Raw genomic sequence first — 212,651 nt, forward strand, 5'->3', positions numbered from 1 at the left:
GAAGCCCCTCCCGACCATATGCACGAACGACCAGCGATTCAGTGTGTCTGCCCCCATTGTTCAGTACACCCACTTCCCAACTGTTTGTTAGACAATGATATTATTCGTGAACCTATAAATAAGTGAAGGTATCGTATTCTAGCTCAACCTCTCATATAAGTTATACCTACTTGAGTGTCAAAGTGTTCGTTCCCTTATGTAGGTATTCCAACGTATCACATGCAAGATCTATAAGTGATAGTTGCATCAATCAAAGAATCTATAAAATATAGTTGATATTTCGTAATTGATACAAATATAGTTAATATTTGAATGAAAATTTTGATATTGTTTAAATAAATGGAAGAAAAAATGGTAGGGCAGAAGAGTGAAAGGAAGTTAACATCTCACCCTACGGCATCGTTGCCCACATTCTCCTCCCACGTCCCACCAACTCTCCAACATCTTTCACCATGCTCGATGTACCACTACCACACCCAACATATGTATATCTATTTTTATTTTATTTTCCTCGACAAAAAAAAAACAATTTTCCTTTTTAATCTTTTTTTAAAATAACAATACTACTAATAATAAATAATTCTCCTCCATTTTCTCGTGCACATCGATCTTTGAAAACCGCAATGTTTTTCCATTTTCCTCGAAAATTTATATCTCTTTGACGACGAATTCAATACAAAATACAAAATACAAAATACCCTTTTTTTTCAAAATTAAAAAAAAGGGATAATGTGTGTCAGGTCAGGCAGGCTGAGGCAAACTGCAAAGTATTGGAGACAGACGGCAGGTCCCCAATAACGACAATCCTTAGGGTTCACCGCCCCCCGCCCCCCGCCGCCGGCGGCCGAGGCGCTCTCCGTCTCCGGTCCGATAGCGACGGCCCAAGCCCATCCCCCACCCATTACGCGTTTTTTCTTTTTCCCCTCCTCCCTCAAAATTTGGACATCAATTTCCCTATTTATAATTTTTTTTTGCTAAATAATGTAATGTCCACAATTAATGTCCGACCGGACGTCGGTGATATTTTTTATTTTTATTTTTTTATTATTCCTCTTCTTACTTACCTCTAACAACAAAAACTCTTCATATATTAAATATTATTCCTCTTCCAACGCCGAACGGTGGTTTGGATGCCTCCTATTTTCTCCTCTATTTTTTTTTAATTTTCAAATATCATAGGCTTTACTATTTAAGTTTTTTAAAATGTGTTCCCACTTTCCGCTGGATTTAATGTTTTGATTTGTAGTTGAAAATTATAGCAGTGCAAAAGAGTTCATTTAAGTAACTAACTTTTGATTATAATTCAAAACATTTATAGTAATGTAGATGTACTTTTACATAGGATAGGAATTATTAAGGGGGAAAGTATGATTATTGTTTTGAGGGTTGAGATTGGTTTGGGAATTCTCTACATTATCACTAAAATACATAAACTCAAAAAAGTTATAATCTTTGCAACATAAGATTACTTGGACATATATTTCAATTTCCGCGAGGTAAATAAATTAAGAAATTACTTTGTAATGAAACCTAAATTGAAATATTGGAAAAAAAAATGAATGGAATATTTTTGCATTAATATCTGCAAATTGTACAGAAATCCCACATCACAGGAAAAGTCAAAATGCAAGCTGTGAATGTGATGATGGGTGGGGTGTGTCATGGGTGCACCTAATAAGCATTGGTGGTGTGCACCACTTTAAAGCTTAAACCCTCTTCTTGTTGTTTTTCTTTTTATTTTATTTATTTTTGTGTGTGTGTGTGCGCGCGCTGAAGAAATTTCTGAGAAAAGAGGAAGATTTTTAATTGGTTTTTTGAAAAATTATTTCGTTTCCATGGAATGGGCATTGGGCACCAAAATTGATAGCGATTAGCGAGGGAGAGAGAAAAGAAAGAAAGGGACAGAGACAAAACGGCGAGAAGAGGAACAAAGAGAGAGAAGAGAGAGTTGAAAATGGCTTTTCACCGGCCTTCCCCAAATCCAAAGGGCTGAAAATGCCTGCCAAAAACTACTTCCTTCTTCCCTCAACCAATCAAAACATGAACTTCTTCCTTCCCACATTGTTTCGGGTCCTTTCTGTATCTTCAAAATCCCCCCCAAGAAACCAGGCAACTTTTAGTTTTTACCTCACAGAAACCACCAAGAGAAACCCCCCTTCCTTTGCCTTTGTGTTTCTGGAATGGGTGTGGAGGACAGGTTTTTCTCTCCCCCACTATGCAATGGCCGCGCTGGCCTTGGTCCCCAAGAGGTAATTTCTATCTGCGCCTTTGTGAATCGAAGGTCGTTTTCGGGCATTTACAGATAGTGTTGCAGTACAATGTAGCTTCTCTCTGTTTAATCCTCTCATTGCGTGGAAAAAGGCAGACAGGATGGAGCCAGGCAAACAATACGTATATAAAATAGTTTCTTCTTTTTTCCCCTCTTCTCTTCTCTTAGTCCTCTCCCGGAGTGAGTGGGGAGAAAAAACAAAAACATTCATACCCCCTTTTTCAGTTATTGTTATTTTTGGGGGCTTTTCTGGGGTTTCCCTTGAGTTCTATAGGAGGATGAACGGCATACCATTCTTCATCGGTGATGGGTTTTCTGAAATCCCCATTTCAGCATAATGGGTGAAGCTTTTTTATGACATTCCAAATGTATGTATCGAGATAATGATGAGGATGCTGTATGCTTTCCAAATTTTCCATTTATTGGGTCGCGCCTTTTTTCCCTTATCAATTAATAGAAGCATATGTTCATTTCACTCTCTTGTTTTACCCTCTCCTCAGTCTTCTCCACCCCTCATTTATTTCCCTTTGTGTTTGTCTTCTTTTCTTTTGGTAACTGCCATGTTTGTTCTTTGCGTTTGACCTTCCCTAGCGTATTATTGGTTGTCAATGTTTGACACTGTTTGATGCAAATAAGGGAGTTTTGATTCTAAGATTTAGAAGAAGACAAAAACACTCTTCTTATTTTACAGAAGTGGCCACCCGCGTGGTTGGCTCACTGTAGCAATTCGAGTTTATGCTACTGTTTACAATTTGTTGTGTAGAGAATAAATTGGGGTAAGGGTTATCTTCAATTTGTTGTTTGCAGATGAACTTATTGCTCTTGGCAGGGGGTCTGTTCTGTTGATTTGTAGAATTATGTTCACCCAATATGCAGTATATGAAGATGATAATTCTGGGAATAAATTGATATTAAATATAGAGATTACAATTTATGTTTGAAATGTGGAGATTTCTGAGTTTATATCTTCAGAAATGAAGGTTTCTTGTCCTGTGATTTTAGTTGTTTTATAAGTTTCTCTCCCCAGTGCACTTCTGAACCTATTTTGACAATTCTAATCCATCAGTTAGATCGTGCAAATATGTTTTGTAGCATAAGATTTTGAAATTCATTGCTTGGATGGATACTCATAATACTTTCAATATTCTTATTTGATTCATATGGTCCAATATCTCAACACAATGAATCAATGTCTTTACATTTCTCTGCTTTTGGTTAGCAGAGAGAAATGTATGGAGCTCCTTAGACTAAGTAAATATGTTACCACTTATTCTTAACTGAATGACTTGTTTTGGTAGAATGCACACCTTTTGAACTCAGCATGCGGACTTAATATTCATCTTAGACTCCCTTCTACAATAGGAGAAATACATTTGATTTTCCAAGTGCTTTGCCCTCACTATTGAGTTGCAATGTTAGATAGCTGTCCATGCATATTGTCATTACAATCCTTACTCCATTGCTGAACTTCTGATGTCTTATCATATGTTGCTTGTTATGAGAGCTGGGAGCTCTTGATTGTAGCTTTTTCCATAATCATTCTTCCGTAGGTGAGGTCTACAGTACTTCTCTGTGTTGAGGAAATTGCTCTCTCATTTTGTTACAGAGAAAATGTCCCAATAAAATCCCATCAACCCCTACCCCATTCTGGCATATAAACTTTTCCAAGTGTTCCTGAATAGTAATGGAGCTCATCCTTTACGACAGAGGTACTTGTGTCAAGTTGAGAAAATCCATTAGCCCGATATTTGAATGGCTTTGTGACAATCCTACATGTGCTCCATCTTCTAGAATCCTAGATGCTACTTCGGCTTGATGTCATGAATTTTGTTTTCTTGCTGTTCTGAAACGCAGTATCTGTGGGGTGTTTGTTTGTTGTGAATTGTGTTTGTAATGTTAGTTTGAGGAAGGAAGAGTAGGCTTCGGTTTAGGTCGTGTCATGTAGTATCTCAGCTTCTAGGAAGACATAGAAAACGCCCCGTCATACGTTCACGGAATTACAATAATAATACAAGAAAGAGGATGGTAAGAGAAGAACCACATGGGTCGAAATTGTAATGAGAATAGAATTGCTGTGGTGCAGGCTGCAGGGTGGGGCTAGAATGTGTGATTTGAGGAAGCATGAAGGTTACACTTCCTACCTGTTTGATAATAACATGGAATAGAATAGTAAGCTAAGAAGCTGTAGAAAAGGGAGAAGGAAGGAAAGAGAAATGAGAATGATTGTTTGGATGAAGACTGGAGTAATGTTAGGGAGAGAGGGCAGGGAAGATTGAAGAATGAGAAAATGAATGTTGATGGGTGGTGGTTGGTGGTTGGAGTGGAAGGGTAAAGAGAAATTGAATGATGATATGATGTTATCATTGAATGCAGAGGAAGAAAGCAGAGTAGGGGTTTGGTTGGAAGAGGAAGAAGAAGAAGAAATGGCAGAAATGAGAAGTGTTGTGTGTGAAGCAAGTAAAATGACAGTGGAGTTGCAGAGTTTGCAGTTGCAGTGTGGTATTATTGGCAACTGCCCAGCGGAGGGGGCACTGAACAAACCACAGATCAGAGCAGTGTGATTTGATGGATGTCTGTCTGTTTGCCTCTGCTGCCTGACTTTTCTCTTACCCCTAACCCTCACATTTCCTCAATGTAGGGTCAAAACAAAACTACATTTTTTAAAAATGGCCTAACAGACCAGCTCTGGCCATTTTTTGCTGTATACCATTAAGTTTTCAGAAGAAATATCTATGGAAATTTAGTAGTGGGTGGTAAGAAATTTTCTTACTGCCCAATCACTAGGGCGATATTGAGTCCATTATACTATGTTTATTACATTGGGGCAGTGCAGTTTGGCAAGGACTTGAGGTTTCTTGGTAATATTGATTTAAAGGTCTTAAATTTAAATGTTACGGTGTTATTATTATTTTTTGAAATCCGTGTCAGTAGGAGTTTTTTTTTAAAAAAAAAAAATTCTAAATAGGTGGTTACCATGGTTTGAATCCATTCCCTTTAAGATATTTGCTATTTACATTGGCTCTTATTCATCACTAGGTCATCCAAAGATGATTTAATTCTTTTAATTAAAATTGATAGACACTGTTTAGAGAGGGGGAAGGTTATGTTTTAGAGAGTTGTTAAATACTGAAAGAAGTTGGAGGAAGAGAGGGATAAGTTAGAGAGTTATGTGTTAAGAGTGGCATTTAAGGTCGAGATAAGTGATAACTAGTAATTGATGCTCTCTCTGATTCGAACGTAATGATTTTGTATTAAAAAATATTATATATATGAAATTAATCATGGGCCGGGCTGGCTAAGATTTTGGGCCCTTCTTTGGATATGTTGGGCCGTACGGCTTTCAGAACATGGTTATGTGATGTCCTTTGGCAAGTTGATGGCAGGCAGCCGCATTAAATGCATTGCATTGCATGGTAATTTCGGAATTTATAGAATGATGAAAAGCATAACGAATTGGAATTTGGAATACTCAAATTAAATCTTGGGATTTGGAGCCTCGAAGGAGGAAGATTAGACTAATTAGAGTAGAAGTAGAAGATGAAATTATAAGCCTCCAGGCTCCAACTCCAAATTCCAACGCAAATTACAATGGTGCAATTTTTCCTTCCTATAGGGCTTATGGCACAAATTGTTACTCTAACTCATAGAAATCAATAGAAGTTAGACTTTTCTTTTTCTTATATCTGTGATTGTTCGAGTCAGTTTATGCTTATTTTGACTAATTTTACAGGGCAACTACTTGACCCTAAAATGTTTAGTGCCGTGAATCACATAGAAAGACGTGTAGAAATTACAAAAGCAAAGTAAGGATTAAAGCTGCCCAATTGCCAACAATCCCTCTCGCAGGTCACATCCCTATTGGAAAAAATGTCAAGGTATAAAATTTCTCCTTTCCTTTTGCGTAATCTCTGAATTCTGATTTATTTCGTCTATTATGGTCCTTCCTTCCCCCATATATATTCCACTTTAAAACAAACCAACAACAATAAAATGCCAACCAACATATTTAACTCCTACCTTCCGTCCAAGTGTATGCATACAAAACTACAAACTTCAATCATTCTCAACTCACAAAACTTATATAAATCTAATTTCTAATGTGACATAACAATATCAATATGTGACGAAAAGTCAAAGTATATACACAAACGCACGCAGTAGTTAATCCTAAGGCTGAATTAAATATGGTCATATTATATAAAACATAGATATATAGGTGGAAAAATTGGAAGGTTAAGACAAGGGTGGAGCCGTGAAGGAGAAGGGTGTTTTGGAAATGGAATATTATTATGGTTGTGTATTATAAAAGCAAGAGAGAGGGAAATTATAGAGTAGAATCATGTAGTGGTGGCATCGTCTGATCAATTTTGGTAGAAATTAGCATTAATGTGTGTTTATATATGTGCATGCATCTAACATTTACTCCGGCATATAGTTCGATAGTAATTTCGTATACTACGGTAGCATAGATATTACTCCCCTGTACTTAGAGAGAAAAGTTTCGAGTATCGTAACAACATGGATACTACTTCTAGAATTTATTTAATAATGATTTAATTAGGAAGAAAAATTTAGACTCCCGCATTGCATTCCATTACATTATCTTGATCCAAAAAGAAAAAGTTAGACACTTTACACACACGTGGTTATCACACCTTCATCTAAGATTCTCGGCACTAACGTGCCTTTGCCTTGGCTTGCCATCTCCAATTTATTCGTATCTCAAGAAGATAATTGGGCATTAGCTCTAGCAATTTTACGTTTGGTTTCACTATTTTTTTCTTATATATAATTGGATCATTTTCTCTCCTAATCAACGTTGGACTTTATTTGCGTTCTTTACAAATCCAACAAATAATAATTAATGATAATAATAATAATAATATTATTATTATTATTATTATGAAAATGGAAAAGTGAGTCTAATTATGGAAATGTAGAAAAATAGTGGGAGAAGATGTAGGCAAGGACAGGCAGTGTGTGTAAGCACGACACATGTTTTTCTCCTGCCCCAATATACTTTCTGTGCAATTTTTTTTTTTTTAATCTCTGCATTTTTCTTCCTCTATTTTCCAATTTTATAGAATTCCATATTCAAATTCTTAATTCAACAAAAATAATAATAATAATAATAAATAAATGCTACGACCTAGGCAGCCATATACCATGTTAAATTATAAACTTACCATTTTAATTAAAACTTAAACCGTAGAAATTTCGGTTATATTCTTAAATTTTAGCTAGATTCAAATAACTTAGAGCTTATTACTAACATAATTGTTGATATGACATATCTATTAACGAACATAGTATGTCAATGTTTTATCAATAGTATTATAAATAACCAAATATCTAAAGTTTGAAGGAAAAGAAAGCGTTGGAACTGAAAGTATTTAAAAACATATAGTAAATTTAATTAGATAATGGTACATTTAAGAGATGAGAAGTGCACCGCTTGGTTGAAGGGGCAGAGATTGTTGCAACGAAGCATGGCCTCATCTGCGGCCGGAATTTATTGCTATAATTAATGCTTAATAATAAATAACCTCTCGTTTCCACTTGCCACGTGTCCCCAATATTTACTACTAAACCCCAACCTCAAGCTTCCTCTACACATATTCTTCCTCATCCATTCCCTTACCCTTTTTGTCAATCTTTCTTTCTTTTTCCTTTTTTTCTCAATTATTATTATTATTATTATTCTAACTCACCTTCTAAATTCGCATCCAACAACAGTCCTGTGTTATTTTCTAAAAAACAAAAAAAAAAAAAAAAGAAGGGAAAAAACAACAATGATGTGTTTTACTCGTCACCATTAAAGTTTTTTTTTTATGGGAGAGAGAAATACAAAAATAACAGTATTTTTTAATTTAAAGAAAAGAAAGAATTGTAATTTTCTAGTGGCGGTAAGCATGGAGCTAGGATTTCGATTTAGGGCATTACTTGATGAGGTTTGATTTTTCTACTTCTTATTTCTTGTTTCTCCATTTCAGATTTTGAGAAACATAAAAGTTTAATTACTACTTCAGTTTTTCGTTTCTCATTTTTCTAAGAAACGTGTATAAAATTATGTAGAAATTTTGAAAACAATCTAATGAAGTTTCTTGTTTATCGTTTTCATTCCTAATTTTTTTCCTAAACAAAAATAAAAGTGGGTTAAAAAATATATTTTGTCCTTGTACTTTTATTAAACTAATAGTTTAGTCCCTTAATTTTAGTTTGTAACGATTTAGTTCGTATAATTTCAAATGGATAACAATTTAGCTCCTGAACTTTTGATGTAATTAATTTAGTCCTTATACTTTAAAATTTGTCATCAAAATTAAATGTTGATTTTTGTCGTATAACAATTTAGTCTTCGTAATTTATAAATATATTTAATCCATCATCAATGTATGGATTTACATATATAAGAAACTTAACAAAAAATTTTACGCTAAGAACTAAATCATTACAAACTTTAAACTCCAAAGACTAATTGTTTATATATTAAAGTTAATGGACGAAAATGTTACAAATCAGCAAGCGGGCTTAAACAATTTTTCTTTGTGCAGAGGGTACAAAAACCTATCTTTATTTATTATTCTCCATTGATGTTGTGATTCTGTTACTTACACAGAAGAACATTTCCCCAACTCCTATCCATATATTGACGTACATCTTAACACATATACACCAGAAAATATTATAACTAAAATCTCAAGGACAAAAAAAAAAAGTGAAGTAATTTCAAAGTATAAACCAATAACGAATTGGTGTAGTAAATGAGATTAAAACGTGAAATCATTATCAATAAAAATAATTACAATCAATTTCTCGAAACATTCTTAAGCATAAAGCATTAATGGGGTATTAGAAGAGGTAGATAGAGAAGCTAAGAATCATTATTCGATGCTAAGTTAATTTAATATATTTCCATTATCAGAATTATATATGCTTTTTGAAGTCACAGAAAATGGATGGAGGAAAACAAAAGGTGTTTTTGAATGTGGGGACTATGTAATTTGTATGATGGAAATTGGAGTTTTGGAGGGTTTTCTTAGCCACCCACCATTCTTGGTGCACCACATTACTTCTCTCTCAATAATTCCTCCCCACGACCTAATTTTTATTAATTTAAATTCTATTTTTGTGGACTTCAAAATAGTTTTTCTTTTTTCTTCCCTCTTTTCATATTGGGTTTTCGACTAATTATTACTAAATGTGTGTACGTTATTTCTTGGTTTTTTCCTCCTAATTATTACTAATGTGTGAATGTTATTTATTTACGGATAAACAAATAAGGAAAGGCACTCACCTTGTGCTAAGTTAGTAAATAATCACTGTTAACCACTTGGACAATTAAGAGTAATAAATAAATAAGTGAAAGTTTTCTTTTTTTTTTTTTAAATAAAAATGGTCGATTTTCTAATTGTGGTCTATATATATGTGTATATTTTAGTACAACATGTAGAATGAAGAATCAAACTTATAGTTAGAATGATATGTCAATTAACATTTAGTTATACTTGTTTTAACTAAAAAATAATAATGATAAATAAAATCTACATTTTGTTAATTATTTGACATTGTAGAGGGATGATTTGACAAATATATATATTATGTATTTTAGTTAATATGAACGTAACCCAACAACAATTAAAGACATTTTTAATTATTTTGTTCGAGATGGAGGGAGGGATTTTAATATTAGTTGAATGTAACACGTCAAAGGCAAGGGTAGGGAATAGGGAATAGAAAGGGAGAAAGAGGGGTCAGATTTGTTGTTTCAAGATCATTACTACACTTAAATAAGGATTTGACTTGGATTCTACCTTTCTCTTTCCAATTTCAATTTGAAAATCAGCTGACCCGACCCGACACTTATCCCCACTTTTTGCTTGCTATATTAATCATAATTCTCCCAACTCCACTTCCCATATCTATCACCTACACTACAAATCAAAACCAGAATAGTAGTAGTAGAAGTAGTGTAAGAAAAAAGAAGAGTTCCAAAAATGGCAGGTGTAGGAGATCAGCTGCGTAAGAATTTGTACCTGGAGCAGCATAACCCAGAAGCCGCCGCCGCCGCCGGAGACTCTGGCAAGAATTTCGACGACGACGGTCGAGTGAAGCGAACTGGTAATGAACAAGCCTAGCTAGAAAATTAAAAGAGATAAGAAAATCCCATTTTGATTTTGTAAATTTGAATTTATTAGGAACATGGGTCACGGCGAGTGCGCACATAATAACGGCGGTGATAGGGTCCGGAGTGCTGTCGCTGGCATGGGCCATAGCGCAGTTGGGGTGGCTGGTTGGCCCCGCCGTGCTGCTCGCCTTCTCCTTCATCACCTATTTCACTTCCACTCTGCTCGCGGATTGTTACAGAGCCCCCGACTCCGTCACCGGAAAACGGAATTACACTTATATGGACGTCGTCAAGGCTCACTTGGGTAACCCAGATTTATGCTTTTTTTTTTTTAATTAATTTTGGGTTTGGGATTTAATTAAACTTGGGTAATGGATATGGTCTGCGCATGCAGGAGGGAGAAAAGTGAAACTCTGTGGGTTGGCTCAGTACGGCAATCTGATCGGGGTTAGCATCGGCTATACAATTACTGCCTCTATTAGTATGGTGTAAGTGCTAATCCTTAAAATTAAGATTAAAGTAATTGGTAATTTGGTAATTTATGTGGAGTACTGCTACTGCAGGGCTGTGAAAAGGTCAAATTGTTTCCACAAGAATGGGCATAATGCGGAGTGCTCAACGTCCAATTATCCCTTCATGATATTGTTCGCTGGGATTGAAGTTATCCTGAGCCAAATACCCAATTTTCATAAGCTCTCGTGGCTGTCTATTGTGGCCGCCGTGATGTCGTTCGCGTATGCGTCGATCGGCGTCGGGCTTTCGATTGCGAGAGTTGCAGGTGGGAGACATGAAGGGACGAGCTTGACGGGGGTGAGGGTGGGAGTTGAGGTTTCGGGGGAGGAGAAAGTATTCAGGACGTTTCAAGCTATTGGGGATATTGCTTTTGCTTATGCTTACTCTACAGTCCTCGTTGAAATCCAGGTACTACTTTCACACTCAAGATTCGTTTGATAATGTTCTTGCGGTGTATTTGGTAACTAAGGACTCGTTTGATAATGTTTGTTTGGTAACTAATCTCATTTCTCGTTTCTAAGAAAAATATTGCAAATAAAAATGAAAGGGAAAACGAAAAGAGGGGGAACATTGAAAATAACATGTAAAAACACAAGACAGAATAGTGTAGCAAAGGATAGTCCAAAAAGCTTGAATAGTAACCCAAAGGATAGCCTAAATTATTAGCCAAACGTCAAAGAGTTGTTCACTTACGCTACGGGTCCAGTTTCAAAACCACAGCTTTGTTGTTTACTTGTACAAAATTTTAGTTTTAATTGAGTTTGCTACACGCAGTTTTTCCTCAACAAAACAAAACAACCAACTTTTAAGCTCTCCAGCCTTTATGTCACACCTCCTAAAAATAATAGACCTTTTTATGACAGCTAAAAGTAAAGATTATGGTAACGTTTGAAATCAACGGGGGGAAAGGCAACTTTTTAATTGTTTATTTAAAAAAATTGGTTGTCTAATGGAAACAAAAAGGAGCTACTGCCTACTGAGGAGTTTTTCTCTAGAAGGAAGAATAAAGGGGGAAAAGTAGGTGGTTTGCTTTGGGCGAGGGGTAAAATAGTAAATTCGTAAAGAAGAAACACACGAAATCTGATTTTAGGGTTTGGATTAGATTCCGTATGGACCATAGAAATTGGAACCGGGAGGGCCAGGTCCAGTGCACTGTGAAGGCAAGTGCAAGCGCCCTTTCTTCTGGGTTTGGCCATGGCCATGGCCTGCCCACCGATTCATCAGTAGTCATCAGATCACAGAGTTTCGTTTGGACTCGAGCCGACGGTCCAACCAACTTCTTCATGTGGAGCCCTCAAACCCGAATCATACATTATTATTTAAATCTCCAGTCTCCTTCATTACTGCCCAAACAGATGCTACAATTTTGATGATGTTCCAACTCCTGTCTGTTGCATCACTGTCCCACCACATCCTCGCCATAAAGGCGGGTGCCTTGGCCCAGCATGTTCCTTTTCTTTTCCAGTGTCGCATTCAGACAATAATACTATCCTGCTAAAACCAATGGGTGAGAAATGAAATCCAAAACTAACTAGCTTCGGTAACTTTATCTGATGAATTGCAGGACACTTTGAGATCAACCCCACCAGAAAACAAAGCAATGAAGAGGGCAACTTTTGTGGGCATCTCAACCACCAGTCTCTTCTACATACTCTGCGGCTGTGTTGGTTATGCAGCATTTGGAAACAACGCACCGGGAAATTTCCTTACTGGCTTCGGCTTCTACGAGCCCTTTTGGCTCATTGACTTTGCCAATGTCTGTATTGTTGTCCACCTAGTCGGTGCTTACCAGGTGAAATCACCCGACCCCGACATGAATCCTATTTTTCGAGCTCCAACTAATCTCTGTACTCCCCATCAGCTTATGTCTTGAGCTCTTTCTAAATGAGTGCTACAATCTGCAGGTCTTCTGCCAGCCTGTGTATGGGTTTGTGGAAAAATGGTGCAGCACAAAGTGGCCAGAAAGCAAATTCATAACAACAGAGCACCTCATCAACTTACCTTTCCATGGAGAGTATCAGCTCAGCTACTTCAGATTGATCTGGAGGACAGCATATGTTATAGTGACTGCTGTGATAGCTATGATATTCCCATTCTTCAATGATTTCTTGGGATTGCTTGGGGCAGCTTCATTTTGGCCATTGACAGTTTACTTCCCCATAGAGATGTACATCGCAAGGACTAAATTGCCCAGATTCTCTTTCACCTGGACCTGGCTGAAGATATTGAGCTGGGCCTGCTTGGTCATTTCAATAATCGCTGCTGCTGGATCAATTCAAGGCCTGGTCCAATCAGTCAAGACATACAAACCCTTCAAAAATCAGCAATGATTAGTACCAAATTCACAGTAATCTTAAAAACACCACTTCCAGAAGCATATTATCGTTGAGTGAGTTTGAATTTAACAATGTAACAGACAGCCTCAACATTATGAAGATATGTTTTAAGAATTGAAAAAAAAAAGAAAAAAAAAAAGAACAATGCAAATTATCAATAAAATTCAATATCCTTGAGCAACGCTGCAACTACAACTATCTGCCCCCAAGAACAATTTTTGCAGTCAAAGGAGCCACAATTTTCAAATGCCTATAGGTATCGCTAGGCTTTGTTTTTACATATAGAGATGAACAATGTCACACGGCCGTTAAGCCTTTGTCAAAATTTCCAGATTATGGCAAAACAAACTGCCCCAAGGTGTATCAGCAGTTAATATTTTTCTGTGCTACATGCTACATCTCCTCTCCAAATCATCATATACCTACAATCAAGAAAGAAAATTCCACTAAGACGAAAGGAAAGGAGACAAGCCAGCACATTGCCCTCCAATTAACCAATATTTAAGTAGCCAAATAAGGTAAGCTACACGGTTACCTGAATGTATCAAATCAGCCAGACTCGTTCTCGCTGATTACAAAAGCTTGAATAAGACTCTGGGCAGCGTGGGTCTGCTCAGGTGTTCCAGAAATGATAATCACGGTTTCAACTGCTCCTTGCTTTGGTTCAGTAATTGTAATTTTTGCATCAGAAATCTAAAAGAAAATGCGTCATGTGAGATTGCTGCAGCTAAAATAAATATCTACATTTCAATTGATTACTAATTAGAACCTCATTTTCATACAAGTGCTAATACATTCAACCATGAAAGGATACAAATCCCAATTATAAGAACTTCAAAGAAAATATATCTAGAGTACATGACTAGCCTCTAGGATTTTCCTTCTTTTTCTTTTTTCTTCTCTTCTCTTTTCTACTATTTTTTTCTTTTATCAAATATAAAACAAGGACTCAGCAATTGCGGTAAGAGATAGCATCCATATAATGCCATGAGCTATAAATCACCTTAAATATGCATTTCTTAAAAAAAAATTCTAATCAAATATGTAGTATTCTAACTCTCTTTTTTATTATTTTTATCTAAAACATAGAAGTGGACAATCATACCTGACGAATCTGTTTCAAACATTCCCCATTCTCTCCACAAATAACAGGGACAAGGTTTCGAGGAACAACCACTTCAACAGTGGTGCTCGTAATAATAGCAGGATTATTTAATCTGCATAAATAAAATAAAAATAAAACACTGATATATCCATAGGCAAGCTTAAGTAATTTAAGTCACAGATATCGAACCCTCCAAATCCACCAATTCTTCTGTGAGGGGCTCCGGCAAAGTCTCGCAAGCCAACACCACCTTCAACCAGTCCCTAAAATACAGTTAAGAAGAAAGACTAAGATTATCAACCTCCGAAAATATCGTAACTAGTCATATTTATAAAAAGGATAAACCAATGATATGAAGTACAGATAATAAATTTAGACCAACACCAGTCAGATAATAAATTTCTAAATAAAGGAATATTTAGAAGAATATTCCTTTATTTGGCTGAAATATAATCACAAATATAGACACCAAAAAACAATTACTAAAAAGAATAAGTACAATACCTGAGAGCTCCATGGTTTTCTATCAGATAAAAGAGGAACACCTGGCCTGTGAAATGGAGGCCGATCATCCCGCAAATCACCAAGTGAAGGGATGCCACTAAGAGCATCAAACTTGTTAAATGAAGGGCCTAAATTTGAAAAGATTCCTGGAGGTGATAATTCCCTCCTTCCAAAATATGAAGGAAATGAAGAAAGTCGATCCATGAATGCAGGATTTGGATGACTATTAACTGATGGAAATGCATCACGAAAGAAATGATGCCTCAACCGAGTAGTAATCTGCATCATAGCATCTTGAACTGCTTCAGGTTCTCCATTCATCTGTCAGTAAAGTGACATGTAGGTAATTTTTAAAGTTAGATGCTTAAATGCCAGATTATGAAGGATAACCCAAATCCCGTACCCAAAATAGACAAATGGGAACTACTTTGCAAAAATCTGCAATGATATTATCTTAACTCAGCAAAAATTGTACGACCCTGACATCCTGTTCATATTAAGTGATATATGCAACAGATGAACAAACCTGAACCACTTCTTCATCTTCCCCAGCACACTTTGGAACCTGCTCCTTTCCTAAAATGCGAATATATGCACCAGTCGACTTTCTCATTTCAGCTATGATGGAACCACCCTTCCCAAGAAGACAACCAATTTGATTGGAGGAGACCAGAAGCCTAGCTACCAAGTTCTGCTCCTTGCTATCTGGTACAGCCTTGACAATCCTGGCCTGAACGCGAAAAACAGCATCTTGCACGGGTGATATTCTATCTTCTGGATGCTGAAAAGTCAATGAAAAATGACCTTGTAACAATCTATAAATGCAAAAATTACAAATGATCAATAAACCTCATCATTCAAATACTCAATGAATTATTACCATACCGCAGGACCAGATACAAGTATAATGCGGTCTTCTGAGTCCAAGGCGCCTTCAACCACTTTGATGTCGCAGCCTGTCTCTTGCTGAAGAGTCTTTACCACGGCTCCTCCTTTTCCAATCACATTTCCAACTCTCTCAGTAGGGCACAATAAGCGAAAACTTAAAATTTCAAGAGAAGGTTTCAATCGACCAGGAATGCTGGTTTCATACTGTTTAGGAGCAAGAGAAGGTGCACTAGAATGAAAATTTCCAACATCACGAGGCACAGAGTAAGGTCCTCCATGAGTATACGAAGAACTACTACCCAGAGGATATTCGTGACCCCTAGAGAGAGACTGTCCAGATGAATGCAATGACTGTGCACTCATGCTCGAGGAGACAAGATCACTCTCATGGGCTGAATTTTCCATTAGCTGCTGAGAAACAAGTTCAAGAGCTTTCTTCACCACATCAATTCCCCCGATAATCTGCATCCATATCATTAATCATATCATTAAAGAAGTGTAAATAAAAATTTGGCATTGGGAACAAATCTTTTGTTTGGGTATTTCCCCCTAAATCCAAGCCACAAAAATTATGAGCCTTATGGCTAAAATAACTCTAAGGTATGCCACCTCCACAAACCACCATTTTCTTTCTATGAGTTTAGTATGAGATAAATGTACAAGTTTCTAAAATATTACTTCACAATGTCCATCAGGAGACAGAAGTGAAAAACTGCAACAGCATCACAAACCAGCAGTCAGGCAAAGAGTATTCTGTAAAATGTTTTATTTCTTTTTCCTTTTAGGTTCATCATTAATATGGGTACTCAATTTATCAAAAATAGCTGTCATAATTATACTGACAACCAAACTAGCAATAATAAAAACATTACAGGAAGCTGAGAAATTTCACAATGGATACTATGTTAATGAAGCCAAATTAACCACTTGAGCGTTGCAAAAACTTTTCCCAAGTACCAAAATTTAATTAAACAAGTTGAATTGAAAAGATGCAGAAAATTTTGAAAATAAAAAACAAAAAAAAGTCAACATAATCGTGCCCTTCAAAATTACCTGAACTAACTCATCACTGGATGCTGTAAAGGAAGGAAGTTTGTCCCTTGGAAGAATCCTAATTTGTGCTCCACTGTCAGATGACATTTGTTTGACTACACTGCCACCCTTCCCCAATAGGCACCCAACTTGACTAGAAAGAACAAGCAATCTTAAGACAAATGTAGACATCTTATCACCTTCAACATCTGTTCCATCCACCTCTGGTTCTTCATCAAAGATTTTCTCAGAAACAAGAAAGAGGGCTTTCTGCAATTGCAAGTTTGTAACCTCCTTCCGAAATTTAGCATCTTCCACAGGAAGAGAGTCTTTATCTTCTTTCTTTTTCTGCTCAGCAATATCACCTTCATTCTCCTCGACTTCAGAATTTTTGTTGTCTTCCTTACTATTCTGCTCAGGGTTCACTTCAGTTTCTTGATTAGAACCTCCAACGACTACTATCCTCTCATCACACCCAGGGATAGGGTCCTCTACTCTGACTTCTACACCTGTTTCTTCACGAATTTGTGATAAAACATTCCCATCTCTTCCTATTAGACTGCCAATCCTGGAAGCAGGAAAGAGGACACGAAAGACAGCATAGCCAGGAGATAATTTCAAGGATTGATTTTTGGAACGAGAACCTGATGACTTTTGCCACTTTCCTTTCCCATTAGGCTTGACAAAGTTCCGATCGCGTGATCTCTTTGAAGGAGTCAATGGAGCAGACATTCCTACTACTAATACAGAATAACTGTTCCGAATCGATTAACAGATGAAAAAGAAAACTGAAGCTCAGAGGCGTCCTGTGTTAGAAAACCAGCAAGTACACTGACCCCAATTGCATCTACAAAACACATTCGTTGAATAACTTAAGCAATTTGCATTCTGAAAATGAAGGAAAATGGCATTAAAGAAACGAAGAAAAACCTAGAGCCAAGAAATGGGAAAACTGTATTGCTAGACTCCGCTAAGGAAATGCAGTAAATAGAAAGCTCGCCAAATTGGGAACCACCCTGGAAGTGGAAAAATACACTCTCACACACATACACACGCATAGATACAACATCCTCTGCCTTCCATCATAAGAAATTACAAATGCACGAGTTTGAGGAAAGGTAGGGTTGTGAATCTTGATTGATTGCCCAAAAGAAGCAAGTAAAATGACCCGAAAAGTTTCAATTGTGGAGGCCCAGCTCAGGCAAGATAATCGAGATAATGAAAAGCTCTAACAAGAGTAAGAACATCCGATACTAAAAGAACTTACAGTTGCAGAGTTTTACGTGATTCTGGGTCGACGACCTCCGCCTTCAATGGAAATTCCAGTTTTCTGCTCGCGAAATGGTGTCCAGTTTTAAGCTTCTGTGCAAAATAAGTTGGAGAAGCGTGCGAAATCCCTAACACTCAAATTCCACAAAAGAAATCGAGAGGTTTTGCGTTTGCATTATTTTTTGTGTGCTGGTAACGCCCATTCGGGTCGGGGCCTTTGAGACGGACCTGACCAGATGGTTTCTTACGCCGCTCTTATTACGGGCAGGTTGTCCGACCCGACCCATATAATGCCCCGATTTTAAAATAAGCGCTTTTTTTTTTTTTTTTTTTGCGAAAGCATGAAAATAAGCTTTTCTCCCTCCTCATTGTAATTTTTACAGTTAAATATTACCATGCTTTTATCAGAATATAATATATATATATATATATATATATATATATATTAACCATGCTAAATTAGACAGTTTCTTCTCAAAAAAGCATGTTAAAATGTTGTTGGTGTTGAATATATTTTCACAAGGAATCTCTTAGATAGTATGTTTGAATCCACGCTCATCTATTTTTATTTCTAAAAGAAGTAAGAACAATATATTGAGAACTATTGTTTGTAGGTAAAATTAAAACTAATTTACATTAATATGAACTTTACGTTCTTTTTTAGTATAATATGAACTTAACTTGGTAGATAAAGCATCTAATCATCTAATGTGTGTGTATATATATATAATTTTATTATAATTTTGTACATGTAAAAGATATAATATTAATTTTCAAATCAATCATCTTTTTTTCAGTACAACAAATGTGGGGATAGGGATCGAATCTCCGAACTTAAGAAAATGAATAAGGTACCTTGCCTATGCTCATGTTGCTCAAAATAATCATCCTTATTTGGATAATATCTATCCAATTTTTTGTATTTGGTTTTGAGAGAAAAACAAATTTTGATTTATTTATAGCATATATAAAAGACATAGTAGAGGGAGAAAATTTTTGTTTCAAATTTACCCTTTATTTGTAACATATGTGCTAAATCTACCCTTTCATTATTTGATTATAAATTTAAAATATATATAAATCATGATTATAAATTGTTTCATGTGCATCCCATGTTTCTTACTAGTTTTTATAAAGCTTTGTGGAGTCCTTCAATTAAGTCTTTTCCTTCTACATGCCATAGTCGGTCACAATTGTTTCTCCATAGGATAGATAACATGATTTTCCCTTATACACTCCCATATTATTCTTATGATCATATGATTCTCACTCTCCCATTTAGCAAGTCTTTTTTTATTTTCTATCTTAATCTCGCATCAATTTTTATATGATTTTCATTGTGGATGTTATCGAACAATGTAAAAGTTACTTTTCTTTCCAATTTTACTTCCAAACTTGTTGTAGTGAATACAAACTTTTAAAGAATTTTATTTATGTTTCACAGTTTGTTTTCACTTTCTTTAAGCAGATGGAGCCTTATAAAGAGACATAACAAACACGCAACACAATACTAAATGCATACAAGTGAAGCTGCAATAAACTTCAATCCATAATTGGATATGATGAAAGATTCCAGACTCACAATTTTCTTAACGAAACATGAGAACGAATTTATTCAGTACATCAATAATCAACCTAACCAACATGTAAAAAATAATTGAAGTAATTTGATTAAAATTCTTCGAATTATTCCATGAGTTCTTATGGAGATTCTCCAACGTTAGGTCGTTTCTCCGAGTACTCTTAAATTGGCTCTCCAGAGCCTCCAAAATCAAAGCCGAGAACAATTTTTCTATACAGAAAGGATTAGGGTTCTGCATCCGCTCCTCGCAACAAACATTTCCATCGAATAGGTTTGACTCGATAAATTAATCGAGTCGCATATCATCAATTAAAAAAAAACAATTCCAGATAGCAGCATTGGCTTAATAGAGATTGAAGAGCCACACAATTCCTCAACCAAAATCCAGTTCAAGAGTCGGTGATACAAACAAATAAAACAGGAAAAGGAACAGAGAGAGTTACTGGTGTTACTCGCTAGTAGGCGGTGCTTGTGCGGCTGCCTCGACATTGGCGTCGCCGGAGACTGAAGAAACCAAGGTCCAGTCCGGAGGGAGAGGCGGCAGAGGAGGATACACAGTTGGCTGGCGCCGGATGTCCCACGGCTGAGTTTTCCGCGGCCTCGTTTTCATGTGATGTGCAGTCGCCTTCTTGGTCGGCCTTGACGAGCATTCAATCACCAAATTGCCGCCGGGGCACGGAGGTAGCTTGCTTGCAGATAAATCCGGCAATGGCGGAACCGAAATCCTGCAGCCGAAAAAAGTGGAAATCGACATGGTTGGTTCCTTCTTCGCTTCGGAGCGAGAACGCGAGAGGGCAATGGAGACCTGTCAAATGGGATTACATACGTTATCTTCGTTTTTTCTGATTTCCCTTTTAAAACGGAAAATAATATTTGGGTCATGGGCCGGTTCCATTGTTTGGATCATGGGCTTCTCCATGGGCCTTCTGCTATAAATTAATAAATAAATAAGATAATATATTTTAAATTTATTTTTTAACTAATGGATAGCAATATGCTGCATGAATCATGGATTAAATTGAGGAGCTTTCATTGTTTCTAATAAATTTATTTTTTCCATCCGAATAGAAGCAAGACTGAGTTTTTTAAAAGATAAAAAAAGTGAGAATGTCGGAGGAGCAGAGTGCAGAGCGCTTGACTTTGGCATATTTGGGTCGGAAAATGGCCACTCTAATTATTGCGTATTATATACTATACTCATTATATATTCCACATTAAATCTACGTAGAAAATTGAAATATAATCTTTTTAAACTCAATGTTGGGTCAACGTAACTGGGGTGGTAACTGGCTTTCTTTACTTTTCCTGAATCTGTGGAAAAATAAACTATATATTATTTTTAATTAGAAGGATGTGATGGTGCAGACAAAGAGCCATAAGCTGAGTAGTCAAAAGCTTGGAAACTGTGCGACCTTATGATATATATTAATCAGTTAATTTCATTGATGGCTCAACAATACTTCATCTAGTTTTACGTGCATAGTGAGACATCTCCTCATGTTGTAAAGTCCTCATTCAGTTAATTTATCTAATTCATGTATCTAATCTTCTTAAATTGATAATCCTATTTTACAGATCTCTTCATAAGTCTATAATTATATATATTTTTATCTAGTTTTAAACATAAATGTTACTGGTTCTACTTTTCATTTCACTTAAAACGTTGTATCACTATGTTGTTCTTAATTTATTTATACTATAGTAAAAAAAACATATAATTATAATAGTTAAAAACTATTGCTAATGTTAATCTGATTGCGATCAGTACTCATTCAAAAATATATATTGACAATATTAATGTGTTTTAAAGATGTATTTTACTAATTATATTTGTTTTGTTTTGTTTTTCCCAAAAAAGAAACTCAACCCCACGTAAAACTACGCTTATATTTATCAAAATAATAATCAGGGTTTTTTTTAATCATTTGTTTGTTGTTTTCCGTTCTATTGTTTATTGTTTCAATTTTTTTTCCAATTAACAAAAATATAACCACGTGTCTGGTAATTGTTTTTTTCTTTCTTTCTTTGTGTTTGAAACAATAAATGGAAACATATTTGATAATAATTTATAAAATTTTTTATTTTCTAAAATTTTAAATTAAAAGTAAGTTTGATATGAAAAATAAACTTTTAAATTAAATATTTAAAATGTTTTACATTGTTATATTTATTTTTTTATATCTATTATACATTTTATAAGTAAAACAATGATAATCTACGTTTTAAGAAAAAATGGAAATAGAAACCAGATGCTTGATTTTGTTATTTCCATCGTTTTGAAAACGTTTATTTAAAATGAGAAACCTACCAAAAGAACCGTTATTAAGTGGTTATATTTTTTTAAAAATATAAACAATAAACAAGAAATTAAAATATTATCAAATAGATCGTTAAAATATCTGACAAATTTAAATTCAAAGGTTAGTTTTGGAATTTTCTAAAATATAATTCTAAACCCAAACGTATGAGCGTTTGAATTTTCTTTAATATATCCCAGGCTCATTCCCGTGAGCCTGTTTTTTTTTTTTTTAAAGTGGAAATTTAAAACAAACAAAACAACCGAAGGATCTGCATTTTAAAAACATAGCATAATTAATATTATTGAGAATTAGGTTAGGTGTTGAATCGAAAGTGAGGACAAAAAAGGGAAACGACAGGCTAAATAAATAATGGGAGTTGTTAGTTTAGTAGTTAATTAGGAATTAGGATGGCCTTTTTCATTTGGTTGCCTTTGCCATCCGCATTAGCTCCAAACGCCACCAAATTCAAACCAAACGCAGCACAAGTTTCCAAAATTTTGTCCATTTTTTACCGTATCAATTTTCACGTTTCGAATCAATGCTTTTCCTTAAATACGGGTGCTTTATTTTGAAATCAAACACATAATAATTACCAAAACTCGGCTGCCCATAGAAACCAATGAACAAGGGTTAATAAGGATTTGTTATATTTTAGCATTTATATCTTCAAATGTAGTTTCCACCATTAGTTTGGAAAATAATCTTCATCCTTGAGAATCAAAAGGTAAATAACCTTCTTTAATTTTTTTTTAACTTCTTGGATGGAGACATGGACGAGTCCTACATGGACAAAAATGGGTATAAACTCTTTTTTGTTTTACCGTGCTAATTTCTTTCCCATGTTAATAATTAATATAATATCAGTTTTAATTTATCAATTACAAATGAGTGCAAACCCCTTCGCAAGCCATGGAGTTGTTACAAGTGCTTGCATCGTCAAACTTTTGATTTCATATTTTTTATATTTTATCATTTTAGTAACTATACCTGGAATTTATGTCGTTTTAATTAAATGCTATCTTTACATATTTATTTATTGCATTTTGAAAAATTATACAAACCAAATATGAATTATAAAAGAAGTCATCACAACTAAACCATTGAAATTATATAAATTATTAAATTAGTTGTTGCATTTATACCTACAAAATCATGAAAGTCTTGCAATTAACTCAACTACTAATAATAGTATTAACTCACTTAATTGGTTAAAATATATATCATCAACTAAAAAATGTCAAATAAGTCAACTTGAGCATAGTTCAATTATTTGTTGAAATATATGCTCTCAGCGAGTTTAAATTCTCATCTCAAACATTGTTGTACTAAAAAAAAGTACAAGTTCAAAATTTTGATTCACGCCCCACATGTTGTTGAACTAACAAAAATATACTAATAGTGCTGCTGTATTTAGCACATCCATAAATATTGATTTGCATAGTTATTTGTGGTACCATTTACATTGAAAGTTTAAAACTCAAACTTTCAACTTTTTACTTATATTTATTACCATGCACACGCTACAATAAAAGAAGGCCTACAGCGACATTATTTAGAGAAGAAAATAATTTTCATCTTTGCCGATGAGATGAAAAAAAATTTGTGGCTGCAAAAGCGACGTAAAATAAATTCATTGTTGCAAAAGCGTCGAAATTGAAGTTATATATTTTTATAGAAAGTGACAAAATTTTACCTTCTTATATATTATTTATACATAATATTTAAATTTTAAACATTGGCCTCCAGTTTTGAAATCCGAAAAATGATTTTAAATTCTTTAGGTTGTTTGGAACAAGAAAGATTTGAAATGAATTAAATTAGATTTCTTTGTTTGGATCTTAATCGAAAATGAAAAGAAAATAGAAATTTTATTGATTTAGACTTTTATTCTAAATTTATTAATTAGAAATTAAGATATGACCAGATAATTATATCAAATCCTGCAAAATCCAACGTGCTACGAAATAGTGGAATTCACCTACAAATATTTCATATTAATTTTTTTTAGAGTATAATTTTATATATTTTCTCTTGTACAACATACGAGGATGGAAGTTCGAAACTTATGACCTCTTGGTCAGAGATAGATACCTTAACCATCCGAATTAGGTTCGATTTGACATATTAATACGTTATTCGAAAGATTGCAATATAATAAAAAGGAAAAAATAAAAGTACGGTTTAATTTAACCCAATTCAGGGATTTGTATTAATTGGGAATGTGCCACGTTTTGAGGTAGACTAGACAAATGGGTCGAGTTAAAAAAGCAGAAGTGACGTCACAATGATGTGTTAGTGGTCAAAGCACATGAGTCGGAGGGTGTGATTGGATAGAAAGAATATATTTATTTATATTTTTGCAAATAACAGAATAATCTCCAAACCCAAAACGGTATGCACATCCTACGGCCAGCATCAAATCATCCGAATTCGCATCGGAATGTTTAATGCCGAGGGGACCACGTGACCTCCACACGTGTGGTGCTGAGGATTTTATACAGTATCACTTTTATTTTCTTGGTAATTTTCAATTTTCATAGAGCCGGGGGGGGGGGGGGATTCGGCATTGGTGGCCAGGATGGCGTGCCAGTGACGTGGCTTCCCCGGGAAAAGGGTACAATTGGAAATGAAGGGAAAATTTCGAACGTGGGAACGGTGGAGCCCACAAGTATAGGGGTAGAATTTTATGATGGAGCCGAGGGAGGGACGTGGTTAGTTAAGACTTGAGTATAAGTTTAATAATAATTAATAATATAATAGAAATTAGAAATAGATGGCGGGGTTTGAATAATAAAGAAAAAGGGAGATTAGAGGGACTGGATTGGAATTAGATTGACAGGCTGTACACAGCTGGAAACCAAATTCTGAAACCTTCTCCAAACGCAGCCCCATTCCCAGCCTGTTCGCAACTAATGCTTCTCTCTACTCTACTCGCCCTCTCTAAAACTCCTCTTCTCCCCTCTCTACTTTCGTACTTCTCTTCTCCTACGCACAGCAGCAGTAATTGCCTTCCATTTTCAGTCTCATTGATTCAACTGTTTTTCCCTTTCTGCGGGAAACTCTGAGCGCAAGAATCGCTGATGAATCGAGGTTCTGTTGGTAATGGGGTTTCGGAGGGTATGTGTGCGCCATTGTGCATGCATTTCTAGGTTTTGCTTCCATGATTAAGGCTGCTTGTTCTGACAGATTCAACTTTCTCTGCGAGTTGTTCTTCTTGTTCCGACTCGCTCTTGTGTGATATTGAGTTTTGGAACCGAGGGGCGTCCATGGATCCCTGCCCTTTTGTGCGTCTCACCGTTGGGAATCTCGCCCTTAAGGTTCCGGTGGCGTCGAAGCCTGCTCGCTCCCTGGTTCATCCTTCTTCGTCTCCCTGTTTCTGTAAAATCAAGTTCAGGAAACTGCCGTTGCAAACGGCGGTTGTGCCATTTATTCAGCCGGAGAATCAGTTTCCGGATGGTCAGGTTCAGTCCACGGCTGCTGCTACTTTTCATCTCAGTAAGTCTGATCTCGACAAGCTCGCTGGAAAGTCTTTGTTCGCTTCGAAACCATGCCTCAAAATCTCCATCTACAGCGGGCGGAGAGGCACGACCTGCGGTGTCGACTCCGGGAGGCTCTTGGGTAAAGTGTCCGTGCCTTTGGATCTGGCGGGAACTGAATCTAGGGCAACGGTGTTCCACAATGGGTGGATTTCGGTGGGGAAAGAGTCCAAAGGTTCGTGTGCGCAATTTCATTTGAATGTGAAAGCAGAACCTGACCCGAGATTCGTGTTTCAGTTCGACGGCGAGCCCGAATGTAGTCCACAGGTGTTTCAGATTCAAGGCAACATCAGACAACCCGTATTCACCTGCAAGTTCAGTTTCAGAACCGGCGACCGAACCCAGAGATCCAGGTTAGTCAATCTTTTAACCATTCTCCGCCGCTGTTAATTTAATTTTCCTTACCTGTCGACTCTTTTCAGTCGTTTTTTTAATTTTAGAGTTAAAATTTTGAGTTGCATTATTCCTCACGCCCGGTTCGTATCTGCTATCTTTTTTGCTTGCACACAAATTCCGCTTTTCCGCGCGTTCTTAGCTTGTTTTCGGTAGAATTTGAATGCTCGAAACCCGAATGCGTAAAGCTTCTATTTAGTGTACGGTAAAGTTACAATAAATTCAAGGGTTCTGCTTTACTCTTTCCTTAATGAAATTTTTAGAGCTAAAAAAGGCAACAGACAGAAAAATTAGCGGTTGTAAATGGTATTATAGCATCTTTACTCAATGCTTCATCCTCACTCAAATCCTCAGCTTGCACTTATTGTTCTCTGTGCCCCCTTATCTTTCTCCTCTTACTTTATTCAAAATTAGAATGATGGTACCATTTTAGGTAATTTACTGGTTTTTTGTTTCCCTTTTGGGAATTTAATTGTTTACTCTAGTAAATTTTAACTGGGGATTTTCCCGTTGCAGGTCGTTGCCCACAGAATCGAGCAGCTCGAGGGGGTGGCTCAGCTCGTTCGGAAGCGAAAGGGAACGCCCAGGAAAGGAGCGGAAGGGTTGGTCAATCACCGTCCACGACCTTTCCGGTTCTCCGGTCGCGGCTGCTTCTATGGTTACACCCTTTGTAGCGTCGCCGGGTTCTGACCGTGTCAGCCGGTCCAACCCCGGGTCGTGGCTCATTCTCCGCCCTGGGGACGGCACCTGGAAGCCATGGGGCCGGCTCGAGGCTTGGCGGGAGCGTGGTGGATCGGACGGACTTGGGTACAGGTTCGAGCTAATGCCGGACACGAGCGGCGGGATGAGCGCGGCGGGGATTGTACTGGCGGAGTCGGCTCTGAACTCGAACAAGGGCGGAAAGTTCGTGATCGACTTGGGGGGAAACTCGAACGGGAGATTGACGCCGGGGAATTTGACGTCGCCGGCGTGCAGCCCGAGGAGCAGCGGAGACTACGGGTACGGGCTTTGGCCGTACTGCGTGTATAGAGGGTTCGTGATGGCAGCTAGCGTAGAGGGCGAAGGAAAATGCAGCAAGCCCACGGTGGAAGTTAGCGTGCAGCACGTGAACTGCACAGAAGACGCGGCCGCTTTCGTGGCATTGGCAGCGGCCATCGATCTTAGCATGGACGCTTGCAGGCTTTTCTCTCACAGGCTCAGGAAGGAGCTCTGCCAGCCCTTGGATCTTCTTGCTTGAGATTCTGAACAAAATGGAAGTCTCGTGATCATCCTCTTCTTTTTTTTTTTTCTTTTTGGGTTTATTATGGTTTCTTTCTTTAATGCGTTTGGGTTTTTTGAGTGGCGCAATTTGTCGATGGGTTTTTTATTCCGTCGCCTGTGAGGAATTTGGTTCTGCTAACAAACATTTTACAGAGTATTGTACAGTCTGTGAGAGAGAGAAAGAGAGAGTAGAGAGTCAGAGACAGACAGGGCACTGTTTTTTTCTCTCTCTTTTTCCCTTTTTCTATAACTGGTGTGGCATCTGTCCGATTTCCATCCTTTTTTTGAATGGTTTGGTAAAAGAAAAAGGTTGGTTATGCAGATAAATTTTCAGTGTCTCTGACTTGACCATCCCATTTTTCATGTAACTTTGTTGATAAATTCACCTCTGACAATTAACCTACTTGGTTAAGTTTATGTCAGTGCTGAATGGAACAATTGTTAATTTGTTATATATATATATATATATATATAGCAAGCCTCTCTCTCTCTCTCTCCTTTTTATTATGTTATCAAGTATAGGTTTTATCTTTAATTATAGCCTATTTTGTTGAAAAACAGGCATGAAATTATCTTTAATAATTTCAGGAGGAGTTGGCAAGCTGTATTTTGCTGTGAGTTCAATCTAGTGGGCGGAGGAGAGGAGACCTTTCCAAACTCCAATGGTTTTAATATTCTTGATTACTTTTCTTTGATCCTGTCTTATGACTTGGGTTTTAGGTGATGCCTCCAACGTAGAAAGATTGAACTGTAGAATTAGATAAATGTTGTGTTGATTTAATATGAGAGCCGAGGGAATAGAAAATTTGAAAAATTGTCTAGTTTGGTGAGAGCAAATGGGAACATGAATGAGGATGATGATGGAAGAATGTAGAGCAAGGCATAGATGGTCCAAAATAGGAGCAACCAATGGTCCAAATGGCGCCATAATAGGACACACTCAGTTGCCCATCTCAAGATCTGTCACGCGCCCTCTTTCAAAACTCTCAGCCAGCTTAACGAATGGTCAGAAACCAGTCAGAGTTCACGTTCATCTTGTTTTAAAAAATTAAGCAAAAATGACAACTCCGGGGGGCCTTGGTAGTTAAGAGAAATTAGAGGAGAATTAAGGCATAATCACAAAATTAGAGATAATGGTGGCCGGGTGGGCTAATTTTGCGGTGGGTTTTGGAGTGACATATTTGTATTACATTGAAAGCAATCCTTTTTGAAACGTGGCACTGAGTTTGCATAACGTGGGGTCGTACTGCCACACACGTGCTTCTGAGTTTTTGAATCCCACCCCACCTGCTACTGCTAACCCTACTTTTCTATGTGCTACCGTTTTCTGAATACTCCACTCTTCCAATCTAAACAATTTACATTTACGTTTTTTTGTCTAATTATATATTTTAACACAATCACAGATGTATGAACTCATAATCAATTCAGGTATTATCCATCATCATCTATATTGTCTGTTGATGCTGAAGTTAAATAAATGAACCTACAATAACTAGTCTCGACACTAGTGCAGTGCCCTATCTAATATTATTCAACTATCATGTTAGAAATTGCAAGAAGAGATAAATAGTAAGTACCTTAGTAGATTAGTGACAAATTTTTCACTACCATACGGCCGTGTATTATGTTCCTTTTATAGGTGTTGGAATCGATTGGGAGGATGCTTGGTGTGCATGTGGTAGGATCTACTTATGTACAGCTTTGACGACAGGCCATTAGGAGACAATCTTAGCGAGTGGTAGCACCCGTGTCGCCAGCCACACTGACTCACTACAAATGTCCTAAGTGTGGCGTATTATGTTTTTTGCTAAGCCCAACGTTCGTAGGGAGTTTGGTCTCCACTACCAGATGTTGCTACTTGAGCCTCACATGTTTTCTGCTCGTCTCACCATCAACATGGTCAATGATTCAATTTCCCACGGTTGAATTTCAAAAAACCAAAAAAAGAACTCTTGACCGTATATCTTAATGTTGTCTTTTTTTTTTAGAAAAGTTAAATTTTATTTTTATTTTTTGAGATGATATAATTAAGTTTTTTTTTTTGTTTGAGTACAACATGTGAGGGGAGGAATCGAACTCACAATCTTTTGGTTGAAAATATATGTTAATTACCACTAAATTATACTCGTTTTGACAGATGATATAATTAAGTTTTTAAAACTAATAAAAAAAAATAATGTTAGCGGTATATTTTACACGAAGATGGGTCAACTTTGCAGTTGTGTGTTTTTCTAAATTTTTTAATGAGAACTTCGGTTGTTTGATTTGAGATTGCATCAGCTCCAGCGAGGCATCAACCGTACTGTAGATTTGCAGAGCAAACAGCAAAGCAGAACATTTGAAACTACGGCTTTAGGGCAAAATTGAAAATAATAGACCGCCGATCCCAAATTAAGCAACCATAGATTAATTTATTCTTTTGAATTATTTCCCGAATAATATCATAAATCAAATAAATTACGAATCTCTGGTTTAATTGTTTTGGTTGTTCATCTATTTTGCGAGGTCGGGAGAGGGGAGCTACTGTAAATCTTGGTGAAATGAAACCGCTGGGATGGTGGCTGCTACTGGTGGGTTCGCTCCGATTGGCCTCCGTTTGGTTCGGATTCTTCGACATCTGGGCTCTGCGGCTCGCCGTCTTCTCCAATACTACCAGTAATCTCTCAATCTCTCTTGGAAAAATCTTAGACATCCATTAATTTAGCTTCTGCAACTCACGTTGAAGATGTGCATTGTCTTCTCTTGTATCCAGATGCATGAATCTAGTACTGTTATCTCTCTAATACTCCCGTGAGAAATTAAATTTGCACCGGAATTAAAATTCGAAATACTTCTTTTATTACGCTTTGCTATCACGGACTGGAGTTGTTGTTTCGTATTTCGACCCGTGACCTACAGGGCAAATACCCTAATGTTTAGCTCTGTTTTCGTGTTTTACATTTTCCAAAGCAAAAAATGTAATCGTGTTTCTTCACACAAGGTGAATATTCCTAAGTTGGAACCGGAATTACCTTTTGAAATTGTCTTTCCTTGAGAACACTAGCTTAATTTGATGTATAAGAGGGCTGTATACGGTTCCCGAATTCCAGTTTTGATATCTTCTCTTATTTGTGAACTTCTGTTTCATACTCGATATTCTCTGTTGAAAGAAAGTATATAGACTATCAATATTCATTCTTCATGCTGGCAGATTTAGTTTTCACTCCGGAAAATTGTGTTAAGAGGAAAAGCCAGCAAGGTGGATATATCCATGCCATAATCAAATTGAAACCATGGCTCCTTAGTCTCACGGAACAAACACAAAATAAGTATGCACATTAGCCCGACCAAAATATTAGCAAATATTTCTTTCTTCCCCATAAGTTGCTCAACTTTCCAGTGTTGTTTGGCTATGTATCTTGTTTTAGTGAATGAATGTGTTATCATTTTGTGGAATATTCTGTTTCATTGTATTGTAGATGTTAGATTATTACTAATTTAGTATTTTAACCTATTATGGTTAGTTTATTCATTTAGATTGTTTCTTAATTGTTTTCATTGTGAACTCAAACTTCGATCGGTGAAGTTCAAAATGTTGCTGTAAGTGCAAGTTGGAATTGATAATTTGTGGTTGTAAATATAAGATCTCTTGTCTTGATGGTATGTTAAATTATTATTAATTCTAGAAGCTCAAACTATTATGTTAGAGGAAATTTTCTTTTATTTAAAGTGTTCCATAGTCTTCTCATTGTGTGGACTCAAAACATTAGTGATATCATGTTAAATTATTATTAGTTCTAGAAGCATAGATTTATGTTGGAGAAAATTTGTTTCTTTAAAGTATCTGTCCTCTTCATGTGTGTGGATTCAAACTTGATTTTGACTAGCAAATCTAACATGTGGATTTGTAGTAAATAGGAAAATAGCTATGCATGGATTTCAATGTAGAGAGGGTCCCCTATTCTAATGTCATATTAAATTATCTTTAGTTTTAATTATCAGGTTAAGGTTAGTTCACTATTTAAGTTATTCCTCAACTTTTGGTGCCTATTCATGGTATTATATTTGGGTATGCTTAATCCTGATTATTCCTCTCTCTTGCTGTCTCTCGTGATAGTGACTGAAGTTCATGGAAGGACATTTGGAGTGTGGACACTCCTAACTTGCACACTCTGCATTCTCTGTGCATTCAACCTTGAGAATAGGCCCATTTATTTGGCGACCTTTTTATCTTTCATATATGCTTTGGGGCATTTCTCAACGGAATACTTGATATATCATACCATGTCCATCGCAAATCTGACGACTGTTGGCATCTTTGCGGGTATGACTGCTAGAATTAAATTCTTCAAGATTGAGTTGAATTTCTACTTTCACACCTTTTGCTCTATGTTCTATTTTCCTCTGGTATTTTTTAGCCTTAACTAAAACGAATAATTTCTCATAAAAATTTATCTGAACTGATCCTATATGGCTACATACTGTTACGAGATCAAATATGTAACTTGTCTCTGAAGCCTGGTTCTCTCTTTCTTATGACACGGTAACATATATTAGTTGGCCATTTCAGACTTGAAGATCGATTTTGCTCCCTTTCATGATTTTGCTTTTGTTCTGAAATATGATATTTGTTGCTCAAAAGGGGGAAGAAATAATACTTGTTTTGTTTACTCTGTTGTTTTTACCTTCAAATTTTGATTAACCATAAAGATAACTTCATTGATGTTAACTTTTTGATAACAGGTACATCAATAATATGGATGCTGCTCCAGTGGAATGTACACCAAAGAAATCACCCCAAACATTCTTAATGAGTATTTGCTCAAATTTAATCTGTGGAGGAACTTATTTTCTTAGATTCAGGATGTTGAATAAACAGAGAATATTGCTGTAGTAGACAGAACCCGTGTCTTCCTTTTAATCGGTTTTTGTTGGTTCAGTATACTGCCTTGCTGATGGTCCTCCAAACTTGTACTGAAAATGGAACTAATTGAGCTGCCATTGCCAAGGAACAAGCCATTTGCTCTATGAGGTTTCTTCATTGCAGTTTTTAGTTATAAGAGGTCAATCTTTTTCGTAACAGTTGTCTCATAATTTAAATTCCTTTGAAATTTCTGGCATGATTGATCCCGCTTGCTGCTGCAATCAAGATGCTCATCCTCACTATAATACTCGTACTAGGTTCTGCTTCACAATTAAAACCAAACCGAGACCGTGACAACCATTTATTTATTCTTGATTGCCATCAACGGCTGGGTAAAGATGGAAGACTCAAATTGAATTGCATCAGTTGTTACCTTAATACCTTGTTATTTAGCATCCTGTCCCAACTCCACAAACAACATAGCACAAGTACACTGCACTATAGATTGGCTTGTAATTTCAGATACCACGTTCTCTGTTTCTCCCTCTCCCTCTTACTCAGCTTTTTACCTGTAGCGCTTATGGGACAAAAGGAAGATAATTGCCTCATGGAGTTGACAAGCCCCGACCTCCTCCCACAGCCACACGGTGGATCGATCATATCAGAATTGTCATTTCCTCCATCTTTTTCCAAAATCATTCTGTAAGTCATTTCAATGTTATTCAAAGGAAATAAACATGCATTTGATTTGAGATCACTCACTTTGGTTGGGTTGCTTTGTGCAGCTGAAATTTGCTCTGCTTGTGACCGTCTGAATAAATTTAGTTACTTTGGAATGGGCTAATCTTGTCGGAGCACCCCTTTGTATCTTTTTGGTTCTTCAATTTCAGACACGATTCTCTTCAACCGAGACAGACTGGTTGGGTGCCTCAAGTGATAAAAGAAATTAAAACTGAATTCTGAAAAGGATCAAGTGGACGGTATTGAGACTAAATCACCATCTATCTCCATAAAGCAAAATTAAATTCTCCTTTTACTTCCACTTGCTGCATACTATTATTCTCCATATATTCCCAGGCGCTTCTCTAGGACGTGCAAGCAGCAGCACTTTTTGTTGAATTCAAACAGGCGGAAAGTGCTACACCAACTCACTTCTCACCAAACGCGAGGCTACAGCTTCAAGAGCTAAACTTTTTTTTGAAAAAATTATTCAAATGCGTCTACTGAATTTTACACCACAAACTTTTGAAAATTCTAACGCTTCTCAAGTCCTCCTGACACAAAACTAATCTCTTCCTTTGCAGTAGTTGGAATTATCAGTTAGAGACTGTTAATTTGCTTTCTTGATGCACAAAATACGCAGCGGTTCAACTAGCGCCATACCCGATTGCACATCAATTCACTTCACGCCCCTAAACTACACAACACATTTATGTATCTGATATTCAGGCCAATGCAGTCAAGTACAGATGTTGTAAGCAATGATCAACCCAGCGCAAGCAACTGTGCTTCCCTTCCAGGTTGTTGTTTGAGAACTCGAAATTAATTGTCAATAATTCAATTTGTCACATGCTATAAGAGAAAATTGTCAATCATATGTTGGATTACACTGACCCCATCAGAGTTGACACTGTACCTATTGACCTGAAAGAAACGTGTAATAAGAAATTTTTACTTGAGAACAACAGCAAGGTCAAATCCAAGGATGATCACTCGCAACTCACAACAAGTGTCTAGTTCTGAGTATCCTAGATAAAGTTTTAGGCTGCAGGATAAAAACTTGCCTGAATGGTAAGGTGTGCAGCATGCCTTTGTTTACTTTCATGGAAGTCAACATCGACCCGGTCCCAGCCCACACTTGATAAACCTTTGATCATTTCTTCTACAATTATTTTTACCACGATAAGAACATATGAACAATAAAATCACAAAAAAAAAAAAAAAGCTTATGAATAAAAATAACAGGAGACAAGCTTGTGATAGGTTTCAAAGTGACTAAGGAAATTAAAGTGGTAAGGAGTGCTAATTCAAGTGGCAACTAATTATAGAATTGGTTACCTTCCAAACGAATTTTCTTGCGTCCATTGGCTTTGGCCTCTGATGGAACATATAATTGTGAACTGGAAAGTTTTGCTGTCTCAACGTTAACAATATATGGATATTTGCTATCTCCTGATAAATGTTTGAGCTGATAGGAAAAACCAGTGAGGAATTAGTTCAAGGTCCGCATAGAAAAGTTGGTGTAGAATGTCCAATATTACCTTTGGCAACTCCTTGCGACGCCTTATCGAAGATGTACTCCATCCAACGACGTCTGTACATAGTGTCAAGATTTATATATAAACCGAGGGCAGTAAAACTGTCAATCTGATAAGCAATGACTAAAGAGTAGAATAGAATTGATGACTCGAGTATTTAATCATTTTGAATTCAGATCTTAGAAATATAGGTCAGTAGAGAAACAATAACAAGGATACTGTCATAACGCACATTAGCGTAGGTAACTCGACGCCTAAACGACTGCAAAGCAGATCTGCAGTAGAGAAAGAACCATAATGTTACTGGTCAGAATGAGTTTCGCTCAAAGCAAGCAAGAAGAAAATGTTGCAAACTCGATCTTAAAAAAAATGGTCTCACAAAAATTTGAGATCTTCGCGATCGCCAGCCATCTGAAGAAGAAGGGGGCATTTTCTATTGTCAAGTAAAAATAAGTGTCTCCCAGTCTTACCAAAGAAAAGTGATGTGCAAACAGCTACTTTTTCCAGGACATAAAAGCCACAACACATGGGGACCTGTAATGTAAAGAACACCCCATAATATCACGATCCACATGACTATAAACCATAGTTGTAAGGAAATGCAGAAACATTGCATGTTAATTAGACGGCTGTTTTATAAAACATGGAAGCTCACAAGCATATAGAAGATAAGAATATATGGTCAAATAGCCTATATTTGGCCACCAAGCATTTCTAGACACAATGCAGATGATGCCTTTAAATTTTTCATCACAATGTCACATTGTGACAAAAATGCAGAAGCGCCACTTATGTAAATTAAACAAGAATAGATAAAAAAAAAACATTGATTTATTCACCTGTTTATGCCCTCTTGAACCAAGATGTGGGGTTGCACATGTAATAAAATTAACAGGTTCAAGCCCTGCTATTTTCCCTTTAAATTCCTCTTTCCTGCTTTGATCTCTCGACCACCCATGATTGCTACACTCTCCATTTACTTTGACATCTTCTTTTCGTTCATCTTGCTCGTAAAGCTTTGCAATGGCATACCTTGCTATCAGGCCGCCTAAGGAATGGCATAGGAAGGAAATCTTTTGAACATCTGGATGCCGTTCGATAACCGACACAATCTGAATAGAAGACAGAAACATAAATAGAGCAATTTTAAAGATATAAGTACTTTTGACATATGGAAAATAAATAAAATCTACATGGAAACATGGAAATACAAAGTTAGTGTTGGAATGATGGCACACCTCTTCTGCTAGTCTTCCTCCCATCACATCAACACCATGAAAGGTCAATGTTGAGTGATTACATTTACTACCTGTAAAAGAGGCTCGTTACGATTTGAACACAAATGTATTCAGATAGAAACAGAAAAACCAGAAGAAAATATGCAAAGGGTAAGCTTCCTTCACGTTGTGTTTACTTTTAATGTTCAAAGTAAAAGAAGATCTCATTGAAAGACTCACAATGAACAACAATATCTTCAGGATACGCCTTCAAAAACTGCGCCGCTGCATATTTCCAATCTTCAGCACTGCAAAATGCATTACCCAGAAAAGAAAAGAAAAGAAAAAGTCTATATAAATACCAAATGGCAGATTCGTCTGGAGTAACTCAACATTCTACAGTTAAAGCTAGGAATTATCAGAAGTAGAACAACAAGATCGCGTTGATTATGAGATAACTCGTCGGTTAACCGATCCATGGTAGTGATTAATCAGAAATTGACACAGAAACAGAGCCATTTAAATGCAAGTGAAGATATAGATGGGTACAAATAACCAAAAGAATTTCACAAGAGTAACCTGCCAACGAGACCGTTAACCATTATGAGAAGATGGGTGGGCTTCCGACGATCCACAGAACCATCAACGACCTCCATATCAAAATTCCCCTTCTCGTCGCGTTGCACTCTGAAACATCGGAATCCGATCCTGGGTAGGTAAAACAACGCCGTACGAATCCGATTCTTCTTCGGCCCATTCGTCGTCCCGTTCAAATCTACTTCTCCCCTTTTCTCCGCATTTTCCACTGATCCTCTGTTTGGCATCTCGCCTACAGTCTCGGAAGTCGGCGTTTCCGACTCCAGAGAACCCATAAATAAGCAAGCGAGAAGAAAATGAGAGGTCAGCGGAATAAAAGGAAGAGAAGGCAGCGTTTGAGAGTCAGCAACCCCGGAACGAAGGATTCGAAATTGTTCAGCCCGCTTGAGGTTAGGTTGAAAGCGGTTGAAGTAGTTATATGGGAAAATGGCCAATCGCCCACATGCGGCCCCACCGGCTTACGATGAGGGCCCACAGCCATTCTGATACTCCGACGGCGATGGCCATGGCGACTCTGACTTTTATCCGCAATCTCACCCCGACGCTGAACCTTCATTTCCATTCTCCAGAATTTCCGATTCATAAACTTTGATCATCAAGTCAAATAGAGAATTTACAGTGGAAGAGAAGCGTGGGGGTAAATTTGGGAAACTGGGGTGGTGGTGGATCTGTCAGCTTCTCGTTGTCTTTGAATTCAATAGAAAAGTGTAAACAGAGCACCGCCATTTCCACGCTTTGGACTTGACCTCTTGGGTTCTTCCGGGGTTTGATGGTGGCTGACTCAGCAGATCACATTTCTCCAATGATTCGGCGCCACGAGTCAGAACCGCTGAACCTTACAGTGAGCTCGAAGCAGGTAATTGCGAACCCAATAATAATAATATTATTATTGGCATTTGCCCATTGCCCATTGCCCATTGCCCATTGCCACCGTCTTTTTATTTTTTTCAACACTTTTGTATTCGCTTCCATATGAAGGAAACGCTCCCCTCGTTTTCTTGTTTACTAATTAAGATGTCAAACCCAAATCGCGTTTAAGTTCAAAAAATCATTTCTATGACCAATTTTCAACTTGTGGGATATCGTCTGATTTGATTAAATAAGCTTTTAATGCTTGATTTCATTGAATCTGATACTAAAGATGACGAGTTATAATTTTTCAGAGTTGAGCAAGTCCAAGATTAGTTCTTTTTTTTTTTTACCTGGGAAGGAGGAATTTTGAATATTCTTCCTATTGTTTTCTCATATGAATATTTTAAAGTAAGGCCAAGCTAAGAATTTCCTCTATTTTGTTTTAAATAATGAGGTACTTATCTAATAGCTAAAAAAGGATGGTTTTTTTCTGTTGAAGTGGTTGGCCAATGCATGTAGGTTGAGTTGTCTTCTAGCAAAATCGCCAGTTTCGGTATAAAAACTGTCATATTTCTTAAATTGTTTTACAAACGATCATAGGTAAACCCAATATTGGTTGATAAAAGACAACTCATTGACTTTATATTAGGGAAAATATGGCGTGTTTTGACCGATAAATTAACTTCTAGAATCTCTCCCGTGGAACCCAGAAACTACCCTGCCCCAAAAATATATCCCTCCCTAATTTTCAACTTTGATTGATTTTTTCCCAATTTTTTTTGTCTTTTTCTTCTTCGACTCCCCAGTTGTAGAGAGAATCGCATTTTTATTGACTTTTCCCAGGGGAAATATTTTATCGACTTAAAAAGAGAAATAAAATAGAATCTACATTTCCATTGACCGTAATTATATATATAAAAATTAGCCTACCAAACAAATCCAGATAGATCTTGAGGGCGAAAATAGCCTACTTTCATTAATTTGAAATAGAAAACGTGCATAACTGTGGCAACCAAGCCTTAATATTTATTGGGCTCTGATTTTAGGATTTTGAGAATAAATTACATCATTAACTAACCTACCAACTAGATTCTCGAAAAAAAAAACCTAATCCTAACAACTAATTGAACTATATTAAAGTCAACATGAACTTAACTCAGTAGTAATTAGTATCTATTTTTTACCAAGAGATCATAAGTTCAAATCTAGTACCTCACTTGTACTAAATAAAAAATAAAAAAATTACAAATATACCTCTAATAAGCTTCCATCATATAGGAAAGCTTTTTCTAACTAGTGATGACTCGTATTTATATTAGAAATATTTCGCCGCCATTGATTCCATCCTTTTTCTTGCAAAATAATAATCCAATGTTATATACAATTAACTTTAAAAGATTAACTACAGGTTCGAACTCAAATTTAGTAGCTTCAGACGGCCTTGCCTAACGGGAACTTGACGTGCACGACATTCAAATTAAACTCTAATATTGAGATTTGAGTACAGATTTAAAGCAAATTGTTGATTATTTTATGGAGGCCATCCAGATTTGATTTCTTAATTTAACATGGCGTATCAAGTTGTTACATATTTATAATTATTATATTCTAAATATTCTTATTGGGCATTTCAACCTCTTACTTAGGTAACCAGTGGACCCAGCGAAGCCATACCCTGTAGCAGCCTAAGAGACAAGCCTGTGAGAAGAAATATAATATCTGCAAGGATTCGAATCTGGACCGTTGATTTTTCTTCATGTAAAAAAAGAACAAAACTTTAAACCAAATACAGAAATTATAATAATCATTACAATTTAGAGAGAAAAAAACAAAAAAAGATGAGGTTATGTATAGCATCTCTCCAAGAAGATTTAATAATCAAAACAAGGCCAGGTTCATTTCCCAACAGAAAAAAAAAAAAAAAATTTGAGTTTTAGATAAACATCTTATGCGGCTACCATTATGTGCAGTGATCAGTTCCCCTAGCTTGAGTGAAATCAGAAATGTGCGAGTAAAAACATTTAAAGTAAGATTAAGATTATTAGATGATTAATTCTGATTGAAATTCAAATATCATCTAGTAGCCTGTGGAAAAATTAGACGGAAAGCACAATAAATAATTTCAGCGACATAATCAGACAGATGAAATGAACTACCTACCTTCACAACTACTCCTTATTCAGAACTTTAGGAACTCTAATGTACGGTTCATCAAAGACTGGAACTGCGCCAATCATGGCCTCTCTGAGAAAAAATAAAAATAAAAATTTCGAAATTATGGCTAAAATTTTCTGCCAAACGTTATGATAGCCCATGTTGAAAAAGAACCAGGTTACCTATTCTCAAATGTTTCAGAAATATCATTCCGCTGATTGCCACCTTCAGTATCTGTAAATATTATGAAAATTAGTACTAATTTTTGCTGCACAACAGTTGTTTTCCTATCTTGCCGACACAAAACTTGAGGTTTTAGCATCTTAATCACTTGATAGAATCCATGCTCCAACTGTTCCCCCAGTCCCAGAAATATGTATAAATGTTTGTGGGGAGCAGCTTTATTGGGATTGTGAAACCGTAATCAATTATCTTGGCCATGATAGCACAAGTAAACAGAACAAAGTTTCGGATCCTATTGGTGCTATCCCCTTCATAATGTGCTTCATTGCCTCACCTAGCATCCGTCGCGAGAAAAAGGCAATACCTCCATGTCTTATGAATAATGATTATTATTTTCCAATGAAAATATCATTTTGTCATGTAGAATTTACATTTTAGAAAGGCTTATGTGCTTTGGAGGCAACACTTAATAGTGAGAAACATGCAAAGGCATTGCTAGAAGAACAACAAACAACGTTAAAAGAATGATTGACAATAATGAACTCCTAAAAGTGGTGGCATGCACCTGCTCTTATGGAAGGCTCAATACTTTGAAGATCAACCGTCTGGAGCTGCCCAAACCTGCAGCATTGCATAATATTTTTCATATTAAAGTTATTAGAAACTAAAGGATACAACACCTGAGAGAATAGAGTTAACAGAACGAACAATTTCATTGGAAAAAATGTATAACTCATGCTCCGAATGCTTCTATCTCAGTAAATAGTCTTGACTCTCGACTCTTGAGTGACTCAACCAACATACAAATATATGGTTTTATTTCAGTCTCGATACTTCCAACCTATACAGAAATCAAAGTTACATTGAAGACAATTATAAAAGAAAATAGGACACAAGATTTTAACTTGGTAGCGAAGGCACATGACCTTAATCCAGTCAGTTCGACTTCTACCCAGCATCCCAACCTACTACCTATTGGTGGCACCATAGCAGAAGTCACCTCATGAAGTGAAAATTGAAACTTGTAATCTTGGGAAAGGAGACCTCAGCCTGGGCTATCTCAAAAACAGAAATGTGGCTTTACCTTTCAAATGCAAGCGGCATTTCTCTCGTGACCAAAATTTCTCCAAGATGAACATCGTTATAAGCAAATATGGTTTGGCTAAAAATGGCTGCATCACTTTGGAAACTACAATGGCAAAAGTCCCTCTCCCTGGAATTTCATTGCTAAATGTAGAGAGGACGAAGGTAGTTTTGAATGTTAAGGTGGTTATGGCGCCTCAGATCGGTGTATTGCCTTACAGCCTCTGAAGGAGAAAATTTCCAAAATTTCCTACCTCACTAATGTGGACTCCATCCAGGCCGGGGATTACTGATTCACTGGAATGTAGCTACTAATGGTTGGAACCCCAAGTTTAGAAGGCCGCTTTAGAGCTTTTTTAGGAAACAGAGCTTTAATTTAGAAGAGTAGTCCTAAAAGGCTATATTAAAGTATGTTTGTACCACAAGGGAATAATATATTTTCCAGTTTAATAAGACTCGCAATCCTAGTTAGGAGAGTCCTCCAGATTCATGAGTTTGATGCTTACACATTGTTAAAAAATCAACAATGAACAGAGGAAGCTTTCGAGTATTATTAACTTCAAAGTGAAAAAAGAGCTATCAGAACTACATTGCGAATGCTCTAATCGCTCATGTGATTATCTTTAAACTAGAAATTTAATGTAAAAAATGTTACAAAACAACAAAATAATTTAACTTCCAGTCTTTTGAGAAGTTGCCCACTACCTGGCCTTTTCTTTTCTTTTACATCTCCTTAAAGATCACACTCAAACAAATTTTTGTAATCACGCTTGAAATTTGATCTCTTCACCCTTCCGGTTTAGAGAAGTATTCCCCCAGTGTCTAAGGCATAACAGGAACTTGTCTCATAGTAAGTTACCAAGAGGCCAAATTACCAAGAAAGACAATACCAGTGAACATATTCCACCTCCTACGTCCAACACAGATCCTACTCTCAGTCTCAACTAAGAAAACAAGACAACATTCTTGATAACTTCATATTCCCTACAGAAGCCACAGACTCATAATCTAAATCTTATGCCTGTCACAGGTCAAGAACTTTGAATAACCTACTTTTACCTCGTAGAGAGTGTGAGTATTCTATTCTTGCGTTAACATACATTAATATTCATCAAGATACCAAATGTGTTTCAAGATCTATTAGTCAAGACCTCCTCCTTTAAACGTTAATATGGAACTCATTAGTATACAATCAGTTCGTACCAAATTATACAAAATACATAGCGCAGTACTTTCTGTAAGCTAGCGGGAGATAAGAGAGAGAGAGAGAGAGAGAGAGAGAGAGAGAGAGAGAGAGAGGAACTTACCAGTCAACAACTTGTCTAATTTTAGGAGCAAACTCTTCAACCTGAATCAGACAAACAAAGAGGAAGCAAACACGAAAAGTAATACCTATTTCAATTAGTTGGAAAATTTAAAGAAACAGAAGAACACATTGAGGTGGTGAAGACCTCGCATACCTCAGTTGGAGTGAGAGAGATTCGAGCTGTTTCAGCTAAACGAGGCACATCCGGAGGTTGAAGAGAGGCCCGAATCCGTGGAGTAGTCGAACATTTTCGGATTTTGTTGCTAGAAATAGGTAGCGTATGGAATTGGAAGCCATTATAAATGAAGATTTGGCGCTGCAATGATGGGAGTGATAAAGCTCCTTTGAGCAGAGGCAGAGCTTTGCTTCCCATCCTAATCGTGAAGGGGGGAAAGTCGAACGTATCGCCAAGTTTTCTATTGCGCCTACTCTATACAAATAAAAAATAAAATGTTTGATAAATTTAGAAGTCCATTATTTATTTATTTTCATTAAAATATTTATTACATTGGCAAGCAACTACAGGATGGGGTTTCTTTGAACTCAAATGAAATCTATTCTTTTATAATTTTATTGGACAAAAAATTATAGGTTAAATTACAAGTTTAGGGTATGATTCTGAACTTCAATATTGTATGGTTGTTAAACTTTTAAGAGTATTTAATATGTTCCTAAATTTTAAATTTTGTATAACTTTCAATTTTGTATCAATCATTGATCTACTCAAGACTTGTAAAAATTTACAAACCTATTAGACTATTTCAATTTCAGGTCTAAAAAATTCATTAATTTTAAGGAATGTCACATAAAATTAACAACTTAGAGACCTATCAAACAAATTCAAGGGTCTATTAGAACAAACGCGACCAAATTATATACAGATCTTTTATAATTGATCCAAGTAGAATATAGAAAGTTAGTTTCTGGATAAACATTTAGCAAAATATACTTTTAGTCTTTTTAATTTAAATAGTTTCTATTTAATTGTTATAATTTTAAAACTAATAACTCAACTCATAGTTCAATAAACAATCCTTTTTACTCTTATGAATTCACATAAGTTTGCAATTTCAAACTTCCCAAAACTAGTCTCTTTTACTCGCTAGAAATCTAGGGTTTAAGGGACTGCAATTGCTTCATAGTTTACCACTCTCGCTCACACACTTGCCATTTACAATTCAGATATGAAAATTTTGATCATCATTTCAACTCAAGCAGGTGACCTGTTCGCCGGGTCCTTTGGGTGGGTTATGAACTATATGCCTAAAAAATGTGTATATTTGGGAATTGAAATGGATATTTACAACCTATTCTTTGCAAGTTTTCAATAAATTACAGGATATAAAAGTAAGCTTCGTAAGGAGCAGGCGCCTGGATTATCATCCTTTGTCTGAATCTCCTCCATTACCTATCCTCTCTGCATTTACATTATTACATTGATGAAGTTGGGGACCATGAAATGAACTCCTGCGAGTGTCGCCACTAGAAAGAAGGGGAATTGTACTTCCTGTGCTCTGACTACTCCCCGGCAATGAAGCAGATGTAACAGGGGTGACTGGAGATGTTTCTGCATCAGTCTCCCCACTGTAGTTTGAACCGTCTTTTCCGATTCCTAGAACTGCATACAAGGTGAATCAGAGGAGCCGAGACGAGAGGGATATGAGTTTCAAATCGTCAACTGCTGGTGGCGATTAAACAAGCAAAAAAAGAAGAAAGAGAGGCTAAAAGTGCTATGCTTCCACTTCTCCTACGTATAAAGATTACCAGAGAAATTAACCAAGCAAAGAAAAAAAGTGACCTGTTGGCGAAGATATCACTGCAGGCAAGTTCGAGTGAGTTTGTGTGGCGGGATTTCCAGCTCCCTTTTTTAACTTTGACTGAAAAGGTTAGCCAGAAAGCTCGTGGTAAATCAATGATCACTGGATAACTATCACATTATAGCAACAGATATTTCAGTTCATACCTTGAGATGCTCTTCACAATGCTTCACAACAGCTGAAATATTAGCAAAATGACCATGCACTAAGGTGTACGCCCACAAGAGAAGCTTCCTTGGCATGCTGAAATCTAGGATTTCAACACCATCCATGCGATGTTGGAAGTTTACTCCTATTGCTAATCGATGTGGAACTAGATACAGGTTCAAGCCAGATGGAAGTAAAACGCAGGAGCTCTCACGAAAAAAATTGTACGAAGATCGGAGCAAAGAGTTAGCAGTTTCCCAGTTTACTTCTGCAGCTCTTTTAACAAATACGTTATTCATTTTGGACAAAATCGGGCACCATTTTGGTTCAAGACTTCTCAGATGTGTTGAGTCCTCAAATGTTGAACTCCATAATTCGTTAATTTGCAAATCCACACAAAGAAGCTGGTTACTTTCTAGACCACAAGGTAAGGAACATGACGTTTGAATTTCAGTCGAGGATTCAGAAGGCACGGGAGTGATCAGTGCCAAGCTAATTATAAGGGATCTACACCATGCAGTAGAAGCATGCCTGCAAACTTTTGCAATGTTAATATTGGACAACTTTGGATTCTTAAAACGTTTGCGAATCTTCTCATTCATTGCTTCAAGATTCTCAACCTTGACATTTCTCTCCAATGTAATGATATGATCATGAAGATACCTGCGGCAATCAGATTCCATAAGTTTATGTCGAGGCACAAAAGAATTAGTATTAGAAAAGTCAGAAGAATGCACTTGCTGCACGACACTATGTCCACAATGGAAAATGAAAAAATTTTGATAAATCAGATAATTCTTTAATATGATTACCCAAACAAATTGCTTTCTGATATTCCGGGGCCTTTTATTTCAGGCAAACTGCACAGTTCTGGCCAGACGTTTCCCTGCTCCATGAACAGAGCAAACATTTTCTCTAGTATATGTTCATAACCGCTTGCATCACCAGAGCTCGTAATCCCAACTTGACGAATGGATGTAATCAAAACCTTGACATACCTCCCTAGAGCAACTGGAACAAGATCTTCAATGCACAATGAGAACTGGATTGATGATAGGCGTTACTTGTTAGATGCCACATGATTCAATAATCAACAACATAAGCAAGGTGAAATGCAACAAGATCTTCAACATGAAATGAAAACTGAATTCGCAGTATTGATGGTATGACACCATCTAAATGAAATATACATATAAACATACATACATACACATACACACACATACGTGTATAAAAGAAAATGGCTATTTGAAAAAAAGTATAAAATTAACCATATTGGTGTTTCCATCAAAGAAACAAAGAGAAAAGAAATAGCCGAGATGAACCTTCAACTCAATTACACATTCGCAAATAAATGCATACAAAGATATTATGAAATTGAAAAATTATTTCCCATGTACTGTATGGATCTACGATTCAAATCTAATATGTGGTGATGAAGAATTTAATTTAATAAAAATAGTCCAAAGCACAAACTTGTTACCCTTTTATCTGCTCGAAGTGATATATAAGCACGCTCAAGGGTACAGATATCTCCAGTCTCCTCCAGCAGTTTCAAATAAAACAACAAGTACTTCCTAATACAAGTAATAAACTTCCGAGAACTTTCTGGTAAATTAACTTCAAGTGCTTTCCTATTCCCAGAAAGACCAGGTGTTTTGCGCCTGTAATACAGATATGTCAAAAAGGTAGCTCCATTTTTAATTACACATACCGAAAATATTATATCAGGTTAGACTTCAATGCAAGTGATAAACTCCCAATAACTTTCTGGTAATACATAATTACTTATGCTGCATTGGAAGACTAACTTTCCAGTAGAATGAACTTCAATGCACGTGATAATCAAGTCTGAAAGGTACTTAATTACGTATACTGCAAACAACTGAAAACGTAGATTATGACTTGGATGTTACAAAGAAAATGGTGCTGATAATTTATTTTTACAAGAAACACAAGATGCTACAAATAATATAATAATCATTTCAAAACTTTCATGTTCTTCCAACATCATTTGGAATAATACCATTTACATTCTAAAACATGATTCCCTTTTAATTATAAGATAAATTCCAGCACTGACAAAAAAGGGAAAGACGTTGATCATTTTCAAGCTTATCCATTGCTATGAAACAATTTTCAACCATATAGTGAAGACTTCTTTTCCTGTAGCATTGATTTACCCTGAATGAATGATCTAAAACATAATTTTGGACACATTGAAACTATACCTTCCCTTTTTGACCGTGCTGTCAATCTCCCACATATTTATGGTAAAGGATGAGCGAGATGATCTAAAACAAAACGAGAGCTCATCCTTTGCTCTGTCCACATCACCGCTCTCACCCCTTCTATAAAGACCTTGAGCAAGTGTATATCTGGCTTTATGATAATGTTTAAGATCTCCTTCAACACAAGTTTCAAGACCAGAAAGACAATCATTATAGAGCATGTGCCACGCTTCTTCCACTTTGAGGAATTTGTCATGCTTTAAATCCTCAAAATATGATTCACTGTCATCCATGCCTGGAAGTAAATCTGAAGTCTTGGGACCGAACTTACTTGATATTTCCATCACAGCATCTTTAGTTGACTGACTAAAGGCATAAGTTGAAAGATCCTGCAGAATGCCACACAAAGCACGTATATATAATATATGAAATACAAATGAAACTCATCCAAAGTCAAATATAGTCGACTGAATATCTAAATTTAAAAAAAAATGACATGAAACAGGAATTCTTGGGCATTTGTACTTTGTTGAAGATTAATTACAAACTATAATATAATAAATCTACTAATCTTGAAACAAGCAACGGTTGGAATTTTATAAGATTTTATGCTAAAAACCTTCAAAGCCTGCAGATCTCGTTTTCCACATTTACCAAGAAACTTTAAGCGTGATGCGTGCATCCTGTAAATAGAATCGACAGCTGATGGATTTAAGGCAATAGCTTTAGCATAATATGATAGTGCTTTATCATGTGAAAGCCCGAGCTTTTCACTAAGTTTGCCCATATAGAATGCATGAGACCAGTCAACCCTGGTATGAAAAGAGAGCATAAAATAAAAAAACATTGTTAAATTACAATATTGTGGACCTGTGGTAAGCCATCGTTGAGAAAAAAAATTAAGAGATCAAAAAAGAGGAGAGATATACTGATGTGCCAAAGCTTTGTTGAAATGTTTCAATGAGTTCTCACAAAATCTGAGCCATGCTTCATCCTTCGGTGGCACCACAGACCGTTGATCATAAAATGGAACCACATTTTGAAGGCTGTCGTAGTACACAAGTGCCAGTAGTTCATGTATCTCACGCTGGAGCCACAAAATTTTAAGAAATGAGTTCACGACACCTGTTTAATTTTTAACTTCCACAGGTTCTTAGACTCTTAACTTGTGGTACAAGTTACAACAATACAAATAATCGAAACCATGACAAGTACAGATAGAAATTAAAAAAGACCAACCATTATATGAAATATAAGTCCATATTACAGATTAAAGCACCAAATCATCCTTGAAAGTGCTTTACGTATTTATTTACATATATTGTAGTATTTAAAACAAAGGACATTTACATCAAATAATAGGTAAGAAACCATAATAAGTAATTGAATAAATTTGATCCTTATTTCATTATTATGATGGTCATCAGTAAAACATGCTAGAGTTTCTTCAACAGCATTCCCCATCATAAATGATATATATAAAATAAATAAAGTTATATAAGCACCTCACAGCTAAAATGGCATACCATCAACAATACTAAGAGAGAAACCTAACATACTGGCAGATGGCATAAAATGACGGGATCTTGTCTCCAACTGAACAAATAGATAATTTAGAGGTCAAACCTGCTGAGGTGCTGACTTTGCTAAAGCTAAACTCATTAGTAGACAACGCCTGCTCCTCCTTCGGCTTATCTCCACTCTATGGGGTAAAGTATCATTTTTCCTCCATCCTCCAACGTTTATGTGCTTACTGCCATCATTGAGCAACAGATCTACCTCCTGTTTTATTGTAAATATAGAATTTCTAAGAATGAAACTTTCTAAAATGATTTGAAGATGTATATCTGAAGGAAGTGTGCTCCCACCAAAATAGACAGATGGATGAGGAGAAATGACAGAACATTTACCTCATCATAAATATGTGCAAGTCTTTGCCAGCTCTCAAATCGCAGAGGATTATATAATAGATCGTATTTAAAGAGGTTTGCATTATGTTGTACAAATTCCTCCCCTTCCTTGGTGAGCACAAAACCTGGCCATTTGTCAGTTGCACTCATTTCTTCGGATTGAGCAAGGAAATAATACAAGTTGCTGTAAACTTCCAAATATGGTTCAGAACTGCAATCAAACAAATACAGATAGCTCATTCTCAAGAGCAAATATTCAATGAATTCAATATTTTTTTAAAGTAAAGAATTACCCTGTTTAATCATATACGTGGGAAAAGTAATGCAAAGTCTCACCTTCCCAAAACTGATGTTCTATACTGTTTAATGCTTCCTACATCATTAAGTAATATCTTCGTCATTGTTACAAGAAACTCATCTGAACCAGCTTCGTCAGAGAGTTTCTCTTCACATAAATTGGGATCATCTAGGAACTTGTCTATCACATTTCCAGTCAATACATCCTCTGGTGGTTTTAAGAAGTGTTTGCGAATGGTTCTTAGAACTCTTCGCAGCTTGACCAGTCCAGTTCTCTGAAAGACATAAAAGAGTGGACCAGATAAAGATCAGTCGATCTAAATTAAATATGGTACCAAGTCCAGGAAATCATAAAAGAACTCTCGATAGTCCCACCAAAATATCAGAGTGCAAGATTCTGCTTTCTCCAATTACACATAAATTCTATCAAAGGGAAGGGAGACAATAACAGAACAGTGGACACGCTTGCAGAGATTACTCACAGATGAAGCCTTCGCATAAGGGAGTATGTACTGGAAAACATCAGCACACTGTTCCTTGGTCTGATAATCCCCACGGCTAGTGTTTTTATGTAGAGATAGATCATCGTCATAGGATGAGTCAGATCTGAGATTTAACCCGTACAAGCAGAAAAAGCACTGATCCAAGGCATTGTCGATTTTTAATTCTAGCTCCTCCCTTTCATCTTCATTTTGCTCATCCTCACATTCTACAAGTTGGTCGCTATTATTTTCACCAGCATTGAACTTGCCAACAGACTCCTCACTTCCTTGCTTAATAAATTCTCCTTCTGTAGCATCTTCCAAAATCGAATTATGAGTTGACAAGCCTTCCTGTGTTATACCCTCCATAGCATCCTTCACCATGGATTTGGTTTCATCATTCTGACTTGACCCAAAATCTTGTGCATTTAATTTTGATCTGTCTGGTGATGTCTTTACGTGACAATTCTGCAATTCTATGTCATCACATTCAATTATTTTCCCATTTACCGAGCTGTTCAGTTTAAGTTTCATATCCAAAGCTAAGAGATGCTTTATGGAAAATTTAAGAAACTTTCCTTCCTCCCCTTCACCCTCACCCCAACAGCAGAGACCGTACTCTGCAAGTAGGTCATGTGTTGCAACAATTAACTCGACCTAAGATGAGAAGATGGAAATTAATCAGAACAGGGAAGTAACAACTGCCACGAAAATTTTTATAGAAAAAAATTGGTCAAAAAGCCAATTCCAATAGTGGGCTTTATAATTAACTTATTATCCTAAAAAATATCATTCTACTAACGTGGGACTTGACAGGCACGGAAAGATCAAGATGTTGGAGTTTACAGAACGCAATGGCTGCATCTACAAGGCAGCATCTTTCAACTTGATCAGGAATTGCTGCCCCAGAAGACTTCTTGCTGAGGAATATGTTTATAACATTACATATAACCGATAAAAGCAAGAACTGCATATCACAAATGCTCCTCGTCTGAATGTCATTCTGCAAGCGTAACAATAGTCAATTGTGGTAATGAGAATGTACTATGTTTTAAAAGCGAAGAGAGCAGACAACAAAAGCATTAAGAATACATTATGAGAACTTTTACTGTTAACATTATGTGAACTTTTACTGTTAACTTCGTACCTTATAAGCAAGTTTAATTCAAACGTTAGCAAAAAAATATACTAAAAATTTTAAAATCCAAAAGCAACGTGCTTAAAGTTCCCTAATGCAGTAAGAGAAATTGAAAACCAAAAACTACAATCTATTGCTGCTATAAGGGTATGATTTCAAGCAAGTGGAGTTTAAAATTTCCTTCCAGAAAGTCCAAAGAAGGTTCCCTCATGGTCCCTCCCCCCTCGAAATGCTCCTTGTGTTCTTCAAAAGAGGAAACCCTTGACCATTTATTCTTGGATTGTTCGTTTGCCCAAAAAGTTTGGTCTTTTGTTCTCTTGGAATTTGGCATCTCCCTTTGTGCCCCTTACAAGGTGGATGACGGGATGGTGGAGTTTTTTGCAGGCTCATGGCTAAGATGTAGAGCTAAGATCCTTTGGAATTGTGTGCCCCGTGCGATGCTATGGTTGCTTTGGGAAGAAAGAAATAGTAATTGTTTGAAGATAAGTTTTCTTCTTTTGATTCTTCTTGTGATAGTGTTCAACATTTGTCTTCATGGTGGTGTGTTAACCATGACAAATTCTTTTGTAATTATAGTCTAACTATGATTATCAACCATTGGAAAGCTATCATTGTATAGTTCCTTTGGGAGAGGGTGACCTCCACCCTTTGCCCTTATGTTGTTAGCTCCTTTTGTGTCTAATACACTTCCGTTTCTTATTTTAAAAAATATTAAAAAAAACAAAGCTTCCAGAAAATTGGTTGGTTCATGTACAAAAGGAAAATCAATATCCTAATTTTACGATGCGCATTATAGTCACTTTAACAATCTGAGTATCTTCATATTATTTATTGAACCAAATTTCTATTAATAACAATTATTTTCATATTATTTCCTTAAAAATGATACATTTTATTAGTAAAATCTAATTTTAAGTGAAGAACGCACTATCTCAAAAAAAAAAAGGTGAAGAATGCACTCTGGTAGGTGAAAAAAATTACAAAGGCCTAAAATAATTTTTATGTAAAGTTCAAGGACAAATAAAATATTTGAAAGTTGGGACCAAACTATTCAAACCCAAAAAATATTACAGGATAAGATATCTTATGCTCCAATCTACTACTGGGGGAAAATCTTACAAAGTATACTTTTAATTTATTTTTATTTACTCCTTTCACTTCTGTTTGGACCCAGGAAGAGGACTTGTAACGACAGGATAGAAACAGGAACAGTAAGTTTCCCCACGAAGTGTGGCATTTAAAACAGCAACTTGTGCTTGATTCCTTTACAATATACATATTAATGTAGGACTAAGTGGATTTACCATACAGTTATAAAATAAGTCATCAAGAGGCTTTATCAATCTTTCAATTTTAAATGAAAGATTCACTTAGTACGTGAAAAGATAACAACAAAGTACACTTATTCTAAGAAAATAAATATTGGCTTACAGAGTCTCCAGAATGTTCGACGGAATTCTTTATCTGTGATATACATTGAGATATTGCTTTTACTTCTTCTGCAACTAGATGGTTCCAGTGACTGCTTGGACTATCCTTCGGTTCTACATCAGAAAGTGCTTTTGCCTCTGACTTCTGAACAAAAGATTTACAGGATGTAAAGTATTCATGCATTCCAGCAGCTGCCATGAGTATTTGTAGCTTCCGATGGTGAGAATTCAAATATATCTTGATATCCAAATGATTTGCCTTCTCACATGATTTGATTAAAACATCAATCGCTGCAAGTTCTACCGAAGTAATCCCTGCATCTTTTCTTCCCGAAAATTGTAAGGATAAAGCATCAAGGTCGACTTCCTGTACACCAAATAGAAGTGGAGAGAGTAAAGGGATGCACTCCACATACATTTCTTTCTCAAACATTTCAGGTACAGCATTCTCCATCAAGAGGTCAAGCTTTAAAACATTAATTTCATAAAGTATTCTATCCAAGGTTAACCTTTTCAAGACCCGACAGTGAGGGAGGCAGACCAATGAGAGAGAATCATCCACGTCATTCTTCTTATCCAGAAGAGATAAAGAGATGCAGAACTCTTCACAGGCTTTTACCTTGTTTCCATCCCGCAACGATAATTGCCCACTTAGCCAGAAGAATCTTACCCAGAAGGTTTTGTTACTTGTTAAAAGTGAATTTTCAACAAATAAATGCTGGTTAGTAGAGTTTCCAGATGATATGCTGCTGGCACCTTGAAGACTGCTAGAGCAATTATCACCCTTTGGTACAGAACTCAAATTCAAGGGATATTCCAGGGCTACTAATTCAATGATCTTGCAAAGATGATATGAAGCCTCTGACATGAATTCAGTTTGCTTGGAAGTGTCAGAAGAGGATGACCCGAAGTCAAAATAGAGCTCAGCAAGGAAAAGATTGCATTCAAGAGACCTGTCCTTTCCCCAACGTCTTGTTAACTTTTCCAAGTCCAGAAATTTGACAAACGTATCCTGGTATGAAGGATATGTGCTTGAAAGCTTTTCTAAAAGCAAATGACTCACATGGTAAGCACCATAATTACATGAAGTTTCTACCAAAAAAGTGTGAACATCATTGCAGTCCGAATCCCATGTATTCTCCCGATCAGGATAGGAAGCAGAATTCCTGGTATCATGGTTAGTATCTTTGGTTCCTGATCCACTGGAAATAAAGGGTTCAAGATACTGAGTTACAACCCTGGCAAGATCCTTGCCTGTTGAATAATCTAATTCTTCCTTTCCGGGCTTACGACTTCTTAGCCTTTCAAGACGTGTACTACGTCTCTCCTGTGGATGTTCGTCCAAACCACTTGCCTCTTTTTCTTTAAAAGAAGATGAACTTTCAGTGTTAGAATCTGCAAGAGAGGCATTTTCACAAGTGGAGGTATAAGTAATCTCTTTCCTCTCCATAGATGCACAACTACGATCTGAACTGGGAGGTATGCATATTTTTAATCTAACATCACCAGATCTAAGCACTTTTTCAACCTCCATCTCAGACCCACAGCCGCTCAATGGATGTAAGATATCTAGAAGTGCATCAACAAGGCCTACCCAGGAAACTTCTGCTAGATGGAAATCTATATTCTGATTTGACCTTTTAATTTTGACATCTTCATTAAGATCCTCTTTACTAGCCTTCCTCTTATCAATGAATTTGAGCCGGACATGTTTTGGTTCTAGCTTATCAATACCTTTGGGTGCATATGGAACAGACTCCACCTCTTCAATTGTACATTTGACATGCAAAGCACGAGAATGTGATGGCCAGTGCCTCAAAATCAGTTCTGCTACAGAAAGACAGGCAACCTCATCACGTATGGCAATTAGAACTTCCAGTAGCTTCTCCATGCAATTCCCTTTACAACAACAATCCATAGAACATTTAGTACCATGTCTGTGAAAGAAATATGTTGACAGACCAAAAAACTACTCACAATTATTAGGACTGCATACAAGTCCTTGCTCAAATGCCCAACGTGAAATACTAAGTAAGCCCATAGAGCAAGATAAAGTTCCCAGCTGATTCCAAACAACAGAATCTTTAGTATCAATTTCCACAGCTTGAAGATAACAACGCAGAGCACCCTCATAATGTGCAGATCCCTGTTGTAGAAATACAGTGGCAAGATTCTTAAGTGCTAAGAATCTGCAAAAGACCATTTGAGAAAAATTAAAAAGAAGTGAACCGGTGTAAATAGCATCCAATAACCAAAATAATCCAACAGCCACTGCACTGTAGGAAATTATCAAACAATTATCCTTTAATCTTGTATGTCTAAACAATGGTCCAATTTGATTTGCATATATTAAATGCTAAACATGAATCTTCAAGTAACATTTCGCAGGCATGGCTGCAACACAAAAGCATTAACACAAACCCACAGCTCCTGGAACCAAACAAAAGTGACAGTTATTTTACATTCTTATTCTTTCCTTCAATCAGTGGAGGCCTGAGGATTGTAGTATGAATCAAAGAATAAGACTTCAATCCACCTTAACAATAGCTTACTCTAAAATTAAATTCCAAAAATAAAAATGAGAGGAAATTTGCAGCGTGGTATGCTGATTAAAAGGTGCTATGGTCGTCAGTTTACACTGGTCATGGAATGAAGACGTTAAAAATCACAAGTCTCAGTAGAGAAGGCTACCATAAAATGCTAATGAAACCTAAAACGTTTGCAAACATGTATAAAAGATGGCATGTAAAACCTGAGCTGCAGTAGATGATTATCACCAGCTTCACCATCAACCTACATAATTAGATCAATCAGAAATGCCAAACACGATTCTCCATCTAGCTCTGTGAACCTTTAAGAGAGACATACCTGTGCAGATGCTATCAACTGATCTTTGAGAACGGATTCTAACAATTCACGAGCCTTTTCATATTCTTTTGCTTGTAGCTTAAGAAGCCCGTCATGGTAAGTTTGCGTTAGATGGAATTCCTGAGTTGAGCAGATAAAATCAAGATAATGATTGAATCTTAGATACACCACACTTCTTGCTTAACAAAGTCAGAAAACATCGTCATTCTTCAAAACTTGCGCAATTAGACTGACTCATTGTGATTAACGAGGAGATCTTTTATTTTAATCAACATCAGAGACCGACCATCAACTTGCATTTATGTTGATTACCAAAAAAGAAAAAGAAAAATGCAATCATTTTTGGAAACGCATCCTTTATCTACTCACATAAGCTCCCAAGTGTAAAGGCAATTTTCTCCCCTTGTGAACTACAGATGTAAACGATATTTAAGCTTACTGATAAACAAGAATCTCTAAAGAGAGGGAGGGAGGGCATGCCTGAGCCTCTTTAGTGGGAGCTAAGGGCTCCCACTGATTTCTGGAGTCCGTATCATTGATAGCAGAGATTGAAAACTGAAACACAAAAGTTGAAGTTACAAGAATAAGAATAATAATTCGAACTTTGCAAATGGCAAATCGATTAAATGTTTATGAATTTCAGAATCGCGAAACGACTCTACCATTTTTCGAAATACTGGAAGCGGTGTTGATCCACCCAGATTTTTGCTTTTACATTTAGCCCGCGAAACTTGGTTTTCTTCAGAAGTTTGAGGTTTCGGACGTGTTCGCCGTTCGGCGTTCAGTTCTGCTTCCCCTCTTTTTTTTTTTTTTTGCCCTTAAAATCCTGGCCGTTTATGGTTTTACAACCGTAGTGAGAAAAAGACAAAAGCAAAACCAACGACAGCTGCAAAATAACAATGAAGTAGGGTTGTGATTTCAAAACAAAAAAACAATGAAACAGAGATTGAAAGTAAATTAAGGTTTAATCGGCGTGTAACAAAAATATTTCATGTATTTCATGAAATGGGACCATTTTTTCACATTTTCAAATATAGTAAAATATTTGTATTTTATTTTTGAATTTTTTATTATTTCGATTTTATCCTTTTGATATATGATATATATTTAATCTATATCTTAGGTATATATGTATCTGATGTAACTCTGATATATATCTGATATATATCTAACGTACCCCTGATATACATACATATGATGTACACCTTAATCTGGTCAGTATTAGGGTATTCATTAAAACCGTTTAAATTTATAATCAAGTTCTTATTTAGATTGAATATTAGTGCATTTAGTTGGCTCTTTTCAAATATTCGACAAATTAAATGCACCAATAATTGTAGTGGACATCTCCTAATATTAAATAACATAAAGTGTCTAAATGATCCATTTGTAAATATTTCTATTTAGGTTGGTGCTAGCATCTCGATAATATTATCTATTGATTCTAATTTTGAATATTGTTGCACTTTTGCATTAAAATACCATATTTCATTATTTTGTTAGAAGTAAAATCAACGATATATCATATGTAAATCAAACTATTACATCAATAATATATCAGATAATCATAATATATCAGATAATCATATCAGTAGTATATCAAACAGTCATTTCAGTAACATATCAAACACTCATATTAGTAGTATATCAGCGCTCACATACACTCATATCACTAATATATCACATTTATATCAAATGGAAATCTAAATGTAGGGTTTTCTAAACTTGGGTTTGGGCCTACACGACAATATTGTCATTTAATATGTGGGCCTTCGTTTATTTTCTAATAAAAATGTTATATTTGAAAAATCAAAATATAGTTGCTATTTTACTAATTTTCCTAATTTTTTTGTCCAAGTTTCCCTGTTTCTTTTTCCTTTAATATTAACAACATGCTTATGGAAATATATATGCTTAGATTGATAAGTAATTAATTAATTAAATTATCTACGGATTAAATTAAGAAAATTCCGAGGACCCAGCCCTACTTTCAGTTCCACAGGTTCAGCACCTCCTCTCCTCGGTACCCGCTCTCTTACTCTCGTCTCTCAGCGTCACAGGACCGCAGCCCTCGCCCCCACAATCCTGGAGTATTTGCTTCATTCTCCTCCAACTGGTTAGATTTAATTTGTATGATATTTCGATTTTTCATTTCTTTAATTTTATGTTTTGTGTAAGTCTGATTTTACATTGATGTTGGGAAGGATGATTTTCGATTATAACTGTTTATACTTCCAGGGCATCCAATTATGTTTTGTTTGTGACTAAATTATCAATTATTTGAATATCATTGAAAAATTGTAATTGGAAAATTGTTCCGTGGCAGGTTGGGGAAGTTGAAGATAATTTGCTGTCCATTGGAATAAATGTGTCATTCATACCAGCGATATCTATTTGTTCTTTTGAACGTTCTCGTCATCATTTTGAAATGGCCAACTTTCTGCCTGAGTAGTATGTGAGCACACGAAAACTCTATCCCCCATTTCTCAATTGCATGATCAAGCATACTGCATACATATCCTTTCACCATAGTTATTGTATTGGTTTGTTCATTATTTTATAGAGTTGATAGTAAAGTTTTAAACGTTGGAGAGGAGCTGTGGAGGGAAACGTTACCGTTACAAATGGGTTCTCGTCTTTACCACCTTCAAGGACTCAAACCTGATACGTGGTATGAAGTGAAGATATCATATCCAGGCTCTGTATGTGTTTTCTGTCCTCTTAAAGTTCAATTTGTCATCTCTCTTTCTGAGATTGTCTCATTCAAGAGGAACAACAGATTCCTGCTAGCTTTTCATTAGAGCTAAAGAGAGACTTGAGAAGCCCCGTTGAGAAGCAGAGCAGAAAACTACTTGACACTGAAAAGCTTATTTTTAGGACAGAAAGCATAAACTTGCAGGGTGATCAGGTTCTCTTCTTCCCATATTATTTTGGATAAATAATTGTAGGTTTTGATTGCTAAAATTGTTAAACTTTCACTTACAGTTCTGAAACAGGTTGATATGCATATATTGGTCACTGTGAAGTCTGAGGGAGTCGTTGCCATACCATCCGTCCAGGAAAGGGAGTCATTCATCTTTAATATAGGTATCTTATATTTTTTCCCACTACCATATGGCAAACCTTCATATTTAATGTTTGAGTATTGAATCATTTTTCTTCTGACTGACTTATTTTATAGCTATGATAGGAATGCCATTGGGTAATCAGGGATATAATAGAATAGTGAGGATCGATTAGTAATTAATTAAGGAATTGGTTAGAAGGGAATTGTTATAAATAGAGCACGAGAGAAGGGATGAAGGTAGGAATGTGCTAGAGTGGGAGGATCCAAGTACCTCGAATTACTTCGGGGATTATTGTAGTTTTTTCACTTTTTCTATCCTTTTATCTTCTTTTTTAATATATTCTATCTATTTGGTTTGTATTGAATTGCAGCCACTTTTTTTTTCTGTTAAGATACTGGGTGAGATGTGAACTTCAGATCAACTAGAATTTGCCAGTTGAACACTTGTGGTTTACAGTCCAAGTTTTTTATTTTGAGTTAGTAACTTTTGGTGTAAATTCTAAAAATTGTACAATGAGTGATTCTGACATGGAATTGGAAAGAGAAACTTAAATTATATGCATGAAACCGCAAAAATTTACTCCATGCATGATTGAAGAAGCAAATATTTATTTTTCAAGACTTGCTCAGTAAATATATAATGTGCTGAACGTGAGTGCTGAAGGAGCTCTTGGTTAAACTAGCTTGAGAAAAAGAAGTATGTAGTTATGCTTATGGCACATGTTACATGTACTCAAAGAAACGTGCAAAAGGGGGATTAAGGGTAGGATGGCCCATCTTAGCCCAAGAGACGTACACAATTACATTTGAAGGAACATGTAGCTCTCTAATGATAAGGAATGGGGTGTGTCCTTAATTGCTGTTTCACCGCTAGCATCCAAGACCTGTTACCTCCTGCCCCTTTCTTACGCTGGAGTCATACTGTCATTTGCTTGCTTGACAGCAACATCTAATGTCTCATTCATCAGTATGATATTTTCTTGCTTTCTGGCAGTTTGTGACGAACTACTTGTAGGCATCCCGCACAAAGCCTGGGGGGTTGCAATCTTGGTTATAATCTGCTTGATATTGTCATTCATCATCCCATCTCGTCTACCGTCATGGCTGCTAAAGGCTAACCAAACTCAAGGATCAGTTAATCATCATTCTTCCAAGAATTCTTAAATAATTGGTTATCTAAGACCTTCTGCAACATTTCAGAGGTAACTGGATGGAGAAGTTATTGAAGTAGACTGGCAACCGTCTGCTCTGCTTAACAAGCTGCCTTGTCTAACGAGGATTTCCTTATAATGGATCCCGAGAAAGAAGATATGTAAACTTTTGGTTTAGTATCAAGATTTTGGTTCTCTTTTGTTTCTTTTGTTAAGAAAACAAATTATATTAATCATTCATTCAGTTTGTGAGTCTATGTTAGGTTGGGAGATTAGATGTTTAGAAGTTGAATTAGTTTCTCTTACGTATGTAACTTTTGTAGCAAGAGATATTGCAAAGCAGTATAAAGATTTGAGCTGAAAAGGAGAAACGAGAAATCGATTGTTTTTCTTTAAACATTTAACATGGTTTAGAGAGCATAAGATGAGTTTGAGAATGGTTTTTTAACGGCATCTTTTGGAGTACTCCCAACAAAATACTCATTAAAATGCTTTGAAGCGTTTCTAAAATTTTTATTATTTACAAAAAGCGGGGAAACATCAAGAAAATTTGAAAAGTGCTTTTAATATTTAATAAACACTTTTCATTAGTCAACTACAATTTTAGCATTCTAGAATGTATTTATCAACATAAATGCTTATACAATCTTATTCGAATAATATTTTTTAAACTAAAGTTTTGTGAAAACATAACTTGAATCTTTGGTTGATATATCTTATGACATTAGTACTAAGTAAAATAATTCGAGGAATGTAACATGCAGTTGTAGTTTACCGTTTATCCTTTTTCCTAAAAATTTGACCGTTACATGGAGCCATCTTCACGTGGGGATACTGTAGACGACTTTATGATTGGTGTACAGCATTAATTCTAAATTTTTTTGAAAAACTTCACTGAGCGGCATAGGCCACGTGGCAGCCCATTTGAATTCGACCGTTGCCAAGTTCCATACCTTTTTCTTACACCTCCATCTCGCTCCAATTGTCTTCCTCGCCTCTCTTTCTGTCTCCCCTCGCCATTCGATCGCTTCTCTCTTCTCTCCCTCCCTCTCTTTCGTATGGCGATCGCTGCAGAGAACCAACCCCAGGAGAAGGTAAAAATGACGGAAATTTTATTATATCATGTTTTTTGTTGTGATTTTTGTGGTTTCGTTTTCATCTGCTCCAAGATTAGGATTATTAAGTCATTAATTTCGTTTTTCTTTCTCTCTTGTATACCGCGTCCATGATCTTTTATATTTTTCTTGTTTGAAACTACAAATAATTTTCAGTTTCTGAGGCGCTTATAGACACGATTAAACCTCCGCTTCTTATTTCTTGTGCTCTCTTTGGTAATCGAGGAAGAAATTGAATACCAAAGATATCTTCTGGTTTTAATTTCGTTCTTAGGGATTTTATCGGCTTTTACTATCACGGATTATTGATGTTAGTTTGTGAGTCTGTAGTGAATAAATCAGATAACTAGGGTTTCAAATAATCGTTTGATAGTTGACTATTTTCCCAGGAAGGTGAATCGTTTTTTAAAATCATAGAAATTTGAATGCTAAATGTTTTTGTAGATTACCACTACGGAAGCCTCTGCTGTCGAAAAGAGAAGATGGACGCTTAACGACTTTGACATTGGAAAGCCTCTCGGAAGAGGGAAGTTCGGGCATGTCTATCTGGCTAGAGAAAAGAGGGTTCGTTTTACATTCTCACTCTCTCAATTTTACGTGCTCCATGATTTTCGTTATTCTGTAAGCTTTGTGATTTCTAAACATCTTTAAAATCTTCAGCTCATTGAGAGACTTGGGACTGAAACATATTAGATTGGTTTTATGGATCTCATTAAGTAAGAATAAATAATTGCCTTCAAAGTCATAACAATATTGATTTCCCCAATTTTTTGTTCTCTTGAGTTTGGTTTTAAGAATAACAGAGAGAATCTTACAGTTCTTTATAATATTTTCACCTAGCATTTTAAAAGAAAAGCGCATCTGAAGAATCTGCCAGTTTTTTATACTTTTTTGGTCTTGGTTCCTAAACCGTATAGTTTATCAGAAAGTTATGTTCCATCAGAGACCAGACACTAACTAAGACTGTAAAATTATATCGGTTTTAAGAGTTATTACCCTGAGAAGATCATCTATCTTGCAAACAATTGGTAGGAAATACTGTCTGTTGAACCATTTCTACTCATAATTTATGTGTTTACTTGGTCTTAAACAGAGTAATCACATTGTGGCACTGAAAGTTCTATTCAAGAGCCAGTTACAACAGTCGCAGGTTGAGCACCAGCTTCGTCGGGAAGTTGAAATACAGAGTCATCTTAGACACTCCAACATTCTGCGCCTTTATGGATACTTCTACGACCAAGTATTTTATATTTTCTCTGAGAAAGTTTCTACAATAAATCATCCAATAATTAGAAAAATGTGCACTGAAATATTCTGCCACTGACCTTTTCCCACTCCTTAAATGTGGTTCCTGCAGAAACGGATTTATTTGGTATTGGAATATGCGCCCAGAGGTGAGCTATACAAGGAGCTACAGAAGTGCAAGTACTTCAGTGAGAGACGCGCTGCTACTGTAAGTTTTTCTCTCTATGGCGTGGGTTTTTCTTTTAACTTCAGTTACAGTATATAAGTAGGCTTTTAAATTCCAAGATAGTGCACGAGAACAGATATATCATGGCAAATTTATCTTTTCAGTGGGAAGGGGGATGAGAAGCAAAAAATTTGAAAATTTACTGTGCACTCTTAACCTGATTCTATCCACGTTTTAAATTTCTGGTACATGAGGCAGTACGTTGCGTCATTGGCTCGAGCACTCATATACTGTCATGGAAAACATGTAATCCACAGAGACATCAAACCAGAAAATCTTCTAATTGGTGCCCAGGTGTGCTGGCTTCATTAAATGTTGAGGTTCTCAGTCCTAGGTATTAGATTTCTTTGGGACTAAGTTATGAGGCATTCCTTTGACAGGGCGAACTCAAGATAGCAGATTTTGGATGGTCAGTGCACACATTTAACCGTAGACGAACTATGTGTGGGACATTGGATTATCTGCCTCCTGAAATGGGTATGTATATTAAGACCCCTGGCCGAAGTGCTTGTTTTTCTTTAAAGTATCTGAAGCTACTTTCTGCTATAGAAGAGGGAGAAATTTATTTGGGAGCTAAAGAGGAATTATAAATTTTGTACTATCAGAGCAGCCGTTTACCTTTCCCTTAATATACTTGTTACTGTTCTTGACAGTGGAGAGTGTGGAGCACGATGCAAGTGTGGATATCTGGAGCCTTGGTGTCCTGTGTTATGAGTTTCTCTATGGGTTACCCCCATTTGAGGCTAAGGAACACTCTGACACATACAGGAGGTAGATTTTATTGAAGCTTTTAAACTAAATCTTTTTAAATAGGACCAGGTCTCTCCATGGTTGACATAGTTTTATGTGGTAATATATGCAGAATCGTGCAAGTAGATTTGAAGTTTCCTCCAAAACCAATCATTTCTTCGACTGCAAAGGACCTTATCAGTAAGGTATTATAGTTGTTCGATATGGTCAATATGTTTGGTCTATGTATCCTTTGCCATATTAAGTGAACATACTGTTTTGCTTTGTTGCTTTATACGTAGATGCTTGTCAAAGATTGCTCTCAACGGCTGCCACTGCACAAAGTTCTTGAACACCCTTGGATTGTCCAAAATGCAGAGCCCACTGGTGTATATAAGAGTTGATCTGCTTTGATAATTAGCTATTGTGGTATTAGTACAAAGCTTAAAAATGATCTCCATTACTTCGTAGCGTCATCGTCATCTGTCTCTGAGAGATGTAAACAATTACTAAATGATAATATTCATTCAAGTGTCTTGTCATCCATTTGTTTTCCTAATGCTTCCCTTTTTTCTCTGTTCTTCAACATATATACAATGCAAGGCATCGTTACAACTTCTCCAGTTTTCACTTTCAGCTACATATTCGTAGTCTTTTCTAATCCACACAACAAAAAACTCCATGATTGTCAACATATAAACAAAATGTATTATTACAAATAAATATTTAATAGTAAAAGAAATGATAAAATTCCCAAGTTTGTGGCATTTGATAATGCGTAGAAGTATTTTCCTTACATGAAAGAGCTATCAGAACATAGAGAAGAATTTGGGAACAAAAATCAGTGAGTCTAATCCGGTGTTGTCTTTTGGAACTATAAATGTGGCAACAGTGTTCGCTTCCAACCACCCATTTACATAATAGAATGTGCAAAAAGTAACTCTTCTCTTGAAAAATCAATGCTGCATACTGTCATTGCTGTACAACCCCAGATTACCAGTAGTCATTACAAGAACATTTCCCATTTTTAAAATGGTGAAAACGACTGCGATCTCGCACTACAATTTCTCGCTCAACGATTTTCGAGATTATCTTTATTGCATCATGACAGTCATTGCAAACTCTCAAGTTTTTAACTATTCTAATTGTAGTTCCTTCACTGGTACTGATAAGTCCAAATGCAATGGCAAGCTTCTCGCTATGAGTAGAAAGAGCATCCTCCTTCTCTTCCTCATCTATATTATGGATCACAAGATCAGTCTTTGGTTTATATCCTGCTAATTTCATCTTCCACTTCAATTCTCTAATCATTGAGTAAATTTTTGCAGACTGAGGATGAGACAAGTTTCCCATGAAGAATTCATGGACCGAGTTGTCGACCTCAATCCAACTGCAGCCTGGTGTCTTCATCAACTTGTTGTCTCGCATTTTCAACCTACAATTAGCTGCATCGTCCAGCCTGCCCACTGAAGCATAGACATTAGCTAGATAAACTAGACTTCCAGAATGGTTGGAGTCTAATTCAAGTATGTGACCAACGATGCGTACTCCTCGATCTGCATCTTTGTATATCCGACAGCCACCAAGCAGTGCACCCCAAACTATAACATTAGGCTTCACAGGCATGGATTTGATTAAAGACTCTGCTTGATCGAGACGCCCTGCACGACTAAGCATATCAACAACACAGCCATAATGCTCAACCTTTGGAGTAATACCGTAGACTTGAGCCATCATGTTAAAATACTTCAGCCCCTTATCTACCAACCCAGCATGAGTGCAGGCTGTTAATAAGCCCATGAAGGAAATATCATTTGGCTTCAAACCATCTTCAATCATTTCAGCAAAGCAACTGAATGCTTCATCTGCATATCCATACATGGCCAACCCCATGATTATTATACTCCACGAGATTACATCCCTCTCCTGCATTTCATGAAACACCCTCTTGGCCTCCAACATGCATCCACACTTTGCATACATGTCAGCCAATGCATTCCCCAAAAACAGACCTACTTCCATCTTGCTTCGTCTTATAAACTTATGAATCCACTTCCCCAGATCAAGTGCTCCAAGATGTGCACAAGCTGAAAGCACACTAACTAGCGTAACATCATTCGGCGCCAGGCCACCTTCGTGCTGCATTTGCCTGAACAACTCGATTGCATCTGCATACTTCTCATTCTGTGCATATCCAGCGATCATAGCATTCCACGAGACAACATTCCTCATGGGCATAATCTCAAATAGATGGCGTGCTTCTTCTAGATTACCCATCCTTGCATAGCCACTGATCATCGTCGACCAGGACACCAAATTTTTCTCCATCATCCCATCAAATACCACCCGGGCTTTGCCAACCTCCCCACTAAAACAATATCCTGAAATCAAAGTGTTCCACGAAACAAGATCTCGCACAACCATTTCATCAAACAGCTTCTGGGCAATACAATTGCAACCCACCTTAAAATACAAATCGATAAGAGAATTCCGAACAAACAAGTTCGATTCACAGCCATATTTAGTCATAAAACAGTGGACTTTCTGGCCTTCGAGCACCTGGGCAAGGCCAGCGCAGGCCTTGAGCACAGAAGTGAAGGTGTACTCATCTGGGTTTGGAGCACCAGGCAATATCAACTGGTTATTGAAGTAAGCAATAGTACTGTGCCAAGCGTTGTGCTGAGCAAAGGCTTTGAGAAGAGCATTGTAGGCAAAGATGTTTGGAGAGGTAAGGTAGTGACTAAAGATGAGAACAGAATGGCGTAGGTTGCCATGGGACGCAGAAACACCGATGAACTTGACGGCTATGAGATTTGGGTCGATGGAGGGGATGGGGGAGGCAAGGATTTGGGCTTGGATTTCGTAGAGTTGACGCATTGTCAGCTGGGCGGCGCATCTTAGAAGAAGGTGGACGATTTTGCGGTGGTTGTAGTCGTGAAGCACAGCCAGGATGATTAGGCGGATCGGCGAATTGGCAGACCGAGCTCCTGGACTGAGGAACAGCTTCAGATTCAAATAGCATCCGACCAGGTATTGAAAATCAAAATGTAATTTTTACTTTACTGCCTACTCTTCAGTACAAATTTTTTCTATTCCCCGCCCCCATTTCATTCCCAGCAAAATTCGTGAGAGCTACATAGAAATAGAAGTTTATTCATATGAAAACAAGAGAATAAAGTGGTCGTGGTCTAAGATCAAGTCTGAAAAGTTCTAAAAGTCTACTCAGGGTTAAATTTGATTGAAAATAAGAGATTTTGAAATTTTAAACCCCAACACAAAAGACTGAAATTGAGTAGAGGAGATTGGCAAATACTTAGGTTTACTTGACAATTCTTTAGTGCTTTGTTTGAAAATGAATCCACATAAATAATGTTCATACCAAACTTAGATCAATCGCTTGGACGGTGTACTTCATTAAAAGTTGCTCCCTTCAAGAAAATCTTACTCGATTCGCTAATATAGCTTTTCTTCCTATGTTATTTCAACTTCTCCCCCAAAATAGGAGAATTGTAAAACTAATTGAACATGATATCAAATAGGAAAACTTAAATTCAATTTACACATCTATTCTCTCCATGTCATCAGTCCACTTATTGAGCACATAGAAATAGAAGTTTATTCATATGAAAACAAGAGGATAAAAAATTTGGTAACTCTTGACCAATAAATAATGAGGGATTAGCAGTAATTTAACACGTTGACATTCTGTGTATAGAGCTATAAAACTTCAAACACCTACACGCTAATAAATTTAGCATTTTTTACTCAATGGAAAAATTCTCTCATTTTGGCTCCATTGAGAGAGATAATGAGATAAGAATACGTTGACGGCAGAATCTGCATCCTTTAATCACAATGATGGACAGAAAATTCGGATCAGAATGCGTATCGATATATGACATCTGCAACGCCATCTTCGTCGTTGCTGGGACCAATTATGTTAGCAATAGCTTTAGTTTTCTCCGAGCCATTGCTCAAAGCAATCCCAAGAGATGCCAGCTCGAGCATCTCAATGTCATTTTCCCCATCTCCAATAGCCATTACCTACATAATCAAGCACAATTTGAGTTCCAGTAGTCAGCAAGCACAGGATCATGCATGTATATGAATGAACTTTCATTGTCAGCAGTCAGCAAGATTCTTCAATTATGATGGTACATTTGCATATAGGATAACAGAAGGGTACTAAAGTTATGGATTATAGATTCAGACGTAATCATAACATTCTTTTTCTTAAAGGTACCATCAATCTTTCTACTTCCAGTAGATTCATAATGGAGATTGATAGGATTAGTAAACCTCCAATTAAGTTCATGTAGGCAAGGTCGAAGCTATTGTTCAGCATGATAATTTAGTTTTTTGACAGGGAATGGTATCTTTTGTACAGGGCAGTGTGGCTCTTCCCTTAGGTTGTTAGGAGAAGTAGGAAATAGATGATGTAAGCAGGGAGTTCATAGTTGTGTAGTTAATCCGTCAAAGAAGAGACTCAGACATCTCAAATAGTCCAAGACTTGGTACTTTCTTTCCCGGATTATCATATTACACTATTACAGTATGCGTAGGTTAAGGTTTGAAAGCTTATATTTGAATAACATTGCTTCGATTGTACTGAAATGTGGTTTAAAAGCTTGAGTTCACGTAGCACTAACCTGTGCTTTTGAAATTTATAAAAGTTAGTATGTTGGCTTAAGATGTGAAATTTAAAAGCTTTACATTATACAATATGGGCCTACGTAGGTCATAAGACTAGCAAACTTATAATATGAGATGGGCAAGTCCATATACCAAACATAGGCTCGAGTTTCTTAATGCTATAGAAACCCAATCCATGAGTCAAGTGCCTCGTTTGTTATCACCCAACAGACAGGGTAACCGGTTGAAGTAAAATCAGTAATGGTTCAAATCATTACTAAGCTTTTTCATCAGTTTGATAGATCATGAGATCTCCCTAAAGAAGTAGCTTTAGTTCTTTTTTGGTTTTGGTATTTCTTTAGCAATCAAATTGGGGGGGAGTGCTTTCAGAATTTTCTTAGTTTTCCTAATTTTCTGTGTGATGGTTGAGAAGAAATATAACCTTTTTTTCCCTCTATAAGAACACATTTAGTGACCTTTAGTCAATTTGGTGTAGAGTACAGGATATTTACATATCAATAGGGTATCAATGGAAAAAAAAAAACAAAATAAGGGAAAGAAAAAGAGAAAAACATAATTTTTGTGATAAAAGAAGCTTTTTTTTTTTTTCATAATTATTTAGAACAAGACCATAGGGGCAACTTTACAGTACCTGCTCAGCAGAAACACCCAAATGATCGAGCAGCATTTTTACTCCACTACCTTTTGAGGTTCCATGGGGGACAATCTCAAGCATGTCCGGTACAGCTTGAACAACCGTGGCCTGTTCTCCTGATGCTTCTGACCAGTATGGCCGTAGGATGTGTGAAACTCCCTCGGCAGTGTCCAAGAAAATAATTTTCTGTAAATGTGTAAAAGATGTTAATCTAAAACATGCACAAGCTCCCTACGTGATCCTATGGGAACTAAATCCTCCTTAATTACAATACTCATAGCCAATTACTAGGATTCTTCACATTTTTTGATAGAATGGGCAACTTTTATTCTGAACCATTCCTCAATTCTTCCTTTACTATCAAATGAGAGGGAAGCATTCTCACTACAATCGAGAGCTTACTTGTATTTGAACAGCATCCAAAAGATCCTCAACCGAAGGCATGACCTCTGCCTGTAATACATAATCAATGAAGTTACATTCATGACCAAGACTATAGCAAGGGAAAGATTCAGATGCTATTCAAAACTACCAGCTCCCTTTATAAAAATATATCAGCCAAGGCCGTTATTACATCAAAAGCCTTAACAGCTGATGACACCTACAAAGATTGACCCTGATGACACCTACGAAGACTGGTTTGGCAAGGTCTAAATAATTACTGACCATGCTCATAACTTTAAAGTCTAGCTTTTCAACAGGCAAATACAGTTGGCTAAACAATTCAGTTCACAGTAGTTAGCTATGTGACCTAACCTTTACGAGTACAAATATTTTACTACATCAAAGACTCAGAACCGTGACAAAAATATGTTCCAGTACCTTGGGCTCATGGTATATCGTGTGTAATGAATCAGTAAGTGGATGATCAAATAGAGTTAAGCAACGACCTCCACCAAATGCAATCAGAGGAACTTTCTTCTCTACAGAATAAAGGCATGCCTGCAATTTCAAAGAAATATAAATTTATATATCAGCAACAAGCATCTTGAGGTATTAAAAAGCCTCTCGTTTATTAGGATCATTACAGAAGTTTTCCATTAAATTACCATTATTTTCTGTGATCTTCCAGTTCTTAATTTCAAACCATACTTAGATAAAAGATCCCACATCTGAGTCATTTTTCTTTGGTGAGCGTCACTATATGAAGACTTCTATTGTAGAACGTTGTGTGCTCACATGACTATAATCCCAAAGAATTATCTTAGAAAACAATTACTTAATCATCATTCAAACTGCTGAGTAATAATATATATAGCAAACAGCAAGAGACGTTACCTCTCTGCAGACATCTTGGTCTAAGTTATGCCTATAAATTTCCTTTCCTTGTCGACCATAAACAAGTAGTCCCTACAAGCAAGGAAATATTATATATAATTAATAAGATAAAATTTGGATAGTACATAAAAATAAACTAAAAGGAAAGGATTTAAGTGAACTGGGATTGACCTCCACTCTTTCTTACAGTTTCTTTTTTTTTTAATATAAAACCGAGCTTTCATTGAGAAACTTTTCTTTGTACTTTCAGTCTTCACTTATTACCCTCAATTGTATTCTTAGTTTTCTTCTAATGAAGGCTAGATGTTTCATACATCTTTATAATATTTTTGGAAGTCTTCACAAAAGCTTGTTTGTTATATAGATAACTGTTGATCAATTCTTGTAGACTAATAAAATTTCTTTAGTTTTCAGCACAATAGTAGAAATTACACCCTCCTACAGTACATAGAAGTTTCAAAAGGAAGAAGAGCAAAAGGAAACAGTTTAAAGCAATCTAAGTCTTTATCTTTTATCTTGCTCACTTTTACCAGAATACAAGCTTGTTAGAACTCTGGTAAAATTTTTTAAGGATTAAATAGCACACCATTAAGAAACTAACCTAATTATGAGTGGAGAAGGCAACCTTTTCGATGTGAGGGCCTTGTTTGAATATGGGGTTAGAATTTCCCTCCAATTTTTAAGAGCAAAACAGGTCCATAAAGAACTCCCAAAGGTCTCTCAATTGGGATAAATTTGGAGAAGATATTTCAAGCTGTGTCCTGAATGATGCATAAAATTATACTGTGCATTATCTAATGAACTATGACTTTTGGGAGAATTGGTTACACTTACACCTATCCTCCGTAAATGGAGTTGAAGGTCTCATGTCCATGTCCATTTGGGTGCACCTCGGAGGGAGATTTTTAAAAGGAAAGGAGAATGATATGAGATATCGCTTGAATTATGAATATAGGAGGTGGTCCCTATGACAGTATTCATTCTCCTGCAAGAGATGGCCAAAAATGCCAATAAGGGATTCCTGGACTTAAGAGCTCAAATAGGGTGGGATGCAAGTGCTCCCTTGGTAAAGGGTTTGTATAGGATTAGGTTATGCGTTCATGTGTCTAGCGCAGCTTTTGAGAGATTTATTTGCATCTATCCTACATTACCTCCCTTCCCTGTGGGAGCAGGGACCTTAGGACAGGGAGGATTTCAAATATCTCATTGCGCTTGCCTTCACTTAGAAACTCTACGACATAACTTTCTCTAGTTTCACTTTGGAATAACATTGGAGACTAAGAGAAAACCTGCCCAACCCAAAATATAAATATTTGTGTATAGTTATTAATGAAACTTTACCTAAAATTAATCAATGAAAGGATGTGAATATATTGTACAACTTTTATAATCTATATACAAATCAATGTTTTCTCTATTATTGAGATTGGTACAAAGAAAATTACATGAAGGGTGTCCAAGGTCTTTTAGTTGTAACCTTGTAAGGAACTTTCAACTCAGTCCTCATTTGGGGGCAAAGGGACCTATTAATTCAAGAGGACCCTGCCCTGCCTTACACCCACACCCTTTTGAATGGGAGAATCACGCCAGGAAAAGGGTTCCTGGCTCCCACAATCACTCCTCAATCTTATTACCATTCCTAAGTTTCGAGAGAGAATAGTCATATCATGCAGCTATGACAAAACAAAGCGCAATTAATATATTTGATAGTTAGGGATGATAGATTTATTCACTTGTGCATGGACAATGCAGTCAAATGTAATAACAGTTGACATGACTCTCTGTGTTCACCGAAAAAAGTTCTAAGCTGAGCAACAGGATTTTGATAATTCGAGACGTTATACATCTACATGTCCCTAACAATGAGAGGAAACTCATTAAGTCATTCTGCATTAAGCATTCTCAAGTCTCATCTAGTGAAACCTAAAACCTCTGGGAAATGGATGGGTTTCTCTCCCTGAATGACCATGAAGAAATGCATAGCAGACATAAAAGCACCTCAGGTAAATGGTTATTTCTAACAAATAACTAAAAGCAGGTATACTCAACTTCAAAAAGCAACGCAAAGAAAGATTAAAAAGGAAAAAAAGAAAAAAAGTGGCGAATTTTGAAACCTGTAAGAAAACTCCCGGAGAAAATTCAGACACAGCACCGTCTTTTCCAGCTAAACCTGCTTTCTCCAAAATGCTTATGGCTGCTTGACGGGCCTACTCTATGTATTAAATCTAACCATTATTCCTTAACAAATTTGTGAAAATGAAGCAAAAGCAGACAAAATCTACAAGATACATAAATACAAAAACACCCAAACATTCAGTGAAGAGTTACAGAACAGACTATGGAAAAAACAGCTGAAAGAACAAGCTTTTTAAGGTCAATATCCTGACAATCAAGCAAAAGATCCTACCTTTCCAGTGGCTATAACAACTTTCACACCCCTTGACAAGACCTCTTTCAGAGCATTGGCAGTTGTTGGAGTAATTTGACTTTTACTGTTAAGCAATGTACCTTGCATAATAATAAATACACTTAATACAAGTCAAAAGCAGAAGTCGTGAAATATTTTAGATCCACCTCAAATGGGCTCTTACCATCCATATCACAGAAAATGTAGCTGAACCTTGGGCGGTAAAATCGAAGACTTCCTTCTTTTTTCCTGTCTTTAACAGATCAACAGTAAGATTATCTTACAACATACGAAAAGTAACAAACATACAGAACATAATACAGTTTCGTTGTAATCACAAAGGATTTTTGGTTGCACTGATGCAGTCATTAGTAGAATCATAAATCTATGTAATTACCATCTGAAACTTCTGCAACGGAATTTAAATTAGTTTCAGCGTCGATTGCACTCTGAATGAGCCCTTTCCCTTTCCATTCTAAACTCTTCAAAAGCAGTTCCTCTTCCTTCTCCATTTCTGCTTCAGCCTCTTCACTAATCTCATGATCAAATCCCAAAAGATGTAACAACCCATGCACCTGTACAAACCCCATGCGATGCGTTAATGAATTTCCTTTGCTTTTGTTGAATCCTTGATAGTAAAAATTTCTCAGGGGGCTAAAAAAGAAGATGGTTGCTTCAGTTATCCTTTCGCTTAGTCTAGGGTGCTTTTCTTTCTACTTGGTTACAGACGTAGTTTTATGTCAAAGGTTCTTTTCCGTGAAGGAAGGAAAATATTGGCCTTTTGCTGACATTCATAAATCAAGTGAAAACAAATAAGTATATCATTCAACTTTCCATTTTTAGGAAATGGATCCTTCAACATTTTAATTCCTATTGCCTTGAAAAAACAGTTCTTTGTTTTATATATCCTTTGCTTAATTTAGCAGTGAAGACAATTCTTTAGAGGCGTTTGGCAGGTCAACATTGAAATAAGAAACCTGAAAACAGAAAGCCTAGTAGTGGGAAATTGAGAATAAAATTGCTTAGAATGAGATATCTAAATTTGGAATACACATTAATGAGTTTCCAATGCTTGAAAATGAAGCATGTAGGGTTAGAAAGGTGGTAATAATGCAATATTGGTATATGTTGCGTTGGAGATCATGAAACCCAATCCCATGGACCCATTCTTGCATACTAAATGCCCTCTTAGACACTCCCCAAAAAGCATGTATGCTATGTGCATAGTAGCAATGCTAGTAGTTCTCAAACATAAGGATGTAGGGGCCAAAAATTCTTAGGTTTAGAGGGGAAAAAAGGTAATCTAAGTAACAAACCAGGAGTATCCGAATCTCATCAAGGAGTGTATGCCCCCTTTCCTCTGCCTGCCTCGCAGCAGTCTCAAGAGAAATGACAATATCACCTAACATAAGCTGATGACACAAAATCAGTCGATCTTTTATCATTCTCAAAGACATTACTACTTATACATTTGCACTCAAGTTCTTACAATTGGAAGCTTCAGTTCTGGGACATGCTGTGACATGGACAGGACATCAGTTGCATGATCCTCATCCCTCCATTCTTTATTAAGTTTACGAATAAATTCATCGTTACAAAGTAGCACTGACAACTCGACACTGTCAAATAAACCAACATCATTTATTGAACTATCTCGGGTTTTGTATTCTGAATCCTTCAAATTGTTGAAAGCTAATTTCAGAGCCTTGGGAACATTCAGACGAAGCAACTCTGCAATACTCTGAAGCATTAAGAAATGGAAAACTATAAGAATTAATTGGTCAATCAAAAAGGAACCTTGCAACAATGCAAAAAGAGATCAAACATAAAAATTCATTATACTCCTAGATTCTTGACAAATTTGACCAGATCAAAGTTTGATATCTTAAAGCATTAATCTCTCAAATACGATTCTAACGTCAAAGCATCGTAATCTAGAAGCACAAATGTTCATCCACATATTTGACAGATGAAATGATAGTCGTCTTGAATGCATATGCTAATAATTGCCCGTTAAGCGGCTGGGAGAAGCTCAATATCAACACATACAATGCAAAAAGATTGCTAGGGGAAAAAAGCATTCTTGATTATTAGCATACAAGATTGCTAATAATGCAACACATACAATGCAACAAGATTGCTGGGGGGAAAAAAACGCATTCTTGATTACTCTCATCATTGTGCCACCAACTGTCGTCATGAACGAAAAAAAAAAACAAAACAAAAACAAACACCCAAAAACGAGTGATGTGTAAAATGTACATGGGAGAGAGATACCAAAATTTCTGGGTCGTCCGGCAGCTCTTCTTCAATACAGATACCAACGTTGAGCTCTAATTCCTTGTTCTTACTCTTTGGACGCCTCCTCACCTTTCGATACTCTCTCTGCCCACAGAAAATCCTTCCACAAGGCCTTGGGACATTACTGTATACTCCAGATAAAACGTTGAAACTCCGAACGAATAGTGAAAAAGATTTCTTGGCCGAAATGCGGTCGTAACCATTCGGTTGGAAAACAAAAGCCAAGTGCGAAGAAGATCGCCATGAAGATGAACTCTGAGAGATGGGATAGAAAGGGAGATAGGCAGCTAGCGCCATCTGAATCCCGGAGGATAATGGCAGGTGGGAGCCGCGAAGAAGAGGGGACGCGCGAAGAAGCATGTAGAATACAGAACATAGACTTTATTGCAGCGGAACTGTGGGTGCTTGTGCCGGCTAAGACTGAAATTGAAGATGAAGTTTTTCCTTTTCTTTTTGATCTTTGGCCCCTTTGTCCTTTTCCGGGTAAATAACACCCAAAAAACCAAAAGGGTACAATTTTGGGATTTGTCTCTAGTCCTGGGAAATTGACACTATTGCCCCTGTTTGTGTTTTGGGTTGAAGTAAACCAGTCAAAATGAATGAACTTCTGTGACCAAATTGTCTGTGAAACTGATGTAACTAACTACACATTAGTTAGTTCTGAAATCAGTTATTAGTTCGCAGGCTTAGTCGGCTTAGTTAAAGCCTTTAAGTTGTAGCCTATTTGTCTATAAATAGGAAGTTCTTTTGCATTTCTCAATTCATGAAATAAACTACTTTTCTCCAAATTGAGTCTACACCAATTTGGTATCAGAGCGGTATCAGAGCGCCGAAGAACCTTGGGCTTTTGGAATGTCAAGAAAGAAAGTTGTTCCTCCCACGGGCGAGATGGAGATTACCACCGTCCTCTCTCCACGATCCACGACCACCCATTTGTTGATGGTTAAGGGGCTGTCGAAAACCTCCAACGGGATTCGCCAAATTTTTGAATGTGATTGTGGATAAATTGGATAATCTTTATCTGCACCAAGATCAACCAAGATGGCCCCATGGAAAGGAGACACGGGAACGAGGAACCAAAATCAATCCTAATGGTCAGCAACCAACTCCAAGATTGCATCAAGAACCCTCCCTATTCCACAGCAAAATCAGGATATACAGCATAAACCTGCCAAAGAATACTCATGACAACACTAGATTGTTTCAAGAAACTGGTTTTGCTCACCAACGACAACAATTTGGGCACGGGGATATTACCAACAATCGACGCCTTGGAGATATCTCAATTCATGAAATAAACTACTTTTCTCTCAATTGAGTCATACCAGAAACATAACTTCTCAATCAAAACTTATATACTTCTGAAGAAACAGAATATAAACTAATATATACACACGACTGCAGTTGCCTCAACCTTGAGAACCAAGGCTGCGCTTACAAGTAGCAGCTTCATAACACTGCAAAAATCAGTAAAGTGTAGGAAAATAAAAATCTACATGGGAAAAACCCAACTGACTCTCACTCTTTGACTTAAACTGTTGCAATTAGTACTCAAAATTGCTGCTATTGTCAGCCCAAAACTTGAAAGATTTAGCTAAAACATTGCCAAGACCTGTCAGCTGTCACTTCATTTCAGTAGTAGCCATGGCAGAGCTCTTTAACACATGTAGCCTCTTCACAGTGGAAACAAACATGCTGCATTAAAATGAAGCCAAATAAGTTCACCACAGAAAGAAAGCTCAAAGGGATGGCTGAAAGAGAGTTCCTATTGCAGAAACTGAATAGCAAAATAAGGAAGCATTTTAACAAACTATTAAAAATAAATTGTAGGAATACTAAACAAGCACCCTTTTCCACAGATTATACTGGATTTGGTCAGGGAAATGCTTAGATTAAGAAGGCCACAAGATCAGCAGTGGGAAATACTTACTTCCATGGGACATCACCAACAAGCATCCTGTCCCCTTCATTATCATAATAAACTAGAGTGTACAGCCTGTTTTCATGTTTGGAATCAGAAAACGATGTTGTTTCCTCCATCTTTCTCCCATCTTCAGCAACCAGATAGTTTCTTTGTGCTGTAGTTAATTAGAAAGAATGAAATAAGAACCAGCAGATTGTACTTTCAGCCATATCAATTTAATATATAACTCTTTAGCGATGATATGCTCCAAAAGAAATATGAAGTGTTTGACAAATTATTGATGGAATACAGGGAATTGATGGATAACATGCAAGAAGATAGTGGAAAAGTTCGTCTATGCCAGCAGATAGTTTCTCATAACTATCATAAGCTTGGAGATTCAGTTTTCTTCCAATGGGAACCCCATCCATACAAACTTTCACAAACATTTGTCCATTACAACAGTCAGATTTTGAGCCATTATCCTCCTGCACAGTTTCTTTTGACAACCCAAGACTGTTGGGCTTCGAAGAGCGGGGCGCAGCCAAGTTCATCCTGAACGAACGGATGGGGGGCCAACCAACGGCTGGTGCAACTGAAGTCCTGTTACCAAGATGTTGAAGTCCTTGCAGTTAGCAACTTATCATAATTTGTTTCCTTAATAAACTTATAATTCATATTCGTTTTAAAATTAAAACTAGTTCAAGAATTAGATGGGGTTTAATTATAGGCCAATAATATCAAAATTTTAATTGGTATATCAACTAGGTCACTTTTAGACTCTCCTGCAACAAGCATCTGAGCTTCATGATAACAGTCAGTTGCAACTTGCAGTGCAGAATTTTGTATCAGAACCTTTTTTAGTTCCTTATAATATTATCCATACAAAACGTACTTCATTGAAAGGGACTTCAACTTTCCAAATTTTCAAAAAGCAGTTTAAACCAGAAAAATAAGTCCAAGTTTCATTTCAACTTATACAAAAAGGTTGTTGAGAAAGTTGGTAGATTATTCAGGCTGATGAAAAATGTAATAATGGTCTGGAGGTGCAAAGTTTTGGCGACGGTGTTGGTGACAAGATATTCCACCGCTTAAAACGTACAATTTGATATGCATTATTGGAAAATAGGGTATTAAAGAAGATAAGGTGACTCACCTTTTGTCAGAGTGTTGTGGCTCAGATGAATTTGCAGGAACTGAAACAGTGTTGGGATATGATTTCCCATCTAAGTATGGGAACTCTGCTGTTTTCAAACAGCCTGACTTTGATGCCTCCTCTGACACCTTGTCCAATTTCTGAGGCATGAGTAAGTGTTGTAAATATGAAGATTTTGATTGTAGAGAAAGCTTCTGGGCCTCCCTCTGAAAAGCTGAAGATGATAAGGAAGCACTTGGGCATGGAGTAGGAGGAGACACCTTCTCAGCTGTTTTCTCAGAGAAAATCAACTTGTGGGGTTGGAATTCATCATTTCTATTCAACCAAATTCCACCCTCTGCCATTCCTTCAGCTTTTTCATAGAGCGCCCTTTTGTTGCTTCTAATGTTCAAACAAGAAGGAAAGAGCTCAGCAGAAGAGAGAGGCAATTCACCACTTTCGTGGTTACTATTCAAGCAGCTGCTTCCTTCTACAAGCCCCCCTTCTCCTGGAAGTCCAAGTCTGAGTTCAAGCTTATTGTTCTCACTCACAGAACTTTCAGCACCATTCCTAATCAAGTCCCACTCCCTGTCTCTAGAGATCAGGTCAAGAAGCTCAGGACACCTGACCATTTTTTTTTTCTAATTGAGCTTGAAGGACAAATCAATTTCTGTTATGCTTCAAACCATCTTCTCAGAAGTCATATATATATATATGACACAGAGCAAGAACAAAGATAAATTTTGGATGAGAACAAATCACAAACAGATAGTGTGCATCAATGAAAGCTAAGGCAAAAAGAACTCACTACTTCAACTTTCAACCACAAAACGACAGATAAGGATTGGGGTCCGGGGAAGTGTGAGGGGATAACTAGATTAGACCGATCTTGCTTTCCATCCTCTACTTAAAATTCCCAGCAAAAAGCACCCAAAAGCCACTAAGAAAATGCTTAAGCCGTATACCCCACCATCTTTTTAAGCAAGGATCAAAATCAAAGGGGAAAAAGATCCCAAATTTTATTTAGAATGCTTTATCATGTTGAAGTGGTGGTGTTGTGTGAGAGGAGCTTTATTACTCTCTCTCCTTTAATCACTGGTAGTGGACCCTGTTCAGTCCGTAGAGCAATAAGAGAAACTAAAAAAGAGGAGTTTTTTCTGGCTCAATCCGCACTAAAGATAGAAACTGATGAGCTTTCACATGCCAGATTCGACCGAGTGCAGAGAACTGGTTGAATTTGCTCTCACGAATACGACATAACAACACAACCCATGTCACCTTCAGCAAAACGTGACAAATGTAAATCTTTTACTCCGCCATAGGATTAAATTAAAGCATGATCTTTATGCATACAAAAACAAAAGTGCGTTAAATGAATGTCATTCCTTTTCCTAATTATTTTTTCGATAAATATTGGGGCAAGAGATTGAACCTTAAATAAATTATATCTCATGTACTAAACTTGAATAGGCAAATGTGAATTAATTTTCAATGTACGTGGGTTCATATAAATACTATATTTTTAGTATTCTATTATCTGTATTATATTTCTGAAATTCTTCCTCCTTTTAGTATAAAATATTTCAAACTGTTTTCTAATATTATTGTAGCACAATTGGATGATACTTGTCCCCTTTTATTAATAATGAATAAAAGCATGCTTTAATTGTATGTAGGAACAAAGATTTATAAATCGTACATAATATACTACAAGCATGATTTGAAGAATTTCTCAAAACAAAGGAAAAAAAAAACATGATTTGAAGAATTTGGATGAGAATAAGAATTTTTTTATAAGATGTTTTTTCCTAATCATACTAAACTAGCAAAATGGGAGATTTATTTGTATTAACCAGTTAGTTTGATCAAGCTTTAGATAAATCACAAAACAGATAAAAGGAAAATGTATGATTTTATAGTAGATTACTACTCCTTACAAGAAAATGATCCTTATAAATTATGAACAGAGTTGAAATACTACTTTTGGTGCTTTTAAATATAGCAATTTAAAAAGAGAATTTCATATAAGTGAAAAGATAAATAAAGTTCGGTAAGATATCAGTGTTTATCTCGTAGTTGTAATAAGCATCATTTTCGTACTAAAAAAAAGCCTCACTTTTTAAATCCAATTTGAGGAGCTTTGGAGCTATACAAACTTAAATTCGTGCAATTATGGGTTTGAAATTTAATTCTCTTTCAAGTAAACATGTGTTTGATTGCTAAAAGTTAATACTGGCACAAATGTGAGTTTTACAAATTAGTTTTATACAGTAGATGGATTAACAAAGTTTATGGCCAATGATAAATAAATTCACAAAATAAACAACCTAAGTTATAGGCTTAATACTATGTTCATATGTTGAGATTCATGTATGGTAAATACGAGGTTGTTAAGTTGTAGATTCGAACATGCAAGGAAAGGGTAAGTTGAATTTGATTGGAAAATGATTTAAATTTAGTTAGTTGTAACTCCACCAAGGAAACAACGGTCAACTATTTATAAAATGACCAGACAGAAACAAGTTGCCACATATGCAACACTCTTTTTTTCCGCAGCTTCATCATATCCACCCCCCACACTAGTTGACTCGTCTGACCTCGCCTTAATCCAAATCCTTTGTTGTGATTTTTAAATTTTGGACAACTTTAATTTTCATTCTTAGCCACCAAAAATCCCTTGATCATCCTCAAATCACACTTTGACTTTTGTGTTACATTATTACATTCCACTCAATATGCCAAGTAACTAAATATAGTTATCGAAGGCACCTAATATTTTTTCAAACAAAAATTACGATCAAGTTTTATTAACTCGAGGAGAGGGAAAGTATAAATGAACTCTCGATTATGAAACAGATGTGTTTTCAACCTGAACATAGTTAATTTCTACTCAAATGTTGTTGAACTAACACAAAAAAAAAATACGTTGTGAGAAATTGCAGAGATGAATGAAGAAAATACACTAAAGATGTTAATCTGTAATTTAGTAAATCGGTCAAATCATCGATCAAGTTGTCAAAATTAACCCTAAGAAGTCAAGTTTCTAAATTTAATTGTAAACTCCAAAATCAGTAGAGAAGTGAGTATCATCACCATTGGCATAACAAAATTCTTGCACCAATCCTAGTGGCGGACCCCTACATTCCACTTAACTAGATACGATTTAAGCCATGATAATTTTCCACTTTCACTTTTATAAGCCCTTTTTGAGACCCTTTTTAGCTTTCGTGCACTTTTCTTTTTCACAAATGATTTTGTGAAAGAAAAAAGGAAGAAAGATTCTGCTGGAATATCGGTGCGGCTAATGCAAGACTTTATACAATTTTGTAGTTGGAGTATGATAATTCCCTACTTCTTGACATTATATACTACGTTGACTCGCATATCGCACAATTAAAGTCAAACCTATTGAGGTTCAAATTTGGCATGCCTGTCCAATATTTACAATTCCCAATTTTCTTGAAGGAAGAAAAAAAAAGAGCAAAATAAGAAAATACTGCATGGCTACTCGAAATAACAAGAAAAGTTATTACCAAATCCAAAAACTTCTTTTCTATACTGGAAAGAGTTCATTGACAGAAAAGATCTCATTCCTGCAGACATCTTGAACCGTCATGGTACGCAATTTTTCGTTAGGTGTCCAACTAACAAGTTATCACACGTCACCGTATATATGATGCCCAATAAGTTAACCTTTACAGAAAAAATGGTAATAATGCTAAATAAAAACTGCATCAAAGAATTTTGCAGCCTTTAATGTCTGTCATAAACAATATGCTAGCTTGTATTCTACAAAAACTTATAAACAGCGGGAACTTACCATTTCTTCAAGGTCGTGGTTTCATTAATGTTTATCCTAGAGAATCTATCATGGTCGCTCGATTCTGTTCATCTCCGAAAGAACCCCATGGCTTGATAGACATTATTGACAGTAGCATCAGCAATACCTGCAGCTTTTCTAGCACCTTCGGCCAGGACTTCATCCAAATAAGCTGAATCAGATATAATTTCCTTGTAGCGGACCTGCATAGTAGAGATCTAAATTGAAGATTAATAAAGAATAACTTGTGCTGTCAATCACATATAAACACAAAAAAATCCGAGGAAGGACTTGTAATGCAAAGTTCAGGGATAAGTGAAAGAAATAGCAGAGCATTGAACGAGAAATAACAATCATTTTCTTGCCACGTAGAAACAAGTAAACGACATAGAAAACCATTTCTACAAGCCAAGAGGTGCACAAAGTTTCTGCAATTGACATTGGTCAAAAAAGAATGTTCATTACAAAACAGAGTTCTGTAATTCCTTGCCATCCTAAATTTCCGTAAAATTCCTTTAATACCATTCTCCCAATGACTTGACCTCTCTTCTTATAAGAGTGAACCACTATAATTTGTTCAATTGCTGAAGAGGTGGACCGAGGAAAGCACCATACCAGGTTAAACTCTTTAAAGAGAGAATCTTGGAGATTCTGAGCAAAGGAGAAAAGTGGAAAAAAATGATCTGGGATCTCTCGTTGCACAAGGGCACATGTTTAGAAAGAGATTTCAGGGTTGGGATGTCTTTTTAGCATCACATCGAGAGTATTGTAATGGATAATTTGGGAGTGTAAATATTGGTAATGCTCTATACTTGAAGATAAAAGAGGAAAACATAACAGGTTCAGACATTTGAGAGGTTCGATCTCTCCCAAAATAGCCCCTACATACGTGATGACCAACAGTCCTTTCCCCCCTACATATACCATGCATAACTGATAACAGAGAAGGGCCTACAAGTCCCCACACGTACAAAACATACCCTACCTCTAACTAACTTCCCTACTCTTCTTCACATTAGTTCCCTCATATCCCCAAGCGAATGAAAGGTTTATCATGCCTATCATATTAAGCCTCCCAGTAACAAATACAGTAAAAGAATCTGATCTGCTTCGAAGGGGTGGAAATCTGGAATTTTATTTGTCAATGTTTTGGATTGGTTTGTTGCCCTGCTGAGAATATTGAAGATTGGCTTCCATATTTGCTTTCAAATTGGTGGTTTAGTAACAAAGCAAGAGTTATTGAAACAAATGCCTCTAGGAAAGAAAATGACAGAATCTTTTCAGATAGACCAGATTCTTTTTTAACTTTTTGGGATTCAGTACAGTTTACATCCTCAAATTAGAGTGCTTTACACAAATCTTTTTGAAATTTCTCCATATCGGAAGCCTTTCACCTCACTCCTCGTCTTAGGAAATGGGCAGCCTTGTCACTTGGCCATTATCTTGTTTTGGTTGGGGAGATCAGTACATGTTTTATCATTTCTTATCCCAAAAAAAAAAGAAGAAAAAAAAACTTCAGATTTGAAGGAGTGACAATCAAGTATTCCAAGGCGTATCTTAACCATTCTACTTCCAGACTAAGTTCATAGAGGCAATCTGTTCCTTTTAACAAAATTTTCACCTTATTGCTTCCTTTATTTGCTTTATAAAAACATAAAAATAAAAAATATATATATCTTTTTAACACTTGCACGCCACTAGATGCATCTTACCTCCTAAAGAGTATCATAATTAGAAGCAAACCTGGATAGGATGTAGATGATCGACCAGAGCATCCGCTAAAAGGATTTTAAATGTTCCCCAATTCATATTTTTGCACTCCTGCTTAACATCCTGCAATGGAAACTATTAGCAATACCCAATTTTAGAAGGTTAAAATTCCAACTTGTCTAGGTAGAACACCTCTTTTGTTTTTCCAGAAACAAGTTGGTAAATTGTAAGAAGATTGTTGCATTCAGGTCTTTCAGGATTGTCAAATTCCAACCTGTGTAATTCACAAGAGACAAGATTGGAATATCGTTGACAACTTCAGTATATAAATACCTCATAAAATTTGTGCCAATAGAAACAAATTTTTAAATTTTACAAAGCATAACAGAACATTATAATAGAAATCACAAGATAATATTTAAGGCTTTTGGACTGACCCTGGAAATGAGTCAGTTTTGCAACGCTTTATCTTGTTCACAATTACCTACATTGCAGGAAAGATTTGACACGATATTAAATCAAAGACAGCAGAGAACAACTGAACAACCAAAGATATTCGTTTGTTTAAGCTTGTTTAAGCTTCAAGGACAAGTAGTTAACAACTGAATCCTCATGTTGTTGAACTAAAATATGTTAAAGGATAAAGCTCAATTACATCTTTTGGGTCGAGAAGATTGATTCTGGATTGATCAGAAGGTGCAGATTTGGACATCTGGAACATGAACCATAAGAGACTTTGATAAGTTAAGAGTGGGCAGTACCATCTTACTCATATTTCAATTTGAAACAAATAAAATTAATAATTACCTCAATGTAAACATATTTCCGAACCTTCTATTTAGCAAAATTTGTAAATGTACCTTAGAAAGACCATCAGTGAGGGACATAACCCGTGCTCCAGCTGGAGGTATAAGTGGCTCAGGAACCTACATTAGGATAAAGGTTGAGGACTATTTCCAATAGCATGACGTATCATGATATCAAGTAGAGGAAGAGCAGAAATCCACCTTGAAAATAACCCCACCTTTCCTGCATTCATTAAATAATAAGTACAAGCAGTCAAATAAATTATTTTTTCCATTTGGTTGTGAACAGAAACAGTTCGACGTGAAACATAACTGACTCTCACCCTCCTAATTTCTTCCACTTCCTTCCACCATATAGATAATTAACACGTTCAGCCAACTCACGAGTCAACTCAAGATGCTGCTTTTGATCCTCACCAACTGGGACAAAATCTGACTGTAGAACATATTACATTAACACCTATATAGTCCTTGCAATTACCAATGTTTAAATGAGTATGTAGGGAAAATGCTTAATTGATCTCAATAGGCTAAACAATATCTAAAATTCTACACGATTTGAAATAAGTTAGGCATCATCCATACATGTTATGCAAATAGGGAAAAAATAATAACAGAATGAAGGCAAAACGACAAAAAGAAATAGTTGACATAAGCCAAAGCTGTAATATATAATGTCGAACTAAGCCTTTAAACCCTTAGCAGCTATTATCAAAGACGAGACAACAGGATGAGATAAACATCAGTAGTAATTGGCTACCAAGAAGCAACCTAATAAAATTTCCGAGTGTTTTTTATTAATGAAAATACAGAACAAATTTCGCCCTGAAGTAAAATTTCACACATTAATATACAAGGGAATGGGTGCATGTTGGGTAGACCACCTGATATAGAAGAATATCAGAAGCCATAAGGACAGGATATGTGAGAAGTGCAACACCAACATTTTCATCTCCCTACAATATCCAAACCATGTAAGCAGTATCAGATTCCAATCTGAATTACCAAATCAAGGTAGACCGTAGATGCTAAATGACATGAGAAGGTACAGTGAGTTTTGAGAAACCACTTTCAATAAAAACATGACTTCAGAAGCATGATGACAAACATAAATTTAACACAAACTGGTTGATAATTTTTGAGGTCCTCAATGGCCAAGGCATCAAGTTTTCCTTTCAGTATTCCAAAAAGGGTATAAATGCTTGCTTTGATTTGGTCATCCTTTTCAGGGGACTTTACTTTAAGATTTTATGCTTTGAAGCAGACAAAATTTAAACAATAATGTGCAGACAATGAATACAACTCAAAACACCTCACTGACAGATTTAGAAGTCTGTCAATCAGAATTTCCTTCTAGTGTATGCCTTCCCTTGACAAGGTCTCAATGTTTTATCATGATATGCACAATGAAAACTCAAAGAAAACATCCTTTTCCCATATAAAACGTACGCAAGTAATTTGGAAACAAAAAACAGAAATATCATACAGCCAACGCACCGCCTTGTGTGATTTCTCCTTAAATTGAATCATCCTGTTCAGCCAACCAATTGGAGTGGTTGAACTAAGCAGCCACATCAGCTCTACATGAGCACGGACGTGAGACTGAACGAAAACAGAAGCCTGCAGTATAGTCCATTTCAATTTTATTCATATATCTTCCACAGCTTCAGGCGTTCTAAAGTTTTACACAATAACTACATAAAAGTCCCTTTTGTGATACAGAAAGAGAGAGCCACATAAACTTTCTACATATCTACTCATTGATACAGACACATGCCACACACCAAACCTTGGAGGTATCCACACCACATGCCAAGTAAATAGCTGCTGTATCTCTTGTTGCTTTATATAGTTGCTGTGTATCATAAGGTAACGTGATCTGGAAGCAATGAAAATAATAAAAACAAAAAATGTAAGGTACAATTGTCAAATAGCAGAAAAACCCAAAGACTATCATAAAAAGGTCCTAATAAAAAAATACTATATTACATAAGATTACAATTAGTTTATTCCGGTAATGAATATCATATCTTAAAATTATATTTGAATGATAGACGGATGCAGTTACAACCATTCATTTTCTTGACAGCCTCCCAAAAATAAACCTTCAAACGCTTTTGCCTTTAAAGTTGAACATCAAACTAAGGCCTCCCTTCACCAAGACACTGTGCACCATTTGAGAAAAGTATATGTGGATTATGGAAAGAGTGCTTAAGTTGATACAGAATTGAAAATTGGAATAACAATGATGAAAATGAGACAACACCTCAGCATATCTCACTTGGAAAGTTCGGGTGTCAAATAAAAACCTACAGAGCCAAACTTTATATCTCTTTCAATTGCTTGCGCACAGACATCAACACAGCACCTTTGGTTCTTCTTGATAGTCAAACCCACCCCTTAATTCTTTCCCAACCTCATCTAAAAAAAATTACTATTTTCAACCGCTTTCAACAATTTCTTCAACAAAATAAATTTTCTTGTACTAGAAGTTCTGACCATTTGTAGGGAGGTATTTGATGGTTTCTCAGTAAACAAATAAGACGTAAAGTCATACCAAGATTCACATGCACAATGAAAGACACTCTGATAATAGTCAAAAGCCTGAGGCACTAAACTGAGGAAGCCAGAAGATAAGAATCTGTGCATGATTAACAAAAATGAAAAAATAAATTGTCTAAACATACCGCATGGAGATCCACAATGAAGAAGAGAGTATCATACGTATCCTGCACAAAAAGAATAACATGAATAGTGAAATCCTACAACAATATAAGAGTAGAAGCATTTTATGTTATTTCTGGGAAAGTCATGAAAACATAGTAATTTTTGCATGACAATTATCATGGTATCATTTTCATTAAGCATGTGAATAAAACAAAATTGAAAATGATAACATCGCTAACCATGTCCAGATATGCATGCAGCTAAGAAGGATTAACTTCTTCACGAGTTTATACCAATAACATTTCGACCACGGAGGGAATGGTATGCAGCATGTTTTGTTCCTTTAAATTTATTACTATTGACGTTAAATTCAAAATAATAATAATGACAAAAATGACTTTGAGAAATCTCTTTTTAGAAGAAACAAATAGTAGGAGAGAGGGAGCAAAAATATAGAGGCAAAAGAAAAATAACTTGTGCACAGCAGCTGGGTATTCAAATTTCATTGTAGCTAACATGTGAGGAAAATGAATGGTGACAAGTTTGAAACAAATCTCTCGGGTTATTACGTGGGAATCGTAGGGCCAATAAACTTATACCCTGCCTATATATAAACTCTTCTTTTTCTTCTTTTCTTTTTTTCCTTTTCATGGATGAATCGTTAGGAACCTAAACCTAGATTCAAGGTCCTGGGTATGTTTTGATGGTTCAAGCGGCAGCACAGTCAGCTCCCAAGGTACTGATTTATTTCTATAGCTACTTAGGTCTGAAGTAGCAACGGTTAATTTGTAATACAAGAAGCACTGGGCCTAGCCTTCATTACTTCAAACACTACGAATCTACGTTAAAACAAACTCTTTCAGGGAGCTATCCATAAAAGATACTGACGCTATTCAACCTAGTATGTAACAAATTAACATGTCCGATTCCAAACAAGGAAGGAGGAGTATACAAGCAGAGACATCGTTGCAAACTTGTAAATGATCTGTAAAGCCGTGTAAGTATCGGAAGTAATATAAACCTGAAGTGAAATCCAATTCTTTATTGCACCTAGATAATTACCAAGGTGAATGGAGCCTGTTGGCTGAACACCGGATACTATCCTCTGCCTGGAAAAGCAATATTCGACTTCATTTAATTGCACGACGGGGCAAGGTACTCACAAAAAATATATATTCTAACAAAAGCATCCATAAATTAAAAAGAGAATGGTAAAATAAGGGAGCAATGTGGAACGAAGAATAATGGCAGTGTCGCTCCATTCATCCAAGTAAACCGGTGTCAACAATTCCGAGGCATCTGCATCATAGAGAGCAGCACTGTGAATCTCAAACTTGAAAAGGCAGACGTCAGAAGTTTGCCGAGGGCTACCACCTCTGCTTTAAAAGTTATCCAACAACACAAGCCATCTTCCACAAACCAACCGCTATCGAATGTTTATCTTACTGCTTCTGCGAAGTTTCGCTGGCAAATGTAGACCTAACGACTTGAAAATTTATATAGTTGCGAACAATGAAATCTCAGAAACATAGTAGATTATATTCTCGATCCACGACAATGCTTCATACCATAAAAACGAGAAAAATTCGAGATCAGGTATAGTGAATGCAGTAGAAAACAGAATTACTTCACGGAACTGGGAGGACGCTCCGGCGCAGCAGGCTCCGTGACGGAGATATTACAGTAACATCGGGAACTGTTGCCAATTAGAGAGTGAGTCTTGGAGTATTTGCTTCCAAACGCGCAAAATGATCTGCTCGAAAGTTGAATCCGACTTAGAAATAGCAAACGTTGTTCTCAAATTTCCCTGCATTTGATATTGCGCGAATGTGTGTGCGATTGAGAGTTGAAGGAGGGAGCGAAGTACGTACAGAGAAGGCGTAAAGCGAGGAGACGACTGTGAGAGGACGAGGAAGTGGGAGAGAAGGGAGCGACCCATCCTCGCTTCTGTTCTTCGTATCGTGTTATCTTTCGTCTTTGGCTCCTTACGGACTAGGTCCGGTCCCGGTTTATTTATACGACGTGTTGGCGTGAGTACCACGCGCTTCAAAAACTTTTACAGTCTTACCGTTTGGCGGCAGTTTATTCTACATGTTGGCTTAAGTGCCACGCTCTTCGGAATTTTACAGTTTTACCCTTTGGCGGCAATTTAAATTGCATATTGGCGTAAGTACCACGCGCTTCGGAATTTTACAGTTTTACCCCAGCAGTTTTCTTTTCGTGTTTTTTCTTTTGATTTTGGTAATATTCCTCGACCTAAATTTCGTTTTTTTTTCCTTTAAACTTTAGATTTGTTTTAAAATTCCCTTTCCATTAACTTTTCTGTTACAAATGATGTGGTGATGACTTTTTTTTTTGTCAGGAAATGTGGTAATGCCTCTTATGGTATATAATATAGACAGTCATTCCTTTGAATTTGAGTGATTTTCAATTATTCATTTGAATTTGAGTGCTTTTCAATTATGCCTTTGGAAATGTTTTAGTTATATCTTTCTCGTTTCAAATGTTTTATTTTAATCCTTGATTTTTTAAATTATTTTAAAAACAATCTTGTTAGTTTTCCGTTAAAATCAATACATTTAAAATTTAAGAATCAAAATTGAATTTTTAAAAGTTGAGTGACGTTATTGAAACCTACCTTCAAGTTAAGGAGCACTTTTATAATTCAACGTTCTTTTTCCTTACGTTCCCGTTAAGATTCTAAATTTCACATATGTTTGTAGATTATTTGTCCACATAGGATTAATCAACATATCTATAATATATATCTATAATATTTAAATATAAGAGATTAGTAGTCTCTAGCCTATATTATAGATTTTAATTATTACTTCACTATTTGATTTGCTTTTGGTATCAAATATATCGGAGTACAATTTGTCAACTTGAACATCTCTGGTCAATAAATGCATCATCGACCATAATATTAGATATTCAAACCTCCACTCCATATGATTGAATTAAAAAAAAAAAAATAAAGTTGCAAGTTTTCCTTTTTATACCCTTCGTGTTTTCCTTGTTAGGCCCAAAGTTGAAACAAAGACAATCTAGATTCTATTCTAAAGTTCCCAAGCAACCACTTAGTGGAAAAGAAAGTGATCAAAGGATGACAACCATGAGGTGGGCTTAAAAGCAGCTATCCATCAAATAAATCGTAATAACTCACTAATCTAACTCCATGACGCTAAAAATATATAAGGGTTATAGTAATTAACCGAAGCGATGATACCTTGAAATAACTTCATTAACAATTTCAATAGGCCAAATATTGATGAAAATTTAGAAAACAAAATAAACAATTATAAATACACCTTTAAATCAATAAAAAAGGACAAAATTTTCAAATAATATAAATTAAAAAAGAAATTACAAATTTAATGTAAATTATAAAATAAAATTAAAAAATGTAAATAAAATAATAAAAATATGAAATATGGTGAATTTCAAAACTATTGACAAAAATAGGATAGTGGAGTTAGTCAAAAATATGTACAATGTACATGTTTTACATGTGGAAGGTGACGTGGAATAAATCGTGTATGTACTGAACTTATGTACATCGTACACGATTTTCAATAAGTCGTGTACAATGTACATGAGTTCACTCAATTTTTTTTGTAAAATTTATTAACCATAATAATTTGTCGGTTGAATTCGAAAAGTATACAAATTTAAATTTGCCGGCTGAATTTGGAACCTACGAGCGCGCCTCCTCTCAAAGTTGGAAGAAACTGGTCTACTAGTACCCTTCCAGATGTTTATGATTTGAATAAATTTCACATAAAGAATCCAACTGCGATATATTATGTTCTACTGCAATGTCTTACATTTCACTCACAAAAAAATTCGAAAAAAATAAAAAATAAAAAATTAGCATATAAATTTAAATTAATATCATAATTAATTAATTAATTAAAGAAATATAATACTCATCGGTCACGATGTTGACGCCACATTGTTATATATGTTGGACAAGTGCATCCGAGAAAAAAAAGAAGTATTATCAAGGGAAAAAAAGAAAAGAATAAAAGGGGTGGGGACCTGATGTAGTGAAATCGTGTACAATGTACACAATTTTTATCGCCCGCGTGGCTCCAATTCACACAAGGACAAAGGACGCGAGTCTTCTACTATACTTTTGGAAATATTTTCAAACCTATTGTTGTTTTTATTTTTATTTGTTTACATTATTAGAAAAGAAAGTCCTCTTAATTTCGTTAATTAAGTTGAATTATTATTATTATTATTATTAATATTACGTCCGTATTAATAATACTTGCTGATAGAATAGGAAATGTGAATTTGGTCGCGTTGATATCCAACTCATAGACACGGAAATTTAACACTAAAAAGGAAAAAAGAAGAAGAAGAGGAAAAGCCCCTCAAAAGCCCCGGAGGCACACCGTGGCTGGGGGACCCGTCGAGGCGGCCCGTTTGGGAATTTCTCTTCGACGAGGCGTGGAACTGAAAAGCGGAGGAAACACGCCTGGGTTGGGTCCAAAATCGAGCGAAGGAAACAGTCGACAATGGAGCGACTCCGCCCCAGAGAGAGACAGGTCTTTTCTGGATTTACCAAGGCCGAGGTAGGAACATCATTCATGCTTTTGGAAATCTCCATTTATTTAACTATCTTGGCGTCAAAGTAGAATTTCAAACTATTTGTGTTGCACAGGACACTGACTCATAAGCATTTTGTCTCTGTTCTTCAATGATAATGCCCCAAGGATCTTTTGTTTTGATGATCTTGAGTGCAATGGAGGCCACACATGTGTGAACTATTGCATAATTTGAAACAATTTGTCAATAGCTAACGATGAATGAATGGACTTGATTTCGTTTTGCGAGTACATGTTTCTTATCGTTCAACATATTTCATCAGCAAACAATAAGGGTTATGTGGAATCATTGTTGATTTTCTTCAATTTTTTTCGTCGGTTTCCAGGCCTCATCGGTGTTCAACTTCCACTGAACTTCGTTTCTATAGCCTTCAACATTTCTAGTAGTACCCAAAAGCTAAGCTCAACATTAGGGCACAGTTAATCTCTTATATATATTATTCTACCTTTGAAAGTCGAGACGAGACGAGAGGGAATTATAGGTTAGGAATCAACTATTCTTTTTCCACCTATACCGAGAAAGGATTACTATTTCAATATCATCTACCTCAGAATCCATCCCTCATTCTTGTTTCAGATACAAAATTTTAGCACCTTCTTACGAAGAGCTAGCGAGTCTTCCTAATTTTTTCATCATAATGAAATATAGTTATGCAGATGAAAATGTGAGGAGGAAAGAAAAATTATTTTCTCCAGCATCTTTTGTTATTAAGGACTCTCTATGTGTTCGCGTGTTTTGATTTCCACTAGCTGGGAAGCGCACCTGTAAAATTCTCCAGTCTTTGCCTCTATGTGCACCCGGACCAATGTTTTCTTGCGTGGTCCCATTTTCATGTGCTATTTATCTTAATGAAAATTCTGTTTTCTATTAAAGTAAAGATGAAAATCCTCATGGGAAGCAGAACTAATTACATACAGCTTTTGTTGTTATTCTCTATCCAATGTAATCTTCATTTTTCTACTGGTAGAGGACCAAGCCTCTTGTTCCTATTTGCAACTACATTTTAAAGAAATGTAGTTTTTTATTTATTTATTTTTCCCTCTAATAAAAAAGAGTTCTCTGAGAAATTTTGTTCTCAGGATATTCAGGGCTCTGAAGGCATATTTATATATATTCTTTTATTAAAATATTCATTGGCATCAATTCATAATTTGTTTTGGGTCGAGAGTTTGTTGTACATTCCTTTTATAATGTAACAGGAAAATTCATTTTAGCTCCCCCTACCCCTTTGGGTTTAACCCTTGCAAACAGATAGAGAAAATGGAGAAATTGCTAGAGGAATCAGGAGAACAATTGCTTAATCGAGAATTTTCTCAAAAAGTTACCAAAGGTTTCAAGTGAGTTTCATTTTTCTCGTTTATCAGAAAACTTTTAATTAATCTTTTAATGTATATGATGTATGTATAATGTCGAGTTCTCTTGTTTTGGCATTCCATGTCTATACAGTCGGTCCTCTGGTCGTGCTGGGAAGCCTATAATAAAGTGGACGGAGGTTGTCACATTGTTTATTTTTTGCTTATTCTGTTGTTTTTGAAATATTATTCTACTTATATTGCTGTATATTTTGCAAAGAGAACTTGATTAACATTTTTTTTCTCAAAAATCATCGTGGAGATTTCCTGGTGGAGAGAGAGATAGATTGTGGCATGAGCTTAATCGAGTGTTCAGGATCAAATCTTAATTTTTGGGACACCTCCCTTAAATTGATTAGTGGGATTCTCCTCTAACCTTTGGAGAAGGATAAAAGAGTGCAGAGTATTCTTATTGGACATCTCTGAATTGAAATCTTGAATCTACTCGATTCTTCAAACTAAAGCCAATTGGGAGGCCCTGTTGTTATTCCTTGACCTGTGATCGGGTGATACCATCTCTCTCTCCCTTTTCGTACATTGGTTTTTGTTTCATTGAAGTTTGATGCAACCTATCAGAAAATTTATTCAGTCCGTTAGTTCCTTCACTTATGGTCCTCTTTGCCCCAAATTGTTTCTTCAAGTTGAACTTCCTGTACTCAACTCTTCTAGTAGACTTTGGGCCTTTAAGTGCATTGTTAAGTTCAGTGCTTTGCATGGATTGTATCCCATGGGAGGATCAAATCCGACAACTCTATTCACAGGAGGTATGCTTTCGTGTACTTGCAACCTTGTAGTGCATTTGTCAAATATGACCGCAAAGCTCAGAAATATTTAGTACTTCGTAGCCCCTTTTCTCATGACTTTTGGTGCAAAATCCTGCAGGTCCTTGTTGTGAGTTCTGCCTTTAATTTTGGTTTGAAGGGCTTTCTTGAGGAAATGCTTGTTCTTCCATTTTTGTGGAAGGGTCATTATTTGGCAGGGGATTTTGTTGGTCACTAGTGGGTGTTTGGCAGGAGAAGAATAAAAATGCATTTTGAAGTTTGATTTTGTAACGGGGTTAGGTTTAATTCTTTTGTAACTAAAACCTTAGGCATGTTTATGAACAATTGAAAAGCTCTCCTTAAGTTGCTCTTGGGTGGAGGTTCCCTCTACCCCCAACCCTTAGGCTGTTAGTGCCCTCTTGTATATAAAACTTATGTTTCAAAAAAAAAAAAACGGAGTTAGGTTTGGAATCTTGCACCACGGCAAGTCTTCCCTCATCACAACAGTAGAGTTTTATACAGGTCTCCTGAGATGTTTTTTTCCCCTCTATTTTCTTCCATCTTCCTTTCTTTATTTTACTGCTTCTTTATGTGGCAGTCTTTTGCATTTTCTTGTTTCAGAAGGGAAAAAAAAGGTTCAGGTGAAAATTTGTCTTCACACCATGTTATATTGTTACAGGTACACAATTGGTTCCAAAATAGATTGCAAGACTTTCCAAAAATTGAAAAGAGGATGACTGAAATTCCCAAAGCTTGCACTTCAAATAAGACTCAAGAAAGTTCTCAAGTCCCCGAAGGTAACTTTATCTATGCATTTCTGTCCAATGTTTTAGAAGGCAAAGTTTCTCAGCTGTAGAACAGTTCAATGTTAAATGACTGCTCCTTTCTAGTTTCAACTCTAACTGCAACCCATTGTGCATGCACTCTTGACCATACATAAACCATTAATTTTTATTTGGAACAATTCAAATGACGCTTTGGAGAGATCTATAATTTGAATTATTGAGATTTTGATAGCCTCCAATAGTTGATGTTTGTTCTAGAAAGGGCAAAAGGGAAATGTATCCCCTGAGAGTTAGTTGTAATTCTATGGGTTGGGTATATATCATTAGGAAGGTTCTTGAGCTAGAGGGTAGGTTGTGTCGTACCAAGGTTTGGGTGTAGCTAGCCCTCTAGAGTTGGTTAGGCATATAATGATATAACTATAAGGTGCATTTGCACCCTCTTGAGTTTTTCCTCCTCCTTCGCGTGCTAATGATCTTTATTTAAAAGCAGGTGAGAAGAGCCCAGATTTATCAGAGTTGGAATTTGAAGCAAGGTCATCAAAGGATGGTGCATGGTACATGAAGAAACCACTACCGATAATTTTTATTTGTAAAGTTGGTCTGTTTGGTTGGTTGCATCTTTGGGTCCTTGTCTTTGTATTTGCTCTGGTGGTATTTAAGCTGGAAACATATGCCTGAATTCATGCTTTTACGGATTGCAAAGAAGAGGATTTGAGATATAAAAATAATGACACCAAAACAATGCTATGGATATCAGCAGATAGAAGAGACAGTGACCTAGATGGGATAAGTTGCGCAGTATCTTTGAGTTTCATTGTGCCCAACCCTTCAATAATATAAAGACTGTTTTTCTAATATTCTGGTTTTCACCTGTTATCACCATTCTTTGAAGCAAGGGAAGTCATGATACGCATGAGTTACATGTTTCTGTAGCCATTTTAAATCTTACTACCAGTGTGCCATTTTAAATCTTACGTCGTAGCTGAATTTATGTTGGTTTTAGGTGAAGCTGAATTTATGCTCACTGCTTGTCTATCCATTCTAATTTTTTTGCTGGTGGGTTCTGATGTCAATCCACTTATATCGTGCAGGTATGATGTTGCCATGTTCCTTACGCATAGATTTCTTAGTTCAGGCGAAGCTGTGAGTCTTTAAACCATGACATATTGTCTCCCCTTGTTCTTGTATTATGATTTATGATGCCTGAGTATGTTGATTTGTTGAACCGAATGAGGTCATTGTTCATAAAGGTGTCTGGGTTTTAGATGTATGAGTACTTTCCTTAGGGAGACACTTGTACATGCATGTAATATGAGGAGTAGCAGAGTATATACTTGCATGCTAGTGTTCATTTGCAGATGCATAGATTGTCTGATTAATTTTGCCAATTCATTAAAGGAAGTGCGTGTCAGATTTGTCGGATTTGGAGCTGAGGAAGATGAATGGGTCAATATAAAACAGGCAGTACGAGAACGTTCTGTCCCCCTAGAACATTCAGAATGTCAGAAAGTGAAGGTTGGGGACCTTGTACTCTGCTTCCAGGTGACTATTGATGCAAAACCCTTTGGACGGCCTGTAGAATACTAATTTCTCTGTAGTCCACCTCACGTTAAAGCGTTCAAATTTGTAGGAGAGGAGGGATCAGGCAATCTACTATGACGCCCATATCATTGAAATCCAGAGGAGAATGCACGATATTAGGGGCTGCAGGTGTCTTTTCTTGGTTCGTTATGATCATGACAGCACCGAGGCAAGTATCATTTTCTCTTGCTTTGTCAATCGCTTGTTACAGCTTATGAAGGAGTTCTTTAATACTGATTAACAAGCTCATATACTTTTTTAACCACCAGGAAAAAGTTCGTTTGAGAAGATTGTGTCGCAGATCGACACATCAACTCTAATGTTTGATTTTGCCATCAATTAAAATCGTCTCTCTATTTGTCATTCTCATGTGTAAGCTGGAGACGGGAATGGTTTGCCTCAGAAAGTATATTAGCTAATGCTAGTTTTGTCTGTTCTTTCAGAAAGGCAAGGACTGGTTCTGCGTAAAAAGCTATAGTAGAAGTGGCTTAATTGTCCACGCACATATAATTGTTGCATATTCTATGTCTGCAAATTGGGCGAGGCGAGTTCAAACTTTAGTAGGCTTTCAAATCTCTCCGCCCATCACTTGCAAATCTGTAACATTTGAAATATGGAAAATCATTTTAGATCATTTGTTCTTCTATATTACAAATTCGTGATATGTTTTCTCCAATTTACGAATTACTTATTAGTTTCAATACTTCTTAAGTGGGCTATTGAGTACACTTTTCTAATCATATAATTAGTTATGTAGATTCTCAGCACGACTAAAGTAAATTTCTAACCGTATATTTACAGTGCATTGTAATTTTGATCAAATAACGACACCATTTACATTTTAGGTTTACAAACTTCGTTTTCATTGCTTTGACATTTGAATTGTGAAAATCAAATGAAATACATAAAGGTTAAAATACTATATATACTCGTCCTATACTTTGAGTTTTTGGTTATTTTGATCTTTGTACTCAACTTTGGTTCAATTTGGTTGATGCATTTTCAAAATGTTTGTTTTGGTTTTTGTACTTCTAAAATTTTTAATTTTATTTTTAATCTCATTTTTTTTACTACAATTTTAACATGACACAATATATTTATTTTAAAATTTTGTATTAAAGGTTTTTCATAATGTGTAGACTTAGTTTTTAAAAAGTAGTTATCAAAACGAACATTTTGAAAGTATATGAATTAAAATAAACTAAAATTGAAAGAAAATGGACCAAAGCGAATAATTTGAAAATAACATAACATTTCTATACTCATTGCACGTAGAAAGATATGGAACTTGACATGCCAACGCAAGCATTGCTCAACTAGTTTTAGTTAAGGTATATATTATCGATTAAAAAAAAAGACGAAGGAACTAACCTGTACTTTATCTTTTATAAGAGTGATGATTGTGCTCTGTTTGCTTTTATTGAATGGCTGGGGTTGAGAATTAATGGCAAAGTGAAGGGCAGGGAGAAGAAACATGACATGCATTTTGTTGGTTTTTTAAGGGATAATTCAGCTTCAGCCCCTAGTTTTGTAGGATACCATCCCAGTTTGCAGTTTCTATAGGTAGTACCAACTGAAAAACCAGCAGCCTCAGTGTAATTAATTCTCATTTTTGTTGCCAAAAAGCGAACCCCATCCCTTCCTTCAACTTCAACTACATGTTTTGCATTTAATAGCACATAAAAAGATTTGCCTCTCTCCAACTTTTCCCATCTTAAAAACCAAATTTATGGGGGCTGTGCCTCAGATTTGTTTTCAAAGCTACACACTGTTCAAATATTTCCTTCACTTTGTGTTGGTTTTTCCAATGTTCACCTTAAGTACACATCTTAAAAGGGTTTTTTTTTTGGGGACAAATTTTCAAAAGATTTAAAATTTAGTCAAACCCATTTTATTAAAAATGGTTAAATAACATTTGAAACCCCAACTTAATTAATTATAAGAGAGGGCCTTAGAGACTTGGCCTTTTAAGAATTTAGCAACATCACCAAACCCTAACTCATAACATGACATAAAAAGGTGTTTTATGCCTAAAGTTGGGGGTTTTCCTTTGGATGATATTAATTAGGTTTTAAACAAAACAAAAAGTGAAAAAGATAAAGCGAAGACATGCCCGTGAATAAAAGGCATAACCTAAATTAATTACATAGCTCCAGATTCTGTGTGTGTCTGTGTTATTTTTTTTTACCCTAAGGAATGGGTCTCTCTCTGTGGCAATGGAATTCACGGAGTCCCTGTTCAACTTCAGTCCATCTTGGTGTTCTCTCTCTTCTCAACGACAACAAATGAGATTTAAACTTTTTTTTTTCTCTTTTCTCATTAAATTATAGGCTTGGTTTCTGAACTTTCAAAGTTGTATCTAATTTGTTCCAAAATATTTGGTTTCTAAACTTTTAAAGTTCGAATAGTTCAAAATGTTTTTAACAGTGTATCCTAAAAAGTGATTGATGTTTTAATTTAGTGTCTAATAAATTAAATCAATTAGACACAATTTTTACGATATTCATCTATTTGTTAGACACAAATTTGAACTTTTGAATATGATTCGAACTTCAAAACACAATATTAAACACTTAATGGATCTAGCTTGATACTTTTTAAAGTTTAGAGACCTACTAGCTACCATTTATTTATTTAGGGCTCGTTTGATAACATTCTTGTTTTTTGTTTCTGTTTCTTAATTTTTAATAAAGAAGAATGATTTACACTGTCCTAACATTATCCATAAATTCAAGTACGTTTAAACAACATTTTTATTTATGTTTTGGAATAAATTGGAAACGAGGACGAGAAATAAGAAATTGTTTTGGTTGTTTCTAAAATTTTTATATACTAGCTATAAAATGTTCCCAAAAAAGGGAAACAAGAAATATAGATACTTAGATTAAGAAACTAGAAACGAGAAATAAGCAACGGAAACGTTATCGAACATTTCTATGATCGGTCAAATTTGCCATCTCTCCCCCTTTCATTTTCTGCTGCACATGCGAACGTATAATTCTAGAAGAAAGTTGAATTCCATTTGCATGCATTAGTTGGTCCGATCAGACGACCAAAACTTATGAGATTTGTATTCTTCAATTTCAAAAACTTATGACCATATCCCTTCAAATGGTCATACGAAATGTTTTATATGGGAAACATCAGAGGAAATTTCCATAGAGAAAAACACATTTAAATTGATCTCCCTAATTGTTAAATCTCACGGGCTGAAAGTTAATTTTTCCGGTTTGGGTCTTGTCCACATATTTAAGTAGTGCAGATATTTTAGATGGCACGAGGGGTTTTACCATAGGCTTAATCTGGGGAAAACATTGAATCAAAAATCTGAATTCATGCATGATTAAATCGTCGAGTAGCTAGGTGGCTAAACTTAGGCTCGTGAATCCCTCACGAGTGCCAATTCCAACAAAATAAATGTAAATAATTAAATATACACCCCTTGTAATTTTAATAATTGGAGAAGCATATGAAATAAAATTTGAGTACATATTCATGGTTTCAATGGCGGCATTCCCATCCATATAGCCAAATTGCAACCCAAATTCGTTGAGTATGAAGCCCTAGTGGGGCAATTTGGCTCATTAATGGCAACAAAAAAAGTGAATCAAAGTATTGTAGATAACAATTTTTGATCTCAAGCTCTCTTCTTCCTCTCAGAATGATCAACACTTATAAATATGTGTAAACAGGAGCCTTGTAGACCCATCTCTCTCCACTTTCTTTTCTTTTTTGTCCATTTGACTCAAAGATTCTCTCCAATATATGTTCTATAATCCTATAGTGTAATACAAAACCCACCTTTTCTTTAATATCTGGAATATTCATCTTCTTCCTCCTCTTCATATATTCCTATATTTTCAAACTGAAGAGTTCTCTCTGATGGTACCACAATATTCATATACAGGAGGAGCAATTTTCCTTGTTTCAGTCATGCAGGTATATAATAATCATTGCCCACCCCTTTCTTCTTTTCTCTAATTTCTTCTTTCTTTCTTTCTCTTTGTTGTATTTCTCCATTGATACGAGGTATTTTGAGTGAAACTAACGGAAGAGATTATGTCCAAAATAGATAAATGTCGTATAATTATAGAAATACATGGGATTTAATGCGTTGTCCTCAACCAAGGTTAAAAGTGTTTTTATGGATTAAAAACATTTTCTTTAAAAAATTATTTTTATAGTGGTGTTTGGTTAGAAATGAAGTGTGACAATTTTACTTGAATATCTTTTTCAAAATTTATTTTAAATATACCACCGGCTGGATGACGTAGTGGGCTTGTGACCAAATGAGGATTACACTACAAAAATTTATGGTTTTTCTGAAGTTATTTTTGCCGACACTCGGAAAGTCTTCGGGATAATTTTTTTTTTCTTGATGTAATAATACAAAATCTCAGGAAAAACTCACTTCTCCTAACTTTTTGTAGTGATACCTCCTCCCCAGTGGGAGCCTTGGAGGGTGTGTAGTCGGGACTTCATCCCATTCGGAGATGAGTCCCACAACGTTCAGTTACCATCTTGGATAGTCGTGTCGACACCCTAGTTATAGGGATCTAATGGTTGAAGTCACACAACATCGATTCCGGATTATAAAAAAAAATATATTCATTCCAAATACATCGAGTCACTACAAGTTAGAATATATTTATTGAGACTATTATGAACTTTAACTTTTAAAGTTACACCTCTCGGATCATACCAATTATTTAGTTGTTGTACGAATTTTCAAGTCCACAAATCTAGTAACCTATGAACTTAATTTTAAACTTTTGAGTAGTAGTGATCGATCAACAACCGTTCATATCTTTGAACAGAACGAGAACCAGCAGAGGGTGATTCGGAAGGCGGTGTCAGATTTAAGCAAAGAGATTGAAAGAGTAAACCTGAGGAACAAGAATGAAGTAGAAGAAATGATGAGGAGCAGAGTGGAAGAAGAAGAAGAAGTGCGGCAGGTCGAGTGCAGCTGCTGTGGGCTGAAAGAGGAATGCACCGCAGCCTACATTTTAGAGATCCAACGGCGGTTTGCAGGGAAATGGGTTTGTGGGCTTTGCTCCGAAGCCGTAAAAGAGAGAGTGCTGAGATTTCCCAACACACCCATTAACGAAGCCATCAACTTTCACAGGGAATTCTCCCACGCCTTCAATACCACCACAAGGCTCAACCCTAAGCTCTCCTTAACCACTTCCATGAGAAAGATCGCCAGAAAAAGCTTCGACAAACGAAATTCTTCACCCGATTCGGATTTCGGCTCTTCCACTAAGCTCTCTAGAAGCATTAGCTGTGATCCCAGAATTCGCCTCAATGATTAACCTTTGACGAGATAAGTTTAGCTCACCAATAATTGGAATCAATTCAAATCCTCCAACCACCCACTTTATTTAAAAAAACTATTTTTATAATTACAAATAGTTAATTATTTACAGTTGATTGATAAGTCAACTAACTTGTGTATAGTATATAGGAACTGAACACCTAGGTGTTTGAATTCTCATCGATTGAATAATATTGTTTGAGTATTTAACTATTGATATTATTTGTCATATTCTCTAAGATTGATGTTCATCGGGCCATTGTTCCATCCGACATCTCTACCACAGCTACAAATTTATGGGCTTTGCCTGTCCCAAAAAGTGCAAGTTCTTTCTTTTGTGCACCATTCATCGAGGTATAAATACCAATGAAAGAACGCAGTTTAGAATCCCCTCTCTACAGATCAGCCCAGTATTTGCCTCCTCTACCATAAATCAAGTGAAACTCTTGATCACATATTGCTTCACTGTTCTTACACATGTTCACTTTGGCATGGGCTGTTTGGTATTTTCAGCTTATCTCCTCCGATTCAAAGGCCACATCGAAGAGTTCAGTTCATCATAGAAATGCTATCCCCCTGTGCAAATAGTCATAATACCCTTTAGTGTAATGCTGTGGGATCTATTTTATGGTTGGATAATCATCTTTGGGATGACATTATTGTTTTAGCTTCCTCTTGGTCTTCTAAGTCTACTTTCTTTTGTAAGACAATATCTCATCTATCTCACTTAACTGGAGTGCTTTTATTTAATCTTATCCTCTTTTTATACGTATGTTCCTCACGTACTTGAATTAATGGTTATGAGAAAAGATATTATTAGTCATCCTAAGTCTGTGATCACACACCCATACTCTAATATTGGTAGATTTTTTTACGAGACTTTCCCTATTGACCTCCCATTATTGATTAGTGGTGAGATTATGTATGAACCATGTCAAAATATAATTAACTATATAACAAATCACTATTAGTCAATACGACCTCAATTTAAATAACTCAAATATATGTTTGACTCTATACTTGTCATAATTTTAAATAACTTACACGAATTCTTTGGACCACATGCTTCTCCATTTTCTTCATATACTTCAAATCTTTGGTATCAACTATTCAAAACTTTTAACTTTTAATATTTCCATCTCCCTCTGCAATTGGATCGAGTTTTTTCTAAAAAGATCAGACCTTCTCCTCTGAATCAAAGAGTAGTAGAAACATTCTATGACGAAATGTAGTGGGAGCTATTTTATGGAACATTTGACTCGAAAGAAATAGGTGCCCTTTTATGGATAGATCCAAAACTTTCAACCTTTGAGAAGATATCAAAGTCTTGCATCCTCTTGGTGTTTGAAATCTTTCCCATTTGTAATTATGATATATTTACCATTTCGGTAAATTGGAATGTTTTCTTTTCTGTTCCGTTGGTTGGAGATATATGTAAATTATCTTAGATGGGTCATTATTTCGTTGACCACTCCTAAAAATTTAGAAAAAATCTCTCTTATCTATTCTTTTCCTTCATAAGTATAACAGTCAGCTGAAGATTTTTATTGACCAGTGAGAAAATAAATATTATTCTTCATAAATACTTGAAAATCCACAATTTGGCCGGTATACATGTATGACATAAAAGAACCGGACCGGATTATGATACCCTTTTTCCCATCCAAATTAATCCACGGCGATTATTCCAGCCCTAGGCAGATTTTTCTCAGGAAAGTAATGGGCTTTCGATGGGTTTAAGAAAAGCCCAGAAACATAATGGGCCTAAGCAGAGCCAAAAGCACATGATTCAAGTTTAATGGAGATGGCAATAATTGCAGATGGTCCCAATCAAAGTTAAATACGAATCCAAAAGTCCTTTTTGTACAACTTTTAGCCAAAGTTACGCCCAATTGGTTTGCGAATCCCATTTAGCTTGTGAGCTCCACACGTGCAATGCCAAAAAACCCACTTTTTAGGGATAGAATTCAAAAGTCTTATCGTAGATATTGCCTTTGGACTTGGACTTGGACTTGGACCCATTGTCTTTTCTAAAATTATGCATGTGAAATGGTGGGCCTATTCACCATGATATCCACATTTTTATTTGCAAATTCTAATTTCATCTCTTGCTCCATATATAATAATATGTACACAATTTTTGTTCATTTGTTCAAGTTTAATTTCATTAAATAAAATTCAATAGATATATATTGAAATAAATCACATATTAACAGTCAAATGCGACCTACTAGGTCAAACAAAAATCAATAGTATATAATACGAGACAATATCTCCATTAGTATAAGGTCTCCAAAATTAAAGGGAAAGAAAGTAAATAATAGTTCAAGTTTAGTTTGACTTATTATCATCACATGTCTCTACTAGATTAGATTTTTTCAAGTGTTATGATTCAATTTAATCAATTATTATTGTAATAATTTGCAGGCCAATGTTTAATACATGCACTATTGTACAATCTAAAATCTTGTGTGGGAGTATGACTGTAATTTGCACTTTGGGATCAATGGGCTTCATATGATTATGCAAAGAAAACAACTTAATTATATTTTGTTTACTTACATATTTGATATTATTGGCAAAACTCATGAGACTTTGAAGAATTTAATAAAGTTTTGAATGATGTATCATGCATGTTACTAGGAGAGTTTTTATGTGCGTCATGTGACATTCAATTTGAAAAAAATGTCATTATATAATAATCAAAATGAAGCATTAGGGTTAGTGACAAATCTTGGTAGGGTCCAAAGCGACCGACATTGATATATATAAAACTGTGCATTGAAATATAAATGGCTTACAAAAGGAGGAAAAAGGAAACAGCATGCAAAGAAGTGCATAAAACCATAGTTGTCTTTATTAATTAAACCAAAGCCATCATCTCCATTACTGTTTATATATTATTTATATATAGTTAAAGTTTGATCTAATGGTTGATTAATTAAGCTTAATTAGTATTGTATTAACTGGAGCACTAATTTAGGAACATGAAGCCCTACGAGTTCCTAAAGGAGAGAGATGGAGACCCTTAATCAAGGGATTGGAGTCTGCTTAATTAATGAATTAGCCTCCACATCATGCTTACGCCTCATCCTCACTCTCTCTTAACTATATAATTAATCACAGATTCACAAATCTTAATCTGTGTCACTTGTAATGTAATAAAATAAAAGGTTCAATTTTTTTTTTTTTTTTTTTTAATGGTGGAGCACTGAAACCATAGTTTTGTTTGGATTTGGAAAATAATATTAGTGCCAATTCTTAAGTTTGGCGAGAAATGATCTTTTCCAACATGTGATTAATCTAAGATGGTATAAATTAAAATAAGTAAATTGCATTGGGATAGAAAAATCTTTTATGTATTTCAAAATACGTTTTTTAAACTTTTAAATATAGGAAAAAATTTACTTATATCAGATACTCATATCAATAGTATATATTAGACGACACTCATATCAATAGTATATTAGATGTATATCACATACATATATTACAGATATGTTACATATATATTACAAATATATTATAGATATATATTATTTGGGTAAAGTTGTCATTTAAAATTGGACATATTACTAAATGTAGTAATATTTTGATAATTTTACTAAACATTTTTGACATATTTGCAACTGTCCTCAAGAAATAATGAAACATTGGCATTTCAATCCATTATATTTTATAAGGAAAAGAAAAAGGGCGGTATAGTACTCATCAAGTCATAAGGGGAGTATTGTGTGGATATATATACTTAGGCATGCGCAAACAAAGTGGTAGACACTAGACAGATCAATCAAGAAGATGATTTGGATTTTATTTTAATCATTAGATATGAATGCCAATAATTTGGTTTGGATTTTATCTTAATTATTTTTTGTTTTAGTTACCAGGGTATATGGATGCCAGAATTAATTGCTGCATTTGATTAGACCGAGAATTGAGTGAATTTCTATTCTCTCGAGTCTCTTCTTCACTTTAATTAAAGTTTTCGGGATTGGGAAACTAAAATTAGGGTACCAAATCTGATCTCTCAAATGGAGAAAATTTTGGTTGCTATAGTAAATGTGGAAGCTTTTTCACACACTAAATATTGTATATACTCATACATTTCTAGCCATATCTTAATTCGTAAAATAAAGTAATATATTAATCATATGCATGTGGAAAATTTTTCGCACACTGTATATTATATATACTCATTTGTTTCTAGCCATATCCTAGTTGTTAAATTAAATAATATATTAAATGTGCTAAATAGTCATAAAAGACGGATGTGAAAGGAATTTCAACATGAATTTGTAAAAAGATAAACCCTTTTTTTTTTTTTTTGAAAAGTAGAAAGACGTCCCTTTTGTTTGGTACAATTGGGTATAGATATATTCTTTGACCTAACTATTATACGTATAATCTAATTCCACAAACTTTTAGCTATACATTGATATAAATTAAGAGCGGTAATATTCACGAATTCTATCTCAAAATCAATGTTTGTTTGAGTTTGTTGGGCTCTAATATAATACACACCAATCTTTATTTGGTACGATTTCCATCGAGGACACAATATACATGACAAATTACATCAGAGATATCATTTTTCTTTGTTGCAATCCAAATTAGTGTGTATTATGTCAAGCTCCCAGGAATCTCTGAATCATCTTTTTTTTTTTTTTTTACTTTGGACTCTGCTTTTTGATATTTTTCAATTCTATCTCTTGTTGCATTGAATCCTTTTGGAAGGAATCCTTATATCACTCGAACGGCAACCGAAGATCTATTCTTTGAAGCATCATACTTTCTTTGATTTTTCTAGGTCTTATCTTCATCTATGGGAAGATATTAAGATCTTATAAGCATCTTCAGGGTCTTCAAAGTCTCATCTCTTTTGTTTAGCCTCCCTTTTGTACGTATGTTTCTCACCTACCATGTGAATGAAATGATTTCCTTCCCAAACAAAAATATTTATAAGATTCCATATAAAAAATTAAATGACAATGAGAGTAGCCAAACCTTATTAAAGGTCCTTATTTGATATTTTTGATGTGGAATCCCTTTGACAAAAGATGATCAATTTTTTATAACTAAACGAAAATATGAGTAAAACCTTCATCTTTATTATGCGTGTTAGGAATAAAACGAAAAAGTAACAATCGGTAGGTAATTTAGGTTGTTTACTCGATCGAATATCGAGAATTATGAACTGAAACCCCTTAAGAGTTAATTTGGTAGATATATAAGTGATGGATGAGACCCTTAATTGTTGATTGGTTGGAAGAAATATAGGCACACATACATAAATGTAAACTAAAAAGGTGCACTATTTGCATTATTCAAGGGAAAGAAGATATGGTAGTGGGGATCACGAATTGCACTCAACATATAAATTAAACAACTTTAGTTATCGTTGAAGGGAAAGTGGAAAACTTTGGTGGGGGCACATAAAATTGAATATATATTTTCGAGTGGGCGAGTGTAAAACCCTAGAAAATGGAGATGAGGAAAGCATGCTGGGAATGACAAAGACCATTCACTGTATATTCCTTCGAGAAAAGGCCCCATTCTTCAAAGCAAAATGGCGCACGAGCACTGCCAATTGCCATTGCATTACTGTGTTATCTCCACTCTATGCTACTATATGTAAAAGACAACCAACTTTTTCTTTTATTTTTCTCTCTTTTTTCTCTCTCCCAGAAATTTTCATTTCTTACCCATCTCTTGTATTTTCTCACCTGCTGCTGCTGCCATGGCGTACAATATTCTCTGTAAAAGTCCCATCTTTAATTTCCCTTCTGTTGGATTAATTAATCATCTTTTAGTGCTAATGCATGAACTGAGCAAGTCCCTAATCTGTAAATAAGTGGACCATGAGGGGCAGAAGAATTTCAAGGGTTACAGAGAAGCCCTCGTCGGGACCCCGCAGTCAAAAGAGAGATTGGTAATTAGGCCGACAAAATCAGAGCTTTTTTCCAACACCTGTCCCTGTTTCCCTTTCAGCCATTGGTGTTTTCAAACTCCATTTCTCCAGGCCCTTTTTCGTAATTCCACCTTTAAGCCCTATGAACCGCTCTCGTCTTCTTTTCTCTGAACCCTACGAATTCTTCTATATATACAGTCATTCTCTCACCCTAGTTCAATTGCCATGCCTTCGAAAGAAAAGAGGAAAAAAAAAAAGAAACAAACAAACGGCGATCTTTCTTTAGCCGTAAAGCTTCAATTATGATATTTGGGGCAAATTTAATTTTTAGAAACATTATTATTATTATTATTGTTATTATGCCAACAAAATCTTAATCACTTTTCGCACTTTGCTAAGATTTTGTTGTAGTTTGACTGTAATAATGCGATGCAGGGTGTAGAAGAAGCTTGATTTCTACGACCGTTTCATGACTGTTTCCTTCTCTCCTGCCATGGCTGCCCAAGGTGATCATCCATGGAGCTGTTTTTCTTTCTTTCTTTCTTTTTTTACAAACTAGTTATTTACAAGTATTTTCCTTTTGCCTTTCATGGATTATTATGCAACATCCTAATCCAAACTTTACCTTTCTTAACTTTGCCTTAATCCCTTCATTATATTAACCCCAAGTTTTATCTTTACCATTTATCAATTTACATTTTCGAAACCAGCTGCCTTATTATTATAATATCCATGACACCATTTACAAAATATAGATCGTTTCGTTTAAAACAAATTAACCCACCAATTAAATCCATATTAAAAAATGTTTAGGATTACCACGGGTAATAAATACTTACCTACATACTAACTTTTCTACCAGCGGCAAGGCAGAGCCAACAATTTCTTATATTTCATCATTCCATTGGGGAAAATTAGAAGAAAAACTAAGAAAATTTAAAATATTTTATATATACTTTTTGAATTAATAAATTATGAGGAAGCAATTGACTTTCTTCTTCTTTGTTACTTATGCCTTTAGTCCTTATTATCTAATGGTTAAAAAGTTGGTAGAAATTTCAATTAATTAGTGCGTAGAAAAAAAAATGTCTTAATCACTAAACTATTATGGGAGAGAATAAAAAGTCTTGTTAATGACAACGATACATCAAAGTATCTCCACAATATTATAATATTTTCGATTTTGAACATAAAAATAGAGATAATAATATAGGACTTTGTTGGCATCAGATAGAAGTGTACTTTTGCCAATACTATAACCTTTTCTTTTCTTTCTTTTTTTTTTTTGTTGGAAAAAGAAAAAATTAAAATTACTTGGTTGTTATATATGGGTAATTGCAGGGCCTGGAAAGATGAGCAAAACTTTAAACTGAAAGCTGAATCAGTGGAAACTAGAGCTGATCACTCATGGGGAAGAGAAGGCCCAAAAGCTGTCATCATCCCATCTTCTTCTGCGTCTTCTTCCTCTTTCTGGCGAATCATTCATCCGCTCTGCATCAAACTCGCCTTCTTTTATCCTTCAAATCCTCCATTTCCAACGACCCATCACGCGCTCTCTCCAATTGGCTTCCCTCTCTTCACATCTGCCAATGGAACGGAATCACATGCACCAACAAAACCGACGCCGTTTCGGCCACTATCACTGCCATTCACCTCTCCGGCAAGAATCTCACCGGCGCCATTCCCGATTCCGTTTTACGCTTGCCCCACATCCAAATTCTCGACCTCTCCGACAACCAATTCGTCGGTCAATTCCCTCCGAATATGTTCACGGCCGCCTCCCCTTCGCTACTGCATTTGAATTTGAGCAACAATAATTTGAGCGGCCCGATTCCCAGCGGTGTCATCTCCGGACTTACAACACTGGATTTATCCAACAACATGATCACGGGTATGCTGTTAAAATCGATCACAAAAATTTAATTAAATTAAATTCAATTACCATGAATTTAATCTTTTATTCTTATTTTTTGACAGGTGGGATTCCGGAGAGTATTGGATGGTTTTCTAGCCTCAAATTTCTTGACATCGGAGGGAATGTTTTAGTGGGCAAAATTCCCAATTCGATAAGGACTCTCACGTCGTTGGAATTTTTGACGTTGGCGTCTAATAAATTGGTGGGAGAAATTCCGAGGGAATTGGGAGGAATGAAGAGGCTGAAGTGGATTTATTTGGGTTACAATAATCTTTCAGGGGAAATCCCTGAAGAAATTGGCCAATTGGGTTCTCTGAATCATCTTGATTTGGTATACAACAAGCTCACAGGGAAAATTCCAGAATCCGTGGGAAATCTCACTCAACTTCAGTACCTGTTCCTCTACCAAAACGATCTCACAGGTACGATTCCCCCTTCGATTTTCCGTCTCGTGAATCTGATTTCTCTAGATTTAAGCGACAATTCTCTGTCGGGGGAGATTCCGGAACTCGTAATTCATCTGCAGAGGTTGGAAATTCTGCATCTGTTTGGGAACAATTTCACGGGAAGAATTCCGAGAGCGATTGCCTCTCTGCCTCGGCTACAGATTCTTCAATTATGGTCCAATCGATTTCGCGGCGAGATTCCGGAATTACTTGGAAAGCGAAGCAATCTCACTGTAGTTGATTTTTCGAGTAATTATCTGACCGGGAAAATTCCCGATGGCCTCTGTGATTCCAAACGCCTATTTAAACTCATCCTCTTCTCGAATTCTCTCATCGGCCAAATTCCACAGAGTCTCAGTTCTTGCAAGACTTTGCGCCGAGTTCGGCTCCAAAATAACCGCCTCTCTGGCGAGTTGTCTCCAGAATTTACGAAACTACCCCTACTTTACTTTTTGGATATCTCTGGCAACAATTTCTCCGGCAGAATCGACGACCAGAGATGGGATGTGCCGTCTCTCCAAATGATGAGTTTGGCGAGGAATAAAATATCAGGGAATTTGCCGGAATTTATCGGGAGTGATAAGATCGAGAGTTTGGATTTCTCGGCGAATGAATTTTCGGGCGCTATCGCGGAGAGTTTCGGGAGATTACCAGAGCTAATGCAACTAAATTTGAGCAACAATAAATTTTCCGGTGGAATTCCAGATGGGATGTCTTCGTGTAAGAAGCTTGTGAGTTTAGATTTAAGCCACAACCGGCTGACCGGCGAAATTCCGGTCACTCTCTCTCGAATTCCGGTTCTTAGCTTCCTTGATTTGTCGGAGAACGAATTGTCCGGCGAGATTCCACCGGTTTTCGGGCTTGTTGAGTCGCTGGTTCAGATAAATATTTCTCACAACCACTTCCACGGAACTCTGCCGGCGACCGGGGGGTTTTTGGGTATCAACGCCAGCACCGTGGCCGGAAACGAGCTTTGCGGCGGTGACACGTCGACCAATTTACCGCCGTGCGGAAATCGTGTTAAAACAAACCGCGCGTGGTGGTTTCTTATCACGTGCTCTCTGCTCGTGCTATTTTTGGTTGCCGCTGCCGCGTTAGTCCTGATACGACGTCGTAAGCATCAGATGGGAACAAAAAGAGTGGAAAACGAAGACGGAATATGGGAGCTCAAATTCTTCGATTCCAAAGCGTCTAAATTGGTGACGGTGGACGCCATTGTGTCGGCGTCGAAGGCGGATCAAAGCGGGGTTGAGATGCAATTTCTCGTGGAGAAAATTAATGGGAAAGACGTCGAGAAATCGGTACTTCCGGCCGGGAGCTTCTGGTCGGAGATCGCTGAATTGGGGAAGCTCCGGCACCCAAATGTGGTGAGATTACTGGCCACGTGTCGATCGGAGAAAGGTGGGTACTTGGTCCGTGAATTCGTAGAGGGACAATGTTTGACTGAAATTGTCGGGAATTTAAGCTGGGAACGGCGTCGTAACATCGCCGTCGGAATCGCCAGAGCTCTACAGTTTTTGCACCGCCACTGCTCTGCGGCCGTTATCGCGTCCATTCTCTCGCCGGATGAGATCATCGTCGATGAAAACGACGAACCACGCCTCGTAATCGGATTGTCCAACACCTTCATTTCTTCAGACTACTACGCCCCCGGTACGTACAATACAATTCGACGTATTTCATTTTAGAGAAATTTAAGACCTTATAATAAATGTTTTACAATTGAGAGAGAAAATACAAAAAAAAAAAAATTTAAAAAATAATAAATTGGTCAAGATTAGATTGGCTCTTTACCCATAAGAAGCAAAATATTTTTCTAAATTTAATAGTTGAGTTATTTTTTCGTATTATTTTATTTTTATAAAATTTCAAATTTTCTAAATGATTTTTACTTTTTAGTTGTGAAATATCTCTAATTTAAAAACTATTAATTACATTATTATCTCTATCTTGTCTTAAAACATTTCAAAGTAAATGAATTAAAATAGAATAAATTTTGAAATATGAGACCAAAATTAATAGTTTTAACTAAAAACTTTTGTTGAGCTTTTTTAACTTTTAGGATTAAAAGGCTAAACCCCCACCGGACTTTATAATTGAGTTAATAAATCACAATTATTCACAATGGTCAAAGTTTAAATTCTGTTTGAATTTGTGCATTAAATTTGAGCACCTGCATGAACATATATAATCCATGCACATGCACAATCATATATATGCACGTATAATTGAGAAAGCTACTTTGTGGAAAAAAAAATGTGGCAGAGGCTAAGGAAAGTGGAGATATAACCGAGAAAAGCAACGTCTACACTTTGGGGCTGGTTCTGATCCAATTACTAACCGGGAAAGGACCCGCGGACCCGGAGCTGACCGGCCACCGGCAAGGGCTGGTAGAATGGGCACGCTACTGCTACTCCGATTGCCATCTTGACACGTGGATCGATGATGCGATCACCGGCGCCGCCGCCGACCAGAACCAGATCGTCGGAATTATGAACTTAGCACTGAATTGCACCGCCGGCGAGCCCATGGCGAGGCCATCCTCACACCATGCCTACAAAACGCTTCTCTCTCTTTGTCGGACCACTTACTGTTCTAAACTTTTGTCCAACTAGAATTTGCTCCCACTCTCACTTTTTCTTTCTTGATTTTTCACATCTTGGAATTTTTCGCTTTTGTTTTGTTTTTTTTTTTTTTTTTTGGAGGATTTTAACTTTTTAAGGTATTACAAATATATATATTGTGACCCAAATTAATGTTTTTGTTATGTGTAGGTGTACTATGCTTTTTGACCTACAGTAAAAGAGTGTAAAACTGTAGATAAAGTTTTTCAATGTCATTGTAATTAATTTATTAAATCTACTCAGCCTTTTTATCCCTTTCTCGTTCAATCACATCCCATTTGTATTAATATTATGTTTGTTTTATTTTACATTTATATCACATAAATGGTCAAATTGAAAGAGAGGTGCGCACAGGTAGTTTTTAACTCAAATTAAATGTCAAAAACTTACGACGACGATTTTTATTTTGGCTGAGTACAAACCAACCAATAATCTACCTTTTTAACTAAGCCACCACTTTGGTAATGGTAGAAGAAGACTTGTAATATTATTATTCATGAAAAAATGAAACATTTTTTCAATGATACAATATATGAAATATTAAGTACGTAGAAATATAATTTTATGGGAAAAAGTATTTTATTGTTTTAGTCTGATTCGAATCATTCAAAGACGATAAATCATTAATTGGGTTGATTTCATCTTTTGAATAGGTTTTTCAATATTAAATTTGGTCTATTCAGTCAGCATTGGTTGATCGTCGTGTAACTGAATTTAGTCCTTATTTGAAAATAATTTTCAATTTGGATTTAATTTTTTCAATAGTGTACTGTTTAAAAGACCATAGTAGATTATATAAAGCCAAGATTACAGTATATACAGCATATAACGTGTCGCATCCCTATGCAAAATTTATGAGTAACCCTATGCAATTAAAAAGTGTGCAGTATTAAGGTTCATCGGAAAAGGAAAAAAAAAATAGTCCAATTAACTATATGGGTCACCTTCTTATATAACTAAGAGGAAATTACGGCAATAATTATTAATTAAAATACTATATTTTAACTTCTTATTCATGGCGTTGGATAACGATTTCTGTTTTTTCATTTCGCTTAACTGGAGTGATTTCATATACCCTCTCTTTTCCTCACATACTTCTTTATGAAATAATGGTTTTTGTATCTCTTGAAAAAAATAACGTTTTTTGTTTTTCTATTTTATGTTTTTGGTTTTTAGTTTTCCGTTTTTAAAAAACAAAGACCATATATAGTTGATAAATATTCTTTGTTTTCTATTTTTAAAAAATAGAAAATCAAACATGTTTGATAAGCATTTTGATTTTCAATTTTTTTTTTAATGTTAGAGTTATATATGCTAGAGAGAGAAAAATCTATGTAAAGTAGAGATAACAACGGGATGATGCAAGAATCAAAATTCCCTCCCTATCTCCATCCTCACACAAATTTTTAGTCTGGCCTCATGCAAGAATCAACCAGAGAAAAAAGTTAGGAAAATATTAAATTTTGAGAGAGAAAAATAAGAATGGTATGTTAGAAAAAATAAAAAAATAAAAATATATAGAGATTAAAATTTTGAAGATAGAAATAATAGTAAATATTCTCTAGAGAAGAAAAATTTAGAGAGTGAAAGATAAATTTTCTTGAAAGAGAAATTTCAATAAGAAAAAAATTTAGAGTCAAAGAAATTGTTGGAGAGAAATATGTGAAATAAAAAAATGTCGAGCATTAAAATATTAAGAAAATGAGATTTTGAAAAACACAAATATGTTTAAAAGCTTTTTTTCCCCTTGAAATTTACATAGAATATTAACAAACAGTTTTAAAAAATAGAAAATATAAAATTGAATTAGGTTATGAAACAAACATGTTTTTGTCAAAAACCAAAAATCATTTTTGATATCATCTCATGTGATTGGACGCCTTTTGATTAATTTTATGAAACAACTGGAATCTTAAATAAGTCGTCATCATGGTTTGAAAATATTCTCTCTAGATTCTTTGGAACTAATTAACCTGTCTCTTTTGGATTAATGAGTCAATCAAATAATATGTAGAGATATATATAGAGATTGAAATTCAACATCCCAACCAAGCAATATATGTAGATAATAACTTTAGCATCCTAGTCATCTAGTTCATATCCTAACATATTACTCGACCCATGATGCATTTTTGTTATAAAAGATTGAATTAATTAAAAATGTTACCACACTCTCTCCGATCTTCAAGGGATAGCTTGGGTGGCTTGAAACCTCAAGGAATAACCTTAAATTCTTGAGTTCAAGTCACTATCTATCATCAGAACTAGGATACAACCAATTAACATATGCACGTGGTTGCAAAAATACATAACTCATAGTAAAAGAAAAATGTACATTAAGAATATATATCAAAACAAAACCCTAGCTAATTAGGGTTCATTGGTGAAAGATTATACTGGGAGTTGAGATTATGCAAAATTAAACTTGTTTACTTTATAATCATAGTTGTTAATTAACCTTGGAAGTAGTGGTGATAGCAATGAGAAGAGAGGGTCGTCAGGCCTTGATTGTTGAACCAGCTGCTGCTTTTGCACATACAACCCACAGAACATAAGTTGTTGGAGAGGGTAATTTAAAGACAGTATGCGGGACATATCTCTGGTGACAAAAATGGACAAAGAATATATTTGTACGTAGCCCCTCTTTCAGGTTTTTCTTCTATTCAACATGTGCCACACCAATAATAGATCCCCACAACTAAACTTAATTAGCAGCTAGCTCGATCCCATTACAAGGCTTTAGATCCTAAATAATCAAGTTATTATTTAATAAAACTTATGTTATTTCTTTCCTCTCTCTAGCTAATTATGTTCTTAAACAATTCCATGCATGATTGGTTAATTAAGCAGAATAACTTGGTTAATTAGGCATAAGAGCATTGATTGAATGGAAAAAGTGTGAATAGTGGGTGATGTGATGATTGAATTAGAGGTCAAAGAGATACACAACAGAGCAAAGAAAAGAGAGTTGAAAAAACATTCGTTTTGCAGTAACAAATAGAACATTATTCTCCCCGATTCGGTTCTCTCAGGGTTGGATGTTTGGATGTATCATCTTTTATATTTGTCCCATTATTGTCGGGTCTTTGGGATGGGGTAAATCAAACACTCCAACAACGACAACACAAGTATACAACCTAAAAGCCCTTTTAGTACACTACTAAAGTTAATGCCTTTATGCTTTAATTTAACACTCTCCCATTTCAAAACCCTCCTTCTGATCTCTCTCTTTACATTTTTCCTTTTTGTTTTTGCACAAAAATGGTGGAGGGTTTTGAATTTGGATCGACGACCCACTTTTTAGTCAAGCTCCTCTGCTTTATAATTATGCATATTAGAGTACAGCTTGCTTTCTTCTTCCCCTTGATATCGGCTTCCAAAGATTTTTTGGCTGTTCAAAAACGTTATTGAGATGCTTTATTATGGCATAAAAGTGAACATAATCAAAGTAAATTTTATGGCGTAGGGGAAGAAATTAATGATGGGTGCCAGAGAGCTATGAGACATTGCAAATGTTTTGTATATAAAAGATAGGTTAAAAGCGTGTACTTTCATTTAAATAATGGTTTTAGTTCGTTTGTAACCATTTATTGTTTCTATCTTCAAATTATTAACAATTTAGTCTATATATACTTTAAAATTTGTAACACTTTAGGAATTCGTGGTGACGATTCAGTCTTTTAGTTTATAAACACTATCATACCGCCACTAGGTGGCTTGTCTGAATGCCAAGTCTTTTAATGAAGAACGCTAGCTATTTTTGGTCTCTTATTATTATTATTAGTTTTTTTTTTTAAAGAATATCCACTTCATTCAAAAGGTAGGCAAGAAACATGCACAAAAAGATGGAGGCTAAAAGAAAGTACTCTGATTTAGCGAAATGGTCATAATTACGAAAGGGGAACGATGTAAAACACCAAGAGGATATGCGAAGACTTTGTAGTTTATCGATTTAACATATATATATATATATATCAAATCTTATTAAATCTTAACAACATTTTTCATGATAGAGACTAAATCGTTACAAGTTTAAATTACAGAGAGACACGAATGACTAAAGTTTAGGGACATAATATTATTTTTTTAGTACAACAATACGTAGGAATCTTGGGTTCAAGTTACATGAAATGCAACTTCAAGCAATGACTCCTTATGTATGTTTGGGTGGTATAGGTATAAGTCGGTATATGCTCAAGTTGACATAGTATATGATGATTTTTTTAACACTTTTTTTTTTTTTTTGAGTACAGCAACACATTCAATTTTATGTTTCATATATTCAAGTTTAAATGATATGTATTGATCCCAGACACACCCAAAAGCAACTTTTGAATCCAATATTAATTACGGTTTTAGCTCTCATTCAACATAACGAGATCAGGCAATAACCAAATGATGATGCCGCCACGCTGTGCATATGCTGGGAAGTACATCCAAATCCAACGCTTTTAAGTTGGTGGATTAATTAAATTAATTACACTAGAAAAACTAATTAAATGTGTGTGGACATTTGACAAGATAAAGTTAGCGAACCAAAGTTGACACAAGCTAGGTCAAAAAGGAAGAAAGATTGAGATTGTGAAGGAGATATGTCTTTTGTTTGCTAGAAAGAGCGCAGCCACAAGAGGTTTTGTTGTAGGGTTGTAATCATTTTTTGCTTAGGACTTTGTGTCCTTTTTTTGAATTTTATCTCTTTGTCATTCTCCCATGATATAATGTAATGTGTGATGATGGTGGCTGCAAACAAAAAAAAAAGACCCTTTTTTTTGTCGTGTCTTATAGGTCATAATGGGGTTCACATAGTTGGAAGATTCCGTCCTAAAAGAAGAGTCTAAACACAAGGTGACATTTTGGAGGAGCAAACCCAGCTAGATTTTGCTGGCAGAAGAATATATGAGATGATATATTTGTCAAGTGGATTTCATCTTAAAAGCCTCAAAAAGAAAACTAACTTCAAATTCAATCATACTCCTTGGAGACCATGCAAAAGGCTATTTGCCTTTCTTCCCCTTTTCCATTCACAAAGCTATCTCCTTTTTCTCTTCTTCTTCTCCCCCTTCAGCGCTCAAAAAGCTACGCTGTCCTCCATAGCCTTCACCATCTTCACTTGAACTATTCATTTTCATATTCCTTCATTCTATCACACAGATATTTGGCAATTAGCTAGTTTTTAACATGGAAATCTTTGTGAAAACAGCAACACATTACCCACTGATCTAGTAGTAATTACAGACTGTGTTTTAAATATTATCGCTTGACACATTGCATGTCGAGCCCCTCAATATCGACACGATTTTCCCCTCCCGTTGTCAATGTCGACATATTGTAACTTACAGTATGGTTGTGGAGGGAGTGAGTTGGTTTGCTGGACTCAGTCACTAGAAAGAATTGGACAGTGAGTACTGCAAAACATGTGTTATAAAAGCACATTACCAATAGTCCATACACAGCATTAAATTTTCTCTTGCAAATAAAGAAAGCCTCACGCTTAATTAGTTTTTTTCTTTTTTTTTTAACACAGTAGTATGTTGTTCTTATTAATTCATTATAATTAACCAATAATTATTTTAAGTTATCAGTAGTTTCACAAATAAAGCATAGACTTCTTTGACCGTCGAATTACTCTTTTCTTTAAGCTTAATCACCATTTTAGTTCATTATTTTTATTTAATCGGACTCATACTACTTCAAATATTAGTGATGCATCTAAAAAGTAGTAATATAGAAGAAAGGATTCCATACTATATAATAGAACTAACTGACCTAGCTAGATTGGTGTTTGCATTAAATTTTAGAGAATACTTCCCCGTGAATGAATGACAACAAATTTATGTTAGTTCACTGCTAAGTTTTTGATAGGTCAAAAAGAGGAATGCTAAGTCTAGTTTAAAAAAAAATACATGGAAAATAATTTAGTAAAGAATAGAGATAGATGGGCCTTTTGAGAGAGGAACACAAATAGAGAGTTGTGCAACTTCCAGAAGAAGAGAGAGTTTGAGAACTCAATATGTATCCCAGTTTGAAAGACTTGTAAGAGTAGTGATTTGTGAACTCATTTTTTGTGAGAGAGAAATCCTTGTAAACTCTCGAGAATAGCGGTAGCAGAAAACTAGACATTTTAGAACCATAACCTAATACAACTAACTAAATATTGTGTGCTTTTGTGATAACGATAACAAAAGTACTGTTATTAAATTTTCGTAGCAGGAGTAAATTGCTAGATCATGCATGCGCAGATGCAGCTTTGGTCTGTTTGGTTTTCTTGAATGAATAACATGTATGATATTAGTGCTCCTTATTACAACAGCCCTTAAAGATTCATATGTACTTCACTTTGTATATTTTCTCACTTTTTGACTAGTATGTTATTTGCAGCCCAGCAGGAGGAAGCTGCAGTATTATTCTAGCTAGCTAAGCCTGGCCTAGTAGATATCAACTTTATTTCTTTATCATTATCTTTCTTAGTCCTTTACAATTCCACTTCACTTTTTAGCCAGGTCCATTGACTATTTATTAAAGTAGTTAAGGGGCAATCCCGTTTGTTGGCTTGAAATTAGCACAGAACATAATATGAGTACATCTCCTACTTTGATACGATGTTAAACTACCACTACTAAATTTAAAAGTTCAAGTGTATAGCTTACGAAATATTTAATCCTTTTATTCCTGATTTAGATTTTGCTATTTTGTTCCTAGTAAAGGTTTTTTGATTGAGTGGCTCGACGTATCTTTGAACGACACGTGTCAACTAAGAAAAATCTTATTGGTATATTTGTCTTTATTAATTTTAGAGATAATAAACAAAAAAAAAGTCAGCAGAACTTTGCATAGAAAAAGCATGGCCATTTTTTACACCTCTTCCATTTGATTTGCCAAATGAGATGAGTGTTGGGGACAGGGATTTTGGAAAGATAAGTTTGGCCAAAAAACAAATAATACAGATTTGAATTAGTGGTGAGAACCCCAAGAGAAGTTTAATATATCAGTTTTAATGGAAAAGGTAGTGTGTGTTCTGTTGAAGTAGATAACATTGAAGAATGGCCACGGTGATGGTGGGAGTGGGTGGGTGAGAGAATTTTTACTGACCCACTTCAGAAAGAATAGCTTTAGAGCCAACAAGAGACATTAAAGTCCAAAGAAAAATCAATCAAATTGGCAGAGATTGGCTGAGTGCTGCAATCAAACTTCTCTTCAGCCCCATTATCTTGTCTTCAACAGGGCCTTAAGAATGGGAGAAACCTGAGCTGAAAGAGACTTCTTGTTCCAAATATTGAAAAGGAAGAGAGAGTATTATCAGAAAAAGAAGTTTTGGTGAAAGCTTTTTTATTATTTATCATGAACTTACATGACAAAATGGTTTTCGTGTCAGCAATGGACTGGTCAGCTGGGAAAATATCAATCTTTTTTCATTCTTTTATGTGGAATTTTGGGGTCCCAAGTCCAGAGATTGGAAGGTTAAGGAGATTGTAGCTATGAAAAGAAGTTATATATTTAAATAAAGGTTTAATCTTTGATATTAATTTGGGAAAAGTGCAGAATAAACGAGGCAAATCACCTTCCATGTCCTCCATTTCCATGGCAAGATGCTCCACCACATTCGTGTAAAGAAAAAGAAAAGAATACAAGTCACAATTCTGTTTTTAAATGAACTGTATCAGTAGAACTCAGGAAACGAGAGACAAAAAGTAAAGGTGAAGTTTGCTTTTTTCTCTCTCTCTCTCGTAGGAGCCAAGAGGAATACAACTCAACTGATTTTTATATATCACTTATCAAAGAGTGGAAAGTTCGAATCTCCTTAGTTGAGCTAAAAAAAAGTAAGATTATGCAGGTAGGTGAGTCCAAGACCAAGGTTCTGATCTTTTCTCCCTACGGACCAAAAAGACATCAAAATTGGCATTCTTAGGGGCATGGTACTCGCCAAATTCTTTGAGTAATTTGATAAGATTGTTGAGAACGTGAATAATTTTAATTTACATTTCTTAGAAGTGAGTGATAGATTATCCTTGATATAAAAAAAAGGAAAATATTTCTTAGTGTAACTAAGAATAGGATTTGGCATCCAAATTCGGCACCCATTTGTCCCAACATTTCTCTGCATCCCCTACAACCTAGCTATATCATCGTCTTTATCTGAATTACTTAAAATAATGAAGTTGCACCTTGTTGGTATAGGTAGTGACTAATGATTCTTTTAAATCTGTTTAATTATACTTCTATGATTTCAAGATTCCTCTCATTCAGATATGGTATCAATTCATCTATGTACCCCCCTCTCTACTCGAGCGTCACACTTAGATTCATAGTGAGGTATGTTATCTCAATATTAATTATAAAAAAGAATATGAACTAAAAGATTCCGTAGGTAACTAATACAGGGCACAGGGGCATAGACAGAAAAAGGGGGCAATATGCTCATTTAGTTGGTTATTTTCGTAGTTTCTCAAATCTAACTTACAGGAAAATTAATTTGATCTACTCTAATTTTCATATTCCTATTTTCTGACTATGCGTTTCAAACAAAAGACCAGTTCATAAACATGAAGCAAATACAGTGAGGATTTTCTTCTTCATTCAAAACCTTCCACGCCACAGCTTTCTCATAGGATACTGCCCTTCCCATGCTTGACAAGCAGACACCCCCTTGAAGACAAATAAAGCCCTAACATAACACAAGATAAATAGATTACTCAACTGTATCAAATTTATGTTTCAAAGAACTACGATCAAGACAGACATTAACAATAGCCATGGTGAAACAAAACTGTTGTAAATAAATCCAGCACCATTTCAATGCACAAGGTTGTTTGCAAATCGTGTCCTTGGGGTTTCCTAAAAGAACAGTCCTGATTTTTCTTGAATTAAAGCTCCATAACTTTTTGAATTCACCTAGTCTTGTCTGATGCTCTCTATGTCTTATAGCATTTGTGTTGCTTTATCTTTTCCACTTGTGCTTCATAACATTTGATTTGAATTAAATCCAATTCACTAGTCTATACTAGATAGATCTTTTATATATTAAAGTGCTTCGATTCAGTTGGCAATCATTGAGGTGGTAGGGAAAGATAGGGTTCGTTATCGATACCTGCTGCATTATCCGCGGGAACTCTGAGGCTAAAGTTTTCTTTCCATTGTCATCAAAAATCTTCTCCAGAGTAATGTCTTGGAGAGCCACCAAGGTTGTCTCAAGCATGTCAAGTCCAGCCTGATTTGCAAATGTAAAATTTGGCAATGCCTGCATACACAGAATAGGATATAAGTATAACTTTATAAGAATCAAACTTCCTCTTACTGCTTTGTCTTCTCAGAATCACTTCTTAAAAGCCACTTTTTTTTTTTTAATGTAAGTTGTAAATCTCATTTTCATCCTAAAACACTTCAAATCTTATGTTTTGAAAGGAACAGATATTTTATTGATATGAAACAACTCTTCAAACCTGATGATCGTAGAGATTTTTAAATTAATATACTAGTACATGTTTTAGGACAGACAAATGAATGACATACTAACTCAAATGTCTAATTCTGTTGAGTGACCTATGGTGAATCAGTAGTTTCAAATGCTAAAAGCAGACGACTGTGATTGGATAAAAATATGGATGAATCCCATATAAATAAAATGACAATAATGAATGTTTCCAAATGAGAACTCTTTTAGAAACTTCAAATAGAATGAAACGGAAACCTCAAGCATGGGCACCATGCTCGTTAGGCCTTGTTTCCTTGCAATTTTTTCCTTTATCTTAATGAAGGTTGGTTATAAAAAAAACCTGGAATCCTGATACTTATAAGAGAGAGAATTACAAACATACCTTCGAAGAGCAGCACATGACTGCATCTGAGTGATGCCAAAGGGATTTAAGAATGGTTTCTCTTCCTTCGTTTTTAAGTAATTCCATGCCCATATAGCACCTGTAGGGGAGGATAGCATAAGCTTGAATTATACTACTACCCTCCTTGCCTTTATAATGTAGGTAAACTAAAAGAACTACAAGAGTGAGGAGGAATGACTTTAGGACTTAGCTGCAAGTTTCCAACTAATATTAGTTTATAATTTCATGGGATGCTATAGACTAACTAAATTGTTCACAAACTAATCATAAACTCCAGACCATTTTAAGAAATCAACATGCAAAGCAAAGTTCAACTATAATAGGCTGCAGCTGACTGTTTTCTGATATTACTGTATATCCTTTTAAAAATTGTAATCTTTTCTCTAAATTAGGAGTTCTTTTGAAAGACATCACATTAACTGCTTCCCAAAAGCAAGACCAAGTAAGCAAATATGCCAAATAATTACTAGGTACAAGATGAGAGTTTCTTGAATACCTATAGCTTTGACAGATCCAACGAGCAAGTGTTTGTGCTTCAGGAGTGCCAGCTGGTGTCTGAAGGTTAGAATGAGGTCCAAATTGCGAAGGGGAGAGAGCCAGTGCCACCCTCTGAACAGATGCTATAATGCTTCGGACATACTGCCGTGCCATTGCTGCTACGTTATCTTGAAGGTGAACATCAAAAACAAATTGGAATGCGATTGTCATCACAGATTTTGATTTTCCAGATTGACCAGCATAATCACCAGAAGCTTTATTCCCTGCAGGTCCAACATCAAGAGCTGAAGCAAGATCGAGCGTGCGGTTAGGACTGGAAGCATCCTGCAGCATTAGAAGATAAACAAATTTTAAAACAATTGCGAAGAGTGGAGAGGAAAAAGAAGAGAGGACATTGGGCATTGTGTATTGTGTATTTACCATCCCAGAGTCAAGAGGAATGATGCGGAAACCAGATGGTAGAATAGGTGCATCATCAGAAAAAGAGGCATCAATTGGAGCAAAAATGAGTTCGGCTGAAGTACCAACTGCATTCTCATCCACACCATTGCAAAGCTGAGAGGAGTGCACCATAATTAACAGTGGTCAGTGACATCATAGGTTCGAAATCTACAAGTATCCATCCAAATCTTTATAATAAGGACAGTTCTAGCTTAATCATCCTTTCATCTTCTAAACTGAAGAACCAAGCCAGACTTTTAAGTTTAATGTAACTTTTTGCTCCAGTAAACTAATATATGCATCCTATTTGAGACTTATTTATATAATCCAATAACAGATTACTTACTTGGAGGAGGAAGATGTCACCAGGCATGAGCATATCATCCCTAAAATGGCCCACGTTTTCAAATTTAATAACTTCCATAAACTGCTTGCGGTAAGAAAATTTTAATCAGTATTTTGAAATAGCATAGAAATAGTAGGTTACTAGGATATGTTATCCATACAATTGATGGCACTGGAAATAGTTTTTGTTACTTGCCTCTTCATGCTCAACTGTTTGTGCCAAGGGAAGGATAACCTGGCCCCCAAAAGTTCCAGCATGAGATCCTGGTAAACCACACTGACCGGTCTTAATTGCAGCAGCTGAATAAGCATCAATACTGCTGTCTGCCCATTCTGACCGGTGTTCTCTCAAGAACCTAATGAGCATTGCTGGAGTGACATTCTACAAAATCGAAAAGAAAGCAAACATAAATAAGATTAGAGAAGAGCAGGTAAATGTAACAAGAAGAAAAGAAAGAATAGTTTTTCTTTGAGAGTGGGACAAATAGTCCAAGCATGGAACAATACATAGAAAATATGGCATAGGTTGAAAAAGTGAATTCCCTAATTTATGATTGATGGTTTTGGTAAAGGGTGCTGATATATAATAAAATAGAACCTTTTCAATTGCTGACCATCCTCTAGATATCAGCTCGCAAGCAGAATAATTACCTGTAACAACATTGATGCTTTGGCACAAAGCACAGCATTGCTCATAGACGGAAAGCCATTAGAATATGAAATATTTGCACCCATCATTGTCTTGCCATGAGACAAATTTACAAGAAGTGTAACATCATCAATGCCATCGCTTTCTAACAAAGACCATCCCTCGTCTGTAAACCCATTAACTGCTTCATTGAAACCTCTACAGAGTAAAAGTAAAATCCATTAAATACAATTCCGAAAAAAAAAAATGGTAGCTAGGACAAGTAGTCTCAAGCCAAAATTATATCTACCTGCTTAATCTCTGACTAAGAGCGCGAAGAGCAGCAGGTCTTCTTCCCCAACCAGTAACATTTGGTTGCGAAACTTCTTGTGAAATCTGTCTCAATAAGCGTAATGCCTAGTCCAAAAGAACAAAATTTCATAATTATGTTAGAGATACAATCTTCAGTTTCCAGTTTCTGTAATGCAGAGCCAGTGGGTAAATTCAAGACTTGAAGCAATAAGATTAAAAAAAAAAAACAGACTCACTGCCATTGTGTTCTTCTGAGCAAGCAGAGTAGATGACTTGTATAAAGGCCGCAACACTTCAGGCACGCTCCAGGGCTATTTTCAAGTGAATAATGGGAAAGATTATAAATTTGGAAATCAGATGCCAAATATGACCGTGCTTTAAATACGGAGTAATTTTACATACTTCTAAGTCCATATGATCAACTATATGGATGATTGATCCACCGCCTTCACATGGTCTTATCAAATACCCACTCGGTAGCATTTCTGCTCTCACAAAGTTTTGTACTGGTGGCATACTTGGACCATTCTGGGTATTGTTAAGAGATCTTTCACAGACCTAAAATGAACAATACAAGCATATTAGCCCCAAATTCCAGATCAACAAGAAACAAATTCCAGTTCAGGCATACACATACCACAAGACTACCATCCTCCAAAACAGATGTGTATCGCAGCAACCAGAAATCACGAGCGGGTGCCAGAGTAGTAGGTGCATAGAGCTATATCAAATCAACAAAAGTTCCTTTCAGTTTTATATTTTCTAGCAAAGTCAAAATCGATACGAACAACCCATTATTAGTAGTAGAGTGGCTCACCTGCATGTAAAGAAGCTCAATCGTTCCTCCATTTCCAGTAGATAAGACGTTTAGAACGTCAACAGCGCGGCAATCACGAAACCAAGAAGGCCAATCTTTAAGAATTTCAGCCACCTTCATAAAACATTATAAATTATATACTCATAATTCCTGCTATATCGGATAAATAGTTAGAATTTTATGTTTAGAAGCACTTACTCTTGTAGGTTCGAGACCCACAAGTCCACAAGCACGAGCTGCAACTCCAGTGCAGCCATGAGAGATAGCAACGATTCCAATGGAATCCGGACCAGGCTGCTCAGATCAGATATTTAGAAAGGATCAAACATATGAACAAGAAACGAGATTTGTAATACCACTTGAAAATCCCTATCCCAGATGCTTCGGGTAATTTACTATTTGAAAAAGGCATGATCTTTGCTGAGCAGTGATATTAATATTACAACAACTCCATTATTTCTCAATCAAACGATGCACAAATTAAATGAAGAAAACAGTTTAACAGTTTGCTCTTTGCCTTCCTCGTGAAGCGAAAATACAAATCAGAATAGATGTGAGATGTGACATTAGCAGATGAAATTAGCAGACAACAAAGCATAATTTTTAAAAGCTCTCGAAGATCGAGATTATAGACTTTGTGATGTTGCTTAGAAGATTAGCAAAGTTCATGTCGCTTAATTATAATGACAGAAGAAAAAAGAAAACCACTTTAATACAGATTGAAGAATAAAGCAAAAAGAGGAAGTAACCTTCATCCCAGGCAGTTGGACCCACTCCACAGCAGTTCCAGTAGCCTTTGATAGAAACTCTGCTAAAGTCTCCTCCGCAATAGACAAAAGTCTAGGAAATAACCAAAGCCAAATTCTCAGAAAGACGATTTCTAGCACAAGGACAATAAAAAACAAAGGAAACTCTTTTGGAGAAAGGAATGGATAAGAGCAAGAAGAAGAGGCAGTTCTTCTACTTACCCTGCGGGACTGGCATCCTTCGGTGGATGCGGCGGAGTCAAATGCTGCTGACCACTTGTCACCACTGACTCGCAACTTGTGTCCGTGGTGGCTAGGGTCGCCTGCAAGATGAAGAAATTATCATTTATCAAAACAATTATACTCGCTTCACTAACAAAATTAAAAAAGAATCAGTTTCTGGGCTTCATTCTTACATTCTGGGTCTGTTGACGAAAATAGCTGTTCTCATACACAAGCTGCGACACCTGTTTCTGCAATCTATCATTTTCCTCCATTAGGAGTCTATTCATAGCCGTCAGCTTCCTGTTCACAGTTTGCAGGCGTGATGCCTCCTTCCTCTGTTTCTCTCTACATCTGTGTGGGCGAAGAAAGGGTGAGAAACCGGAACAGAATTTTGGGGTCAATTGATTTCTTAAATTCGAAACCACCTTGAGCCAGAAATGGAAAAAAAGAATTACCTGCGATTTTGGAACCAAACTTTGATCTGTTTGGGTTCGATGTTGGAGAGAATTGGGCACTCCCTGATGAGCTGCTGGCGGCGCATAGAACTGGGTTTGGGGCATTCATAGTAGAGCCTCTCGAGAGCTTCCACCTGCTCAGGCGTGTACCTAACGTACTTGCCATTATCCACGCTGCCCATCTTGTTAGCAGCGTCCTTGCAGCCGGAGGTCACAGCCATCATCCCCACTGCAAAAGTCCCACAAAGTGTTTTCAATTTCCAAACCCAAATCCAAATGGGGCTTAAAGAAATCAATGATTTACCAGACGCTTTTATGAAGGCGTTACGATCAGAGACTCCCCTTTCCGACGAGTCATAAAACACACATTCTGGGCATATTCATCAAAACTAAAGTAAGGAAGAAAGTTGGTTAAGAGAAATTGGTGGAAGATTGTTTGGTGTTTGGGAAATGAATGGAGGTATAAAAGGGGGAAGAGTGAAATGGAAGGGAGAGAAGGAGGGGAGTAATAATGGGTGAAGGAGCAGAGCAATCCTAAAGTACCGGACACGGGCAGGAACAGAACGGAAACACAGACTCTGAGCTACAAAATTTCGTTTTTCACATCAATGTTGAATATAATATAAATCCAAATCCATCATCTTCTTTCTTTGTATCTTCTTTTTCACAGTCTGCTCTGCTGTGTATTTCGCTGTTGCTTTTGCTGCCGCTGCCTTTTCTTTTCTTTTCCACAAATTTTTCTTGGCGCTCTGTTTTGTTTGGCACTTCCCCACTCGGCAGGCACTTGACCAAATACTCTTTTTTTCTCGAGTGAATGCAATCTAGCGCGTGCTGTAATAGTATTATAAAACTTCAAAAATACTATCTTTTTTTTTTGTTCTTTTAGAAATTTGAAGGGAGAATTAAAAGAATGTACATAGTTAAGCTTCTAATTTTATTTTTGTTAGTACAATGAGTGGATGTGGAGATTCAAACTCACGACTTGTTAATTAAATATATATTAATTATTGCTGAACTAAGTTTATGTTGGCGTTGCTTCTAAATTTTTAACCATTAATATCTACCAACGAAAAGAGTATAAAGATTATATTTAATCTTTTTAAACTAATAATATAATTAGGTTTATCAACCTCAAATGTAACACAATTGATAGAATATTTAGTATTTCTACTTATGAGTTATGAGTTAAAGTCTTCTTTTCAATTTATTTGAGATTGTTTCTATAGAAGAGTTAGATAGTGTATAGGAATATTAAGATTAATAGAATTAATGCAACGCTTAATATTTTTTAAGAATCGAGAAATTAATAGAATGAATATGATCACATTTAAACGGAAAAGTCTAAAAATGTACATTATATGTTTATAACATAAAATTTTAATGATTGGAAGATGATATAAGAGAGTTGGATGGGAAAGGTAGGTTGGCGTTTTCATGGAGGAAGAAAAATAGAAAAAGGTGATAGAATGTTGGCTTCCTTGTTTATGGGGATAACATATTCATTATGATGGATTAACCAACTTAATTAACGACCTTTAATTATTTTTCTTTTAATAGATTATGGACCATCACCTTTCCAACTTCCTTCCATCTCTCAATAAAATCTACAAATTGGACAAAAATTATGGGGAAAAAACAAAATTTACCCATTTCTTTGTCCTTAGGCTTCCTTTGGAAAATGGTTGGATTAAAGTTTTAATGTGAGTTTAATAGATTACAAATAAATACTTGATATAAAATTGTAGGTACATCGAATGGTCATTGGTGTGTTAGAATTTGATTAGTGATTTTTTTTTGCACTATAATCAGTGAATAAATGTTATGAAAAAGGCTCGCAAAAAGATAAATTTCATAATACTTATCATCCAAATTTAATAAGTCAGAAAGTTTATGGTAAAATTTGAACTGTCAATCTGAGCTTAGTTCAGCGATAATTGACACATGCGTCTAATCAAGAAGTTATGAATTCGAATCCATCAACACACTTGTTGTACTAAAAATAAAAAGTAAAATTTGAACTTTTTAAAAAAACAAATAATTTCAACCGTTATTAAAAAACTAAGCTTAAATTACAACAATTTTCAAATATTCAAGTAGAGTGGAGAATTGAATATTCAACACTGAAAAAAGTAATAGATGACTTATTCACTAAACTATATTCGGATGGATGAATTTTAAAATACTCACAAAAATGAATAATCAAATTTGAGAGGTTGAAATTAATACATGTTAACATAAGATAATAAAGATTATAAGATGTAATTCACCAAACTTTTGTTGATTTAATCCATATTATATATATGCAAACAGTAACCCCTTGATTGTTGGGTCATTAAGCAAAGAATGGCAGACCAAACCAAATGGTGCTGCCTTTTGATTATATAAGTATTCAAAAATAGACTTAGAGAGACGCGGTTTTACAAAATAAATAATTACTTCTCCAATTGCAAATGCATACCAAAATAAATAATTGTACTAAAAAAAATAACTCATTAATTAATAATAATAATAAAACATTATCTTAATCTCACCGTAAAAAAAGGGCTCTAAGTTTTTGTGTATGAATATAAAAATATGCCTTCTTGCTTTGTGGGCTGCTCAGACTCCGAGTGCAGACTGCGGGCCCCACCACTTGACATTTTTTATTTTTCGCACTTCTAAATTTAATATTCATAATTTGCTCTATTATTAGTTTCATTTATGTTTTTAATTCTTACTTTTACATTTTCAATATTTTTTCCTAATCAAAAGAGATCAACTTGATCTCTGGTTATTGTTTTTTAAAAAACCCTTATGCAAAAAGCTATTTAGTTGTCGTTCTAGAAAATTTAAATTATTGTTATTATAATTTTGTCTTTTGAATAAATTAATTGCACGATGGAGCTCCAATTAAAATTTAACTTTTCACCAAATAAAAAAAAGTTGTATTTTAAATTATCTTCTTCACTCAATATATTTGAAGTGATTGGAACGAAAAGAAAATATTTAAATAATTAAATAATTAAATTGGTTTTGCTAACACGTGCTACAGTATTGATTAAAGTAGTTTTCTTTAATTTAAACATAAACCGTTTATGAAATAGAATAGACATATGATTGAGCACAAATTTGATATCCAGCTACCCTCAAGTGAGAAAACAACTAAGATTCTATTAAATATCTCACTTAAACATAAAAACATTTTCAAATAACTTAATTACATTAATTTGTACAAATAAAAAAGACTAATCTTTCAAGTCCATCTAAATAAAAAAAGTGAAGTGAATTATTTGTAGCTGATTTAACATTATTAAACACTTGTAACATAGGTTTGGAGTTGTTCTCGTTTAGTTGATTGTAAATTGTAATATGAAGGAAAAAAAAAAGAGAAAAAATATAAATTTTAATCTAAACTTACCGAGGATATCAATTTTTACTCTATACTTTCAATTCCATCATTGCACCTTAAATTTAGATAAATACTGCAATTGCCACCTTGAAGTTTAAAAAGTGTTAAATTTGCTAACTTTTTCATTTGAAAATTTGTTCAGAAAGTGCTCGATATGCGTTAGATGAATTATAAGACGTATTGACTGTGAAATAGATAGACAATAAAAATAGTTTTTTAATATTGAAATTTGTAGGTTTCAATGGGGTAATTTTTTTGAGAATTTTTAATTTTGTAAATATTAGTAGGTAAGTTAGTGGAAATTGAATATAAAGGTTGAATTCAAAGTAAAAGGAGAGATTGGTAAAAATGAAAGAAATTGGAATTTATCTTTCTTTTTAATATTAATATTTGTTCGGGCCCGTGGGAAGAACGTGAGGGGAAAGGAAAGGGATTGAAAAAAGTGGGACCACCACGCGTGACTTAGGCGCTTTGTTAACTAACTTTATAATCGTGCTGCCCAGCGCCCAATAGGAAAGCAGTGCGGTTACAGAGAGAGAGAGAGAGAGAGAGAGAGAGGCCACGATTAGCGTATGATTCTAAAACTAAAATATGAATTGAATTGGATTGGATTGGGAGGATTTTAAAATAATTAAATATATAATATATAGTTTTATAGGATACGTATGGGCAAAAATACGGTGCGGCGCATGTACATGATATCATACTCATGGGACCACAGGATGAGGAACGCGTGTCGCTTCTTTCGGCGTATCAGAGTTTGCGCCAAAAGCAGAAGCGACATTCTTATTGGAAAGTGGGACCTCGTGTTTCCTCATTAACGCTATTTCCACTCCCACTTACCCAAAATACCCATCATTCTTTTTTCTTTTTTTTTTTTTTTAAATAACAATTTTATTTATTTTTCTTTACCTATCAACAGTCAATACACATCTAAATAAATACCTTCCTTGAAGGATTAAATGAAAAAAATAGACAAGTTTAATTTTATTTTTCGAAACAAGACCTAAAAACACATTTTTGTAATTTTGTTCCTTAATCACCTAACAAGTTTGACAGAATGTACTCTTTGTCTTTGTCTCCTCACTGGGGCTAATTCCTTACCAAATTGCTACCCCTACAATTTATTATATTACCTTTCCAATCATCGTCTTTTACTATAGGATGAGGTAATTTTATTTTACTATTATATTTTAAAACTTATCTCCTATAAGAGGACACATTATCATCATCACTTACAAACAGTATATTCCTACTCTTTGATACCTATCTAATTAAACGTAACAACTAAAGTTTAATTCATGAATAACCATATCATTTTATTTTAAGGTTATGGCAACATTTTAGTTCTTATGGTTTGAATTTAATTTTAATTTGATTACCATAATTTTAAAATTTTTATTATAGCTGCAGATAGTTTTATAATATTTAGTAATAATGACATGGATGTTTAATAAGGACTATTATGAAAATTACAAAACTGGTAGAATGAACTAAAACTATAGATTAAACTGCAGTAATAATTTAACCTTACCTAACTTCCTGTATTTTTTATCCAACTTAAACCTAAATATTGAATATCACTTTTTTGTTTGTCTCGTTTAAGAGAAATTGTCGGGTAAGAAAACTATTATCATTAGATAACACAATATGGAATGTTTTTAGTCATTTTAAACGATTAAGAATAAAACTTTTAAAAATATAAGAAATCAAGTTTAATTAAGATTAAAATGACAATTTAACCCATGTTTACTACAATTTTCATATTGAAGAGAAAATGGTCAATATTTGCTCATAATAATTAAAATAACATTTATCAGTTTCCATTGACCCTTAATATAAGTCTCTATATAAGTCCTCTTCCTTCCAAAAAAAAAAAAATGACTTCGTAACTTTTCTTTCTGAAATTATCAATAAGAAAAAAAAGAACTTAAAAAAGGAACGTACACTACACATAATTTGTAAATAATTACTGTAAGTGAATAGTAACAAGATAAAAAATGAAATAAAATAAAAAAAAAGGTAAATACATAACTGTTGTAAAATCAAAAAGAGAGAAAAAAAAACAGTTATGCTTCTATAAAAAGATACGCATGCACTTTGCTCCCAAATGAACAGTGTGACCAACGTGTGGCTCAAAAAATGTTTCCAAGACCAAGCAAGAAAAAATGAAATACCATATGAAAACGTAAATAAAAATATATATCAAAATTCGACTTTCTTAATCTTTTAAATCTGGTAGGTTTTGGGGTTGGCTTGGAGTGAGTAAAAAGGCTACATATATTATAGATATAGAAGGCAAATCTTGAAAGACACTACTCGAAACAAGTAAAAATAGGCAAGATTAAAAAGAGATGGAAAAAAGGGCAAAAAACCAAAGGGCAAACCGAGCCGAATCCAGAGGCTATCTTTGCTTTGCTTTTACCCTACAACTACATAGCCAAACCACAACTCCACACTGTACTTTACTGCTTTTACTTGGCCTCGCACTGCTTTTACTTAGCCTCCGCCCCTTTGCCACCCCGCCACCCCATTTTTTCTCGGCGGTGGCAGATGGGCCCCTCCCACTCCACACTCCCATTCCCAACCAAAAATTGGCTCTCTTCTCTCTTCTTCCATGCGTGCTTCCTCAGCATTTTGGTTCCCTGTCTATCTCTCGGTCTCCCTCCTTTTCTTTATCACTTATCACCTTTATGCTTCTCCTAGGTTCTCTCAAATGATTGTTCTTTTTCTCGTCTCTTCCCCAGATTCCCTTTCACAACATGACATTAATCTAGTTCTAGAATTGCTCTGTAAATGGAGTTTGTTTCTTCATTGTTGAATGAGTTATGTCATTCAAATGAACTATCGGATGAATAATAATTTAGATTCTGTTCTTATCATTAAGGAACTAAGTATTTTCCTTTCATTATAATAATATAGATTCGGTCCTTACCAGTAAGGAACCAAGTATTTTCCTTCCATTTTCCTTGTGGAAGGAAAATAACTATAAGGATAAAACTTGTCCTCACCACCGTTAAATGTTTGACAATTAAGATAGAAATATTTTTAAAAAATAAAAAATTACGAGTTGTCAATTTTTGAAGGGTGGCGAGTACACTTACTATTAAGGAGTCAAGTATTTTCCTTGGTAGAAAATCTACTTCTGCACTGACGAAAAGAAAAAGAAAAAGGACTTCATACCATAGTCGTCTATTCTCATTCATTTTACATATTTAAAATGAAAACTGACAAAGTTAATTTTGGAGAACGTCAGCAGGAAGATTAGGGCAGCCAAAGAATTCAAAATGACTTGCAAAATTGGAGAATATTCAACGTTTATGATTCATCATTAAAAACGATATATAATTAACAAAATGATAAATCCAAGCATGCACCCAGAAGGACTTTCCTGCCGCGCATGCCTTGCCAGTTAATTTCAGAAACCAAATTCCAACCGACAAATAAGAACACTCCTGCACCTCAAATCTGGATCCGGAACTCTACTCCCAATATTATTCAGACATGATTTCTATTACCAACAGTCACATACATGATTTCTGATACCAAATATAAATAAATTTAAAAAAAAAAAAAAGACAAAATTTGGGTTGTTTCCAGCAACCCTGACCTTCCATTGTGCAGATCCAACTCTCAAGCCTTAACCACAAATTTAAACTAGCAAATTGACAATTTTTTTATGTGGCATCAACAACTTTTAATAAAATAAGAACCAACATACATAGCAATCATGATGACCACTTTCCCTTAACCTGATGGCCAGCTAAAAATTGAAACCCACCTAGTTACTAGAAGACTGACTAAATAAATATATCTTAATAAGAACACAATGTTTACAAGTTGTTTTACAAACTGTTCGGGGAAAAAGTATGTATAAATAAGTAAATCTTAAATGGTATTATAAATCATTGATCTGTAATTTGTTCTCAAGAATGGTGTAAATTCACGACAATTGAGGTTATTCTTTACGAAACCAGAGGCTTGTAAACATCACATCTTTACCAACAGCATAACTCCCAAGTATGCCCCATGACTTCCCCCCATACTAAGTCAAAAACAAATTATTAAATATGATAGCAACTAGAGGATTGCTGATCAATTTAATCTTAAAAATTTGCTACTGAGTAGACAGATTAGGTAAAGATATGATATTGATAACCCAACAATGTCAATAATAGTGGCTAGCATTGAATTTGCAGTATATATGAATTTGGACGATTCCACTTACCCAGAATATTTCCTCCTCTCTTATTAACGCAATTTCCGGTCCAAGATATAACGAAGTTGACTCTCCAACTTGGAATCCCATATATTAGCATTGCTCAGGTTTCAACTCTGTAAACAATTTTTTCTGGAATCTCGTGCTCAAGTGGCCTGAAATTATAAACTCGAGATTGCAATCTCATCACCAGTTTACAATTGAGCTTGCAATTTGTAAGTCAACTCTGGCATAAGACATAATTGAAATCCATACATGATCGAGTTCCATTTTCTTTACATGTAATACAACTCATATCTTACATAGAACCCGTGAAGCGTGAAATAAAAAAGAAAAGCTGCTTGAATAAAGCATGAACTAATTCTACTTTTTATATACATACTCAAGGAGGCGGCGATCAAGGTCAAAATGTCTACAAAGAAGTCGCTGCAACAAAAAAATAACCAAGATATTAGAAATAGCCTCATCAGATCATGCAAAGAAGCTAATAACAACTCAATTTAATGCCTAATGGTCAAATGCAATGATAAGGAAAAATACTTGTTCATGTGCGTTTTAAATCATAGTCCCCTGAAATCCTTTGAACTATGAACTGTCCCCATAGAGGATATCGCTTTAAGAAGAAAGAAAGGCGGACTAACAGAGAGACTTTTCAGGAAGCTGCCCTAATACGTGATACCATGCAAACTCAACTAAAATAATACATGACATCCAAAAATATTAAAAACCATTACAAGAAGAAAGATACCTTAGTTATTGGAGGGTATGCTTTTAATTCAAAATCCAAATCTGGAAGGCGAGCAACCTCGGCTGCATTCTCAAATAAGATGTAGGAAGGAAGTTGATTCATACTTCCTATTAAGTTTATAACAGAGTATAAGACATTCTGATTGCGAAATCATTACAAAACTGAAATAAAACATTTAAGTTCAAATGAAATTCTAAGACAATTACCACCAAGTGATATTCCAAATTTCTCAGCAACATTCGGAAAGAGCCCAAGATCAACTACTCCAAATGATAGGTGTTTGTTTGAATATCTGCTTTTGGGCACATAAATACGTGTCTAAGCTACTTCAAGCGAAAAGTATGGTGATATGAATATAGAAAAATTTATCACTACATTAGAAAAAAAAATATCAGTGTTCCAAAACATGGAGCTAAACGAGATGTGCTAACGGGTGAAACTATACAGAAGTAACACAACTTTTTCTTTTTTTCTTTCTTCTCCTTTTTTTCTTTTTCTTTTTAATAATCGAAAGTCAGAGCTTTTCTCCCCTATACCCAAAGCAACACAACTTCAACCTATATAAACTCTTCTCTCCCCCTGAATCCATCCACACAGTAAAGAAAAAGTACTCACGTAACTGATAGGTCAGGCAAGCATCGACTAGAACGTATGCAGTCAGCTGAGAAGGAAACACGAAACTCTACCTAGCAATTTAAGTATGCCATCCGTCAAACATTGGAGAAAATCATTGAGAATGAGAGTTTTCAAACATGATATAATGATATACAGATCATATGCATTTGAACTTGATTTTCTGTAACAACATAATAATAGCTAAGAACTTAAAACTTGGAGTGAGGATTTGCAGCGGTGGATTTGTTATGTCTGGAAATAGGGTTAACCTCTGAGAAACCAAGTCAATCATTTCTCTTGAACTTCCAAAGAGAGAAGAAAAAAGAACTCAAGTTTATTTTGTCACTGGGAAAAATTAAGGAATCTTTGTACACACTAAATCACTCAACCGCTTGATCTTCTTCATCACAACATTAAACTATTTCCGAATAAACCAGGCTTCATATGTATAGATTATACATTCATAAAATTCAAAAAGCTGGTACTATTTCAAGTTCCTTCTTTAAATTATTCATACTGTGTAGTCTGACTAATAAATTCTCCTATATCAGTTCTGTACTCTCTCTCCTTTTAAGCTTTGTAGCTATGAATTAAAAATTATTTTAAAAGTAAATTAAGCTTCCTGCCTTGGAATTTTGCGACCTGCTCTGTCAAGTTGAATTGAAAACACCTACTAGCACTGCGTTTAGTTTGCATTAGAGAATAATTGCTAGAAGAGAAGTGTACTATCTCAAAAATTCATAGCAGCAGAAGTATAGATAAAGAGACTGTAGAATGAACCAGCCATAATCTTGACTTGTTCCCCTCAGTCAGCAAGGTTTCCAGCTGCAATGGAGTTAACTTACTACAGGTACCTAAAGAAGCAAATTTTACAAGAAAAGAAAAGGCAATATTTTGTAAGTCGCGTTAGCATATAATTTACTAGATTTGCAAGGCAGTTAATTTAATTGAATAAAACTTTCGTAAGATCCTAGGAAAGTGAAAAAAATTGGAGGGTAAACTTAAAATTCATTTCAAACCTGACCCTTGGAAGACAGGTTGCTGAGTAAAAACGTATATCCCTGTGTAGAAGGAACAGGAAATAGCAAACTCTTACATCACAATTGATCAAACTATCAGGATTGGTTCTTAGCCAGTCAGTAAATTTATGAGCACTATATAGATTAAGACCGAAAAAGAATACCTTACCTGTAAATACAATTACGTACCAAATTGCAAGATGATAATCCATCATAGAAGTGAGGGCAACGAGAAAAACCTGAACAAATTGCAGCTAGGTCAGTGGATCACTGAAGAAAGATATAAAAAGAAGGGTCAGCTACAACCGAATATAAGGGGAATGAAACTATAGGAACCTCAATCCTCTAAGTGCAGTACGGTAACACAAGGTCCACATTTAGCTTGACATAGATGTCAAATCAATTTTCATCATAAAAAACTTGTTAATCCACGACGAAGGCAAGTGAATACCTTAACAAACAATAGCATATCGGCAATAAAGGCCTCCGGCGTCTCTTGTCTCACCATCTGCCGAGAAAAGAGAGTGCAATAGATAGTACCAATTAGGTGTTCAAGCATCTCTTGAGAACTAATTTTCAGATTTACTAAATTTGAGTTGGCGGTAAATCTAACTGCTCTGAAACACAATGATTCAATCAACTCTGTCCACCCTTACAAAAATTAAACAAATAAATGGCAATGATATGGGAAACATGTACAAAATATAAGTAAATGTTGAAGGTGGAAGATACCTTGAACATATAGAAAATAAGAAATACGAGAATCGCTTGCAGCTCCTGAGGGGTGAAGAAACAAGAACGCAAGATGTAAAATTAATGCGTCCAAGAACCAAAGACACCATACACAAAAAAAAAAAAAAAAAGGAGAAAAAAGAGCAATAAAGAGTTCAACCAAAATCTACGAGCGAGAATGATTACCCGACAAAGGAGAAGGTGCGTGATGTTATAGGACAGAATACGAGTTGCAGAACTGCGAATTACAAAGTAGGAAAAGAAGGCTATAAAATGAGAGAGATAGTATGGCTCTGACACCATTAGATTCAACCATTCCCCCGGTCTAAAGTTGTTCTGCTTCTGCTTCTGCTTCTGCTTCTTGTCAACCATGGCGCTTCCCCGTATCACAGTATCAGACTTATGGATCTGCGTGCGATCCCCGCGGAAGATGCGGCTCTGTGAATGTCGCCGACGGAAGGTATACAGTTTCAGATTCTCTCCGAAACGAAGAATGAAAACGGCGATGTCTGATTTCTGAAAATCAACTGGAAATGGAATATAGAAAATGATAATATTACTAATTTTCCCAAACTTGGGCTGGACCGCAAGTTTGAGAAGTTAAATAGAACAAAGTTATTATTGGGCCGTGGGTGGGCCTGGCTGACGCGCCCCACGTATATTCCAAAGGTCGTGTGTTGGGCCTGTTACTAAAACCGGGCCGACGACATTGGACGGCCCACCATTTGCATTATGTTCATCCATGCAATGAAGACTAAATTACGCTCGTTAATTTTTAGTTTTAGTTAGTGTCATTTTGAATCAACAGTAAAAAAAAGTAATAATAATAATTTAATTTAGAATGTGTAGAAGGGGTGATTTAGAAAGGAGTGCATGAGGAAGGGGTATGATTAAGATGGGTATTGGGATCATAAATTGGTGATTACTAAGGGAGATGGGAGGGGGAAGAAAGAATGAACATGGGGAGCTAAAAAGAAGAATATATAATGATGGGAAAATAAAAAATAGTGATTTAAAAAAGGCAAGGGGGGTTGAAATTGGGAAGCGAGTGGGTGCGGGTGTGGTGTTGGAGTAGGAGTAGGGGTTGCGGTTAAATAAAGTCCACATGGATTTGGAGACAAGCAACCACCAAGAAAGCAAAAGGCAGAACCGACGTCCTCACCCCCCCATGTGACTTACCCGGGAGAGGAGGGGCTCAAATGCTTATCTTAATTCTTATATTCTAATGCACGTGCCCCCTCCCCCTCCCCCATCACTCACGTGCACATGCCCCGCCCTCAACTCTTAACTCCGTTTTAGTTATGCAGCGGAATTTGAAATTTGACCACCGGCGAGCGAGGCACTGAGTCACATGCTTTGCTGACACTCGCCGGCCCCACACCCACACCCACGCACCTCCCATACTCCTTATTTAATTTTCCACTTCCACCTTCCCTTGAAATTCATAACAAATCAAATCAAATAAAATCGCAATCCTCTTCGTTTGGAAATGGTAAAAAATGAGTGATAAGTGGAAGAGTAATGGATATGGGATTAGGACTTAGGAGAGTAGCTTATTTTAGATATTCGTTCGCCTTATCCACTGCCCGAACAAGGGATTGATATCATAACCCAGTCCACTGCACTCGACCTCACCTTCACTGCTCGATATCTGCCACGTGGTGACATGGCCGACATTTTAAACATCACCTTCCATTCAGGTAATTTAACGTACCCTTGATTGGGGTCCCCGTCCCCTACCTTCTCCTTTTATTTTTCTTTAATTAATATAATATTATTTTCGACCCGCACTGGCAAAATCTCCACCGTCCAGTCATCATCGTAAACTCTATCTTTTCACATTCGCCTGTACGCGGGATGTTTATTACTTTCTTAAGGAAATAAGGAAAAAAAAAAGAGATAAATGTGGCTTTAAATTTGGAAGGCTAATAGTATGCACGCGGTCTTGGCGACAATACAGCGGGCTAGATCGCTTCCTAAGGAGGGTTGAACTCCTTCGCATGCATGCAAAAACAACACACCATTATTATTTCACCCTTTCTCTGTTATTTTGGGCTAATTTTAGGTTATTTAGTAATTAGGAAACACCAAAACGAAGCCGTATTGGCGGGGGTATATATGCAAAACGCAACTGTAACGCATACTCAAAAAATTCGTCCTCCTACTCGTACAGCTGTATTGATCATTACCTTAAGCATCGTCGGCACGTGCCGTTTCTTCTTACACCTCACTCTATAATCAAAAGTCAAACTGACGGGAATTTTGAGAACTCCACTGCTTCCATTGTTTTCATTTTAACCGTAACAATTAAAGCCATTTTAGTTCCCACTTTTTTTTCCCATTACCGTACTTTTATTTATCTCTATCAAAATGCTGTCTTCATGTCCTCTTTAGACCCAAATTAAAAAAAAAAAAAAAAAGAAAAAGAAAAGAAAAGAGAGAGAAAAGAAAAAAAAATTTCTCTCTCTCTCTCTCTCTCTCTGAATCTCTCTCATCTTACATAGCCATAACTCCTCACACTTCACTCTTGGCCACACTCTATTTTTCTCACCTTCACTTTTTTTCTCCTTCTGGATCGCTGCTTTGCTAAGTTGTTTTCCAATTCTCAGACCCTTGATTTTTGGCTTCTCCCCCAAAGTGTAGATATGGAAGGTCCCGAATATTTCCAGCCCGGCTTTTGCTCACAATTCGCGACGGAAAAGCGCCAGCCCTCCGATAACAATAACACCAACAATAACGCCAATAATAATAAGACTGCCGCTGCCGCCGACCATTTCATCGTCGAAGACCTCCTCGACTTCTCCAATGACGACGACGTTTTCTTCACCGACAACCACACCACCCCAAGCTCCACCGATTCTTCCACTCTCACCTTACTCGATTCCGCCAATTCTTCCTCCTTCAACGCCAATTTCCAACCCAATTTGCCTTACCATTCTTTCGCCGACGCCAATTTCTCCAGCGACCTCTGCGTCCCGGTAATTCCCCTCTCCGCTTCTCTTTTTTTCCTTTTTTCGTTTGTAGAACAAAACTGATTTCATTCTCTCCGTTTTGTGTTGGTGTTGGTTCTCTCAGTACGACGACATAGCCGAGCTCGAATGGCTTTCCAATTTCGTGGAAGAGTCCTTCTCCACCGATGACTTGGAGAAGCTGAGTCTGATAACGGGCATGAATTCCCGGGCTGACGATGAAGGCTCCAAAACCCGAGAATTCCAACCCGGAATGATGACCCGAAACAACTCCTCTTTCCGCCCCGAAATGTCGGTCCCGGCCAAAGCTGCACGTAGCAAGCGCTCTCGGGCGGCGCCTTGCATATGGAATTCCCGATTATCCGTGCTCTCCCCGACAAATTCCTCGTCGGAAACCGACGTTCTCGTCACGGCACATCCCAACACGGGCAAGAAAACCGTGAAATCCGCGGCGAAGAAGAAAGAAGCCCCGGACGACACGTCGTCGGGGAATGGGGAGGGGCGTAAGTGCCTCCATTGCGCGACCGACAAAACGCCGCAGTGGCGGACGGGGCCAATGGGGCCCAAGACGCTGTGCAACGCTTGCGGGGTCCGGTACAAGTCCGGCCGCCTCGTCCCGGAATACCGGCCGGCGTCGAGCCCCACCTTCGTGCTGACCAAGCACTCAAACTCGCACCGGAAGGTTCTGGAACTCCGGCGGCAGAAGGAGATGATGAGGGCGCAACCGCAGCCGCAACCGCAACAGTATCTTCATCACGAGAATATGGCGTTCGATGTATCCAACGACGACGATTATTTGATCCACCAACACATAGCCCCCGCCTTCGAATAGCTTCCTCCATCAATCAACCCTCGCCCAGTTTCGTTCAACTTTCCCACAAATAGAGCCAAAAAAAAAAAAAAAAAAGTCAAAAATGTTTTTGAATTAGTGGCTAATTATTTGAAAATCTGATTTAGAGGTACTTGGGTTAATTTTTAGAGTTATTAATTTCGAGTTCTAACTTAAATTTTGAACTTAGCATAGCACACCCATAATTACTTTTTCTAAAGTTGTCTCTTTCTTTTTCTTTGAGCCTAAAGTTGGCTTGGCTTGCCCTGAAATTCACTCTTCCATATTTCTGTTCATCTTGCCTTATGATTGAACAAGTAATGTGAATGGTTTAATGTTAAAATAATGCAGAATTGCAAAGAAAATGAAAATTGAAGAGAGGTGAGAAGTGGGTTATAGAATGGTGTGAAATGTGAAGGGAAATAGGGAATTGAAAAGAAAAGTGGAAGAGGGAAAAGAAAAGGTAATGTCTCGAAGTTGGCAAAAGTACAGATAGATAACTGCAAATTTTACTACTACGGCTGTGGGTTTTAAGAAAAAAGAAAAGAAAAGGACGAAAAATTTCAGAATCATGGATAGCAGTAAAACCCGGCTGATCCAATGGCGGTTCCACAAGGCAACGCAGGGAATGTTGAGAGAAATCTCAGCTACTTCTGCCATTGTACAATATACACTGTACTTTTTAACTTTTGAAAATTACAAAAAATAAAATTAGCGAAAGAAGTAACAAAAAAAAAAAAAAAAAGAGGAGTTAGAGTTAAAAGTGTTTAGGGGTGATGATGTTTGTAAGGTAATTAATTAGTGTTGCCATGCCAGCAAAGAGAATATTGGTTTAAAAATGAATTGTGTCAATCATGTGATAATTGGTAATAATTGATTACTGATTTCAGATTCACTTTTTATCAACAAAATACAGCACCAAGTCCAAACCCTCAGGATTAATCTTTTGGTTGCTCACAGTCGCATCACATGCCCCTCTAGGACGACGCTGATAAGCCTGCAAAGAATACCTTTTTTTAAAAAAAATATATAATAATTAGTATATTGATTATTTTAAAACAAATCAGCTCAACTACAGATTAAGATGCATAACAATATTTGATTAGATAAACTCAAAGCTTGAAATTAAACGAGCTTGTGGATCGGAAAATCCTCATCATTCATCATTAAGCACCCAAAAAACAATAAATGAAAAAGAGAGAAAGTGGGAGAGCATTAACATGGTATAATGAATACGATTAGTACTGAAACGAGCTGTATAAAGCAGGAGGGAGAAAAGCTGCATCCTGAAATCCAGACATTAAAAAGAGAGCAAAGAGCAAAATTAAGCAAGCCCCGCGGGAATCACAAGATTTTGAAATTAAATAAAAATGTTAGCCATCCAATGAATAATACAGTGCAGTGCAGTGCAGTGCATGCTTCTGCGTATGTAGCATTGTCTGTAAACAAGCAAGCTGTGTCCCCTCCCCCCCACTCTTTCTTCTGACAATCGCCTGCCTCTGGATGTGCCTATCAGTTTCCTTTCCAAAAATATAACGCATAACATAAACTTCCTTCTCACATGCCCAACAAGATTTACCATCTCAGAACCAAGTAAAATTCCAACTTCCTAAAGGCCTTTTCATACACTCTTCTGCTAATATTAGAAAGAATTGAGGAGTTGGAAACTTAAGACGCCCGCAACTGCGAGCAATGCAATGCAGAGGACAAAATCCAATAAGGGGAGAGAGATTGAAGCCCACATGACTGAATTGGTATCATGCGGACATGGCAGCGACATGGTCAAACAAGTTTCTCAGAAATGGGGGACACTTGGACGACACCGTCTCGTCTTCCCACTCACACCCTCACGTGCTAAAGATACCTCCATGTATTTATTTACTTTATCATATAGATTAAGGTAATATTCGCACAATCAATTAAAGATGCCTCTAATACATACCTACGTGCGCACTACACATTCTTTACATTTGTTTTTTAGGTACGTATGAACGTACAAGGACCCTAGACTAGCAGCACGTTGATCCTAGAGGCTTGAAAATACCAAAATGTTCATGAATTTCTAAGTTTCCTTCAGTAAATCAAAGAGAGGATTGAAAACGATAGCAATGAGTCTTATTCACTAAGGGGTCACATTGTGTTGAAGTACAGAAATAATAAAAGTCATGGTAAAAATGAGTAATTGATGGGAAATACACATTCGGGACTGAAGTTGTCTCAGTATAACCTCAACCTGAACAACAAAATAGAGACTGGGGCACCTCCAAATATGATGAACACAATATTTGATCCGCCATCCTTTATGGACCCCACCACTTCGATCAGAGCATTCTCTTAAATTCCATCTCTTATCGCGGCACACAGAGACCCAATTCTGAAACAAAGTGAAAAATCAGAATTACATTATCATAAACTTATACTGGATGGGCTACTTCAAAGAAAAGCTACTCTCTATAAAATGTTGATTGAGAGTCACGAATGGACGTCAGATAAAGTAGGAGTATCTAAAATGGGAGGTCATGCATATGACACCTATAGTTTCCAATCTAATATGGGAGGTCATACATACAACGGACGTCAGATAAAGTAGAAGTATCTAATATGGGAGGCCATACATATGACAAAATATGTCGACAGTTTTAGCAACCTCCGTTTCTTACCCAAAAGAATATAGTTTTAGCAACCTATCTCTCTGTTATAGTGATCAATCACCATGATGCTAAACCTACTATGCATAATTTGGATTAGGACTGAAGAAAAACCTCAGAACAATGCAACAGCAAAAAAGCACAAACATATAGACAACTACTTTAAAACATTTTCTAATATTGATATCCATGAGCACCTCGATCACAGGACAACTGCCTAATCCTAGAATATTTGGTTGCCAAGGAACTCGTAGAAAGATTATTAAACATAAATGGTAAAATCCCCCAAACAAATTTAAACCATATATTAATATCACAGGACCAGTATGTATAACTAACTTCAATTCTAGTTTGCAAGAACTCACAACACTTCCAACAGTCTTGATGTGAGTTATTGTATATTTTTTCAAAAGTAGAAGAATTGTGAATTTGCATAACTCGTCTTGATAGTTTTAACAAATATCACTGTCTCACTTAACGCGGCGTACACGAAATCTGGCCTCTGTACAAGCTAGCACTTTTACGGGCAGATTGGCAATTCACAGAAGTTTGTACTATGTGCAAAACCAAGGGTTCAATGAAGGGTGCATTCAGTGAAAACTATCCAAACGCTATAACAATCAAATACTGGCACAATAGCAGAAAATGAGAATTCTTAGAATGTGACAGGTATCTATTGACATCTGTCAAACGTCAACTTAATTACAAATTTAGTTGATTTCATTATTTGGTTTCGATAACTTAAAACCAGGAAATATGGTGAAACCCAAATGTAAACCTAAGCATATGTTAAACAGTCAGCCGAGCAGCAGGCTTCAAATAAGATGCAGAAAAGAATCAAGATCAAATACTTGGGGGAAAATGTGATTCTGAAAAAGTTCAAACCGTAAACTAATGGAACAAAATTAAAATTAAACATTCAAACTTCGAATTGGACTATTTTTGGGCAGAATCATAACTATTATTATAAGCATTTTTTCACAGGGTGAACAGCAAACAATTGAAAATTCATTCATGTACAAGAGTAAAAAAGTTGCTTACAGATAATAAATTATAAAGAATGGAGATATCAAACTCCTGGGTTCGCACTGCAGAGCATACCCTGAGACAACGACCTGGAGGACACCGAATCGACTCCAAGACAGGAAGTCAACCGGGCCGAAGAAACTGCCGAGTGCAGGGGAAGCAGAGATTGAACGGAACCCAACCGAGGAACCAACCTGAAGGATCAAAGATCTTATTTAGCAATCTTATAAATGTACGTCAACAAAAGCCGCAAGAAGAAGAGAAAATTAAAGTAATGGGGAAGAAAAGGGTTCGATGATCTCGCTTGCCTGGAAATTGTGGGCGAAGAACGGCCAGTTAAGGAAGGGGCGGGTTTGGGATTAATAGAGGGTTTGGTGATGGTGGATTTAATGAGAGAAATCGTTGGTCTTGCGAAAGATCGACAGCGCGAAGCCATTTGAAATGAATAGCAAAAGAAGTTGAGAGTTAGGGTTTTTCAGGAACCGCCAAATAAGTCGCGAAGAAGAAGGGTTTTGGCAGCTCTGCCTTTTTTCCTTTGTCCGCACCAAGGGTTTAAATCTTGAGGTTCGACCGTCTGAGTATCAATTTTATGAAAAATAAATATAAATATCGATGAAATGTCAGAGATTTTGGTAGATATTACATAAAGGAGGAGAGAAATTATACCATATAGCATATTTAATATATATTTTTTAAAATGTCACGATTCTTTTTTAAAAAATATGATATAAATTTGTTTTTTTTAAGACGTTTCTTACCTTATATTTGAATTTAAATTTAATTTACATTATGCTATTTTTATAAAATGTTAAATTTTATGTTAATTCAAACATTATTTCATAAAAATGTTGATTATTATTAGGTCTATAATAGTAATATTTTGTTATTTTATCAATTCTTGTACAATTGAGAAATGTGAAAACGTTGGTGGAAATTTAATAGCCTCATTTTGCATACATATACATACATCACAACTTTAAATTATTTTATTTTTTACTAAAGTAAGTATCGAAAGATTACCAACAACGAAGCAGTGACGCCTCCTCCCCCTCTCTAAATGAAAACATACCAAATGTTAAATTAATTTTTTTTTTCCATTGATTAACACCTATAATTAATTTACCAACTCTGATTATAACTCAACCAATTAATGTATTATATCCCTAACTAAAAGATCATGAGTTTAAGTTTTATGAATTGTTGTACTAAAAACAAACATATGTAATTAATTCATTGTTGAATTAATTATGAAATAAATCTTGGAGTATTATGAGGCAAGGGCGGGTACAACTTTTCCATCCTCATTCTTGCCCTAAAACTCTTAAATTTCTTAAGAATTTCTCAATTTAAGTCATATAGAAAACATCTCCTTAATCCATGGTTCTAAATATTCATCGACGCGTCGACATTTCCATCGATATTTCCATGCTTCCATGAATTCGACATCGACATGAGGAGTAAATCGACATTTACATCATAGTACAAGAAAATCGATAAAATATGAAAAATATCAACAAAATGTAACTATTTATATATAATATTAATATTAATTATTTTTAACTAATTTAGAAATATGAAAATGTTTACTTTGTTAAATATTTTTTTACGATTTTTTAATTTTTCTAACTTTTACAGAAATATTCATCTACATTAACATTTTATCGATATTTTCATGAAATTGAGACATCGACATCGACATTTAAAACCTTGCCTTAATTGCATGCTACCACATTTATTTTGCTGATTTTCAAAATTACATTCTTTTTTTTTTTGGTTGAAGAACAAAGGATCGGAGGAATTTTTGAGATTGACGATCTCATCTACTCTTGTTTGGGCCGAAGAAGAAAGGGAAAGAGAGGAAGAGCAAATTTTTAAAAAATTATTAGTTTCCTTGGGTAATTTTGTAAATCTATAATTTTACTTTTAACTAATCAATTAAATTTGAATAAGTTTATTTTAGTTTTAATTAATAATATAAAATTGAACAAAATTGTTATCTTACTTCTATGTCTGCATAATTAATTTGATAAAATTAATATAAAAAATCTACTTGACTTTATCCAACCGAAACTAATATTGGGACATGTTTTTCCAAACATATTTAAATAAAAAAAATGTGAGTTTTAATCTTGAACTTTAAAAGAAGTAGATCCGACCGATCCACAGACACATACAATTGTTTTAAAAAAACCGTTCAGCCAAACAGTCAATTAGTCACTAAAACATTCTTCAAATATTACATCCTGAACATGTCAGCCCAAATGCCAACTCCTACATCTCCAAACTCCAAGAAACAATTCAAAATAAATCTAACGATGTCTAGACATAATAATATTCATCCTTCCAGCAGTTACAACTTGTCCAGCACCACACCAACCCCTCTCTTGAGAATTCAACAAGATGAATGCTGCTGGAGAAAGATGCGGATTTATCGATATCTGGGTTCAGAGCAGCCGCAGTTTCCCAGTTACCGCATCGACCGAAGCCTTTGGTCCTGCTTAAAAGAGAGACGGAGAACATGAATATTATTGCAACCGGAATCCTACAAGGATAATGTGTTGTATATTCACACGAGACAGAAGAATGTGTGTGTGTGTGTATATATCTGGTAAAGAAGCATTACCAGGTCCAATGGCAAGAACAGTTTTTGATCCAGCGGAAACCTGCATATAATTGAAGCGACTTCAAGAAATCGGGATCTAGAGAGGTGAATGTATTTTGTGAAATGAAATGAATGCAAACACAATTCCTGAGCTGTTTGTTTATAGGCATTTCGAAGCGCATCTGAAATATCAATATATTGAGTTTGGCTAAACTAAACAGGATGGAAGGGAATCACCCTTCACGGGGCAGTATACAGATGCATGTCTGTATGGCATGTGAAAAAACGCTCGGATGTCCCGAAATATAAACACAAAACAATTCAACACGTGAAGTATTATCGATCCTATTTACCCCACCATTTCTCTAGCATTAATTAAAATGCGTGTAAATTCTTCCGAGCACTGAACAAAGTTTATACCTGTGTGCGTCCAGCATCAGCAACGACGAAAGTAGGAAGGCCAATGTTATCAGCTGCATCCTTCAGTTTATTCCTGATTTGAGAAAAGAAATAAGTTAAACAAAAGTGTAACTTAAATAAACAATCCTTCCCCCATTCTCTCATCCCCTCCTCCCACTTCTCAGCAATAATAATCAACTTTCAGAAACCAGAAGATTTCATATGTTTATTATTTAAGAGGTTGCATCATCTGAAAAGGAATCACCTGCTTACATTTCATGTTGATTCTTGCATGTTACAACTATTTTCGGCTGCCCACATAGCTCCCACTGTCTCAAAAGGTTTCGGTGGCTGCACTAGATATGTAGAACAGAGAGAGATATGGAGGAATAAGCGAGGGCATGCTCTGATCAAAGGAGGTATTCAAAAGTAGTATAGTATAACGAGTACCTTTGCATTAGTTCTGCATACAAGCCAGTGGCAGCATCTTCACAATTTGACAAAAAAAAAAACATGTAAAATATTTAGCATGGACAGCAGGGAGAGACAATAAGAGATAAATGAAACAAGATAACTAGAAACTTGAATGAAATGCACATTATAACAAATATGAAATTCGGAATCTTAAATCTTACGAGCACACTGAGATGCAATTTTTCCAGAACCCATCTTCAGGTCTTGCCTAACAACCAAGACCTACAATTAAAAATCAACTTGTCAGATGATTCCTGACAGCAAGAATAGAAATATGATACAAGTTGAATGATTCAAGGAGCAGGCATGGCAATCAGTGTATCTCAACTCCTTTCTATGCTTGAGGGGGAAAATAATCTAACATGAGCAATAAAACAATATTTTAAGATATTGGAGATATACATATAATTAAGTGTTGCAAAAGCAAAGGTTACTTTGTGCAACGGCTGAATCATATTTCAGTAGGCCCTTTCGATTCTCGACTAACTCATTCCCTCTTTACATCCTGTTTGGACAGACCATAGATACTCAATCGGGATAGGAAAGATGGTGTAAGCACTGTATCTAGAATACGGCTTAATGTGATAAATAGATCAGTTCACTTAAAAGCTAATCTCTTCCCAACATTAGTACGCAACCTACCTCAAATGTGACCATAAACTCTTCTATCTAGCAACTCAAGCCTCAAAATTGGAGCAGTAGATTAGAGACCATTTTTCAACGCCATTTAACAGAAAAAAATTCCATCCCCATAGATTATATTGTAAAACTTATTAGAGAAAGAGTATCAATATTCACCCAAAACCTTGTTCACTTTGTTGGAGTCCTACAAAAGTTAAAAGCCTTTTGAACTTTGTATGCGCTTTAATTGTCCACAGTTGAGGCTATATTCCAAAATTCTTGTTTTATTCGTCCCTTTCATTTATTTAGTGATCATAATCCATCACAAACATGAAGATAAATCATTTCCAACTCAACATAACTCCAGATAAAGTCTACATAAAAAAGTTAAAACAGATTGCAAAATCAACAATAACTAGAACACTAAAGACGAACCAATTTGAGCTCCTGATCACCGTCGTTTGAGGCTGGAGTTAGCTGTTGGTACTTCGATGGCAGGAAATAACCCCTCTTAGCATTGCCTTTACTGGGTTTTGACAAATCCAAAAACAACCCAAAAATGAAACCAATGACGAGGCCCGGTATGAAGTTCTCGGGTCTGAAACTCACCGAGAGCCATTCTTTTTCTGGCTTCACTTGCTGCTTCTAACAAAACAGAAAACGGCAAATTAATTCAAACAACAAAGAGAAAAATACCGTTGCTAAGTACGTGGAGTAAACAACAACTCTCAATGGAGCTTTAACATCATCAAGTTTCAAGAGGGAAGATAGAGAAAGGAAAGCAACCCAGGAAACTGGATACCTTTCTAGAAGAATTGGAAGATTTCAACATGAGCTCTTTATCAAACGGAGAGAGCGAGAGAATTAGACTGTGGCCTGGCCTGACCTCTCTCCGTGTTTGCCTGAACTCTACACCTTGAGTTTCAAAAATTGGGAATTTCAATCGGAAAACCCACTCCCAGATGACGATTGAGCGGCAACTGAGGAATTCTGAGGCCGAAAAGCCCAATCATCAAGAATAATAGGTAAAGAACACAGGACTAGTTTCATATCGATGATCCAAACCGTGTTGGGCTACATTTCTCATTCTGGGTCCGTTTAAAATTCTTGAATGTCATGATTTAGGGTGTTCTTAATCTCATCCCCACTATTTCACTAATCAGGCTTTATGCATATTTACTCTTAAAAAAACACTTTTACTGATTTCCTTATACCGTGTCATTGATGGGTTTAAAAAATTAAATGTAACTTTTTTCACCCATTAATAACTAATGTAAAATATATCTATAAATATACAATATATAGACAAATGTTATCCTTATACCTAAGTACTAGTTAGTAAAATGATAAAGTTGACAAGATAATTCTACTTTGAAAAGGGTAGTGTAACTTTATTGTTAATTATTTTGACGATGAAAATGTATCATAGTATTAAGATAGAGTATATTATCACTAAAAAAACTGTATAGAGTAGTGAGTATATAATGTTTTCCCAACAACTATATTGATTTCGCTTGCAATGATGTAGTATACCATTTTTACATCGTTGATTATAAGATGTAAGAGGAAATAGTAGTCTCATTGAGTGAGGATGAAGTTGTTTTAGGTTCATATGCACATCCCATCGTCTAGAACGCGTTGGTCTGTCGGTTTTTCCATTGGTGGGGGAAAGATTAAGGTAATGTCATTCTCAGTCTCATTGCTAGTTCTTGTCCGATCCTTCTACTCTGCTCTTTAGGTACGTGATCAGACTTTCCTTGTGGGCGGTCTGTATCTCGTCCCAAGACATCTCTATCGACTTTGGGTGTAATTCATTTTAGTCACGTGACCTTTGGATGCTACACCGCATGCATCTCGATTAACACTATCCCTAACACAATTTTTTTTTAATCAACCTTGAAAAACAAAGAGTAACAAAAAAAAACACGAAACTATTTAAATTGGAAAAATATATAGGTCTAGAATTGTATTTAAAAAGAAGAAAAAATTGTGATGGGCAATAATGAGAAGTTACTAACGTGAGGGAAAGGCATAGCCGCGTTAGTCTGAGGGAGGGTGGGTTGTCGACAAGAGACACTGAAGATATGAGTTTCTGACTCTTCAGTCTTCAGTGATAATGTTTTGTTGGGCCTATAATGGGCCCCCAAAAAGGGTTAGGCCTGCACCTGAAAATAAAATTTATTATTAATATATTATTTTTTATATATCCATTTCTAGAAAGCTTCCTTGTTTTTGTCTGCCTAGTGCCTATATCTCAAGTCAGATCACCATTTTCCTTCGCCATCTCTATCCTCCGTCGCTCTGAAATCCTAAATTTGGACGTTTCTCGCACACCCCAACAAATTAAAATAATAATAATAAAAAACAAATAAAAAATCACCGCTCAACTCCCCTTACTAAAATATTAAATATTTATACACATGTCAATTCATTAATTACGGTCGATGTTATTAACTAACTCATTCCTTAAAAAAAAAAAATAATAAAATCACATAACTACCCTAGGTCCCTAACCCTGAGTAATTTATATATGGCGTCGTCACACTAAATATAATCGGACCATACTTTATATGAATAGTAGAGATAAAACATATTTTAAATATAAATTATTTGGGTGTGGGTTACGATGTGGAAGAAGGGCCAAGATTGAGGTATTAATTTAATCTAATATTGGAGAATCTTGATGACATATGCGTATAAACAATTGACAATTAGGATATAATATAATGTGTAGAGTACGCGTCTACTATATATATATATTTTTAATTAATCAACTTGAAATTTTTATTCCCCTTTATCTATCTTTCTCTATCCAACGTTGAAAAGGGTCAAACTTTATGATGTATGATGTTTTAATAAATTTCATATGGATCATCCTTCAATATTAAATTTGTTAACTGTCGTAAATTTTCTTTCCTAAAATGTGGTAGATTGGAATTCTAAACTAAAGCAAGTTGGTGATGGCCCTTTGCCCCAACGTGGTTTAGAGTTCATATTGTCTTGACTATTTTGGCAAAAATTAATTTAGTGTTTATTCTCTTTCATTAATATTTAGACACTATCATTCATTTATATTATTTTTAGAAGTTGTGGATACGATCGACAATAAACAAAATATTATTTAAAGAATAAGAACGAGAGTAGTAAAAAATTTCATATTAATATAGGGCAAAAAATTTCCATCAACTAAGGATTGTCAGCAGGAATAGACTCTTAACCGTCATATGTACTGGGATCATATTGGTCCAAATGGATAAGAAAATTCAAAGAATTTAGAGAAAATGAGTTCAAGTCCCATGGTCAAATTAGTCGAGGTGCATGTAAATTGGTCCGAACACTCACGAATATAAAGAAAAAATGATAGACGATTATCTTCATTGGTACAAATTTTTTGGGTAAAACCAAAAGTAAAGTCATGAAAAAGCTTATGTTTCAAAGTGTAGATAATCTCGATATATTGTACCATTGTAGAAACGTAGAGATCATTTTATCAATCTCATATATTTTGTTAAATAAAGAAAAATGGTTAAATTAATATCTTGTAATTAATTTCATAAGTACTAATTTTGTCCCAATTACCCCTCCCTCCTTGTTTCTCTTCCCCTACACAAGGAGCATAAAAAGAGTATAATTTTTTTTCTTTGGGGAAGATAAAAAGAGTATAATTAAAGGTAAATATACTTGTCTAGATCTTGACCACTATTAAATGTTTGACAACATCTAAGGGAGAGAAATACAAAAATAGATATATTTTCTTTTAAATAATAAGCTGTCAAATTTTCAATGGTGGTCGAGACATATAGATCTTTATTGGTTAGAAGTCGAGTATTTTCCATGATTAATGATATTTTTTGGACTTTAATTTTACTTTTATTCAAGTAGGTATAAAATGAGGATTATATAAATTATATATTTAGGACCTATAGCCAACTCCTTGAAAAAAAGTTAAAAAAAAGACGACCTAGCCAACTGTGTGTGGGCCCACTTAAATTAAATTATATTCCCCATACCCTTCTTTATACGCATACATATATGATATATATACAATACACAACTCGAGAGATGATTAAATTAAATAATTTGCCCCCAACTTTTAGATTTAAAAAATAAAATAAAATTTGGGTAGAATTAGAAAATAATTTCCAAAATTTCTGTTTCTAATCTATTTTTAGAATGTATAGTGAACGGCCTTCTATAATATATTTTAACCGTAAATTATGTATGTTTTTTCCTTTCAACATTTGAATATGTTGATTGAGATGAAGGTATCGAAATTATAATAATATATTTTATTGAGATTGATGTGTTTGCTAATTTCCCTATCAGTACTAGCTAGTAACATTAAAGATAAAATCCCTTACCCCTCAAAGAAGAAAATGCTATAGATTTAATAAAATAAATTTATATCCAAAATTCAGTTTATTTTGATTGAATCAAATGTAACAACATAACATAATTTACCCTTTTTTATTTTTTCAGTTTAACTATCATGGGGTGGTGGTGATCCAACCTTTAATTTTAAGTAAGGTAAGTAATGTGGGCCAGCATGTTCTACTTATCAAAACAAATAACTTTTTATACATTGAAATTCAAATATGAGGAGGCTTTGTAGACCACAATCTTTAATTAAAGTGATTAATATTATATTATAAACAATTAGAGGTTTAAACATATTGATGTGTGAGATACATGTGAAGTATTGTTAAAAGGGAGGAGGGTGTAGATCTTGGCTGGGATAAACACGTGCACATACAAATTTTTTTTACATGGATGTGACGCTAAGTCCAATATATTTTTTTTGTTCTTAAATTAGACCTCTCATCTTATTTATAGACAATTTTTTTCATCGGTTCGAGCGGACCAACTCGAATCGAATAATCCAATCCCATACCGATTTGATCCAGACAACTTGACACACGTTGCTCTCTGTGTATGATAATTTTACCCTCAACATGAATGATGTTTAGTGAAAGTAAGAGTGGGAGAGTTGCAGTGGGGGATTTTTCAAAGGCATCACCATCCGAGTAATACGAAGTGGAGCCCTCTGCTCCAAATTATTGACTGTTTTCCTTTTAGGTCCGTACTTTTTGAAAATTTAGCCAATTATGTGCGTATATGTGTGGTTCAACGTTGAAGACGGGTTCTGCTATTGCATGCCTCTCCATCATCATCTTTAGCTACTCATCCTTATTTTGTCACCATATCAACCAGACATTCAATTGCATTTGGTAAAAAAACAAAGAAAAAAGAGTGAAAAATTTCAAAATGAAATTAGATTAATACACAAATTTCAACATAGAAAAAATCAGCTTTATAGTCGGTTTTGTTTGAATCCGATCCTTTCAATTTCGTAACACGTATATACGTTTTATAATTTAATTTATTAGACGCACGTAGAACAGTTTTTTTTCATTGACACTTCAAGTAAAAATCTATTAAAAAGTAAAAGCTGTAACAATAATTTTTAAAGTTTGAGGTGAATATTGTAATATTTTATTTAAATTTAAGATGAGTAAAATTTGATATATATACCTTGATAAAGTTATGATGTAAATTGATATGTTCTCTTTATTTTACTATATATATATATGTATATGTATATGTCTATATGATGAGATAGTGATTAATTTGTGTTTTGAGATATAATCATCATACAGCAAGGCATGGTGGTGTGTACCTGGAAGTGTACATTTAAAATAGAGGAATGCTGGAGCTTTTTCTATTACTAATTGAAATTTTCAAGACAGAATCCAAAAATGGAATCAAATTCAAAACCAATCATTATTTATTCACTTTTTTTAGTTTCATTACATTATAACTTTTTGGTTTAAAGGCGGCTACCATACCCATTGTATTTGTAAATGGGTATTCTATCATGTGAATTCTAAAAAGTATGGAAAAGATTAAACCTCTAACTTCTAGAAAGGATATAAAACGTCCTAATCGTTGAATTATATTTGTATTGACATTTTTTATATTCGTATAAAGTGTCCGAGCCAGCTTGTACGCACCTCAACTAATTTCACAGAACAAGTGTCTGACCCTATAACATTTAGTGCCAAAAAATTCATGGAAATTATTCATTCTTAAGGTAGATCGTCATTATGCCCTTTGGACTATGTTTGTTAAATCTTTCTTAAAAGTCTTGGCTATTGAGTCATGTTTGTGTAGGCATTATTTATTCCTTTCCAGAGCTTTACTCATTTCTTTGAGGTTGACAATTCAAAAATCTCCGTCTTTTTATATTTATTGTATTAAAAAGGAAATAAAAGTAATGTTTATTATCATTAAATTTACGATTGAAAGAATAAATCTTAGCTAGTGTAATTTCAAATTCTAATTTAACTGAACCGTGAAGGAAATTATTCCAAAAATCTGGTTGAATTTTTTAGCCCTTAGTTGTTAGGATCCATCTACATAATTTGAGATTGTATTTTTTAATTACATTTTGTCGGGGGAACTGGAGATACTTAGGCATGGAAATTGAATATATATTTTTCTTTTTTTAGAAAAATTATAGATTCATTAGTACCAACTTATTCATACAGAAAGGAGGAAGATGCTTACAACACCACATTAGGCAGCAAAATTTTTAATAATGTATGTATTAACAAGATATTTACTATTAAAAAAGATAGCATTATCGTTAGTTAAAAGTCGGCCCAAAAAAATGTATCAATTAATTATTAGTTTTGTCACATTATAATAAAATTCAAACTTGATTGATAATTGACGAACCATTTAAACTAAAAGGTGGTGGTTGGGATGTATTTATATGTATGTTAAATGTACATTTAGTCTCATTATCAATAGTCTAAATCTTGCTTCTCATGCAAACATGAATTTATAATTCAGCAGTAATTAGTATTTATCTTTAAGCGGTCATAAGTTCGAATCCTCCAATCTCATACCGCTTTTGTACTAAAATAAAATTTCGCTTCTTATATCTTACTCCATGGAGTAATTATTGAAATAATTTCTTTTTATCTCACTTTAATTTATCAACTTCTAAATTTATTCAATTTTTGTTTTTTGACACTTTAAAACTTTTACTCCGATCCCCAGATTTTTTCATGCACAATCATTTTACATCGTTGAATATTTAAAATATTCTAGGTAACTCCAATACATGCCCACTTTGAAATATTAATTTATATACAAAGTCATGTTATATATTTGCAAATAATTAATAACAAAGAAAAATGGTGAGAACCAACATAATTATTTAAAAATGATTGAAGGGCTAAAATAGGTAACAACCAAAATAGAATCATCTAACCCAGACTACCTTTATTGTTTTATAGTTCCAAAAATTAATTTGTTATATATGATAATTAACTGATTAATCAACCAACTTTCTTTTAACTTTTAGTACAACATGTGAGGTAATAGTTAGAATTCGATCACAATCTTCTGGTTGGACACAAATGTCTTAATTAACCTGTTGAGATATGCTAAAGTTGCACTAATTAAATAACATTCAATTAATAACAAAAGAAATATAAAATATCAATATGTTATATGTTGTATTAAAAAAATCATGCGTCACCAATTAAATATCTCGTGTTATTTCTAAAAAAAAAAATCGTATTATTAAATGAAGGGTTGGAAATTGAGGATGACGAGAAAGCAAATATATGTGTGTGGTTTGCAAGGTAAAGATTTTTGATGAATTGAAACATGACCTTCTCAATGTCACAATGGTGTTGAAACTTTTAGCCAATGAATAACTTGGATATAATTCAGCATACTAAAATATTCATGTTCGATCAGAAAGTTTTGAGTTCGAATCTCCATTTTATCTCTACATGTGTTGTACTAAAATATATGAGTCAAGGTCACAATAAATAAATAAATATATATATATATATATATATATCAAACTTAGTGTTATTACATGTCACTTTTTACTGATTTGTTCCAATTTTTTTTTTTTTTTTTCATAATTTAGAATGGATAACTCTTTTGCTTTTTAACTTTATAACTGAGGTACCTCACCTATTCTAAGATTGGAATAAAATTTTTAGTATTAAATTTAGTTTGATTTCTCAAAAGAAAAAAAAAAACTTAGCAAAGTTTGAAAACAAAGACTTTAAGGATAGGTGATATGCCACAAAATCTAGTGTCTGGTCAATGAGGCTGCCCCTTGGAACTTGTTTCAAAACCTTGTATTTTCAATTTTCATTTGTTTTCTTGAGACACGGATTATAATATTTGATAAATTAAATCATTACAATTCCAAAAGTACACGTATATACGTAATTACCATAGCCTCCTTCTCAAGAAGAAAGAAAAAAAATATATATGTAGCCAGTTAACTGCCAGTTGTAGAACAAATATAACTAAATAATTAACTAATGAACTTCTCTCCCATACATTTCAGGTCAATGCATTATTCTCACTAACCCTTTTTTGTTTCCTTTGTTGTCTTAGTGTTACGCAGTTTTTAAGACTTTCAAATAAATTATCAAATATACTTCATCTTCGATAACATTTCTATTAAATATGTTACAAAAAATTAATGAAGAAAAACAGAATTAATGTATACGAAAGTTTTTGGACAAAAACCAGAACATTAAAAAATATATATATTAATTAGGACCAACAGGGAGTAGATGCAAATGTTAGGACTAAAAAAAATTAAATCTTTTAAGATCAGAAGATTAACGTTAATATAATATAATTCGAGAGGTAAAGACAGACTAATCTCTCTATCATGGTTTTTTTTTTTAAATTAATTAAAGATTGACCAAAGTTTACTTCTTTATAGATAAAAACAAAGGCGGCAAGATTTTGTCAGGAATTAGGAAGATGTGTAAATTTAAATTAAATCACCTGATCCGATATTAGGGGAATGTAGGTCTTCCTTGAATAAAATATGAAGTGTCATACCTAATCATTATGTAATTAACCTAATTAATTACGGAATAATCAGACAATTACCTTTGTTGTTGTCTCTAATCTGGTTGTTGTTTTCCCTCTTTTTATTTTTAATAACATCAACTATCCAGCAGCCGTACATTAATTAATTGATGGTATATAAACACGTGCCAATTAAAACGATGAAAGAATTGTTATTCTTACAATTATATTATGGAACCCTATAGCCTGGCAGAAAATTGAAAAATACGTTGGTTTTGTCTATATGAATAATTATTGACTGTGGATCCCCAACGAGATTGAAAATTTAAATTCATAAATTAAAATGAGAACAAAGTAAAAATGTGCAATAATGTCTCATTTTGATTTATTTTATTTTATTTCATTTTGTTAAATTGTGAATTATGAGTGGGTATGCATCATATTCATAATAATGAGTCTATTAATTGGAGGACTAGCTAGTTGATCAATGATTTGAATTATTTAATGGAAAAGTACATTTTTGGGGATAATTAATACATATTAATTATATAGTAAGACCTTTTGCTGCATTATATAAATGAGAAGAGATCACAATTTGGTTTCTTAATTTTAATTAACATATGTATGTATATATTTGATGATTTACTAATTAAAAGTCAACAAAATACAAACTGAAAAATACCAAAATCTTGTTGATTATAAACCCTTCAGCACTTGATATTGAAGGTTAGGATTAGAAATTGAATTTATGCATGAAAACAAAAATAAATATGTCAAACATGAGCTTAACTCAGTATTAATTGGTACCTATTTTTTTATCAGGAGGTCATGAATTCGAGTCCTTAACTCCACCTATTGTACTCAAAGAAAGACCATGAAAAAAAAATTTCAAAAAGAAAGATAAGAAAACAAAACAAAAGTAAATATAATGTGGAGAAATAGTCTAGCCTAGAAGTGACATGATTTTAACATTGAGTTGTAAATTTTGATAAAATTGGACACAAAAATAAAAAAGTTAGATATTGTCACATTTTTATAATATTTTAAATTATAAAGTTGTTTCTTCTTTAAAATTTATGATTTATGAATTATTTTTTTTGACATTAGGCACATGATTATTGGCAAACGCGTGTATGCTAGGATTTGCTTTTCAATCACAGGAGGCATATCAATATGTAGGGCCAATTAAATAAGATTAATATATTAAATATAAATTTTTTTTTCTTTTGACAATAATCTTTATTTTCTTAATGACATCTAAATGATATTAATGAAAAATATATCTTGCAAGGACGTTGGTTTACAGAAAAAGATCTTTCAACGTTGATGGATACTTCTCTCTAGCCTAATAAAAGAGGAAAAAATCCCTAATATTTGAAAGGCCCTTCTTTGGAGTTGCAATTCATTAAAAAAATTATATAACACTATATTATATTACTATTAGGTCAATTATTATTATTATTATTTTTGAAATGGTCAATTATTATCATATTAATAGAAAAAAATAATCAAAATATATATTCATTCATTGATTCAATTATTATTAGGTCTCATGTCAAAATATGTTTATTTGATGATCATAATTATTAGGAAAAATGCAAAAAAAAAAACATAAATTAAAGGGATCATTGCAATTTTGACACATAATTCAAAGTCTCAATTTCAGAAGTTACCCCTTAGTTTTATGAAATTGTTGCCATCGCTATAATTTTGTTTTTTTATTTAAAACTTAAAAAAAGAAAATACACAACCCACCTATAATTTTTTTTTTAATTTAAGCAAAACCACCTATAGACTTGGAAGATTGTTATCATTAAATCCTAATATCTATTCAACCCATAACTTAGGAGAGTTGTTACTGTTATATATACCATGAAATTGTTGTAATTAAATTCAAATCACTAATCCAAAACATAAATGATGAAATTTGAATCTTAACTTCCATGTTTGAATTTAAAAAAAAAAAAAAAACCTCAATCACTAATGCAGTGCTTTTAATGGTAGAGTATAATTATAATAATTCTATAATAAAATAAATTAAAAGTTTGGGTATCTATTAAGGATAAGAGTACTCCCAACTGTCTCCACAATATATTGTCCGTTTGGAGCAGAATCTCATCTTTTAGTTTCATCGAACATGTCTCATAAGATAATTATCTTCATCTATATATCATAAATTATTCTCTTCCCTAATCAATTTGAAACTTTGTTTGCACTATTTACAAACCCAACAGTATCATCATCGTAAAGTATACTTTATTGAGCAAGCTTTTAGTTTTCCCTTATTATATCCTTTTAAACATGATAGTCTCCATATATTTCACGAGACAAATAAAAGAAATAACATTAACAGTAGACAGTTCCTATGACAGAAAAAATACAAATTAGGTATTGAGGTGACATAAAACCCACCATTAGATAATTAATCAAAAAATCACATAATTTTATGGTCTAATTTGTGTGCGAGTGATTTGTTTTTGTCCGCTGAGAGATTTAAAAAATTGAAGCCAAATGCACGTGCCGCCTGCCATGGAAGAGTCAAGTGGAGACAATTAAAAAAATAAAAATAACAAAAAAAAGGTAAGAACTTTTATTATTCTAAGCAGACGACTGATAAGTTTGCCGCAATAAAGTGAAACCAAATACGAACAAAACCAAGAGGAAATCGAGCTGTGTTAAAATTATAAAACTAAAAAAAGGAAATTTGAAATGATTGTAGTTTACTGTTTCAAGCGTCCCATTTGACCAGATATCACTGGGGAAATGAAGAAAAAGATAGAACAAGAATTGAAATTTTGAAACGGGGCGTTTTTAGTTTTATTACTCAACTTTACAAAAACTCCTCCTCCAAGATTTTGTGTTCAGTTTATTGTATGCCCAAAAAATCAGATAGGAAAAGGAATAACCAAAATAATCAAAAAAAGAAAAAAAAAGGGGAAAAAAAATCTAGAGCCAGCCAACTGACAGTATTAGATAAAGTCGGTTTTTTGTATATCTCGTTTATAGCAAAATTTCGATGCGCACAAAATTCTCAGAATGACAGTCACCGTCATCCCCATCCCTTCTCAGTTCTCAGTCATGAGCCACTGAGATATATATCGTTTCCATGCAGGTGCAGCCCCTTGTTCTAAATTTGTATTCAAAATTCAGAGGATTGAAAAAATAATTAATAATGTAAAAATATTGGAGAAGAAGTGAAGAGCTCCAGTGGTTAACTGTTTGAAACAATAAAAAGATGAGGACCACAAGAGCAGTTATGTGTGCATTAATTAAAAGAGATTTGATTTACACGAGATATTTCAGGTGAAACACCAACCAAAATACGGAACGTAGAAATAAATATATAAAGGGGCAAAAAAAAAACGCAAGGGCGAGTAATTTATGTAATTAGGAACACGAACCGAGATTTACAATTACAGTGTGGTCTTAAATATTTAAAATCAATAATCCCAGAAGAAATTAGTGTCCCCAATTCCAATCCCCATTCCCAAATCGTTGTAAGTATTGTAGGCGCAATAATAATCCTCCCATCCGTCCGTGGAGTCCATGAGCACGAACTCGTTATTGGTGGCGATGAAGTCGTAATTGGTGGCCGGGAGAGTGGGTAGCTTGACGATCTCGGTGAGGTCGTCGGAGTGGGTGGGCGGGGCGGCGGCGGCGGAGGAGGAGGAGGAGGAGGAGGAGGAGGAGGAGGAGGAGGGGTCCATGTGGGCGGCCTTGGCGGCGGCGGCTTGGACGTCGCGAGGGGCGAAGGAGACGGGGCGGGGGAAGGAGTGGGCGAGTTCGGGGAAGTTGAGAATGGCTGAGTTACCTTTGATGGACAAGGCGGCCACGTCGTGGGCTCGGGCGGCCATCTCCGGGGTCGGGAAGGTTCCGAGCCAAATGCGGGATTTCTTGCGGGGCTCGCGGATTTCGGACACCCATTTCCCCCAAGTGCGCATCCGAACCCCCCGGTAGAGCGGGTGCTTACTGGAGCTGGCCGCCGATCGGAGGCGTTTGGTCTTGTGTTGGACTTGGGGCGGCGGGGGCAGAGATGAAAATGAATCTGAATTCCTCCAATTGGAACTGCTCTCCACTTCTGAAATTACAGCTTCTTTGGGTGCTGGCGCTGGGGCTGGGGCTGCCATTGTTATTAATTGCTTTGTTTCGGGTCTCGGCAGCAGGTAGCAGGTGAGAGTATTAAATTGGGAGGGGAAGTGTATTTGTAGCCTCTGCCTCTGCCTCTGCCTCTGCCTCTGCCTCTCTAAGTAAACGGGAAAATGAGAGAGAGGGCGATGAAGGAGGGACACAAAAATTGGGAACTACTTTTTGGTGGATCAATTGGGCTTTTTCCCACTTTTCCATCATTGCCAAATGAGACAGACAACGCCTTGTAAAGGCAATGGCCTAATGGGCACCAATGACGTCAAAATTGGCCATTCAAATCTATCATTTTATTTCCCACAAATTTGCTTTGTTAGGTTAGGTAGATGCTTTGTTTTAGAAGATGGACATCACAAATTTTCAGAATTGTGATTCAAACATAAAAAATAATAGTTTATTTGAATGTGATATTTTTTCCATGTAAAAAACAATTCAACCTTTATTTCCATCTAACCACTAAAAATTAAAATAAAAATAAAAAAAGTTGTAAATGGGTGCATTGAAATTCAAAAATCGTGATATGATATCATTTCCTATTTTGTGGAAATTTTGTTAAAAATGCTATGATATATGAAAAATATTACATGTAGAATCCATAAAAATGTCGAGATTTTGTATCGATTAAGATTTATATCTTTTAGTTAATTTTAGTTTCTTTCAATTAGTTAAACATATGGTTTATATTTTCTATTAATTTCTTTAATAGTCCAATCTTGCATTTTAACACATTTGATGAAATTCAAAACAAAATCGAGGAGAAACCATTTCTTCTCAAAATTATAGGAAAATTATGTCAGGTAGGACACCACTTAAATTTTTAAATAAATATTTAACCTTAGCTTTTAGACATTTCCAAAATTTTGATTTCAACGTATTTTTCATTATCTGTGGGGATTATGTTAGGGTGTTATTTTTATATTGGTTAGTTTAAATACCCAATAATTAGATTTTAGATTCCTAATAAGCAAAATAGGCTTGGTTTGTTCTATACATGATAAGGGTGAAAAGTGTGTCGTGTGAAAGTTCAGTGAAGAGTCGAGGGTGGCAAGCTAAAAGGACAAAATTAATGACCATTTTGTTAGATACGAAGCAAAAATATTGAAATGACTTTTATTTATTTTTTACATTGTTCTAATATTTCGAATTTCTTAATAGGGAGTTGGATAATTATAAATATAAGAATCTTTGAATTTGAAGGGAAATTAGTTTGAAGTTAGTAAAAGTCAGCGTGTATATAATGACAATGGATAAAAGATTTAAAATTATACATTTGTATCTAAACCAATAGAAACAGGTAAAAACTAGGTAAATTCTTAAAACAAAAATCTAGGTGGTTTAAATTCTTGAAAAAAAATTCAGTTGATATTTGAGAGAATCTAAATATAATAATGGGGTAAAAACTAGAAAAATATCTGTTAAGTTATCTACAATTTTCTTACGCTACTGTTCATTTATCGCTTATCTTCTTCTTCTTGGAACCCCCAATTTCACGCTTCCTTTTGTCGCCTCCTTTATTATTATTTCCTTATTTTCATTTTTGGGTAATTAATAGCACATGATCCTAATTAACATTGGATTAAATTTAAAACGTCCAAGTTTCAAATTTTAAAAGAAACATGAAATGAAAGTTAATTAAGGGGTTACCTCGTGGAAGGTTAACTTGTATTTAGTTGGATAGAGAAATGTTAACATAATTTTACATAATTTTGAGGGGAGGAATGGTGTCAGATTTGTTTTAAAATTAATCCAAATCAACTCTCAACCATTAATTTATCTTAGATAATTTTAAATAAATAATTGCTAGTTAATTTATTTTTATTAAGTTAAATTATTAAAAAATAATTCTAAACAAAATTTTTTTATATAGAAAAGCTGCTACAGCTATCTTCAACTTTTTTGTTCTAAAATTTTATTCCAAGCTTTTTATTGATTCAAGGATAGTAAAGGAATTTGAGTTTTTGTCGAAATTAAAAGAAAAATAATTAATAGAGGAAAAAAACAAACGAAAAAATATAATAATAAATAGTAGAACATAAACGAAGGCACGTACAAAAAAGACAGGAGACAAAAAAAATGAGCCAAAGAAAGAGGGAGAGGAGATAAGTTTTAGAAGACAGAGATAATTTTAAAGGGGAGAGGGAACATTTTTTTGGAGAGAGGGCACGGTTAAGATAAAAACCCACCATTTTTGTAATATAAAATTGACCCTCTAACGTATTAACGATACCAATTTTCTTAGGCAGATTATTTTAAATCTCCAATTAAATATGGGTTTATATGTCCAAGTCCATTCTTACTCTTAAACGATCCTTAAAAAGTAAATATTACTTTCACTCGTGTATTCTATTTTACTACCAGTAAAATTTTTAAACAATGATGTAGTGTAATTGAAACAAATCGGGGTTGTTGGAAGCAAAGTGACAAATAAATAAATTAATTAAGATTATCTATCATGTAAGCTGCGGCATTTAGATGTGACTTATTTGGTAGAAGATAAAATGAGACAATGATTTTAGTTACTTGCATTGCAGGTTCAACAATAGTTGTGATGAAAGGGTAGAGGACAATAATGATCAATGAGAATAAAACTATTAAATGGTTGTATAATGGCAAATTATATATAATTCTTTTATGATTCTTCTGCTGCTATTCCAACACAATCAATTTGTAAGGTGGTGGCAAACAAATCTTATGTTGGTTAGGGAAAGGAGTGATCTATGATATATAAGGATGGACAATTATCCCCATTGCTATCAACCTTTTTAGATGAAATCAAAAGCAAAACCGTACGGGCTATGCCCAAAATAGATAATATCAAAGCAGGATACTTTGAGTGTCGTTGTCCTTAACAAATGGGTATCAGAGCCATGGTTTAAACCTAACTGTGTCGGTGAAATCCTCGAGTGTCGAACAAAGAAGTGATGAACGTCGAAAGGTGTAATCCGTGAGTGTGTTGTATTAGGTTGTGTTTCGATCTTTGTGCCTTGGATATAAGCAAACTCTCGTTCCGACCTCTGAGAGTAGACATATTAGTGACTATTTGATGGGAGACTCAATGATAATTTGTTCAAGATAATGATTGTTGAATTTGTAAGGAGAGTGCAGACAAAATCCCACATTGGCTACAATTATCTCCATTATTGACATGAGGCTTTTTTAAAAGCAAAGTTGTGAGAGATATACCCAAAACGAACAATATCATATTATTGTGGAGATATTTGGGGTAACATTGTCCTTAACATCAATTAAACCCTTGGTTTAGGTTAATATCTTTTAGACTGATTTGGAAACTATTTTTATATTCTACAATCAAAGTTGTAGAAATTTTGAAAACAGATATGGGTACATTTTCATTATTTTCAAAATTTAAGTTTAAAATTTTAAACGGTGGAATTACATTAAAAAAAATAAAAAAGTGGATAAATATACTCTTTCATGTTATAAACTCATTTTATTTTTGTTAAAATTAAAACAGGTAAAATATAATATATTATAAATTAGATAATATTACAAAATAATAATTATATAAAATTTATAACATAGATATGTTAATAAATTAATTAATAATATTTTAGATTGAACCAAATATTTATTACTAACTATCAATCATTTGTAAATATATTACGAAACACACTTTGAATAAATTTTCTTTAGCTCAGCATTAAATTCTTCCATGTTATGCTGCTTTATGTACCTTGTATATAAAGAATAGTAAATATGTGGTTCTTGAGCTATTTTTCTAAGAGTTCGTGTTAATTATGATGTAATGGAGAATGCACAGATTTTGATTTTTTAAGATATAAATTGATATGCATGTGACGATTTCATGCAAATGTTGGATATAAATTAGGGGAAAATTTTGAAATGATTATGAACATGTGAAATATTGCATGCATAAGATGATATAGAGGTTTTTTAGTGATGCGTGAGAACGATGGACATGTAAAATGATAAATGCGAGATATATTCTTTTAATTTTTTGACCTATGAGACATGATGCATGCGAAAGACATAGAGTTTTTTTTTTGTTTAATTTTCCTTACGGAGAAAAAAAACTTATTTAAATGTGCTACAAATTGCTCCAAGAATATGATAAATGCTTAATGCAATTATTAATACATTATAAATGCATGCAAATGTAATGGTAGACTCTAACTCATCCTAAGAGAGAGAGACATAAATATGTACATAAAATTAAAGTCTAGGGTTAAAAAACCAAACTCCTAAGTTTTGGATAGAAGCGAATAAATTTGAAAGTTTTTTTTGTGGGCCTACATAGGGACATTTAAAATCCCTTTGAAAAGGCAACACTTCTAACCAAAACTTAAACAGATAGCTAGGAAGAAGTAAGGTAAATTATTTTTTATTCTTTTCCTTTATTTTTTTTTAAAAAGTGGTTCATTTAAAGCTTTATGGTTAAAACTTCAAATCAACCCTAAATTTTTTTATTAAAACAAACAAAATGCTATGAATAACATAACAACCGACATAAATGTAATATAAATATGGCGTGAAGTTATGTACTAATGCATCCTAAAGGATAATGGCCCCCAAATTTTCCATATGCTTTGGCAGTATGGTCGACTTGAGTGGATAATTTCATGCGCCTGCACGGGAACCGCAATTCCACGAAGGTCACACTACTCAGTCTCCGATCTAATCCTAAAAGGTAAAGCCCTGGTAGGAGGCTTGTGAATGTGTGTGAGATGCATGATGATGCAAAATAAAATAATAATACAATTAAATGAAGAAAAAAAACAAACAAAAAAAATGGACCCAAAAACATATTACAATAGGATAATAAATGACAAAATAAATGGCTTGACTCTCAAATGTTCCCAGTGGAGTCGCCAAGCTGTCGCAACGTCATCGCGACGCGGAGTGGCCGACGTCATCCCTTGAAGGGTCTCTTTCGAGATAAGGGTTTGGAGTCGCCACCAATCATCTACGAGGTGTGATTGGTCACCTAAAAATAAAAACAAGGTCTGCAAAAACAGATCATTGGTTCGGGAGTCGACTGAGCGTAGGGAAGGTGTTAGCACCCTACGACACCCGTTTGAAAACGGTACCACATTTTGTCAAAAATTATCCCATTATGTTATTTGGTCCAAAAAAAAAATACTTTTTAGTAAGAAAACAATGATAAATAAAAAAAAGAAATAAAACGAAATCAAGGCACACATAAAGACTTGAATTTTTAATATGGTTGTTAATACTCAAAGCTCTTGCCAGTGTGCAAAGACCTTAGTATGCAATTTAAAATCGTTTTTTATAATATAAACTTTTTATTTTTTAATTTTGTTTAAAAAAATAAACGAAAAAATTTATTTAAAAAGAAAAAAAACTTTTATTTAATAAAAACAATGATAAAAATGAGGTAATCAAAGACTTGAACTTGTGTCATGTATGTCAATACCCTAGTCCATTGCCAATGTGATATTGCCTTAGGATACACATTATGCTCTTTTTTAAAATACAAACCTTTGTATTTTTTAATTTTATTTAAAAAAAAGGAAAACAAAATATAAACGAAAATTTAAATAAAAAGAAAACTCTTTATTTTGTATTCCTATAAAACTGTTTTATACAAAAAAAAATAAAAATGAAAATAAAAAATCTTATTTAAACAAACTTATTTAAAATATCTTATTCAAAATTTTCAAATCTTAAATAACAAATCTTCCAAAAACAAACTTTACATACGTATGATTTTAGATTTATTAACTTTAAAACAAAATTTATTTAAGAAAAAAGAATCAATATTCTTTTATTTAAAAATAAAGGGAGAAACCGATTAAAAAAAATGCAGAGGAAATGGAAAGAGACAGAGAGGACTGAATTGAGACTGCCATTAGACCATCACAGAGAATCTCTATTTCTCTGTTAAACGGGGTGAAAACTCAATAATTCGTCTCACTATAAAAATTCATGCTCTCCCCATCCTCGTTTATCATCCACTTGGGACAAGAGAAAAGAAAGGAAAAAAAAAACTTTCATAGTTGACTGATGTAATCGAAATAGGATGAGATGATTGAACTTACCATGTATGAATTGGAATTTGAGGAGATTTCGACAATGAGAGTGAAGTAAAGTTAGATTTGACGCCCATGCAAATTCTCAAACTTGTGTGATGCGCAAGGAAATTTGAATTTTTAAAGCCAATTTCTATGAGATTTGTGTCGCCCCTACTCTCACGTTGTGTTCTGTCAGTTCCCTTTCCCCTCCTTAAATAAGCAAAAATGTAACGGTAACAATGGGGAAGGTCAAAATTGAAGAGAGAAAAAAAAGGAGGAAGATAACGGAGAAAAGGCCACGTTATAGATAGTAGTTTTGACGAGTAAAACAGAATCAGTTTTATTAAAAAAAAAAAACTTTTTTTTTTAAATTTAAACGAATCTTTTTATTTACTTAAAATCAAATCTTATTTATTTATTTTAATGATAAATCAAATTCTTTTAAAACAAAATCTATTTTTAAATTTAATGAAAACCTTACCTTAAAAATAATAAGGTAAAATATGTTGTTTTTAATGAAAACAAATAAAATTTTATAATATAAAATATTAATATTAATGTTAATAATAAATAAATAAAATAATAAAATTTGAGCCGAACCAAATATGGTGTCAACATGATTGATATGTATATTACGTATATTATCGTTTGAGTTTTATTCATTTAGGATATATTGAACTTTTGTTTTTTTACGTGAGTTAAGCCTCTAAATTTTACTATTTTTACAAAATTTAGAAGTGGATGCTGCTTTGGAAATTTCTACTAATTTTTTGCGATTGTACAAAGTATCGAAAGTAATTTGCAATTTTCAGGTAAACCTGTTGGTCTCCAAAGCTGAAAGCTATGGAATTTTTTCTTGAGTCATTCTAAGAGGTTAATTATTTGGAATTTGAAAATGGTTCATATAATATAACTGTGATGTATTATTTCTGTAGATGTCTATTCACCCAGGAAAATTTACTTTCGAACATTCTTAAGTCTAGCTAGTTCAGCCCTTGTAAGCAATCAAACTCTGGCCAACACCATATTCAATCTCTACTCCAATTAATTGTTGCTGCCATATATCCAATTGCTGCTCCAACAATATCCAAGCCTTTTATTAAATCCGGATTATAGGTATGTCTTCATTGACATTAATAGATAATGTATATCCTAAAAAAATATATTAATAATAATTAATATGGGTTATGCCTTGGCTGAATTCAATCACGTCGTTATACTTGATTAATTATTCCTAGAACACCCATAATTCATATCATATATATACAAGACGAAAGCATATTCCATAATCAAATAAACAAGGCTATTTTGTTAGATGGCAAATACGGCCAAATTGGCATATTTGCTTCGTCCCACTACTTTTGTACCTTAGATGATGTTCTCTTTAGGTAAAAAAAAAAAAAAGAAATAAAAAGAAAAAAATTTACCAAGTAGTATACTTGTTTTCCTTAGTTGAGGCATTTATTAAAAGAAAAGAAAAATATAAATTGAAACGTGTCGATAGTTCTATCGGTATTTTCAACGAATTAAAATATTTAATACGGATGTTAAAAGGACTGGTTGATATATCATCTTTTTTTGAAAAAAAAAATCAATGAATTATAAAAAATGAAAATAAATATGCTTGAGAAATGTAAAATCAAATAAATAGTATTAGTGGGATCCACCTAAATGTTAAACATAAAATATTTGATTAAGATGAAACTCCTCTTCATTGTCGAAGTCTTATCCCAACACGTGCAGCGGTGTCGTTTTATATATAAATTAGGTGGAAGTAGAACTAGAAGGCGAACCAAATTGCCGGCAGAAGCAAAAATTAGACCATTAGGGAAGCTTACGCATGATGATGCTTATTCATGCCTGTACCCCTTCCTCTTCAATTATGGTCCTCTTTTTCTCTCTCTCTCTCTCTTTTTTTTCTTGTGCAAGAAATCTTTCACAAAATTAAATTAATTCTGTGTTTGAGCAGCCAGAGCCCATGATCCCGATGAGGAAACAGAAGCAGCAGAAGCAGCTTCTTCCTTTGAAAGTTGACATTCTTAAAAACCTCAAAAATAGTTGCATTAAATTGCTGGATGTGTTCGTTGATTCAGTGTTTGAATTCTCTGATCAAACCCTTCACCCAACTCAGGTATTAATTATTTTCTAATTCCCATCCTCAAAAAGTTTTTGGTATTATTATTATAGGTTAATCTTGGACTTGTAATTGGTCTTAATTAGGGTAACCTTGCGCCTGTTGAAGAGATTGGAACGGCTGTTGCTGTCACCACCATCCAAGGAACAATCCCACAAGAATTTCCCCAAGGAATCTACATAAGAAATGGTACACTTTCTTTCCTTAATTACAATATTGTATTTTGATTTATAATTTCCAATTTTCTATCAAGTTAACATCGATACTCATTTCTTATTTATAATAAATAAGTATTAATATTAAATACAAACATGGCTAAACCCAAGACCTAACTCTAACTAGGCTTTGTTTACTTTAATATAGTACTAAGCTATCATATAAGTTCTACTTGAAAATTTTGCACTACATTGTTTGAAACCGACGCTGAGTATATTCTTATAAAATATATCTTTTTTATTTTCTTCGTTAATTCACTAAGTAGCTAATGTTGGAGGGTGTTGGATAGACAAGATCATGGCTAAAATAGATTGAGAAGAAATAGTACTGAAGAATAAGGGAGAAGAACAGAAAACAGTAATTTATCTGAAAACTATAGGCAATGGGAGAAGAAATAGGAGATAAGAACAAAATCTCTCATTAAGAAGGAACTCCCTTTATTTTTATCTCACACTAACCCTTCCATCTTAGCTCACTTGAAATTGGAGATTTGAGATATTAGATTGCCAATTATGAGTGCCTATCTATTTATAGTCCAAACAAACTTTTTTTTTTTGAAGGGAGAGCTACTTTATTAGAGAGCATACAAAAAAGGAATGCTTAGCACTCCAATTTAAGGAAATGATAGTTACATCATAATTATAAAAGAAGTATGATTTTCCATAAAATGTAAGATCTAGAGGCGACGAATTCTGGATAAAAAATCTAAGACTAAATGAGTACCATATTCCACACAATAAAGGAAAGAATAGACCCCGTATCATTTTTAAGACAATGTTGAAAGAACGAGCTGGAGCATGGTACTCACCAAGTACCAAAATTTTTTTCCAAATATTCTCTATATTTGGAGGGTATGTTGGTAAAATATTTAATATTATTTAATATTTAAGGTAGGTTTATAAGTATAATGCAATATGTGTTAATGCAGGACCAAATCCTTTATTTGGAGGACTGAAATCGACGAAATCAATATTTGGAAGATCGAATTACACATGGGTGGAAGGAGAAGGAATGCTCCACGCCCTGTATTTCAACAAGGACCACACCAAATTACGCAAATGGAATCTCTTTTACAACAACAGATATGTCCAAACCCAAACATTCCAACTCGAGAAACACGTCAAAAACGGACCATATTTTCTTCCTGCAATTGAAGGCGATTCTCTCGCTGTTCTCTCTGCCTTTTTCCTCAACATGGTCTCTGCCTCTGCCCTTCTAATTTCATTTCTTAACTAATGTAATTTAAATTATGGGCTTAGCTTTAATTAATTATTACTACATTTTACATTACAGCTTCGATTCGGTACAGTAAACAAAGACATGAGCAACACGAACGTAATTGAGCACTCGGGGAAATTCTACTCTGTTGCCGACAATTCCTTGCCCCAACAGATCGACATCATGAGCTTGCAAAGTTTGGGCGTTTGGGATGTCAATGGAGCTTGGAATCGACCCTTTACAAGCCATCCTAAGGTCATTTCATTTCATTATTTCTATTCAATTGTCTCAATTAGTTAATCGATTCTTCTTGTTTTGTAATCGTAGAAAGCTCCGGGCACCGGTGAACTGGTGATCATGGGTGTCACTCCAGCCAAACCCTTCATGCTACTTGGAATTATTTCTGGTAAATTTTTATTCTCTGGCCATTTCTTTATTTTTTGTTACATTGGCTTATTTCTCCTCTGAATTTGTATCAACTTTGCCATTTAAACATATATAATTAATTGGGTATTTATGTTTATTGATTTGCAGAAGACGGAAAGGAAATGGTTCATAAAGTGGACGTGAAACTTAGTAGAGGGAGCTTCAGCCATGAGATTGGTGTCACGCGAAGGTACAACGTCATATTGGATTACCCCGTAACAATCGACTTCAACAGACTTATCACAGGCGGATCGTACGTTTTCTAATTCCTTTAATTAATTTTAACTGTTTTTTAAATGAATTAAATTAGTGACCGATTTAATTTTTGACATAGAGGAGAGATTATATTTTATAATTTGTGTTATGCAGATTAATAAAATATGATAAGGAAGGGTACGCCAGAATCGGAGTGATGCCTCGTTATGGAGACGGCGACTCAATTCAATGGTTTCAAGTAAAACCCAATTGCACCATGCATCTTTTCAACTCCTTCGAGCAAAATGATGAGGTTAATTTTATTCTAATTATTTGCTAACTAAACAAATGCCTCAACAAATTTAACTTAGAAAAGTAAAACCATTTTTAACAGGTTGTGGTGTGGGGATGTAGAGCTAGTGACTCAGTAATTCCAGGACCTGAAAAGGGACACAACAAATTCGAGTGGTTCTCCAACAGATTTAAGCCATTACCCATAGCTGATGAACAAAACAGTGATTCTTGTTCCAGCTCCATGGAAGATGGGTCCTTGTTTTCTCGAGCTTACGAGTGGAGGCTCAACCTCAAAACGGGAGAGGCCCGGGAGAGATTTCTGAGTGGAACTCAATTCTCCATGGATTTTCCCTTCATAAATTCACGCTTCACTGGTCTTCAAAACAAATTTGGATATGCACAGATTCTTGACTCCTTTGCTAGTTCTAATTCAGGTATCTCCAATAAAATAATCTCATCATCAGTACTAAATTATACTAAAACATTGTTATAAGATTTGTATTTGCATGCTTTGGTGTTCTACTTATTAAATATTCTAATGTTGTTTGGTTTAGGGATGTTTAAATTTGGTGGCCTGGCAAAGCTACATTTTGAAGAGCCTGATCAAAGTTGTGGATTTTCATTGGTATAAATTCTTTTTTTATTCTAATTATGTAAAACTACCTTGAAGACGTCTTTAATTTCATAAATTTGGCATTTCAGCCAAAAAAGTGGGGAAATGAGGCCATAAAAGTGGAGTACCATATGTTTGAGAACAGCTCCTTTTGCAGCGGAGCTTCGTTTGTTCCCAGAGAAGATGGTGCAGAAGAAGATGATGGCTGGATAATTGCCCATCTTCACAATGAGATCACCAATACATCTCAGGCAATTATAAATTAATTAAACTCCCTCCATTAATTTTGAAATTTCTCTCTTCTTTTTTTTGCCATTAATTAATAATTCTATAATTATCACATATATATATTCATTTCGTCAGGTATATATAATTGATGCAAAAAAGTTCAGCGAGGAGGCAGTAGCCAAAATCACACTGCCACAAAGAGTTCCCTATGGCTTCCATGGTGCTTTCATGCCCATGAATCATGATCTCATGGAGCAAATAATAATGAATTTACAATAAATTTTTATCCATAAATTAATTAGAAAGGTGCCCATTATAATAGCTCTGATCCGTTTTCAGTTGTTTAGGTGCGGGTAGCAACTTTTGAAATTATGGCTCTTTAATATATTTATTGTACCCCTAATAAATCCAATAGCAAACCCTGTAAAATATATTATCGTCATTTTCAAGAGGACATTAATTAGGAAGTTGTTGTTGTTTTGCAAGGCTATTATTCGATGAAACTTTTAAATATTACTCCCAAAAAGTTAATTATGAAGTTTAAGGAAGATTTATATGTTAAGATTTGGTTATAAGAGTAGTGTAAGAATGGAAAAGGAAACTGAGATATATATAACATGGGTGCATGGCCATGTTGTTGAATAATTATGAGATGGGATGAATAAATTAGAATAAGCTGCAATGGAGCAAAGGATCGTGGGGAAAGTGACGATCAAGTACCTTTTAACAGTGAGTAGCCACTAGCCAGACATGTGAACATTATAGCCATTAGTGTTCTTCGGCATAAAACAAGCTATATATATCCGCATATTTTCGGTTTCCTTATTTATTAAAAAAAATGTAACAAAAATATATTATACCAACGTGACCATCAAAATGTTTGGGTTCAAATCCCTACTCTATATGTCATTGTATTAAAAAAATCATCATCCATCATCCCACGGGTTGTTGAATTAGAAAAGGTAAATTAAATTATTAGGTTAAAACTAAATATGAATAATTAATTAATGATTTCTAATTCTTTAGATATTTTTCAATTTAATTTCTGTAATAAACTAGTGGAGGCATAGAACTCAACTCAACTATTAACAAAATCTATTATTTTCAAATGCTACATTCAGTGGTCCAACTAAGTTAACAAAATAATGACATGAAGTTTTATGATAGAATAACTCAATTGTGAATCTTAAAACATTAAAGATAAAATTAAGAAATTTAAGTGATTAAGAATCAAACTCATAATTTACTTGTGGATCATTAGTTAATTAATCTTAATAGAAAAGTTATATGATCTTGACCCATACTTGCCTTTTCTATTCAACTACTCACCCTTGTTGTCAATCCTCACAAACTTGTAGAATTTGGATTTTAATTCAATTTCTACAAATTTCCAGGTCAACTCTTTAAATTTCAGAAAAATTGCTTATATTTATTTATTTCATCAGCAAAAGTAAACAAGTTGTACACATTTGGATGAATCATGAATTGGCCCATTAGCAATTTCTCCTAAAACCGACCTGTGGTTGATTCACTATATATAAATAAATGCATGCATGTGTGTTTCTTCCGACGTTGAACTTTGATCATTAGGAACCATAAAACAGTCGGCAAAAATTTTGCACTTTGGAGAGAGCCTATTTCTAGAGATCCTACTTTTAGCCAATCAATAATTAATTTAGAAAATTAATAATCTTGAAGTAAAAATAACGCATTGTATAGTATAGTTAGGCTTATGAATTAATTTACGCAGATTTATATATTTTCGACCTGTTCTTATTATTATCTTTTTTTATAATGTCCCAACTGACAATCGATCAGCTTTATTTTTTATATAGCCATCAGAAACACAGAGTAATGCACCATTAACTGCACCGAGAACCCACACAATTCAATATATGCTTTATGATCCAAACCAACTTATTCAACTTATTTCTTATCCTCAGCTGACATAAAGTTAAAAACATCCAGCTAGTATAGCGTTTTACAATTCAATATATGTTTTATGACTTGTTTTCAGTTGTTGGCAATGATCACTGGAAATTGGATTCTAAAAACGGGTGTGTAGACAAGTATAGCGTTTTACAGATAATGGAAATCTTGACATTAAATATGGAAATTTAACATCAACTCCTTGTTTGCCTAGCTAAGCTTCAACGCTGTGTTTGTTAAATACAACACCATCCTCCTGCTCCTTCCTCTTCATTATGTTTTGTCCTTCCCCATAATTTCAACATTCTACGACCCATCCTAATCCCATGCACGCCAACGCCGATGCCATGACCTTCCAGATCCAGCCCAAGAAGCCGTTACGACTCAGCTTCATGGATGACGAAGATGAGAAACAGACCACCCGCGCACAAGTTTCCATGGAAACAGCGCCGAAAGTAGTGATGTGTGAGCAGGAGGGGGAGGGTGTGGAAGCGTCGTATAGCCCACATAACCGTAAACTGATGAGCCCTGAATCGCCGTGGACTCTGTCTCCTCTGCGTACGCCTTCGCCTTCTCTGGTTTACCACTGCATAGCATCGCTCCATCGCGGCGAAGGGAATATCTACTCCATTGCTATTTCTAAGGGCGTCGTGTTTACTGGCTCCGACAGCACTCGTATTCGTGCATGGAAGCAGCCTGACTGCATGGACCGTGGCTACCTCAAGGCCGCCGCCGGCGGAGTTAAGGCCATTTCTGCCTCCGGTATATTCATTTCAATTTTTCATTTACTATATATTAAGCATGAAACTACTATTAATTAACTTAAATTATAAATTTACTACACCTAGTTGATCACTTACAATACAAGATAGTGATGACTAGTATCCATATTTTGATAAAAACAAATTAATAATAAAATAAATCGTCAGATGTCTAATGGATCTCCTTATGGTATGGTATGTGACACAATTATATTATGTATTATTTAAAGATTACTCGATGGGTTTGATTTGAAAAGGTTTCAAACCATGATGGTGTATATAAGTTAAATGTGGTTAATTTTGTAGAAATTTATTCAACAAAAGTAATTTCAAAGCTTCATGACTTGTTACAAACTTCCAAATGTGGGTACTAAATGAATATAATAAGAAGAATTTCAAGTTCAAAACACACTTGGGATTAATTTGTAATCATGGCCTAATTTATAATAGGAAAGAAATAAAGCCCAAAACATTTAAAAGTAGATTTAAATAAATGTTATAGTGTCAATTTTGAGGTTAAATTACAACTGTACAGTCTTTGAATTTATAGACTTAAGTCTAATATTTGGAGTGTAAACAACAGGAAACATGTTGTTGACATCACACAAAGATCTGAGAATCCGAGTATGGAATTTCACAGTTTCGGAGAAGTTGAGGTTCAAAAAGGTGTGTTCCCTCCCAAAAAGAAGCTCGTTCCTGTTGTTGCCTCGAACCGAAACCACACAGCTTCACAAAGACACCATCTCCTGCATGGGTTACTACAACGCCGATGGCCTCCTCTACACTGCCTCCCACGACAGAACCGTGAAGGCCTGGCGACTCTCCGACCGCAAATGCGTCAACTCCTTCCTCGCCCACGACGACCACGTCAACTCCCTAACGCTCAACCAAGCTGATGGCTGCCTCTTCACCGCCTCCTCCGATGCCACTGTCAAAATCTGGCGGAGGCTCTACCGGGACAACTCCCACACCCTCACCATGACGCTCAAGTTCCAAACCTCCCCAGTAAACACTGTCGTTTTGGATGCCAACGCCGCGCTTCTTTACTCCGGCTGCTCCGACGGGACTGTGAATTTCTGGGAGAAGGAGAAGCAGTCGTATAGATATAAGCACATGGGGTTGTTGCAGGGGCATCGGTTCGCGGTTCTGTGTCTTGCGGTGGCGGAGAAGCTTAAGCTGGTGTTGAGCGGGTCGGAGGACACGACAGTGAGGATATGGAGGAAGCAGGAGGGGGGCTATTGCCATGAATGCGTGGTGGTGCTGGAGGGCCATAGAGGGCCGGTGAGGTGCCTGGCGGCGACCGTGGAAATGGAAAACATTGTGTCCAGTTTTTTGGTTTACAGTGGGAGTTTGGACCAGACGTTTAAGGTGTGGAGAGTGAAGGTAGTTTTGGGTTTGGGTGACGACAAAAACAAAATGTGGTTGGATTATGGGGAGGGTGGCGCTCCGCCGGGGGACTCCATTTACAATAGCCTTGGGGACCTCTATCACATGAGCCCTGTGTTGTCTCCTTCTTGGGTTCAAAAGAAACTTCAAGCTAATTATTTTTGAGTTCTAGACTGAGGCTAATTAATCTAATTAATCCCTTCCTGTTTAAAATTTGTAATTTTAGTGTTTGTGTCTATCTATAGATAATTTTCAATTTCAGACTGTTTTTAGAAAATACCTATCGAGCTTGCTCGTAATTACTTTCTGATGTGGTGTATATTTTACCAATCTATTTAACTATTGAATGCAGTAGAGATAGACCTTGATTCATTTAACTATTGAATGCAGTAGAAATAGTCCATTAAAAATATGACAGTTGTCAGTTTGTAGATAAGTTTTTTTTCCTTAAGTTCAATGGTAGTTAAGAATGCATTGTGGAAAGCTTTGCAAGGCGGGAAGGACACTTTTTTCTGGAAGACAAAAGCACAAGCAATACCAAACTATAAATTGAGTTGCTTCAAGCTCCCTGCGACTTTATGTAATGAGATTAACGGTTTTTATGCGAAGTTTTGGAGGCGATCAAATTAAGAATCGAGAAAGATACACTAGCTAGTTGGAAGAATCTTTGCATCCAGAAAGAGAGAAGGAGGCATGGGTTTCAAAGACTTAAAAGAGTGTTTAACCAAGCTATGCTTGCTAAACAAAGCTGGAGGATTATAAAAAACCAAAGTAGTCTGTTGTAGAGGCAAATATTTTCAAACGGGCAGTTTCTTGAAGGCAAAGTTGAGAAACAATCCTTGGAGAGCTATTTGAAAAGGGATACAGTGGAGAGTTGGAAATTGGGTTTTCAATATCAATCAACTCATATCCTTAGCTGCCAAGAGATGGAAGTTATAAACTTCTTTATGATCCACCTACGTTGAAGGATCATAATGTGACCTCCATTTGAATACCAGGGGGGTTTGGAACGAGGAGATGATTCAGCATAAGAAGGACATGAATGAAGAGGCTATTTGGGCCGGTAAAAGAGGCGTTTTGGGTAAAAAATGCTTACCACTTGGGCTTCGTGTCAAAGTTCAATGAAGAAGCATCTTCTTCAAATAATGAACTTCAAAGCCGCAAATGGAAATGTCTGTGGAAGGCTAAATTTCCACAAAAACAAGAATCTGCTGCGGGAATATTATGAATGATATTCTTCCTACTAAATCTAATTTATTAAAGAAAGGAATTCATTCTAATATTTAGTGTGTTTTGTGCAGGAGAGAAGAGGAATCTATAAAGCACCTTCTATGGGAGTCCAAAGTAACCAAACCACTGTGGGATCTTTCCTGAGTTCTTATGGAAATTTTTAATCCATTCACAAACTCGTGGACGAATTGGGACTACTGGAACTGGCTTATCGAGCATGCCAAGCAGCAAGAGCTGGATAGAGCGATGACCATGGCGCGGAAAATTTGGTCCTAGAGAAATTCGGTGATTTTTTAGGGGAGATTCCACACCAACACAGACTCGGATACAAAATTGAAACACAGCTATTTTACGATCAGAAGCTCAACTCAAATTTCACTTTAGGGCAAAATCTTCTTGAACAGAGACATGAAAGTGTACCTGAATCTTGGTCTCCTCCACCCCTAAATTCTTGGAAGCTCAACGCAGATGCCGCATGATTTGAAGAGCAGCAGCGGTCGAAGCTCCAATTCCATGGACGAAGAAATCTCGCGGGTTTGGGACCCTGTTTTGGCAGAAATCCCTTCGTGGATTTGTTTGTTAGCAAATAACGATTTACCTTCTTAATGAATTATTACCTTCATTTCAAAAATAAAAAATCTGCATCTTGTTAATGATTTAACATTGTAGATTTAATAGAAAAATAATCAAGCCTACAATTTTTTCTTTTAAAAAATTCAAATTTTAAATTATGTGCTACTATTTTTTTTTTCTCTGTAAAATAGTTGCAATATGTGTGAATGTGGTATAACGATGGAAATTAATTACATTTTTCTTGTAGTGTATGAACAAGGAGTCAGATCATTTTAACTCAGTCAATATGATTGGCCGTTAGAATATAGTTCAGATTGTTCGGATGTTCTATTTTAACAATCTATAAATAAATAAATAAAGTTAGGAAAATACAACATTTTAGGTTTTCAAGGGAACAATTTAGTTCTTCATTATGGTTAATGAAAAATACCAATTTAAAGAGCCAAACTAATCGTTTGTAGAAGAAACTATGGAGACAAGAACTTTGAAGAAATGGTGAAACAGGATAGCATTCCATACAAATTTTTGTGTAAAATTCCCTCTTCTTTTTGAGGGAAGCTTACAAGTGGATCTTGGAAGTTTTGTTTTTTCCTTGAAACGTGCATCAAGATTTTGCACCAGTCCTTCATCTCTTTGATTCCTAATTCTGGGTAACAGTCACCAACAGAAGAACACTACAATCTATAGAGAGAAGATTCATTTTATTCCAATGTTCGATAGGCCTATTTGTTAGGGTCAGAATCATTTCATGTAGGCACGAAAGTTCAACATATATTGTATCCCCTCAATCCACATCTGTTTTTCTCCTTTCCCACTGCACTCAAACTCTATTGTTCTATCTGTTGTAACTATTCCAAAGTAGGCCCTCTGGCCGCCATCGGTATCCCTTTCTCGCCCGGGCCACGCCGCAACGTCGTAGTTCACACCTGAGATTACACCTGAAACAGAAAACGGCTCATCGATATAGATTTTTATGTAGGCAACTGCAGAGAGATTTGTTGTCTTACATTTCTTATTCTTTGTAAATGTTCCTGCCATGTGCCTGCTTTTCAATTTTGCCACAACCTGTATACACATTCTACTTCTGAATACTCATTTCCAAGAATGTGATGAGAAGATTAATGAGGAAGAATATTTGTCCTTGTCAAATAGAAATACCATCATAGCCTCTTCAACCACTTCTTGTCTTACCTGCCAATTTGAGTTTATGTTGAAAGAAACTTGCTTCCAGTGGAGAACCCCTGCCACCACCATGTTTCTAATCTCAGTGAAAGCAGGCATCAGAATTTGTGACACTATTCAAGCTTAAAATGCATTCTAACTGAATCATTTTTTCTTTCCGTTGTAACTTATACCTTTCCTTGTGCGTTTGAGAAGCTCTCCTCCTCTGGAAACGTAGTTAATTACCATCAAAATGTTTGATTCTTTCCCTTCTTCTTCAACCTTATCCTCTCCAACAGTGAAGTTTGGAGCTCCCAACCCTTTCTCAAACCTAGCCTTCAGGGTTGCAGCTCCTCTTAGAGCTGCACTAGTAAACAAAAGTTGTAAGTATTTTACATTTTACTTCATCGGTTTTGGACATTAATTGCTTATGAAGTTTTATTGGCACCTGTAGCAGCTCCTGCTGTTAGGGTCATGATATCTCCATTAGTTCTTGCATTGATGGCAGAGTTAACTACATTCAAGATATGTTCATGGGTAGCTCCCATTTCCTCTGCCATCTCAATGCAATGAGATGCGACTAGAGCAGCTGCAGAAGCTATGGTTGCTGATGTCTTTGAAGCCCATTTCTGATTACCAGATGATGTTTCCCGCGACACAAGCGATGCAATAAATGCAGCTACGGAAGCAGCAACACCTGCCACAGATACAGCTGCATGTAGTTGAGCATTCTGTGTTCTGATTTCCTGCTTCTTCCTCTCCTTTTGATCCTTCATCCACCTCCCCAGTGTTTTATTACCTCTTAATATGCTCTTGTATAGCTGCAGCAGAGAAAGATAAAATGATGTATGACAAAATTTTCTTCTTTTTTTTCTCACATGTGTGTGTGTGTGTTTTGAAGGAAGAATACACACCCCATTTCCGAGTAGTTGTTGATTAGAAAGGAACTCTGGATTCAATGCTTGGTGAAGTAACAATAATTCCTGCTCAAAATAAGATGCATGTGCAGAATTTGAGAGATGCTCTGTACCAATACAACAAATGATGCAGCAAAACAGAAACTAGTTGGTTTGCAGTATGTATCTTTCTTCTGTTTCTGTGTGCGCTAGACTGTGGGCTTCAGAGAGATTCAAAATAAAGTACCTTCATTTCATCACTTCCTCTTGGTGAAGCTGGAGGACTATCTCCACTGGGTAAGTGCTGAAGTAGCTGCAAAAATAAGAACACAGCTAATTTATAAAGCTACAAGCAGGATTAATCAAAAAAGGGAGTTGCTACACTTAAAAACAATTAATCAAATTTATATCTACATGTCGAAGAACAAGAGAATATTGCATATTAACGGTTTGGTTTCACAAACTCATTAGGTTTATTCAGGTGTACCATTTGATGTGGTTCTTATTCTCTGTACCGTGATCCTTTGGCTTTTTGCTAGATGCAGCAAACACTTTAAACATAAAAGATAAATGACTTAAAACAGAGAGTTGGAAGAGGCATCTCACTGGTTCTCTCAAAACTGTGGAATTTGAGTCACGAGCTTCAGCACTAAGAAAGCCGACCACCGACTTTTGAACATGACTCGGAGCATCATGAGCAGTGGAAAGAGCCTTGGAGAGCTCTTTGGCCGAAAGGCTCCAGGATCTGCCAAGAAACTCCATAGACTCAATTGGAGTTTCAGGTAGAACACTTGAACCCGGTAACCAATTTGCAGGACCATTTTCATCTATGTTCTCCAGCCGAGTTGATGAACATTTAGCCAAACATGAGCTCACTGAAACCATTTCACAGAGAGACAAGTAATCACTGCTCTAGTCTGACTCTCTATAACACTTAGCAGTTAGCCAAAATTATGATTACACAGTAATGGCAAGACAAGTGACTATGCATGGCCTTACTTTCCCTGCCTGAGTTAAGAGAGATGAGCATGACTCATTCGTTCAGTCTTCACGTTTTCTTTTCACAGAAAAACGAGGGAATGTCATTTGGGTATTTAACAGGGAATGATGAAATGGAGGTAACGTTTTTGGTCTCGAGTTTCAAGATTCTCGAGTAAAGTGAGAGCCAAAAAGAGGACACGAATTCCATAAAGGAACCATTAGCAATGCAAGGTCGATAATGTATTTGTTTTTGCTGCTTTTTTTTTTCCACTTAAACTGACATAGCGGCCGTCTTCATGATTGCCATGGTACTCAATCTCTGTCCTTTATTAAACTTTATAAGAATGTAAAGTAAAAAATCCAGTACAAGTGCATCTGCACCCATTGAATTTCCACTGAACACCGAACAGAACTAAGCAAGTAGTAAAAAAAAATGTCACCTTATTTGACTAAAAGTTTTGGCTTTCGTTTTTATTCCCCGGAAAAAACTCTCCCAGTCCCAATTGTTTCTTTACCATACTAGTGAAATAAAGTAAAGGGTCTATGAACTTATGTCGAACACTTGGCCTGCGTTTACAAAAAGAGCCAGAGGTAGCTTATAAAAAGAAACCCACATCTTTTATTTGTTTTGAGGGCCTGAACTATTACTGCAGATAAACATCTGATGATTGATTGAAACACACTATACCAGTGCCAGAGCAAGAGCAACAAACACAATGTACTACTTTAACAAGGCTTTTAAAGTGTGCAGCATTTAAAAATGTTAAAAGGGTCGTGGATTGGCATACCTTTTGGCTTGTTTAGAGGAGCCACGGGGGAATCGATAATATATGATAATGATTGTCAATAATTATGATAATGATAATGATAATCCCAAGGATGGCGTCTCTCTGGAACCCAAAACAAGAGTTAGTGGTGAAGAGAGCACATAAACATGAGACCCACCATGGGAGACGCCATCTCTGCGCTTTGCAACTTTCATTATTGCTGTTATTATGTCTAATTATGAAGTGCACTCTTATCTCCCTAGTGCCTCCTGAATCTCGGGCACTAACCAACAACCATTAAATTTATTATCTGCCTTTTCTTCCCTTTAACCTATTTTTTAAAAGAATGCGTGAGTTTTATTAATTATGGTATTTAGATATACTAATATGAAAATGTTCAATTGAGGAGGAGCCATAGCATTGACATTGTGAAATGATCATAGCAATATCTTCCTCTTTTTGTTCGATTGGAAGGGAAGAAATCAACCCTTTTACCTCTCTTTTTAATGATCATAAATTCAAATCCTTGCTTACGAAATATAATTGGGAGTTCGAGTTTTGCTAACCTATACCAAGGAGCACCCGTGTCCGTCCCAAGGCTCGGACCCAATAGACATCAAGGATTTTTGACATTAAGTTCATTGGAAAGTTCGAACTTGAGATTTCTAAGTCAAATCCAAGCTTGGGTCAACCAGGTTGCCCTTTGAGGCATAATTGTGAAGTATTAATACCAAAATCGTTCTTATCACCGAAAATAACTACATCCAACTACAAATCTAGCCACAAATAGTACAAAATCACCGATTATTCGAATTTGAAGTTACAAAGAATGAGACTAAATCTAATTAAGTACAATAGTTAAAAAAAGATTGAAAATTTCACCCCTTTATTTTCCCTACCCTAACAAAGTAATTGGATGTACATGAAAAGAACTCAATTAGAATATGGGTAGATTTGAATAAAGAGTGATGAATATGATGGGCATTGATTAAGCAGCAGCAGCAGAAGCCAGAGTCAGCCCAAGCACGAGGATCATTATTGCTGAGAGAGAGAAGAAACAGAGAGTTTCTTAAAAGTGATGACACCATTCATAGCTTGCCATGCATGCCAAAGCCCCATTTTTCTTTTACCTTCATCTGGGGAAGCCTTATGGTAAATCTTAGATTTTGCTGTCGGAAAAGAGATTTTATACCAAAAACAACATCAATGCCAACACCAATTACACCATACACCATTAGCCACACACCCAATTCAATCTCAGCTTTCACTTCTTCATAATACCGAGACACAACTGAGTAAGCATCCCACAAGTCGCCCAGAAATACCGAGAAGAGAGCGAGGGAAGACAATAGCAAGAACATGACCAAGACGACGAAGATTACGATGAGGAGAGCGAGAGCGATGAAGGAGCCGTGGAGAAATGCAAGAGCTATCAGATCCAGATTGGGAACCATCAGATCCAAATTTTTGAAGCCAGATTGGTAGAGGTTACAAGTTGGAGATGAGGAAAAGAATGAGAATGGAGTGACTCGCACTCATACTATGCTTTAGAAATTGAATTAAGGAAGCGGGAAATAAGTTTGTAGTAGAGAATTTAACAGGATTGCAGGGCAAGGCAAATCCTTTTGTATTCTTGTTTGCCACAAAAGAGAGCAAGAGAAAGAATCTGGTCTCAGTATTCAAGGTAGAAGTTTTCATGATCATCGTCAAGAACCTCCCATTTCTAAGGAGGCAAATTTCAATGTACAAACATCTGTTATGAAAATAAGAACCCATCAAACCAAATTTAAAGATCTGATTAGTTCCCACTCTCTCCATTAATCTTGAGTTGTTTTTGTAGTGTTTACTGTTTTAGTAGAGAGAATGTTGAATGCCTTCACCAAATAAATAGCTTGAAAGCAAGTGTAATACAGGAGCAAGCCAAAGCAATGCAGTTTTACCCCAAAGAACAGTGATTCAAAATTGCTTTTACTTCTGTAATGAAAAAAATTGAACTAAAAACTCAGTCCTCTTCAAGAGTCTCTCTGAACCTTAAGGGATGGTTTTTAAATTACAGTCTAATCACCTGTCCCTAACAACGGAAGGAACATGAAACTGGGTCCTTCTATACAAAATCAAATCATCAAATGTCCTTTAGAAGAAAAGGAGATCAATATTGAATTGTACGACAAGAGGACTTCCTTCCAAAAGGTTTGCCATTTTGGCAAAGTAGAAGCACACATTCGACTACATCAGGTGAACAATCAGTCAAAATGATTTGAAAACTGCTACTGTTTGTAGTATCTCTCACCGACAACGACAATGCCAAGCAATTTGTATGCAACAGAAATGATTTGAAAAATTTCTGGACATTGGAAGGCCATCTGAGCAGATCAAGGAATCTCTTTCTGGATGAAGTCAGCAAGATTTCAAACGTGTGAAAAGATGAGTTTGATGTATATTGGTCTCGAAAGTAGGTCTGGAAGCAAGAGATGTGAGAGAATGTAAAGAATTTTAAATGGCCCACTAGACTCGTAACATTTGAAAATCCAACGGGGGTCTCTCGGCTGTCATTTTCCCATTCAGTTGAATAGAAAAAGTCATTAAACCACAAGTTAGAACAATCATCAGTGAAAAAGAGAGCTTCAAGTACTCACCTTCCTTTCAGATCTTAAATCTCACGTAAGTGAAGCAGTGACATCTAGATTATTCATCACGAGCCATTTGTGAGGATAAACTGCGCTTGATGGTTTAAAATTAACATTCCAGACCATGATTCTTGAGCAGTCTTCAAGTAAGCCTTCCATTTGGCTTTCATCCTCCACAATTTGTTCAATGAAGTCACTTGCCTAAAAGAACAGATTCGTTAGTTCTTAGTTGCCAGTTTTTTAAGTGTGAAAAATATGAAAATCATGAAAGAATTGATCTACTTTCCACCACTTCTTATTTTCAAAGTAGTACATAATTTCATTCTTTATTCAGACTATTTGATCAGAAAAAGAGTTGGGATTCAATGGATTGTACAGTAGAAATCTTGATCAAGTCTCATTCTCAAATCTATATTTTCAAATAATTATGTTGGTATGAATAAAGAAATACAGTTCACTTGAATATTAGAACAGTGGATTACTCCAATGAGTCAATTTAGCTAGCAATATCTTATGACTTATCACAAAGGAAGAGAAAGTTCTCCATATTACTTTTCAAATGTTTTAGTTGTTAATAAATTTTGTGTACTTCTCCATTCCAAAAGTATGTAGCTCTAGATCAACAATGGACTGCAGATTGTGAAGAGCTTCATATCTTTCTCCTGCTATGTGAAGTATTTTTACTCATTCTTTAATGATGCTCCATGACAATTCTCGTCATTGTTTTCAAGTCTTACAGTTCAGTACCACCATTCATTAGCAGTTGGAGTAACGGATTATATACATGAACAAGAAGAAAGACTAACTTGGAAGCCATCTCTGACAGTATCAAGCTGCCTAACAGGTTCTAAAGTGTGTCGACGCCACCTCTCTGGATCCCATAGAATGGTGCTGTTGAAAGCAAAGCCTGACATTTCAGCGTGAAATCTGCGGCGTCTCATACTTGATTCATTAATGTGCCATCCAATTACGAGACTTCCATTACAAATGGAACCTTCCAGAACGGATCTACTGGTACCCCCTATTAGTTTGGCCACCGGCCAAGTTCCAAACCGTCTACAAATGAAAAAAATACAAAATAAATAAACTGGTTTAGGATGCACTTATTGATGATGCAAAGGGTACACATAGCCTACCCAAATAGATCTTTAGCAACAAGGTTTTAAAAAAACTAAAAGGAAAAAAAAAAACGATTACACTCTTCAAACATTGAGAATAAGCATGTTCTAGATAACATCCAAATCAGTTTGTAGCAGGTACCAACAGAATATGATATATCTTCCTGTGGATGCAGAGAGAGAAAAGTAATGTTGACTCCACACTTTTTGAGGTAAAGGAAAATTGAAAAATTTATTTTCTCTTTATTTCTATAATCATCTTCGAAAAAAAGAGATCAATAGTTCATGCTTTCAGAAAGCAAACAGTATAGATATGAATGTGGTCGAAAAATATGCTGAGTGAAGTTCACAGGTAAGCAAGCATCTGGCCATAATAGGCTCATGTTTCATTATGAATGTTAATCAGTACCAACATATTCAAAGAGCAACACGGTTCCGATTATTATCTTGAGTATTGAGGACACCATACAAAAAGTATAAACCTAATAGCACATGCACCGGAATGAGGCAACTGATATGGTACATATGAAACGGAAGATGAAGAACTATTAACAAATCAGTCAGCTTGCATCAGAAATGTCCCAACTTGATTGAAAAAAAATTGAAGATATAACAGAATCCAGAAAATGAAGTTCTAAGGTCTAGTGTAAAGTTTGTCCATCATAATTGTAGCATATATCTAACAACGTGAGTACTGAGCAGGCATTAAGAAATAATGTGTATGAACGATACGTTATAGCAAAAGTACCTGATCTCCCTCATTTTCTCAAATAGATCAACCAAATAGATGTTATCCTCATCTGCAAAGTAAACAATTCCATCGAGGCGGTGGGTCTCAATGTGAGACAGGGCTAGATTTCTTTGATGAACTTTTCCATCTCTCGTATCGGTTAAGTTTCTGCTGCAAACAATATGCCTATACATAATCCCAGTACTCCTCAGTACATCAGCTGTTTCATCAGATTGGGAGGACTCTTCCACAACTATCCATAGAAGCGGTGGCTGGACCAACTTCAGCGTGTGCGCCAAACGATTAAGATAATAGGATTGGAGTGGATGAGCAGATGTTGGAGTCACAATTATCAGTAGTTTCCTAGGCTCTAATTCTTGAGCAATTAGATGGTCATCAAGATTGTCATAAGAAATGTTATTATACAATGACACCTCTGCTTGGTCTGGGATACTCATCATGTCTTCACCTTCCAATGGAATAGGGATGGTACTACTAGAACTATTATGAGGCTGAAATTTTCCGACCGTGGGGATCCTATCGAACTGGAAAGCTTGATACTTTGATATGAAATTCATGGATAAGTTGGTAGATGCAAATGGGGTAAATCCAACAAGGAGCCCTGCAACGAAACACATGAAGAAATGGAACAGCGCCCTCCTCCAAAGCTGTGCCTTGGGTTTCGATTTGTCGATCGGTCTAGAAGCCCTCGGAGAATAGACACCAAGAATGGCAGATTCGGAGTCCAATGAATTAAGTAGGGAATAATGCAGACCAGTAGATAGAGGATAGTTTTGAGGAGATAGGGAAGACCTAGACAGGGGAGAACCTACTGAACACGCTTCTCCATTCATTGAAGTTCCAGGTCGAGGAACGGGGGACAAAGTTCTTCGAATAGAAGCCATGAAAAACTGAAAACTCTCACTTAAAGTTAAAACCCCAGCTTCCCAATTCCACTGGCGCTACCAAAAAGCAACCATAACAAAGCACAGAGGCTCCAAATCTAATCAATCCAGTTCGATGACAAGAAAAATTTCTCATTGCAACTCATCCTATGGAGCCCGACCCATCCAACTTTCCCCAAATTACTGGAGACCTCGATACGAATCCAAATCCAGTCCAAACTCAAACTATGTACCAAGAAGATATGAAGCTACTATCAGGATTGGAAGCGTATCTGCAGGTTCCAACATTCTCCCAACATTATCAAACAAATCCCAAAGGAAAATAGATAAGACCCAAAACCCAAGTTTCAATACCTGAAATATAGGCGTCTAACACTGAAATGACGATTACAGAGACAACTGGTGCAGTATCCGTAAATCTCGGCTGATTTGCAACTCGCAGAAAACACAGTCATTTTGCCATTGTCTCGTGAAACTTGAGCACAAAGTTGGGATTTTTTAAGCTCGGCCAGAGTCTAAACCTCCAAACTTGGCTAAGAATTAAGATTACAGCTTGATTTGAAATCTGTATGTGTTATTGGGATAGCTTAGTAAAGGGGATACTAAACTACCCAGTTGGAGTTCGTACTCAACTACTCTCTCTCTCTCTCTCTCTCTCTCTCTCTCTCTCTCGTGTTCCAATAAGGGAGATTCACACAGCGAAAAAAAGAAATATTTCTCTTTTTTTGGGTTCTGTTCACGTCACGGACGGTGATGGAATGGATAATTGAGTGGACTGGACTTGGGAGGAAAACCATAGGTAATATACAAGTCAACAAAACATGGGCAAAAGATATGGAAATATGAAGCCTGCCCCCTGAGAAAGCAATGGTTTAATTCATTACCACCTTTGCCGCAGCCATATAGCTAATTACCTCACTTTTGGAAAATAATTCAAAACAGATTCTCTCTTTTCCTTTTTCTGTGCTTTAGAAATGGCATTTCTCCTTCGCAAAACAAAAGAAATGTCATACCTATAAATGGTTAAAAGAATTATTTATTACTTACCTAACATTATTTTTTACTTATTAATCCATACCATCTTTACGAGCTCATCAAGTGTGTATCAATATTTTATCTATATGTTACCCTCTATAAATTTGAGAAGTTAGATATTGGTATCTACGTCAACATTTAAAATGTCTTACAGATATAATATTTACCGCAAACCGACACCGAAAAAGTCATTATATAGATTTTCCATGTAACTTTATATGCTTGGGTTTTCCTTTTTCTTTTATGGTTCTTTCAACTTTATAGTTTTCTTTTGCTATTATGTCACCTCCCAGTTGGAAAAAATGAGTCTTTTTTCCTGATTTATATGCACAAGCAATATGGGTAAGATTTGAAATGGATTTGTTGAATAAATATGGAGACAATAATTGAAGGGCATTCGTCACAAGCATATCATTGCCCACATTTACAGTGTCAGACTGAGAAGTAAGGCTATTATTACATTACCCACAGTCCTGCCAAATTCTGCATCTTATGTTTGTACCATGACCATCCAAAAACAGAGGCACGTCTCTAATTAACTCAATTGAGAGGCTCGTATGCAACTCCGTATCACTTCGCTCTCTCATTCTCATTTGAATTGATTCTCTGTTTTAGGAATTCTGTAAACGCCATGAGAACTCAGCAGCCAAAGCTCAAGACTCAGCTCTTCTCCTGTGGATTCTTCGGCCACTGCACTCGCTCTGTTTTGAGCCCCACCGCCCCCCATTCCCCTGCCCTCCCTTCTTCCCTTCCCTCCGACCAACCGCCGCCGCCGCCGCCACCGTCACTGCCACAACACTCCCGCCGTCCACCGCTTCCCGATTCCGAGTCATCATCCTCCTCTGCCTCCCAAAGCTTCACCCAATGGAGGTTCCCACTTCCTCACTCGCCAGTTTTTTCCCAACAACCATCAGTTTCCGACCCACCGTCTAATTTCTCCATCCCACCTTCCGGTCCTCCGCCGCCACCAATCTCCGCCGAAAATCTGAAAGAAATCCTCCACGTGGCAGAGCTCCAGCTCAGCTCCGGTTCAGACGCCGACCGGCTCGCCGCTCTCCAGCTCCTGGAACGGTCGCTGGTTCCGGACCCATCACTAGACCCGGACTGCACTCCCGAATTGATGCGCGGGTTAATGGCAAATTTGAGTAGCAAAACCGGTTCGAAACCGGCGACCAAAATTTTGCTGGCCCTTTGCTTGGCGGAGGGCAACCGCCACATTGCGGTGGAGAGCGGGGCGGTCGGGGCGGTGATTGAGTCGCTGCCGGAGATGGAAGACGTGGCGGCGGAGCGGGCACTCGCGTCGCTTGAACTTATGTGTACGGTGGCAGAGGGGGCGGCGGAGGTGCGGGCCCACGCGCTTTCGGTGCCGGCGATGGTGACGATGATGGGAAGAATGGCGGCCAGGGGGAAGGAATCTGCCATAAGCGTGCTTGGGGTTATTTTCGACAATGGGGTCTCGTCGGACGCCGAGTCGGCGGTGACGGCGCCGCCGGAGGAAGTGGCGCGTGCTGTGGTTTTGGCGCTGCAAGGGGATAGTAGTGCGAGGGGGAGGAGAAAAGGGGCGCGGCTTCTTAAGGCACTGCAAGAGCAGCAAGACGGATGCTCCGCCGCAACCTGAGATCCAAATCCGGCGACGGCGTACGACGGTGGATATATGTCCCGTCGGAGCTGACTGTGATATCTTGATCTCCTTAATTTCAGATGACAAATACAATTAAATGATATTTGGTTAGTTAATTAATATCTTTATCCTTTTAAAAAAAAGATTATGATTTGCTTGTTACTTACTATGTCCTTCTTTAATTAGCATCCCATTATAATATACACATATTTTTCGTTTAATATAATATAACATTATAATTGTGGGGTGTAATTTAGAAGTTTTGATAAAAGAACAAGGAATATTATTAATACCTTAATTATCTAAGAGCAATGTTTTGGTTGGTGCATTATATGTTATGTTCTATCCATTCACGTCCCTCTCAGGTTATCTCAGTGTTATTTATTTATTAGCAAATCCTTTCTTAAGAATTACGTTTATAGAGCCAAAGTGATCATAGGTGAACGGTAATTGGCATATACCTTCAATCAAGAAGTTGTGAGTCGAAATCTCCTCCCCAACATGTTGTACTAAAAAAAAAGTTATGTTTATACATAGAGTAATAAAGATTATGCAATCTCAATGTTTCAATGTTATTGGCCAATTTGAATATAATTTAATTAGTTAACACATTTATACATATGTTCTAGGACGTTAGATTTTAAAAAAACAAAAAAGTACATACGTATTACGGAATTACAAGAATATATAGCTTTTTATCGAAGTTAGCTTCTAAACCAGTTGAGCTAAATTCAACTTGGCTTATATCCTCTTATAAGTTTTGATTCTAAAAATGCATTAAATATCATATTGATAAATTTATGTATTTAATTAAGAAAACATTAAAACATATATAAATGACTAAATTAAGAGATTTTTAAAAAAATAGATACTACATTATATTGAAAATAAAATATTTGAACTCCCGAGCAATCTTAAAATATAATAGTATATATAAAAGTTATTTTTAATTGGTTAATCCCTAAATATACTAAACATTTCTAGAGAGCATTGTTTCTTCCAAAAGACCTTTTTTTATTTTCTTATTTGACAGGCAAAAAGCACTATTTTGCTTTTAAAAAAACATGAATTTTCAATAAAAGTTATTCCAAATTCACTATTAATACTCCTAACTGATATTTAAATAATTTATAAAAGACCAGAAATGTGGTGTACTAGAGGACACCCGATGTTCCATATGCAGAATAAGTACTTAAATATACGACAAAAGATATGTTAGAATCTCATAAATTCATCAGTTTTACATCAAAATTATAAAATATGCAATCAATTCACTGCGCCCTGTGTCTAAATAGTTCAAGTTCATTTCATCAAAATAAAACTATTGTGATTTTCACTAGTGGTGATTCACCAATTAATTATAACAAAAAAAAAAAGTAGGAAATTCTAAAAATTTACTAATTTCATGAAAATCAAGTTTATGCTAAAAATTAGGTTTAGTTAATGCATAAAATTGATCTTTAACCTACCAATTTCAACCCAAAAAAAAAGAAAAAGCGCTCTATGACAAATTTTTGCCTTTGGTGCAAATTTGATCTTCTATATCCAAATTAATCTTCTATATTGCTTTTGCCTTTGGTGCAACATCCAACATCTCACGTGGATAAAAGGGAATCACATTAAATAAATAATCATTCAAATTCTTTGTCTATTACAATAGGTAGATAAAATGTCTTAACCAATTAAAGGTCTAAGATTGAGTAAAAAATAGAATAAAATATGTTTATTTTCGGGAACAATTCAATCAAATTAATAGAGTTACTAATACGCATAATTGAGCAAACTATATAAAATAATAATAAAAAAGAGGGGTTTGTAAAGGGTAGATATAGGGTAATGTTTATTGGTAAAGCTGGGAAGCAGCATATTTGTGTGGGGGGTGGCTCTGTGATGCTTTGCTGTAGTGTGTGTGTGTGTGTGTGTGTGTGTGAGTTGAGAGAGGCTGACAAATTGACAGTCTGTGTGTACTCTTTTATTTTCTTTTGGTTTTGGATTTTTGAAAGCTCCATTGTTATTCAAATATGTATAGCTTTGGCTTAGCACTTCCACTCCCTTTCATCTCCTCATTGTCACTATCCCCATTCCCCTTCATTACTATCTAACTTTTTAGGGTACTCACACCACTCTTTCAATTTTTCCATTCCAAACCACTTTTGGACACCTTTTTCATCCTACCAAAAATAAATCCCTTTTCAAACCAGCTCGCCTTCAAATAAGCTTAGGGTTCGTTTGGTAAATTTAAAACGAGGGATTCGATTAAAACTAGAGTTGTATTCTTTGTTTTCAGTATTTTCATATAAGCAGATTTGGTAATTGAATCCCGATTTAAAAAATTGTTGTGTTTAGTAACATATTTGTAAACTAAAACTAGTTACAAACTTAATTTATTAATTTATTAACATTTTTTTTTATAAATTTTACAAGGTTATATAATTTAGAATACATTATATTTATATGTTTTAATTGTAACAAATATAAAATGAATTTATAATATGAAGTAATATATTTATTAAAGTTTGTATTTAATATAATTATGCATCTTAAAAATTTCAAATTCTAAATTTAAAAACATTGAAAACATATAAAAATCGTTTTAGAATTTCTAATCACATAATCCGAAAATCAAAATCTGAAAACAAGCCTTTATTTACTCCTCATTTTGTCTTTCTTTTTTTTATATCTATGTCAAACACTATTCTCTTTTACCCATTACCTATTTTTAATGAATTTGTTAACTCCCACCATCACTTTCGTTTATGTGTTTATGTTAGTTCAACAATTATAGAGGGAAGATCGTCAAATCACTAACTAAAGATAGAAATATATGTCTCAAGTTAAGTTCAGATTAGCCCATAATCACTTTTCTTGAACTATCAACAATTATATATTTTCATTTGAACCTTTTATCTATAATCTCCCTTAGACTATATGCACATTTGTTCTTACTAATATTTTTTTAGTACACAAGAACAAATGAAAGAGTGAGATGAGAAGGACTAGAGAATCTATCAGGTGAGCCACAGCCCATTTCATGGATTGGAGAACACTACTGCTGGTCAAACAGATTCTCTGTTCTCTCATTATTCCACTGTGTGCAATGCAGTCTTAACACCTATTTTCTAACTTCTATCTCTATTTTAACAATTAGTCTTTGGTTCATTAAAACATAAGATTTTGGGAGGCTGAAAAATATTATATTGACAGAAATTAAACCCCAGACGATTAAACAATAATACCCAAGAAACTTAAACAATGGGGTAGAGATTAGAGAGTTGGTTTGGTACATAAAATTGAAACCCCAAGTTATACTTCTTACAGAAAAAAAAAAAACTCCCTTTTTATTGACCCATGGTTTCACATTATAAATTAGCTGTAAAGCTAGGTACTTGTTCTGGTCTTTTCTGGATTTGGATAATCAAAGTTCTGAGGAACCAAAAATTTAGTTTTCTTTCTTTTGTCACATTTTCCATGGCCATTATCTTGTCTGAGCCTGAGGCTTTTTTCTGTCAACCAGGAGCTGAGTCAAAAGTAAATTAAATTGTGTACCAAGACCGACCCCAGACCCAGAAAATTTCAGAGGCAATGTTTTTCTGATACAACAATTTTAGTACCATTGAGTACTGAGTAGCAGAAACCCTGTGGACAATATATAGAACAGAAGAAGAAGAATTGATGTGGTCAACTTCTAGCTACCTAATTTATATGTGCTCTAAAAGGGTAATATGTTAATTTAAGACATGTTTTTGTGTTGTCTGTGCTGAAATTGTTGTTGATTTTAAACAGCTTATGCCTGCCATGCATGTCTCACTGTGTTCTTTTCTTAACGATATAACCAAACCTTTCAATCAATTATTTCTTCCTTAGGTGTTATTTAAAAGACCTAGGTTAGCTAGGTTAAATTACTTTTTTTTTTAATTTCAATATTTCTCATTTTCCTCTCTTTTTCATTCAAATCTAAACCCTAATACAAGTAGTTGACACAATTATTAGTCCAATTAGAAAACATAAGTCTATAACCATGCAAATAGTTATATGCCATATATTTAATACACTGGTTTATTAAAGATGTGGTTTGACCGATTTATGAAAATTAAATTGAAACCTTTAAGCCAATAAGCATAGGAGCCCTAAAGAGGAAAGGGACAGGAGCACTCGACCCTTTTAAATGCAAAGAATTTACTGGATGCATCATCGACCTCAGCTCGATCGGACGGGGGAGACGATTGCTTCCAAATTGATCAAACTTGTATTCCTCAATGGCGCTTATGAAATGGGGTCTTTCTAGTTTGCAAGACAATTTGGTTTTGACTAATGAATTTCTGATCTTCGAATTAGTCATTAATGGTCGACTTCATTCGTATCTTTCGTCTTGGAGACTTATTCTGACTGAAACAAGGCGAGAGCCTTCCTCAAGGTTTGAGGTTAAATCATCTGCTTCTCTAAATTGTTGTACTACAATGAAAAGAAAAAATAAATTGTAACCTTTAAAATTATAGAGATAAGAAATTTCCAAAATTACAAAGACAAAAATTGAGGAAATCACGTCGCTCATTTAACATTAGCTCAAACCATATAACTCCATGTATTAACTTTGAAATATGTGAGCTCCAGCAAATTGACTGTGGACTTTATTTTAACGTTTTAATCTTTACCAAGCAGATATTTTGTTGAAACTTTCCATTATAGTTTTCTATATATATAATATTTCAATTTTGAAAATATTGGCCAAATCGCTGCTAGACGGAAATCAGAAAATTGCCATTGAGTTACTGTTTCTTTCTTATTTTAGTAAATAAAGGGATGATATTTCAATTATTTACTATCCTATAAAAAATAATCAATATATTGAATCATAACAAAAACAGGAATATCATACATCTATACAAATTTCTATAATTTGTTTTATTTATAAATTCTAATAACATAGGATTCGACCTTGAAACCTTAACGAAGGTAGTATCTCAAGTTCCAAATGACTTGTCACTGTGTATCTCATGACAATGATAAATCAATTTTTGGACATAAATTACTATTTTGAATAAACATGATAGTGTAATTCTCCATAATTTTAAAAATAGGATAATGTGAAAATAAGAATGATGTTAACCAACAAGTTCATAATTAATTAAGTTAGAAAGAGCTTGACATTGTCAATGGAAGCATAGACGGTTAAAGTGTAAATAACTTGGAAGATGGCTCGAATTTACCCCCCATAATTATAATGGTATATTCTTAAAAGAAGCAGTTATAAATCAATGTAAATAAAGCCTTCAAATTAATTGTTTTTGCAAAAATGGGTTTTTCCAAAATTTTGAATTGTTATGATCTGAAGCGAAGTTTCTAAAAAGTTCGTCTGGGGAATCAAACCTATGGCTTCCGATTAGCTTATGCTTACGTTGAATTTTATAAAGTTATATAGATATAATATAAAAAAGACATTCTTTGAAATAAGTTCTCGTGATTTGATACTAAATAACTTCGACAACACAGCCATGTATTTGAGCAACTTTTAAATTATTAAAACAAAAGTTTATAGTAACGAAGCTGTTGCTCAAGACGTTCCTAATATTCTCCAACTTCTAATTGATATAGGAGCTTATAATGAATGAGGTTGAAGCCTGAAGGACCCCGAACCAATGAATGATTTCATTGTATTTCGATGAGAGGTTATTAGAGGTTATTTCATGAAGTTGTCGACTAAAACACACGCTACTCTCTTTGTTCATGCTATAGTTTTGTTAGACGTGAAAAGCATGGAATGGAAGGAAAATACGTGACCCGTAACACTATAAAATTTTCACGCTACTTGATAGGCAAAAGAAGCATCAACTTCTGCAGGTTTCAATATTCCATTCCATTCATCTAAAAATTGTAATTTTGAAACAGCAAGCAACCTAAGAATCAGTGTCCACAATACTCACGATTGAGCTTGAGAAAGAAACCAAGCAAAAGGCAATACAATGCCACGGGGACTGATGGTGTTGTGTAACGTATGTCACCTGGTATAATGGCAACAACCTCGTACAATGATAGACAATAAATGCACAGTATTTTCTTTCTACAGAGAGAACAAGTAGTTTTTTTCCTCTTATTTCAATCTCACTCGCACAACGTCACAGTACAACATATAGTTCACACTAAAGCTACAAATTAGTATTCCCAACACGAATAATCTAACAATGAAGCCTCGGGATCGAGAAATATCTCGCTGATTCTCTGTTATTCCTTCTCACACTGCTACCTGATCAAGTGCATGAAACTGACGTAACTTACCCTCTTCCCAAAACCAAAGAGAAGAACTCAGCGTATATACATAACCTTGTGAAGTATAACAAAGTACAACATCAAACCAAAATTGCATATACAATAAATGTACTGATGAATCTCGAGATTCATGTAGTTTTATGTACAGGCCTTCACTTATACCGAACATGACATCCGCAGCCAGCCTTTGTTGGAGATTGCCATAAATGGAGGGAAGTTTCCCCAAGCCATACATATCCTTGGGTGTAACGGCAGTTTATATCTGATATTTTCTACATTGTTGAACAATAATTTAACCAGCAAGACATTTGAAGTTCCCAAATAATGAAAAGGAACCACTTACAACCCTGCTGAAAAATGAAGAAAGTGAAGTCAGTGACTTCAAAAGATGCATATTTGACCTCTGGCATAGACAAAAATATGTTTCGATCCAAATCAGAAAGCAATCGACTTGAAAGTTTTACCTGCGCAGTTTTCTTGATGGTCACGATCTCACATATTCTACCGTATTGCATGTTGTTTTATGACATCATGCTTTACATTCCTCTTTCGTTTGCGCCCATCCGTATTAATCAAGCCAGATACTTTTTCAGGAGAAATCCTTTTTGAAAACTTTAGATCTTCAGCTCCTATCATGTACACATTGCCTGCTTCTGGTATGCTAAACTCAGCAGGATTTTTATTAATGCTGCAGATTCCAAACTCAGAACTGACTTTAGAGTGCTCCAACATTCTTTTGGTACCATGGCGCTCCTTTATACATTCCACGGGATTTTCCACTCTCTGATATCCAGACATAGCCACCAAAGAACTAGATGCACCGCCAGATTTCTTCTGCAAGCTATGAAAGGGGAAAACTCCTTCACTGGAGCCTAGACTACCACTTGTAAATACACTCCTCTGTGATTTTTTAACTCTAGAAGCACCAACAGATCTGTTCCATGCTGAAGTGGAGTTCTTGGTTGTCCCTCTCTGTTTACACTGCAATGGAACTTTACCTGTTAAATCAGCAACTATTTCACAACTCTCATTTCCTATGGAAGGAGGAACTGATGCACCGCTCACTGAAGCAGCATGGAAACAATCGTGAGACTTCTTTGATGGGTGGATATCACCATAATAATCAGATGAACAATTTATGGTATCAAAGGTCTTATCCAAACCAGTATCCAGCCTAGAAATATCCTTAGCTTTTAGATCACGGGGAAAAGGTTTCTTGGGAAATTTTGGGTTATCATGTGTTTCACTGCGCTGCATTCCTGCATCCATAAGGCTGAGTAAATGCATTGCTGGTATGGTTTCGTTAGAATACAAATCCAATGACCCCATCAGGTTTCGGGGAAGCTCAATGCCATTAGAATGGCAAGGAAATGGGTGTTTTGCACTGGTCCTGCTAAAATTTTCAAAACTATAATTACCACCATCTTTTTCAAGGTTGGTAACTTTCGGATTAAAAAATTTTATATTATGCTCTCTATTCATAGCCCCTTTGCTACTTGATTCAGGATAGTTTGTACAAACATTTACACTGGTCGATTGAGATGCAACCTTTTTATGAGTGGTAGATACATATGAATGGTGATTTGGTAGGGCTTCTGGCCATAGATGAGCTGCGTCTACATTGTTTTGTGAAACAGGCCGGTGTGTGTTATATCCACCAAAAGATTGCACCCTAGAATGAGAGGACTCCTTATCTACCAGACCTCCGGTATATTTGCTATATTGAGGACACGCATTCTCACTAGTACTGCTTGCCAAAAATTTTATTGCATTTGATGACTTATTTTGAGAATGGACAAATGCAGCATATTCTGGAGGAATAAGAGTTTGATGTAGGTGGTTCGTATTAAAATGTCCTCTCTCAGTGTGAGAAAAGTAATTACCTGAACTTTGTTTGCCGTATCCCACATTATCTCCTGCTGTATGTATGTTATTTCTCCCATTCCTAACCTGGGGTTTCCACTTATGACTGATTTTCTCCTGCAACGAGCCACTGTTGCCCCATGCATTACTGAAATTCATAATTTGAGATTTCTTTGAACTTGTCTTTGATAGGGATTTATTATTTCCAGTATTATCAAGACACCTTTCATACTGATTTTTGGCCATGAGCTCAACAATTTCCATTGGAATGTCATCTAAAGCTCTTTGCTCAGATATCTTACCAACCCGACGCTCACTCTGTTTCATCTGAGCTGCCAAGTGCTCCTGAACTGCAATACTCTTTTCAACTTTGTTTACACCAGAATTATCCTACAAAACCATGGAGACTAGTTTAAAAACAAAATCTGGAATCTTAATCTGATAAAATATAGGGAGAGGGAATAGAAGAATAAAAGATTTACGAGTAAGTGGACTTAAACTGTAAATAAAGGAACAAGAAAATCTGAGGAACGTCCAAAAAGTACAATTATTATAAATAAAGATTTATGGTTTCATAAGCAATTTTCAACGACTTTCTTTATACTAAAATTCCTGAGGGTGATATGCACGTACAAAAGACAGGTAGCTCACAATCTTTCTTAGATGTGTTAAATGCAAATATAAGTTTCCAGTTCCATGAAGTATAAATAAAGAAGGTTTCCATTTTAGCACACAGCTTAAGACACCTAGCTACTTGTAAAAATTTTACAAGTTTTCCATTCATAAAAAACAACACATCCGAGGATTAGTATGGAGAGATGGATTCTGCAAGCTTTAGAATAGAGCAGTAGACAGGTTGGAGACTTAAACTTGAAGTTCCTTGAGAAAACTAACCTAATGCAATAATGAGAAAATCGAGATGAAAACATATAGCTGCGATGGGCTAGGCCGGGCGCAGGTGCCCCGGTATAGTGGAGCAAAGTTTCGACTCCCGGTTAAAAAAAAACCCATATAGCTGCGATGAGTGAAACAGAAAGCAAATGATCTTCAGAGACTTTGTTCGGCCAGGAGGGGAGTGAATTTGGAAATGTAAGTTAATTTGCTACTCTTCAATCCCAACCTTTTGTCGGAGAATTGAAAATAAGAAATTAAGAAAATGAGAATAATTCAAACAATCAATCAGATATGATCTATAACCTTGACACGCAAACTATATAAATTCATCCACCTGAAATCCTCAAGGCATTACAAAACAATATATGTTTGCATCAATTATTAATTTAATTGATCCACGAAACAATTGTCAACAGGGTATTTCAATTAGATGAACCATGCAGAATGCAAAGAGGGGCGGGGGGAGGCTACAATAACAGTGTGAAAGAACTAATACCATTGCCTGCAACTGAGACCAGCTATCATCTTCAACTTGAGACTTTGAGTTTTGCTTCCCATTTGGGAAAGGCATTCTGCAGGTGGTCATCTTACTATTGACTCCATAATGCGCTCCTTGCCCAGAAAAATTATCTGAATAATTAAAAGAAACATTTGGGTCTTTATGTTTCTTGGCTTTGCCATCTTTGTTCCTAACAATGCTTGTTGTGGATGTACTTCCTTGCCAAGAGAACAAGCAACGTGAGCTATCCTCAGTCTCAAAAATAGATTTTTCATCATTTCTTATTGTGGTTAAATAGCTAGTGAGAGAAAGATGCAATCCTCGACTAGATTCATCTGGCACTGATTGACAAGGAACAGGCACAGGTTCATTTTTCCTGACCTCCACTTCTTTTGAGACTGAATCTCTTCTTGGCATGCCATGGTTCGAAGTAAAACCCCGCCCATCATCAATTACAGGCATCTTGCTTTTCCTCTTTGACAAACTAGAAATTGGCTCAATTCTTGAACCAAATAAAAGAAATGGATCCATTGCACTGCCTGAAAACTCGTTGTGTTTAAGAGAAATTTCAGACATATTGTCACCACTCCCTGGTGGAATATTAAGAGGAGAGCATGAATCAAGTTGGATCTTTTTATTCTTCTTCTTACCATGAGTAGATGTCACATCATTCCTACACTTGTTCAAGAGACTCTTCTTAGTTCGTAAGCCTGTTCCAATTAATTCAGATTCATTAGCATGAAAGGCATCTGTTGTTTCCACACCTCCCTTCAATGCGTGGATCTTGCTGTCCATATAGTATGAAGAGGAAGCCTCTGCAGCCAGGCAATCTTCATCCACTGGCAACTTGCTTTTCAAATTCTGGCCTGAACACCTAATATTTCTTTTGGCAGCCACTGGAGATTGAGGAACAGAGAGCTCTTTTAACCCTTCAGATTTTTCTGGAGTCCCATGGGATGGAGATTCTTCTGTCTCAATATGATTAGTCTTTATACTTTCATTCTCATTCAGCAACTCAGTCAGCAGGCGCACCTTACGAGCCTTTCGACGATGCAAACTTCCTGCCTTGTCTGTTTGATGATCTTGTTTATCATTTTCTACTGAAATTTCAGTATGCTCAAATGCTGTGGCATTACCCTCATCAAGTTCTGCAGGATATGCATTTGTAGGATCACTCTCACCATTACATGGCTGATTAATTACCTTGACACCGGATGGCGAAAAATTTATCTCAGTTTCCTCATTATGTGCAGAGGTTTGTTTTTCTTCTTCGAAGACTTCAGTATTTTCATCAATCACTTTGAGATTTCGAAGACCAAGCTCAACCTCAGCTACTTCATTCCCACAGAGTAGCTTGCAGTTTTCAACGGATTCTCTATGTTCTGAATTAAGAGTTACTGTTTTACAAATAAGATAAGGAGCTATGTACTATGCAACTATGAGGAGCTATATAAATGATCAGAGGTACTTTTACAAAAATATATGCTGGTGGAATATGCCCCTATATGAAAACATGTGCGGTTGCATATCTAACTACTATAATTTCAGCAATGGTCTCCAAGCAGGTTTCTTAAATGGTGTCATAACAGCAGTAAATTACCTGAATCACTTTTGTTTTGTTCTAACATAAGAGTTGGCTTCACTTCTGGCACGAGACTAGTTGATATGGGGATTTCTGAATTCAAGATCCTTCTAGAGTCAACCTCATCTCCTGAGAATAAAGAAACAAATAAAATGATCAAGAGACTGAAAGAGTAGGACGTTAAAAATGGAAAAGTAATTTGGACAAAGAATGCCTTTGGCTTTCTTTTCTTTCTCAACACTGAATGACGGAGGATGATTGAGGTTGCACAAGTTCGTAGATGTATTAACCACTGCCAATCTTCCTTCAGGCATATCTAGACTTGAAGATTGCTCAAAACCTGATAGAATACAGCAAAAATGCCAAAGTGAAACATTTAAAAAGAAGGGGGGAGGCGCCTTTTTGAATGATACAAATGACATGGCAACAGTCAACTATTAAATCCTTTTTAGCACCACCTGCAGGATTCTCCTTCCTGCAATTTTGACATCGCCACCACCTGAACTGCGGAACATGAAAAGGTGGAAGCAAGGATATTGTCTCTTCAGATTCATAGTCGCCATCCAAATCAAATGGACAGCATTTTTTCCAATCTTTCTCACGCATTTGAGATGCATATCCACTGAATCAAGAGACAATTGGTGAGGAGAAAAGTTTGACATTGGATGTTCAGAACATGTTTTTTATCAAAATAATTAATCCGTTTGAAATTTATGTTGGAAGAACATGTTAAACTAGGTGAGATAATAATGCTGATTTCATTTTGCACATCTTTCATTTGGATAGCAATACAGAAAAGCAACAATGTGATGTGAGTTGCACTTTCCTCCAAGAAGTAAAGAGAAGTTCATTTAGTTGCTATCGATTGTTGCATTCTCATTGAAGCTTGCTATAGATATTTCCAAAATATTGGACAAAACAGCTGAAAGAAAGTAGAAACACCTTCATTTGTATATGGACAACAACATCAGCATGAAAACCAAGCTGTGGAAATGATCCATTTGTGTATAAAATCACAAGGAGAAGACCATGTGCAGGAATATTTCAATGAGAAATGCATGAACCAAGCTATAGTTGAACCCAATCTCAGTTTTCAAACAAAGCCATATAACTTTTTTTTAATGAAGACAAAAAAGTGCTTAACTTAATAATGTAAAGGTCATACCGTATGGAGAAATGATCACAGTTTCCAGCATCAGGTTTATCAATACAACTCGAAAGATCTATAAATAGAGAGTCAATCTCAATGAATGGGACTGTAGTCCTCAAGATGATACTAGAATCATTCTTCTGATGATGCTCCTCGTCCATTATAGCTGTAGAATGACGACCCAATTTGTGAACATATACGACATACTGAGCAGCAGAGCTAATTACTAGTTCTCAAATGGTGGAAGTATAATACAATGATAAGCATCAAATTGATATGTATCAAAAGAAATAAAATCTAGAGTTTCTCAAACAAAGTCCATTAGATCTAATGTTTTACTGTCAATAAAATCCGAGTAAAAAAGAACAAAGCCTTCGGAAGTTACATATTAGTGGTCATCACATGTACTTATTTCTCACATAAAATAATAATTTCCAACAAGTAGTACATATGGCCATGGATAATCGACTTCTGAAGCAAACAATTACCTAAAGACACTTAAAATTACACATAAAATAATGATCACTTGCAACTTATTAGTACACATTATTCAAGGGTAATGAACCCTTAAACCCTAATTTATTTTCAACAACAGGCAAGGATGTCTACAAACCATAAATCCACCTATTACATACGATAAGTTACATAGATAACCAGCTTTGCCCATATATAATTCAAAGAAAAGCATAATTCAGTACAACAGTACGAAAAGCGTAGTCTAGGGTTTTCCCAGATCGATTAACTGAAAATAGTGGAGGTACACTATACGACATAATCGAAATGGATTTTACGAAGGCACCTAAAATACTCACCATCTGAAAACTCTACGAGCAGCGGAAGCGGCGAAGCACGCGAATTGGTCCACCGATAAATATTTAGGGTTTTTATTCAGCTCAGAAATTCGAGACAGACAAATAGCTGCCCCGGTGATACATCAAATAACTGAAAGTAGAACATAAAATGCCGGCAACTCAGCAAATTCACTTTCAAAACAACAGCCAGATAAGAAAGTAAAAAAAGAAAAATCAGAACCAAATAAATACGTGATGAATAGAGATAAATGAGCTGAAATATGAAGATTAAGACGGCCGAAAAAGAGCTGAAGAAAATCTGAGCTGATAAAAAGGAAACAAATCGAAGATTTCACACAGAAGAAGAAGAGAATTAAATGGAGCCGACAACGCACCTTACTTCAGCCAACTGACAATTGAAACGACGACGAATTAGCTGGGCTGCGATTCTTCACGGCCAATCGAAGAAATTGTACTGGTGGAGAGAGCATTTAGAGACGAAGATGCGGAGCCGAGCTGTAGGATGAGATTCGAAGCCGATTGAGCAGAATTTGAGTGCGAAGTTTAGAAAAACCCTAGAGAGAGAAAGGGAGGTTTCGATAGTAGAGAGAGAGAGAGAGAGAGAGATCTATAGATAGTGGAGTGGTTTTTTCTTTTTTTTTTTTAATAATCTTTTGAGGTTTGGGTGTGCGTATTAAAATCATCTATGCCCATGCCATCCACATTCCACATGTACATACCATCCACGACCTATTTATTTAGAGAGAGAGAAAAAGAAAAGGCGAGGAGAGAGAAAAGGAGTGAAGTCGTGGAGGTAATTAAAGGTCGACACGTGGCAGGCATATCAGCGTTTGGGCGTGAATGAACCGAAACCGAAAGGGAAACCCTAGCGAGTTAAAAAAGGGTAAAAACAGAAAAAACACCATTTCACCACACGCGTAACTTACACGCTCGCTCACTCTACGAATGGGGATACTCCATTTATGCCTGTCGTGTCATGAAAGCCAAAAGATGCCTTCCCACTAAAACGCCTTCTCATTGGTGCGTACATCACACGCAACCTGCCTTGGAATGGAACCTCCACTGGGACTACTCCCTCATTGGAAACCCTAAAATTTCTAATCCAGTCTGGTCGTTTTTTTTTTCTTTTTTTCCTTTTTTTTTCTTTTTCGCATATTTTTTTTTCTTTATTCCTTTGTAACAGAATGTTAGAGTAGTTTGTGAGCTATGTGTTGTGAGGGTAACTTTTCTCTCCGTTTTCTACTTTTGTATATTAAATTTTCCGTATTTTCCAAGTTTTATTTCATTACTTTTATTTTAGATCTGTCACAAATAATATGGGAGCCACAATAAGAGAAAACTTCTGCTTAAATTGAGGAATTTTTTTTACCATTACAAGTGAGTATCGTAAATGGGAGATAAATTCATATGTATTTATGAATTATAGAGTAATATTTTGAATTATATAGATGTTAAATGATAACTTTTTTTTATTATGTTGTCAGTCCTTAATAATCATATTGAATTCAATTTTATCAATTGAATTATTAAATTAAACCAACTAAATGCCTTGTAGTACGGTTAAAACTATGCACAATTTTTTAGGGAGAACCAAAAATATTATTAGAAAAAAAAAACTACCAATTCAGAAGTTAAAAACTCATTTTTATTGACCATTTATTTTTAAAAACTTCGTTATAATTATTTTTACAATTTACCGACCTGACTTTAATTTAATGGTACTTTGCATATATCTCTGATCTGGAGTCATAGATTCGAATCTCCCTCTAACTCATTGATGTACTAACAAAAAGAATTATTTTTACCATTTATAATAAATCCGTTCTCATCAAATTTTCGGCAAAGTGATGAGAAAAATGTATAATTCGAGATTTTGTTTTGAATTTTTAAAATTAGACTAATTCGAAAGGAAAATGGAACTGGATCTCAATGGTAAAAATTCTATTTGAATGTCTAAATTTGGGTCAATTCAAAGACGAAATCTCTCAACAAGGCTCTAGCATTTCCGTGTAAAAAAATAATAATAATAATAGCACAAGTGTCCAATAAGAAGAGAGAAAAATAATAATAATAATAATTGGTAGTATAAGCATTTTTATTGGGTGGGTTTGAAACAACTTTAGAAAGCAACACTTTTAAGTGAAAAATACTTCTTAAAACGACTTTTATCTAAATGAAATACCTTTCTTCAACAATTACTTAAAATTAGTTATTGAATTGAATAAAGTCCAAAATGAAAGTTCAATGATAAATAATATTTTCTTATTTATTTCAAAGTTGAATATTCAAATTCTTACCGATACCGATACCGATACCGATTCTAAAAGAAGAAGAAGGCGATGGGGGCACGAAATTATGCCCATATATGTATAGGGGACAATATAAAAGTGCGAAGAAAACCTAAAAAGGTGAAATGTCGTGTTGCCATGAATTACCTGTGTGTGTATTGATTCCAATTTATAATTTGCATGGGCCAGTGAATCAGTTGGAGATCCTGTTTACAATCTCTTCATAATTAAATGGCACCTGCTGCTTACAGCGATGTATGCCAAGGGCCAGCTCAAACCGGACTCCCCAGGGCCACGCCACCATATTGACCCACCCCAAATAAATTACATTAATTAATTTAATTCAATTGTAATTTGGGAGTGCCACGTTTTGTCTTCTTTCCCTGTTTTTACTATATACTTCAATAATATAATTATTCTACTTATTATCTACTTAACTGTTCTTTTATATGTGTCTTTTCTCAATGTCACATCAAATTTCTTATATTATTGTTTTTCTCTTTTTTATTTAGAATTTACAGTGTCACTCACATTTTCCGATTCTTGCTAATTATATCGTTTAGCTCCGCATTCTCGATATTGTTTCCTCTATTTATTGACATTGGTCCCTTCAACTTTCCCTATTTCTTTTATTTTATTCATATTTCTAGCACGTATCTTTAATTATTAGGCTCCCTTCATTAATTTTCAACCTTCTCTTTATTTTCCTTTTTTTATTTTTTGAAAGTTAAAATCATATCTAAATTTAAAAATATCCGATAAATTTCTAAACTTTTGATTTTGTGTTTAATAAATACTTAAACTTTAAAAGTGCCTATTGAATTTTTAATTTCTTAATTTTGTGTCTAGTCTAGAGGTTCTTCAAATTTGAAGATGATATATTATAATATTATGTATTTTTAACTTTTAATGTTGGTATAAAATTAAAAATTCAAATATCACTATTAACACTTTTATTAAACACAAGTCGAAAGACTCAAAAAATGTCGTATAAGTTCAACAACAGATATCGGTGTTAGGATTCAAACTTCAAATATTTTAGTCGAGATAAATTTTTTACTAAACTTATAATTTAACTTTACTTTTTAAAATAATACAGTTGAAATAGTTTAAATGGAAATACTATAAATGTGTCAGACTACCGTTATTTGGATTTAGAGATTTCTAATTACTCACCGTAAGTATTTAGTTGGTTGAACTCAAATAAATATTAATTAGGTTTTGAGTCCCTCAACCTAATCCAACATCTAATATTTAGACCGTTGTATTTTAGATTTTTCAAAGTAACTAAATTACATGTGAAAAATAGTAAAAAGATAATACTAAAACAACCTATTAACTTGTCCATGTAAGCTGAGTAGTTAAGAAACCTAATTACTTCTTTCATTAAAATTGGACCGAGGTTTAATCCCTCCTCGTCTCCATAATTGGTGTACTAAAAAAACTATTAATCTATTTTTAGATATTTGACTTGTTTATATATCTTATCATTAGTTTGAAAAGAAAATCCAATTACTTGGACAAAAAAACTGATTTAATTTAGTTCCAACTTCCAACTCAAATTAAATATTTTTTTTTTTAGGACCAAATTACAAACCAATCTAACTCATAAAATATTCAACGTATTGACTCAAATAAATTTAGTATTCAATTCAACTCTAATTCGTTGATGTTATTGGACTTTTTGGAACTCCCTCACTATAATAATTTTTCTTCATATGTCCCATGTTCATGGGCAAACTATTACGCATACTTTTTTTTTTTTTAAAACAAGATTTACGGGAAAAGTGTATTTCTTTCTCAAAATCAAATGGTAAAAGTGAATTAACTGATTGATATGCGAATTTTAGGAGATATTTAAAAAGTCATAATACGTACCCTTCGGGTTGCAGCGGCAAGAAATAGAACAGAAAATACAAATAATGAGAACGTTAAGGGTAAGTTTGGCATATACTTTTTTTGCACTTATTTTATTTTAGTAAAAGTCTCTCCCCACCTTTTAATTTAGGTTAAAATACTATTTTGGTCCTTCAACTTTTGGCTTTGGTTCGTTTGGGTATTTGTACCTTTAAAATATTTATATTGGTCTATCTACTTTCAACTTTAGTTCATTATTTCTGTACTTTTAAAATGTTCGTTTTGACCTCTACGCTGTCAAAAAGTGATTATTTTGGTCACTATTTGCAAAACTTAGCACAAATTCCGCACATAATTAACAAAAATATTTTAATATAAAATCATTGTTACATTTCAAGAAATATATCCAGTATAGTGTAGTATCGTGTTGAAATTTTGATAGAAAAAGTGATATTAAAAATAAAATTAAGAGACAAAAATGGTGATTTTTAAAAAATATATAGGAATTAAATGAATATTTTAAAAGTACATGAAGCAAAATGAATAGTACAGTGTGACGGTAGTACTTTAACTTTAAAATTCCCTTTTTATCATTCCTCGATTATTTCATAAAATGGATTTTAAAACAATCTAATTTTTGTAAAATGTTTTTTTTTATTACCCAACAAGATAGAATTTAAAAAATATATATTTTTAGTTATCCAAAATGAGTTATGAGACTATCCATAAACACAATTCTTAAAAAAAAAAAGAATCTAATAGAAAAAGTTATTTAATTTAAAAATCACATTTTTCAAAACTCATCTCAAACGCAATATTAAATGAATACAATAGAACATAAAAAATAGTTCAAGTTAAAAGTTTTAAAATTACAAAATTACAAAAGAAAACCATAATCCCAATTAATCAGTAATCAATAATATACAAGAGGAATCCCGTTGTGTGACTGTGTGACACTTCGGCTGGGGAGCGGCAGCCTTTGATCCACAGATATCTAATGCTAGAATAATTGATCGTTTTGTGCTATAATTAGAATTAGAAACCGAATAGGATTTCCACAAATCACACCATATCACATAAATTTAATATATATTTTAAAAATTGTGATATTAATATGGCTTAAATTTTAACTGCTTTTAGTATGGTATATTACATATAAGTTTAAGTTTGATTTCAACTATATTATTTTTGTAAATTTTGAATTGTAACCTTCATTTATGCTATTTATATAAATATCTCGCTCTCGTGGGAATCTTTTATTTTCGATAATCTGAATCTACGGTGAGATCTATATGAAAATTTAGAGAATGTTAATTGAATGTAGCTTTCTAGTACATTGGGTGAAAGTTGGATTTACAGCTTCTTGATTGAAAATATATGTCAATTACCGTTAAGTTATGCTTGTTTTCACAATTAATTAAAAATATTTAATGAATAAACATTGATGATTGAAAATAATTGTGCTTAAATTACTGGCTCAAATTTATTTGGAAAGTCAACGATTTAATTTAATCGTCTTAAAAAGAAGGGTCGAAGGACGACAAAATCACAAGAGGAAGTTAGATGGGCTCCTTTGCAAAAAAAAAAAAAAAAAAAAGGAAAAGGAAAAGAAGAGATGGGCTACGATTGTATTTTAACCCAGATAAGAATTCGTACAAATATTTTATTTGTTTTATTTTCGTTTCTAGAAAATGCTTTTTAATCTTAACCAAATTTCATAAATAAATTTCAGTGTTTGAATAGCTATTTATTTAGGCTATCTCTTTTCTTTTTTACAAGATTGAACCTTTACGAACTAAAATGCCTTAACTATTGAATTATGCGGATCAGTAGCTGCTCTTTTATGCTTTTTTTTCATGCACAACCAATTAATTTTTATTTTTTTTTAATTGAAGTTCTTTGTTTATTTCATTACATCCTAAAATTTGTTTGTAAACATTATAAAAATAGTTTTAGGAGATTCTAAGATTTCAAAATTGTTACTATGTGTAAAGTAGAAACCAAACAACAAAAATTATTTATAAACAAATTTAATCTTTACACGATATAAAACTAAAAACAAAACTCATATCAAGCATGATTTTACGAGGTTCTAAAATTTTACTTTATCTCTTTTGAAGTCGGAAGATCACACACACATTTTTTTATTCGTCAAATTGGTATCTAAAATTTCAATTTAATATCTAATAGGTACTAGAACTTATTTAATAAGTTCGAAAGACTTATTGACACAAAATTAAAAATTTAAAAGACCTATCAAATAGAAAATTTAAATATAAAAGTTAATAATATACTTTACAAAATTCAATAACCAATCAAACACAGCCACAAATAGTTGAAAGGCTATCCCTCACCATTTAACCAAATAATTATATCACTTCAATTTCGAGCATTCCTTGCTTATGTTTCTTAAAAGATACATACTTTATCATCAATTAACCAACACAAAAGTGTCTTTTTTTTTCCTTGTTAAATGCGTTGAAAATTTAAAATATGTGATGTGTAAGTGTAACATAGATATATAACAAAAGTACAAGTAGCACCTAATTATTCTAAAAGGTAAAATATAATTTTTCTAAAAGAAGTTAACTCAAATTTGAATAAAAAAATGAAACACATAAATTCACATAAAACTGGTTATTGGAACCATATATAGGGGGCCGGGTGGCGTTGAATAGGCCAATAATGCCGCGGTGGGCGGCGGCGAGGCGCCGGTAGTTGAAACATTCGCGACGTGTTGGGTGGGACTCTATGATCCCCACCGCAGCGTCAAGCGTGACAATTCGAGGCTAGTTTTGCCAAGTATCATACATGCAGCAAATTGACGAGAGGGAAATTACATTTAATGTAATAATAATATTATATATATATATATATATATATATAATGGATAATGGCATGATGATTTTTTACGGTGATGGTGAATGAAATTTTCATTACTAATTTGTACGGTCTTATAAGAAATAACAGTGAATTTTTTTGCCCATTTGGGGAGCGCGCAGATGCCAAGAAAGGTTGCATTGCTTGACTCAAAACTGTCGTTGACAGAACCACTTCCTTTCAATATTGTGCTTAATGGCTGCCGTTTTGCCCATCATCCATCTTGAATTTCTACCACTCCTTTGGCACTGACGCTGTAAGATAACATGACAGAAAAATTCCACTACTCAATAAATTTCACGTGTACTATCTTTTGTATGATTGTTTAATTATGAATTTCGATTTTATTTTCCATATGGTAATAGTTTCTTCAAAAATAGAATATGCATTATTGATACGTGTTGAGCTATACTTGAATGAGCACGTACTAATTTTGATTGGTATATCCAGACAGAGAGTGATAGATCATGATGGTCCCAGATGCATGCTTTTTCCCCTAGAACGACTTACAACACTTAGTCAAATTTCAAGGAGGATCATACGGAAAGTTTACCTACCCATATCGTGCGCATCCAACAAGCGATCAAATTTTTTGTTGGATACCCAACAACAAGAGATACTTATTCCGTAATGAGGTATCACATTCTAGTTCGGTTCTAATACTAAAGTCAAACTCTAAACTGACTTGGACGTTGAAACGTTTGTTACCTTGTTCATGTCCTTCCTTGTCGAGTGATTTTTCAGTTCATCCCGATCTACCCATCTCACCTAGTCAATCTAACTTCACTAGATCATTTGTTACACAAACCCTATATAATTATTGGGTAACAACATTTGTTCCACTTTTGTATTTATACAAAAAACGACATATTTTGTGGCTTTTTTAAGATTAGGACAGTGGTTTATTCTTTTAATTAATTTTCTTTCTAAATTTGAGAGTCAATTTTTTGCTAGTCTGTAATAAATAAAATTTTAATTATTTAAAATTTTAAAATTAAATATCATTCGATAAAAATTTTAATTACTAAAATTTAATACAAATAGTTTCAAAATGTGTTTAGCATGATTTGTAAGTGATTAATAAAGTTTTTTCTTTTTACTTTTATTTGGAGCGTTGGATAACAAATAAAAATTATTTTTGAAATAATTAAATTAATTTTAAAAAATTATTTTTTTTTAAGGAACACTTTAAAAGTCAACTATAAAAAAAAGTCACCGACTTAAAATCATTTTAGAATCATGGTAATTAAATATTTGTAAAATTACTTTTTAAATTTAAAATATTGAATTGGAAAAAAGAAGAAAGAAATCAGATATTTTGTATCGCCCTCGCGCTCGCGGGCACCAAACCGAATCGCGCCGATGCTTGCTTGACCCGATTCGCGCCAAAATGGCTCACCGGATCACCGCTTGATGGACGAAACCTAAAACCCATTCCCATCAGACGGTACCTGCCCAGTGATCACATCGATCTTTAATTTCACCCGTCCGATCATTAATTCCCACATCGAAATTCAATTTCAAACGCACCGACAGAGAAAACCCATTCTCATTAGACGGTACCTTACGAGTTCTGGATTCCGGCGGCAGTAGCTCTACTAACTTCGCAAGTTTCTCTCGTCCGTACAGATTGCCATCATTTTTTTTTTTACAATATTCAGTACGTTAACTGTTCGATGTTTGATTTTCTTTCAGCGCTGGAATTCAGATGTAAAGATTGATCGCGGGACATTGATCCGTTTATGTTTTTTGCTTTCTGATATTCTTTCATCAATCTGATTAGCGTAGCAAACTGGAGCGGTTTCGAATTTTGCCCCAACCTTGGCAGAAGGAGTAGATCTCGTGGCTGATTGCATAACGACGAATTAGGGTAGTTCTGTTCTAACAGAGCGGCCAGCTGCACTCGAGGACGGATTCTGAAGCAAAATATCACATAATCCGTATCAATTTTGCGATTACGTTTAGAGACACGGGAACGACATTCGCATTTTCGGCCACACCACGAAGTCAGGATATTTCAGTCGCTTTTGTTGGTTTTTGTGGAAAGGTACCGCAATCGCAATAGTTGCCGTATTTTCATCAATCCCCCACGCCCTTGGTACAAAATTCTTGACTTATGGAGGATCTTTCTTTGCTCTAATTTTTAGTAGTTTTTTGCACTAATAAACAAATTTTGTTTTTTATTTTTTTATTAGAACTCGTAGAGTGAAGATTCCAACTCACGTGATTAGAATGGGAACGTTCTAGGATTTTAGTTTGGGGTAGAATTTAACATTATACCCGTTTAGGTTGATGATTGATTTAATCTAATGTCTCTCTCTTTCTCAGTTGGTACGGGATTACTATCTGTATGTGTATTTATTTACATCTGTGGTTGGCGAGAGCAAAAAAAATTACGTATGTCCAATGAAATGGCTCCAATATCTATATCAGAAGTTGTAAGTATGAGGCCCCTCCTTGCTATTATTTAGCTCTAAAAAGAGTGTGAGGGAAAAAAAAAAAAGGCTGCATGGTTGAAATTGAGTCAAATTTTGGGTTACTTGTTTTTAATTAGTTTCAAATGTTCGGTTGTGTCTTGAATAAGCAGCATAATGGCCAGTGATTATTAGTCTATTTTACTTTTATAACATGATTAGACTTTTTCTTTTTTGTACATAAGCAAGGGCAAAAAAAATTACACTTTAATTGTACATAATATGATCTTTTAATTAGAAAAAATCAGGAGTGCAAATTAGAAGAAAAGTTTAAATTCTTAATAATATAAACTGGGGATAATTGTCCAGTCTTCTTTCCTCCACCTCAATTTGGATTAGAAGGATTCGAAATCTAGACGGGTAGATTAGACCATCAAATCTTTGTTTTCTATATTTGGACTTTTGCAGTCCAACCCCTCTTCCCTTAGAGAAGCGCTGAAATTGCCGAATTGTATTGCTTTTTTCCCCCTCTAAATGTGGAAATATACATATTTTTTAATTTGGGTTTACCAATTCTATTAAAATTACTGAATCATACAAATATTGAATTCTCAAAATGAAGAGAATATAAGTTTTTTAAGTTACATTTATCTCAAGGCCCCTTGAGTTTAGACACGTCATCTTCTAGAAAAGGCCCCTCCCTATTACTGATCCAAGGTAGGTTTGTCCTTTTTAAATGTCATCTCAAAAGTCCATGATATCATAAGCTGTGGCTTTAAGTAAAACTTTCGTCCTGTAAATATCTTTGGAATAATGCTTTTGATGTGGGGGCATAAGCGGTATCAGGAGGCTACCCTATTTTTATTCCTTATTTAGAAGACCATTGAGTACAGTCAAAGACCTAATTCAAACACCTAAAACTGTGTAGGCTTGGACCTATGCCATAACCAAGTGGTCGCTCCACACTTCTTTAAAGTTTCAAGGTATTTTAATTTAATTAGGAGATCGAATCAAGTACCTATGAAAGTCGGGGCTACCCATGACAGAGGGAATTTAGAGGTTGAGGAGAGGGTGGAAACATATACAACCTTAGCATATGGATTTGTTAACCTCAAGTCAGCCAAAACAGCTAGTTCCTTAAAATTGGGAAAGTATTCTGGTGGGTCTACTTAGTGCAGCACGAGCTAGAACGAATTGTCCCACCCATGAGTAAATCTTTTGTAGTAGCCTTGTTAGTATATCTTGATCATAATAGATATGAGCATAAACTGAAGCCACGATATTTTCTAATTTCTGGACCACAACATTAATTTTCATGTGGTGTTGTTAAATTAGACATACTGGAATTGATTTGCTTCTTGTATTTATTTTTAGTGCTCGGGGAGTGCTTCTTCATTCCCAGAAATGTGTCCCAG

At 35.3% G+C, this 212,651-nt stretch overlaps 29 protein-coding genes and 1 long non-coding RNA gene across 57 annotated transcripts; 13 read left to right on the forward strand and 17 right to left on the reverse strand.

The window, feature by feature from the left end:
- The first annotated feature begins 10,176 nt into the window (after positions 1-10,176).
- On the forward strand, positions 10,177-13,435 carry LOC111026053 (amino acid permease 6). The gene is made up of 6 exons (XM_022304023.2): positions 10,177-10,390; positions 10,468-10,701; positions 10,792-10,885; positions 10,961-11,318; positions 12,475-12,702; positions 12,815-13,435. The coding sequence occupies exons 1-6, from the start codon at positions 10,267-10,269 to the stop codon at positions 13,238-13,240; spliced, it is 1,464 nt and encodes a 487-aa protein (XP_022159715.1). The 5' UTR covers positions 10,177-10,266; the 3' UTR covers positions 13,241-13,435.
- Positions 13,398-18,209, reverse strand: LOC111026043 (RNA-binding KH domain-containing protein RCF3). Of its 2 annotated transcripts, none has more exons than XM_022304012.2 (9): positions 18,043-18,209; positions 16,797-17,622; positions 15,741-16,205; positions 15,382-15,636; positions 14,856-15,176; positions 14,541-14,614; positions 14,352-14,463; positions 13,782-13,939; positions 13,398-13,668 (listed from the first exon to the last, which is right to left on the reverse strand). In XM_022304012.2, exons 2-8 carry the CDS (start codon positions 17,505-17,507, stop codon positions 13,796-13,798), a joined length of 2,082 nt encoding a protein of 693 aa, XP_022159704.1. In that variant the 5' UTR covers positions 17,508-17,622; positions 18,043-18,209; the 3' UTR covers positions 13,398-13,668; positions 13,782-13,795. The 2 variants fall into 2 exon arrangements, with proteins under 2 accessions (XP_022159704.1, XP_087975691.1); XM_088119565.1 differs by having other exon boundaries at positions 16,797-17,663.
- Positions 18,210-20,074: 1,865 nt separating this feature from the next.
- Positions 20,075-20,380, reverse strand: PSRP6 (plastid-specific 50S ribosomal protein 6). Its single transcript, XM_022280365.1, has one exon. The coding sequence runs from the start codon at positions 20,378-20,380 to the stop codon at positions 20,075-20,077; it is 306 nt and encodes a 101-aa protein (XP_022136057.1).
- A 4,393-nt stretch (positions 20,381-24,773) lies between these two features.
- LOC111007192 (formin-like protein (DUF1005)) lies at positions 24,774-27,453 on the forward strand. Its single transcript, XM_088120292.1, has 2 exons — positions 24,774-25,815; positions 26,372-27,453. The coding sequence occupies exons 1-2, from the start codon at positions 25,193-25,195 to the stop codon at positions 27,090-27,092; spliced, it is 1,344 nt and encodes a 447-aa protein (XP_087976418.1). The 5' UTR covers positions 24,774-25,192; the 3' UTR covers positions 27,093-27,453.
- Positions 27,454-29,368: 1,915 nt separating this feature from the next.
- Positions 29,369-33,646, forward strand: ERG28 (ergosterol biosynthesis protein). 2 transcript variants are annotated; one of them, XR_002600734.2, is made up of 6 exons: positions 29,369-29,773; positions 31,215-31,421; positions 31,841-31,911; positions 32,537-32,663; positions 32,747-32,941; positions 33,039-33,646. XR_002600734.2 is itself a non-coding variant. In XM_088119600.1 (4 exons), the coding sequence occupies exons 1-3, from the start codon at positions 29,659-29,661 to the stop codon at positions 31,906-31,908; spliced, it is 390 nt and encodes a 129-aa protein (XP_087975726.1). In that variant the 5' UTR covers positions 29,369-29,658; the 3' UTR covers positions 31,909-31,911; positions 32,038-32,222. The 2 variants fall into 2 exon arrangements, 1 of the variants encoding a protein (XP_087975726.1); XM_088119600.1 differs by lacking the exons at positions 32,537-32,663; positions 32,747-32,941; positions 33,039-33,646 and adding an exon at positions 32,038-32,222.
- Positions 33,434-38,637, reverse strand: LOC111005276 (alpha/beta-Hydrolases superfamily protein). Of its 2 annotated transcripts, none has more exons than XM_022276736.2 (10): positions 36,016-38,637; positions 35,677-35,744; positions 35,458-35,528; positions 35,059-35,331; positions 34,599-34,753; positions 34,439-34,494; positions 34,223-34,275; positions 34,020-34,149; positions 33,746-33,840; positions 33,434-33,605 (listed from the first exon to the last, which is right to left on the reverse strand). In XM_022276736.2, exons 1-10 carry the CDS (start codon positions 36,306-36,308, stop codon positions 33,534-33,536), a joined length of 1,266 nt encoding a protein of 421 aa, XP_022132428.1. In that variant the 5' UTR covers positions 36,309-38,637; the 3' UTR covers positions 33,434-33,533. The 2 variants fall into 2 exon arrangements, with proteins under 2 accessions (XP_022132428.1, XP_022132420.1); XM_022276728.2 differs by having other exon boundaries at positions 33,746-33,843.
- Positions 38,638-38,905: 268 nt separating this feature from the next.
- Positions 38,906-42,049, reverse strand: LOC111013151 (glutamyl-tRNA(Gln) amidotransferase subunit C). The gene is made up of 5 exons (XM_022287555.2): positions 41,766-42,049; positions 41,613-41,653; positions 39,788-39,843; positions 39,222-39,273; positions 38,906-39,129 (listed from the first exon to the last, which is right to left on the reverse strand). The coding sequence occupies exons 1-5, from the start codon at positions 41,982-41,984 to the stop codon at positions 39,054-39,056; spliced, it is 444 nt and encodes a 147-aa protein (XP_022143247.1). The 5' UTR covers positions 41,985-42,049; the 3' UTR covers positions 38,906-39,053.
- Positions 42,050-42,788: 739 nt separating this feature from the next.
- Positions 42,789-54,756, reverse strand: LOC111020097 (Tetratricopeptide repeat (TPR)-like superfamily protein). The gene is made up of 19 exons (XM_022296680.2): positions 54,594-54,756; positions 54,412-54,486; positions 53,932-54,051; positions 53,816-53,856; positions 53,041-53,252; positions 51,065-52,962; positions 49,298-49,498; positions 48,496-49,152; positions 48,053-48,288; positions 47,717-47,927; positions 47,433-47,588; positions 46,736-46,893; positions 46,426-46,618; positions 45,807-46,195; positions 45,059-45,239; positions 44,388-44,617; positions 43,575-44,238; positions 43,410-43,488; positions 42,789-43,229 (listed from the first exon to the last, which is right to left on the reverse strand). Exons 1-19 carry the CDS (start codon positions 54,594-54,596, stop codon positions 42,991-42,993), a joined length of 5,943 nt encoding a protein of 1,980 aa, XP_022152372.1. The 5' UTR covers positions 54,597-54,756; the 3' UTR covers positions 42,789-42,990.
- A 1,129-nt stretch (positions 54,757-55,885) lies between these two features.
- On the forward strand, positions 55,886-58,553 carry LOC111006945 (uncharacterized). Of its 2 annotated transcripts, none has more exons than XM_088120261.1 (6): positions 55,886-56,061; positions 56,258-56,386; positions 56,495-56,633; positions 56,711-56,839; positions 56,928-57,018; positions 57,993-58,553. In XM_088120261.1, exons 2-6 carry the CDS (start codon positions 56,298-56,300, stop codon positions 58,160-58,162), a joined length of 618 nt encoding a protein of 205 aa, XP_087976387.1. In that variant the 5' UTR covers positions 55,886-56,061; positions 56,258-56,297; the 3' UTR covers positions 58,163-58,553. The 2 variants fall into 2 exon arrangements, with proteins under 2 accessions (XP_087976387.1, XP_022134786.1); XM_022279094.2 differs by having other exon boundaries at positions 55,888-56,047.
- Positions 58,554-59,082: 529 nt separating this feature from the next.
- Positions 59,083-62,010, forward strand: LOC111009909 (serine/threonine-protein kinase Aurora-1). Its single transcript, XM_022283148.2, has 9 exons — positions 59,083-59,243; positions 59,709-59,828; positions 60,358-60,504; positions 60,622-60,717; positions 60,934-61,029; positions 61,116-61,212; positions 61,389-61,506; positions 61,598-61,670; positions 61,767-62,010. Exons 1-9 carry the CDS (start codon positions 59,208-59,210, stop codon positions 61,866-61,868), a joined length of 885 nt encoding a protein of 294 aa, XP_022138840.1. The 5' UTR covers positions 59,083-59,207; the 3' UTR covers positions 61,869-62,010.
- Positions 62,011-62,149: 139 nt separating this feature from the next.
- On the reverse strand, positions 62,150-64,753 carry LOC111009880 (pentatricopeptide repeat-containing protein At3g62890). The gene has a single exon (XM_022283115.2). The coding sequence runs from the start codon at positions 64,339-64,341 to the stop codon at positions 62,458-62,460; it is 1,884 nt and encodes a 627-aa protein (XP_022138807.1). The 5' UTR covers positions 64,342-64,753; the 3' UTR covers positions 62,150-62,457.
- Positions 64,754-65,102: 349 nt separating this feature from the next.
- On the reverse strand, positions 65,103-73,936 carry LOC111009890 (haloacid dehalogenase-like hydrolase family protein). 2 transcript variants are annotated; one of them, XM_022283125.2, is made up of 12 exons: positions 72,714-73,936; positions 71,926-72,177; positions 71,753-71,848; positions 70,834-71,011; positions 70,621-70,689; positions 70,437-70,537; positions 70,144-70,236; positions 68,030-68,101; positions 67,574-67,693; positions 67,154-67,204; positions 66,749-66,937; positions 65,103-65,508 (listed from the first exon to the last, which is right to left on the reverse strand). In XM_022283125.2, the coding sequence occupies exons 1-12, from the start codon at positions 73,095-73,097 to the stop codon at positions 65,341-65,343; spliced, it is 1,773 nt and encodes a 590-aa protein (XP_022138817.2). In that variant the 5' UTR covers positions 73,098-73,936; the 3' UTR covers positions 65,103-65,340. The 2 variants fall into 2 exon arrangements, with proteins under 2 accessions (XP_022138817.2, XP_087976388.1); XM_088120262.1 differs by lacking the exon at positions 70,144-70,236.
- Positions 73,937-74,070: 134 nt separating this feature from the next.
- LOC111009901 (auxin-responsive protein IAA6) lies at positions 74,071-76,841 on the reverse strand. Of its 3 annotated transcripts, XM_088120265.1 has the most exons (5): positions 76,584-76,841; positions 75,797-76,464; positions 74,951-75,243; positions 74,668-74,815; positions 74,071-74,432 (listed from the first exon to the last, which is right to left on the reverse strand). In XM_088120265.1, exons 2-5 carry the CDS (start codon positions 76,405-76,407, stop codon positions 74,360-74,362), a joined length of 1,125 nt encoding a protein of 374 aa, XP_087976391.1. In that variant the 5' UTR covers positions 76,408-76,464; positions 76,584-76,841; the 3' UTR covers positions 74,071-74,359. The 3 variants fall into 3 exon arrangements, with proteins under 3 accessions (XP_087976391.1, XP_022138828.1, XP_087976390.1); XM_022283136.2 differs by lacking the exon at positions 76,584-76,841 and having other exon boundaries at positions 74,969-75,243; positions 75,797-76,577; XM_088120264.1 differs by lacking the exon at positions 76,584-76,841 and having other exon boundaries at positions 75,797-76,577.
- A 2,536-nt stretch (positions 76,842-79,377) lies between these two features.
- On the reverse strand, positions 79,378-86,804 carry OVA4 (Nucleotidylyl transferase superfamily protein). 3 transcript variants are annotated; one of them, XM_022276367.2, is made up of 15 exons: positions 86,650-86,804; positions 86,406-86,531; positions 85,800-85,887; positions 84,799-84,840; positions 83,901-83,990; positions 83,609-83,731; positions 82,996-83,067; positions 82,435-82,547; positions 82,313-82,334; positions 82,166-82,231; positions 81,961-82,017; positions 81,743-81,789; positions 81,498-81,579; positions 81,339-81,428; positions 79,378-79,798 (listed from the first exon to the last, which is right to left on the reverse strand). In XM_022276367.2, the coding sequence occupies exons 1-15, from the start codon at positions 86,715-86,717 to the stop codon at positions 79,664-79,666; spliced, it is 1,221 nt and encodes a 406-aa protein (XP_022132059.1). In that variant the 5' UTR covers positions 86,718-86,804; the 3' UTR covers positions 79,378-79,663. The 3 variants fall into 3 exon arrangements, with proteins under 3 accessions (XP_022132059.1, XP_087975918.1, XP_087975919.1); XM_088119792.1 differs by having other exon boundaries at positions 79,378-79,813; XM_088119793.1 differs by lacking the exon at positions 82,996-83,067 and having other exon boundaries at positions 79,378-79,813.
- A 2,299-nt stretch (positions 86,805-89,103) lies between these two features.
- LOC111010903 (protein SAWADEE HOMEODOMAIN HOMOLOG 1) lies at positions 89,104-94,508 on the forward strand. 3 transcript variants are annotated; one of them, XM_022284482.2, is made up of 9 exons: positions 89,104-89,361; positions 90,647-90,732; positions 90,842-90,887; positions 92,188-92,305; positions 92,784-92,847; positions 93,385-93,436; positions 93,692-93,835; positions 93,924-94,043; positions 94,144-94,508. In XM_022284482.2, the coding sequence occupies exons 1-9, from the start codon at positions 89,305-89,307 to the stop codon at positions 94,192-94,194; spliced, it is 738 nt and encodes a 245-aa protein (XP_022140174.1). In that variant the 5' UTR covers positions 89,104-89,304; the 3' UTR covers positions 94,195-94,508. The 3 variants fall into 3 exon arrangements, with proteins under 3 accessions (XP_022140174.1, XP_087976357.1, XP_022140179.1); XM_088120231.1 differs by having other exon boundaries at positions 89,105-89,361; positions 90,595-90,732; XM_022284487.2 differs by lacking the exons at positions 90,647-90,732; positions 90,842-90,887 and having other exon boundaries at positions 89,106-89,361.
- Positions 94,509-97,598: 3,090 nt separating this feature from the next.
- Positions 97,599-99,861, forward strand: LOC111007738 (uncharacterized). Its single transcript, XM_022280211.2, has 2 exons — positions 97,599-97,813; positions 98,692-99,861. The coding sequence occupies exons 1-2, from the start codon at positions 97,757-97,759 to the stop codon at positions 99,184-99,186; spliced, it is 552 nt and encodes a 183-aa protein (XP_022135903.2). The 5' UTR covers positions 97,599-97,756; the 3' UTR covers positions 99,187-99,861.
- A 5,423-nt stretch (positions 99,862-105,284) lies between these two features.
- Positions 105,285-110,332, forward strand: LOC111007728 (Leucine-rich receptor-like protein kinase family protein). The gene is made up of 5 exons (XM_088120293.1): positions 105,285-105,384; positions 105,532-105,602; positions 106,438-106,987; positions 107,074-109,110; positions 109,723-110,332. The coding sequence occupies exons 3-5, from the start codon at positions 106,504-106,506 to the stop codon at positions 110,070-110,072; spliced, it is 2,871 nt and encodes a 956-aa protein (XP_087976419.1). The 5' UTR covers positions 105,285-105,384; positions 105,532-105,602; positions 106,438-106,503; the 3' UTR covers positions 110,073-110,332.
- An 8,139-nt stretch (positions 110,333-118,471) lies between these two features.
- Positions 118,472-125,151, reverse strand: HB-8 (homeobox-leucine zipper protein ATHB-8). 2 transcript variants are annotated; one of them, XM_022278674.2, is made up of 19 exons: positions 124,686-125,151; positions 124,382-124,610; positions 124,118-124,277; positions 123,924-124,024; positions 123,705-123,795; positions 123,154-123,249; positions 122,956-123,069; positions 122,776-122,859; positions 122,541-122,696; positions 122,375-122,449; positions 122,137-122,243; positions 121,850-122,045; positions 121,395-121,580; positions 121,200-121,280; positions 120,833-120,967; positions 120,411-120,736; positions 119,894-119,993; positions 119,167-119,316; positions 118,472-118,743 (listed from the first exon to the last, which is right to left on the reverse strand). In XM_022278674.2, the coding sequence occupies exons 2-19, from the start codon at positions 124,603-124,605 to the stop codon at positions 118,597-118,599; spliced, it is 2,529 nt and encodes an 842-aa protein (XP_022134366.1). In that variant the 5' UTR covers positions 124,606-124,610; positions 124,686-125,151; the 3' UTR covers positions 118,472-118,596. The 2 variants fall into 2 exon arrangements, with proteins under 2 accessions (XP_022134366.1, XP_087975818.1); XM_088119692.1 differs by lacking the exons at positions 123,705-123,795; positions 123,924-124,024; positions 124,118-124,277; positions 124,382-124,610; positions 124,686-125,151 and adding an exon at positions 123,473-123,627.
- A 7,037-nt stretch (positions 125,152-132,188) lies between these two features.
- On the reverse strand, positions 132,189-135,633 carry LOC111024410 (Thioredoxin superfamily protein). Of its 3 annotated transcripts, XM_088120205.1 has the most exons (11): positions 135,289-135,633; positions 135,103-135,147; positions 134,822-134,878; positions 134,540-134,609; positions 134,371-134,412; positions 134,132-134,205; positions 133,352-133,422; positions 132,943-133,028; positions 132,737-132,843; positions 132,529-132,653; positions 132,189-132,414 (listed from the first exon to the last, which is right to left on the reverse strand). In XM_088120205.1, the coding sequence occupies exons 1-10, from the start codon at positions 135,472-135,474 to the stop codon at positions 132,549-132,551; spliced, it is 843 nt and encodes a 280-aa protein (XP_087976331.1). In that variant the 5' UTR covers positions 135,475-135,633; the 3' UTR covers positions 132,189-132,414; positions 132,529-132,548. The 3 variants fall into 3 exon arrangements, with proteins under 3 accessions (XP_087976331.1, XP_087976332.1, XP_087976333.1); XM_088120206.1 differs by lacking the exon at positions 132,529-132,653 and having other exon boundaries at positions 135,289-135,632; XM_088120207.1 differs by lacking the exon at positions 135,289-135,633 and having other exon boundaries at positions 134,822-135,021; positions 135,103-135,142.
- A 1,803-nt stretch (positions 135,634-137,436) lies between these two features.
- LOC148208040 (GATA transcription factor 12-like) lies at positions 137,437-139,900 on the forward strand. Its single transcript, XM_088120086.1, has 2 exons — positions 137,437-138,080; positions 138,178-139,900. The coding sequence occupies exons 1-2, from the start codon at positions 137,748-137,750 to the stop codon at positions 138,901-138,903; spliced, it is 1,059 nt and encodes a 352-aa protein (XP_087976212.1). The 5' UTR covers positions 137,437-137,747; the 3' UTR covers positions 138,904-139,900.
- A 1,093-nt stretch (positions 139,901-140,993) lies between these two features.
- Positions 140,994-143,161, reverse strand: LOC111024283 (protein NONRESPONDING TO OXYLIPINS 2, mitochondrial). Of its 2 annotated transcripts, none has more exons than XM_022302020.2 (3): positions 142,883-143,161; positions 142,650-142,768; positions 140,994-141,274 (listed from the first exon to the last, which is right to left on the reverse strand). In XM_022302020.2, exons 1-3 carry the CDS (start codon positions 143,008-143,010, stop codon positions 141,249-141,251), a joined length of 273 nt encoding a protein of 90 aa, XP_022157712.1. In that variant the 5' UTR covers positions 143,011-143,161; the 3' UTR covers positions 140,994-141,248. The 2 variants fall into 2 exon arrangements, with proteins under 2 accessions (XP_022157712.1, XP_022157651.1); XM_022301959.2 differs by having other exon boundaries at positions 142,590-142,768; positions 142,883-143,159.
- A 1,519-nt stretch (positions 143,162-144,680) lies between these two features.
- Positions 144,681-147,687, reverse strand: LOC111024134 (Peptidyl-tRNA hydrolase II (PTH2) family protein). 4 transcript variants are annotated; one of them, XM_088119375.1, is made up of 8 exons: positions 147,473-147,687; positions 147,106-147,309; positions 146,211-146,271; positions 146,026-146,062; positions 145,849-145,926; positions 145,597-145,669; positions 145,198-145,237; positions 144,681-145,071 (listed from the first exon to the last, which is right to left on the reverse strand). In XM_088119375.1, the coding sequence occupies exons 1-8, from the start codon at positions 147,500-147,502 to the stop codon at positions 145,019-145,021; spliced, it is 576 nt and encodes a 191-aa protein (XP_087975501.1). In that variant the 5' UTR covers positions 147,503-147,687; the 3' UTR covers positions 144,681-145,018. The 4 variants fall into 4 exon arrangements, 3 of the variants coding, with proteins under 3 accessions (XP_087975501.1, XP_022157462.1, XP_022157533.1); XM_022301770.2 differs by having other exon boundaries at positions 147,106-147,315; positions 147,473-147,679; XM_022301841.2 differs by having other exon boundaries at positions 144,681-145,068; positions 147,106-147,315; positions 147,473-147,673.
- Positions 147,688-158,768: 11,081 nt separating this feature from the next.
- On the reverse strand, positions 158,769-160,072 carry LOC148208041 (dehydration-responsive element-binding protein 3-like). The gene has a single exon (XM_088120219.1). The coding sequence runs from the start codon at positions 159,657-159,659 to the stop codon at positions 158,973-158,975; it is 687 nt and encodes a 228-aa protein (XP_087976345.1). The 5' UTR covers positions 159,660-160,072; the 3' UTR covers positions 158,769-158,972.
- A 7,376-nt stretch (positions 160,073-167,448) lies between these two features.
- Positions 167,449-171,524, forward strand: LOC111010347 (carotenoid 9,10(9',10')-cleavage dioxygenase 1-like). The gene is made up of 12 exons (XM_022283720.2): positions 167,449-167,574; positions 167,659-167,820; positions 167,910-168,012; positions 168,968-169,236; positions 169,333-169,512; positions 169,585-169,663; positions 169,792-169,936; positions 170,053-170,191; positions 170,273-170,606; positions 170,727-170,797; positions 170,875-171,036; positions 171,149-171,524. The coding sequence occupies exons 1-12, from the start codon at positions 167,530-167,532 to the stop codon at positions 171,290-171,292; spliced, it is 1,833 nt and encodes a 610-aa protein (XP_022139412.1). The 5' UTR covers positions 167,449-167,529; the 3' UTR covers positions 171,293-171,524.
- Positions 171,525-173,861: 2,337 nt separating this feature from the next.
- On the forward strand, positions 173,862-175,254 carry LOC111012075 (uncharacterized). Its single transcript, XM_088119547.1, has one exon. It carries the CDS (start codon positions 174,292-174,294, stop codon positions 175,252-175,254), a length of 963 nt encoding a protein of 320 aa, XP_087975673.1. The 5' UTR covers positions 173,862-174,291.
- A 2,131-nt stretch (positions 175,255-177,385) lies between these two features.
- On the reverse strand, positions 177,386-181,417 carry LOC111005935 (phosphoinositide binding protein). Of its 3 annotated transcripts, XM_022277636.2 has the most exons (9): positions 179,949-181,417; positions 179,556-179,824; positions 179,197-179,262; positions 178,968-179,036; positions 178,502-178,874; positions 178,248-178,415; positions 178,084-178,133; positions 177,900-177,957; positions 177,386-177,830 (listed from the first exon to the last, which is right to left on the reverse strand). In XM_022277636.2, the coding sequence occupies exons 1-9, from the start codon at positions 179,977-179,979 to the stop codon at positions 177,634-177,636; spliced, it is 1,281 nt and encodes a 426-aa protein (XP_022133328.1). In that variant the 5' UTR covers positions 179,980-181,417; the 3' UTR covers positions 177,386-177,633. The 3 variants fall into 3 exon arrangements, with proteins under 3 accessions (XP_022133328.1, XP_087975672.1, XP_087975671.1); XM_088119546.1 differs by having other exon boundaries at positions 177,386-177,957; XM_088119545.1 differs by having other exon boundaries at positions 178,502-179,036.
- Positions 181,418-181,555: 138 nt separating this feature from the next.
- On the reverse strand, positions 181,556-186,837 carry LOC111005898 (putative beta-1,4-xylosyltransferase IRX9H). Of its 6 annotated transcripts, none has more exons than XM_022277619.2 (4): positions 185,191-186,837; positions 184,131-184,380; positions 183,334-183,525; positions 181,556-181,866 (listed from the first exon to the last, which is right to left on the reverse strand). In XM_022277619.2, the coding sequence occupies exons 1-3, from the start codon at positions 186,075-186,077 to the stop codon at positions 183,355-183,357; spliced, it is 1,308 nt and encodes a 435-aa protein (XP_022133311.1). In that variant the 5' UTR covers positions 186,078-186,837; the 3' UTR covers positions 181,556-181,866; positions 183,334-183,354. The 6 variants fall into 6 exon arrangements, with proteins under 6 accessions (XP_022133311.1, XP_022133303.1, XP_022133294.1 ...); XM_022277611.2 differs by lacking the exon at positions 181,556-181,866 and adding an exon at positions 182,650-183,084; XM_022277602.2 differs by lacking the exon at positions 181,556-181,866 and adding an exon at positions 182,650-183,155.
- Positions 186,838-187,501: 664 nt separating this feature from the next.
- Positions 187,502-188,895, forward strand: LOC111009618 (ARM repeat superfamily protein). Its single transcript, XM_022282758.2, has one exon. The coding sequence runs from the start codon at positions 187,744-187,746 to the stop codon at positions 188,728-188,730; it is 987 nt and encodes a 328-aa protein (XP_022138450.1). The 5' UTR covers positions 187,502-187,743; the 3' UTR covers positions 188,731-188,895.
- A 5,819-nt stretch (positions 188,896-194,714) lies between these two features.
- LOC111006996 (protein EMBRYONIC FLOWER 1) lies at positions 194,715-202,442 on the reverse strand. 3 transcript variants are annotated; one of them, XM_088120026.1, is made up of 9 exons: positions 202,172-202,442; positions 201,798-201,927; positions 201,001-201,151; positions 200,294-200,457; positions 200,050-200,175; positions 199,854-199,964; positions 198,251-199,635; positions 195,462-197,250; positions 194,715-195,344 (listed from the first exon to the last, which is right to left on the reverse strand). In XM_088120026.1, exons 3-8 carry the CDS (start codon positions 201,144-201,146, stop codon positions 195,499-195,501), a joined length of 3,684 nt encoding a protein of 1,227 aa, XP_087976152.1. In that variant the 5' UTR covers positions 201,147-201,151; positions 201,798-201,927; positions 202,172-202,442; the 3' UTR covers positions 194,715-195,344; positions 195,462-195,498. The 3 variants fall into 3 exon arrangements, with proteins under 3 accessions (XP_087976152.1, XP_087976150.1, XP_087976151.1); XM_088120024.1 differs by having other exon boundaries at positions 198,251-199,650; XM_088120025.1 differs by having other exon boundaries at positions 194,715-195,347; positions 198,251-199,650.
- Positions 202,443-210,138: 7,696 nt separating this feature from the next.
- On the forward strand, positions 210,139-211,149 carry LOC148208042 (uncharacterized). Its single transcript, XR_015788739.1, has 2 exons — positions 210,139-210,441; positions 210,518-211,149. It is a non-coding gene; the product is annotated as an uncharacterized LOC148208042 (long non-coding RNA).
- Positions 211,150-212,651: the final 1,502 nt, after the last annotated feature.

Source organism: Momordica charantia (genome assembly GCF_013281855.1).
Source record: "Momordica charantia cultivar OHB3-1 chromosome 11 unlocalized genomic scaffold, Mcharantia_2.0 BLBB01000011.1, whole genome shotgun sequence".
NCBI lineage: Eukaryota > Viridiplantae > Streptophyta > Magnoliopsida > Cucurbitales > Cucurbitaceae > Momordica > Momordica charantia.

Coding starts and splice junctions, on each gene's coding strand:
- LOC111026053 (XM_022304023.2), top strand. CDS start 10,267: ATGGCAGGTGTAGGAGATCAGCTGCGTAAGAATTTGTACCTGGAGCAG. Junction 10,391..10,467: donor CGGTCGAGTGAAGCGAACTG/GTAATGAACAAG, acceptor TGAATTTATTAG/GAACATGGGTCACGGCGAGT. Junction 10,886..10,960: donor ACTGCCTCTATTAGTATGGT/GTAAGTGCTAAT, acceptor CTGCTACTGCAG/GGCTGTGAAAAGGTCAAATT.
- LOC111026043 (XM_022304012.2), bottom strand. CDS start 17,507: ATGTCTGCTCCATTGACTCCTTCAAAGAGATCACGCGATCGGAACTTT. Junction 15,637..15,740: donor TACTTGTATCTGGTCCTGCG/GTATGGTAATAA, acceptor TTGACTTTTCAG/CATCCAGAAGATAGAATATC. Junction 14,615..14,855: donor GAAAACCATGGAGCTCTCAG/GTATTGTACTTA, acceptor ACTGTATTTTAG/GGACTGGTTGAAGGTGGTGT.
- PSRP6 (XM_022280365.1), bottom strand. CDS start 20,380: ATGTCGATTTCCACTTTTTTCGGCTGCAGGATTTCGGTTCCGCCATTG.
- LOC111007192 (XM_088120292.1), top strand. CDS start 25,193: ATGGATCCCTGCCCTTTTGTGCGTCTCACCGTTGGGAATCTCGCCCTT. Junction 25,816..26,371: donor GACCGAACCCAGAGATCCAG/GTTAGTCAATCT, acceptor TTCCCGTTGCAG/GTCGTTGCCCACAGAATCGA.
- ERG28 (XM_088119600.1), top strand. CDS start 29,659: ATGAAACCGCTGGGATGGTGGCTGCTACTGGTGGGTTCGCTCCGATTG. Junction 29,774..31,214: donor CGTCTTCTCCAATACTACCA/GTAATCTCTCAA, acceptor CTCTCGTGATAG/TGACTGAAGTTCATGGAAGG. Junction 31,422..31,840: donor GACTGTTGGCATCTTTGCGG/GTATGACTGCTA, acceptor TTTTGATAACAG/GTACATCAATAATATGGATG.
- LOC111005276 (XM_022276728.2), bottom strand. CDS start 36,308: ATGGGTTCTCTGGAGTCGGAAACGCCGACTTCCGAGACTGTAGGCGAG. Junction 34,150..34,222: donor GTCGCAAGGAGTTGCCAAAG/GTAATATTGGAC, acceptor TTTTCCTATCAG/CTCAAACATTTATCAGGAGA. Junction 33,844..34,019: donor CAAGAAAATTCGTTTGGAAG/GTAACCAATTCT, acceptor AAATAATTGTAG/AAGAAATGATCAAAGGTTTA.
- LOC111013151 (XM_022287555.2), bottom strand. CDS start 41,984: ATGGGAAGCAAAGCTCTGCCTCTGCTCAAAGGAGCTTTATCACTCCCA. Junction 39,274..39,787: donor TGAGCCTTCCATAAGAGCAG/GTGCATGCCACC, acceptor TAATATTTACAG/ATACTGAAGGTGGCAATCAG. Junction 39,130..39,221: donor TCTGAAACATTTGAGAATAG/GTAACCTGGTTC, acceptor ATTTTTTCTCAG/AGAGGCCATGATTGGCGCAG.
- LOC111020097 (XM_022296680.2), bottom strand. Junction 53,857..53,931: donor AGTTGATAGCATCTGCACAG/GTATGTCTCTCT, acceptor CTAATTATGTAG/GTTGATGGTGAAGCTGGTGA. Junction 46,619..46,735: donor AACAAAGCTTTGGCACATCA/GTATATCTCTCC, acceptor TTTTCATACCAG/GGTTGACTGGTCTCATGCAT.
- LOC111006945 (XM_088120261.1), top strand. CDS start 56,298: ATGTGTCATTCATACCAGCGATATCTATTTGTTCTTTTGAACGTTCTC. Junction 56,387..56,494: donor ACTTTCTGCCTGAGTAGTAT/GTGAGCACACGA, acceptor ATTATTTTATAG/AGTTGATAGTAAAGTTTTAA. Junction 56,634..56,710: donor AGATATCATATCCAGGCTCT/GTATGTGTTTTC, acceptor GAGGAACAACAG/ATTCCTGCTAGCTTTTCATT.
- LOC111009909 (XM_022283148.2), top strand. CDS start 59,208: ATGGCGATCGCTGCAGAGAACCAACCCCAGGAGAAG. Junction 60,505..60,621: donor ATGGATACTTCTACGACCAA/GTATTTTATATT, acceptor TGGTTCCTGCAG/AAACGGATTTATTTGGTATT. Junction 61,030..61,115: donor ATCTTCTAATTGGTGCCCAG/GTGTGCTGGCTT, acceptor TTCCTTTGACAG/GGCGAACTCAAGATAGCAGA.
- LOC111009880 (XM_022283115.2), bottom strand. CDS start 64,341: ATGCGTCAACTCTACGAAATCCAAGCCCAAATCCTTGCCTCCCCCATC.
- LOC111009890 (XM_022283125.2), bottom strand. CDS start 73,097: ATGCTTCTTCGCGCGTCCCCTCTTCTTCGCGGCTCCCACCTGCCATTA. Junction 71,849..71,925: donor CAGAACTGAAGCTTCCAATT/GTAAGAACTTGA, acceptor TTGTGTCATCAG/CTTATGTTAGGTGATATTGT. Junction 66,938..67,153: donor TGGATGCTGTTCAAATACAA/GTAAGCTCTCGA, acceptor ACACATTTACAG/AAAATTATTTTCTTGGACAC.
- LOC111009901 (XM_088120265.1), bottom strand. CDS start 76,407: ATGGTCAGGTGTCCTGAGCTTCTTGACCTGATCTCTAGAGACAGGGAG. Junction 74,816..74,950: donor ATGTTATCCATCAATTCCCT/GTATTCCATCAA, acceptor AATTAACTACAG/CACAAAGAAACTATCTGGTT. Junction 74,433..74,667: donor GTTGGTGATGTCCCATGGAA/GTAAGTATTTCC, acceptor ATTTTAATGCAG/CATGTTTGTTTCCACTGTGA.
- OVA4 (XM_088119792.1), bottom strand. CDS start 86,717: ATGGGTCGCTCCCTTCTCTCCCACTTCCTCGTCCTCTCACAGTCGTCT. Junction 83,732..83,900: donor GTGGTGTGGATACCTCCAAG/GTTTGGTGTGTG, acceptor ACTATACTGCAG/GCTTCTGTTTTCGTTCAGTC. Junction 82,548..82,995: donor CTGATATTCTTCTATATCAG/GTGGTCTACCCA, acceptor TATGTTCTACAG/TCAGATTTTGTCCCAGTTGG.
- LOC111010903 (XM_022284482.2), top strand. CDS start 89,305: ATGGAGCGACTCCGCCCCAGAGAGAGACAGGTCTTTTCTGGATTTACC. Junction 90,888..92,187: donor CTATAATAAAGTGGACGGAG/GTTGTCACATTG, acceptor ATATTGTTACAG/GTACACAATTGGTTCCAAAA. Junction 92,848..93,384: donor TCATCAAAGGATGGTGCATG/GTACATGAAGAA, acceptor TATATCGTGCAG/GTATGATGTTGCCATGTTCC.
- LOC111007738 (XM_022280211.2), top strand. CDS start 97,757: ATGGTACCACAATATTCATATACAGGAGGAGCAATTTTCCTTGTTTCA. Junction 97,814..98,691: donor TCCTTGTTTCAGTCATGCAG/GTATATAATAAT, acceptor ATCTTTGAACAG/AACGAGAACCAGCAGAGGGT.
- LOC111007728 (XM_088120293.1), top strand. CDS start 106,504: ATGGGGAAGAGAAGGCCCAAAAGCTGTCATCATCCCATCTTCTTCTGC. Junction 106,988..107,073: donor ATCCAACAACATGATCACGG/GTATGCTGTTAA, acceptor ATTTTTTGACAG/GTGGGATTCCGGAGAGTATT. Junction 109,111..109,722: donor TTCAGACTACTACGCCCCCG/GTACGTACAATA, acceptor AAAATGTGGCAG/AGGCTAAGGAAAGTGGAGAT.
- HB-8 (XM_022278674.2), bottom strand. CDS start 124,605: ATGATGGCTGTGACCTCCGGCTGCAAGGACGCTGCTAACAAGATGGGC. Junction 124,025..124,117: donor TTCGTCAACAGACCCAGAAT/GTAAGAATGAAG, acceptor TTCATCTTGCAG/GCGACCCTAGCCACCACGGA. Junction 120,737..120,832: donor TTCCTCTTGACTCTGGGATG/GTAAATACACAA, acceptor CTAATGCTGCAG/GATGCTTCCAGTCCTAACCG.
- LOC111024410 (XM_088120205.1), bottom strand. CDS start 135,474: ATGGTTGACAAGAAGCAGAAGCAGAAGCAGAAGCAGAACAACTTTAGA. Junction 134,610..134,821: donor ATATGCTATTGTTTGTTAAG/GTATTCACTTGC, acceptor CAATTTGTTCAG/GTTTTTCTCGTTGCCCTCAC. Junction 133,029..133,351: donor TTGCCTGACCTATCAGTTAC/GTGAGTACTTTT, acceptor GCCCAAAAGCAG/ATATTCAAACAAACACCTAT.
- LOC148208040 (XM_088120086.1), top strand. CDS start 137,748: ATGGAAGGTCCCGAATATTTCCAGCCCGGCTTTTGCTCACAATTCGCG. Junction 138,081..138,177: donor CCAGCGACCTCTGCGTCCCG/GTAATTCCCCTC, acceptor TGGTTCTCTCAG/TACGACGACATAGCCGAGCT.
- LOC111024283 (XM_022301959.2), bottom strand. CDS start 143,010: ATGGCTTCGCGCTGTCGATCTTTCGCAAGACCAACGATTTCTCTCATT. Junction 142,769..142,882: donor TCTTCGCCCACAATTTCCAG/GCAAGCGAGATC, acceptor TTGATCCTTCAG/GTTGGTTCCTCGGTTGGGTT.
- LOC111024134 (XM_022301770.2), bottom strand. CDS start 147,502: ATGTTGAAATCTTCCAATTCTTCTAGAAAG. Junction 147,316..147,472: donor CTTCCAATTCTTCTAGAAAG/GTATCCAGTTTC, acceptor CTGTTTTGTTAG/AAGCAGCAAGTGAAGCCAGA. Junction 145,927..146,025: donor TATGCAGAACTAATGCAAAG/GTACTCGTTATA, acceptor TATCTAGTGCAG/CCACCGAAACCTTTTGAGAC.
- LOC148208041 (XM_088120219.1), bottom strand. CDS start 159,659: ATGGCAGCCCCAGCCCCAGCGCCAGCACCCAAAGAAGCTGTAATTTCA.
- LOC111010347 (XM_022283720.2), top strand. CDS start 167,530: ATGATGATGCTTATTCATGCCTGTACCCCTTCCTCTTCAATTATG. Junction 169,664..169,791: donor GCTACTTGGAATTATTTCTG/GTAAATTTTTAT, acceptor ATTGATTTGCAG/AAGACGGAAAGGAAATGGTT. Junction 169,937..170,052: donor AGACTTATCACAGGCGGATC/GTACGTTTTCTA, acceptor TGTGTTATGCAG/ATTAATAAAATATGATAAGG.
- LOC111012075 (XM_088119547.1), top strand. CDS start 174,292: ATGTTGTTGACATCACACAAAGATCTGAGAATCCGAGTATGGAATTTC.
- LOC111005935 (XM_088119545.1), bottom strand. CDS start 179,979: ATGCTCATCTCTCTTAACTCAGGCAGGGAAA. Junction 178,134..178,247: donor TCTCAAACGCACAAGGAAAG/GTATAAGTTACA, acceptor TGGTGGTGGCAG/GGGTTCTCCACTGGAAGCAA. Junction 177,831..177,899: donor ATTTACAAAGAATAAGAAAT/GTAAGACAACAA, acceptor TTTCTGTTTCAG/GTGTAATCTCAGGTGTGAAC.
- LOC111005898 (XM_022277619.2), bottom strand. CDS start 186,077: ATGGCTTCTATTCGAAGAACTTTGTCCCCCGTTCCTCGACCTGGAACT. Junction 184,381..185,190: donor GAGAAAATGAGGGAGATCAG/GTACTTTTGCTA, acceptor TTTCATTTGTAG/ACGGTTTGGAACTTGGCCGG. Junction 183,526..184,130: donor CTGTCAGAGATGGCTTCCAA/GTTAGTCTTTCT, acceptor CTGTTCTTTTAG/GCAAGTGACTTCATTGAACA.
- LOC111009618 (XM_022282758.2), top strand. CDS start 187,744: ATGAGAACTCAGCAGCCAAAGCTCAAGACTCAGCTCTTCTCCTGTGGA.
- LOC111006996 (XM_088120024.1), bottom strand. CDS start 201,146: ATGGACGAGGAGCATCATCAGAAGAATGATTCTAGTATCATCTTGAGG. Junction 200,176..200,293: donor CAGGAAGGAGAATCCTGCAG/GTGGTGCTAAAA, acceptor GTATTCTATCAG/GTTTTGAGCAATCTTCAAGT. Junction 199,965..200,049: donor GAAAGAAAAGAAAGCCAAAG/GCATTCTTTGTC, acceptor CTTTATTCTCAG/GAGATGAGGTTGACTCTAGA.